This window comes from Macrobrachium rosenbergii, chromosome 50, assembly GCF_040412425.1.
Source record: "Macrobrachium rosenbergii isolate ZJJX-2024 chromosome 50, ASM4041242v1, whole genome shotgun sequence".
In the NCBI taxonomy this organism is placed as follows: Eukaryota; Metazoa; Arthropoda; class Malacostraca; order Decapoda; family Palaemonidae; genus Macrobrachium; species Macrobrachium rosenbergii.
In genome coordinates, this window is record NC_089790.1 from 5,990,368 (window position 1) to 6,278,725 (window position 288,358).

The 288,358-nt window shown below is 37.3% G+C and overlaps 7 protein-coding genes and 2 non-coding genes across 27 annotated transcripts in view; 7 read left to right on the forward strand and 2 right to left on the reverse strand.

Moving 5' to 3' along the window:
• Window positions 1-11,600: 11,600 nt before the first annotated feature.
• On the forward strand, window positions 11,601-45,150 carry LOC136832537 (serine/threonine-protein kinase Sgk2-like). The gene is made up of 13 exons (XM_067093516.1): window positions 11,601-11,728; window positions 19,434-20,367; window positions 36,164-36,259; window positions 36,787-36,890; window positions 37,555-37,698; window positions 38,261-38,377; window positions 38,660-38,765; window positions 39,143-39,310; window positions 40,114-40,212; window positions 40,659-40,829; window positions 41,518-41,691; window positions 43,139-43,279; window positions 43,661-45,150. Exons 2-13 carry the CDS (start codon window positions 19,897-19,899, stop codon window positions 43,823-43,825), a joined length of 1,956 nt encoding a protein of 651 aa, XP_066949617.1. The 5' UTR covers window positions 11,601-11,728; window positions 19,434-19,896; the 3' UTR covers window positions 43,826-45,150.
• Window positions 45,151-51,008: 5,858 nt separating this feature from the next.
• LOC136832539 (nucleolar protein 9) lies at window positions 51,009-78,347 on the forward strand. 6 transcript variants are annotated; one of them, XM_067093523.1, is made up of 13 exons: window positions 51,009-51,321; window positions 52,682-52,914; window positions 53,890-54,000; window positions 54,404-54,650; window positions 55,048-55,256; window positions 56,138-56,281; window positions 56,898-57,026; window positions 57,835-58,020; window positions 58,364-58,507; window positions 60,696-60,863; window positions 62,480-62,588; window positions 65,304-65,388; window positions 77,645-78,347. In XM_067093523.1, the coding sequence occupies exons 1-12, from the start codon at window positions 51,150-51,152 to the stop codon at window positions 65,351-65,353; spliced, it is 1,902 nt and encodes a 633-aa protein (XP_066949624.1). In that variant the 5' UTR covers window positions 51,009-51,149; the 3' UTR covers window positions 65,354-65,388; window positions 77,645-78,347. The 6 variants fall into 6 exon arrangements, with proteins under 6 accessions (XP_066949624.1, XP_066949622.1, XP_066949621.1 ...); XM_067093521.1 differs by lacking the exon at window positions 77,645-78,347 and adding an exon at window positions 74,324-74,727; XM_067093520.1 differs by having other exon boundaries at window positions 51,070-51,321; window positions 53,878-54,000; window positions 65,307-65,388; window positions 77,645-77,775.
• On the reverse strand, window positions 67,736-154,813 carry Nagk (N-acetylglucosamine kinase). Of its 2 annotated transcripts, none has more exons than XM_067093525.1 (9): window positions 154,462-154,813; window positions 131,946-132,030; window positions 97,474-97,572; window positions 82,247-82,388; window positions 80,617-80,727; window positions 78,941-79,064; window positions 75,124-75,298; window positions 74,371-74,523; window positions 67,736-70,648 (listed from the first exon to the last, which is right to left on the reverse strand). In XM_067093525.1, exons 1-9 carry the CDS (start codon window positions 154,497-154,499, stop codon window positions 70,109-70,111), a joined length of 1,467 nt encoding a protein of 488 aa, XP_066949626.1. In that variant the 5' UTR covers window positions 154,500-154,813; the 3' UTR covers window positions 67,736-70,108. The 2 variants fall into 2 exon arrangements, with proteins under 2 accessions (XP_066949626.1, XP_066949625.1); XM_067093524.1 differs by having other exon boundaries at window positions 74,362-74,523; window positions 154,462-154,657.
• A 43,735-nt stretch (window positions 154,814-198,548) lies between these two features.
• Window positions 198,549-242,622, forward strand: alph (alphabet). Of its 6 annotated transcripts, none has more exons than XM_067093529.1 (11): window positions 198,654-198,848; window positions 205,138-205,306; window positions 205,662-205,766; window positions 205,883-205,999; window positions 207,298-207,555; window positions 208,387-208,608; window positions 210,233-210,350; window positions 211,852-211,954; window positions 219,207-219,261; window positions 224,525-224,692; window positions 239,962-242,622. In XM_067093529.1, exons 2-10 carry the CDS (start codon window positions 205,154-205,156, stop codon window positions 224,645-224,647), a joined length of 1,254 nt encoding a protein of 417 aa, XP_066949630.1. In that variant the 5' UTR covers window positions 198,654-198,848; window positions 205,138-205,153; the 3' UTR covers window positions 224,648-224,692; window positions 239,962-242,622. The 6 variants fall into 6 exon arrangements, 5 of the variants coding, with proteins under 5 accessions (XP_066949633.1, XP_066949631.1, XP_066949630.1 ...); XM_067093528.1 differs by having other exon boundaries at window positions 198,686-198,979; XR_010851253.1 differs by lacking the exon at window positions 224,525-224,692 and adding an exon at window positions 209,468-209,858 and having other exon boundaries at window positions 198,710-198,848; window positions 208,387-209,430; window positions 209,996-210,350.
• On the forward strand, window positions 214,183-214,287 carry LOC136832933 (U6 spliceosomal RNA). Its single transcript, XR_010851356.1, has one exon. It is a non-coding gene; the product is annotated as a U6 spliceosomal RNA (small nuclear RNA).
• On the forward strand, window positions 215,869-215,987 carry LOC136832932 (5S ribosomal RNA). The gene has a single exon (XR_010851355.1). It is a non-coding gene; the product is annotated as a 5S ribosomal RNA (ribosomal RNA).
• Window positions 242,623-249,963: 7,341 nt separating the features above from the next.
• Window positions 249,964-262,842, reverse strand: SC35 (SR family splicing factor SC35). Of its 7 annotated transcripts, none has more exons than XR_010851256.1 (6): window positions 262,466-262,786; window positions 259,051-259,191; window positions 255,130-255,237; window positions 254,755-254,970; window positions 252,204-252,308; window positions 249,964-251,519 (listed from the first exon to the last, which is right to left on the reverse strand). XR_010851256.1 is itself a non-coding variant. In XM_067093535.1 (5 exons), the coding sequence occupies exons 1-5, from the start codon at window positions 262,645-262,647 to the stop codon at window positions 252,296-252,298; spliced, it is 690 nt and encodes a 229-aa protein (XP_066949636.1). In that variant the 5' UTR covers window positions 262,648-262,842; the 3' UTR covers window positions 249,964-252,295. The 7 variants fall into 7 exon arrangements, 4 of the variants coding, with proteins under 4 accessions (XP_066949636.1, XP_066949637.1, XP_066949638.1 ...); XR_010851254.1 differs by having other exon boundaries at window positions 254,755-255,006; window positions 262,466-262,785; XR_010851255.1 differs by having other exon boundaries at window positions 254,755-255,006; window positions 259,057-259,191; window positions 262,466-262,784.
• A 5,146-nt stretch (window positions 262,843-267,988) lies between these two features.
• Rpn1 (regulatory particle non-ATPase 1) lies at window positions 267,989-283,231 on the forward strand. The gene is made up of 15 exons (XM_067093527.1): window positions 267,989-268,345; window positions 270,337-270,522; window positions 270,675-270,832; window positions 271,079-271,271; window positions 272,515-272,712; window positions 272,925-273,065; window positions 273,649-273,856; window positions 274,347-274,555; window positions 275,782-276,058; window positions 277,828-277,949; window positions 279,277-279,454; window positions 279,584-279,836; window positions 280,394-280,599; window positions 280,872-280,990; window positions 282,788-283,231. Exons 1-15 carry the CDS (start codon window positions 268,262-268,264, stop codon window positions 282,968-282,970), a joined length of 2,715 nt encoding a protein of 904 aa, XP_066949628.1. The 5' UTR covers window positions 267,989-268,261; the 3' UTR covers window positions 282,971-283,231.
• A 2,878-nt stretch (window positions 283,232-286,109) lies between these two features.
• LOC136832545 (zinc finger protein 704-like) overlaps window positions 286,110-288,358 on the forward strand; it is a 290,565-nt gene continuing 288,316 nt past the window's right edge. For both annotated transcript variants that reach the window (XM_067093538.1, XM_067093539.1), the window contains exon 1: window positions 286,110-286,742. In XM_067093538.1, coding sequence (XP_066949639.1) covers window positions 286,404-286,742 — 339 coding nt within the window. In that variant the 5' untranslated portion in view covers window positions 286,110-286,403. The remainder of the gene's footprint in view (window positions 286,743-288,358) is intronic.

Below are 288,358 nucleotides of genomic sequence, written 5' to 3' on the forward strand. Positions count from 1 at the left end.
GGGAACAAAAGACGAGGCCAGGAGTAAACATATTCTTGCACAAAAGCTGAACCAAAAGAATAGTTGTTGAAGAGATTAAAACATCTGCATTTCTTTGATACGGGTTAACTTATGCACGTGTCAGTAGGAGGGAAGAACGATAAAGTTACCCAGGCAAAACTGACAGCTACGTCCACAAGTCAGTTCATCTGTATAATCCTTCACGAATCACGCAGGAAAGCCTAGATCGCTAAGGACCTTATAAGTACAGATTATGGGGTAAGATACAGGAATAAAGAAGGGTAAATTTGGCCTATCACGGACGTTAACCCCGCTGAGAGAAGTGTTAGTTTGGAAATGACAAAAAAAAAAAAAATTCACATATAAAGCCTTATCGCGACCGTAGCTAGGCGAAAAACTGTGAGGTACACTATAAAATGAGGTGTCACTGTCATATACTATCAGCGAGCAAAACCATCAGCTCTTTGAGTGAAAAACCAGTAGCGCTTCCAATCGGAACACAAGGATTCCTCTAACGGAGTTATATCGAAATAACCAGGACATCAATAAAATGGAGGCTAAGTTATCTTACACAGCAGGTTACAATCTACAACCGTTTTACGCAATATCACAACATGCGATATCCACTCCACGAGTTAAGAGATAACGCTGAAATATCTTGTAACGAAAAAAAAAATATTACATAAAAACTACATAAGCGGAATCTATGTTTGTAAACATCTAAACAACATAAGTGAATACTCCGCGGCAACATGACATCATATCAAAAATATGCTTGTTAATCCTGTTATCAATGCATCACTCTGATCACCATGCTGCTCAACTGACGATAAGACAACGCCAAAAAATAATATTATCAAAATGAGACAGGGCGACCTTACTTCAGGAGTAGAAAGACTCACATTTGAAGAGTAAGCTATGCCCTTAATTTTTTTCATTAGTTCGGTAAACGCTACTAAGGTGGAGGTTGGAACTTCAAGTACACACACACTCACTCACTCTCTCTCTCTCTCTCTCTCTCTCTCTCTCTCTCTGTATATATATATATATATATATATATATATATATATATATATATATATATATATATATATATATATATATATATATATATATAATATACATATACGTATATATATTACATAATATATATATAAACACATTTCCCTTCATGATGAATTGAAACCAAAACGGCAAAACCTTACTGTTATTCAACAAACCTTTGGAGATGAGGCTGTTGGCCCCACCCCTCAATCTTGGCCCCATTTTCTACTGGTGACCAATCAGCGCTGGTCTACAATCGACCTACGTCTCAGCAATCATTAGCCGAGCACTGTACCTACTTCGCCAGGGTGCCCCACCCCCCAACTCCTACCGGGGGTGGTAGGGTAATATCACACTGAGTGCATCTGTACAAAAAGGTTTAGCGGGATCAAACTCCATGCAAGTTGCTGTTTTGTAATCTGCTCTTTGTAACATCCCTTGTCATTCTACTCTTATGAGTGTACCAGCGAGCAAGATTGTAAGGTTTATCGTTATCTAGGAAGAGAAGCCCTTTCGGCATTATCATAATCACTGTTCATGGCTAAACTTTCTCTTCCTTCTTTTCTCAGAGGACGAGTTCCAGAAAGCCTGTAGGTTACAATCTAAATACAAAGAACACTAAAACCCTTTCCATTATAATACACACTTACGGCAAATATGAACAAAGTAAGTATGGCCACAACCCCAGAGAAAATTCTGAATGAAAAAAGACAAAAAACATATTGTCTCAAGATAGAAGGGATAAGTGTCTTGAAGATATCAGAGGGAAAAGATACCAAAATACCCCGTGGGTATGAAGGTTCAACGGCTTAAATAACCTGCATCTTCAGACCCTTTGATAATTATGGGTTAATTGTTGCCAACCTCACTTATCTCACAAGTGTACTTATTCCTTTATCACTGGAAAATAAGGATTTTGTTTTAATGTAATCATTAGGACGTGAAAATAAGGACTTGCTATTTTCGCCCTTAACATAACGTGGAAATATTGTCACGTGAAAGTAATAAGGTTGGATCAACATTATTGTCACATGGACGAAAAATTTCTGCACAATACCAACGAAATTACCATCAGTTAAACACTTAGTAATGGCAACATTTGTATCACGTGCCAATAAACATTTTCTATCAACGCCATCATTATCACGTGCCAATAAACATTTTCTATCAACGCCATCATTATCACGTGCCGATAAACATTTTCTATTAACGTCATCATTATCACGTGAAAATATATATTTTCTATGAACGTCATCATTATCACGTGATAATAAATATGTTTCTATTAACGTCATCATTATCACGTGAAAATAAATCTTTTTCTATTAACTTCATCATTATCACGTGAAAATAAATATTTTTCTATTAACTTCATTATCAAGTGCCAATAAACATCTATTAAGTCATCGTTATCACGTGAAAATAAACATTTTCTGTTAACGTCATTATCACGTGAAAATGTTTTTTTCTATCAACGTCATCATTGTCACGTGAAAACAAATACCTTTCCATTAACGTCATCATTATCACGTGAAAAACATTTTCTATTAATGTCATCATTATCACGTGAACATAAACATTTTTTCTATTAACGTCATCATTATCACGTGAACATATTTTCTATTGTCATGATTATCATGCGAAAGCAGATTTTTTTTTTTATTTCTGCAAAAGCGACCGTACCTGGCAATTCATTTTATTTATTATTTTTTTTTTTTTTTGCGAAAGCTAAAGTGTCAGGCAATCGTTCGAGCTGATTAATTCTTTAGCTTTCCGTTATCAAAACTTCATGTAGATTTCAATTTTATATCTAATCAAGGCAAACAGAAATATACGATCATACTTTTGCACATGCAGATGCAGACATAAATACGAGAACACCGTACACGTGCCTAAGTATTTGTATGTATATGTGTATATATGTATATTATATAATATGTAGTATATATAATATATATATATATATATATATATATATATATATATATATATATATATATATATATATATATATGTACATATATACTATATATATATAATATAATATATATATATATATATATATATATATATATATATATGTAGTATATATACAGTATATATATATATATACATATATACTATATATGTAGTATATATATATATATATATATATATATATATATATATATATATATACTGTAAGTATATTACTTTTATATATATATATATATATATATATATATACACATTTATATATATATATATATATATATATATATGTGTGTGTGTGTGTGTGTCCTACTCTAATAGTATTCTCCTTGCATTTTAATACATTTTTATCTATTTATTGATCTACTAGTTTATTTTTTTCTTTTCTAATAAGTGGAGCCTCTTCCTTTTCTATTTACCTTTACCTCCTCTTAATTCTTCCTAACGAGCACCATATTCTTTGGAAGCTTGAATTTCAAGCCAATGGCCCCGTGGTGGGCTTGTTCCGTATGAATGGATTTCATCTTCTGAATAATAATAATAATAATATAACACATATATAATATATATATATATATATATATATATATATATATATATATATATATATATATATATATATATATATATATATATATATAATATATATATATATAAAAGACCATCTGTCCGTCTGTTTGTATGTTTATATATATATACGTCTGACTGGTCTGTGTATATATATATACTGTATATATATATATATATATATATATATATATATATATATATATATATATATATGGCACTCTGGTCTGTCATTTGAAAGACCTGGGTCCGATCCTGATGTGGGTCAAAAAATTTTTCTGTTCCACACGTAATTGTGTGTTGATATTTCTATCATATATATGTATGTGTGCGTGTATGTATGTGCATATATATATATATATATATATATATATATATATATATATATATATATATATACATACATATACATATACACAAATATATGTACAAACACACACATATGTATATATATATATATATATATTATACATATAAATGTAAAAACGTACGAGGCAGAGTAAGACTTTTCCACACACACAAATCAGCGTCCCCGAAAGTGACAGTTTTTGTCTCAATCTATTTTTCAGTAGAAACGGTTTACCGATAAACAAATGATACCAGGTTTTGATTTTTCTGATACCCCCCATGCCAACGGGTACTTCGGATTACTGCCCAAAGACGATTCAACGACAAACATTCTATTAAGTGTTAAGATGGAAATACGCCTTGACTTCGAATCAAATTTTTTTTTTTTTTTTTTTTTTTTTGGCGATGCCTAGGAAAACTAACACCAACATCCGATGCCTGATGAAGTAAGAACTGACCTCATCTTTCCAAATCCCAATATTTCCTAGTCCATCGCCATGAATTCGTTACTACTGTACTAAGCAGAGTTTCGGAGTGTCAAAGAGTGGATTTCCTAAAATCAACAACGCACCGACAACGTGAAACAAGACAAAAATGTGCCGAAGTTTCTTCGGTTTCTGTACATCGTATAATTAAGGCCACCGAAAATAGATCTATCTTTCGGAGGTCTCGGTATAATGCTGTATGAACCGCGGCCCATGAACTTTAACCACTGTCCGGAGGCACGATTATGGCTAACTTTGACCTCAAGTAAGATCAAAACTACTGAGTCTAGAGGGCTGCAATTTGGTATGTTTGATGATTGGAGGGTGGATGATCAACACACCAATTTGCAGCCCTCTAACATCAGTAGTTTTTTTAAGATCTGAGGGCGGACAGAAAAAGTGCGGACGGACAGACAAAGCAATCTCATTAGTTTTCTTTTCCAGAAAACTAAAAACTGCAAAAAGTTTAGTGTAGCCCCTAAATTCTATCTCCAAGTACAATCACAAGGACTCAGCACCAAAACCTTCATCTTTAACATAATCAGAAAAAGTCCACCTATCACCCAACGTTAGGGCTACCGTATCTTATCTCTAGAAGCCAGCCAGCGGGCGTTGCCTGGAAAAAAAAAAAAGGAAGTCATACCCACAACTTGACTACAACTTTCGGAACAATGTTAAACCACCGTCAGTGCAATGCCTACGCGGGACAGAACAGAGCCAGTCACCCACACGACTGAGAGGGGCGTTGCCTGGGAAAAAAAAAGGACGTCATACCCACAACTTGACTACAACTTTCGGAACAATGTTAGACCATCGTCAGTGCAATGCCTAGGCGGGACAGAACAGAGATAGTCACCCAGACGATTAAGAGAGGGGGCGAGGCAACAGTATACGGAAGATTGAGTGAAAAGGAGGATATATGTATGATAAAGCAATTACACGTTCGTTACAATCTTCTTTCAAATTGACGAAATCATCACCATTATCAGTTACAGCCCCCATGACGCTAAGGGCATCTATGAAATCCCCCCGACCATATCTTTTCTGTGCTTTCACTTCCACGAATCTCCACTTCCCACCAGCCTCATATCTAATAATTTAGTCTCAGATCCCCTAAAACTTTCATGTAGGGCCTTATAGCCATGCAGATCGTAGTAATTTACAATCTAATTTCATATGGGATTTAAGTTATTTCCAGATATTATTCAACTTGACTATTGTTAAGTCTTTCACCAATATCCAACGCTAGAGAAACTGCACTGGACATCAGTATTTCTAAATATTTGAAAGATACGACTTCATTACTGACTTCGCTTGAATATCAAAAGGAAATCAAACTATAAAAATACAAAGAGTACATTGAGCAAAAGCCTCTCTCTCTCTCTCTCTCTCTCTCTCTCTCTATATATATATATATATATATATATATATATATATATATATATATATATATATATATATGACATATCCTCTAACAACGAAAAACAAATTCGGATAAAATATGACCACACAGCAATACTGACTGCTACAAATGGATTAGAATCCAGTGTTAATAAAAAAAATAACCATACAATTTATCCTTTGTAAAAAAAAACATTACATGATTTTTAAAGGAGAAAATAAAAAAACATCTGAAAACATCTTGAAAGAAGCAGAGAAAACTAAGGTAAATGTTCTTATCAATCACGACCACATGTCAAGGTGAAACGATCTCTGTCTTGAACGTTCGCTATGTTTTGTCCTCATTATAACCTGACAGGATATATCCTCCTGAAACCTAAAACAGTGCATGTTACTAAATGACTGAAATATCCTGGAAGGGTTCAGAATGTGAATAAAAGTTTCGGGCATCTGGGCGTCCAGATGAATATCGCCGATACGAGAAAAATCAAGTCCTCCAAACAGCAAACGCTAAAAATCTGTTGTCAGCCGAAATTGCTGCCGAATGTTTGCCCATGTTTTACCTTAAACCTGCACAGTACGCGGTTGTGTAAACAGAGCCTATAGCACCTCTGAAGAATGTCTGACTTTTTAAAAGTTAGTCAAGTTAATAAAAACTTATTTTACTCCTTAATTTATTGGGCGAAAAAATCGAAGCGTCAATCAAAATCGAAGGTTGCTCTCGACAGCAACTTATATGATAAGTATAATATACTTTAGTCGCCGCAATTAAATGTTAAGATAAATGTGATAATGTCTCATAGGGCAATGTCTAAATTTACTAATAACAAAAACTTTATATCAGTGAGATGTAAAAAAAAAAACTTATTTCAATATCGCCTGTGCGTTTCCAACAGCTTCTGTACTGATTCTTGAAAATTTTCAAGCGATCTAAAAACAGTATTTTCAAACTTAATGATTGCGAACACAGTCTGATATATCAGTCTCCCAAAAACTTAAGATTCCGGTAACCGATGATATGACAACACCTTCAGATTCTGACCAGCAAATATCAGCTCACATTCTTGAACGTAAAATCAATGCGTTTACGATACACGACCAAAATGATTACTTTAACCAACCAATACCACAATGAACTTTAGCCCACCACAATCAATTTACGGATGGTCTTTAACCAGGAACGTACCATTCGACGTACCGTTCGGCCATGAAACGGCCGTCGACGAGCTGGTCGTATCCTTCACACAGTTGAAAGATACTCGAGTCTTTGTCATGCTTAAGTAGGGCAGTCCACTCCTCGTATCAGTTTTTTTTTTTTTTTTTTTTTTTATAAAGAATACGAGTGACAAAGACGCCCGCCGTGTTCTCGATGTCCGTCAATAAGATAATCATCGATTACACAACTGTATTTCTCTTGAATTGGGCTTGAGATTCGCCGCCTAGTGGGGATTACTGTGCGTGTTCTTGGGCTCGACCCGCTGCTAATGAACATTCAGCATAGGTGTATGAAGTGGATAATCTGATAATCTTTTGAAAGTTCCACATACACACAAATATATATATATATATATATATATATATATATATATATATATATATATATATATATATATATATATATATATATATATATATACACGTGTATATATATATATATATATATATATACAAATCTATGCTATTTCCATGGACCCTTTAATTCCATACAAATCTGAGAGGGTACTCATATGCATACCAAGTCGCTGTTTTGACAAAGCAGCTTTTCGGATGCACGAACAATACTTCTGCGCTTCCCAGGGCGCTCTTTTGATATTGCGAACGTTCCACCTCTTCCAGGCAATTCCTTTTCCTATAAATGGACCACAGACTTCCTATTTTCAAGTCTTGACGGGCGAAATAAAGTCTTAAAGTTCAAGATAACAGTCGAGCCAGACTTTGACTTCCACGAAAACTTCGGCTCCTTCCAAACCAGGTTCTTGATACAAAATAAATATATTTCGAAGAGTAATCGAATTCGGGAGGTCACTTGGCTATTATACATTTCAACGTGAACTTAAAGTGATTACACACCTGACTAATCATATAAATATGCAAATTAGATTAATTATCAGCGTCCAAACAAGATCATAAGTGCGGTATGTTACTGCTTAAGAAACCAAACGCCATCATCATAACATGGGGAAATATGTTTCAGTGTTTTAACTTACAAGATTATACAACTGGTTAATGATATGAACAAGCAAAATCAATTAACTATCAGCGTCAAAAGCTGACCATCACCACGGTATGTTACTGCTTAATAAACCAAACGTCATCATCATAACATGGGAAATATGCTTCAATACTTTAACTTTAAAGAGTATACAACTGGTTAACGATATAAATAAGCAAAATCAATTAACTATCAGAGTCACACGCTGATCACCATCACGGTACGTTACTGCTCAATAAACTAAACGAAGCATCACTCTTAAGCAATATCCCTGAAGGCCAAGATTGAAAGTAAATAAATAAATTAAAAAAAATAAAAAAAAAAAACAAAACCTCCGAGCAGGTAAGACAAGGTAACAATAAATCAGCCGCTTACTCATCGGAGAGCGTGATAAGAGTAATCCCCGCTCGAGCTTATATCCCCCATGAACCAGATTTCTTGCAGGAACCAATTTCAAGCAGTTACGCAAGGAGAGCAATAAAAAGGCTTCAAAGAGGAAATCCAGTTTTATTGTGAACATCTCGTATCTCGCCGATAAGAAAACTACCCGGTTAGGCGTATGCCAATGGCCAAGTAATCACATCAGCGATTTAGTTACTTAGGTTATTAGGCTTGTACGATTTTCACCGTAATTTCGCTATCTTTCCTCTAACAGTTTATGATCTGATTAATATTTTTTAGGTTACTGTTCACAGTTTCCAGGTGATAATTATAATCATCTATAAAAGTTAAGTGTACCTTAGTTTAACCAGGCCACTGAGCTGATTAACAGCTCTCCTAAGGATTAGATTTATCTTACGTGGCCAAGAACCAACTGGTTACCTAGCAACGGGACCTATAGCTTATTGTGGAATCCGAACCACATTATTTACGTGGCCAAGAACCAACCGGTTACCTAGCAACGGGACCTACAGCTTATTGTGGAATCCGAACCACATTATAACGAGTAATGAATTTCTATCACCAGAAATAAACTTCTCTAATTCTTCACTGGCCGGTCGGAGAATCGAACGCGGGCCCAGCAGAGTGCTAGTCGAGAACGATACCAACCTGTCCAATGAGGAACTATATATAATGTGAGACTCTTTGCTTTCCTGTGAATTCTCCACAGCATTAAACTAAATCCTGTACCTTTCAGTCTCCACATACAATGTCCCGGCTTTTACCTTTGTTTCCTTGCATCACCAGAGCTCATCAGCATCTTGTCAACCACCCTGACTTACACTAAAGAAAACAAATCTTTAACTTAAAGCAAAAATATGGTCTACAATTTCTTTCTTTATTTAGTTCAGCCTTCCATTACTATGCAATCTTTTCTTTCCAGATCTGTGATCTAAACACATCTAATTAATATTTCAGTCAATTTTTTTGAAACTCCAACCCCCACCCACCCGCCCTCCCTCCAACAAAAAAATTCGAGTACCCTTCCATTAATCAATTACACAATATCTAGCAAAACTAGTATTGGGAGAGGGTAGTTATCTATACCCACGAAAAATTATAGCTATTTTTAGACAAGGGCCTCCATGGATTCTAAGAAATGATCCAGGCGGTTTGAACCAAATTTGTCGGCGATATCTTTGAACTTGAAGAAAACACACCCTCTTGTATCTGTGCTCCAGAGATAAACATAAAAAATCTGGTGTTTTTGAGAGACTTCGGAGAATATGGGTATATAATATTGTCAACAAGTCCTTAAGAATGTCATTTCGTTGAAAGAAGGAAGATTAGAACTATTCAGAAAAGCAAGTGAAGTACAGTCACTCAAAAATGTTCTGCAACATACTTCAAAACTTTTCGGGACAACAGCTTGTAATAGTGACATCTGGCAACTTTGTTACCTCCCGCTTCCCTTAAACCGGTTTGTATTTCTATCTATCATTATCATAATTCCTTTATTTCTCTCTTCATAATTATTATAATTCCTTTATTTAATCGTTTATCATCTCTCTCTCTATCTCTCTCTGCCATTAAGTATCCACTGAGTGTTACTTTATTTTCTCCCTATACTTTTCCACTGGGTTATTTACGCATGAATAAGAAAATCTCTGAATTTACTCCCATAAGGACTGAATGGATGACTAATTATAGTTTTTTATTTGACTCTTTTCCCCCACCATCATGAGCGAAATTTTTCAAAATGCTTCGTTGTTTTTCGTAATATGGATTTTTCACTCACCATTTTTTTTAAATTGTTAACCGTATGATTAATAAGCAAAATCGAATAAGAAAAGCAAATTTTTCTTGTATATATAAAACGAATAAATTATTGTTAGGCGAACGAAAACTTCTGGAACACGTTGCAAGACATTTTTGCGTAACTGTACCGGTCAAAGACCATATTAAATTCTATATCAGATTTACGTTACACGAGATAATCAACAAACCTCGATTAATTTAGTTTTGAATAAAGGACTGGGAGTAGCCAAAGTTTATCAAAGAACATTTTCATAGTTAATAATCCATGCATCTTCCAAATATGTTTTACCTGATTGATTGGAGTGCCACAAGGAAAATGTTCTTCAGGATCTCCCAACCCGGAGTTGAGGCTTTCTGTGAAAACCACTTAAGAAATTAAGAAGTGGAGAAGTTAACAAGCATTGTGAGTATTACAATTGTGTGTGTATATGTATATATATATATATATATATATATATATATATATATATATATATATATATATATATATATATATGTGTGTGTGTGTGTGTGTGTGTGTGTGTATGTATATATATACATATATACATACATACATATATGTATATACAGTATATATATCATATAAAATAAATATTTATATTTATAGTGTGTGTGCGTGAGAGCGCGCGCCCTCCCCCAACACCCCCCGAAACAGCATGGATTCCATGCATGCGACATCAACCAAATTACCCTGTTATGAGAAGGGTAGCACTCACAGTCTAATCCCGGGATCCAGAGAGAGTCCCTAAAGGCCCTACCGTTCTCTAGCAACGTTCAGACAAAGCTGGCAATCCAAAGAGTCGACGTTCACTTGAATATACGTTCGTAAAGTGAAGTGGCTATAGGGTGATAGTGATGAAAATGTCAGTACCTTTATAAAAAAAAAAAATTTTTTTTACCAGACTCGAAAGAGGATGTGGTTGAAGACATAGTTTACCAAATTTTATATTTTACGTTTTATACTGCTCCTGACGTTCAGTTGCCTAATTACAATATAAATGTCAACAATTTTCCTATTTCAATCAAGAGGCCTTGTAGTTCCGTTAAGCGTTCTAAATTTCCGGTTCCCACGGCCTCCACATTGAATAACAAAGAGTACGCACTTTTTTAAAGGACACACTGCGCACTTATCTTGCTTCTGTTGGTCTTGTAAATGCCATTGATGAGACCTGAAATCTGGCAAACTGACATTAATTACTGACTCCGTTGGCTCAGGGGTGCCATCATAACCCACCCACCAGCTAATTAAGAGAAAATTCTGAATTTTACCCACCTTTGTCAGGCAGACCTTAACTTACATTCAAAACACTAGAGCATTTTTATATGCGTATGTGTTCTCTCTTATCAGTAAATAAAAGCCTTATCGGCTTATCATCAGACATAAGGAACCCTGAAGATTTAGCCAATCAACCTCCTCAATAGTTTTCTATCAAGAGTTTGACGATACACTACACCCAAGAGACTTCTTTGGAATTCTTAAGTCTTCGAGAGAATATCACAGGTATTTTGAAGTCAAATTCCCCTAATTACATTTCTTGAATGTAAGGTAAGAAGTTATTCGTGTAACCGACAGATCGTGAGGAATTGTATCTGACACTGAGAGAGCTTTATCTGGCGAGCTTCATACGTGGCACAAGAAAATAGTGATGCGCATACGAGGTTGTATTTATATAAGAATTACTGAGCATTAATATGTCTTAATGATTATACGTGCTGTATTAACACAAAACAATCATGTTTTAGAAAAATTTAGACCATAGCTAGAAAGTACTCTTTCTTATTTACTTATTTTTTGGCCCTCTTCCAATATCTCTGTTTTATGACGTAACTGCCAACTGCGCCGTTAGCGCATGCGCTACAAGAACCATTACGTGTACCACATTATAATTTGGGAAGTTCAATTAACTACATATTATAAATACGACGCAAAATGGTGCATATTATTAAGGTCAACATAGACATCTTGCATTGAAAGTTACCTACGGCCGTAAGGAGAGACAACCCAGAATACATAATCACCTTTATGCAACAATGTCATGTTTATAGCCTCTAAGTGGAAGTCACTAGTTTAAGAGATAAGGGACCTCCTCACCAGCATTATAAACCTGCACCTTAACGAATAAAAAAAAAGTGGTTCGTTGTGCCCAACATGGATAAGAAGCAAGAGTTTGTGGTACGGTTCGCAATGTCTCTGCCAATTGTTGAAATCCCAGCTTACGTAGAAATCATTTATCAGACATTACGTGGGTCCCTACCTTTGGGTATGGAGAGTTCTATGTTGACCAGTGATTATTACATAATGAGGCTCCTGATGAGGGATCTCCCTTAACAACAGAGAAATTTTCTCACTGAGGTCCTGACAGCTTTTTTTTTTTTTTTTTTTAGCCTCAGCTCTAGATCATGAAAGTCGTATTGAAATGTGTTTTAAACTGAAACTAAAACTAATTCAGCTACGAGAAATATCACAGTGTAAAAATGTTAATCTACAACAAAAAAAAACTCGAGTTAAATATTTATCATGCAACAAGCTTATAAAATGTTTTGCCTCGTAGTGACTTCCATGCATATTTTGGTTGTCCACCCATCAATTTTCATTTAGTCAACCAAATACTACATGATTTGATTTAGTAACAGGTTTCGTACGAAAATTATCTAGTTCGGGAGATCTGATTTTTTTATGTATTTTGAGAAACTCTGATAAACACCGAAGTATGCCAACAACACTTAAAAGCAGAGGAGGCGGAATAAATCATATGATTACGGCAAATATTAATATTAATCCGGCGTTATGCTCTACACCGTTAATATTGTATGGCATCAACATGACGTTAGATTTTTTGATAAGTGCTTCATAAATCAGTATTCGATCATTCTCTTAGCACCAAATCCCCACAAAAAAAATCCACAAAATTCACACCATCTAAAGTACAGCGCTAACCCAAAACTTCACCTAAACAAGAAACTCAGCCCCCCCACCAAAAAAATAAATAAATGAATAAAAAAATCGACCCAAACCAGAATCGCAGACAATGGTATAGACATAATAAAAGCCTATGTAAAACATGGGACATAAAATAACCAGTTCTACAGTCCTAACACAAACAATAATTTTCACTTCGGCGGAACATATGGAATAAGACCAGCAGGCACTGTGTCAAATTACCTCCAGTTCTTCCAGATAAAAGTGTGACTGTGTATCTATACTGCTAAATTCTGATACTAATAATAATCTTGACTCCTCCAGCTATGTTTCAGAAAGATAACGTAACAAATCGGTCGTGTCGGCTTTGTATCCTTAGCGGAAGACACACGTCTTGTCTCAAATGAAATGATCTAGTTTTCGTCTCATCTGTCCTTATATAGCAAAAACTTTTTCCAATATGACTGGAGAAATTTCCATCCATAGAACGGTAGCTGTCGAGAACACAGACACGTTCATCTACGGCGTGTTACCTGAGTACAAAAAAGACACGTGCGTACGTACAATTGTACCTGATTACACAGAAACACGTGTATCTGCAGGGCTGTACCTGACCGGGTACATAGAGACGCTTGTATCATTTTTAGATGATAGTGTGCAAAAAAGATACCTGTAACTGTAGAGCTATGAGTGATCATGGAAGGAGTTTGATTTACGTTTTTCCTTATTGTTAAACCTTGAAAATCCTCTTGAGGCGTACTCCTCAAGGTATCATTTCTGGTCAGTTTTGACCTTGGAAACAACTCTTAAGGCAGTGTTTGTGCATTTAGCATCATTTCCCAGCACTGAAGGCTATTAATCTTAAATTCTTTCCATTTCTCCGGTTAATGTGGCTGCTGTGATTCTCTAGAACAGGAAAATAAAAAAAAAACTCTAAAAAGTAAAGGTTATCTTGACATATCCTGGTCTAATCTACCCCAAAACAGCCTTAACTAACCTTACCTAATTTGTGCCTTCTAAGACGTATGATTTGAAGTTCTAGCCTCGCAGTTCATTATTTAACCGAATTCGCTTCAAATCACTGGTTTAAAGATCAAATTAAACTGATTAAATCTCAACATACAATTTGAGTACCATGACAAAGGTAACCAATGTCATGTTTGTCTGACTGTTTTTCGCATTTGTATGTCACAAAAACAGTCAAGATTTAAAAAATAAAAAAAAAAATCACCACACGTGATTAAATTTTTGGACAGATACGAATGCAACTTATAGGTTCCAGGGACACTTTAGGAAATGGATCTCGAGGCCACGGCGAAAATTTGCGGTCTCCGGACGCTCTTAATTATAAAAGCGTGTTTGTAACTTTGACACTTATTTTAATGTGGGTTCCGGTTCTGAAATTTCCTTATTCGAAAAGTGCCTGGCAATCTATTGTCTTTCCTGAATCGTTATCTTCTGACTTAGCCTTGAAGTCAAAGCTTTTTGGGTTTTATCTTATCTACTTCAACTTATCGTTCACGTGATCAAAGAACGAGGCTCTCTCTCTCTCTCTCTCTCTCTCTCTCTCTCTCTCTCTCTCTCTCTCTCTCTCTCTCTCTCTCACGTATGTATGGATGTTTAGTTAACATATACACACACCACCGGGTTATCTCCTTCTTTCAAGGAAGTCTTTCAATGTCTACAAGTCGAAAACAAAAACAATCTGCTGACTGTAAAAGATAATTAGAAGGACCCGCTTACTCATCCAATTTCAGAACAAATCCCATCTTGACAAAAGTTTCAGTTGATATCATAACAACAACAATAACGATATACCGTGATGTCAAAATGAGGTGGAATCAGAATGCAATCCCCATGCCACTGAGAGCTTGACGAAGGGCGCTAATGCTAAACATATGTCATTCTTTCCATGCGCAGCTGATCTGTTGCATGTTAGCGTCAGGACAGCATCGTATTTTAATTATATGCAAAAGCAAAAGAGGGAAAGATTGGTGCCTGATGTAGAGCACTCTAAAACGCACTAGAATGCGGAAACAACTGTGAGAAATTGTCATCAAAATGGAGACTACATAACTGTCGGCACTAGGGGATCCAGAAAAATTTCATGGGGCGGGGCACCAATTTTCATATTATACATATGTATACGTGTGTGTGTATGTATAAATACATAGATATACTGTATATATATATATAATGTTATATATATTAGATTTTTTTATTTTTTCCCATTTTTATATTTCTCATTTATGTTATCTAAATCTTCAATATTATTATTTTGTCATTATTTTTCAGGGGAGGGGCACGTGCCCAGTGGGCGCCCGCCCGCCCCCCCCAGCTTTGGATTCGCTAGTGACTGTCGGCTTTCCATCTCAGATTTCTTTCTCCTGGATCACTTTCTTGTGCCAACCGAAACCATTTGAATAAAGGGAAAATGAATAAGGAATAGACAGTTAATTCAAAGACAATTTTTTGGATATAGGGCTGGTAAAAAAAAAAAGAGAGAGAGAGAGAACCAAATGCCTATTGGTACTCCTCGATCGAGACGTGAAACTTCAAAGCAAAACTTTTGATTAAATTCCCGTTCCATTCACTGGTAACTGGAATTGGAATTATTGTTTCGGGTGCGTTTCAATAAAGGTTAACGCGACCCGACGGAGGCCCAATGAAATCAATTACTCAGAAACACAAGAGTAATTACCTGATTTTGAACATGAAGTCAATTACTCAGAAACACAAGATTAATTACCTGATTTTGAACATGAAATCAATTACTCAAAAACACAAGAGCTATTACCTGATTTTGAACATGAAATCAATTACTCAGAAACACAAGAGCAATTGCCTGATTTTGAACATGAAATCAATTACTCAGAAACACAAGATTAATTACCTGATTTTGAACATGAAATCAATTACTCAGAAACACAAGATTAATTGCCTGATTTTGAACATGAAATCAATTACTCAGAAACAGAAGAGCACTTGCCTGATTTTGAACATGAAATCAATTACTCAGAAACACAAGATTAATTACCTGATCTTGAACATGAAATCAATTACTCAGAAACTCAAGAGTAATTGCCTGATTTTGAACATGAAATCAATTACTCAGAAACACAAGAGTAATTGCCTGATTTTGAACATGAAATCAATTACTCAGAAACACAAGATTAATTACCTGATTTTGAACGTGAAATCAGTTACTCAAAAACATAGAGTAACTGCCTGATTTTGAACATGAAATCAATTACTCAGAAACACAAGATTAATTGCCAGATCTTGAACATGAAATCAATTACTCAGAAACTCAAGAGAAATTGCCTGAATTTGAACATGAAGTCAATTACTCAGAAACACAAGATTAATTACCTGATTTTGAACATGAAATCAATTACTCAGAAACACAAGAGTATCTGATTTTGAACTTGAAATAAGTTACTAAAAAACACAAGAGTAATTGCCTGACTTTGGACATGAAATCAATTACTCAGAAACACAAGAGTAATTGCCTGATTTTGAACATGAAATCAATACTCAAAAACACAAGAGTAATTACCTGATTTTGAATATGAAATTAATTACTCAAAAACACACGATTAATTACCTGATTTTGAACATGAAATCAATTACTCATAAACACAAGAGTAAAATGATCTATAATTTATTTAGGGGGAAATTTTTATTTTAAATAAAAGATGAATAAAGACTAATAACCACATCACTTAGACCGCGGACCAGAGAATCGGGCTTACGTTTCTGCTACAAAAAATGAGATACAGTTTCTTTCTCCCCGAACAATTCGTATCCATTCTAATAAACTCTCGCATTCACAAACAAACGAAATAATCCCGCATGCATCCAGACACGCAAACAAATCCGAAACACATACGTACAAAACAAGGCGAGAAAAAAAAAAAAACGCGAGCGAACGCCATATTTTTTTTCACTTCCTTTCAAACTTTTTCGTACGATACTCCGAAGTTCGCTCATCTTAAAAAAAAAATGACGACCGAACGTTGTCCTTCGTACACGCCGCTCACCCCAGCTCTCTCCAGTCCCCATTAATATTTCCTAGTCCATATACCTTTGAAATCATGAAAAAAATTTGATTCGTGCATGAGCGGCCCTCCGAATTATTCAATGACAATCAAAAGCGATCAAAATTCAATGGACAACGGCCGGCGCGCCTCGCGTATTGACTTTTGTCATAGTTCCCCGATTTCCAGTTGATATTATTTCACAGCTATTACGAAAATAAAATAAAAAAAAGGGGGGGGTGAACAAACATGTCTAAATTCTTCCATCGTATACAGGGCTTTTCATTGATCGCTCTTAATTCGCTTTCACGCGTGTGTATGTGCGATTGATAGTATGTGTTTTGTAATATTTGGCCACAGTGTGGAACGTACAATAGTCATACGCGACATATTAAACTCTCTAGCTCTTCATACGTGTCTTTCTATCTATAGTCGCAAGCAAGCTTTCAAGTGCACACAATTCGTGTGTGTGTGTATACATATATATATATATATATATATATATATATATATATATATATATATATATATATATATATATATATACACACATATATATATAGATATATAAATATAAATGTGTGTGTATATACACATATATATATATATATATATATACACAGTATATATAATTAGGTGCGTGAGTGTGCATCACGTCCCAAAACCAACGCGTATCACTTGACGCGAGTAAGGAATTAAGTATCCCCACGGTTTAATCAACTGTGGTGGGCTAGCAACCTCATCCCAAAATCATTTCAGAGAACCGGAAGGACAACTCACCTTCTCGTCAACCATCTACTGGAAAAGAGTAACTGAGACATATACATACATACATATATATATATATATATATATATATATATATATATATACATATATATATATGTATGTATGTATATATATATATGTATGTATATATATATATATATATATATATATATATATATATATATATATATATATATATATATATATATATATATATATTGTATTGATACACATGATGACTCTCAACATCAACAACCGGCTCGTGGGCTCAATTAATCCGTTAGATATCACAAAGTGGGATTCCCCAGCACAACAAGATAACAAAACGATAAAAGATTAAATACGAAAAGTTGCCATAACAACATTGTTACGCCGCCTCCGCCATCATCATCATCATGATCATCATAATCATCATCATTATTCATGAAGTTCGTATCATCTTACAGTACAAGCCGTGGCCAATGGCTTAACGGAATATCACGACGGAGAATAATAGCTATGTGATGAGATGTAAAATCATAACAAATTATATAAAATATGAGGTAATTAGCATAATGAAATATATTACGGATATGTGTGTGCGCGCGCAATCATCAACTATCTCAGTCACGTAAGACCGGTCCTTATTAATTCATTATTTTTTCTGCTCTCTCTCTCTCTCTCTCTCTCTCTCTCTCTCTCTCTCTCTCTCTCTCTCTCTCTATATATATATATATATATATATATATATATATATATATATACATACACATATACAGTATATGTATATATATACATATATATATATTAATGCATACATATAGATTCATCTGCATAAGTAATGCCTAGCCAAGAATATGTTTAAATACTTTATTATAGGTTTTCATCTCTAATATATATATATATATATATATATATATACACTTGCATATAATATATTAGTAGGAGTGATCACTAACATAACTGCTTTTTTTTTTTTGTAATTCTACCAGAGCAATCGAGAATGACAATTCACACTCTACGAAAAACAAGGCATGTTTGTTTACAAGAGTAGCAATCGCAACAACAATATTATCAACAGCAACAGTATTGATAAAAACCCACTCAATGCAAATGTTGACAACAACAACTACAATAACAACAATAACAATAATGACATTACTAATAATAATAACCGGAATAATAACCGGAAAACATAACTCCCGAAGCTTGCTGTTATACATATTCACCGCAAAGTTCTTCCCCCCGCGCCAGTTAAAGCATGGCACTGACATACGGCACTGTATCAAAGGTAACGGCGTCCCCAAACCGAAACCTGAACCCTACATGTCACAGGCTGGCACTGTGATGACGTCACCGACCGTTCATGAAACACATTCGAAGTCATTGTATTACTGACTCCTGTGTTATAATGTAAGCTAAGGAAATCAGCATGATAAAATGAAAGAACAGTTTCAATAATTCTAGCTTAACTCGATGGTGTTTTTGTTTCTTTGCAGTTTCACTTCTCTGGCATCAGCGTCGCAACATGGCAATGCTACTGGTGCGTTCGAGGTGACACCACTGGTACTCCATTGATAGGGCTTATCGTCAGCCATTCTCGACGGAGCTTTGCCCCACGGCGGAATATCATATCGTGCCTCTGCTAGTCTAGGGGCAGTCACTAACTAGGAGCCAACGGGGTCATACGTCTTTCTCTCTCTCTCTCGAGTGCCTTGGACAGTACTTAAAGCGAATACTATTTAAGTGAAACAAACCAGACTGGTCTTGGGTCGGTTTTGTAACTCGTGTTTTAGAAGACTTTAAGAAAATGGCAGCGTCTACAAAAGTGAAAATAACCAATAGACTTTTCGATTAACAAATATCGTGATCAAGCAACTGGCAGCGCTGAATAACACCAGACACAAAACAGGTCACATAAGATAATACCCTACCCGCCCTTCGAAACTAAGTGTATTCAGAATGACCTGTATCTGCGATTGCACCTGGAAAGCCCTTTGCGCCATCAAGGATGCCATTGTATCCCCCTGCACCAGCGGGGAGGAGACCGAGCCCCTGGCAGACTCCTCCATCCTGGACGACAGATCCGCCGAACAGGGTCTCGGGGGCATCGCCAACGGCGGCCTGGACGACGACTCCTTCGCCAGTCGTTCCTCAGGGCCCTGGCAGCCGGTCTTGAGATTCCACGACGCAGTGACGGAGGAACCCCACCGTCAGGGGAACGGCCAGCCCTGGGACGTGGATCTAGGCGACGGGAAAGTCACGGACGCCGTCGACGGGACGGTCGGCGTGAAGATCCCCGGGGCGGAGAGGGAGGACTCTCAGAGTTCGGCCAGGGAATCGGGCTACGGGAGGTCCCTCGAGGACAGCAACAGTTCGACGTCGCCGGAGCCTTCGGTCTCGATAGCCTACCAAAACCAGCCTGATCCAACGGTAAGTAGGCGCTGTTTTCAGTCTTCAATCTCTTTCAAAATAACAATATTGATTCATTGCGTTTGCAAAACGAATAATGAAAATATACTAATAACAACTGCTCCAATATAAATCTCATTAGCGATTCAAGTGTAAAATGCAAAACGAATATGAAAATGAATAATGAATAATATACTAATAACAACCGCTCCAATATAAATCTCATTAGCGATTCAAGTGTAAAATGCAAAACGAATATGAAAATGAGTAATATTCTAATAACAACCGCTCCAATACAAATCTCATTAACGATTCAAGTATAAAATGCAAAACGAATATGACAATAGAAATATACTAATAACAACCGCTACAACTACAAATTTCACAATTCAAGTATAAAATGCAAAACGGATATGAAAATGAATAATGAGTAATATACTAAAAACAACCGCTCCAACTACAAATTTCATTCACGATTCAAGTGTAAAATGCAAAACGAATATGAAAATGAATAATGAAAAAAAAATGCTAATAACACCGGCGGCTGTAAATCTCATTTACGAATCGAGTAAAAAAATAAGAATAGGAAAAAAATAACAGCTACAAAATAACACTTCAAGTGACAGCGACATCGAACACCCACAAACGTTTCCTTCAAGAGAGAGAGAGAGAGAGAGAGAGAGAGAGTGCAGAAAAAAATCAGTGCGACTCAATTATACCGCGCAGTTTGCCATCACTCTCACTCAGGAGGTACAGTTGTACCAGATCATACCACTTGTTCAGGGACTCTCTCTCTCTCTCTCTCTCTCTCTCTCTCTCTCTCTCTCTCTCTCTCTCTCTCCCACTGACTCATCTTGCATTGGGGCCTTCCCATCTGTTTTTTGTACGAACTCTCTCACACAGGGTTCGTATAGCACGAAGTTTCCCTTTTTTATTTATTTATTTTTTTTTTTTTTTGCCGTGAGCACCCAGAGGGTTTCTGGGTAATCCTGAGAGCACCGTCATAATTTTATTAGGTAATTACACAACAATCTTGCTAGTAATACTCATTTCAAATCCCGCAAAAACTTCAGATCACTTGTTCATAAGAAAAAACTTTGTATACTTTAGATATTTATCACGAAGATATTAGTATTTGGCAACCCTGCACATTCATTATATATATATATATATATATATATATATATATATATATATATATATATATATATATATATATATATATATATATATATATAAAGTGTGTGTATGTATATATATACGACAGATGTTTGTGAAAATAAGCTGCATAAAATCTATGAAATTCGCATTACTCATTTGCAGATACATCCACGATTCTATGTGGCTCAAAATAATTAAAAATACCAAGTAAACCCAGTAATAAAAAAAAATTTCTTGAGCAGAGGATTCACGTACTAAACCATTACAAATTCCTGTCAAAATTTACAATACACGTCTCACGCAGTGCAGGACAGTCTTCGCCTCTTAAATATAATGCTCACTTCGTTAAATTCCGTGAAAAACTATTATAAACTACAACTGCCGCAAATGTAGTTAATAACAGAACAGAATACGGAGCCACTATGCAAAACAAACAGCTGATTGTAGTAGCAGCATTCTTTCTCTCTCTCTCAAAAAAAAAAAAAACTTAATCTAGACTTATTTATTGCGTCAATGCTGATTTTCGTGACGGAAATAAAGAGAAAACTATAAATTTGAGACTGATTTAAGATCAGTATACTTCCTCGTCTTCATATCCAGTTCAATTGCGCTGAAGAGACTTCGGAGCATTTTTTACTTGTTGAATTTTGTTTCCAGAATTAGTTTTAGGAGTTTCTGATATTCTCATCTTGTCTGGTCAATACCACAAAGGGATTATATGGAGCTGGAAAAAAAAAAAAATTTTTCTAGCCAAATAATGGCTCATTTGGCATTTTTGTCATTCACTGTGTGTAGGTGACAGAAAATGTGATTTTTATTTCAAAATGAACGTGCCGTCAAAGACAAGCTAGCAGGCACACAAGTGACACATAAAATGTCAGCTGTAGGACCTATAAGAACTCGCGAATTCCATATCGCTTAAACAATTCATCAATCAAGCGCAGGTAAATCCGCTTTACTCGAATATGAATCAGAGACACTCAACACAGACAATGCTTCAAGTAACTACAACTTCTGGAAACACTAATACCCACGTCGCTGTAATGTCGCGCTGATTCATCCTGAGTGTTATGCAATAAGAATATTTCCTCGCCTTTCATCCTACATCGTACAACGAAAAATCCTCCGCTTAATGCAGATAACGGAAGGTTGCTTATGAAGCGACTCAGGTAATGTGACATGTTTAAAGGTTATCAGTAAGATAACTGAGTAGTTATCAGAAAAATGAGTGGTGCAAAGGCGTTTTACTTAAGGCGAGGCCGAGTTGCTTTTTATGGAAGTTCAGAAATACGGGCTTACTTTAGAAACATGTACAAAACTTGTCGTCTTCGTATTAGAAACAAGAAACGTGTAGAAATAACTGTGAAAAGACGTCACAGATTCAGAAATCTTTGTTATAAACCAACTGGTCTTTCAGAAATATATGTAAAAATACCTCACGGTTTGTACGCACTTAAAAAATAAAAAGTTCTCATTTTAGGAACACGCTTCAGGAACATTCAGTCAGCGGCAGCCTTCGAGTTGTAAAGTCGACTTCCGAGTTCCGTTGCATCGTCCCTCTTTCAATAAATCAATATATAATTCTTTGGCCCTTTAACTTCCGTAACTCTCCAAGGTGAAATTATACTTGAAACAAGTAAAAAATGCTTCGAGTTTTCTGTAGAGCGTGTAATGCTACATGAAACTCTCAGCCACGGCCCATGAAACTCTCAGTCGCGGCCCATGAAACTTTCAACCAAGGCCCGGTAGTAGCCTGTGTTGTTGGCATCTGTAGCGGTGCCAGACGCACGATCATGGCTAAATTTAACCCTAAATAAAATAAAAACTATTGAGGCTTCACGGCTGCAATTTGATATGCTTGATGATTGGAGGGTGGATGATCAACATACCAATTTGCAGCCCTCTAGCCCCAGTAGTTTTTAATTCTGAGGGCGGACAGAAAAAGCCAGCACAACAGTTTTCTTTAACAGAAGACTAAAATCTGACACCAGGCACCACGTAATTTCATTGGGGGAGACAAAGTTGGAATATGATGGCATATAAAATTTAAGCCAAAGGCCCAGCGCTGGGACCTATTAGGTCATTACGCCCTGAAAGAGAAGTTGAGAGTAAATCGATTTTAAAGGTATAACAGGATGAAAACCTTGCAGTTGCACTGCAGAACAACTGTTACAAGAGGTTGGAAAGTAAGACAGAAGAAAAAGAATATGATCGGAGCTACAGTAAAAGAAATGGAATGGGTCGCAGCTAGGGACCGAAGGGACGCTGCAAAGCACCTTTCAGTAATGCCTATAGCGCACTGCATGAGGTGCACTGACGGCACTAACCCCCCACGCCGTTTATGACGTCACACTGCAGCAATTTCACGTCAAACTGCACCAAATAATTGCACAAACGAATGAATTGATCAAATAGCTGCAAATCAGTCTAACAAAACATAACGAATTCCCGCATGAGTATCATGCAATGTAAACACATCAACATGGAGAGGGAACAAGGTTGACCGTCTAGAATACCAAAATCATTTCGACACATTTCCGTTTAATATGATAACCGCCAAATAACAAACAATAAACAACGCGTACCTGTCGCTGACGAGTACGGTACCAGCCGAGATAAGGACGGCTAAACCGCAGGTTTTATCGTTTGTTATTTACGAGAAGATGGGTTCTGTTTCCGTGTGTCGATTGACATCGTCTATCCCTGATATTCATTATCAACAGGATAATTCTAGTCATTATCATCATATAATTCCACTCTTCATTTACGTTTCTATGCACTATAAGCAAGTATAAACCATAATTTAATAGCTATTACTATGAACTATCAATAAACATCAATTGCCAACGTATACTTTGAACCCTTACCAATGAACAGTTTTATTCTTACTGAGGCCTTCATCTGCGTGCTCAACATGGAATACTAACAGTAATGTTTATGTAGTAATATATATACATATATACATATATATATATATATATATATATATATATATATATATATATATATATATATACACACATACATATGTGTATATTCATATAGGAAATATATAAATATATATATTATAAAGACAAAATCCACGAAGGAAAGAGAAACAATGCAGTACTGCAAGGCCTTTCGACTTCTTGTCCTTTACTTAGCAGACTTAAGAAATATAACAATAACTTTGTGTTGCATTCCAAGTACATATTTTTTCCCTATGTAATCCCCATCTGTCATTTATACGAGCTTTCTTTGTAAATTTATATTTCTTCAGTCTGCTAAGTAAAGGACATGAAATCGTAAGGCCTTGCAGTACTCCACTGTTTCTTTTACCTTCGTGGATTTTGTCTTTATTTATATATTCATCACGTTCCATATTTTCGTGATTCAGTTATTCATATATATATATATATATATATATATATATATATATATATATATATATATATATATAAATATATATATATATATATATATATATATATATATATATATACATATGTACACATACATAATTTTGCATGCACACAACAACAACATGGAACAAAATCCTAAGTCACTCGAACCCGCAGCCTCTTCACTGCTTATCAATTTCCTTCAAGGTTAAGGTCATCCTCCATGATAAAAAGTTACTCCTCCAGCGATGTATTATTCTCTTCCTGACCGGGTTAGATTAGGGGCTACAGTTCCCAGCAACGCCCTTCGAATGAAAATTTTAAAAAATGATCACAGTGACCCGTTCTCCTAATGAAATCCTGAAAATTTTAAAAATTATCTCAGTGACCTCTTCTCCTAATGAAATCCTGAAAATTTTATAAATTATCTCAGTGACCCCTTCTCCTAATGAAATCCTGAAAATTGAAAAAATTATCTCAGTGACCCCTTCTCCTAATGAAATCCTGTAAATTTAAAAAATTATCTCAGTGACCCCTACTCCTAACGAAATCCTGAAAATTTTAAAAATTGTCACAGTGGCCCCTTCTCCTAATGAAATCCTGAAAATTGAAAAAATTATCTCAGTGACCCCTTCCAATGAAATCCTGAAAATGGAAAAAATTATCTCAGTGACCCCTTCTCCTAATGAAATCCTGAAAATTGAAAAAATTATCTCAGTGACCCCTACTCCTAACGAAATCCTGAACATTTTTAAAAAATTACCACAGTGGCCCCTTCTAAAGAAATCCTAAGTAAAACATTTCATGAAATTTCAACAATTGCTTTGCAGTTTTCCTTCAAGAGTTACTATCTCCTATTAGATTAAGCTAGACGTGCAAGAAAAGCAGTGCTCTCATTCATTCTTAAGAAAAGACAAATAACACGAACTGGATTTTACCGCCTCTCAATTATCGTAACTTCAGATATCTTCAAATATGCATCGAGTGATTTTTTATCTAAAGGTAAATTTATAACTAAAACACCGCATCACAGTAATTTTATCTTTTATCTTTTTTACGTTTCTCAGTGAAATTAACAAATAATGCGATTGGAATTTACCCAAATCTATGGCTGAACATTTCAAACAGATTTACAACTGTAGCTTCGAGATTCATCCTTTGGGTTTGAAAGCCTTTACAAATGTTATTGGCACACATTTCTAAGCTCTTAAATGTATTAATCGTGGAATTTACATAAATTTACGTTTGAATTTACGAAAATTATGGTTTGAATGCTGACGCAAAAACATACAATTTTGCAAAGTTTACGGCTGTAATAAAAAAAAAGAAATAAAGGCTTGAAATCTAAACAATCATAGTTTTTAAACTTAAATACCTTTACTGGTGGGAATTAAGTAAATTAACAACTTGAATCTACACAAACTTTGAGGAAAAATTTTAAAATCAGACGAAAGAGATCCAGCCCTTGACTGAAGTAAGGTTATAGGGCACAAATCAGACAATACACACGCCGACTTAATTCCAAGAACCAAACAACTACATAAATAAAAATAAATAAATAATTCTTACAGTGGAAGGATAAGATCCTCCAACTACATACAACATCCAACATCCCCGACTCTAGCCAAAAAGTCACCTATAAAATATCACGAATTATGACCGGAAACATATTAACCAAGTTTCGGTCCCACCCCCGAAAAAAAAAAATACAAAGAAACCTGCAGTCATCTTCTCTTGCGTAACTTCAGAGCACGAAGACGTTGGCAACAATATACCTCCGTATCGGACATAATTCATTTATCACTTTAATCATGTTTTTAACCAGAAAGCCTTGCGTACATGTTAGTCTGCAGTTGATGTGTCCCGAGCCTGATATCGCGATATGAAGGTCTATTAATAGCGATACCAGCGGGGTATCAGTAATACCTTGGCTATCGGGTTCCAGTCAGCCATGATTTGCTGATTAGCTGATTAATACCTGTCATAACATACTTTACTTATACGAAATGTTAATTGGTCTATACATGTCATTATATATTCTACATATTGCCAGTGTTCTCGCATCAGTTTTAAAACAGAAACCAATCAATCAATTAAATTCGCATGATAGAGCCGCCGTGCTATGGCCTTCTGCAGTCCGTGATTTAAGTCCAGGACTTTCGTTTGAGTTCTCCTGTATACTCTCGGTTTGAATAATCATTTACTCTTTATCGTTCATCTATTTATCCACATCAGAAACTAATTATCTATTTAATACAATTATGTATTTCAGATTCCGAAGGTCTGACTTTTTTCTTTGCATATGTCCTATCCGAAATTCAGGCAGCTCTATCTTTCACTTTTCTTCAAACTCAAACATATTATATGTGTAAGCCGTGATCTAACTTCCTATTAAATAACAAGACTGTATGAGTCTTATCTCTAAAATCTTCTGTGAGAACGACCCGAAGTTTTAGCAGGATTTAAAACAAGTATTTAGGAATTGGACTACTTCACAATTTCCATATTTATTGTCGTGCTCTCTTAATTACCAAGACAACCTGACTTCTGGTTTGTTTTTAAAAGAATGAGCAAATTTGAATTCTAAGATGAAATAAAAATGCAGCGTTTTTCTTTAATAAATCCACCTTTTCTCACTAAAATTTTATTCACTAACCTCAAAATCTTCAGTCACTTCGTCTTCTAACTTCCAACCTGACCGAAACTTAAATTACACCTGTTCGAATTCCTGGAAATAACATCCAGCTCGATATTCAGACAATTACCAAAATCTAATTTATCGACATCCAGTAGGCACAAATAAGGACGCTGCGTCTTGGAAGCCGTAATAATTATCTTTTCCAGTCCAACAGATTGACTTCCCCTTATAGAGCTTACAACACGCTTCGTCAACTCCTAACAAATCTTCTTGACTTGTGTATCCAGAAAAACGGTTTATCAAAACAGTATCTTAAAATAACTACGATAAGTCATCTTTAAATACAGATAAATTCAACTTTGTATGGTTAGGAACCTATGGCTATTTTCGACATTTAACACATATCCTCCAATCTGAAGCTATTTTCGGATTTAGATGTTACGCTGTTGGATTATGTCCCGTTTCTGAGAGAGAGAGAGAGAGAGAGAGAGAGAGAGAGAGAGAGAGAGAGAGAGAGAGAGAGAGAGAGTTACACAACTGCTCATGGCATAACCATGAAGCCAGTCTAGATCACAATAATAAGACACTCGGCCAGCGTTGTCCGAAAACAAAGCTGGCACCATGGGTAAAAAAAACACCCTAATGTCCCCTTTTAATAAGGCTAATATTAGCATGAAGGAAGAATTCGCGTTTTATCGGCGCTGATAACAGTGGGACTGTCCCAAAAGGGGCGATCACATCATCTGTTTATTGCTTATCGCACTGCACTTCAGTTACTTCTCTCATTCATTCGGCCATCTTGGTTTACTTAGAAGGGAAAAGGAGTCGATTCTAACAAAAGGGAATTCAGGAAATCTTAATATCAATCCTACCCCGAATGCGAAATGGGTTATATGGAAACGGGGCCTCTTCATGAATATGTAACAAAACGCAAAATGTATCTATAATCGAGTCTTTCTGCGCAAAACGTTATTCACCGCATGCTAATAAACACGTTTAGGCCTGCCGTCTTCCAGCCTGGGTTCACCCTCTCTTGACACTAGTCTCTATAAAAAAAAAAGCTTCACAATGAAGGCACCAGGGTACAAAGCTACCAGGGTCCGACCTAAGGGACGATCCGTCAATACCCGGGGGGGTATTATATCACCGTCACTTTTGACAGTTTGGGTACACTATAACATAAGCATCAGCTCCCGGCGATCACGATTAGCTTCGCTGGAGAAACAGTTCCACAGTTATATAAAGCTGCACAAATAAAGCTCTACACAGACCTTTCTCCTTTTCAAATTTGCTTTACTGTTATTGGCTGCGGATATTTACTGTCAGCTCCAAAGCAACAGACCTCAGTGCTGATATATTTAAACCCACGCTCTCAAAAATTATATAAAAATAAGATGACGGCTGAGACTGCAGCCTTCGAACCAAAGGACACTACGTACCATCCTTAAGCTAGGCCCAAGGTATCTTCGCTCTCCAAACTTTCATGGGGCTAGTGAAAGAGAAGCTGGCCCCGGGGTTGGATGACGGTACGTCCAATCGTGGAGTTTATTACTCGGAAAGTAGGAAACTATAAATGTATATATATGTAATGTATATAATTATATATATATATATATATATATATATATATATATATATATATATATATATATAAAATACACAAAACGCCTCCACATTTAAACAATTTATCTACATAAAAATATATAAAAAAATGTGAGCAAAGCAAAATAATAAAACCACGACTAATGATAACGCGTATATTACAACGGTTACTTGAACGACATCAGCAATTCAAGCTGAACTAAGTATGGCTGTCCTTGCAACCGAAATAATACGGACGAGCAGCTGACCTCCAGATGCCTCGGATACATGATCAGGAAGTTGACTGTATTCATGAATTTTAATGAATTAATGTTCGTGTATAAGTGCGCACCGTTTCGTTTACAAGTTGAATTACGCTGAGAAGAATTGCCACTATATATATATGTGTGTGTGTTTGTGTTTGTGTGTGTGTATGTACAGTATGTATAAACGGCTGTGAAATACTTTCTGTTATAACAGAATTCCGTCAAATATAAGGAGCCCATAAAAGCGACAAAATGTGAAAATATAAGGCGCCCATAAAGACGGAAAAATGTGGAAAATAAAGGTTACATTTCAGAGACCAAACTGTCTCTCTCCTCAGGCAAATAGTGGATGAGAAAAATTTACAGGAAAGCGCTATATATATATATATATATATATATATATATATATATATATATATATATATATATATATATATATATATATATATATATATATATATATATACAGTGTTAGAGAGCAACTAGGTGTGTTGAGATATGCACATCAAATCGAATGAGTAAAAAAAGCCATAATAATATAATTGATAAACTGTATTTTTAAGATACAAAAATATACAAAAAAGCTGAAGAGGACCGTTGCGCAAACGGTCGAAAGCTCCCGTGTTTTTATCCCCTTTTTGTATATTTTTGTATCTTAAAAAAAATACAATTTACCAATTATATTATTGTGGCTTTTTTACTCAATATTTTCGATCACAATATAGTGATGCCCCACATCAAATCGAATTCCTGATATGAAATTTAAGGAAAAAAGGTCTGATTTTAATTTAAAAAAAAAGAACATTTATTATTAGACACTAACAAACAACCGAGACAGATTGTACAAGAAAAGTATACGAGTTATCTTACCAGTACATTGATTCTTGTAACGTAATGACGTCACGATGAACCCTGAAATAGCCATAGGAACTCATTAATAAGTATGATGTAATTCACAACCATTATCCAAATAGTAACAACATAAGGTTGTTTGGATGGAGGTATCAAATCTAGGGTCATACCCTAACCATTGTAACCCTTATGGGCACCCTGCTATGAAGATAAATGCGTGTCATGTTTTAAATCATTTTAAAAGTTCAGAAAAACACAAATAATATAAAATACTACTTTAGATATTATTATAAAGTATTATTTGACCGATGAAATGTTCTAAAAACGAAAGCTATGGAGACGTGCGAAATAAATGGAAAACATAAATAAGAGACATTTTACAAGAAACATTCATAACAGCAATTATGAAATTTAAAAAAAAATCAAATTTGAGATATGCAAAAAAAAACCATTAAAACAAATATTCGACCTTTAATATCGCATTCGAACGTATAAAAAAAAAACTCATACCCATATAAACAAATGAATACCGTTATTTTTGTAATGTTATATGTACCAACAGCAACACGATAAGAGGCCAGTCTTGTTCGGCATAACGTGTCCTCCAATATCACTTTACTGGGAATGAAATCGGTCCCCAAAACAACTGTAACGTGAGAGTTCACGATGCAATGTGGCATGGTCGTTTTTCTAATAAGTATTTTACCACCGTAAATTGATTTCAGGGGACGGTGGACAAGTCCTGGTTGATGTGAGGGTACTTCATTAAACGCCCCCCCCCAAAAAAAAAAAAAACTCTTCTTGATTGAGTGGTTGGACAGCAAGATAAAGATCTATAGGAAATCAAGGAGGTAAAGTACAAGGATCTCAAAGCGGAATGATGAGAACACTACAGTTGCACTAAAAAAGTAATAGTCAGAGAGGTTGGACAGCGAGATGAATTATATATAGGAAATCAAGGAGATGAAGTACAATGATCTAAAAGTGGAATTATGAGAACACTCTACAGCTGCACTAAAAAAGTAATAGTCAGAGAGGTTGGACAGCAAGACTGAAGATACGGAGTAAGAATGGAGGTCAAATAAAGAGCTAGTGGCTGCAGCTTGTGGCCATAGGAATGCAGCGAACGCCCTTTCGTAATGTCTACAGTGCACCCTGTGAGGTGCACTGACGGCACTATAACCATCTAAAGGGGAAAAGATACTTTTTATTTTCATATTTTATATTTCATCATTTAGCAAAGATCACTGAGAAGCCATGAGAAATTTTACAAAATAAACCCTTGAGGAGTTTCTTGGATAAAGAATAATTCAGTCTATCTTTAGTCCACAATGATTACCATTAAATACAAGGATAATACTCACTAACACATTCATTTTCTACATAATGGGGAGTCGTGGATGAACTCCAAGTGCAGGAAACTTCCACAGCCTCTGCGCCGCTTTGTACACCTTTCAAGTCATCCCGGCAGCAATTTTTGGACCCCTAACAAAAAATGCACCATTCTAGTTGATCCTATATGCCCTTTTTTCTTCGAACTCGTTAATATAAAAGAAAATCTACTGATATTTCGTGTCATTTAGATGGTTAGAGAAGCAATATCTTCTAAGCTTTGCGGCAAGATTCCAAGGTGTATCAAGACAAATTCCTAGGTGACTATCCTGTGAGACTATCGACAACAACATCAGCAGTAACAATCTTGGAAATTCTAAGTTATTCTTGAAATACCGGGATAAGTCAACTCTACATTCCAAAAATTCCTTTTCATTCACTCAGATCCCCATCAGACATCAACCAGAGTGCCAAGCACTTCCCAAAGTACTTGCGTCCTTGTGATAAACTGGTGAACAAATCAAGAAAGAATTTGCAGTTACGTCAGTCCCGACAGTATCTTTACAGTGCGAAGAAGTATGAATGAAATGCGGTAAAGATTCAAATGAATGGGATTCTCTGGGAAATAACTGTATTAAGAAAACACTCCATTCCTTTACATACCTCTCGTGGAAGAGATTATGCATCATCGCAATGAATTGCCAATGGAATTTTTCCAGGATTACATTGCCTGTTCAGGAATGTAATCTGAAGCAGAAAAACAGTATTTCTTATCACTTCTAATTATAACTTTCGCCGCTCGGCCATGATTTAAACACCTCACGTGGTGATCCTTAAAAAAAGGAATAACAACTAACTATAAAGAAGTTAATATGATGATGGAAGAGATACAATTCAGAGCATCATATGATTAAGCCAAAAACCATACTTCAGACCTATAACAACAGAACACAGCAGAAATCATCTTACACGTGAGCCGAGTCTTTGGGGGCATCTCAAGTCACGACCACTTGAAGTTTGAGGAGGTCCCTGAGTCTTATCCTTTTACTTGGGGAGGGGAGGGAAGGGGAGGAAGAGTTCGGATGACCCTAATCACTATTAAAAGGAAATTGGCTATCTTATCTCTTTGAAGATTCCCTGTTTTCTCTTGAAGTGGAACCTAGAAATCCGTCACGTGAGATGACAGAATATACAGTTTTGAGACTGAATTGTACTGAAGAGGAGACGTGATGTCTCGACAATGTCTGTGAATTATACTCGGGTGTTTGAACCTGTGTTTTACTGTACTCATTGCAGTTTGTTACTGAGCTTCTTACATGCTGACAGTATTTATATAAGAGCTAATTAACAAGAATACCTTTGAGATTTTTAACAGCTAATACCTACAACACACCAATGAATAAACTAACAGCACATAACTGTGCAATCACTGACAGAGTATTGAGGTCACTGAAAAATAAACGGAGACCTATGAGCTTATCAGACATATCTGTCAGGTCATTGACAAGGTATACCTACAAGTGGGTTGACTAAGCACATGTGTAGATTAGCTGGCAAGTTTAACTGGAAGTCAACTGACAAAATAATGACACCAGTTAACTCAATGACAGTGTTATCCTCGTCAGTACATTTAGCCACCCTTAGTAACTCACTGAGAGATACCGGTGTTTCCAGTGAAATAAAAATTGCACAAGAGAATTAAAATGACATATGAATCACCAAGGGGGCTTACCAAGTACAGCAGATCACATGAGAGAGAGTGCATCTTAGTAACGACCTATCTATAAATGGCATAAGTTGAAAGGTTAAGGCTTACCAAGATCATGGTGAACTCTCGCTGTTGCTAGCCTTGATCTCTTATCGCAAGGGTTAATTTGTTCTTTATTCATCGCAGTCCCCGGTCAATAATTTTACATACATACATACATACATACATACATACATACACACACACACACACACACACACACACATATATATATATATATATATATATATATATATATATATATATATATATATATATATATATATACTCGTATATATATATACATATATATATACATATATGTGTCTATTATATATACACAATATATATATTTATATATATACATTTGTATATATTTTTTCGAGAAAATGGCATTTGCTTCTCCAGTACAGACGATGTCCATGGACATTTGTTCTTCTCTCGCAGATTATTATAATCCTTAATTATGCTTTAGTCTTTTCTTCTTTTCCCTTAGGCTAACCCCAAATAAAGGCCCTGCTTTGTCCGCTCCTTTGGTCCTCATTTAAAAAATAAATAAATCTCCCATTTGTGCCTTCTATTTGGCTACAATACTGAATCAAAGGGATGGATTCCAGGGAAATTAGATTGATGGCAGAATAAAAACATTCATTTCATAATCCTTAGGAAGGCCTTGTGGTTCTTAAACCCAACCTCGACCTGTAATACAGGTTACAGTATTGATTATCTGCTATCAGTGACAACCCACCTGTCTTTTAGAGCAATGCTTAGGCCTTAAGCAGGTACCGGTTATCCATTTCATTTCCTTAAATACTGTTCTATCTTATCGGAGAATTGGTTATTTCTCTTCAAACTCACGTCCGGATCTTGTTCCGATATTCGTTATCGCTCAACGCTAACAGCATTCCCACGTAAAGCGTGCCTTTGTCTACAGAAAACCAAACGCTATATTTACAGGTTTACAGTGAAGTCTCCTGCCTGATAAATTGACAACATATATAAAAAAATGGAAATTTGCCTTTTTCAAAGAGAAATGGCATGACAAAACATCCTTCCAAATGCTTCATTATAATCTGGCCACTTGCCCTATCCACATTTACACAGTGATAACACAAACAGATATACACAAAATCACTGTATCAACGTGAATTAATAATTTTAACTAAGTTTTGCTTTATCGACACGTCAGCGCTTATCTATTGCCACACCCATTCCACTGCTTGATGTCAGATAAGGAGTTTGAAATACAAGGACTGAGTGCATGTCATTTTTTTTTTTTAGTTAACGACTTAGAGGACAGAACCAGAAAGTGTCAGCCTCACTTTCCTAAATTTAAGACAAACATGGGATGAAACTGCTGGCCTCATGGGCCCTTCCATACAGGTATTAACAAGGGGGTATTGTATTATGCCGACGATGTTCTGAGGCTATCACTAATTACTGCTTTAAATATGTACTCCTGTTGGTTGTATACCGTACATGCCAAATATGTATACTGCAAAGCATGAAAAAGGTTTTATATTTTTCATGTAAACATTTAAATAAAACATAATTACCATATTCAGTCTCACAAAATGTCTACAAAATTAACTGTACATTCTTCTTCTTTTAACGTGCCTTTTTCCCTTTTTTTTTTTTTTTTGTATGGGGTAAGCACGATGCCTTCTTTTGAAGGACTTTGATTTGAAGTCCGAACCTGCTGCTCTACCGACTTGGTCATCGAGACTCCACAAAATTAACTGTACATACGAGGCAAAATGTCTTGGAATACAGACGTAGTCCTGAGAAGCCACAGGATATTTTGCAGACCTTAAAACTCGTCCAACAGTTTTCAGAAAAGCAAGTTTTCTGAGAACATCACCAAGGCAATAAATATACCCTTACCAACCCTCGACCAACTTCTCTTTAAGAACACTTCGACTGATCTTAAGATTCAAAAAAAAGACTCCGCCATGGTTCTTACAAAAGTAGATGACCCTGACACTTTCCCGGAGGAAGACGTGGTCGTGAAATACTGAACGCCCCCGATGCTACACCCTATTAAGTAAGAAGGTCTAAGTCACATGGTTACTGACATCGGTGACATAAAGTGCTCACTAGTGCACGGACATACTATCTTAACTTCATGAATGAATGACAAGTCTATCTTTGTACTAAGTTTGTGGGAGTTGAGTTGACAAGGTAAGAGTGACAAGCACACTGACAAACCGGGTATACAGGTGACTAATAATGACCTGGCACTAAAAACCGTCGTGTTATTCAGTACCACAATACGAACAGCGCAATTACTATCGAAAATTAATATTAAAAAATAGATTACTATTTAAAAACAGACCATTACATTTTCTACAACTAAATATCGTAAAACATTCGGATATCTTTAATATATTCAAGGGACTGATAAGTAAACAATTAAACAAAATATGCTCTCTGACACACATTTCAAACTTAAACAAGTAAAAAATGCGCAAAAGTTTCTTCGGCGCAATCGAGTTTTCTGTACAGCGTATAATGCTGTATGAAACTCTCAGCCGCAGCCCATGAAACCTTCTTCCACGGCATGGTGGTGGTCTGTCCTATAGCGTTGCCAGACGCACGATCATGGCTAACTTTAACCTTGAATAAAATAAAAACCACTGAGGCTAGAGGGCTGCAATTTGGTATGTTTGATGACTGGAGGGTGAATGATCAACATACCAATTTGCAGCCCTCTAGCCTCAGTAGTTTTTAAGATCTGAGGGCGGACAGAAAGAGTGCGGATGGACAGCCAAAGACATCTCAATAGTTTCCTTTTACAGAAAACCAAAAGCAGGGCGTGTTAATTAAAACTCTAACCTTTACTCTTTCAATTCCTTGACAGATCTTCAAAGTGGTCGTGCAGAATGATATGAAATGTTGGTTTATCCTGAGACGATACAAGGAATTCCTCAGACTACAAGAGACCGTCCAACAGAAGGTAGGAGTTTAATATATCTGAATTCTGAGACTTTGCTTTTACTGGGTACATTACTTACTGTATATTATATTATATTCACTTTTCGTGGAACAGGCTACGTGTGGCTCTTGTCAAACTTAGGCTTCGGGGAAACATAGTTAAACCTGATCCTGAGAGAGGTGATAATACAAACACTCTCCCACACACACACACATATATATATATATATATATATATATATATATATATATATATATATATATATATATATATATATATATGTATATATAACCAAGGGACACGAAATTACTTAATTCAGAGCTCAAATATAATTAACATTACGGGGCGTAGAGCAGTTCATGATCATGGAACAAATTTATTCTACATGAATATTTAATTTTCCGTCATTGTTTTATCATCAGGTCCGTTTCCCAACAATCAAAGGTTCCGTTTATTATTTCAACATGAATCACTTTAATATCAATTTTTTTTTTTAATCTAAATTCAACATTTTTTTTAAATTAATATCGGTTTGTTTTTTTCCCCAGGATCGTTCTCTAGCAGTAAAACTCCCGGATGGAGAGACAGTCGAGAGAGAGAAAGTGGATACCTTCATCCAGGCAATAATGGTGGATCCCAGAATTGTCACCTTGTGAGTTTTAAACCTCTCTCCTTAACGTCAGTCATGTTTGATACATGTTTATCTTCACAGTAATGATGGTAGTTCGTAATCAGTGCCTTCTGGACAATGCCATCAATTTTTGGCAGTGTGAATTCCACTTATTTCTCAATGCCAGCCTCTTGCTACAAAGAATCTCACCGGTTTGTTGAAATTGCAAAAATCTATTATTCCCACCAATGTTCACACAATTTATTTCTTTTAGATCAGTATTTTTATACTAAGAATTATGGTGATTTTTCTGTAGCCATCGTTTGATCAGTTTTACGAAAGTAGTTTCATTACTTTGTTTTATGAAACCAGCTTTGGAAATACGCTTCTTTCTAATAAAAGATTCTTTAAAACACGAATTCTGTAAGAATCCCAAAACCAAACTTCAAAAAGAACAGAAATTTCAGAAATATTTCAATACCAGGCCCTAAAAACCACAGGGGCCACCAATCTTACAACTGAAACCGCTCTTAGAATTCCATTAACATCAAAGCAACAATTCCACAATAGTCAGCAAAATTTAATCTGGTAGTTACCGATTCAAAAATACAATAAAATTTCCAGCAACTTCAATGAATGTCCGTAAATTTCCTTTCATTAAAAAAAACATATAAAGTAACTCTTTCTCTCTCTCTCTCCTGATCAGACCGGAAGTAAGGGAGTTCCTGCAGCTAGACAAATTCCGATCCTCCTCCGGAAGTAGCAGCGACTCCGGAGGTTCCCCAGCCAACACTCCCATCATCCTCGACCCGAAACTACTCATGCCGCCTGGTGCGCCAATTCCAGCAAGGTAAGAAATTCAGAGGGGCTTCACGTTGGCGGAAGGCTTCTTCTCTAGCTACAACCTCAAAGCAATGTGTAATAGTCATATTTCTGTATACACGAAGGTTCAAGGTAATATTACAGCCAATTATCACGGTAAAATTCGTAGCGATAAGCAGCACAAATAATACCACTTTTATGTGTAAAGTAATCGTATTCCTGTACACAAGAAGCTTCTGGGTAACAGTAACTCCCAATTACCACGGTATCACGCACTGTACGATCCGTAGCAATAAGCAGCACAAATAATACCACTTTCACAAGAACCTCACACCACTTTGAGCCATTATGTTCAGGGACACTGCAGAGACGTCCATCTACAGACACAAACAAATACCTCAAGACAGTAACAAAAATACAGTAAAATGCATAGGCTACAGACAGAAAGCCTAACAGTAAGCTGTTTCAGCAAACTTCAGGCCATTAACCTCAATAAAATCTGCCCAGCAAAATAGTGAGGTTTCAGTTAAACCACTTTTTTCACCGCACTGTAACCCCCTGCTAATTCTTCTTCTGCCTTCCTCTCACAGAAAGCCTATTCCAACTGCAGGAACCACTAAAGACAACGACGACGACTCTTCCTTCAGTGAGAAGGGAACCCTCCAATCTCAGTCGAGTATCGACCTCGGATGCGCCGAGAAGAAATCGTAAGTTCGAAACCGAAATGAATAAGATAAAAATCAGTAAAGAAAAAGTAGTCGCAGTAGTCTTCAATGTTTTCACATACCGCAAATCAATGCAGGTTCATCCAAAAGCTAGCTATGAGAGGTTAGGCATTCATCTCACCTCTTTGGTTTGACAATCTTGATGACCGCTGCATAAACTATATGGATTACGCAATATTCAAATTCGTGTCAGGAATTTGAAAGATGCTCAGAAATTTTACGTGCGTTGTCCCACTGATTTTCCTCTGATCTCGCCGCTTTCAGACTGACACCAGCCGATTTCGAATTTTTGTCGGTTGTCGGCAAAGGGAGTTTCGGCAAGGTGATGGTCGCCAGATACCGGGAGGACAACAAAATCTACGCTGTCAAGGTAACTCTCTCTCTCTCTCTCTCTCTCTCTCTCTCTCTGAAAATGACTCTCAGAGGACACTTTCTATACGATTAATCAGAATCAATTCCAATTTACTATGAGAAAACAATAAGCGAAGTCATAAAATATGTTTAAAAAAAAATCACCAATCTATTATACATTTCCCTTTGCATTCAAAATATGAATTCAATCCTTATCAAGCAGACTTCAAGCAAAACAGAAAACCTACAGCAGACGACAGTAATAAACAGAGAGTTTAGTTATGGCAACAACCTCCACTAGCATGAGACGGCAATTGTGAACATATCTAACAAGAGTTAATCAGTCCTAATGCAGAGTACAATCCTACTAACATGTGACCTCCCATTTGACCTCAGGTCCTGAACAAACGGATGATCGTCCGGCGAAACGAGACTGCCCACGTGCTGAGCGAACGCTCAGTGCTCATCAAGATGCTCAACCACCCTTACCTGGTTCAATTACACTTCGCTTTCACGACTTCCCAAAAGATCTTCTTCGTCATGGACTACGTCAACGGGGGAGAGGTGAGATTCCAAAATGTCTGGATAGAGCCCTTTATCATTGTGTGGTTTTAAGAGACCACTTTGTCACATTGCTACGCCCTCGTAGGGCCAGCTTGAGAGATTTGTATTTTGAGAATTGAAATAGTGCTAAGGCAAGATTAGAGAAGTTGGACAGCCTAGCGAGGAGAGACGCAAGAGAACGTATAAAAAAGTAACCTGCAAGAAAGCAATGCAGAGGGGAGCCAAAGAAACCTTTAGTAGCATCATAAGTATAGATGGAAGGGCACAACTCCCAAGTTTAGAGTTGCTTAAAATACAATTATAAGTTTAGAACTGCTTAAAATACAATTATAAGTTTAGAATTGCTTAAAATATAATTATAAGTTTAGAGTTGCTTAAAATATAATTATCAGAATTGCTTAAACTATAAGTTTAGAACTGCTTAAAATAAAATGATAATAAACCCGAGAGCTCCTTCTGTGCGTACACGTGTTTGTGTGTATCAAGTACACGTTCAAGAAGAAATACACAAGCACACACAAAGGTGTAACCCTCCCGTTTCTCAGATAGCATTTTAAGGTGCGGTTGCTACCCCTTATCTTTCTAAATCCTGGCTGTAACCCACTAAAGTCCACTAACTACCACAACTTAATTCACTAAATGGGCCATCAGAAGCAGATGGAATCCAAAAAGAACCTGTCAATATCACTCCTCTCTCACCCGGAATTCGAACTCAGGTTATCTCCCTAATAAGGAGACCCAGTAAACTCAAAATTTTTTCTTTAAGAAATCTAATTGAATCCATTTTCTTTTTGTCTTTGCAGCTCTTCTTCCACTTGCAGAGAGAGCGCATCTTCGCCGAACCCAGAGCGAGATTTTATGCCGCAGAGATCTGCTGCGCCCTTACTTACATGCACAGCAAGGTAATTATTTACCATCATCACTACTACTGGTACTACTACTACCGCTGCTGCTATAAAATGATAATAGTAATGAGTTGTCATTATCATTATTATTACTGAACCTTCTGTTGTTATGTGCAGTAATATTTTTTATCAATAATTTTGCTACCCCACTCTTCAATATAGATGCTTCATTGTCAGAATATCAATGACAATGAGTCAAAGGAAATGAAAAATGACTGACATCACAATTCATATCATTCCGCTCATTCCTGACTCACATTCATGTTTCAATTGCATTTAACGTCTTGGTGGTCATTCTAACGACTCATGAGACAATTTTGTTTCAGCGATCACGTCTTTCCACTTATTTTTGCTTAGCTTATATTTTTGCTTACACTTAAAAGGAAGGTGTTCCACTTATCCCTACGGCTCACACTCACGGCTTTCGTTTCTCTTTTTCCCAGGGAATCGTTTACCGAGACCTGAAGCCCGAGAACATACTACTGGACACCGAAGGCCACATAGTTCTGACGGACTTCGGCCTGTGCAAGGAAGGGCTGCAGACCAACGCCTCCAAGACGGGCACCTTCTGCGGGACGCCCGAATACCTGGCGCCCGAAATTCTGAAGAAACAGGTGAGAAAGGGAGGACACGAAGGAAGGACTCGGAGCCTCTTCAAGTTTTCTTTGTTTGTGGTTTTTATATTTTAAATGCCAGGGCCACTGAACGGACAGTTTACTGTTATTACCTCGTGTTTTCGGTTTCGTTGAAAACTTGAGTAATTAGACTTTTAGGAAAGAGCAGATTACTAAGATTCCTTCACCCCAAAGGGCAATATTCCTATCTCTTACAAATTATAATTATTTGACGCAAGTAACAAAAAATAAAAAAAGCCATTCTTTTAGTCATTTTTTGTTGGAATCCTCGTATAACTTTTCGAGGAATCCTGGTAACAAACTCACCAACATTTTCAGAGGTAAAAATGGAGGAGGAAAGGAAGTGTATATGTTCAATAAGCCATTTTAAAAGATACAGTAACTTTTTGACGTTACTAATTCTAACTCCTTTACAAAATAAAAACTCCCTCCATACTGTCTCAAAAAAAAGCTTTGTTCACTATAAAACACACAGTACCTTTAGGACATCACTAATTCTACCCCCTTTACAAGCTAAAAAAGGGCACCATAATATATCAAAGAAAACAGCTTTATTCACCAAGCTACTACTTCCCATTAAAAGGGAAAAAATCGCGACCAAAAAAAACAGAACAAAATCAAGTGAAAAGAAGTGAACATTTCCCTTTCCTTTCGCCTCTCCAAACAGCCCTACTCAAGATCGGTGGACTGGTGGACGCTCGGCGCCGTTCTCTACGAGATGCTGTACGGTCTCCCTCCCTTCTACTCGAGGGACACCCCCGCCATGTACGACGCCATCTTGAACAAGCCCCTGAAACTGAAGCACACGGTGTCTAACAAGGCCCGAGACTTGTTACAAGGGGTAAGAATGATTCTTTTTAAGTTTTTTTACGACAGGACCTCCACTTCAATTAAGAATTCAATTCTTGTATTTTAATAATTTATTTACATTTTTTAAAATCTATTTTGACTCGTGATCTATTCTTTCTGTATTTCGCATTACCTTCTGTTACGTCTTTCTAGTGGACACCATAATATTCTTTGGAAGCTTGAATTTCAAGTCACTGGCCACTGCGAGCTTGTTCCGTATGAATGGGGCTCATCTTATGAATAATAATAATAATAATAATAATAACAATAATAATAATAATAATAATAATAATAATAATAATAATAATAATAATGATAATCAAGAAAGTACCACTCATTGATGTCGCAATACCATGGGACACCAGAGTAGATGAGAAAGAAAGAAAAAAAATTATAAGTATCAAGCCTGAAAATCGAAATAAGAAAGATATGGAATATGCCAGTGGAAACTGTGTCCATAATCATAGGGACACTGAGCACGATTCCAAGATCCCTGAAAAGGAATCTGGAAAAACTAGATGCCGAAGTAGTTCCAGGACTCATGCAGAAAAGTGTGCTACTAGAAACAGCGCACATAGTGAGAAAAGTGATGGACTCCTAAGGAGGCAGGACGCAACCCGGAACGCCCTCCACACTATAAAAACCACCCAGTCGAATAGGATGGCTGTGACAGACCAATAATAATAATAATAATAATAATAATAATAATAATAATAATAATAATAATACTGCGAGGTTTTTATTCATAAAATTTTGCATCGAAAGAGTCCTAACTACAAGTTACCTGATGATTACAGGAACGGCTAGAACGCAATCTATTAAACATTATACCTTGGTGGCAAAACCAGAAAAGATTTACCACACTTTCCTTGTCGTCATGCTGAACTGACATGATCGGTATTAACTGGCACTAAATATAGCCACACCCTCATCAGATCACCTTCCCTTGCGCCTTATCGACGAGATAATCTGCTTTTTACAATTCAGGACTCTAACCGCTCTTTGGAGCACAGCATACTGTCATGGCGGAAAATGCACTTAAAAAGATAAGGACGCGTTTAATTTGGCTCTATCGTAAATGTATGATATCGACAAATAAATGTATGACTCAGATGAAATAAACTTTTTTCCTTCATAGTGAAATAATGATTTAGGCTCTATTCGGCCTTCTGGCAAATGAGAGTTTGAATTCGCAGCAGAATTTCATTAATAATTTTTTTCTGGATGAACAAGAAATCGCTGAAGCAATTACATTACATTACACAGTAGTGAATATGATCTACAGACTTACACACACATATATATATACATATATACCAACACAAGTATAAAACCATTCGTTGGATCTGACATGAAACCAGTGGTCGTAGACTAAGCTGGTCTGTAAAAACCTGAAGCCTAGTCCTTTTAGACTTATGGAAAAAAATTCCTCATTGCAGCTCCTACAGAAGGAACCACGCCATCGCCTGGGATCTGGAATCAGAGACGGAGAAGACGTCAAAAGCCACGAATTCTTCAAGGCCATCGACTGGAACCTTGTAAACAAGAGGGGAATCACGCCACCCTTCACTCCAACAGTAGTAAGTAACAATGAAAGAAAGTTATTTCGACACAAATAGATGCTGATGCAAATGTCAGCTTAACAAACAATAACAGAGCAAAATAAAAAAAATATATGTATATTTACTTTCCGTACTCGCCACTGATCCAGGCTGAAATAGCATTAGGCGAAACGTACGGTGTTCCTGCGTTCATTCATTTCTCACTGACCCATACCCTTACACAATCCAGTCATTACTGCAACACGACATTCATTGTGTACATATTCCTATAAAGCAAGTCAAGATGCTACTAAGTAGACTAGCGAGCTCCAACAAAACAGAATGATCATGTCTGAAAAGGAAAACGACATGAGCAGACCACACGATCGGGAAGTTAAATGAAAATGTTTTTCTTTGCAGAACGGTGAAGCGGACACCCGAAACGTTGACCCGATGTTTACGAAGGAGGCCATCTTCGGACAATCCCCAGCTTCGTCCCAGGGGCTGTCTGCGTCCGTCCAGGCCGTCGATCACGTGTTCCAGGGCTTCAGCTACGCCCCTCCCATCGAAATGGAAGGCTACTGAAAACAGTGCAGTGTAGAACCACTTATTTTCTGTCTGTCTATCCAGGCAGCTATCTGGAACCCATCCAGAATTCTTGGGCTTCCAATATGTCCCGTACAGAAGTGGAAGGCTACCAAGAATTGCCGACGGCGTAAAGAGGTCACGCAATTGCAATGCGGACTAGTTTTCATTTTAAAAGGGCTTCTGATAGAAGCCATGGCGTACCATGATGGTATCCTACCCACGGAAGATGCAACATTTTCGGACGTTGGTTCCTTCTAGGAAGAGACTAAGATTAAAAATTAAATGGATTCTCTCTCTCTCTCTCTCTCTCTCTCTCTCTCTCTCTCTCTCTCTCTCTCTCTCTCTCTCTCTCTCTCTCTCTCTCGAAGATCCTAAACATCACAAAAACTAAACCATAGTCGCCATGGCTCAATAACGCACCGTAATTCAGAACTAATGGACCAAGAGGGATAGCATTTAGTCTTCCAAAGGTGTGTTCTCTGTGTCACTATTTTAGTCGTTAAAGCAGACACCGAGACGAGCAAAGTCTCACCTTCGGCGTCTACGAAAAGCCCAGAGACTTATGAAACACGGAGAAAGGCAGACTCCCATCTCGTGCTGGAAGAAATCAGGGACTGATAAAACCTATGGCCTCTCGAGTCTTCAACTACGACACAACCCCTGTGAGAATAACTGCCTTACTTATTGGTGCCATACACATCGACCATTCTTTGCTTTCCAGTGTTGAATAAGCAAACAATTTGTTGACAGTTTTGCAAAAATTTAGATCACTGTCGCTAGAAAACTTAAACTGCCTTCAACTACAAAAATGAAAGCAATCACTATCATACTCTGTCACTATAATCATTCAATGGAAACCCATAAACAAACTCACTGTCATCATCATTATCATCGTCATCTTGTACATAAGAGCATTCCTCATGAGCATCCGTCATGCCAAGTGCTTCTGGTACATAAAGGATAAAAAAAAGTCACCATACCTAAAAATGCCACACATCACTTGGTTAACCATAAAAATCACTTCTCGCCACATCATATCACATAAATCAACCTGAGACTGAAACATAAATATTTATTTTGTATTACTCTTGTAGGTCCTAAGATACTGTAAAAAGATAAAAATGCTGATCTGTTATAAGAAACAGAGGTATTTTTGTTCCTGTGATATTAGATGTCTTAGTCTGCTACTACTGAGGTTGTGCCTACGGCTGTATACTTAAATATTCTCTTTTTATTTATGTAAAAGTTGTGTACATTGGTAGATATAAAGCTGTACACGTAAGGATGATGTCACTCTTAAATAAAATTGATGGATATCAAAAGCTGTTATTACCCTCTGCTGCGACTAAGTTAAAAGTATACCTTGGTTTTACCAGACCACTGAGCTGATTAACAGCTCTCCTAGGGCTGGCCAGAAGGACTAGACTTATTTTACGTGGCTAAGAACCAATTGGTTACTTAGCAACGGGACCTACAGCTTATTGTGGAATCCGAACCACATTATAGCGAGAAATTAATTTCTATCACCAGAAATAAACTCCTCTAACTCTTCATCAGCCGGCCGGGGGAAATGAACTCCGGCCCATCGAGTGACAGTCCGAAGCTCAACCAACTCAGCCAACGAAGGGCTTATTGCGACTGTCTAAGATGCCACTCATTTCATATTCAAATTCTTGCCTAAAACCATACATAAAACAGTTGGATTTCATCGATGTGCTATCATAATAAATAAAATAAACGCTAAATTAAGGAGACGTCAACAATGTGCGTTAAATAAAGGCAAATTAAGGACTGAAGGGTGCCTTTATTTTCTATGATGACCATTATGTGTTTCTGAACAAAATCCAGGACTATAAAGTTCGCTATACTTGATTAGCCTTGGTTTGCAAATTAGCCCGAACAATAAACGGAACTGTACGTAACATGCTGTATTAGCAGTGATGGACGCGTAACAAAAATTTTCCCTTAACGTGGGCTATAAAAACACAACAGAGAGTGTCCCAAACACAGTACTACCGAAAAAGGAACAATACCAGAGGTGAAAGATGGAAAGGTAATGGTTATTGACGAGACTGGTAGTGAATGTAACTATATAACTATCAGGCGAAGAATTCACAAGGTGCACTGACACTGTTTTACAAAAACGTGTCACTTCTGACACGTTTTTGTAAACTTGAACATTATGACAGCCACTGTTATCTAAATATATCAGGTGTTGAAAAAGGGAGGAATCAGAAAACATTCCGGGACTTCATCACAAGAAGTCTTAATAGATCGCAGAAGCTCTCGAGTATGGTGTAAGTGCTAAAAGCGGCCAGCACAGCATCGGAATACCTTCAAAATATCACCACTAGAAACAGGATACGATGCAAGTCTTCATATTGGTAATTCTTGCCTAAATACGTGACTGCACAAAGGTAAGAAATGCACAAATCACAACATAATTTGTCAAACAATATACAGTTGTATCAACAGTAACAATCACCACAAAATTATAAAGCATGAAAATGTTGTATGGAAAGTTAGAGGAATACGTCCCTACCCATATGTTAACATAGGGTGGCCCCTCCGGGGCGCCCACCCTAACCTCACCCAAAGTAATCTAGGAAATTAGGTCCTAGCCTTGACTTGGGAAAATTGCCCTCCAGACTACAGTCACAACATCCCCACTAGCTTAATAATGACAATGACATTGTGGCCCAACCCTCGAATTACTTGCCCTTGCCTTGAACTTGAACACTGGAAGGTTAAGATCTGCCTTAGTAACACATCAGTTAGTGGAAACATTTTCTGAGTATCTTTGTAAACAAAAATGTCACCTCTGAACTTTTGAAGAGCTGACTGTTCACCAGCATGACAATTTTCTGGAATTGACCAGTTTTTGTAACCCACAAATAGCGTGAACTACCATTACATACAGAGAACATTATCTCCAGAAAACGTGGCCAAGGAGAAACATCGTTGTAACATACGAAATTTTTATCTTATCACTGGCTCATTAACAGAAATCACTAAATAACACAGAAAGCACTAAATAACACTGCATAAATACAGATATTAAGCTCAAAGAAATACACAAGAACTTATATGTGCTCAAGGTCACCAGGGCTACGCTCAGAAGGGTGCTATGACTTCTGGGATTCAAATGCAATAATGCAAACTGAAGATACTGTGTTTTTCCAAGATATACAAACCCTAGGTCTTTTATGTGATAAACCTTTAGTGAAACCTGGTTCATTTACTGAAGCTTGGTTACAAGGTAATTAACTATACAGTACTCAGGTAGGTGAAGGGTAGGGGTACCACCAACTAACCTGTCAGCCCCACTTTTTCTTAAGTAAAAAAGGAGAAATGTCAGGTAGGTTAGCAGTATTAATGTAACTTTGAGTTTGTACATCTAGAAAAAATGCCAATTACCTTCAATTTACAATTTTTTTCTATGACGAGACATTTTAGAGACAATGTAGATTGACTTCCTCTTCAAGTGGAAAGTTTGTCTCATGTAACAAGACGGGCACTGTTCTGAGGGAATCAGAACATGAGGTTAAGAAACAATGCCTGCCTCAGGTAAAAAAAAAAAAACCACTTCAGGGCTGGCCACATCTTTCAAGACCTACCAGAATCTTAAAGTTTTGTGTGTGTAATTCAGGAACTACCTAGAAGTCCAGGAATTGAAAGCGATGGGGATGGGTCATCCTGATGGGTGGAGCAAATGAAGTTTAAAGTAAGGAAAGCATATCCTAACACAGCAACTACTTCCAAAGGAAGGTTGGTGCTGGATTTAAAAGAAAAAGAAGTATACTTAGTGAAAAATACAATGGCAACATGCAATCACTTTTCTTCAAGATGAGTGTGTGGCCATAACAGTGACCAACTGAAGAACAAGAGACCTTGCTTGGATGAAGGCATTTCAGGTTAAATAAAGTGACTTCAGGTGCCCATATTTATTCAATTTACAGTTAGGTTAGGTGAGGGAGTCTGGAGGGGCAACCCCCAGGCCTGATAAGGGCCCATATCCTACACAGGTTAGGCTAAAATATGCCAAAGTATTTACCTTGTTTTGTGTATAAACAAAGGATGTAAGGGATGTCTAGTAACTCTAAAACTATTAATTTGCTAAAAAAAAAAAAATAATCAGAAACATTCTAAGCACACACTAAAACATTAGATAATCATATTTTCATATAAAAATATACCCATTACTTTTAAGCATAACAAGGAATGATCTGGGTTTAATATAGATATCCTACAAAATTAAAAAAGTCAAATTCACCAGAATCCGTTATCCCATGAAAAATCATTCAAGAAAACACCGAATGTCCATGCTAAACTCGAATGTAGGCAACTTTTATATGTTTTCAGTCCCACACCATACTCTAGGGTTAGGTAAAAAAAAAAAAAAAAAAAAAAAAAAAAAAAAAAAAGGGGGTTACGCTACAAATGCAATTCAGTAACTGGCCTTATTACAGATTTGGGATTCTTATGTCAAGTTATGTTAAAGAAGATTAGGTTAGGATCAGCCATGAATTTCATTGGTTTGTGTATTTTCCCCACCCTATAGCCTAACCCCTCCTGTCCCCCATTACTGACAGACGTACAGTAATGTGTGTAATGAGTTTTCCGGGGATATTTCTCAAATTTCAATAAATAATATTTCAAACCAATACCAAATGGGTAGACCGGACTTGCCCGAATTCCTACCTTTCCTGATTTCAAAGTTTTCCTTCACCTGTAATAACAGTAGCCTATTTGGACTATTTACGATTATGATAACTCACTAAGCTGGGTAAAGGACACTAGCATGGATCTACAGCAAGCCTGAATATATCCTAAGCCAAGACGTCTGTAAATATTACCGTCTGTAATAAAGCTCTATAAAAGAAATAATACACAATAGACCTAGGCCTAGCTCACCTTATTACATCATTCACGTCTTAGTATTGCCTAGACCACTTGAATGTCATAAAGCTCTTCTAGTCTTGTTTAAGTTCTCCTAAAATTCGCTTAATGCACATTAAATAAACTGGACGAAAGGTGAAGAAACTCGACATATTCATTGTCACGGAAAATCATTCAAAGTCAACGACGATCAAGCATGCAATGTCATCGTAACAAAATCCTGATAAACACTGTCACATACTTCTTCTTCTTTTCCTCAGCTTGATCTTTATTCGGGGTCGCTGTGTTAATAAATCTTTTCTGTGTCCTAGGACGATTTAATTTGATCGTTTTTTCCATGTAAAGATTCGATAAGAAGTCATAAACTGATTAAATTATATCTTTTGCATAAATTGATCAACTGAGATATTCGAGTTGCCGTAATCATGAAGAATAGAAATGTGGAGAAAGAAAAATGATCATAACGAATAGGTTAGGTATCAAAGTGACGACGATAAAAAAGTGTTTGAAATTAACAGTAGTGGTAAAATATCAAAAAGGTTAATGCTGTATGTGTTGTAACTTAAGATGTGCCCAGTTGTCTCTCTCTCTCTCTCTCTCTCTCTCTCTCTCTCTCTCTCTCTCTCTCTCTCTCTCTCTCTCTCTCTCTCTCTCTCTCTCTCTCTCTCTTGTTCTTGCTGAATTGCAGTGGGCTTTCTATCTGAATGTGCGACTGAAATTTTGCTCGCAGAGAAAGCACCACTTTAGGTAGGTCTCGAGGCCTTATGGGAGCCCCGTAAGGCTTAAATGTCTCTGAACTACTGTATATAATAGTAAATTAATTTGTGGGTCTCACAGAGCGCCTTCGTCGAAGTGGGACCAGATAAAAGAAGCGAACAGTAAACCGTAACTGTAAATTACGTTGCTCACTAATTCACGATATGAAGATAACTTTTTTTTTTTGCTCTTACTGACTTTTACCTCTCGAAATATATGATACTTTGGATTTAATTATCTTACCTTGAATTACTTTATCATTAAATTATCATATATCAAACGCATTAATGTTACTAGTTTTCAAAAGTTGTCAGTCATTATCTTATATTTGGTTCTCTAACTAATTTCAGTAAAATCCACTAACTAGCCTTAAGATTTAATGAGTCAGTATTTATTTCCTAATTAATCCTGTATATTGAACACAGAGAAATTTAATATAGTATTCTTGAAATATTAGTCATTATCTTTTGTACTTACTAGATATTGCCAATTATTTTGTAGGTCATAATTTTACTGAAAACTTATAAGTGTGTTATTCCTGACTCATTCATGCGTTTATATATTTATTTCAAGAGCGTTTTAGGCTAAGTTGACTTTATTTTATACTTTATGATGGCGACAACGTAATTGTATTTACTTTTTATTCTTGTTTCCCATTTGGATGAATGAAGTCTGTATGTTGTTTAATACGACTTCACGAGAGAGCCAAAAATAAATAATGTTTCTGTAAAATGTAATTTATTAGTGATTCATGTTTAGGAATATTTATTTGATTTAATTCAGTGCCTCTGTATTGTCTATTTAATTAGTTTTTGGTTTTAACCATGCTTTACTATTAATCCTGCGTCAACTTTTAAAGTTCTGCAAGTTTGTTTTATCAAACATTCATTGTAGAGTGCCTTTAATATTTACCATTATTAGTCGAAATGTAGCTTTAATAACATTTATCAATTTTATACATTGTCAGATATCCAACATAACTGTTTTTATCTGCAAAAAAAAAAAAAACTTTAAAACTTGGACAATCGTTACATATTGAAAAAAACCTTTATATCAAGAAGGGCCATCTGGTCAGGCAGAGGCCTTGGGATCTAATGGGAAAATGGAATCAAAGAAAGTCAAACCAGCTGGGAAAACACCTCTGGGCTCTCCTGTGAAAGTTTGCCCTGGAGAAAGACCTAGCCGGGTAGGAGCATCCGGGCTAACATGCGGAAGGCTGTCCAAGAAAAGAGGTTTTTGTCATGTTTTTTTAGTGGTGGAGCAAAGCCATTTCAAGATGTTAAGTGGTTTTTTGTTAATTTTGACCAACCTGCTTGTTGACAAGCATTCTAATCTTGACCATACGGTATTATTTTGACATGGGAAGACCCATCATAACGCTTGAGATGTCTTGACTTTGGATCTCATTCTTAAGTGAATTAATTTTACTGTATATATCAGAATTTTTGTTTTTGCCTCCGTTCCTCTGTATTATTTTTCGACGATAAGCTGCAGAAAATAAAGTAAAAACAAGAAGACAACTATCATTGAGGCGTGAATGTCGAAGCACCGTGGAGGTGCCGTTATAAAGACAACAATCCCATTGAATTACTCAACGTGAGCACATGTAAACAATAACCAATGAAGTTACGACTGTGCAGGCAGTGACGAGAACCCTCCTAACACCATGGAACCCCACATGAAAAAGAAACGGAAGAAGAGAAAGAACTTCTTGCGTCAAACAAAACACTTTGCGAAAAAAGGAAGCTATGGCAAAGGAAAGGAACTCTCAGATGACCAGTACAGATATTTCATCAACATTTTTGAACATCTGAGACAAGTTAAAGGAGAGGAGAAAGGTCAGTTGATACCGGATACCCTAAGCTGTGCGTGAATCGATGCCCTAAGTTTTTTATGCCCCTAGGTTAGGTTTTGGGTTAGGGTAGGTTAAATTAGTACCCCGAGAGTAAATTGGGTGCCGGAAACATTGAGATTATACCAGGGAGCGAGTATTTAACTACAGACAGGTTTCACCGATGGAAACAAACCTAAACTCTCCTAGAATGCAAAGTCCTGACCTAAGCAGACCTTACCTTCCTAAATACACTAAGGGTGCCGTGCCTTGACCTGGCCAGGAGGCTACCCTCCCCCAGACCTCCCCAAGTAACAGTAAACATCGAAGACACTGGACCAAGCTTCCCTTCGTAGGTCGTTCAGTTGTTCTGTAGGGCTACCCGAGGCTGGAGTATAGTTTTCATACAGCTTAAGCCTGTTTTAGGAGCTACTACTTATTTCTACCTATCAGTTTAAGCAGTGAATATTTTGCCGTCAACTGATTATGGTGAGTTTATGATAAACATAGCCTAGGCCAGCAGAAGAGTTGCACTCATATTCTTCCATCGGTTGTGGCCTGCTTAAGAGTAGATGAAAGACCTTATGCAGGGATACAGGGCCCAGTTGAGAATGATGGACGCCGGCTCTGCTGATGAAAACAAACCTAACATTTTCTTAAAATGCTGTACCCTGACATAACCTGACCAGAGCGGCGACCTTGCCTCCCTTGGGCCCCCCAAGCAACACTAAACACTGGAAACATGGAATGAGGCTGCCATGTGAATGGTTATTGATTTAAATAGATTTTAGTACTAAGTGCAAGGCCTATGCAGCACAGTTCTTTTAACTGATTAAAAATCTTTCTTAAAAGTGTTACAGTAGTTGATTTTTATGCATTATTCTATCACAAGGTAATTTGAAGTGCAAGAATTTTTGTGCAATTTCATATGCTTTCCTGCCAGACATTGTCAGTCTATGAACCCAAACATAGACAATGTAAGGCAATGGTTTGCATATACAAAACAAGATGCATTTCAAAAAATTTTGTACAGTATATGTCAGTGGCCAGTCTTTTATTAGCAGGAGATTTTTGCATTTTTTATTAATAGTTACTATTTTTATTTAGGAACTGTGGAAAAATTATTATGCTTATAGGACAGGAATGAATTTTTCATATAATGATTGAATAAGGATGTTCTCTGCAATTTTAAGTCATTATAATGACATTCAAATCTTTTTTCTTTTTTTAGTTTAGGCATAGAATTAGGCAAAATGGACAACCGTTATCCTCTCATTGCACTTGGAATTTTGTTGCTGAATTGTCAGAATTACATATTTAAGAATTATTTTCGTTTGTGTTAGAGTAATTTATATTTTATTTTCCAGAGTTACTGGTAAACAATTTTCTGAATGGAATTGTTGAGGAAGAAGATGCAAGAAAACTAGCAGGTAACCAAATTGTATCACGCATTCTTGATGATGCATTACAATGCGGCGAAGCGCTACAGGTTCTGTCATTTACCAAAATTTTCAGTGAAGACATTCGAATGACATGCCTCGACCCCTATGCGTCACACGTATTACAGACCTTGATGGCGTTGTCTCTGAAGTTTATACAGGTATGAGACAGTTTTGTTGTGCAGTACTATTTAAGAATATATTATTTCTTTTAGTATGAAAGAATGCATGTTACTTCACTCACAATTGAAGTACAGTAGAGGTCTGGTTTAGAATATTTAGGATCAGACCCATTCTGAATATTCAGGTCACATACCCTCTCAGTACCTAATGATTTATCAACTATATTTGATTTTTAGTGGTAAATAGCATTGCCATCAGTGCTGTTATTGCAGAATGTATTCCCATATACAGTAAGTGAAATGACCAAACATGCAGTCACAAAGATCACTATCCCCTTTAACATTTCAGTAAAAGAACATTACAAACTGTTACCTACCTTCCCAGTTCTAAAAGTGTTATATTGGTCAACTGATTTGTATTTAGTAAAAATCACTAACATAAATATCATTAAAAGCATGTATTAAAATAAAATGTTCAAGTTTATACAGAACTGAGCCACCTCCTGCAACATTCCAATAAAAAACAGTTATAACCAGTTCACATACCCTCCCAGTTCCTGACATGCTTTTTTTGGTCAGCTATATGAGATTTATATAAGTAACTGTCACTTCCATGTATGGTGTAGTGTATAAGATTCTGGAATTAGTTGAAATAATAAAAATATATTTGAAGTTGGGCTTTCTGACATTCTGCTGAATAATCAGGCTTATGGAAGGATTCTGACAATCTGCTGAATAATAATTTTTATGGAAGGATTTTATGCCATTTAATACTTTTATTGGTGTGTTTTTTTTTGTTCAGAATTTAAAAAAAATATGTTATACGATATTAGGGAGGCCAGGTAAATTTTACAGTAAAGTGTTGCGTTTCCTTTACTTATGTAGAATACTGTATATCTAATTTTCCTCTCAGTATATTGATGCTTTCATTTATTGTAGCATTTCCTTATCATCCAAGTTTTCAGAGTTATTTATAATTGTGAATACTTTATGTTCTTTCAGGAGCAGACAGAGGACAAGAAGACAGAGGACAAAAATGCAGAGGTAGGTGAAGTAGGAAGTGAAGAAGACAAGCAGCCTATTACAGAAGAACAACGAGAAGAATTTGTGGCTTTCTTGAATAAGGTTAGTAATGCAGTATCATCTGCATACTCTTAGTAGTAACAATTAAAAATAACAAAGACCCAAAACAAACATGTTGAATACAAGACAAGTCCTATTTGCAATTGGAGCCAGCTAACGTTGTGTAAGGGAAGATGATCAGCTCATTCTTGTAAGCCTTTCGTATAAGGCTTTTGTGAGAAAATAGATTGTAATTCTAATAAATGTCAAAGTTTGTTTTAAAGTATTTTTACTTTCATTTCTTAATTTCCAGTATTGGCTCATGAATTATGGAGTGTAAGTATGTACAAGTGAAATATCTAAGAATTGTATACGCTACATAAATATGTAGAAAGGATAGCTTATGTAATTAATCCTTGCTTAAAAGATAAATTTCTCAAGAGCTTTTTTTTTTCCATACCCACAGGTTGGACGACTTGTTTATAATAACTTAGACGAGTTCATACGAGACACGTATGGAAGTCATGTGTTGCGCTCCATATTGGAGACTTGTTCTGGTGTACAAGTGAAGGATTCCATTAAAAGTAGCAGAAAGTCACAGACTAAACATTCTCTTTGCCAAAATGCTGGACAGATTCTCAGAATTCCTTCTGAGTTGCAAAGTTTACTTCTTGACATAGCCAGTCGCTTGATGAAACTTCCAGATTTACCAGGTATGCTTACGGTGCTTGTTGAGTGTTCAGTTTGATAGTAATGTAGCCTGTACCTAGAATCAACACCTATGAAATTTTATCTCACTAATCTGATCTCCAAACAACTAATTTGATGAATTACTAGTTTTGCTTGATACCTTTGCCATTTTTTTAAATTTTAGTCGTAAAAGAGGGGAAATTTGTAGAATTTAAAGCTAAGCATTGATAAATAAAGGCAATGATAGGAAATGAATGGGCATATAATTTTTGCAATATTTATATTTTGTTTTATTTTTAGGTCTTTTTCATTTGTCTTTCAGGAATTATTATTGGAGCAATCCTGTTATGTTTTTATAAATAAGCTAAAAAAGTTGTTACACTGACTTTATATTATGAGTTGTATTGTTTTTACTTTCAGGTATTATTACAAATGAATGTGGGTCTGCAGCCTTTCAGTCTGCTCTTCTTGTACTGAAAGGCATAGAAAGTGAGCAGTGTGCTGCCTTGATAGATCACATTTTGTTACATGGTTTAGCGAATATTTCACCTTCGTATTGTGATAGTTATGATGAATTACTCAACATTCCTCATGTGTTTCAAAGCAATCCAGCAGTACGTTTACTTGAAGTAAGTAATGTATATTCTCTCTTGGGGTTCAGCATTTTTTCTGTTATTGCAAGTGGACATACTAAAAACTTTGAACCAACAACTCTAAATCATTATTACAACGAATTTTTTGTTCATACCTGTGATGTAAGGATGGTTCCATAAAGTAAATATATTTTTTGCTAATAATGATGCCTGAAATTTTTCAGTAAGAATTAGACATGCTTGAGGTTAAAAGAATAATAGAAATTAATTGAAATTTCATTCTTTTTCCTGGCCTCCTACAGTTACAACCTTTAATTCTTCACTCTTTCAATTGCTTAGTTTTATGTTGTAGCGATACCATTACCAAATGAAATGTAGGGTTGATAGTTGGGGTTGAGTACCTCCTTATGCAGCTGTTTATACCATGTACTAATAAAAATTTCTTAAGGTTCTCTTGTGAGTATAGTAGCTGGATGTAAAATGTGCATTAGTAGAGTTTATTGTGAAAGTATCCATGCATATTTTTGATTTGTCCCTACAGGAATATAAACACTTGTCTTTTTTGTGGATATACCTCAGCACAAGCTGGTTGGTCAGTGAAACTTGTTAACATGCTTGACAAGTAGTGGCAGTCATCAGACTGTCAAAATCTAATTTTTTTTTTCAAGAAATATGTGAAATTGTCCCCATGCGCATCACCATCACCTTATATTTTCTTTCATGGTGTTAGATATGCATTAACTTCTCTCTTTGTTCTTAGTTTTTTCTGCCTGAACTCCCATCAAGTCTGTGTCTTTACCTTTCCCCTTTTTCCAAGATTTCCTGGGCTCTCCTATTGGTTAGGTTTGTATGTCTAGAAAAAATTCAGTATACTAGAAACAATTGCCATTTTAATATACAAAACTATTATATTCCAGGTAATTATGTCTTGTGCAACTGCTGATCGGCTGCATAATTTGTATACACAGTATTTCAAGGGACACATACCAGACTTGGTAAAGCACCCAATAGGTAACTTTGCTGTGCAGAAGCTCTTGCTAACATGGCAAGAAAAAGAAAAGGTTAGTTTATCCTTTGATTTTACAGTAGCAATAAAAGAAACCTATAATGACTTATTTCTTTGCAACTGATTGAGAAATTTTTGTTTTTTTTAGTTTTTATAAGAATTTTTAATAGTAATTAAAGTTGCCCAGTATCAATTACTTTTTAAGTATAAATTTAATAACATACTGCAAGTGCATTACATTTTGCAACTATAGTTTAGAACTAATATACAGTACAAGAAAGAACACATACTTTACTTGCTAAAGCAGAATTACAAGAGATTACAGTGTTATAGAGCACAGGATTTTTATGAGGCAGACAACAAATGCTGAATTGCTGACGATCATGTAAAGAGTGGGGCTTGATGGGTTACCCTTGGGGCAAAGAACCCACTCCTATAAGTTTAGACAGGAAAGCATTTTTCATGTTTATTTCAACATATGATTACTCTGGTGTACCAGAATATTCCATTAAGTACGAAATATTTTTATTTTTAGTGGACTTCGATGAATCCGACAAGTCCAAGTCCATTAACTACAGGTGCCATTGTAAGTTTATATTTAATTACTGGCTCCCTTAGTAAATACTTACCTATACAGGTTATCTGATACTACTTATTTCTTTTATTTTCAGTTTTATGAATTGTTTGAAGAAGCTCAAGAGTCTTTAGAAGTAGCCTTTAGCTTCAGGTATACTGGTGTTGTACATGCTCTTGTCCAGGCATGCCGAAGGCTTGAAAAGAACCAAGGCCAGTGTTGGAAGGTAGAGTGGCATATGTTAATGTTATTCTTTGAATGTTCTAGTAACTGAGACTGGAGAATTAAATTTTACAAAATGAGATGCCTTATTGCCCTAGTAGGAAACTTGTACTTGGCTTTGGAAAGTCATTTTTATGGAAAGTTTGAACGAGTTGAATCTTAATTGATTTTTGCTTACAATTTTTGAATTGTATCTACCCATTAGCTTAACACTCAAGTTTTTAATAGGTGAAATTTGCCAAGCAGAATCTTGCGATTTATTAGTTATGCTATTAATTCTTCATCGCTTGGATTGATATGTTTGATAAGTTAAAAACTTGATAATTAGATGTTCATCAAAGTATTAGTTTTGTTCTTTAAAGCAAATGACCATAAACTTGATGTGTCATTTATGACATACGCTCAGTCTTTTATTTAAAAAAAAGAAAAGTGAGTCTATCAGAATGCATTTTTATATGAACCAGCTGGTTTTCAATATTTTTCATTCATTCAGTCTCAAAACTGACCTCATACAAGGCTAGCCACTTGTAGGGTTAGCTGCAATAAATAGGCTACTCTTTGTAGGGTGCAAGTGCATACCAGTGAGGAGTTATTTACAGTACAATGCAGTATTATTATTATTATTATTATTATTATTATTATTATTATTGAATCTCAATGAGTTAATGTCAAGAAATTATCATTTTTATCTAGATATCAATCTCTTTGCAGAAATTATTCATAAAAGTGTATGAATCCTTATTTTAGAAGTTCTAGTAAGAATGAACTGAATAATGTAATGAAATGATTTAAAGAGTATCATTTTTCCCCAGGCATTAACACACCTGCTGAGATGTTATGAGCCGCAGGATCGTCAGCTCAAAACAGCACCTTGTTTGCTTTGGTTCCTGAATTACGACGAGTATCAGAAAAAAGCCGCAGCAGGACAGTTACCTTCAGTTTCATTGCATGGTTCTCTCATACTGCAGGATTTCCTCAATTTTATCAGAACAATCAAGGTATAGTGAATTTGAAACAGGTTTTATTTTTGCTAACCTTAAGAGTTTTGTAAATTGTATATTATTTTATATAAGTTGTTACCTTTTTTTTTTTAGCTTTCTCCTTTCTTGACTTAAAATGTCAAATGATTTTGTTCTGTGTTTGACAAATGACAACAGTATCTGGGACATCTGAAGATCACTTTCTTTTATTGAGCTGGCCTTATGCCAGGTCAGGCTTTTGCTTTGGGGGCATCCTATATCTTGAAGACCGTGAATGTCGGTTTTGTTTTGATATATTCAATTTTGTCTTTATGAAAATAGAGATCTTGAACTTACCATAGGTTTTTTTTAATACTTTCAGATAGTGGACAGCATCTTAGCTATGAACTTAGCAGATCTCCAGTTCATGGCATGTGACCCCTGCGGCTCTCATGTCATAGATGCCTTCACTTCCAGCACTTTTATAAAGATCAACAACAAGGAAAGATTAGTAAATAGTTTCAAAGTAAGAATGAAATTATACCACTGTTTAGTTTATAGGTACAAGACTCTTGTTATTTGTTGAGTGTCTTCCATTTTTATTTTATTGATGAGGAAATTATCTTTCTTTTGTCCATTTCTTGCTTTTTGTATTATGCATTCTTTCAATTACATGGTAATGGGGAGGACTAAGGCCATTTTATAGTTAATTGAGGTACAGTAGTATGTATCAGTTTTCCTATTTCATCCCATATTTTTTCTTGTAAACATCACTGTTATAAATATTAACAGTACCTAGAAACCTGATTACAATAACATTTCTATGTAGATATTATCATAAAAAAAATTTCAACATAAATGTTTGAAATGAATGATTGGGAAACTTACTTAAAACTAACTAAAATCATGAAGGGATACAAAGCTTAAAAGTTAGATAAGGGGCTGAAAGTGTCCCAGGATATGTAGTTTTTTAGTGCTTTAAACCTTGCCCTTTTGTTTGTTCATCCTTCGTTTCATTTGTATGTTTATAAATTTTTTCCCTGTTAACCTCTCTGGTGCTGTTGGGTACTGAGGGTCGTTTTATTTTGAGAAATTTTTAATTGTAGAGCAGTTATATTGTTGCAAGTTTTGTGTGATCTTACAAGTCCAACCCAACTAATTTTCTGTAGGCTTGGGCCTGGTTGTTGGCAGAAGTCATTAACTCAGTTTGAGTTTTATAACCAACAGGCTGGGAATTTTGATGTAAATACAAAAGAAAATTAAATATATATTTACTGTTGCCTGCTGTATAATGAATCTGTGTGAGGAAAGGGATGGTCTGGCCAGTATAAGAAGGACCCTATTTCCTCCAATGGTAGTGTCACAAAGACTAACCTACTGCCTAAGTGTCACTAGGTGTACCTAAGAATAAATTGTTTCAACCTGTCTCCTTGATGCCTCAGCCTGTGCCTTGCCCATTCTAGTCCATTGGCCAGTTTGGATGTGGTACACTTAGTTGACTTTCCCTTTCTTGATTTTTTGAAGTTTAACTTGGAGTTATTAAACAAAGAGCTGAAAATTTATTCGGTTGACGATATTACAACGAGAAAATTTTCTTGAAAGTACAGTATAATGCTACAGTGATTTGCAACAGCAGAAGGAGAGGCTAGGAGCAACCTATGTCCACTGTCTTGGAGGGATGGGTAAGGAATAACAACTGAAACTTTATGGAAAATAAGGAAATTGACAAGAGCCATTGCAAGGCAAAGCAGTATAACCAATGTGAACTTCCTAGCTTTCTGCCGGAGCATGTTATTTTTTTTTTCATTTGACAAAGGCTTAAACACTGAGACAAAATGTACTAGTGTAGTGCAAATGGAAGGTTTTATTACAGAAATTGACAGTGCTCTTGCTTGTTTATTGTTATTATTATAGTTCTCTGTTACCCTTTCATTATTGATATTAAAGTACATATATGATGCTATTCTTTGTTGATGTTAAACTACATACAGTTTTATCCCTTATCATATTATCTTACATGTTAAAAACTCATTGCCTGCTTGATGTTATGGTTTATGTGTAGGGCATAATGTTAGTACAGTATTTTAGATTTAGCCTTGTGGATTTCACATATTTGATTGAGAATAGTATAAACAGTAATTATGAAGGTTGGAGGCTTAGTGTGCTGTTAAAAGAAAATTATTATCAAACTATATTTTTTATTGTACTTTATGCTATATATTGTACAGTTTAGTTCCATGTACTGTCTATGCAGTATTGAATTTGGTTCAGGAGTTTGTATGTTATTTTATTGATTATTTCAATATGGCACCATCTTATTATCATGCTTTATGTCCAGTCCTAGCTAATTTTAATTCCAATTATTTATTAATTTATTTATATAGTCTAATTGAATTATATTCTCTCATAGTAAGAATTTGGTAGAAAGGGTTTTGTAGATTTTTAAATAATTTGACTGGTATGTATCAAGTACACTGCTTAATCTGTTAAGGTATTGCCATTCACTTTCACTTTTTCGTGTGACTGATTCTCCTGCCTTGGATACTTCATTGATTGTGGATTTTTTTTTTCTTGGCGTGAAATTATTGACTTGGCTAATTTAGTTGTCGCATGTAGAAAAAACTTTTCTCTGTATCATTCTTTTTCACTTATCAGTAATAGTTATCCTATTTGAGCTTTGTTTTACATGTATTTTTCCTTCCGTCTCCTTACAGGGCACTTACGTGGCACTTGCATGTTCGAAACATGGATCTCGTAGTCTTGAAGCAATGTGGAATATCTCCTCTATCAAGTTGAAGACAGGAATTTGTGAGGAACTAGCCAATGAGGAATTCAAGCTTAAAGCAAACCAACACGGCACAATTATCTATTCTAAATTCATGGTAAGATTATGGTTCTTTGTTATAGAATTTTGTTAAAGATATATTTTAAAATTTTTATGGGCTGCCAAACTCTGAGGCATGTTTGTTTTGGAGCTCATTCATTATAAATTTATATGTCGTCCCCAGTCGTTAAAAGGAACTTCTTTTTGACTTCTTAAAATGGTTCAGTGTAGTAAATGGTTGAAAAAATTATAAAGTAATCCCACAGGATGTAATGTACACCTTATATAAAGATCATTTTTCCATCTCTTCAGTAGCTTTTCAAATGGTACTTGATACAAGAATAATAGTTAAATGTTAATGAGATTGCTGTATTGGCAGCAAAGAGGGCTTCAAGTTTTCATCATCAAAACAGTTGGTAACACACTTCTGCTGCATATTTTTGCATCCTGATCCAAATGTGTATAGTATATGTATAGACAGAGAATTTTTTGTAAGAAGAAATATGATTATTGTGATTGTTCAATAGAAAAAATCTTGGGTCCTACACCTAAAAGACCAAAGGCTAAGCATTTGCAAGCTCTTAATGTTATATGCGTGCTCTCCCACACAAGTGGCACCTGACAGGAAGCATTTGCTGATTTTGTTGAAAGCGTTACGTAGCTCAAAATTTACACATGGGTGTGAACTGTACTCATCCACCACAAAACCAAAGGTATCAGTTTTAGATTCAGTACACCATGCTAGAATAAGACTTGCCATTGGAACTTATATGTCTTCTCCAATACCTAGCCTCATGGTAGATGCAAGCTAGTTAGTTATCTGTGGATTTTCATCAACAAACTCACTAACGTGTAAATTCGTTTTTAGCAAGAAATATTTAAGCTTTTATAGCAGTTATCTAAGATACCTCAAACCATATAGTTAAAGAAAATATTACCAGTAAAATATTCTGTTGTGCCTCTGTGAAAATTTCAGTCAGTGGAACATTGCAGGTGCATTTCAGGTTCATCTAAGAGATAATAAATTTCCATTTTAGAGGATTTGAAATGCTGTAAAGAATCAGTTTTAGTTTTTGCTGATGGTTCCAAATTAAGTGGAAGCATTTGGAGTAGTTTTCATATTTTACTGGAAATGGCTCTCCCTGTGAAAGATATGTGTTTTCAATTATTTGCTTTGCAGTTACTGATGCTTAAGAATTGTGTTAGGTGCTACAAAATAAAGAAAATTAAAGATATATAAAATTTCACATACTCTTGGAAACATAATTCCCAGATATGAGAACATGAAGAGCTATACTTTTTAGATTGAAGAATGGTCGTACAAAGCTAACGCAGAGGTTTCGGATGTGTGAAGGCCTTCGGACAGTTTATGGATGAATATTTGAATTTAGTTGATGACAGAAGACATTTTCTAGTGACAGAGATAGCAACAGTGATACTGACTTTAAAAGTTACAGAGATAGCAATAGTGATACTCACTTTTAAAGGTTTTCAACCAAGTTTTAATGAGGAAAAATGTTTGGTTTCATAACGTTTGTTTGTTTAGCTTCATGCAACATATATTAGAATGATTTAATGTTGTGGCATCAATGTTTTGTGTAGTGATGCTGGAAAACTCGATAACTAATTCATCATTATGATCCAGGTGAAATTTGTTCTTATTACTTTTTATAGGTTAGACTGTTTAAGAGAAATGACAAACAAGATTGGCAGCAAGTAGTGGATAGTGCAGCAAAAAAGAAACGATTATTAGATGATCTTTTAAGCGACATAAAAGAAGAAGGTAAGTGTTTTGGATTACAATTTTGCTGTTTTTACTTGTTTGATTGTTTGTTGTTATGTATTAGTTATAGGAAATTATAAGCTGTTGAATATATAAACAGAATATTGTACAAAATTTTAATATGGTCTGGAAGCTTTGTAAAACTAAAATAGTTAGCAAAAGATAAATTGAGATTGATGCTAACTTTGAATCATTTTTCAATTTAAGAAAATTAAGTTTTCACTCCTCTAGGGATATGCACCTGAAGTCTTTTATATGGATATACTCTCAGCAGAATGAGTTAGGGATGGGAAACCACCCACTCACTTAGTAATCAGCGTCCACTTTTTCTTTGGATGCTTTGCTGTCCTCAAGTTGGTGCTATGCTCTTGTTTTGTACATGGCTGTTATTTGAAATGTTGCTGACTTTGTTGGACAAGTGTAACACTTGATATGTCTGACACTTCTTCATGTCAGAATGAATGTCTGAGGTGCTCAGAAAATGAATGTTTATGTGCAAGGTTCATGTCCTCTACCCTCATTGTTAATGTACTTTTCGTAGAGGAGTGCACGCCTTATTTGAACTGCTTAGACTCTCTCTCATGGTCATCTGTCCAGTGGAAGAAGTACAGTTTGAAACTTAAGTAAGTTTAGGAAAGCACCATTGATGCTTTCAGAGGGTACTGCACTGCCATTCTTTTCTGCCCCTTCCTTTATTTCACCTACTTTGACTGTTGGAATGGTGTCAGCCTTTTAACCCCATTCTCGATCCAAGGATGGTACATGCTGACTGGATGGCAATCCATTCAGGCTCTTGCTAGCTGGAACCTGGGCTGGTGCAGTGTTCGTTCTTATAACCTCCATCATCTTTGTCCAAAAATTCCAACAAATGAATAAGATCTCTGGCACTTTCTTTAGGGTAGATGGAGCCCTTGAACTCACAGGAGTGTTGTGAGAAGAAGCCCTAGAATATCTTGACCCTCTCTCACTTAGGGTTACAGGGGCTAAGAGAGTGCTTCCATTTAGAACCAGTGAGCGAAACTTCTCGAGATGAAGTGTTAGTATTGCTAGCTAAATGCTACTCAGAATGTGAGGAAGAATAGCTAAGTAAAGTCGTCTTGAATGAAGCTACTAGTACTTTTTTGAGATCTCAAGGACTAACCGGTGAAAAGGTGACAGTTGAAGATGGATATGATCTCACTGTGTCTTCCAAACTACAATCCCTACCATGCTCCTGAGATCTTGAGGAATGACACCTGCTTGAAGGACAAGACTTGGAACAGCAGGGTAATCCTTCAAAATGTTGTAGGTTGGTCGAGTGTGAAACAGCCTGTGCGAGAACTCCCAGCAGGATATTGGGTGAAGATGACCTCATAGAGGCAGAAGGCAGACTTTTCTAGAACTGAAAGAGTTCTAGAAGAGCGATTTGCAGAAGGCCTGCCCTGGACTGGGACAAATGAACTGTAGGTAAAGACATTTGTAGAGATTGAACTGCCAAAGTTACAAAATTCAGCACTGAAGACAAACTAGTCAAGATGGCAGTTATAGCAGAAAAGAAGAGCTAACAGCATAATTTTGAGCAAGTGAGGATACTGAGGTGCAGGAGTTAATAGCAGACACTGTTGACATAATGATTGGATATTAGGGGGAAATTCCAAGATCGAAAAGTTAATGCCAGGAGATGGCATTGTATTTAAAATCCAATTACTTTAGCTGCAGATGAAGCAGATTTAGCCTGAAAATTGGATGTCAGGAAAACCTTTACTGCTACAGACAAAGCCAAAACAAACATTGCCACTGAAGAAGTAGAGACAGTGGTAGACGCTTACCTGGTGACACAGTAACCAAAGTAACTGAGGCCAGAAAGTCTGAAGACACAGGGGCAGTCAGTCTGTCATATGCAGGAGCTAGGGGTAAAAAGGGAGCGGTAGCAGTGAACGTCGGCATTGACCCTTGGAACTGTTGATGCTGAAAGTTTTCTTTTCCACCATCAATGGGATGCAGATCCTTTTTTGCTCTAATTTGAACTTTGTGGGCTCGATATACTTGCTCCTGTTGCTGGACCTTGGACTGAATATGGTCTGTTGTCATGTTCAAGACAGGTCAGCCAGGTCCACACTGCCAGAGGTTGGTTGTTAGCATATTTGTCTTTTGCTTTCAGCTTCAAAATGAAGACCAAATGATTAGCTGTCAGAACCAATCCACAGCACCTTTTACCCTTCATGTCTTCCATCACCAACAAAAAAGATCTCTTGTTATGTCCAGTGAAAACAGGCTTTAGTTTTATAAACCAAAAGTTTTTTGCATAAACCCCTAAAGCCTATAATTAGTGGTCTCCCTCCATCTATACAAGATCTGCTGCAGCATGTACATTGTACAAAAAAAGTGAGGTCATTGGTTGAGATATACTAGTAGGTCCAGGTAGTTCATGTGGAGAGAGACCACCACCTTTTGTCTGACAGGCAAAAGACATGAATTTTGGAACATTTGTGACAAAGTACAGCTGGATATATAACAATGTTTTTGTTATAAAAGTAGAAGACTGAAATACAACATATTATTAAACTGAAGTTAGGTACAGTATACAATTCTGGTCATGAGCAAATTTTTAGAAATGAATTTATCATATAGAATGTAAACATAGCTCTGAGTTTTGCAGAGAATTTATACATAATACATTTCCTTGTACTGTAAAAACTTGAATTTCACACTGGTATTGTTTTGTATTCTTTACAGAAGAACCAAAAAAGAAGAAGAAGAAAAAGAAAAAGATGGAGGCATCATAGATTACAGGGAAGACATTGCACGGTTGAAGCTTATGGTAAATGTTTTATTACTACTAGTTTCAAGTATTTAGTGCAAAATTAGATATATTTTTGCCCCACATTCAGTATTAAAATTGTGTATAGAACTGGAATTTCAAGTGTTAGCCTTCTGAACTGAAGTAACTTTAGTATCTAATAAGTACTTGCTGTGTGTGGTCCCATTACTAATAATTAGCCATTTCATTTGCACCAACATCATTCCAAAAGCTTCAGTCCCTCTTAAAAACAAAAAGAAGGAGAGAACAGCAGTCGGACAGTAATACTGCTCATGCATGTGAAGATCCCATTCTCAAAAGGGTAACAGTATCGTCCTTTCTGCATCTTGTGCATGCCCAGGTAAAGCCTCAGGCACACTTTAAGTACTAAAGATCCAACTTCTTTTTTCTTTTATGGTCTCTGTGGGTTACTTGGTAGTACCCTTGCCATTGATTTGAGTCTTGAGTTTGCTGTAAATGTGAGGTGGAAATTTACTGCTATTACACATGTGACAGTGTTGATGATTTCCTTCATATTCACCCAGAAGTGGTAATTTGAATGAAATGTTATCAAGTCTCTGGTGGGTCAAGAAGTTGGGTAAAACTTGAGTCTACTCAGGCCCCAGCTTCTTGGATGGCCTGTGTGGTTCAGTTGGTAGCATCTGTAACTTTCACTGGAGCTCCAGTCTTTTATTCGATTCCAATATGAGGTAGAAATTTATTTCTATAACACATGTGACTGTATGTTGATTATTTCCATTGTATTCAATTAGATGGGGAAGTCCAATTGAAATGCTTTCATTTGAGTTGCTGATAGGAAGGGAAGTTGTGTAAAACTTGCTGGTATGCAAGGTGTAAAGCCTTTCCAGGTAAAGCAGCTGGTATTGTTCAGGTGCTTAGGTTCCAACTACTTTGACCTGTGTGGGTCATTTGGTAGCACCCTTGCCTTTCATTTGAGTTTTAGGTTCAATCCCAATGTGATGTTGAAATTATTCCTATTACACACTTGACTGTGTTTATTCAATGATAATGATTCTCTGTATAGTTGACTGCTGGTCTGCAGACAGCATTTATAGTTATCATTTGAAATATATTGCCTATGTATGGAGCATAGGGGGCTTTGTTGTGCCGCAATTGTATTAATTACCTGAATCTCTGCCTTACCTGCAGGAAGTGGTAATCAAAGCACTTACTGTAGACTGAGGATAGTCTCCTAGTTTCATCTTGACCCTTTATTTGTATAAGTATGGGTTTAAATATGTGTAACATTTTCAGTGCACAAATTTACAGCTTCAGTTTCTCATTTATCAACAAGAACTCCTTTCACATTATCTATCAAGGCTGTCAGTCAATGGGCTTTACCCCTAGCACATCTGTTTCATTCCTGCTCCTTCCACAGCAGGTTTAACTTTACCAATCCAGGTTCTTATGCAGCTGCTTACATGGGACAAAGTCTAGAACACGATCATTGTCTTGAATCAGACATGTAATTGGTGAGGTTTGGATCAACCACTTGAGGTACCTCTGTAGATGGATACCTCTCAAATGAGCCCAAGCCAGTACTAAATTGAACACTCATGAAGATTTGACAAACTGTAGACAATCCAGAGCATATGGCCTTGAACTTGAGGATTGTCTTACCGCATACGAAACATAGATGCTCTGAGATTCCTGATAAATGGGTATCTGAAAGCATGCATCTTGAAGAGCTGTTGAAAGTATGAAAGTATGACTAAAACTAACACAGAACAGGGGTTTCCATCAAGAAGATAAGTCATTTACTGGTCTTCATCCTAGGGTTGCTTTCTGCACTAGGAATAAATGGTTTTGGAATCCTGGAGATTGTCATTTCACCACCTCTACAGCATCCTTTTCCAACATTATCTGTTTAGCCAAGGCAAGGCCTTTCTGGGAATTTGGATGGTAAGAAGGGAATGGAATCAGGTTGTTTTAGAGAGGAGAGCAGCAGCCCCTGAATGGTATCATGTAATTGTCCTGTAGAATGGACACCACGTGGGCTCTGCTTCCAGTTCCTGCTGCTTGGTCCATGCATGAGAAAGGCAACCCCCTTATGGCAGTGGAGGGTTGGATTGCCATCGTCAGTGGGTATTTCCTTGCTTCTTGATTTTACGTTCAGTTAGCCGTTCAGCTATGCATGAAATATTTTTCACTTAAAAGGCGCCAGTTTTTATTCCTGTACGAACAAATGAGGGTTCTATAGACTGCTTCAAATATTAAGGTATTTTAAAATTAAAGTAAAATGCTAGTTAGTATATGCCTTTACAATTTGATATATCAAAGTTGTTAAAATCATAAATCCAAAGTTCTTTAAATCATTTTGGCTGAAGGGTGAAATAAGAGACATAAGGAAAATTATAGTTTATAGGAAGTCAAATCTGTACAGACACTATAAACCTTATAAATATATTTTAATAATAGTCCTTTCTTTGCTGCTGTTTATTATTAAACACTAGAAATTTCATACTGAACTTTGAAGGCCACAGCCACAAAAAATAAACCACTGGTGCATGGTATATTACAAGAAAACACTAACGTAGTGTTGTGCTTTCATTGTCAACTTTCAAATTTTTCGATACTATTCTAAGTAAAAATTGATGATGACAGTGTGCTGTTCCCTGTTACCATATTGGCCTTTTCTTGTCCAGCACATTGAAGTGCTTTTGTCATTGTATTTAATTGAAACATTTTCCTTAGAAGTACAAATACACTTAAGATTTAACCACAAAAACTTCCAACTCCCCAAAACAATGTCACACCAGACAAAGTCATAACAAGTACCAGCAAATCTTCAAATGCAAAAATTAAACTAATATAATATTGCTTTATTTTGTTCAGGCCAAGTAAGAACTAATTATAATAGTTTTAAACTGACCTAACTCTCAACTGAATGTACAGTTTTATCAAAATGATGTACACAAAAATAATATGCACCCAACAACAAAAAATACATCTTAGTTGGGTAGATAAATCCAGCACCACACCAACTAACATTCTTCACTCATTAAGGCAACATTCCTCACAGAGGTCATGTGCCTTTCACTTAAAAGGTTACTTTAGGAAAACAACTGTTACTTGAGAGAAGTAACATTTTCTGTAATAATCTGAATACCAGTAACAATGATATCAACTTAGCTTTCAAAAGACCAGAACAGTTTCTCACAGGAAAAGATGCAGACGGATAGCTTTAAAATTCCTTATAGCTTCAAGTGCAGTATATCATAATACTTTTTGAGAAAGTGAATTGTCTTTACTTGCAATTACATAGTTCATAGTTCACAAGTTCATATTTCTTCCCATTGAAACTTGGAAGGCACAGATGAGGAAGAATTTCCCATTTAAGTGCTATTTTATAATTGGCAACTTGGGCTTAGGTGAATTAAATCACTAGTTTGGTTCCCTGAATTGTCCAGGTCATTCAGATTTTTAAAACTTTGCTTGACATTAAAGGCTTCAAAACATTACAGAAAGTGTCAGCTCAAGGCTACAAAATCTTAAGAATCTCATAGGTGAAGCTATCGAAAGATCTGATATTTCAGACCCAGCACAAACTAGAGATCTTTAAAAAGGAAAATAAATACAATTCTAACATGCAATGTGAATGAAATGACTGCAAGTGCAAAATATGAGCAAACCTCAAGCAACTAACACTGATAAACAGGCCTTATATATTTATAAATCTTTAGAGATAAAGGGGACATTTGAAAAATAATCGATATTATTACAAGAATGCATTACTGTTGTTAAATACCAGTATTCAACAATTAGCATAATATTTTAGAACCATCTTTCAGAACCAGTCAATAGGAAACCTGCAAAGGCTCATGAAAATGCTTGTACCATCAAACTGCTAATCACCAGTAACAATAACAATATTTTCTCTATCTTGAGGAATGAAGTATGTCAATATTATTACAAGAATGCATTACTGTTAAATTTACATTTTTCATAAAACATACTCAACAGAATAGCCTCTTAACACAGGAGTACTTAATTATACTAATTAATATCAAAGACATTACAAATTTACATAATTTTGCACAATGCAGTATGTTGATGTACAATGTCATTTAATGAGATGTGGAAGACAATGGTATGGATGAAAATCTTCCACTGAAATATCAACGTAAATAGCTTGAACACTAAAACTATAATGAAGAGGTATTTAAATATATCCAGTAACAACAGGAAAGATATTCAGTGACAAGTAAGCATTTAATTGGAAAATTATAGTCACTGCTAAAGAAGAGTTTACATTAATGAGATAATACTGTAATTCTTTATGTTTGAAATTGATAAATACTCATGAATTATTGTCTGGAATGGAAATAAAAGTGAAGCTTAAAGTTTTGAGGGTAACATTATAGAAAAATGAACTCGATACATGCAGGCATCACCCTGCTTGAAAGACAATTCTGGCAGAAACAACTTTTTAGTTACATGACAATTAACTGGTCTCATTATAACTGTCAAAAATTGCACCACTTTCATAACTACACACATTTATTGTTTTCTTGTAAAATAATTTTAGAATGTTATTATGTCAGCATTCTTCGAAACGTTGTTACTAAGGGCTTGATACTTGGTTGTATATCAAACCAGCAATCCCTGTCAACCACAGCATACCTGAAGATATGTCTTAAACTGGTTAACAGAATGGCCAAGCTATTCAAGCTTGGAATATGAGCCTGGTTAAAAAATACCTCTGGAATTGGATGCCTTTCTAACGGCTGCTAGAAGCATCTAGGAGGTTTGCAGCGTGAGGACAGTCGAATCCATTTTCTGCTCCATTAGCATGAGCATTCTCAAAAACCGAGGCCTGACCATTGGCAAATCCAGCTGCATAACCAAGTTCATAGTCACTGGAGTGTCCATTATTGTGCCCATTGGCATGTCCATTGCTATGGCCATTAGCATGTCCATTACTGTGCCCATTGGAGTGTCCATTAGCATGTCCGTTGCTATGGCCATTAGAGTGTCCATTAGCATGCCCATTACTGTGTCCATTAGCTTGTTCTTCTTCCTCAACATCATGAGTAAACTTTTGCCTCATTTTTGGGGTACTCAGCGGGGTGCTTCTTGGAGTGTTCTTTGGCGTATTTCTTGGGGTGGTTTTTGGAGTAAGAGCAGCAACCTTGGCAAGAGCCACTGGAGTTGGCTGAAGGTAAGTAAAAAATGGGCGCACATTCCTGGTGTAGTCTCGAGGCAAATCATATCCAGCTTCTTTTGCTCCCATGTATATAGCGCCAAGAGCACTAGTCACCTGCAAAGGAAATGTCTATTAGTAAAGGATTCAGCTACAGTATAAAGCAGATTTTTATGCTCTGGAGTGTGCATACCTTCCCTTTTTTATGTTGGGTATAGATGCTTCACACACAACTGTTGTACCAACAGAAAATGCTTCCATCAAACTTACATGCAAAAGTATATGAAAAGCATAGCATACATACACCAAAACGCAGTTTAGTTACAGTTTTCTGTGACTTAACACTTGCAGCGTGAAGAAACTCAGATTCTGAAAACCCACATATTTATCATATTTACAGTTGATTATGATTATTTACAAGTTATTTTTTTACACTGGTTTTCTTAAGGTTTTTTAGGCAATTTGACATTGTAAAGGGTACAATAAAAATGTTTTTGTGTTTCACCTTCTCTGTATATGCAAAGAAATGAGAATGGCAGGCTCTTCACCAAAAGTGGTTGCAACCTTTGTAATTCATAAAAGGCTGTTGATGTTAGGCATAAACATTTTGACATTCGGCAGAAACAGTGGTTTTCTCGAATCTAAATAAAGCAAAGAAGTGCCATGGGCAATATCCCCTTGAAGACACCATGCATGGGAGTTTGGCAGTTAAGTTCAGGGTTTGATAATGGATAGCAGTTTATGTCAAGCCATTCATTAAAGACTTTTTTTATTTTTCTGGCTGTATGACATTAATTTATACCATAGCCTATAATTCTGAGGATAAGATCTCAGACTAGTTAAATGTAGAATAGCAATTTTAACATTAGATTTAAGTAGGTATTTCACGGTTTAGTCCTGTTTAAAGTCTGGCTTTAATTTTTTTTTTTTTCCAAAAGAATTTCCAAGGTTTTGGGATACTCCACTGTTCATTACCTATGAACATACCTTTAGGGGAAGGAAATCTTTCAATATGGTTCTGATATTACATAAAGAGTGTAGTTTAGCCTTCACTCAAATATCCAAGATATCCCACAGATAACAGTAATTCAAAGGATTTTTTATCTAAACTACATTGTACATTACACTTATCATTCAATTTAAGAGATATCTGCAAAATACAAGATTTTCACTAAGGCAGCGTAGTAATAAGAGAACAGTAATAATGTGGCTGACAAGTAAAGTCTGATAACTAGAGGGATTAGTGTATTTGAGAGAGGTAAATGAATGTGTTCTGTACATATTCATGAAATGTCAATAATGGAAACAATACTTTCCTGTTAGGAAAACAACGTGAAATGTAGAATTCTCAGAAATACTGTACAAGCGTATCTTTAAAATGCTGATATCTGCAGGATTTTATTTTAGTGTAAAATCAAAGTTTTCACCAACCAGTGTTAATAAAGTTTTAATCTTGTAGATTATACATTTTCCAAACTGCTGATAAATCAAATGATACGGTGGTTAGAAGAAAAAAAATAGATCCTGCAGGTGTAGATAGTGAAAGATTCCCTTGAAACAGGGTCGGAAACTCATGTTCCTCAAACTCCCACTCAGTATGACATTTTGCTCTTGATATGTCTGCACTCATGGGAGGGGACTGGCTGTCTTCCAGTTGACTGAGAAATGACTGATCCACCCTGAAGTAGCCAGACCTCAGACTTCACAAATTTAATTGTAGTGACCAAAAAGTCCTTTTGGATAGAAGAATGAGTCCTTTGAAAAGCTTCTTTAAACCAGAGGGCTAAATATTCTGGGGGGTTAAGTCGATGAACTTTTCAATTATGCTGGGTCACAAGAACAGCTGCCACATCTGATACAAAGGTGGGGGAACCTTAATGACAGATGAAGCCAGCCTTCTGCTACTCAAGGAAGCCTGTAATTTTGCAACGAACTTAGAGAAGCACCCAAAGAATCATCTGGAAAATTTTGAAGATAAAGGCTACTCTACATTAACCATGGTACAGAGGGATCCATGGATGTGTGTGTGACCTGAATCACATGCAGTTCCTTGTCTGTGATTTTCAGTGAAGGAGCTCTCACCTGATGTCTCAGCTAGTTTTCCAGTGGTTTGCTTGTTTGACCAAGCTGTTATTCATTCCTGCCTCTACCAACATTTTAGCTAGGCCTGCCCCTACTGTAAGAGTGAACCAGTAGGGTAGCTTTCTTTGTCAAGAAGATGGTGGAAATCCTCATCAGCTCCAAGTGAACTTCTGGTTCTTATTGTGTTGACCAACTTTTCTGTGTTGGTGCGGATCTAACCACAATTAGTGCTGCTTCTCATGCCAGTTCTGCAGTTCATGCCATCATTCCGGCCTATTTTTGGTCTTTCAGACTTTTGTCTGCCACCAGACCAAGTGGATCTCTTGGCTGAACACTATGACAATGGACATTGGTATGATTAGATACTGTTGTGTCCCCATTTAGAGCTTTGGTTCTCCTGCTTTACCTAGTATGCTGCAAAGAACACACTGGGTATAACCCTTCTACTGGGTAGAATTGTAGCAGCCTATAGCAGTGGTTCATGAACAGTTTATGTTTATGGTCTCATAGTATGCTGCAAAGAAGGCAACAAAAAATACATTCAAGTACTAAGTGTAATTTCAAAAGGAGGCCATAAGAGAAATCTGGAGCTATTTAATAAAATCAGGAAAACAAACACTGAGACAAGACCATAAAAAAGCATTGTAAATGAGGTACCACTGATCTAAGCAAAATATTTAGTAAGGTGCCTTATAAATGTAGAGTTTTCGTCTTTCTTGAGAGGAATCTTTTATTTTCACTAGTAGCAAGATCTTGTATTTTTTCTGACAGCGCACAGTCACCCATTTCAAACCAAAGCTTCAGACTTAAGTAAGGCAGTGGTTTGTCCACAACACAAACTTACAAGTGGTAAGGAGCCAGTCATATTCATTTTTGTGTACATTTCTGCAAATTACTTGCAAATGTACAGTACTTTCATTGGTGGTATGATGGTAGCCTGACTATGGTTAGTCAAGTCTTGTACTGACGCTGTTCTACATATTTAATTTACTTGTAGGACTTTTGAATTTCTCTAACCTATTCAAGGATATTTGAATTTTTTCATTATACCAAAAATGTTAAGTGCCAGAATAGCATTGGATTAGTCTGCCATGAGTCGAGTAAATTTGGTGAACACTTTAGTAAATAATGGTTTTATAGATTACCGTATTGTGTTAATACTGTGATACAAGGGGAAGCAGCAGCCTTTGTCATTTCTATCGAGGAAATTTTCTGTGTTGCCCAACAATTTTTATCTGTCATCCAAAGGCAATGAAAAAAGTGATCCTTTGCCACACATCACACAATTGAGACATGGTTAAACAGGAATTGATTACATGAGGTTGAGGGGTAATTGGCACAGTAAAGGTATGAACAATATAACATGAAATTGAAATGATATACAATGAAACAGTAGTGGAAATATATACAGTGAAATCTGATATCTACAATGAAATTTGAATATATGATGAAATATGATATTCACATGATAATGATACAGCACCATGCAAAAAGGACCTCCTTGTTACAACCACAATGTTAAACGGCATTTTTTTTTTCAAGTGTAAAACCAACAGATAATGCTGACAAACATTCATGCTTATGAAGCCCATTACATTAGTAGGATGAAATGAAAGCCGTAATCTTTAACTTAATAAAGTACCCCATTTAAACAAAGCCCGGAAGATCCATTTGCTTGTACGGAACTGTAATTGCTATTCTTTATTACAGAGTAACCTGTATCAAGAATAGCAGAAGTAAACACTCACTGTACCGACCGCTAGTCTCAGGAGAGTAAACTTGGCAATAACCCTGTCTTTGTCACAACGGGGCTGGATTCCATCTACAAAACCAGCTCTCATGTGTTCCCAAGACTTCCACACTGATCCAGAGCAAACTATCTGTAGTCCTTCATCTGTTGTTAATAAAGTCTGAAAAAAATTTTTATTTATTATACCTCATGGTACTCAACTCTGTTTTGATCATATTCAGTATAATTTCCAAGAATTTTCTCCCTTCTATTAATTTACTTAGTGTAATACGCATATTTTAATAGTATGCTCCTGTGTTGTGAACTGTAATTTTGATGAAAACATTATAAAAAAATGTATAAAATAATAAATCAAAACACAATACACTTGTTTCTTTTGAAATCAAGATAGTTTCTACCATTCATTTTTGGTGTTAAAGAAACAATAAGTGATAAGTGTCTGTTGTACACTGTTTTACAGTTGCATCATATTTGTGGCTTCAATACAACAGCTTTTTTATATTAAGCAAGAAAATGCTGTATTCAGTCTACTGCCAGCAAGGTATTCCAAAAAAAAGTTTTAAATCACTGAAATTCAGTACCATACAAGGATATAAGGAGTGTGTTCTGAACAGAAGCACTTGACAAAATCCTATAAATGTTCTCCAATAAGTAATTTTACTATAATGATTAAGATCATGCTTTGCTGCACACTGCTGAAATATTCAATATATAGAGCTATGGGAGTTAAAGTAAAATTTGAAGTAAATTATTTTATTACCTCGCTTATGTGCCTAGACAGTGCACAGACGTGACGACCCAGAGCAAATCCAGCATCATACAAAAGGCGGGCGCACATTGGGTCTCCGTGAGAAGCACCTTCACTGATCTTTGCAGTTAGGCCTGCGAACTTCGCTTTTTGAAAGGACCGGTAGCAATGGTCCAACATTCCCATTCTGAAATACAGCAACGTTTGATCAATGCCTTGTAATCCTAACAAGAGAAGTATTTTCCCATCTATAGGTATCAAAGCTAACATCTTTACAGTACACCCAGTACTTGAGGGAAGCTAAATTTATGCTCACATTAGAAACAAGGGAAGTGGTTTTTTCATGCACTTCATAATAATGGTGGTAGAATGAAAATATATTACAGTATATAGAGATATGTTTTAATACACTACATAACACATTCAAAGACCAGCATCATTTTGTTAAGTACGCAACACCCAGCATACCTGTAAAACTCATTAGTACAAAAAGAAAGAAAAACAAAATGCCTAAAATAGAGGCAATTTTTACAAAGCTAGGAGAGACCTGACAGCACCCCACTGAAGACGGAACATGCAAAGTAGGATATAGTAGGTTTCAAACAAATATTGCAACTACAAGTGTGTCAAGTTTTCTTTTATGTTTTAATGTAAAATTTCTGACAAGATTTCCTCTGAGAAGTATGAAAAAGAGTTTAAGAATTTTGAAGAAAGAAATCTTCTGTTATCCAGAAATCAAAGAGAGATTGTCCTTGCAATCATGCATTAACCAATGAAAGCAATCTTAAAATTTTCTTTACAAAAGGAAAAAATTAGAGCAAATTTAAACAAAAACCCTATGTGTCTCCTTATGAACAAATTCAGAACATGCAGAAAAGTACCCTCACTTTTCAGTGCTGAAATTCTAGGAAAAATAAAAATGTTTCAGCATAATAGTTTGTGTGTGTAACAATGGATCACATCAACAAAATTCTCTACAGGAGGCTGCATTACACCTGGTATATCAACATGGTGCTTGTCAAGAAATATTTTTGTGATGATTTCGCTGACTGAAGTTACTGGGATAACCACATTGCCTTTAAATTACAGACCATTTTGTATTAAAGAGGCAATAATTACTGTTTTAAACATCAGTGAACATATGAATTTCAGATTCAAATAAAGACTACAGAGTTCTAGTCCTATCTGATCTACCAATGTAAATTTAAAATTCATTTTCGTACTGGATGGCTGTGAAACCGTCATTTCAGATTTTTGTTGGAGGGGGCAAAGACGGTTTGGCGAGCAAAGCGAGCCTATCAGCTGGGGGTTTTTTGATTTTGAGCTATTTTATGTGCTTTCTGAAGCACATAAAAAAGATAGATATAACTTAATGTGATGACACATTCGAATTTCGGTAGGAATAATAGAAAACCAGCTGCTGTTACTTCTTGGGGCTTGGAGGGGTGAGGGGGTCAAGCTGAGCCGGGGGGAGGGAGGGAACTTGAGTCTTGGGGGGTCAGTTGCCCCCCCAGCCCCAACTAAATGATGCTCCTGATCATTGCCAAAATATCTGTGGACAGGTAGCACTCAAATCTACTGGGTATAAATGCCTACAGCTGTACCTAACCTTGTTGATGGCAGTGATGATCCATATTGGTATTAGCGACTATCAATGGCCCTCTGATCTGTACTATGAGTGGGGACTACAGATAGGTTATAAAGATAAAGCAGAAAATCAAACCACTCCTACATATTCTAAAGTGACATAAAATAATGAGGTAAATTTCTAATAATTGTTAATAAATAGTTCACCCAGACTAATAAGTTAACCATTCTAACTGTAATAAGAAATTAGATCAAATAGCTAAGAAACCGTGACTCCAAGACGGAACTACATTTTATCATTAAGGAAAAATTTTTAAATTAAAACACTAGTAAGTGAAAAAAAAAATTTCCTTTCAGTTTGTAGAGAGCAAAAAAACAAGGAATACTGTATATTTATTCAAGAAAATGTTACTAAATTACTTCCAAACTCCTTTGAGATGGCTGTTAGTGGCAAAGTTCTGTACTTGGGTAATACAAGTACCTAATGGGTAGTTAGCCAGAATACATCACTCCTCATTAAAAAATTTCAGACCCCAAATGAGCCCCCCCTGAAACAGACTGCTTTCATTGGTTAACCAAAGGGATAAAATGGTGATAATTTTCTGGACAGTCAATATTTAAAGTAACCAAAAACAGGGACACTGCATTTAAGATTATCACCTCAATTACCAGAAAGCACTAATTTATTGATTTTGATCTTGCCCGAGGAAATCCATTTGACTACTACTGCACTGAGTTATCTATTACACAAATACTTCAATTTTTACATGTATTGCCATGCAGGTCTAATGTTTTGTACGTATGCTACTCATAAATAACAATCGTATCTCACAACATTGTTAAACTAACCCAAATACATAACAATTCAGTATTTCATTAATGCAAACTGACTTTGTTTAATTATGTCTTTGCAATAATTATTATTTTCTTTGTACTTGTTTGCCAGTCTGTGTGTTCAAGGCCTCAATCCTGTATTTTCCAAGTTGCATGCAGAACTCATCAAATATAGGACCCAACCTTTTTGAAGAGAGGCGTTGCTCAAAATCACTTTGCCTATGGAAAGGAGGGGTAAAATCCACACTTGAGGCCTGACCGAGCCTTGGTTCGGTAGGTTTGTTGAAAGAGGTACAGTTTGAGAAGGACGCTTTGAAGGAGCTACGACTAAAGAAATTGGCACATTAGAGGAAAACAAATATTCATCACCCACAGTGTCATGTCAGGTGTCAGTATTGTGGCATAATACGATCAGAATTCACAGGAGATAACCAAATTTCCTTGGTCCTAAAATATAACTGGATAACGTGTTATGTAATTATGTTAATTCATTATTATCACCATAAGTATTTTTGCATCAGCTTTTCCCTTTATGGGATTAAACATTATGCAATTTCATTCTTTTGTGATTGTGTGTACAGTATGTTACATGGTGTTCCATGCTACCAATCATGAATTAATGGTTGCACACCAAAAGTACAGGTATACCTCATAAATGATATCCAGATTATTTTCATTTTTCGAAACTCATGATTGGTGAGAGTTAATGTAGTGTCTAAAAAATATATTTCTGAGCAGATCATAGGAAGAGAGAACAAGGCAATATGGACCTATTAATTCAAAATAATTAATTCTAATAAATATTGGTGTTATAAGTTAGTAGATTTTGTCACAGAATATCCACTCAACAGTTGATTTCAGATTTTCAGTCAGATGTAAGTCATCATAATCTGGCACTCATCAGTAATGTTAAAATAGGACTGCAAGAATGTAAAAATCCATAAAAGTAAAGAGAAGTAAGTAGACAGTGAGATTTGTTTACGCACAAGGGTGAGGAGAAGATTACCTCTTCTATACAAAAATAAGTCTACAGTACTGCGTTACCGATGCCATTAAAGTTGAAGAGAATAAAACTCTTCCTTTTGCGTAAACTGAAAGATTCTAAATTTATTCTATGCTAATACAAACAATCATACAAGTAACTGGTCTTTTGAAATCTTTTTAACTGAAAGCAAAACATAACTAAGACCAAATAACCATGCAAGCTAATACGTCTCAGGTAACTCATCCCTATCCAGTTATTCCCACGACTAAAACTAATAACATTACCCCTGAAAAAGAAAAATGAGCCCTCACTCCACAAGCAAATACAGTATACTATACTTCAAATGTAAATAACTGAAGTTACTTGGTTTTACCGAAAAGGAAAATAATGCATACGTCCAAACAAAAAAATAATTTTTTTTACCTATCCTGGAGTTCAAAATGTGTGTACACAATCTGCTTCAACTCAGTAGTACTGAATGGAGGATCAACCATGTAGTCTGCTTCATCAAATAACAACTTGATTGCACGAGCTGCGATCCAGTAAGCTGCCATACACAAATAAAAGTTTTAAATGATGCTCGAAATATGGTATGGTTGAAGTATCAAGCTAAACTCTTAACAATTAGAAGACATACGTACATATCACCGGTTAATGTACAGTAATATTATAGTATACTGCAAAGTTTTATATACTTATTCTAAAATAACAAGTACCATATATTGAGAAGTTAAAATCTTTTAATAGTCTTTTTGATTACTAGTAAAGATCCCTACAAAAAAATAACATGCTTCTATCAATGAACTTGACACATCTTTTCTGACTTGGATTTTTTAAACACCACTATTTATCAAGTCACTGATCCTCTGTTGCAAGATAACCTTTTGCTAATCAAGCCCACAACACAGTTAGTAAGAATAAAATACAAAGAAAATGTTAGGGTGCCAAGAGGAAATAGGAAATGGAATATTTCGCTTACTCTTCTCAGCTGATTAATTGGGAATTGTTTCATGGCCATTACCAGTTATAAAGAAAGAAGGGTACAGTGACAACCAGTTGAGGGACAGTTCCTGTGACCTCCTTGGTTAAATATCCATGAGAAGTAACAGGTCAAGGTTTTGATCTCTGATTTCTGGTGGTCCAAAGAGGGGCAGTGATCAAAGCAATACAGACAGGGGAGATGCAGTTACAGTATTTCTCCGCAGGATTTACATAAACATGTTTCGAGAATAGGGACGTAGGATCCTTATCAGTTTGCCCTTGGGCAAATCTGTATAAAGTAAATTAGATCTACATATCTGTGCATAAGCCATTAAGAATAATAAAAAAATAAGTACTCATTAAATTATTGAACTAAATATTTGTAGCTATAAATACTGGCATAACCTAAGAGTCTAATTTGTAATAGCAACATAAAACTGAATTACAAGTGTATTTTATAACATTAGTTTAGTAAATGAACTTAACACTGGAAAAGATGGCACAATAATAAACAGGATGATGATGTCAGACCTTCAGTTGTGCCAACTACATAGTGCTTAACTACAAAAAGCTATAAAAGTTCAGCAGTAAAATAATCTTGTTTTTAAAGTAAGCATACAGCACCACAATACAAAAACATCAGACAATGATCAGATAAGAGCAAAATATAATTACAGAAATTCTTCAAGTGAAGTACAAAGCAAATGCAGGTCAGTTGCCAAGCAATGCTGTATGCTTCTCTAAGTTCACTTATAATACAAGTCACTCTGCACTAAAAACATTATGGTACAGTAAACTGAGGGTTAGGATGACCTAGTTAATTATATTGCTGTAGTGTTCCAAACTATTTTCAGATGTGGCATTCTAATCTCTGAATCTTCTGAACTTTTATTACAAAGCAAACTATTGTATATGTAGCTTTTAAAATTTTAACTGGTTCATGACTCTTTATATTACCTGCTGTATAGCAGAAAGTTCGATTTCAAAAGTTCACAAGCCACAATGACAAATACAGTATACATATGCAAAGTAAAAATGAAATTGGTAGTAAGATACACTAGACTGTAAGATACACTAGACTAAATAAAATGATCCCATCTAAACCAAGAATTTCTTACCTCCACCTTCATCTCCAATCAGATGGCCCCATCCACCGCAACGGTAAGTTTTGCCATCAGGGTTAAGGAGCAGTGCGTTGCTGCCAGTGCCACTAATCAAAACAATTCCACCTGAAAATAAGATTTTCCTCTATAGTCAATATCATTTGATCATAAGTAACAATACACCATTTACAGATGCTTCATATATACAGTGGTAAGAAGAGAAAGCAATCTTTCTTTGTGGTTTCAATTAAATATTGCAGTATTGAATATTCTAATACTGTACCATCAGCAAAAAAAAATAAGCATGAGAAAGTACAGGTTCAACAACCAACACAAATTACCTTAATTGCTTTTCTGTTATAAATGAAAATTGTAATGTCCTGTTAATCTTCCCATGCCTCTCTTTCTAAACATTACTGTACCCTATATGTTATTTTTTTGAATTGTACCAATTTATATCTGCCAAACAAACAGTAACATCATTATCTCATGTCTATAAAGGAGTGCTTGATGGAATAAAAGAAACTAACTATCTTAAAAAAAATCCATGCTGTTGGGCAGTTGATAACTCAAAATACTTTGCAAGTGGACATCCACTACCAAATGGTTACTGAGATGGAATTTTTTTCCACTGTATAGACAGAGACACCAAGGTATTACAAAGAGATACAAAAAGCTTAGGATACAAATCAAGGCAAATAATACATTCAAGAGAACAAGGGAGGCAAGATGTTGAAACTTTGCAAGGTCGACCAGATCTTAATTTGGCCATTTGCGATTTTCATAAAAAAAAAAACTCATTTATCCATTCTGCTTTAATAAAACACCATCATTGTCATCATCAATTCATTTATAAATTCCCAACTGATCTAAGTTCTTCTCTATGCCCTTTTTCCATGCTCTTCTTTGTAGCTCTATGCATTAACATGACAAAGAGTAGAGTCCAGGACTGATCCTGACAGACCCACGGTGTCTTCTGCCATTTCATTTTCTTTTTTTTATCAATATGCCGAATTTATTTTTCCCTGTAGGAGGGTAGTGCCGTTAGTGCACCTCACGGGGCACTATAGGCATTACTAAAGGTTCTTTGCAGCGTCCCTTCGGCCCCTAGCAGCAACCCCTTTCATTCCTTTTACTGTACCTCCATTCATATTATCTTTCTTCCATCTTGCTATTCACCCTCTCCTAACAATTATTTCATAGTGCAACTGAGAGGTTTTCCTCCTGTTACACCTTTCAAACCTACCTAATCTCAATTTCCTTTCCAGTACTGAATGACCTCATAGGTCGCAGTGCTTGGCCTTTGGCCTAAACTCTATATTCCATTCCATTCCATTCCCACTTTATTTTTTGTGTCTCTCTTCTATTCCATGGGAACTAATGTTTGTCTTAGTTACTATGGACTGTTTTTGTGCCAGCCTTTTTTTAATCTAGCCTCCTGCACACAAGAGATGCCCATGTTTCATCTAAGCAGCATCATGACAACTTCCCTACTTTTCCATACCATACAGATACAATTTCAAATATCTACATAGTTAATCTGTTACTCCATGATTACCATATATATGGAAGAATAATTCATTAAACACTTGGAAGTTGGTTGCCTTTAATGCATTCCAAAATATTACTTATTTCTGGTACTTACCATTCTGGCAAGCTGTAGCAATAGAGCCAAGTGTATCTGAACCAACAACAACATGTCTGGCTAAGTTGGGATAGGTATGAAGGATGCCTGCTGCCAATCTATTATTGGATTCTTCATCCTCACAGCCGCTGAGACACAGGCCCTGTTAAAAAAATAATAAATTAGTCCTTAGGAAGCGAACAGCATACAAGTTGTTAATAAAATCTATTCAATGTCAAGCACATTTTGATACTATAGTTTTAACATAATCATTGTGGAAAAAATACAACACTTGTTAACATGAGATTTTACTATAAATAGTAAAAGGGAAATAAATTACATTGCTGGGAGGTCACAAAGGGCCCCCTTATAATAATTCCACAAGGAGCAATACATATGTTTATTATTATTAAAAATTTTTGTTATTCAAAATGAGAACGCATTCATACAGAGCCCACATAAAAAGCCATTGACCTGCTGGGTAAATCTCTGCAAAAACTAAACAAACACATGAGCTAACAAATACTGACATCCCCACAGTATTTGAGAGAGAGATGAGAAAAAATTAAGAGCGTCCAATGTTCACAACACAAACACTAGTATTTTGGTCCAAAAATAACTATATTGCATACTGCACAGAATGAAATGAAACTGAAGATTTAGTGTTTCGATGACAGTAACAGGCATAAAATCTTCCTGTACTAAAAGAATAAATGGTCTATGTTAGTACTTCCAGAAAAAAACTTGCCCTTGATAAAATATTCGTAGCACGATACAAGAACTTGAAAGAAATCATCTCATTTACATATGAGGTTGCATCAATAATGGATTCCCAATAAAATTGAACTGAACGTCCCCACAGCCTCAATGTAAGCTTTCTTGGATACCAAGATATAATGGAAAGTTGTAATACCATTTCCCTAACTTTTCCTTTCTGTTGGAAGCTTTTGTTACTAGGCAGCTGCAACCCCTTTTCAGTCCTTTTACTGTACCTCCGTTCATATTCTCTTTCTTTCATCTTACTTTCCACCCTCCCCTGCAAAGTTTTCCTCTTGATACACCTTTCAAACCGTTTTACCGTCAGTTTCCGTTTCAGCACTGAATGACCTCATAGGTCCCAGCGCTTGGCCTCTGGCCTAAATTCTATATTCTATTCTATTCGTCATCAAGCAAGCTCAATTGTAGAACATGCTTTTAAAACTGAAGCCAGAGCTAATATTCAATAGAGTTGTATTGGTTTTGGCATTATTTTTAGTTCTGGTGCTAATTTAACATATACATAAGTAGGATAATTTTATCTAATTAATGTTTTAATGAAAGGAGTTGATTTTCCCATCATGAATCAAACAAACAAAAAGGCCAAATAAACTGAGGAATAAACAATTAAAATCCCAAATAACGTAAGCTACCTGAATGAGCAATTCTGTGCAAAAAATGTACATTTAAATACAATGACAAGGAAAATGTCCATTTACAGACAATGACAGGGAAAATGTCCATTTACAGACAATGACAGGGAAAATGTCCATTCAGAGACAATGACAAGGAAATGTCCATTCAGAGACAATGACAAGGAAAATGTCCATTCACAGACAATGACATGGAAAATGTCCATTCACAGACAATGACGAGGAAAATGTCCACTCACAGACAATGACGAGGGAAATGTCCATTCACAGACAATGACGAGGAAAATGTCCATTCACAGACAATGACAAGGAAAATGTCCAATCACAGAAATGACAAGGAAAATGTCCATTCACAGGCAATGACAAGGAAAATATCCATTCACAGACAATGCCAAGGAAAATGTCCATTCACATACAATGACAAGGAAAATGTACAATTACAGACAATGACAAGGAAAATGTACATTCTCATACAATGACAAGGAAAATGTCCATTTACAAATAATGGCAAGGAAAATGTCCATTCACAGACAATGACAAGGAAAATGTCCACTCATAGACAATGACATGGAAAATGTCCACTCACAGACAATGACGAGAGAAATGTCCATTCACAGACAATGATGAGGAAAATGTCCATTCACAGACAATGACAAGGAAAATGTCCAATCACAGACAATGACAGGGAAAATGTCCATTCACAGGCAATGACAAGGAAAATGTCCATTCACAGACAATGACAAGGAAAATGTCCATTCACATACAATGACAAGGAAAATGTACATTTACAGACAATGACAAGGAAAATGTACATTTTCATACAGTGACAAGGAAAATGTCCATTTACAGACAATGACAAGGAAAATGTCCATTTAAAGACAATGACAAGGAAAATGTCCATTCAAAGACAATGACAAGGAAAATGTCCATTTACAGACAATGACGAGGAAAATGTCCATTTATATACAATGACAAGGAAAATGTCCATTCACAGACAATGACAAGGAAAATGTACATTTATGTACAATGACAAGGAAAATGTACATTGACAGACAATGACAAAGAAAATGTACATTTACATACAATGACAAGGAAAATGTGCATTTACATACAATGGCAAGGAAAATCTGCATTTACATACAATGACAAGGAAAATGAGCATTTACATACAATGATGAGGAAAATCTGCATTTACATACAATGACAAGGAAAATATACATTTACATAAAATGACAAAAAAAAAAACGTCCATTTACAGACAATGACAAGGAAAATGTCCATTCACATACAATGACAAGAAAGTTAGGACACTGTCCAGACGCGCGAAGGAAATCTTGATAAAAGGTGTGAAAACTGACCACGGGTGACTCAAGAGGCTGACAATGTTTCTAAAGAATACACGATAAGCCTTATCAAACACTTGATCAGTTTTGAGATTTCTCTGATTAACAATTTACATAGCTTATCGGAGCAGGTAAGGGCACATTCGGCTAGGCGCCTTGTCGTTTGATTATTTGAAGTTGAAGAGCAAGATTTATTTTCCCATGACAAGGGCTGGACAACAATAAACCCATGAGTTGTGGAAACCAGTTTCAGAACCTCATCCACCTGTCGTGCATATCATCGCTTCGGTTACTGGGTCAATTCTTAACTAGTTAGAATAAGAGGATCTTTCCAAGGGTTTTAACCCGGTATGTATCCTCCTTTGGGGCGTGCTTAGTACAAGCCCGTTGGGGATTACCGTAAAAACATAAACAAAAGACTGTAAATACGTATCATAAAGATAATGACCCCCAAGAAACTTTAGTCCTATATAACGACCCCCGAAAACCCTTGCGGGTCACTATCCAGGAAAGATCCGAATAAAGAAATAAAAATAGGTACATTGGGTGTTGGTAAAATTCTATTCGGTAACATAGAGTTCTAAGTTCTCTAAGTGATAATAAAGGAATCTAAGTTGAGTAGCTACCGCGTTAATATCTTCCAAACCACTGAAAAGTGTTGGCTAACGGTTCAAGTGCTTTGATATTAAGCAAAGTTAACCTCAGAATTGCGTTGAAGAGGCTAAAGTTGGACGAAGGAGACAGCTGTCAATAATAATGGAGTCTTTTCAAGAAGAATGACAACCTGATCCTCCTATGATGTAGGAACATTCTCAAATTAGGAATGGGTTCCACGCATTGACCCAGAGATGGTTATTCCAAGGGTAACACATGGAACTAATAAACGAAAAATCCAGATTCAAAATTCCATATTCTCAAATACTGCAGCCACTGCTAAAGAGTAAGAGGAATGAATCTTACTCTGAGAGACGATGGCAGAATATTTTACCTTTTTGTCTGTGACACTAACCAAGGCCACATGAAACTATGTAAAAATTAAAAGCTGTAGGAGCTTCTCGGAGAGCCCAGTAGGGAACGATGTGTGGGATGCAACATTTTGTAAACCGAGGTAATTGCAAATAAAAGGATAATGAATGCCTGTTGAAGTTCAAGTCTCTTATGATGAAGCATTTCCTGTTGCTTTTGAAACTTGACCACAATTATTGTTAAGTCGTATTGCAAGAAAATAAAATATCAGGCCTGGTTTTTTTTTTTTTTTTTAATTACAAAGAAGTTTAAAGGCAAGACCATTATTAGTAACTGGAGATGACTGGTAATTCTGTCTTGATGGTTCACCAGAGACCAAATGGCACAAGCTGATAAAAACAGAATAGCTGATTGTCATTTGAAGGCACTCCGCTAATGCCTTCGTAAAAAGTGCATTCCTTACTCTTAACAACTGAGGCCTCAATTATATTCTTAACTTCCAGAGATGTAACATAAAAACTTTCTCCATAACAGAACAAAAAGTCCAAGTTACCATAACAGGTCACTGTCGCCACACATACCTTAGCAACAGTGTCAAAGTAAGTTTAATTATATCACAGGTCTGCTTCCGAATAAAGGGTTGCAAATCCATTCAATAGGGAAAATGCAAACCTTTTTTTCACTAGTTTCCCTTTGTACTGTATGTATACGGCCTCTTACCCAGTTTAGTTTAATAACACATTCCTAAATAGGGAATAAGATTAGCCCTGAAGCGCAGTTGGTGAGAAAACACGCACTGTTTGGTAGGTAGGCTGTACACCAATTTTCAGCCTCAGAGTTATGTTACATCAAAAATTAAACTAGCACTAAGAATGAACTATTACTCAAAAATCCCCATGTTCAATACAATACAACCAATGTCATAAAAAAATACTAAGTTCAAAGGTCAAAGCTCTAACGAAGACATCGAAAAAATAACAAAAAGATTTCATCATTTTTCAGAGTACGGTTGCAAGTGCACTAACCTCTCGCATAGCGATTATCCCTACATGTTACATGCGCTAGTAAAAAAACGCCCCACTATCCAGTCAGGATGTCGACAGCATCCACAGATCGAAATCGCTTCGAGAGTTAACACGTCAGCAAAGATCAACCCTTTCAAGGTTGTACAATGTGAGGCAACAGGGACAAGGCAAAATTGAAGTAAAAAAAACTCTCATTCGGGATTTCCTACCAAGAATTCCAAAAAGCCACCGCAAAACCTCATTCTTTACAACATAAGAAATACTTTAACCCCCTCCCCCCCCTAACAATGGACGTCGTCAGATGATAACCTACTAGGCCATCTTCCATAAGCTCTTTTCCAATGGGGAACCTTCATCACTGCCTTTATATTCTGTTTCCCTGCAGAACTACTGTATACCAGTCATTCAGAAGTGTCAGCATCTCGAAGTCCACAATCAACAGTCATTTGGAAGCGTCAGCATCTAGAGGTCTACAATCAACAGTCATTTGGAAGTGTCAGCATCTCGAGGTCCACAATCAAGTCATCTGGAAGTGTCAGCATCTCGAGGTCCACAATCAACAGTCATCTGGAAGTGTCAGCATCTCGAGGTCCACAATCAACAGTCATTTGGAAGTGTCAGCATCTCGAGGTCCACAATCAACAGTCATCTGGAAGTGTCAGCATCTCGAGGTCCACAATCAACAGTCATCTGGAAGTGTCAGCATCTCGAGGTCCACAATCAACAGTCATTTGGAAGTGTCAGCATCTCGAGGTCCACAATCAACAGTCATTTGGAAGTGTCAGCATCTCGAGGTCCACAATCAAGTCATCTGGAAGTGTCAGCATCTCGAGGTCCACAATCAACAGCCATTTGGAAGTGTCAGCATCTCGAGGTCCACAATCAACAGTCATTTGGAAGTGTCAGCATCTCGAGGTCCACAATCAACAGTCATTTGGAAGTGTCAGCTTCTCGAGGTCCACAATCAAGTCATCTGGAAGTGTCAGCATCTCGAGGTCCACAATCAACAGTCATTTGCAAGTGTCAGCATCTCGAGGTCCACAATCAACAGTCATTTGGAAGTGTCAGCATCTCGAGGTCCACAATCAACAGTCATTTGGAAGTGTCAGCATCTCGAGGTCCACAATCAACAGCCATTTGGAAGTGTCAGTATCTCGAGGTCCACAATCAACAATCATTTGGAAGTGTCAGCGTCTCGAGGTCCACACACACAACAGTCATATTCTGTTAAGGTGCCAGATGTCTCACAGCCCAGTCATTCTCTTCACTCTAAGGCTGTGGGAAAGTCTTCTGACAGTTACAGATGTCGGTGCTTACATGTTCAAGAAAGTCTGTAATACCACTTTTGCCATATTTTTTTCAGATTTTCTTCTCAACTGTTGTTTAGACATAAATTCATCTGATCACATTTACTGCGTTGTTCTTTTCATGTGTTGATTTACGTTCGTCTTCTCTTGGTTCTACTTTTTTTTTTTTAGTTTGCACAGCAGAATTAATTTCAGGAACAAATATAATAAAAACAATCAAGAACTATTACTCAAACGCATGTCTCTCCATGAAACCACCCAGAGACGAACGAAATTTAAAGTGGATTTAAAATATTCGCCCTTGAACTTGGCCTTTAGAACCCCAAGCATGTTTGTGGCCTTGAAAGTGAGAGCACTTGTGCCTGCAAGCTTTGTCGATAAACGCCACTTTTTTAAAAGGGACACACGTAAACCAGTGTTTCCCAAAGCACTCCACACGACGGGGGAAATTGAAGAGCTTTTCAAGCAGAAGTCGAGTGCTGCAGTCTCATTACGATAAAGTTCGAGTATTTTCAAGTGCTCCAGACGGAATAGAGGAGATAAGGAGAATGCTTTCGAGTACTTTCGAGCACTCTTGATGCTTTATCGCACAATACGAGTGCTTTCGGGTACTTAACGGAGACGAAAATAGAGCACACGAAATTGTTTTCTGAAGACGACCATCAGCGATAAAACTTTTGTGTTGCGCCCCCTTTTAATCGTTATCTCTCAACACTCGTGGTTTAGACGCTGCCCTTAAACAACAGATGATTTTTTCATAGTAAAGTTCATGTGCCTGCTTCATAGGGTCATAACAGAGGGCATATTCTCTCTCTCTCTCTCTCTCTCTCTCTCTCTCTCTCTCTCTCTCTCTCTCTCTCTCTCTCCAAGGGCCAACTTTGCTGTCTTCAACCACCACTTCACTTAACGTCACAGGAATAATAAATACAGAAATTCATTATGTTTTAGAACAGTGGCTAACAGACTGGGCAGTCTAATGCCCTTTTCCAGCCCAGGCCCAACGACAACAAAGAAACTGAGAAGGAAGCTCAACTACAAAGGGAGAGGCAGACCTGACTTCAGAGAAATAAATATTCCACAGATTTTTCTTCTCATTTTATTTTGACATTCAGTTTCAAATTAAACTGATATAGGAGAATGGATTTGTACACCCTGGCGCTTGTTAAGTAAGTAATGTATCAACTCTTAAAACATTTTACTGGATATTTCACTAAAATCCAACTGACAAAGTATGATGATCTATTTTTCGTCTACCTTGTCCCAAGATATACACAGGATATTTCCCTCACTCTTGCTGTCACTATCGAAGTCAACATAACCTGAAACGACCTCTCATAAGAATTTAAGACCACGCGAGCAAATCAGCCACTTATTTTGGAAATTACATCCTTCCCATTACACCGTTCATGTGGAAGAACACTTTGTTCACTCATAACAATAAGAAAATTGGGGGGCAGGAGTTGTCATTTTAGTGTGATGACATGACCAATAAAAATGAAACTCTTTGGAAGGAGACTTATTCACGAGAACTAAATGGTGTCCTTTTTGGACCCCGTTTTGTCATTAATACGCCAGGAAATGTGGGCTGAACCGGGAGACCCATATTTTCTGGGGAAACTCGCAAAGTCAGGATTATTTTTCTCTTATACTGCAACTGTCCCTTGTAGCTTGAAAAGCCGAAAGGAATTGTATGGATCATTCAAGGGAGGTCACACCCCGCGGTTTTCAGACTGGATACATTCTCTAGTATATACAGAACAAATAGACTCATCGCTATGAGAAACCAAAAACTACTGCCATCAGAAACTCAAATTTCAGTGGTGGGATTGATCATTCTCAGTGACTGACCTTAAACAGTCTCCTCAACATTTTCTTATAGGTCTTACTTTAAAATGATCTTTAAACCACCAATATGCTGTATATCATATGCCTTGAGTTGCTGTGCAATGCTAATTCACTGCCTGCGATTGCTTTGGGAATACTCTAGGCCATTCAGCGCCTCAGCCCACATTTCCAATAACAATATGCTAAAATTAATAATGGATTCCAAATTTGCCATGATCTTAACAACGATAAGCTATAAAAGGCTTCAAATATTCTGAAACTACAAAAGCCTCCGTCGGTGGGGTTTCAGGTGAATCATACTTGCCGCACACAACACCTGATTCCACGTATCAGCACAGATGTTTCACAACACCTGCTCGAAAATAAACAATGAAAACCGGCCAGAGGTTTCTGGCCTTTACCAGTTCTCAACAGTATAGAGAACCGGTGGCAGAAATAGGTAAGAGTAAACGAGGTCAGGAATAGCGATTTACGAAGTTCCTCAACATTTGATGTACCTTGAAACGTAATCATACATAGAGGGGAGATTGGGTTTTCTATTCTTAGCGCGACACAACTGTTAGAATCAACTCCAGCAGAAGCAGAGTGCAGGCTGGTAGAGAGAGAGAGAGAGAGAGAGAGAGAGAGAGAGAGAGAGAGAGAGACTAAAATCTCAACATGACACAACAGTCACTATGCACTTCAAGAGAGAGATGCAGAACAAGCAGCATCCGTCTAGATAAGACGACCGGCATGCACTTAGAGAGAGAGAGAGAGAGAGAGAGAGAGAGAGAGAGAGAGAGAGAGAGAGAGAGAGAGTGGCGGGGGAAGGGGAAGGGGAGGGCCAGTTTTGCCCTTGATCATGACCTCTGAGAAAACAAAAGACAAACATTATGAACTCTTATCGCTACACTATCAGCTGCTAATCCTGACCAACTCACCGTCACAGAATTAACGAGATGATTAAAGCAGGTTTTAAGAGTCATATTAGATAAGATCACATAATGCAGAGGATACGGGACACGAAAACTACGAAAACTGTGTTGCAATAGGGAGAGGGGGAGGGGAGGGGAGGGGAGGGGAGGGGAGGGGAGGAAGAAGGAGGGAGATTAAGGCTCACGTGAGAGAGTTCACAGTTCATACCGGGAAGGAAATTACGCGGTTCGAGAGTGATAATTGAGAGAAATCGACGGGAACGACATTTTGATTGATAAACGGACCGTGGGAGAGTCACTTGCATTGTGAGATGGTCATAGATTTCTGATGAAAAAAAAAAAAGAAAAAAAAAAAAGTTACTATTACGAGACAGGGCAGTTTTGACCATTGTTTTTATTTTATTACTGTTGTTATTTTACGTTTCAACCAAAGCAATCCTAACAGTTTTTGTGTCATATATATATATACATACATATATACTGTATATACATATATAGATATACATATATATACTTATATGCATACGTATATATATATATATATATATATATATATATATATATATATATATACTCACACAAATATATTGCAAAAGCTAAAGTATTTTATTACTAAAAAAATAATCTGATATAACAAATGAACTTGACACATCTCGATAAAGCATTTCTAACGAAAAATTCCCCAACTCATACATGCTTCATATTTCTACATATTATATTCATAAAATTATACATAAAAGACAGAAAATTAAACCGATTATGCCTTTTAAAAGAAAATAAACTTCCCCGACAATACTTAAAATACCATTTCATTTATACACAATATCATCTCTCGGAATCTTAAAGAAAGAAGGTAATTACCATCCTCATCTCGGCACTCGGAGAGAGCATGTACTGTCAAGTTCACCAAGAGTGTGACACTTGACCAGTGAGTATTTTTTAAGGTTTGGGGAACTAAAAAATCAAATGCGAGAGCTAGAATTAAAATTACAGTTGAAAATATAATACTACTAAGAAGCAATAAAATCTGTAAGGCAAATTAAGCAAGAAAACTTATTGGCAACATGAACTTAAACATTATTTCATAAACTATACACAAATGGCGTAATAAAAAAAAAAAACAACGAGGTAAAATTACTGTACAGGCAAAAGGAGTAATGACTGAAATCATGGTCAACTGTTTCTGTAGCGAGGTGGGAATTGTCAAAATGTATTCCTACAAACGTTAAGAGATTTCACATTACCTAAACCCACGAAATAAGACCTAAAACAATGCAAATTATAAGGAATGGCAAGAAATATTAAAAACTAAATATAATAAAATTCTTGGATTTAATAGAAAAAAGAATTCAGTGTAGTTTAAGTAATCATAACAACAGCAGACATTATTCTCACCATGATATATATAACATTAAAATTCTGCTACTAATAGCAGCGTCTCGACTCTCATTTCTGATAATAAAACTACCTCGTATTTCTCTCTCTCTCTCTCTCTCTCTCTCTCTCTCTCTCTCTCTCTCTCTCTCTCTCTCTCTCTCACAATGACCACCTCGGCAACGCCGGGATTCAGTCCCTTGAATCCCGAGAGATCAGCATTCATGTCTTATTATTTGATTACAAATAAAATTATCTGCAAAAGCTCTTATGATAATAAGATGAGAGACACCGGTAAAGTTCTGTCACACTGAAAGTTCAGCACTAATTGTACAAAGCCCTGAGTAGATACAAAACATTGCTTTTATGTGGAGAAATGTACTGATGGTAGAGACATACATACTGATTGTGAACGAAGATGTGTATAATATACACATACATTATATTATTATATTCGCTATTGTGTACGAGTATTACATACACACACACACATACACAAATACTGTACACATATATGTGTCCAAAACTATTATGAATTCTTTTCTGACCGAACTATCTCGTCTTCAGTTTAAAACTTTCTTGACTGAGAAAAAAGAAACAAATAAAGAAACAAATGCACAGAAGTATAGAGGAAATTACTTCACTATACAGGTTAAGCTCTTTAGCCCTCAAGTAATAACATACCCTGCAGCACCTTGCATAATATCTCGTTGTCCCAAGACTTGGCAGTGTTAGCATAGGAGATTAGGACAGACTGGACCTTATCAGCCAACAGGGGAGATTACTTTAAAGGGGAGATTACTTTAAAGGTAAGATTACTTTAAAGGGTATATTACTTTAAAGGGGGAAATTACTTTAAAGAGAGATTACTTTAAAGGGTATATTACTTTAAAGGTAAAATTACTTTAAAGGTATATTACTTTAAAGGGGAGATTACTTTAAAGGGGAGATTACTTTAAAGTGGTGGGAATGGGAGACCATGAGGGTACATGAAGACTGACTGACTAAACAGTACCTCTCCTCATTTGTGTGACTTCTTCACGCTTGTTTGAATTGAGTTGAATATAGAATTTAGGCCAAAGGCCAAGCACTGGGACATATGAGGTCATTCAGCGCTGAAACGGAAATTGACAGTAAAAGGTTTGAAAGGTGTAACAAGAGAAAAACCTCGCAGTTGCACTATCAATCAACTGTTAAGGGAGGGTGGAGAGTAACATGGAAGAAAGAATATGAAAGGAGGTACAGTAAAAGGAACGGAAGGGGTTGTGGCTAGGGGCCGAAGGCACGCTGCAAAGGACCTTAAGTAATGCCTACAGTGCACCGCATGAGGTACACTGGCGGCACTAACCCCCCTCCGCATTTAAAAACTTGAGTCCATACTAATTCTGAGGCAGGAAGAGGGACCTTTCATATTGTTGAATTTTCTGGCTTGTAAAGACTGCCGTGTCTTTGGGACGTAATATTTTTATATACTTTCGCTCGTTCAATTAAACTGTCGCTGTACTCTGATTCCAGATGTTGCTTTCTAATTTTTCTACATATAATTCTGTCGCTTGTAGTGATAACAGTACACTAAATAAAAGCCAAATTCCAAAAATTACTCTTTTTACCTAACTGCATTTTCTCGCTAAATCTTACAGAACTCGGATGAATAACGCCATTAGGAGACTCGCAATCTTCTACCTTGCAACGATATATTAGCAATTAATAAAAAGGCTTAAATTACGTAAGACTTACCACCGAGCATAATTTGTATCCTTTGATTAGAGTCTACAGAATAAAGAAACCAAAGATATAAGGTAATGACTATATCTTGACCACCTGATCTCCGTTCGAATCGCGATATACATTCAAAGGAAATTTGAAAGTGGCTTATCATTAATCTCTGTGGTTCTGTTGACATAAGCCGTGAATTTTGTATATGGTAATCAGTTGACTGTAGTTTATTGTAACCAGGAAGGCGGCGGCCATGGGACTGGCATCCTCAATTGAGAAGATTGGCTCAAGATAATGGAAGGGTAACACCTAAAGGAACCCTTCAAGAAATATATATATATATATATATATATATATATATATATATATATATATATATATATATATATATATATATATATATATATATATATATGTGACTTTTATCACATCACCGTGATTCATATACAAGCATTAAGCTACAAACGTCCTTTAATATCCAATTCGCTCTACCTCGGAAATAATCTATCTTCATATACGCTACCGACGGGGAATTTTTTAGTTGACAATAAGTTCGTCGTCCCGGGGGCTCGAACCAACAAAAGACAAGAACTCAGGACTACAGTGACGCCTTTACACACACACACACACACACACACACAATAAATGAGGATAAAACAAGGCTAATTTGCAGTAAACCAAAACTAAACAGAATCGCCCCAAAAATGGCTCCCTTTCTCGGGGTCCCCTCCTGGTGGTGCGCTACTGCAGAGGAGAACAAAAGGCAGCTGCGAGGTCCCTCGCCTTCAGGGACTGCGACACTCCCTTAGGCGCAGCTGGGGTCGAATGCTAAAGTTGAGGACCTCTTCAGACATTAACTCTTAAGAGTGATGCATTTCCAGGTCTACTGAACCACGTAGTTGATGATGCACAAATTGTGTATGTCACGTATAATACAGACACACGTATTTGTTAGTTTACACGAATTTGAATAAAAATAAACAAATTTAAACATACACACACAGAAGCATGTGTATATTGTACATAACCCTCTCTCTCTCCCTCATAAATTTATATATATATATATATATATATATATATATATATATATATATATATATATATACATATATATATTATATTATATTATATTATATTACATATTTACATATTTACATATATATATATATATATATATATATATATATATATATATATATATATATATATATATACATATACATACATAAAGTATAAAGCTTAGGACAAGGAAATCCCTTCAGCATAAAATAAAAAGGAATTACGAAACCATCAACCCACTGTTTATGTCTCCAGAAAACGCCTCATAGACAAAAAAAATATAATATATATATACCCTGTGATCATTTCTTGGAACAAGGAAATGTATGACCTTGGATTATACGTAAGAAAAAAAAACAATAAAATAAAGCAGAAGCCTTCAGCAAAGATTTCTGACTCGGGTCAAAACCTCGGGTTTCCATTACTATGATTTACAATCAAAAATGATTCTTACTGATTTTTCATGCCTTTAAAATATTTCCAGGAATCTGATTTTGTCGGAAGCATACATTGTTATTTTGGCGTTCATATCCTGAACCTCGCTCAATTCCACGTTTCTAATTTACGAACTGTTGCGTCATTCTTTTTCCTCACTGTCAGCTTCATCTCCAATTCTTCTTCAGCCTAAATCTGGATCAGACAGAACTCTGGAGTTAGTTATACCGTAGACTCTGAGTGATTTATGACAGTTTGGCTGATGACGTGGTAATGGAACCGTTTGGTTGCTCAGCACCGCTCAAAGCCACTTTCATGAAATATAAATATAAAAAAAAAAATCTGAGCATCTCCCTCACGAAATAAAAGACAGTAAAGCATTAAACCACAGGTCAACGAAGCGAACGCAAAAAAAAAAAAAAAAAACAACCAATCAACTAAAATTGAAAGATAAACGACGCATTATCAATTCTGGAGCTGCAGGGCCTCGTCGCAAACTTCTGAGTGTCTGTGCAATTTCTAATCCCTTCTATCCAACAATGGCCAATTCAAGTGGCTAGCTGTTTAACCATATAAGAGTAATGAGCAAGATACACAAAAAGTGGCACAAATTTAACTTATAAGTATAACCAAAAATTACCGGCATCAAGTAGCTCAGATAAAAACGGATGTAAAAGAGTTTCTTTTGGTAATTTTATTTTTTTACTTTAGGTAAATATCCGTGCAAATATGCTGATTAAGAAATATGAGAGAGAGAGAGAGAGAGAGAGAGAGAGAGAGAGAGAGAGAGAGAGAGAGAGAGAGAGAATTAAAGTATCCGAGCAAATATGCTATGGTTATGAAATGAGAGAGAGAGAGAGAGAGAGAATTAAAGTATCCGAGCAAATATGCTATGGTTATGAAATGAGAGAGAGAGAGAGAGAGAGAGAGAGAGAATTAAAGTATCCGAGCAAATATGCTATGGTTATGAAATGAGAGAGAGAGAGAGAGAGAGAGAGAGAGAGAGAGAGAGAGAGAGAGAGAGAGAGAATTAAAGTATCCGAGCAAATATGCTATGGTTATGAATTGAGAGAGAGAGAGAGAGAGAGAGAGAGAGAGAGAGAGAATTAAAATATCCGAGCAAATATGCTATGGTTATGAATTGAGAGAGAGAGAGAGAGAGAGAGAATTAAAGTATCCGAGCAAATATGCTATGGTTATGAAATGAGAGAGAGAGAGAGAGAGAGAATATCTGAAATAATAGCAGAAGGCTCCCTTTCACTGGTTGCAAATGACGTGCAAACATACCATCGACACTCCTTTTACCGCGATCCCGTTTCATATATGGTACAATGGGCACGGGGCCCATTATGATGACGCAATCGCTTGCAGGGAAGGTACGGCGCACTTCTACTATCACTCGCTTCGTTCACAAAAAAAACAACTGCGTTTCTTAAGGGTTCTTAATTAATGTTCCCCTTTTAATGACGTGGTACAAGTAGATAAGATGTGATATTTTTCGATCCTTTTTCAACATAATGGTTTCAACATTTTTAAAAGAATTTCAATTTAAAAGAATTTTAAAAAGGGAGCAATGATACACTAAAAACACTCTCGATAATAATAATAATAATAATAATAATAATAATAATAATAATAATAATAATAACTGGGTCATATGGCCTGAACACTACCACAGTTATTAATGTAAATCAAATTTTACTCATTAAATGCAGCCCTTATTATTTTTAGACACGTATTAAAATAATCTCGAAAACTGTTTGAACAGAACACTGGTAAAGCCTGTTACAAACGCTCTCTATCTCTCTCTCTCTCTCGCCAAAACCACAACGCCTTCAATCCTTCTAATACTCACGAGTCCTTCTAGAGTGGTATCCTGTGGGAGTCCTGCCATCTGTTTGGCATCATCGACTAGCTGGCGGATCCTTGACTGGCACTCTGTCATGCCAATCAACTGAAATGTAACAAAAAAGAAATATGATAAGTGTTACGTCAATAAACAACAACAATCACTTAGGAGTTAAGTTTTTGAATTGCTGGGGTATTACTGGTAAAATCTTCACTTACTGTATACCTTTGTTTACTCTACAGGAAAGTAAAAAGCTAAGGTTTCGGCATTTTTTCTTTCTCACTCTCTTAAGTTAAAACAATAAAAACTACTGCACATTTGTAAATTCTGTCTATGAGTAAGTGGAAAACAACCCATTTGACGGTCATTCTTAGACTGACGTGTTTTTTTTTTTTCGGATAAAATAGGGGCTACAGGAAAATAACTCCAAAATCCGTTAAATGGTTTTTCCTTTCACTCTTTTATATTACAACATAATGAAGCTACTGCACATTTTTAAATTCCGTCTATGAGTAAGTGGAAAACAACCCATTTAATGGTCATTCGGAGACTGGCGTGTTTTTTTTTTTTTTTCGGATAAAGGTGGGGATGTTAAGAGGAATCCCAAAATCTACTCTTTGAAAATACCTGAATTATGAAATCGTTAGATTTCGTGGGATCCAGAGATATTCCCCAAAGAGAATTTTTTTCCCGTAATTTTCAATGATGACAATAGGCTGTCTGACAGCCATGTTAAAAAGTAAAAAAAAAGTTAATAAAAAAAAAGAGAGAAGTTAGGAATTCCCAACGGCAAAAAAATATGATCGTTTCTTTGTAAAAACCTCTGGTAATCACGGCATATTTTTACTGTCATATATATATATATATATATATATATATATATATATATATATATATATATATATATATATATGTGTGTGTGTGTGTGTGTGTGTGTGTGTGTATAAATAAATATATGAGACTGTTTGTATGTGTAGACGGAGAGATGAACCATTCAATCCCAATCCTAGCATAAGCCAGTCTCGTAAATCTCGAAACGATCCATTCATTTCCTGAATGACATCCAGAGACATGTGCATCGGCCACAGTCGAGCCATTTTCAACACCACCGCTTCCTCGAAGAACGTCGCCCGTTTCCAAGGATGCCCGGGTATCCAGTGGGCATGGGGGAGGTAAGGGAGGGGAGGGGATGGGGGAGGAGGGGTAGCGTTTTAATGGCAGCACCCGGAAACTGGATATGGGAGAGATGTCTCATTTTCCCCTTTTAAGTCAACTGCCTGAGCTTTAAATGTCAGCAAAACTACGAGGCATTCGGTGACAAAATGTTATATTTTTTCTCTTTATTCAGTGGTTCACTTTATGAGAAAAATATTTACGTCTTTACAGCGATTTTCACTTTCCTCACAAGCACGTTTTATATATATATATATATATATATATATATATATATATATATATATATATATATATATATATATATATATATATATATATATATGTATATAATATAATATATATATGTGTGAGGAAAATGAAAATCACTATAAAAAATGTAAACATTTTTCTCCTTCAGCGAAGCAATAGAAAAAAGAGAAAATCAAACGTTTTTGTTATATATATATATATATATATATATATATATATATATATATATATATATATATATATATATATATATATATATATATATACATATATATATATATATATATATATATATATATATATATATTAGTATATATATGCACACACATATAGGCCTACATATTTATATCTAACAGACATACAAACACTAGTAATTTCTCGGTCTCTCCGACAGGAAAAATAACAAATAAAACATCTGCGCCGGATGGCCCCACCGTGTCTTTCCAAGAATTGACAAAGTGCCGCCACCTACCCGCAAGACTGCTAAGCACCCGACCTTTCACACGGCAAAAATAATGATCAAAATAAGATGCAAACTTGTTGATCGGCTCTCTTACAGTTAAGCAGTTCTACGCAAAACTCTGCTCTTTCGAGACAAGGAAAAAATAAGGTGTTTATAGACGATACTGATGTGGAACTTAACGAATAAAAACCAAATTCTCTCGCACCAGCCACAACCCACTTGTGACCTATACGAGAAATATCTGAGGTGTACTACGTTTTATTCCAGATAAATTAGAGACTTAGTTATGATGATAATTATCAAAATTATTACACATAGGAACACATTCTCGTGGAAAGCAAAAGTGCCAGGTACAAGACTAGTGAAATTCGACACGTCAAAATGCCTATATATAAGGAAATATATTACACTGACGTTCCAAAATAAACTATTATTACTTTTAAAAGCAGCAGTGAATTAACAATTCATCAAGGAGGTATCCCCCATTCATATAAATCGCGTTCTTACCAAAATTTCAGGCACAAATATTGTAAAAAGTTCCTCAACCAGAGTGTAAACTTATACCCTTGACTAGCCCAGTGCCGAAGGAGCAACGAAAAAGGGGGGGGGGTGATTCTGAGACGAGCTGAAACTCGCGGGTAACAGTGAAAGGCAATGCCTATCTGCCAACCATCAAAAGGCTTGGAAACACAGATAAATGTAACGAATTCCGGAATTCAACTGGAAGTAACACAGAAAATGCCATCTTTGGAATTCTTCCAGCCACCGTTGTCCGTTTTCTATAACCTCTTCTTTTCAGGTTAATAATAAGTGACACTTGTCCTAGAGCCTCGATGGCCAAGTCGGTTAGAGCAGCAGCCTTGGACTTCTAGAGGTCTGTGGCACGGGTTAAAATCCGCAGCTGACCGGTTAGAGAGGCGGGCACTTTGCTATCCGTGTAGACACCCAGGGATTATGCATGTAATCAACGGATAAGTTTGCTTAAAAGACAATGGGTGTTACAAACTAATACACACACAAACAAAGCCACTCCAACATCTAAAAACATAACAGACACCTCACACGTCTCGACTGTCGGCCTAACCCTGCAACGTCTCCTCGCTGCTGGGAGAAAAGGGCGCTGGTGACTGGTACAATACATGTACATACACTACCGGGGTCTAAGCGATGACAGGCAGGGCAGCCGATCGAGACTACAAAGTCTACCCCAAAGCCCTTCAAAAGAAGGCATCGTGCTTACCCCATACAAATGGGAAAAAAGCATGTTAAAAAAAGAAGACGAATAAGTGACACTTGTCCAGTTTTCCCTGCTTCCATCTCGGTCTAGGGTAGATTATGGTACTGGAATGACCCTCTATATTTATGTATGTATATGTACAGTATATATGTATAATATATATATATATATATATATATATATATATATATATATATATAACATGTGTAAGTATACTTATGTGTAAATATACACACATATTGTATATGTGTACGTACTGTGTATGTCTATAGCTCCGCGCCGCTCGCAAGCAACGGCCTCTCCATCTTACGGCAGCGTCCTCGAGGCGCCACAGTAGAAACTGGCCAGGCAAGTCTCTATGCCAAATATGGACGAGTACAAACACTCGACTGTACCAAGATGGCAAAACAAAATAAAGGATTAAGCTCGATTCCGCACGATTAACCTGGAAAGATTAACACTGTCCTGCAAAATCAGACAACCGAGACGATTCAACGCGGCCGCCTTCAGCGATCCAAGTGTAAGAAAAGATTTCTAGACTTATACCACCTCCGATTACCTTTCCTGCCCTGGGTCTTATTTCGTCAGCATCGTCACATCTACGACGCCATAGCAGTTTCTTGACTTCAGTCCACTGTCTGCCAGAGGTAACGAACGAACGGGTCAAGCGAGATAGATAAGGGGAAGAAGAAGAGGAAGAAGAAGAAGAGAAAAAAGTTGTTCTTTTGTAACTACGCCCACTCTCTCTTCGTTGACCTTGGGTGGATTTCTGCTGCATCACAACCCACCCATAAGCAAGTAAGTTCATTTCTCCTTTTATTGTCATTAATCATATGGCACGCGCTGCATTGCGGAATAGGACCTAAAGTTTGGCTGTAAGGTAAGTGAACATGGCACAGATAAAACCGCAAATAGAATTGGACGGGAATTAAATAAGGAAGGATAAACTATAAACGAAAGAATAAGTAAATAAATAAACTGAATATAAATCACAAAAGTATGTCTCTTTGAGGCAAAATTCCAGCCTCACCACCTAACCTGACATTACCACGAGGAAAGCTGCTTCAATGAATATAAGACACAGACAAATACGAGAATCTGACCATCAGCATCACGTGGTGCGAGGGAGAGGTCGAACAAAGTTTGATATAAAAGGTTAATGAATTCTTTTCTTGGATAAGATCAAAGCTCATTCTAAAACTGGATCATGTGGGAGAGGGGGAGGGAAATCTGTGAGCTTAAGCAAATAGTCATTTACATAGGTATCAATACATAAATTACATACATACACATATATGTATATATATACATATATATATCGGTATAAAACCAGCTGACACGTGTTTTTACTGGATAAATGTAACAACTCGCTAATCACAAAGTAATTAATAAAAAAGAAACTTTAAAAAAATTTCGAACAGTAGAACTGTAAGGTACAATTAGTTCTCCCTAATACAGTGTCTCAAGTATATACACACACCAACACACACACACACGAATTGGTCTTTCCTTTCCTGCCCCTTTTGTTTTATTTATTCATTCTCTCTCTCTCTCTCTCTCTCTCTCTCTCTCTCTCTCTCTCTCTCTCTAGCCACACACTTTCACTTTTTTGTTTACCTCTCAGCCATTCTAGCTATCGAAATTGCTTTTATCCTTTCTTACTCTGACGTCATCAGTCATTCGCATAACAAATGTCTATGCATAACTCATCCAAGTACTGCCCTCTCTTTATCATTTTCCAAAAAAAAACCTATACAATTTACATTTAAATTACAGCTGCCCAATAATCTTTACTAAAATTCACTCTACCCCACCACGCAAGCTGATGCAATCCAAACAAATGGCCAAGACATCCAGAGATACCCAGAGATACCCAGAGAATATTTTAGCAATCGAGTTCACACTGGGCATAAATCAGTTAGAATGCGAAGTGGAAGTTTAGAAAAGCGCGCAACAAACCGGTCTGTCTGGACCAAAACACATTTCGAGGAGCTTGAGTTTGAGTTTGCCTGTGTCCTGTTGGCCAAATCACAGTGGGAGGTTGCGCCTCAATCGTTGGAGGAGGGGGGGGGGGGGGGGTGTGGCCTGGGCAGGCAATATCAAGGGACATTTGCAGGCAGCGGAGGGTACTTGGAGAATGATATGTGGTGGGGGGGGGGGAGAATGGGGAGGTGTAAGGGGGAGGGGGTGTAAGGGGGGGAAGGTGGAGGGGAGGGGGAATGAGCGTCAGGCAGGTCACCTTGAGGAGGGACTGGAGTCACTGGTTCCAAATGATCCCGTTACCATAAGATTGTGCTGCCTCGGAACTTGCTTCAGATTTTAAAAGTGGCAATTTGGAAATATATGTTATTAAGACTACAAAAATATTTTATGCTGTCATTTATTTTTAAATACATTAAACAATATAAATGTCCTTTAAAACTAACTCAAACTTGACGATATCAATTTTGGGATATTTAAAAAAATTTATATATATATATATATATATATATATATATATATATATATATATATATATAATTATATGAAATTATACAAATACTTTCACTACTGTAAATGCATGTCATATATAAGATTAAAAAATTGACGAACAATACTTCAGATAGGAAATAAATGTGTGGAAATTATGAATCCATTCAAGAGATAATATAAGATATACAAACATGACACGCAAGTCTTTAATCTGAAGGAGCTACATCTCTAAAGAGTAAACATTTTTAAAATATAATACTTATGTACATATCAACTACATTATTCTGCGAATTTTTTTTAATGATGTCTTGTTAGACGTGATGTGGGTGAGGTTGAATCTTGAACTGAATGTTAACTGTACAGTTAATTTTTCTTTAGGATAGAAATAGTGCAGAATCACTGTTACTTGTGGAATATCTGGACAATACTCAAAGGCAGGCTAAACGTTAGAGTCTTTGTTACTTTGACGTTGCTGCTTGCCAGAGGGCCTGACCCCCAAAAGCTTCAGGTAAGCTGAGCGGTTACTGCATATGCGTATAATGGTAGTACAAAAATAATTTGGAAAAGCCTTCAACTGAATTATGATGTCAGTATTAATGAAATGACAGAAGCTAAGCAACAATGTAAAGTTAAGTATACCTTAGTTGAACCAGACCACTGAGCTGATTAACAGCTCTCCTAGGGCTGGCCCGAAGGATCAGACTGATTTTACGTGGCTAAGAACCAATTGGTTACCTAGCAACGGGACCTGCAGCTTATTGTGGAATCCGAACCACATTATACCGAGAAATGAATTTCTATCAGCAGAAATAAATTCCTCTCATTCTTCATTGGCCGCCCGGAGATTCGAACTCGGGCTTAGCAGAGTGCTAGCCGAGAACGGCACCGACCAGTCCAACGAGGAACTTAAGCAAAACTGTGCATAGACTGATTTCATATACCCTGAAATATGATCTATAATCAAAAGGGCCCAAAGAGGTAAAAAAAAAAATGTATATAAGACGACATCATATTTCTCACAACAGGGCGAGAAATAATATACTGACAGCATACAAGTCCAACGACCACTAGACTCTGATGCCTACACAACCAACTCCATTGAAAGATCGGCGTTTTGCAAGTCCACTTAACCTACATAACACTGGACACAGGCAGTTGCAATCAAACTCCATCCCTGAACTCTCCTTTGGGCCGATGTTTCAATCTCTATCCTCGCGACCGACCACCCAGCGCTTGCCCAATGCAAACAAACGGTCGAGAGCCCTGCCCAAATTGCCTCTGTCGTTAGCAATTCCAGTCACTTTGCACGGGCGACGAAGGTCCCCTGAAGGTCGAAGGTTAAAAAAAAAAAAACTTGACGCCGCTCAAGGGCGCAGGTTTTTGTTGTATAGACATCGGTTTTGCCTCCTGTGCTTGGGAGTTTTGTGATAATGGCCACTTGGGGGGGATACAAATGAAACTAGGAAAAAAAATGAAAACGACCCACAAACAAACCTCAACTGAAAGGCACACTGTAAACACAACACACTCTGAGGTAACCCAACAGAAATAGCCTGAATGATTCGACGCGAAATTCCAGAGTACAGTTATTCTAGCTCAACGCAGACATAGTGCCCTCAGTAACTCAACGAAAGTGTTCTCAATAAGAATGAGAGAGTAAACCTGCCTGACACACAGACCAACTAAGGTCGGATTCTCCCCTCCTCATATGGTGGCATAAGACAGTGGACTGAATGCTGAAGTGGTCAGTTTAAGTGACCTTTCCAAAAACGGAGGTGAACCTCCATGTTCACTACCAGTACAGTCACGAAGGCCGATAATCTATTAATTCATTTTTGTAAAAGTACTTAGCATAATTAATAGTGATAAAATGGACTTGAAAGGATATTAAGTTTGCTCACTGACATATATATAAAACGTATTTTGTATCTGCCCACAGGTGTGGAAAAACTTCTGAAATAGATTACGTATTTGATTTCACTGCTTCCTAAATGTGGGGCCACTGACCATAAATTCACCAAAATTCAAACATTTACACTTCACAAGCGGTCGTTGTTGGGGCGCCCTGTTCAAACTTTTCTTTTCGTACGGTCGTCGTTGGGACACCCATTTTCCAACTTTTGTTTTCCTAAGAAGAAGAAGAAGAAGAAGAAGAAGAAGAAGAAGAAGAAGAAGAAGAAGAAGAAGAAGAAGAAGAAAATTCTCTCTCACACGGACCGGTCTTGGCGACCTTGAGATTTACAGGTAGTTTTCCAGTCGAGCGAAACTGGGTTGTTTTTGCGGCCACGACTACCGTTAACAGTTCCTTCTCGTAATGGAACGTGTGAGATGCACAATAAAACTTTTAATTAACGAGAATCTTGTTTATTTAGTGGCTCTAATAGGAGAGTTAAGGCCGACTCTTGTTTTGAATGGTAATAATAGATTACTTGATCAATGAAAGTACACTGTACCGAGTGACCACTGTCTTGTTTACAAAAGTCACTCATCCTGAGAGACTCGATTCCTGGATAGCTTGAAAGGAAGAGGAATATAGTTATCGATGAAGAGAGCAGGTTCTGGTTTAATCATAATGAGATCGAACATTGCAATTTCAATATTAACAGAATTTTACTTCATCAAAAAACTGAACTGTAAACGAGAAGCCTCAAACAACAAGTCCTAAAATCTCGAAAGAAAAAAAAAACTCTTTTAGTGTCTTCAGTTCAAGCTAAACCACATGGGACACCGTTGCCAAAATTTGCATTAAAATGTGAAAACTTGAATTTCTTATGATCATATAATGTGAAAGGAGATAAACTGAAAATGAACAATCATAAATTTACACACACATATGCATACATACATGTGTATATAAATTATATAAAATGTGTGTGTGCGCGAGCTGTATACATGTAATGTATGCAGATGCACAGCAATTGAAAATAAGTTAGGGGGAAATAACACTAAAGGGAAAAACGCCACATTCATCTCCCACTTTCGAACGTACAGTTCTTTAGTGCTAAGTAGTAACACATCAAGGCATCAACTCTAGCGACAGTGTCACTAGAAATTACTAGAAACAGTGGTGGAAGTGGCCTATTAAATAGAATATATCATTCTTGACATTTTAATCTCGGAAATACAAACCATGTCACATTGCTGACATCCATTCAGTATCCACATGAAACAGAGATGCTCATCTTTTAAACATGCAAGTTATGGATAATGATGGCTTTCTTCCAGACGTCAAAGTTCAAACACTGAGACCGACATTTTCAGAAACAGACAAGAGAGAATCTTTGAATAAGTTACAATTTTTTTATTATAATCTTCGACTGACCTGACATCAGTGACGACACTGGAATATCTGAAGAGGGGATGGTAATCATTGACGAAGTCTTAAAACTTTCGAAAAGGAAGAAGAAGAAACCTTGTGGCCGAGGAGTGTCTGGGTCCTACAAGGAAGGGAGTTCTGAGACTCGTCAAGCGTCACAGCTATACAACAAACGAAGGAGATTTTCAACTAAAAAGTTATTGAATCAGTGAGCGCCCCAGTTACAAGGGGTCGAGTTCATTGAGTGCTACAGCTAAAACAAAACCACCCCAAGAATCATTATAACAAAGACGCCTTAGGTTCACGAGTTATAATAGAAAGCACGAGAACCATTAAGTACCAGAACTATAATAAAAAAGGCCAGAAAACCATTAAGTGCCACAGCTTTAATAAACGAGCAAGAATCATCAAGTGCCACGGCTATAAGGTAAGCACCTTGAACTCAGTAAGTGCCACAGATATAACAAAAGTCTGAAAACCATCAAGTGCCACAGCTTTAAGAAGTGTTCAAGATTATAAAAAAAAATCCAAGAATCATCATGTAAAACAATTATGACAAAGCGGTAAAAAAAATCAACATGTGCCACAAGTATAAAAAAAAAACATACAAGACTTACTTAATACCGGAGTTATAACAGGAAGTAAAAGAACAATTAAGTCATTGAGCCATAAGGAAGATCTCTACGAATGCCATAAAGTGTCAGAGCCATAATATCACTGTCTCATACTATTAAGAGGTTAGGCACTCATCCATGAAGATATGCCCACTGCCCCAGGGTTGGAGGACCACGTGAGGGCATCGTGGTTGTCGAATGAGGGAGAGAGATGAAAGATCGGGTCAACCGGGTTAAAAAGGGTATTAGGAAACGTTAGTTAAGCATTTTTATAAATATGTACCCTTATGATCGAAGTAACTAGGGAAATCATTCTGTGATGGGCATATATGCACTGCCTGACCAGAGTGGCTGATCCAACACACTAATTTCCTGTCTTGGGCGGTTCCCTTACTAAAATAACCGACTGATGGCTGTCGAGGAAAAAAATCCCACTTTACAGGAAGCTGTGCAAAGATTTGGGCCCACGTGGATTCCAGGTAAGGAATGGTTAAGTTTTATTTGCCGAGGTGTTAAATTTTCTACATTCATCGAAGATTCTACGGTGGGTTTAGTTTTTTGTTTATAGAGACACAAGGTTGAATAAAATAAAAAAGTTAATACACAAAAATGGGATACTTTGCCAGTTATCACACCAGATACATACTAGAGCAGAAAGCGTATTGGTGGCATACCCAAAGGACTAGCGGATCCAAAAAATTTAATGGGGGCACCAATTTTCATATTATACACATACACATATACTGTATATATATTATTTCTAAAATAGATTTTTTATTTTTTCCTATTTTTATATTTCTCATTTATGTTATTATTATTATCTAAATCTTCGATATTACTATTTCGTCATTATTTTTCATGGGGGGGGGGCACGTGCCCAGGAGCCAACTTCTCATTTATGTTATTATTATTATCTAAACCTTCAATGTTACTATTTCGTCATTATTTTTCATGGGGGGGGGGGCCACGTGCCCAGGAGCCAACCACCTGGATCAACTAGTGACCCAAAGAACTTAATGATTCAGCATTATCAAGTGAATTTAAAGAAAGAAGAGAGAGAGAGAGAGAGAGAGAGAGAGAGAGAGAGAGAGAGAGAGAGAGAGAGAGAGAGTCCAACTCCCAGTTACAGACTAAAAAAAATAAAATTAACTGTTCTAAACAAGAAGTTAGTCGAAATGAACATTTTTTATGGAATGAGTAAATGAGCTGTCCACCTACTGTGGAAGACATGAACGTCAAGTATAAATGTAAATGCATGTCACATTTACATCTAGGAAATGAAATTTTAGTATATCCTATAATCTATGAGTAACCGAGTTTCAAAGCTGCCAGGTGTTGCCTATGTATAAGAAAATTAAATATGCATTAAATGATATAAGTAACGCATATTCAACCTGCACTACAAATTCTAAGTAAAAAAACAAAATACATAAACCGCAATACAGTTAATATATGAAAACTAATTCAAGACACAGGAAGAAGCCTGACAATCATACTTCAGAAATAAAATCTAGGAACACTAACGAACTGACATAAAACTAATACTAACTTACTAATTACCTATTAATTGCATCACATTTTTTAAAGTGTGACATCGTCCATTTGGGTCGCCTCTACTTAACTGCCGTTTATCCATTTATTCAAGTGTTCAAAGTTATTTTACTCATTCGTTCTGTGTTGTCCTAAGTTCAAGTCAAGGGCCTTCTGGGTCGTTCCGCAATAACGCATGTGATTAAAGAGATATTTCAATGATAAACATTCTTTCATCTGCTGCAAAAAAAAAGCATTAAAGACCAAAAAACAAGAGATAACTTTAAAGAGAAAATAAAAAGAGAAGCCGATAAAGCAGCCGAACCAATACACCCCCCAACACCCCCCACCCACACCCACACACACACACACACACACAAATCAAGACATGGCGACGATGACAGCCATGTTAATCCGACGGCACTTGTGCCGGCCATGACGTTCCCCCCAATTGGCGTTTGTCGAGACTTCCCAAACGCACTCGGCCCACGGGGGTCAAAGTCAAGGTCAGACAGATTATCGTTCATGATAGAACATTATTGATGATTAGGATGAGAGTTATTTACGCGCATGCGCAAGGCTCCTGGAGTTCATGGCGTTGGATTGTCAGCCGAGAAACATATGAAATGAAATGATTACTTAATGGTCAATGTAGGAAATGGGTTTTAAACTGTAGGAAAAGTGAACACGTATTCTGTTCGTACGTACACAAATATATCCATATGCTGACATGTGTATATTCATGTGTCCGTGATTACATGTATGCACAGGAAACTCAAATACCCACATTTTCCCATATGGGTCCATACATGCGTGCTAATGCATCTATACATACGTATGTCTGAGTGTATACATAAATGTATAAAGATATACTAAGTATGGAATACTGAGCTATCTAAATGTACCTGGATGTACGTATGCTTCCGCATGATCATGTATAGTTATGTGGCTGCACATGTACATAAAGGTCATGTTTGTTTTTATACATGTACACAGGTGTACACTGTAAACATCTTCCATGAGCGAGTGTTTACCCAGGAGCAGAAACACGAATATACGTGCAGGTTTGTACACACGTGGACGTACATATACCCAATGACACGTACACATTTGTACATCACCGCCAATGAGGCATGAGCTACGTAGAACATTCAAGAAATTTGTGTGTGGAAACCCTGTGTTATCTAATGGTCCGGAACGATTTAGTTCAGTATCATTATTCCTGAGGTTTTTACATACATCAAGTTAAACACCCAATTAATACGTGATACATACAATAGGATTTATATATAAAAATAAATAAATTTTATAATTAAACCGAACGTGTTATCATTATTGTTTATCAGTGACTGGATGATTTGTGAAAATTTGGCTATAAAGCCAAGCACTGGGGCACCCTTCGCTATTCAGTGCTTTGGGCATTGAAGAGAGGGAGTTCGAGCGGTTGGACAGCAAGATTGAAGAAAGAAAGCGTAATGGAGGAAAAGTAAAAAGGTGAAGAGGTGTGGCTAAGGGCCGAGGGGACGCTGAAAACCTTTAGTTATGCCTACAATGCACCAAGTGAGGTAAGCACCTTAGGTATACAGGCTATCATATTGATAACAATACCATATGAACTAAGCCAATGAAGATTAAAAACGAATAAATCTAAGTCCCAGTCCTCCTATGCATAAAAGATGACAAGGCCCTTTTTGGGAGACGACTCAAGAGCCACGGACGAAACCCCCATTCGCCACTTGATAAAAACTCGACTGTTCCCCAAATGCTTTCGTCAGCTATTTCTCCCCGAGGATGCGATAATGATCTCCAGTCGTCTTGGAATTCCGACATTTTGCGTCGTCGTGAAGCGACGTACGTACTTGAAACAGGAAAATATCGTGAAGCAGTACCCGGGGCACTTGAAAAACGGAGGCATGTCCATTTGTTTCGCCTCGAGTGCTCGGGGAGAGATTTTTCCAAGCTTCGGTCTTGTCAGATACTGTCTACTCGAAAGCCACTTCAGAACACGTCTTTTCCTCAATGGCTCGCAAGCAACCGGACAAAAATGATCTTCAAGAACACTTGATATCTTGGAGTACTCTTTATCGTCGATGAGTACACACACAAGTACTGATCATTTATCTTTCACCCCAAGACCAAGTTCAAGAACAAAAGCTCCGAATTCAAGATCAAGGACGCACAAAAAAAATTAAGAGAAAATATTCTGTGCGATGCTTGATTAAATGGGATAAACCCAGAGCAGGCACTTGAGTTCGTGGGATGATCTGGTATAATCGTGCTTATCTTGTTGTTGTTGTTGACTGCAAAGCTATTCAAAGCTAAAAAAAAAAAAAGGGGGCTATGTACATATTTACATCCCGTGAGACCCCTGAGCTAAGGTCAAGCATATTTGAATGATGTCGAAATTCCCGAATCTCTAGGACTGAGCAACACTAAAATGACGGGATAAGTGTGATTGGTCCAGCAGACGTGATCGCGAGGATGTTAAATACTTGATGGAATGCGCTCTTACAAAGTTAAGATCGTCAGGAAGAAACATCTTTGTAAACTGAACTCGAATTCGATTACAATTACGGTTTTACTTAAGAAAAATAGGAAACAGAAAATGAATTTGTACAAACAACATTATATACTATATATATATATATATATATATATATATATATATATATATATATATATATATATATATATATATAATTACATATGCAATAAACAAATATGTCCATGAAAATTACACAAAACAATAAAGCATTTTATAATTTTTACGTTTGAATACTGAACATATGTATACAAAGGACAGGTTTGCATTTAAGTCAAACCTAACCCCATTAGATCTGGGGTTTTAAAAATCTCCTAAATTAAAAGCTTCTGTAAAGATACTATGGTCTTAATTAGAACAATATCATCTGAATGGACAAGCACTCCTGTAAACAATCTGTCAATCATCGCAGATTATACTGTGATTAGTGTTATATTATAGCTATGATTAACAACCGCAGAATTTTGATGTCGACTCTTTAATATCATCTTAAATTTTTCTCTGTGATAAGCTTTCCTTACACACGGATATGGACTAAGTACCATACCCTGTAAAAGTGAGCAATAACTGTATATTGGTTCCTTCTGTGAGACCAATATACAATTATTGCTCACTTGTACAGGGTATCGTGTACATACCCACATCTTACTAATTTCCAGGCACTTTGTCCATATCCGTGTGGATTTTATTTTTATATATTCCATACCCTTTTTTTTAACATTCCACATACCATGGAATTTTTGTTTTTCTGATTTTTTTCCTGGCAATCACTCCACAGCTTTGGGATTTTTTTTTAAAGGTACGTGACTGCTAAACCATTACGATCAGGAGAACTAAAAGCAACAACATTATCTCTTCCTGGCAGCTCAATTCATCATCTTTCTGATGCCACCCCAGATTTTAATTTTCTGCCATCAGATTTCTCTGGGCTGGTCGCTGGCGGTATGAATGGAAATCTGGGTTGCTTTGCAAACGGGTTTTTACCGAACTACTCCCCCCCCCCCACCCCCATCTCCATGGTCCTGGGTTTATTTACTCTCATTACCTTATTCCAGTTAACAATCACTTCCACTTTACCTTATAAATAATTCCAGACTCTCCGTAAGTACATACATGACACGATTTTTGTTCCCTTCACTTTCAAACTCGTTTAGACCCATTTCATTTCTCTTTTTCGGTCCATTCACCCTCTGTCTTGATACTTTCAATATAAACCTTACCATACATCTTTCCAGGTTTATTAAGTAATGTTATGGCAGTATTATTCTTACAAATTTACCTAATTTCTGCTTCTAAAAATGGACAATTATTCCTCTCTTCCAGACATATCTCACACATCTTGATTAGTCACACAATCATGTATCACTTTACCTCAGAATTTCACTTGTAATACCCAATGACTTTTGTTGATACCTTCCCACTTCTCGATTTCTCAAGAGTCACTTTAGCAATCGTTCTCAAGAATGCATCATTCCCTTCTATTCTTGCATCATTCACCTAACCTTCACTTCTATCCCTGCATTCAGCAACTCTTCGAAGTGCGATTTTTTTTTTTTTTTTTTTTTTTTTTTGAGATGAAGCATCTCTCCATTGACGTGTTTACCCCTCTGATCCATCTCCTCACTGACTTGTCTCCCAAGTATCCAGCTCCCTCAATTGCAAGTTCTTTTTCTGCATAAAATTCTTTCTTCAGTTCACCCTGAACCCTCGACCAGTGCTCACGTTTTTTTTTTTCTTTTTAATCAGTTTGGCTGGACGCTTTCAGGATGGAAAATTACCAGTCAGGAAAAACAGCACAAACAGGTTTCCAAGGCTTGATAGCAGAAGGAAAAAAACCACTCAGTGAACCTGCAATTTCAGAAATGCAGATTTCCTCAGAGTCGATGCAGAATAGGCGGAATGACGGGCGCTGCAAAGGGGTCTGAGTGGAGAAACGGATCTCCTTGAGCTACGAGGAACAAGGCCTGAAATAGTACCCAAACATGCAAAGAGAAAATGCCTCACAGCAGAGAGAGAGAGAAAGGGGGTTGGAAGAGGTAGGAAGGCCTTTGATTCAAACCTGTCAAGGAGGGAGAAAAAAAAGAAAGACGAATTTGAATTTGAAGGCATCCTAAAGATGACAGTGATCCCCCTAACAGGACTTAATAATTCTCAATTCCGTCCAAGACGCAAACTAATTCCAAGGGAACAATGAAAGTAAAAAGATTCTCCTTCTGCGGATTATCAACACATCTGGATTATCAATTCAATGTCAAACAAGTATAAGGTACGTAAAAATTGGGTCATCTAAGGTCAGCTAGGTTCGTACCACTGTTCTATTTCACACCGAGGTCTCAGTATGTCAAGATGACGTGCTCTCTTTTTTTTTCCTTCTGTCCTTTCTAGGAGCTGACCTCAACAAACTGACCATTTGTCATCGTAGTTTGGTAAGAGTGAAGGTAATTATACCATGCGTTGTTCACTGTCATTCTTCGTCGTCCTTTTATTATTATTATTATATTATCATTATACAGTATATGCTGACGAATTACTTAGACAACGTAAAAAAGAAATCAAATCAGTTGCATCCCAAGTTGAAGTTGAGAAAACGAAGAAAATGGAAACAAGACGACGAAGGGACGTGTTTTGGCCCCGATTATCATACGAGGGACGTTGTGCGTCTTTTACCGGTGTGTGTGTGTGTGCGTGTGTGTGTGTGTGTCTGGTGTCTGGCCCAATTACCTACCACTGGGGACGAATCGGCGACCCAGAAAAATTGGAATAATTGACAACATTCGCAGAAATGTCACTTTCTTGAGGCATATATTTAATGGCGCCAGAAACTCGAGCCTTCCGGTTATCAGTAAGTCTTTTAGGGATGAGGTTGCTAGCCCCACATCCTTTTTCTTGGCCCTGTCTCAAACTATTACCCATTCACACCTGTGCGTCTGCTGGTGGGCAGCAAGCCGGAATCGAGCCCCAGACCTTGCAAATGCGACCCCAGCGCACTACTACTACTGTGGATGTATCATGAGTAACAAAGTGTATGAAGTCTCTGACTCTATATTTTGAGACCTTTTTTATGATTTATAAAACCGAAAAGGAGGCATAAAACAAACACTTTACAAAAAACCATCATTATAGATTTAAAATTGGTTAATTTACATTAACTTTTATCAAGAGAAGACCTTAAAATATCCAAAAAGGGTTCACACAAACTAGTTTGATGCTTATTCTTGCTTATACAGAGGCCCAGGTCGTCAGGCTGACAGCCCCATTTCTGTTGACATATATATATATATATATATATATATATATATATATATATATATATATATATATATATATATATATATATATATATATATATATATTATATATATATATATATATATATATATATATATATATATATATATATATATATATATATATATATATATATATATATATATATATATATATATATATATATATATATATATATATATACATATATAATAAAGGGGCACAGGCCCATTCATGAGCATGCATAAAAACTAAGGTGCATCACTGCACTTCTGCATCGTCAGTTTAGTGCCATTAGAAGAATATAGACGTGATCAGAGTCTTATATTCCTCAACTTCCTCCTTCATAAATTCTAGGCTGGACGCTCTAATGTATTGTCTCAAAAAGGCTCCGAAAAAAAATTAGATGTTGCAATACTGAACATACGCAATAACTGAAATCAAACTAGAAACTTTGAGAATAAATTTAGAAAGATGACTCTACAATTAAGCCGGCTTATGTAAACACGGGTGGTGAGGTGCCGGGAGGAATAAGAGGATTGGTGTGAACCTCTGGATTCGGATCACCCAACCGAAACGATTCAATCAGATATAACAGCAGTGATCGTCAATAATTTTACTATGGAGGTACACGGATAATAAATACAATAATGACAACAGTGACAAAACCAATAACATTTCAATATGTTTAATCAGTTTCATTTCCTTTACTTATATGTATTTTTTTTATAGATCTTTGGAGATTCTTCATTGCATACTTCATTGCATACAAATAAGGACTGTGACAACTTTCATTTTTTGTAAATCTCTTGCCAATAAGTCATTTTCCATTAGAAGAGGTGGCTTATGAGAAAATTATGACATGATGTTACTGCTATCATCTTCGGATAAAGATAAAACTTTCCCGTTAAACAAGCTGCCATCATTGCACCTCAAGGGGTGCACTGTAGGTAATTGTTAAGGTTCTTTGCGGCCTCCCTTCGGCCACTAGCTGCAACCTCTTTCATTCCTCTTACTGCACTTCCGTTTATATTCTTTTTTTTTTCCATCTTACTCTCCACCTTCTCCTAACAATTGTTTCATAGTGTAACTGAGAGGTTTTCCTCCTGTTACACCTTTCAAACCTCTTTATTCTCATTTTCCCTTTCAGCGCCGAATGACCTCATAGGTCCCAGCGCTTCGCCTTTGGTCTAAATTTTATATTCCATTCCATTCCATTCCATTAAACAAATTTAACATGAACAAGAACTACTCAATCTGGAAATGCAGAAAGGTAAGTTGTAAGTTTTAGGAGACAGTGAAAAAACTACGCTCGGGCAGGGAATATTTAGGCTAATCTTACCCGTAAATAATACTTACACAAATAGGCCTATGTGTGAGGAAACACGCAAAAAGATAATTTTCTCTTTCCTAGCAAAAGATGTAAATAATAAGAGAAAAAATTGTAACCCTTAATAAATATAAAAAACTAACCGTTGACAAATTATAAAAAATAAAAAACTGTTACCCTTAACAAAAAAAATTGTAACCCTTGAAAAAAACAAAATATAAAAAACTGCAACCCTTCACAAAAAAATTAAAAACTGTAACCCTTTACAAAAATAAAAACCTGTTACCCTTATCAAAAAATAAGAAATAAAAACTGTAACTCTTATTAAAAAATAAGAAATAAAAACTGTAACTCTTAACAAAAAGTAAAAAACTGTAACCCTTAAAAAAAATAAAAAACTTTAACCCTTAAAAAATCTGTAACCCTTAAAAAAAATAAAAAACTGTAACCCTTAACAAAAAATAAAAAAATAAAAAACTGTAACCCTTCTCCACCATCAGAAACCCCTCACCCGAAAACTGCCGCTCAGAGCCCTCACTACGTCATCAAAGGTCAACGCAGAGCCCAGGTCTGCGGAGCTGACCTGTTTTCCCAAGCCGCCACTCTCACCTGTAATTGTCGCTACTCTGGCAACGCGCCCAATGCCACACACTTCCCCCTCCCAGCGACGCATTCGGCGACTCTTACCGCTGCGGATTTTGGGCAGAAATATGCACAGTAAGGGTATGTGGAATGTGGGTAGTTATTAACAGAGATGAAAAAAGTATGACAGAGAGAACTTGATAAAATATAAGGTGTGAATAACAGCAAACAACTAACTGGGGGGGAAATGCAATGATAACAAAACGCGAGAATGCACAATCATTCTTATTGAAGAGAGAGCGCTGAAGTAATAATATAAATATAAATCATTCTCCACTTTGTCACCCATCCCCCTGGCGGCGCCCCCCCCCCTCTCTCGTGTGTTGACTAATATAGCTATTCGATAATGATTTCTCTGACAATAATTAATCGTCGCAGCTGGCAAGATGTACCAGTGACCATTGAATCAATGTAATTTCACAAGAAATTGGGGCAACAGAGACAGAAATATTTTTATTGGGATCCGTTTAAATCTGGATTTGAACATTATCACGCCATCATTAAATTTTCAACATTTCCAAAACATTCGGTCAGACCTGTGAGAAGGTTACTGACTTGCCTAACAAGCTTCCTAAAAATATAATGACCTTGTCTTTAACCATAACAATACTAATGACTTGCACATGATTTAAACGCACGGTTGATAATAAAAAAGATATAAAAAAGATATACTCGGAAAAGAGCATAACACCAACAGGGCCAATTAAAAAAAAAAAAATATATATATATATATATATATATATATATATATATATATATATATATATATATATATATATATATATTATACGTGTGTGTTGGTATGCCATCTCAAAAAACAATTCCATAGAATTTTTTTAAACTTGTCAGGTGCATCTATTAGGCAGCCCTCCAGAGAAAGGTAACTTTAGGAAGAAATCGGATCAGGATTGAGATGGTTTCTAGGACAACACATTATTACCATGTTCGCATAGGATAATCACCAGGAGCAAGTTACCTATTGAATATATTAACCTTGCTCCATCAAATTCCGTTCGCTTGATCTCTGACTGAAACATTCACTAACTCCGGTGGTGGGACCGATCTGAACATTGTCTAAATTAAGAAGCGTCCACGTGAAGAACTACTTCTGTGTACGATTTCTAAAAAGTGAAACAAATAATTCCAAAAATCATCTCTGATTATGAAGATACCTTGAGTCGACCAGCTATCAAACAAGGTCTCCCTGAATGCGCCATGAATCTGTTAAATAAATTTCCATGCTAAAAATCCCCGCTCGTTGAAATCAAGTTATGGTCACTCTGGTGAATATGAAGCCACTGGAAAACCCTAATAAATCAATTTTAGTGATACTTGCGTCTACAACGTAACCATCAAGCAATCACTGATAAGAAATCCTTCGTATCGATATGCCTTATCAAGCCAATCATCTAATTTTCAAAGGCGAAGACGCCATGCACAGCAGTCATTATATGCCGAGATATGTGTTTACTTTGAGGCAGACGGCACGGGCAATCAAATTCACGACGGCCAAGAAAAAGTAAATATACAAATATATAGACAATTCAGACTGGGACGACACGTGTCTGGTCAGGCTCAGAGGGTAGCCACAGACCCTCCTTTGTGAGGGAAGAGCTGACAAGAATGAGAAGAATTTAAAGAGAAATCGTGCCCCCAAAAACTATTATGAGATGGGACCCACTCAATTAAAACGAACAATACTCGTTTACATTTGTGTTGGAAGTGTTGCTTTCAGAGATCTTTTTGCACCCTAAAAGAGGACTCATTTTTAACGAGATAAGATGAGGTAACTGGACAACAGTGACTGTCAGTATTTATCTTTTAAGAAGAATATAAAAGTTTATAACAATGGATTCGCAGAAAACCTCTTGAATTAAATCTTTTGTTCATGTTTGTAGATGTCGTTCTCCCTCGCTTCAATCTGTATTTGTACAATTTACTGAGTGTACAGCGGCCTACATATTTACACGAATGAATGATAATGATAATCTTCGCTTAAAAAAATGACAATATCGCTTTAAAAAAACAAATAAAAAATAAAATAGATACGTTCCTTTCGATCATCACAAAATAATTAACCTGTTCGGTTTAAATGGCGTGTCACTCGGGTTGAAAACTAGCATAGTTGACGACGTAACATTTGTTCAGTAGAAAAAAAAATTTAATATTTGTCCATTATGACAAATATGTTAGTACCCCTATCCCTTACATGCTGACAAGTCTAGTAGCAGACGAACAGCTTTTAAGAAAAGAGGTTATGTCGAGAGAGAGAGAGAGAGAGAGAGAGAACTGTACAAGGGTGCAACATCACACCACTTCATTTCTGGGCCAATGAATTATTTCTGAATTTTTGAAAAAAAAAAAAAAAAAAATGCTAGTTTGAAAAAGGTCGTGCAGCTGCTTAATTATTTACACATTAAACCACATCGTGCTGGTGCTTCTTTCGTTTCGTGACCAAATACACGTTTATTTTTTTTAAATGCAGCAAAAAGTTTTTTTTTTTTTTCAACACATGAAAAAACATCGTTCAATTCTGCAGTAAACTGAGCAATGAAAACTTATAACAAGACCTTTATTTATTTTCTTTGATCCGTTGGCTGTTTTGTCGGGTTCAGTCTGACAAATAACCTTGTTATTATTCCACAAACTATAAAAATATAGTATTATGAACAGATAAACGAAGCCTCCTCGGCTAATAATATGACCTACAAAAAAAAAAAAACAAGTCAAAGAAACGAAATCATTCCTGCAGCATAAACACGAATAACAAAAAAATAAGGGGGACATCAGTAACTGCAGAAATATCGAAAACAGTAACGGCAATGTTGAGGAAAGTGAAACGACAGAACAAAAAAATCGACGAAGAAGAAAAAGCAACAAATCACCCAGCCACTGAGCGAATGCAAGTATTTAGAGCGAGTGCGGTTGATCTTGAACGATGTAGTACTGCGCCCCTTTTTCTTTTCCTTAAATACTCTTGAGGGTACGGGCCAGGGATACGCGAGACGCCACGGAAAATACCAAAGGTCTCCCCCCTAACACGGCGACAGAGGAGGAGGAGGAAGGAGGGAAGGAGAAGGAGAGAAGGAGGAGAAGGAGAAGGAGGAGGAGGGGAAGGAGGAAGGGGAGGAGGTGGAGGAGGAATGTGGGGGAGGAGGAGGAGGAGGAGGAGGAGGAGGAGGAGGAGGAGGAGGAGGAGGGGGGGAGAAGGAGGAAGGGGAGGAGGTGGAGGAGGGGAAGGAGGAAGGGGAGGAGGAGGAGGAGGAGGAGGAGGAGGAGGAGGAGGAGGAGGAGGAGGAGGAGGGAGGGGAGAAGGAGGAAGGAAGGGGAGGTGGTGGAGGAGGAGGAGGAGGAGGAGGAGGAGGAGGAGGAGGAGGGGAGAAGTAGGAAGGGAGGAGGTGGAGGGGGGAAGGAGGAAGGGGAGGAGGTGGAGGAGGAGGGAGGAGGAGGAGGGGAGAAGGAGGAAGGGGAGGAGGTGGAGGAGGAATAGGGGAGGAGGAGGAGGAGAAAGGAGGAGGAGGAGGAGGAGGAGGAGGAGGAGGAGGAGGAGGAGGAGGAGGAGGAATGGGGGGAGGAGGAGGAGGAGGAAGAAGGAGGGGGAGGGGGGGGGAGGAGAAGGAGGAAGGGGAGGAGGTTGAGGAGGAATGGGGGGAGGAGGAGGAGGAGGAAGGGGCAGGGGAGAAGGAGGAGGGGAGAAGGAGGAAGGGGGGGGGAGGAGGAGGAGGAGGAGGAGGAGGAGGAGGAGGAGGAGGAGGAGGAGGAGGAGGAGGAGGAGGAGGAGGAGGGGGGGGGGGGGGAGGAGGAGGAGGAATGGGGAGGAGGAGGAGGAGGAGGAGGAGGAGGAGGAGGAGGAGGAGGAGGAGGAGGAGGAGACGAAAAAACAGACTCTTCTGAGTATTTTGAGTAAATCAGTCAAGGCAAAGCCTTAAAACTGACAGGGAGGTCTGCCCCGATCATTTCGCATCAGCCGTATTTCACCCATTCCTTTCCCACTTTGAAGTCTTTCCGCCAACCCTAGATTTCTTAGCTGAGCCACTGGGTCTATTCTACCTTGACCGCGTTAACCTTGAATGTTTTCCAAGAAAAATATTGACTGAAATCATATCAAAAGCATCGCGTGACAGAAGCAATCGCCTTATGAAGGTGATTTCCGAAAATGGCAGTGATGAGAAAAAAGTACAATAAGAATCTGATCCGAAAAACAGGATACGGAGTCGACATTAAGAATAACCTTTTCCTTGATGCTTACATCCTCATAAACCTAGCGGGCACCGTTCACTAACTCGCAAAAGCACAAAAATGGCCATTTCTAATAGCGCATCAACCTTCACCAACAGCGCGACATCCGACAACAGTTCGCAAGCATCCCCGCCTCATTCTCTTCCATCTCTTGATTTCTCACTCGCTCCTTCAGGTACAAAACATTGGCGCAATACGCCAGTTTTCAATTATGGAAAGCTCGAGATGATCTGAAAGGCCAGGGGACAAAAAACTTGTCAAGGATGCCACAGTGAGAGGAAGACTTTTGTTTGTGCATTGTCTGCTGGGAATGTGTTCATCTTAACCTCGTCTGTGGTAAGATATTATCTGAAGACTTATAAAACTTTTTATGTCCGTATCATTATCAATGCACTCAAAATCAAGACAGTATCAGTGATGCGTCTTACGACTGATAAGGACCAAACAAAGAGATCTTTAATTTCAAGTACTTTCCCTCATTGTTAGGACACTCCATGATAAACCAGAGGAATGTGCTACAACACCCCTTCCCCCTCCTCTCTCTCTCTCTCTCTCTCTCTCTCTCTCTCTCTCTCTCTCTCTCAATAAATCTACGAGTAATTAGAGAGCGAGAGATGCACCGGCGGCTTTTCATCTCCCAAATATGGAGATGTTCTGAAGACTGGTAGAATTCAGCCCTGGTTGTGTGTGTGTGTCTGTGTGTGTGTGTGTGTGGGTCAATGTCATCGTTCAACCACTGCCAGTACCACTCAGTAACCTTAACGAGTCTCTCTAACGAGAGTGAAGCGTCGGTTTCCCTTTTAAAAGTGTCTGGAAATAACAAAAGAAATATAAGGGTGTAGCATTATGCTTGTTTTAACATACAGTTGCATGTTGGCTGAAACAGCAACTTTCCAGAGATGTAGCCTTTTTGTAATACAAGCATTTGCATCCGAACTTGTTTAAAGAGAGAGAGAGAGAGAGAGAGAGAGAGAGAGAGAGAGAGAGAGAGAGAGAGAGAGAGAGAGAGAGAGGCCATAAATTCCTAATGAATGGCTATACTCCGTTCCAAACAGCAGAAGCATCCAGCTCCCTACACCTGTTCTCTCTCTCTCTCTCTCCGTTATTACAGGCTCTCCTACAAAGCAGCCTCGCCACACTTCCCGCAGGCCCTTACTGAGAACAGCCGGGCGCGTTCACTTTCGCCGTCGATGGTAACCTAAAACCAGGACCCACCCCTCCTGCCAAAAACCTAAAACAGGAACGGTCTTTCTCACCTGACCAGGTGGGAGAGAAGCAGGAGGAACCAATGCTGAGTAACGCCAGGACCCCCCACTCTTGCCCAAATCCTAAACAGGAACGGTCTTTCTCACCTGGCCAGGTGAGAGAGAAGCAGGAGGAACCAATGCTCTCTGAGTAACGCCAGGACCCCCCACTCCTGCCCAAAACCTAAAACAGGAACGATCTTTCTCACCTGACCAGGTGGGAGAGAAGCAGGAGGAAACTATGCTCTCTGAGTAACGCCAGGACCCCCCAACTCCTGCCCAAATCCTAAACAGGAACGGTCTTTCTCACCTGACCAGGTGGGAAAGAAGCAGGAGGAACCCATGCTCTCTGAGTAACGCCAGGACAAGATATCGCCTCTCAATTCCTTTTCTTGGATTACTGACACACTATGGGCCACTAAAATGGTGATTAGTCTACCATCTTTTAAAACTGGCTGCTGAAAGTGGTAATCTGATTAGATCTTATGAAATTTAGGCTCTCAAGCCAAGCACTGGTCACTTTGGGCCATTCAGTGCTTCAGACTCAAAAGAAAGAGTTAAGGTAATTAGTTAGATAAAGACAACGAAGGAAATAGAAGAGATGAAGTACACGGATCTTAAGATAGAACTGGGAGAGAACCTCGCAGATGCACCAAGAAAAATAGTCAGAGAGGTTGGACAGCAAGAATGAAGAAAGGAAGCGAAGAGGGTATGGAGGAAGTGTAGAAGGCTAAGAAGTGGGTGCAGCTAGGGGCCGAAGGGACGCTGCAAACTCCCTTCTGCAGTTGAAAATGGGTAGAAAAAACTGTGACTGACCTTTCCAACTTCAAAGAAGGGTCCCTAAACGTGGTGATTACTTGAATGTCACTCTAGATCTATTTATTCATTTCATAAACTCACTCCGGGAAAATGAAATAACCTTAGAGGAAGTGATCTTAACAAAACGAAGTAAATAGTGAATAGATTGCCATCTGAAATACTGTACTGCCATTGGCATACAGTCTTGAAAGACCTCAGTACGTTATCATAAATACCAATATTAGACGTTCTGAATACTTTATCACCTCAAACACTCCTTAAATTGGTCGAAAATGTCTGAACAAATCACTTGAAATATTGTCCTTGTAAACCCTTGATCGAATTACGGCTGGAAATACTGCAATGGCAAAGAATCGACTACACAGTACTTCTACAACACACTGTCGGTTAGAAAACAAATTGAAAAAAAAATAAAAATAAAAAGTGCTACGAAAGCGCATACCTCCGGCAACAACAAATCCTTGCGATCACATATTTCTGTCGACCAGAAATTTAGGTGAAGGTTCCAAAGCTAAATCTTACAAGTTGAGAGAGACATAACCTCCACTGGCCCTTTCTTTGAAGAACTATTAGATTTTTGGCCAATTTTTACAATAATGGTGCTTATTGATCCGGTTTCTGACGCCTTAAGCAGCCCAGCAAATCCGAAACGTCCATTGCTGCCAAAAACATATCTTTAGCGAAGGTAGCAAACCGTTAATCAAAACACTAATATTCTTGTGACTCCTACGATGAGTTGTACCCTCAATAAGGTACGTATCACTGACACCTCAAGATACTAACTGGAAGGTGACTAACACTGACATCTTATTGCATACTTGATCTCTTCATCGTTAGAAGAAATCTGTTGCCTAAAGAGAGCTTTGATAAAGCACAATATACATAAAAGTCAGAGAAAGTCGACGAAGGCATTATCACTCGCGCAACGTAACGATAGAGATAATTTAAGCAGTATGTTATAGTACGTCACGTGACTCGGCCTACGAGTGGCTAACGCACTGACTACACTCATAGAGAGACGAAGCAAAATTATTCCTTGTGGAGTCACCGTTTGGGATAAAACTTTCATCCTTGGCCCTAGTGGAGATCCGAGAGGTCACCAATAAAGTTTTTCTTTGCAATCACAATAAACTACCTTCTCTATTGCTTAAGAAAAAAAAAATACTTGAAAAACGCCCTTATTAATCAGGAAGTGTTTGCAAAGACCGATCGTACCTAGAATCAACGAAAGCTAGCCTGTAATAGTTTTCCTCAGTTTATGCTTTAAAAAAAAACCGACTCCTGAAAGATAAGGGTAACTCTCCTGAAAATACCAGAGCTCGATTAATTCTCTCTCTCTCTCTCTCTCTCTCTCTCTCTCTCTCTCTCTCTCTCTCTCTCTCTCTCTCTCTCTCTCTCTCTCATTTCCAAGTACACTTCCTCTATGCTTAAAGCCTAGTTCTACTATCAATAATAATGTATCGATAGAAAATATACGATCACCAGCACCGTTCATTGTTCAAGTGGCTGACCACAGATGAGTTAAACGTGTGTTTCAACCTTCAACCAACATATTTCCAAAGGCGCCGTGCTTGACTGCAAAGAAAATACCTGGAAAAATGAGGAGACTCTTACATGTGCCCAAAAGCGCTATTAGGAACAGGAAGCTTCAGACGCAAATCCCTGTTGAATGACTGAGACTTATTCTTGCATCAATTCCACGACGACGAGTCCATTTTTTAAGAAATACACCAAGAGCTCTTGAACGTCTTAATACTGAAGCGTCAATTCTAACAATTCATTATATTCTGATTGACGTCTTCCAAAGTCTGACGCCTCTTTTAAAGTCTACATTCAAACAAACAAAGTTCGGGTAGACAAAAATGTCTCAAATATCAATGGCTGTTTCCACAAAATGATACTGGTACCCACTGACCTTCAACTCTGATCTTTGTGTACTGGAAGTTGACACGCCAAAGAAGACTTGTTCAAGCGGCCGCCAATACCACCCTCCAGCATACACAATTATAATCCCCTCCCATAATCCCACATCACCCTACCACTCCCCCTATCCACCCCCATCCAATTCCACACAAGGCCCCCCCCCCCTTCCTCCAGGAGAGACGAACGTTTATGAAACATCGGATGATTTAAACCTACATATATATAATATAATATGAGACAGTTTTTGAAAGAAAACGTGGTAAAATATTACTGATACTTCAAGGATACCTATGAAGTTTCTGCAAATGTGACTAAATTTTACATAAGACAGTTTGCAAAAAAAAAAAAAAAACTGAAGATTGAATCATATTAACAACTTTTAACTTCCTCTAAAATCAGGATAAGGCTTGAATGTTTTATAAATGACAGCGTCCAGGAATCCCAAGCTTAAAACTTCTATAAATTGAAAGTCAATAAACAGCTCTAAAGGGTAATAAACTAGACGAGGGACAAGAGGAGGTTTAACCATAAAAAATGGCTCAATAATAATAAAAAAAAAATACTTACAATACTGGACAGTTTTCACTTGAATATTGAGTCCAAGTATTGTCAGCCCAATAAACTCCATTCTTCATTCTTGCTGAAATTTATAAATAAATAAAAAAATTCACTTGATTCCAACGTACAGTAATAGCGTCATCTGGGGCATCTCATCGGTCTATTTATTCATTATTATTATTTACAATGTGCACAAACTTTTAAGAAATACGCCAGAGAGGCCAATAAGCGTAATAAAATAAAGGGGACTCTGAGCACGCATTTACAAATATTTATATATATAATTTCTTCATCTTCTCAGCCCTAGAGTCAATGGGAAGAGACGACATTAATCTGCCCATCACGCCACCCTCTGCGTAAATAAAACTCAAGAACTTCATAGCGGGTGACCTTACATTTTTTGAATGCTAAACGTCGTTACTGATAAAGACTTTGAATAAATATTATTTTACACGCTTACCTAAGTAACAAAGGAATGTATGATGAATTAGCATTCACTAGGCGTCACGCAACCAAGGCTTTCGACGTCCACAACACTTGTTAAAAGTAAAGCATATAGATTATTCTTTTAGCAGTTGAGTTCAAAGGAGTATAAACAACGGAAGTTTATTGTCTTTCAAACGCTAAGCTGCTGACAATGAACGGAACGAAAGTAATTCGTCTGTGACAGTATGAATGGACAGATTACACCATTGGGTTCGTTCATTCGCACTGATCGGTCGACTGCGACTTAAAACCGTTTCGATGCACTGAATGCCACTGTACAGTTATTGAAGTTAATAGGTTTTCCCTAAAGGTACATTTTGCTTTGCTTTTCTGGTTCAATCAGCTTAAGAAATCATGTCGATGCAGTTATTAGGGGGATCTGTATTATATAACGAATCGGAGATACAATTCGCCTAGATTATTTTGAGAGAGAGAGAGAGAGAGAGAGAGAGAGAGAGAGAGAGAGAGAGAGAGGTTTGTGATACATAAAGAATTGGATATACAGTCGCCTAGATCATTTTGAGAGAGAGAGAGAGAGAGAGAGAGAGAGAGAGAGAGAGAGAGAGAGAGAGAGAGAGAGAGAGAGAGAGAGAGAGAGAGAGAGAGTGTTAAATACACAACTCCCACCAGTTGGAACACAACCATGAAGACTACTGCCAGGACATTCACTCCAAAAGCAATAATAAACGCAGAATTAGTTGTGTCTTTTCTTAACACATCTACACGTTATTTTTAAAGTTGTTCATATTGTTCACATCTTTTACCCTCGCACTGATTATTTACGTTTGCAAAAGGCCTATGAAAGTCCAAAGGGGACCTAATACCTACTACTTGCTCAGGGATGACGTCACGGCATACTGGGAAAAAACACAAAATTGTTAGACCATTTACAAAACAGAGTAAATCATTTACCACTCTGGTTCTCCACTATTCCAAAACAAAGGGATCAGTGTGAAACCGAAAGAACCACGACAACTTCGACAAAGAACGACAACTTCGACACAGAACGACAACTTCGACACAGAACGGCAATTTCGACAAAGAACGACAACTACAGCAAAGAACGGCAATTTCGACAAAGAACGACAATTTCGACATAAAACGTCGACGTCGACAAAGAACGGCAACTACGACTTATAACGACAACTTCCACGAAAGAGAACGATACCTTCGACAAAAACGACAACTTCGACTTAGAACGACGACTTCTACAAAGAACAAATTCGACAGAGAAGGACAACTTCGACACAGAACGACAACTGCCACAAAAAACGACAACTTCAAACAAAAACGAACGACAATTTCGACACAGAACTCGCGCGCGCAAAAAGAAATTTCCCCCGAGACGAAAGGTCACTAACGCCACTAGCATACTGTTTTGTTTTTTAACCTCGTCAGGCGCATTCCTCCACGCACAGTTCATCTCAGGCACAAGCCCTGCGACGTTAATAAAAAAAAGAAAAGAAAATCATGTAAACTTTTGCTGCAACGGTCTGATAATCCTGTGCTTGTGGGGGGACGCGATTATTCTTGATCTGCATCCCAGGCACTAGGCACCCGTTTTCTATATCTTTTTTTTTATTGGGGTCGACTGCTAAGAGTTAAAAGCCGTTTTCTTTCCGCTGATTGATTTTGAATTTAAAAGCGATCTGAGATTGCCAGCATTACGTCACTGCTCCTTGCAACGGAATTCCGATAAATGTTACCGTTTCAAATAATAATTACGTTTTCATCCAACTCCGGAATTCCGATATATGTTATCATTTTAAATAATTACATAATTACGTTTTCATCCAACTCACAAAATCTTCTCGGTCATGACAGCTCCTAAAAAGCATAAGAATTTAGTTAGACGAATAGATGTGTTTCAGGCTTTAACAAGACTCTATGTAATAATACAAAGAAATAAAGCATAAATCCTTAATATCGGCAGATTATTCAATCATCAGCAATGCTACCATCACGATATTGCACGATAGCAGCATCGTAACTTACTGACAGGTTAAAATTTTTCAGAAAATATGCTATTTTTTTTTTTTACTGCAACTAGGCACACAAGCGCGTATATAAAATAAGAATGAAAAATTTGAAAATGTCACAAAACTTTTGTCAAGCCTTGTACGATAGATTCAAACCCTCTTCAACAGAATGTGAGAGAGAGAGAGATAGATAACCCCGAACTTACATCACCGCTAAGTAATCCAGACTGCAAACCTCAACAGTACCCAACATAAAAAAAAAAAAAATGCTGCCTTTTCTCAACTGAGGACGTAGATAAGAACCATGTTACGTGGTGTGACAAATCCAACCGCCAATCATAACTTTACAGAGAAGATTTCTTCTAATCGTCGCATCTACTTGCTTTGGATTTTCGACGAACTCAACATGAAACGAGACTTTTCTTCCCCTATCAGATTAAACCACTCTTTTCTTTCAACGAAAACTGGATGAGATAAACTGTCTTCCGAGATAAGAATGGCTAGACCTCTTATTTAAAGATGGTAGTACTTGCATGTGGTGTGCTGATTTTTTACTTCAAGAAATTTTGGGGTGTTGGACAGCAAAATAAAGCGATCCAGCAAATAAAGGAAATGAAGTACAAGGCTCTAAAGTTGGAACTGGGAGAAAACTCCAAAAGCTGCACTAAGAAGTAACAGTTAGAGAGGATGGACAGCATGACTGAAAAAAGAAAGCGGGAATACAGGTAAACTAAAAGGCTAAAAATTCTCCAGCTAGCGGCTGTAGAGAAGTTGCAAAACACACTTTAGTGATGCCTACAGTGCGCCACGTTTGTATATGGTGGGGAATATGGTAAACGTACATAAAGGGGTACAGTTGGAAAACTTGCTCAGAATGACAGAGCTGGAGAAACTTGCCTGAAGTTGTGGAGACTTAGCACTGGTCTCCTCTCCCACTGAAGGGGGGGGGGGATGTATATCTAAACCCAGGCGAGAGAGAAGAAAAACTTTTCTAAAGTGTTGAGATAGGACACTTTCCTCGATTGAACATGTTCAAGCCTAGCTCAAGTGTTAGAGACAGAATATCTGGACCGAAGGAGGAAACCTTATCAGAAGTGCTGGAGATTGAGTGCAACTCTCAACTAAAAGAGTTGGAAAACTTATCTCCAACGTGGAAAAACTTTACCTTAAGTAATATAAACAATTACTTATTACTTCAATGGCTTGAATAGCTCAAGGACGTGGAAAATTTTACCTAGGTACTGGATATGGAAAAACTTGTTATGGAAACGGGAAGAACCGTCTCATTTTACTCCGACGCAGAACGATGCAAATTTGTTTTCTCGTTTGTTTTCCTGGAAGCAAAAGCGACAAGGAAATATATTCAACTAAAATAAAACAAGAATCCGGCATTTAAAATGGCGGTATCGTCGCCATACACCGAAAAAGTCGGCCGCGAGAAACATAGCTCATAAATCAAGCACACACGAACACGCACAAACAAATGAACGTCTAAACGCGCTCTGAGTGACACAAAAATCGAGACCTTGCGGTTTCTGACAGCCACCTAAGGTGAAGTGACCATATCTAAAAAGCATAAATGTATATAAGCATACTAAAGCCTAAAGACATTTGAAGATATTTAAGAACACGCAATTCTTAACATTATCTAGCACCTATAATCTCTTATCGATGTTAAAATTGTTTGGACATGAATATAAAAAAACACATCTATTATTCACATTTCGACTGTGAACTTTATATACTTGCAAGCACATTTTACAAATTTCTCTTTACTTTATCTCCAAATGACGGACTTCAACTAACTTGTGGAAGGTTAAAATTCTCTCCAAAACTAAAAAAAAAAAAGTTTAAAAAGATTATCTACGAACAATTTTGGTGCGCGCCACTTACACAGACTCGAATATTATAAAAAAATGAGACGATAAGCGGACGAAATCTAAGGATTAGTGGAGTATCTCATGAAACCTCATTTTATCGTATTATCAGCCCCACCTCACGTTTCTGACGACATTCCGTGTTCGATAAACATGTTTGTTGATAAATGAAGCGGGAGTCGGCGACTTTCTTACGTCAGGCGATTGCGTTCTTTGGGACGTCGGGGATTTTTTTCGAAAGCAGTCGAGAGGCTGCAACGGAATATATATAATTTACGCCAAAGACCAAGCGCTGGGACCTATGAAGTCACTCAGCGCTAAAAGGAAAACTGGGAGTAAAGGAGGTCTGAAACGTGTACCAGGAGGAAAAGTGAGAGTAATGGAGGACTGAAAGGTGTACCAGGAGGAAAACTGAGATTAAAGGAGGTTTGAAAGGTGTACCACGAGGAAAACTGAGATTAAAGGAGGTTTGACAGGTGTAACAGGAGGAAAAGTGAGAGTAAAGGAGGTCTGAAAGTGTAACAGGAAGAAAACAGAGTAAAGGAGGTCTGAAAGGTGTAACAGGAGGAAAATTGAGAGTAAAGGAGGTCTGAAAGGTGTAACAGGAAGAAAACTGAGAGTAAAAGAGGTCTGAAAGGTGTTACAGGAGGAAAATTGAGAGTAAAGGAGGTCTGAAAGGTGTAACAGGAAGGAAACTGAGAGTAAAAGAGGTCTGAAAGGTGTACCAGGAGGAAAAGTGAGAGTAAAAGAGGTCTGAAAGGTGTAACAGGAGGAAAAGTGAGAGTAAAGGAGGTCTGAAAGGTGTACCAGAAGGAAAACTGAGAGCAAAGGAAGTCTGAAAGGTGTAACAGGAGGAAAACTGAGAGTAAAGGAGGTTTGAAAGGTGTAACAGAGGGAAACTGAGAGTAAAGGAGGTCTGAAAGGTGTACCAGAAGGAAAACTGAGAGCAAAGGAAGTCTGAAAGGTGTAACAGGAGGAAAACTGAGAGTAAAGGAGGTTTGAAAGGTGAAACAGGGGGAAAACCTCGCAGTTGCACGAAGATACAAGTGTTAGGAGAGGCTGGAAAGTAAGATGGAATAAAGAGAATATGAACGGAGGTAAAACAAAAGGAATGACAGGGGTTACAGCTAGGGACCAAAGGGACGCTGGAAAGAACCTGAAGTAATCCGTACACTATATCCACACCCTGCTATGGGATAGAGAGGCTAGAGTCCAGTGAGCGGCGCTGAGCTTAATTTGACGATGACGTATTCGTTCGAAGACGCCAAACCTCATACCAATACCCTAATCTTCGCAAAGCCCGGTGAATTCAAGCAAAAACCCCTCGGGACCTTTTCCCACAGGAAACGCCTCACGTATGTGTCCGGTCGTACTGCCACCGAGTGTCACCACTCAGTACTAACAAGAGATGGCGCCACTTGGCTCAAAGGGCAAGTTCAAGGTCAGCTAGGTCTATTTTGGTATTTATCCCCATCGTTCCCCCTTCAGAAGCACGCCCCCGCGCTGCTTGATACAAGGCAGTAACCACGAAGAATGTTTGCACGCAACGTTCATAAGTTCCACAAAAAACGACCAGTGGTCATGCATAATCGATTGTTGAGTCAAGCACGTACTGTGTAGCTCAGAGGGAAAGTATTGTATTTGAACAATAATAATAATATATTAAGGAAATGCTCCTTGCACACGTTACATGGAACGCTGCCTGTGAGCACGTTAATATTTCGGCCTTGTACAAGCTGGCTACCATATTGGTTATCTGTGACAAGTTCCAAGTGACTTAATACTTACATATATGAATTGGTTATCACACTGACTATCTGTAACAAGTTCCAATTAACTCTCACTTCCATATGCAGGACATCTCATACGATACTTCGGTAGAAAATATACTGATGATGAAAATAAATGCCCCGACAGGCAAATTTAGGTTATGTGTTATATTACTGCCCTTTCACAATTCAACCTTGTATTTTAATAATGTATTTAATATTCTTATTCAACCTTGTATTTTAATAATGTATTTAATATTTTTATCAATTTATTTATCAATTTATCTTTTTCTCTTTTCTGATAACTGATCTTTCTGAATTCTCTGTTATCTTCTGTAACTTCTTTCATAAAACATCATATTCTCTGGAAGCTTGAATTTCAAGTCAATGGCCCCAGAAGGCTTATTCCGTACGAACTCGGAGTTTATCTTCCGAATAATAATAATAATAATAATAATAATAATAATAATAATAATAATAATAATAATAATAATAATAATAATAATAATAATAATAATATTCTTTATTTAACTTATTAACTTATATATTTTTTCCTTTCCTAATAGCTGATCTCTCCTTTGTGTAGTCTATTATCTTCTGTACTTCTTTCAAAGAACACCATAAACTCTGGAAGTTTGAATTTCCAGTCAATGGCCCCAGAAGGGTTATTTCGTATGAACACGGAGTTTATCTTCCGGGTAATAATAATAATAATAATAATAATAATAATAATAATAATATCTCACCCAATGGTTTGTTGATGGTCCTTCCAACTCCGCCACCTTCTCGCCTCTTCCGTCCATGAGAACGATCCATGAGTGGGTGCCGCCTCTGTCGAATAAATAAATGAGAATATAAATGAGCGAATACATTAACACACGAAAATGTAAATAAACGAGGCGTGTAAGCTCAGAAAGCAATAATGACGTAACATCGATTACAAGTAATTTGAACTGGTGGGTGCCGCCTCTGTCGAATAAATAAGTGAGAATATAAATGAATAAATACATTAGGACATGAAAATGTAAATAAATGAGGCGTGTAAGCTCAGGAAGCAATAATGACGTAACATCGAGTATTAGTAATTTGAAGTGGGTCTGTACATATGAAACAATGCAGTTCTTCAATCTGGTTGCGATCCACCGAAATCAACAAAGTATACCAGGTACCTAATTCCCACTGGGATATGATGGAATGTCACTGAAGAATCCTGGCTGTGTGTGTGTGTGTGTGTGTGTGTGTGTGTGTGTGTGTGTGTGTGTGTGTGTACGTCTATCTTCCCTTCCAACTTACTGTTTACAATGCAAGCTAAAATGAAAGCTACTGTGTCACAGAGTAGAACCAGCGACTGACCAATCTCTATACTGTACACGAAAGGTAATAAGAGCTAGCTATGTCTTCTGGCTTCGCTGCAGAAGAGCCATATGTAAATACATAGATAGATAGATAGATAGAGAGATAATTTTATTATCTATTACCTATCTATCGACACATTTTGTATGAAAGAGGCAGCGTAGAAAGAACACTTTAAGATTATTATAGAAGGGTCACTCACAAATCAAGATAACGAGATTCCCAGAGACTTTAAACTGGAGATACGAGAGAGAGAGAGAGAGAGAGAGAGAGAGAGAGAGAGAGAGAGAGAGAGAATGTACAGCTTGAACTGCTCAGACCTGGCGTTCCTAAGGCGAGGATGTGCATGGCAGATGAACTGGAAAAATCTCAGATGAGGGAAGACCAACTTATAGAGAGAGAGAGAGAGAGAGAGAGAGAGAGAGAGAGAGAGAGAGAGAGAGAGGTGACGTTTTGACAGCTATGGACACAGGGAAAGGAAATGAAATACACTAGCAAACCGAGTGGGGAAGACCTATTTGCTAGAAGCCCTTGGTTATTTATATAAGTTGGCACAAAATAAATGAGCAAGAAAATAAATCCATAACTCTGAACGCCGATAAATCCAACAAAGATAATCACTAAGGAGCCTGCTTTTATACAGTATGACATCATATTGTCCTAGGAAAACCTAGTTTTGATTGATTTATCTCTCTCTCTCTCTCTCTCTCTCTCTCTCTCTCTCTCTCTCTCTCTCTCTCTCTCTCTCTCTCTCTATATATATATATATATATATATATATATATATATATTAACTTTATCATTTACGCAATTATCTTGACAATGAGGATTGCTATCATGGAAAGCTTGTAATTTTTACTGAATAAATATCTCCGCTAGATACCATCCAGTTTCAATGAGGTCCTGTCAGTAATATATATATATATATATATATATATATATATATATATATATATATATATATATATATATATATATATCTATATATATATATGTGTGTGTGTGTGTGTATGTGTATGTGTGTATTATGATAGTCATGCTAAAACATCCACAAAAACTTTACAAAAAAAAAAAAAAGAATAAGGCCAGAACCCTTTATATCCTACAATCTCGCCTTTCTCCCAGATATCCTATGTTGCGGGGTTTCAAAACAAAGGGGGTTAAAGGGTTGTGAGGTTCGCAAGAACCTCCCTTTCTCTTTCGCTGGCTGAATACTAAAACATGCACGCGCATGCGTACACAAACACACACACACACACCAAGCAGGAGTATAAAGCTTGCTCATCAGTCATGCTCTCGCCTACGAATTCTAATGACGTGGGCCAAGCAAGCAGCAAGCAACTGCAAGCGAGGGCCAATGTATCTTTAAAGCGATCCATAACCTCTTCCCATTTGTGCGATGACACGTGTGATCCAGCGTGTATATGTAAACGATGCTTGTGGGCTCATGTAAACACATGTAAACACAACGTCAGTGTAAGTATGCAAGACGTGATAAGAATACAAGTATCTTACGGTTCCGAGAAGATAATCACTTCACATTAGACCCGGACTGACTGTATATATCCAGTACTGCTCCCGTTAGTATATGATGGTAACCCACCCTTTAAAATTCAACTTTAGGAGGTACCGCGTTATTTTCAAAATTTAAAAGAAATTTTAAAAAATTGGTGTCGTGTTACTTGGATTCCTTCTGAATCGAAACGCACTGGACTGTGACCAAATCCTACGTGACAGTTCGTAAAAAAAAAAAAAAAATACTAGAAGGGTAGAACTCTCAATACTGGAGTACCTAGAGAACTAGATAACAGGTTACTGAACTCTCTAGTGTGTTGACTTTCATCGGAGCAAAGCACTTGAATGAATGATGTTGGCTCTTGGGATGCGGCGAGAATCTTCACTTATCAGTCTGATACGCTAATTATCAAGGGAGATGCAGTACCATCAATTACGATGCAGAATTGGGGTTAAAGGTACTTTTGTAAGGCACTAAATAACGCATTTCTCGAAGACCTGATGCGAGTGATGTAACCAGGGTAGTGTCAGTGCACAGAAACTTCCAAAGCAGGAGTTAAGAGTTTAGAGTTTAACAGACGCGATAACAGCGTACGATAGATGAGTACAATGTACACACTCACACACACACACACACACACATACACCCGCATGCAGTGTAACCCAGTTAGCAAGGGGGGAAAAAAAAGGAAAGGAATGTCGATAAGAAATCAGCTTAAGTATTTCGTAAGTCACTGCACCCAGGCTGGTTCTTACGCCTGGTTCTGCATTGCAATGCATGAAGATATACATGCAGCTATGACCCGTGAGTATAGGTCAGCGCTGTAGGGATGCTGTCACTATGAAGAGGTTGACTCACTGTACTGACATTTTTGCTAGTCATGCAGCTGGGGCCCCTACTGAATACCATAAGAAACAAGAAATATTCAGAGACTGAAAAAACTCCAAAAAGTGGAGATTCTTAAAAAGAATCTTAAAAACTACACAATTTCTACTGCCCATTACTGCTACCGCTGCTGAGAATCTTAAAAACTACATGATTTCTACTGCTCACTACTGCTACCACTGCTGAGAATCTTAAAAACTACATGATTTCTACTGCTCATTACTGCTGCCACTGCTGAGAATCTTAAAAACTACATGATTTCTACTGCTCATTACTGCTACTACTGCCGAGAATCTTAAAAACTACATGATTTCTACCGCTCATTACTGCCACTACTGCTGCACAAGATGTTGTAAAATGAAATTGTGAATATTCTAAAGACAAAACCTAATGCTTATATACACTACATATACAACAAATCTTCCTATTTGTCTCGGAGCCCAAAAATAACAAACGGAGTGCTGTCATCCTTTGCCAGCTGTTATCAACTCGTTTCCTGTTGCTTGTGCTTTTATTCAGTCTGCATGATTTTTTTGTGTGTTACTGATACTGATATCACTCTTAAAATGAATACCTCACACGGGGAAGATAATTTCCGGAATAAATTTCAATGATCCAGAATTTCCTGGAACAAGAACTTATAAAATATTTGCTTCAAACTCACTATTACTAATCAAAATTTACAAACACTTTTTTTTGTCACTACAAAAATTACCATATTTCCGATAGTGACCTAAAAAAAGTTCCAACGCTAAATCATGTAAATTTCACACATGAATTAGTTAATAAGTCAAGGATTAATGCAGTCTATCCATAACCCTCATATGTAGCACATGGCAGCATATCAATATACTGCAATAACTTATTTCCACATTTCCCCGAAGGCGATTTAGCTGAATGAGATTCGACAATAAAAGGCCCAGAGTTTTGAGACAATGGAGAAAGTTAACTTGGGCAATACGTATCAAATTTGCCTGATCAAGCAAGCTCTTGTGCTTTTCTGCCAGCGAACGTAATCGTTATATTACATCATGCCTTGCGAAGAAGCACATGAATGAACCTAATCCCGTGATTTACCATCAAAAAAAATATTATACCAGGGGGTAGAAGGTTGCTAGAGATGAAGAAGCTTTAACTGATAACGAGGAAGTATAAGGGAAAGAAAAAATCAAGAAGCTTGAGTTGATAACGAGAAAGTATAAGGGAAAGAAAAAATTACTCAAGAACACATAAAATTTTAATCCTTTAGTATACAATCATTTGAAAAAAACATTGTTTATCATTTCCTTAAAATCCATCCCCTTCTGGAGAGAGAGAGAGAGAGAGAGAGAGAGAGAGAGAGAGAGAGAGAGAGAGAGAGAGAGTTATAAGAAAAACTTGCTTGTCATGCTTTCCTCATAATTTATCCCCTTTCTGAGAGAGAGAGAGAGAGAGAGAGAGAGAGAGAGAGAGAGAGAGATAACAAAAACGTGCTTGTCATGCTTTCCTTCAAATCCATCTCCTTTCTGAGAGAGAGAGAGAGAGAGAGAGAGAGAGAGAGAGAGAGAGAGAGAGAGAGAGAGCCCATGGCTCCTTCATGACTAGCAACACGGAAGGCACAACAAAAGGGAGGGTCCCGGATAGGCGTCTGAAACCTCACCATTAAAGGCTGTCCTTGTGCTTCGGTTGGTTTTCTGTACGATGAAGTGGCCATTTTGATGGGAAAACACGAGATGCTGGAATTTAGGAAGAGGTCGTCCATCTCTCTGCGAGATATCCGGGTGGACTAGCTAGTAACTCTTAGTTCACAAAGCCGCCGCTTTTGGCGCTGGTGTCGGTGGCGTTGAACGCAAAAGCCGTTTATCACTTACTAAAATACTATCTGTAATCCAGTTTCTATGGCGTTTAACAACGAAGGATTATAAACGAGTGAAAACGAAACCTTCTCATATTGAACGAGAGAAAACATATTATGTTTAACGGGAGATTCACATACGGAACCTCGGCCTAATTCTTGCACTATATGCTTGATGTCACATTTTTAATGAGACTCTTGACATTAAGAATTCCTTAGAAGCAGGTAGAGAGAGAGATACATAGAAGAATATATACATATACGACGTGTGTGTGTATATATATATATGTGTAAATATGTATATGTATATATATAATGTACACTTGATTTTGTCCCTAGACCCAAAGGTGAAACCGACCACATACCAGTGTTAAAGGCCCAACGCCGCAACATCTCAGCGGATGCAAAAGAACCACAATTTAAGGCTATTTTACATTCTTCACGTCACTGCCAACATAATCAACTGAAAAAATATATAATTCAAACGACAATAAAAATGTTGCAAAGGTGAAAGGTTACCTCGAATGTCGAGATCACAACAAACTCATGTTGTTTACAAACAAGTTGTAAAGAACAGATGAAGTCAGCGACAGCAAGGGAGTTAAAAGGACAACCCCAGCCAATCTTAGCAACGCTGTACCCAAGAGACGCTGCGCATTTTACACAGGGTTTCTTTGTGACAAGTGGATGATAACGTTGTTACCCTTACGAAAAAACTGTTCATCTTTTGTTATAAAATCAATTGGCAACGATGAGATTTCAGACAAAAACCCCCAAAAATTTATTCTCCTTACATGAAGCAATAGTTTTAAGGATAGACACTTATTTCTACAATTGTCCTTTAAACAAAAGTTCAGCGACTGATAATTGGGGTACTTATCTTTAGTCTTGACCAATCATATTTACCTTTGCATTTTACTTCTTGAAGCAACTTCCACGTATCCTGCCAACGTTTGCATCTCTCTCTCTCTCTCTCTCTCTCTCTCTCTCTCTCTCTCTCTCTCTCTCTCTCTCTCGCACAAGGCTGGATAAATCTAAGTAGTCTCTCTCTCTCAAAACACATTTAATTTTTTAACTCAATGACATTTACTTTTCACGGTCCCACTCTGCGTTATTTTATAAAGTCAACACGTGTCAATGCCACTTAATGGCTTACATGACACCGGAGGCACTTCTATCTCGGACTTGGTTGGATGTGGGGGGTGGGAGTTACCCCCCCCCTCCTCCTCTCTTATATGAGCAATTAAAGCATGACTGTGGCAGCGACTGAAGTGTGTGTGTGTGTGTGTGTGTGTGTGTGTATAATCATCCAACCGCAAAATCATCTTTACTAATTCCTTCTGCAAAGGTCTGGACAAGGATAAACTCGCCCAAGCCCAACAAACATTCTGAAACAAACCAGATTTCCTGGTACAAATGTCAGGAGGCCAATTAACTTTAACAGTAGCCTGGACATTCTCCCCATACTAAAACCTTACCCGAGAGCCCACCATCTACTTCCTCTATCAAGGAGCCATTTAAGAAAGGCGCTCCTTATGCAAATCGAACGCAACACGTCCCCATAACGGTAAGGCCGATTGCTTAATCACGGGCTACGCTGCCAGCAACCTTGAACATCAAGCAATTTAGGGGTTCAGAATGCCTCCCTTATGACGGGGACTGTTTGATTCTCATGCAGGAAGGATGGGAGATGTGACTCGTTCCAGAGAGGACATGAGTGTTAAGGAGCATGCAAGGGGAGAGGGATATTGTTACTCTTTTCGTTCTTCCCCGTTTGATGGATCTTCAGCTTAGGTTTAACTGGGAAATGTTCGCAATCTATAAAGTATAGGATGATTTTATGGTAAGGCAATAGAGGATTATACATTTGTTCCAGTACACGTGGTTCAACCTAAAGAGGAACTGAGCGTAGCACAAAAAGGCCGCAGAGTGACGGTCGTTGGTTCCGCAGAGGGACAAGAACAAACATTCGATCTCGCTGAGGCTTCCGCAAAAATACATGTTCGATGGGACCATTACAACATCATAAGTCTTGTCTTAAAATAGACATGAAATTATCCAGATATTAACAATTGATTGACCAGTTTTTATATAATCGGCTTTAATCTATCTATCTATCTTTCTATCTATCTATATGTCAAACTTGCACTTAAAAAAAAAGGACCTTAAGAAAATAAAACTAACAGTTATCTATTTAATCTTAAAAAGATTTAGCATAAATATAACCGTTCCTCCTAACCTCGGAAAGAAGAACACAGTAAATTCCTCCCCACTAATAAACCACAAACATACAAGAAACCTTTTGCCTTAAGGAAGTGGCATGACGGTGCACAGAGAGAGAGAGAGAGAGAGAGAGAGAGAGAGAGAGAGAGAGAGAGAGAGAGAGAGAGGAGAATGGCTTAAGGCGACATTCCAACCTTGGAAATTCAAGTGGTTCGTCTACTCCATATTGAAGTCAGAGAGCTTGCTCCGATATGACCCCACAGGCAGCAGCCAACACAGAGGCTACCGTTGGCCTGAAAGAGGGTCAATAGAACGTTCGGCTGTTAACTTCAATTTAGAGAATATCTGATAACGACATCGAGAAAGCCACTGACAGACAACTGTAAACTAAAAACCCCATTTTTTTTTATGGTTGATGTTAAGAAAAAAAATCTTGGTCTAGAAATAATTTTACCAGTTGAATTATTATCGACAGATGACACCAGCAATGTTCTGCAGTTGGTGCTACAACGAATACATAGGTTTTTTTTTTTATTAAGTGAGCCCATTCTCTAATAACTGCAACTGCAACAAAATTTAGTTTTAGCCTTAAAATCGCACTCTTTTAGTCTTAGTCTTACAATCACAGTCCTTTCGTCTTAGCCTTACAATCACACTCTTTTAGTCTTAGCCTTACAACTATATTCTTTTAGTCTTAGCCTTACAATCGCACTCTTATAGTCTTAGCCTTACAATTGCACACTCTTAGTTTTAGCGTTACAATCGCACACTTATAGTCTTAGCCTTACAATCACACTTTTAGTCTTAGCCTTACAATCACACTCTTTTAGTCTTAGCTTTACAATCACATTGTTTTAGTCTTAGCCTTAAAATCACACTCTTTTAGTCTTAGCCTTACAATCACACACTCTTTTAGTCTTAGCCTTACAATCACACTCTTTTAATCTTAGCCTTACAATCACACTCTCTTAGTCTTAGCCTTACAATCACACACACTTTTAGTCTTAGCCTTACAATCACATTCTCCTAGATTTGTCATTCTGCGGCCACCATATGTCCTTGATCTTTTAATGGGTTTCGTTACGAAAATCATCCCATCTCTCTCTCTCTCTCTCTCTCTCTCTCTCTCTCTCTCTCTCTCTCTCTCTCTCTCTCTCTCTGTCTCTCTCGACCAGCCTTTCAGAGAAAAGATTAAATCCTCATCATCAGGGATGACCCAGAGGGAATATGGCTAAGGTTTTGCTGTGAGTCAGCCTCGAACTGTCGTTGCATTTATTGCATCCAGGGACAACTGTCAACTGCGCAACTCTTCAGTGCAACGAGAAGTGTATTTAATTCTTTGATCAGATTCTTCAATAATTAACAAAGAAAATTAATTTGTTGCAAATATTGCAACTGGCTCAACCTGTAATGACATAATATTCCTCTCATCACTCACATAGCGAGCAAAAAGCCTTTTCTTTTTGTTGGGGGGGAGGGGTGTAATATGATAGAGGATGAGTCAGACTTAATGTTTGCTTGATAAAAGTGAAGACTTCTCCTCTTTTATGGCTTATATTCCTTCTGTTTATTTCTTTCTGGGGTCTTTCTTAGATTATCTACGAAGACTTTTGAAATATAGTAGGGAAAACGGTACGGAAATATCTAAATACTCATTATATGAATACTTAAGATTATCTACGAAGAATTTTGAAATATAATAAGGAAAACGGTACGGAAATATCTAAATACTTATTATAAGAGTAATTTGATTAAATTCTGTTCCAGAAAACATAACTACAATACACAAAACTCAAGCCTTTGCTAACATTAACGTACATACGTAACTGCAATTCATAAATTCAGTTACCTGCTCCTGAATGAAATGTCGTGGCATTTCTGAACGACCTAAGGCAACTTGATGCAAGAGAATAACTGCTTAATTAATATTTCACAATTTATTCATCAGGAAAATGGTGGCTGGATCTTTCCATTTCCTAAGTATTCAAATAAAATTCTGTTGTGATGAAGTATTTATTCTCAAAGTTTTAAAAGCAATGCAGAAAATGCCATTCTGGACTACTCTCTCTCTCTCTCTCTCTCTCTCTCTCTCTCTCTCAGTCGCACCGTATTTTGTAACATCTACCTTAGCTAATCACTGTTTCTCTGTTTTCGTTCTACTTATTCACTCCCTTCCTCTTCTGTACCCCTTACCCATAATCATCTCTATGTACCGCTATTTCCATTCACATCCTCCCTACACTGGCAACGGCGCGTTCTGATAGGAGATAACCCAAAGCATATGATTGACTGATTGATTTGTTTCCGTAATCTGACGAGTTCGTCCATGGTACCCTTTATCGGCACACAGATATCCCGCCTGAGTGATTAAGTTTATGGTACTGCAGTCAAAATTTTCGTGGGGGTCTCTAAGGAGAGGCCGACGGGACGGGAAACACAATGCACTTATGTAGGCCAAGCCTGAAGGAGAGGAAAAAGTAAAGAAACCCTATGGAACGTATTCCCGAAATGAAAGACTCCACCGACAGCAATTATTTTCTTACAAAAAATATATATATATACCAATATTTAGAGAGATATATTTACAAAACTGGAACGCAAATGTTTATTCCCATCTTGCAATTCAAAGCACCAAGCTATCGCACAGGTGCAGGAATCGGCAGGTGTAGCCGACAGGTGTCTCTCAGAGCATGACGCCACACACACACACACACACACACACACACTAATAACTCACACCCCCTGTTCACCTGGGGCGGGCGACCACTCCCATCTGTCTTAGTCAATAAGAGGAGAGAGAGAGAGATCTAACCTTGAAGTTTCTCTTTTTCCTTCGCAGAAAAATGTTTGATGTTCAGAGGCAGCCCGGAATGCACAGACGCTTCTTTGCTTCTAAGTTCTGGCAGAGGAGTTGAATACCTCTGCGCTATCGGTGTTATACATAGCAAAAAAACAGAACTGCGTTTAATTAAGTGGCGATTACTATTGCGATTCGTGAAAAGGCTTTTAATATGACGTGTCACAGGAACACTACAGTAAATATCGGCTATTTTTAATGGCAAGAATACGAAGCTAAATCGCTCCAGTGGAGGAACAAGAAAAGCAAGTCAAGATGTTTTTTCTTTCAGCAGAACAAGCAAATTCTTCAATTATAACTCAACTGATAACAGACTCAACTCAATTTATTTAAATATGAGCTAGGTGTGGGAATTATAAATCACCCACTAAAGATAATCTTCCTTTATCAGAGTCAACGAACCGCGGCAATTACCTGCGAATCTACAAATGGCCACAGAACACCAGAACACCAGAACAGGCAGGTGTTCAGCCCACACATTTAACATTCGGTTACCTGTATTCACTGTTCGGTATTATCTTAACGATGCAAAACAAGTGCTGGTATACAGGTGTTTACGTGGAGGTTAGGCTAACACGAACTGATAAATGAGGAACTGATGACAGAGATAAGTAAAAAATGTGCAGACGAAAGTTTTCTGTACAGCGTATAAGGCTGTATGAGCAGCGGCCCACGAAAGTTTCAGCCACGGCCCGGTGGTGGCCTGTCCTATGGCGTTGCCAGACGCACGATTATGGCTAACTTTAACCTTGAATTAAATTAAAGCTACTGAGGCTAGAGGGCTCAATTTGGTATATTGATGATTGGATGGTGGATGATCAGCAAACCAATTTGCAGCCCTCTAGCCTCAGTAGTTTTGAAGATCTGAGGGCGGACAGAAAAAGTTCGGACGGACAAAGCCATCTCTCGATACTTTACTTTTACAGAATACTAAAAAGGGATATAAATTATATATACATATATATACATATATATACTGTATATATATAAACTCCAGTTTGATTAGTGATAAGGTTCCCTTCGCCTAACACTAATGTTGCTAAAAGCATAGTATTTCCAAATATAACTAATAAACTAAAAAAAAAGTTAACTTTACCTAATTATGTATAACTTTACCTTTATTTCCTTACACTAATTTCATTTCATGTAACTTTTCTGTTCTGGCTGACATTCTGCAATAAATCCAGTATCCACCGTATCATTTTATTTACCTCAAGATTTTTAAAATCTTACCATATTACTATACCAATCCAAATGTTTACCAAAAGGAGTGCAATTCTCGCAATAAACAGCCAGTCACCGTTACTAAACCGTTATTAAGGATATACCCACTTCCTGCTCCATCAATCAGAACGCAGAACACATCAAAAGCGTGTTTACATTTTTTTTTTTTTTATTTTAACTGGAGGTTTTCTCCCAGACACACGACCCCCTCTGGGAAGAATTCTTGCCTCCGGCATGCAACTGCCATACAGGGATCCTCCTCCCTCCGATTGCAACATGATGCATGATTTCTTCATCTTGAATCCCTCTCGTGCAACAGAGTGCAGTGAACTGGTGCCTATCGAGCGGGTCTGAGCGGCAGGAGTGAAAGGTTCCCCAGTGCACGAGGGGAGGGGGAGGGGGAGGAGGAGGGGAGGGGAGAGGGAAGAGATGGGGAGGGGGAGGGAAGAGGAAGGGGAGGAGGAGGGAAGGGGAGGGGAGGGAAGGGAAGGGGAGGGGGGAGAGGGAGAATGAGAGGGAAGGCCTGGATGTGTGTCACGAAGGGAAGGGAAGGAAAGCTGAGAAGGAGGGAAGGGAATGGGAGAAGAAGAAGAGAAGGGAAAGGAAAATCTGGTTTAAGGAAGAGGATAGTGATAAGAGAAGAATGAATGACCGATATGTTAACGGTACGATGTCGGACGAATGCAAGGCCAGCAGGAATGCAAATGTTGCACAAACACTGACCGACTTATCAATAAAAGGCAGAAACACAGAAAGGACCAAAGAGGAAGACTAGATCTATGTAAAGACTGGAAAAGTATTAAAATGACAAGGATATCAATGAATTTGAAAATGTGGGGAATATGGTGAAAATAACAACGTCGACAAAACAAGAGGCTTTTGAATAAAATGAAAAGGAACAAGAAATATAAATAAGTCAAGAAAATCAGACAAAAATAAAACAAATTTTCTAGTCGAGACGAGAATAGAAGTGACCCAAAAATGGTGGCATCAACAAATGTTTGACTGGATGACAAATGACAGAGAGAGAGAGAGAGAGAGAGAGAGAGAGAGAGAGAGAGAGAGAGAGAGAGAGAGAGAGAGAGGAATATAAAATTCATAAAAGTGAATGGAGGTTAATTTTATAAACCCAACCAGTTTATTTTTATCAGACTAAACCTAACTGTCAGTCAAGCAGAGGAATCACGAGATTATCTTGTCACACCAACGTAACTAAAAGATAAACTTTGAAGCAACATAAGGAGATTAGTTTCTTCATGTTAAACTCTACAGATCTTTTTAGCTACAAAACTGAAGACAGCAAGAAGGAAATTTATTTTAGAATTAAATCTTGAAGCTTGCATCCCCAACAAATCGACCATTATTACCACAGTTCAACAGAACTCACATCTCGGTTAAAAATATTATGGCCTCATCAAAATATGTGTACCAAACATGCCTCCATTCCAGAAGCAACAAACATCATAATCGCCCTACTATGTAGTGACGAGCAAATCTTGTAGTGAGCATCGACTACCAGAGAAAACAGCCTTCAGGCATAGCTAACAGTAAACACAAACCGCCCATCGACCATGAATTAGGTTCTTCACTTATATTCAGATTTGAACATCATGCCCCACCCAGTCTTGATGCTTCGACAGGCTCATACAGAAGGTGTGCAATCTTTTTTTAAGGTTTACGTAAAGTCGAAGAAAAGTTCCAGGTATTATAATTATTATTATTATGGTTACAGTTACCGATGCGGGTTGGAAGGGGTCTGTTTCAGAAGATATATTAAGTGCTATTAGCTGGGAGAGAGAGAGAGAGAGAGAGAGAAGATATATTAAGTGCTATTAGCTGAGAGAGAGAGAGAGAGAGAGAGAGAGAGAGAGAGAGAGAGAGAGGAAAAGCCACATTTCCAAAAGGTTTTGCGCCAGTAAAGTTAGGCTGCCACATTTCCTTCCAAACGGTGAATTTCTAGCTTTTAGTTGAGCTTTTCAACAGTTCCGCTCAATTCTGAAGGTATGATGAATCAAAGCAGAACGAAAATCCTAAGCAGGCTTGGTTTCCTCTCTCTCATTCTCTCTCTCTCTCTCTCTCTCTCTCTCTCTTGAAAAGCCAGAGACCAAACACCGTCAAACCAAGGCTTGGAAGGAGTTTTGATCCAAATATGGATAAGTGCCATAATACCTTCACTATTCATACCAGTTATACGAGATGTCACAAGGTTAAGGTCCCAGGATTAATAACAAAACACAAATAAAAAAGTACTCAAGTGCTTATTACTGCAAAAGTACAATGATCATAACCTAAATCTTCTTTTTTTTTTTATCTTTTTGCAAAGATCTTTACGGATTTGTTGAAAGAGTATGATACACATAAATCATTTTACGATGGAAATAAAGAGCAAACACCGTTAGTCTGATTACATAACACCACTTTTTCCACTTTCTGAAGTCATACCCTATCAAAGTCACGCCTAAGGAAGGCATTTACCCACGTTACGTAACTCATTATTGAAACACCCTTGAGAATATTATGTAAAGAGAGTCACCCCTCTCACTAATCAGTAAATACAGGCCACTACTTAATACCGTCATGTACCTCTTTTCCTCAACGTAATTATGAACTACGTGCGTTCATAACTATCACCGCATAACACAAAACGTTGTTTGAAAACATGAGCATTTCCGATCAAAAGCAACAAGTGGAATCTCACGTATTCTCCTACTTCGCATGACCGCCTCCTCGCAGAGTTCCACGAATGCCCACATCTACGAAGCTGTGTGATGCAATACGATCTCATATGTCAACGCGCCTTTTCCCAGATAGAAATTAGCCTTTTTATACTACGCTGGCACAAAATGTGAATAACGTATGAAGAAATCATCCAAAATTCACGCTAACTAGTTCTTAACAACATGATTCGTAAATAAAAGAAGGGCGCCCAATCTTAACCATCAAACTATTGTCTAGCCATCTTTAACTTCTACAATGGATGCAGTATTTGAGCCTTCACTCAATTTTCTCATGCAATTCAAGTCCCATTCTTTTTTCAGATCAAAAGAACGACTTTCATATGGAAAGAAATGCTGGGGACTCTTCTTATCTCACTGATGTTTGGTCGGTCATCTCGGCACGAATCTGGGAGAATCTTTTGTCATCGTTCTTGATATCCCGAGAGAATCTGCCAGTCAGTGTACGGTTCTTTTAGGTTCTTTTAACCCAGTTTGCTCTTTGTGACTTTATTCCTTCCACCTTGATAGTTATTGTGAGCTTTCATCTTCTTGCTTCACGTCTGTCTTTATTGCTGATGATCGCTAGGGGTGTTCCTCAGGGTGCAGTTCTCTCACCTATTTTTTTTTCCCCACATCTTAAGAATTAACCTCTATTGGTCCACCTCTTTTCCAGTTTCCTCTTCATTCTCTTCCCTGTCCTCTTTAAGTGACATTTGGACCTAGTATTTTAATCAAATCCTTCGGGCCAGCCCTATGAGAGCTGAAAGTCAGCTCGGTGGTCTGGTTAAACTACTTTATTAATAATAATAATCCATTTCGAACTGTTCTTTCTTCATCTATCGTCGCTAAGTTTGAGAGCTTATCTGAACGAGGATCCAAAAATCAAGTTCAATGGACCCAAGACAGTCACTGTATACGCATGTCTGTACCCACTCTCATCCAATTTTTTCGAGTGTCTGATGACACTGACACTCTTGGTATTTTGCCCCAAAACTTGACTTTGTGAAATCACACGGCTCGAACAACTAAATCTGCCACTGAATGTATTAGGGGACTTTGTTTAGATGTCTTCATATCTATTTTCTTAACATTTCGTAAAGCTGCAAGTTGATCAGGTTGGTATCTTCGCAAGATCTTGTTCTCAAGCACTGATCAAGAAATCGCATCTTCTCTCGGCTGTCTTTCTCTCTCTCTCTCTCTCTCTCTCTCTCTCTCTCTCTCTCTCTCTCTCTCTCCGATAAGCACGGACTCGGTCAATGCTCCAATGAGCTGATGGACGGACCTCAAATCGTTCTCAAGCTGCCTCGTAAAACCCAACAGTCCACTTCTTCTCACTTTAGCCATTTTGTGGAAATCACCAGTCCTTCCTTGGCTGTTTGCTTCCCTCAGCTATCAAGCTTGTGAATTCGCTTCCTACTTCTATTTTCCCCGAAAACCCTATATACGAAAAGGGAAGCTTTGAGTGAAAGATGAGACAAAGGCCGCAAGAAGATGAAATATATATATATATATATATATATATATATATAATATATATATATATATATAATATATATATATATATGTGTGTGTGTGTGTGTGTGTGTATAATCAATGAAATCTTTAAGACATTCACACAGTGAAAGTATAAACTCCTCCAACTTCGTGATTTTTAATTTTACCAATATGTAAGCACCATAAAATTTCCACTCTGTTATCTTAAACGGATCGTCGATGTACTACCAAGATAACATTAACGAGAGAGAGAGAGAGAGAGAGAGAGAGAGAGAGAGAGAGAGAGAGCCCAACTTTCAACAAGGCCCCATGCATGCAGCTGCGACACCATCTGAACACTGCGGTTACATTCGAAGCAACAGCTTTCAATAAAATAAAACCAGTGAAGAAAACGGCTAAATGACAAGTCTGGAAATGAGACATCTCTTTGGTCACGACGATCTCTTAAGATAAGCGATGCGAGTGAAATGTAAAATGTCACCGCCACGTGGAAATGTAGGACATGGGATTACGTCGAAGTCTGAATGGGCGGGTCGACTGTCCAGGACAATCACACTAAACTGGTAGTTAGCCCCGGCTGAACCAATCATGGTCCAGCTTGGGGAGGGATTGGCCGACCGCCTCTGTAGGTCGGACCGTTTGTCCAATTATGCAGGTGGTGTTTCAAGAAACGCAATATCAAGATCAGTGATACATACTGTAGTATTCAATGAAAGTTAGGCAAATCAAAAAAATGAATTGGCTGCATTTCTCTATATATTTTGTTATTTGATTAAATTCCGTGATTAACAAAATACATGAAAATAAATGAATTGCGTTTAATGAAACTCAACAGAAAGCCTCCCGAGCACGGCATATGAAGTTTTGGTAAATCTTTCAGATTTGAAGCACGATTGAAAAAAATAATAAAATTACAACGTAAATATCAATGCTGTGCAATCTGGTCTGAAATTAACGCAAGGATTTTACACTTTTTTTTTTTAAGCGGGGCAACACTATGAAGTCAGCACAGACTTCACAGTGTTGCCCCTTGTTTGTGGAGTAACAAAAATGGACAGGATAAAAAATGAAAGAATATGAGAACTACTAAAGTCGTAGAACTTTCAAAGAAGGCCCATGAAAGATTGCAGTGGTATGGCCATGTGATGGGAAGGGATGAGGGAGAGTGATGCAGATGGAGGTGCCTGGTGGGAGAGCAAGAGGAAGACCGAAGAAGCGAAGGTGGATGGATGTAGTTAGAGAAGACCTGAGAGACAGGCAAACAATTGTCAGAGGAGGATGTGTTTGACCGAGCCAGGTGGAGGAGGTAAGCTGACAGAAACATCGACCCCGCATGGAAGTGGGAGAAGATGCAGAGAAAGAAGAAGAAGAAGCAGAAGAAGACTAAGAAGTATGCACAAGTAACAGAACTGGATGATTAAACAATGCATATCACTTTAAAAAAAATAATAATTATGTAACTTGTGCAATAATGCTGTATTTGTGAGCTGTCTCACTCACAGCGTTGAGTATGATAACGTTTGATTACTAAAGCAGTCACCACGTACGAGGCGATATATACATATACATATATATATACATATACATATATATACATATATATATATATATATAATTATATATATATATATATAGTTTGTATGTCTGTATGCATACACAAATATTTCAAACCACAAACGTCACAAAATAATGGATTCACTTTACCCTCGGGAATAAATTACACGCAAGGGAATTATAATTGATGGGTGCCTCTTCATAGCCGAATGGATGAGTCGACAGTCTATCACTGTGCCTAAACGAAAGGAAACAAGTTCGAACCCTGGCCTTGGCCTGGACAGGATAAAACATCGACTTTTGTTCATTGAAAAGACTGTGATTCACATAAAATTAACTGATGGTGAAAATTATATATATATATATATATATATATATATATATATATATATATATAAATATATATATTATATATATATATATATATATATATATATATATATATATCTCCCTCGAAAAACATCGTCGCCTATAGACATTTCGAACTGATAATAAACAGAGCTCAAAGTAATAAACCATCATAAACTATCATTAAGAACCTGACTTTACATGTTTCTTTTACAAAATTATAAAGAACTGACACCAACCAACCTAAAGAAATTTCTCGGATGGTTTAGAAGCCCAACATTTTATCTCATTTCAAAATTCTAACTCTACGCCTTATACTGTAACGACCAACGATTACAGTCTTAATCTGCCGATGAAGAAATCATATCAGTTGAACGTGTTGCATCATACAACAAGCACACAAGCACACTTTATCTTCTGCTTCACATGACACCACTGATTATCTACACAAAAAAAAAGTTAACTGCACCATTTTTGTTTACTTATCTGCAGTTACCCGGCCAGATGTACGTATAATGTAACCTGCTCTGGTATTCCTAAATTTAATGCGGTATCTGAGTTGGTAATTGACGCATCCAAAAAAAAAAAAAAAAAAAAAAAAAAAAAAACACTCGCCAACGAAAACATTAAGGAACAAAGCCTAGTAATTATGATACTGAAACATTAAGAAAAAACATTAAGGAACAAAGCCTAAATCTGCAATATTAAAATCCTTAATTTCACTGATCGCAGAGAAGAGATCTTTGACGAACTTTGCCTTCGTTTATCTCCAGCCTCTTATAAATTCTTGACCCGTTTCTTATTCCTGCTTTCGGAGGTTAATGATTTCAAACGCACAGATAACGCAAGAGTTCTTGCCAGTCCTTCCGATAATGATTAAAAATGATTAAAATGACAATGATAATGACACTGACAATGATCATGATGATGCCAATCGGTAATACAGATTCTCATCGTGAAGTGGAATGGAATGGAATACAGAGTTTAGGCCAGACGCCAAGCACTGGGACTTACGAGGGCATTCAGCGCTGGAAAGGAAATTGAGAGTACGTAGGTCTGAAGGTGTAACAGGAGGAAAACCTCGCAGTTGCACTGTGAAATAATTGTTAGGAGAGGGTGGATAGCAAGATGAAAGATAATAAGAATGGAGGTACAGTAAAAAGGAATGAAAGGGATTTCAGCTAGGGGCCGAAGGAACGCTGCAAAGAACCTTTAGTAATGCCTACAGTGCACCCTGTGAGATGCACAGACGGCACTTACCCCGGCCCCCCTAAGGGCATCGTGAAGTGGAGTCAATGAAACTTAAAACAGTTTTTCATAATTTTCACTTCAATAATAAAACGTGAAATTTGTTAACTTCAGAAATAGAGATATTAATTGAGAATGCCCTTACGTATTCTTATATTACTTGTGAATAACTTGATATGTTTATATATCACTTGTGGATTCCCCTTATATATTTATAATGTTCAAGTTTTGCTCTTTTTATTTGTGAATCCTCGAAAGTTTTTGTGAGATCTAAATTAATTCTGGTTTACAATTTCCAGTATCAAAAAGATTGGGAACCCCCGTCCTATTCTCTCAACAAGACCAAACCATCTCGTAACATTTTGCGCCTAGACTAACTTTGCCATCCCTTCTTTTTACCACGTATCACTACAAAGTATCATTATCACCTCCAAATCCTTAGTCATAAAGCGAGTTATGTCGCTTACAACCACGTATCTCCCATGAACGTAGCTTTAAAAGCCTACAAAAATACCTCATCAGCATTACGTCAGTCCGATTAACAGGTGCCTTCGTGAATGTCATCAAAATTTAAAACTGAATTTTGTACACAATTACAAATCCACAACAAATAATCTTTAACAAGGTCACTCAGCAAAAAGAATCAAGCGATAACTCCTTATTATATTTCGCTGTCTAACTTCTACAAGAAACTACAGACAAATTTGAGGAAATAACTCGGGAAAGGATTTTCTGGATCACTTTATCTAAGTAAACAAAAAAAAAAGAGATAAAGTATGCTTAATTTGCTTATCAAAATTCTAATGATTAACAGCGCATTTGCGCAGTGACATAACCTGAGTTAAAGATATATTATTATCTTTCAACATTTTTAATAGAGCAGCGTGTGTTCCAGATTAAGCACAATAGCAATTGCATGTTATTATCAACAAGGTAGCGAACACATATTCAGTATCAAGCATGCAAACATACTATATATATATATATATATATATATATATATATATATATATATATATATATATATATATATATATATATATATATATATATATATATATATATATATATATATAACGTTGGTGCTATTATAATCAACAGAGAAACAACATTTTAGCTCTCGCCAAATTATTTCCCAAGTATTTGTGAAGAAATCGTTACATTATCGTGTCTACACTATCATAAGCCAATCATACCATGCAATACTTAAGTATGCAACTTACGTATTCAAAATAAGCAGACGCTCACAAATGAAAGACAACTCTAATTGGATTGTGAAACACGCTTCATCAACAAGTTTCATTCAGAGAGAGAGAGAGAGAGAGAGAGAGAGAGAGAGAGAGAGAGAGAGAGAGAGAGCAAAAACTGTATAGTTTGCATGGACAATAACTTAACGTATCGCCATAATAAAAGCCTGCCAAAACGTACCAGCTTAAACAAACTTATACAGAAAGTCAAACCGAAAGGCAACTTAGAGAAAATCAACAGCAAGGTTTGTTTTTTTTAAATCCATTCAACTCTACAAGAGTAAACAAAAGGCAAACGACTTCTGCAGTACCTTTAAAGGTTAAATCATTGCAACACTGCAGGACCTGGGGCCAAGGTTAGTTAGGTGCGCAAGGCGCTGAAACGGCATAATTAACGGCTCCTTCCATCGAACTTCAGCGTTAAGACGTCCTTTCATAGAAGAGAGAGAGAGAGAGAGAGAGAGAGAGAGAGAGAGAGAGAGAGAGAGAGAGGCCATCCCAGGATTCAAAAAATAGGGAGAAATTTCATGGGACAACTCTGGCGCGTGAGAGGCAGTATTTACAGAACAGACCTGCTTTACAGAGCAGCTCTCCTCAATACGAACTGCTCTTGTCAGGAGAACTGATCAGAATTTACAGAACAGACCTGCTTTACAGAGCAGCTCTGCTCAATACGAACTGCTCTTATCAGAGGAAGTGATCTGCTCAATACGAACTACTCTTGTCAGGAGAACTGATCTGATCAATACGAACTGCTCTTGGCAGAAGAATTGATCTGATCAATACGAACTACTTGTCAGGAGAACTGATCTGCTCAATACGAACTGCTCTTGTCAGGAAAACTGATCTGCTCACTACGAAATGCTCTTGTCAGGAGAACTGATCTGCTCAATACGAACTGCTCTTGTCAGAACTGATCTGCTCAATACGGACTGCCCTTGTCAGAAGAACTTTTCTGATCAATAAGAACTGTTCATGTCAGGGGAACTGATCTGCTCAATACGAACTGCTCTTGTCACCAGAACTGACTTGATAAATAAGAGCTGATGATGTCAAAGAAACAACTCAGCTAAACTGATAAGATCTGTTGAGGAAAACGGGTTCTGTAAAAAAGAATAATGCTGATAAACAGAGCAGTTCCTTAAGGAGGATCCCACTGATAAAAGGAACAATATCTAGGGCAGATCTGCTTCTTAAGATCAGACAAGAGACGAATAACTGACGAATGAATCTTTCTCCTAAGATGAATAAATATTCTCGAGGTTATTCACAAATTGGCTCTGCTCAATACATTAGCTTTGCTAAATTGCTAAACATCTGGTTGCTTTTCGCTCTTATACCTGAATCTGACCTGATCTGTATGCCCTACGCAACTTCAGCTAAAAGGTAATATGCATACCATTATTTACCAATATGTAACAAAAAAAAAAAAAAAAAAAAAAAATTGGGGGGGCCCATTTTTTCGTGAAACATGCCGAAATCTAAACGCAAAACGTATAATAAAAAAAATAACAATTCCACTCTTAATCGTAATTTCCCACTTAGCAATAAAAACGAAACTTTGCATTAATCGTAATTTCCCACTTAGCAATAAAACGAAACTTTGCATGTAATAATAATAATAATAATAATAATAATAATAATAATAATAATAATAATAATAATAATAATAATAATAATACAACCAAAAAAACACACAATCGCAATTTACCACCGAAACAGTACAAATCACCCATTCCGACCAACTAGGCACAATAAAGATAGAGAAGCAGCGAACTGGTGACGTACACACAAGTCCCGGTACAAGGTGAATCACTTTCAACTTGACCTGGGGACTGGAGACATGGCACAACATGCCCTCCCTTAAGCTCCCTGAGCCTGGAAAGAGGGTTACGGCTCCAGGTACTTCACTGGATTTGATTTCGTTCGCAAATTATATTATAATAAAATATCGAATGTGGATTGGATGTAAGGCTGTCGTCTAAAAGCACTTGTTTTTCCAAGTCTCTTCGGGGAGAGCAGTTATAACACACTGTACATATAAACACATTATATATATATATATATATATATATATATATATATATATATATATATATATATATATACACACACACACATACATACATACATTCATATGAGCGCATGAATATATATATATATATATATATATATATATATATATATATATATATATATATATATATATATATATATGAACAATACCAGTCCACTGACAAAACCTAAACTGCAATAGACTTATGTCATGGAACGGTATTTGATCAACCAGTTTTGTTTTCAAGATATCCGAATTTATCATTAATTGTGGATGTATTCCCTTTAAAAAGACGAAAATTTCAAAGCTTTCTTGCGAATTTCAGGGAAAATGTACAAAGTCTCTCGCAACTACTAGAGAAAATACATCGACCTAAAAGTTGTAGGAAAACGGAAAGACTTCATCGGTCCGACGATCGAGGGAAAATAAGCGGGATTCCCGCTTCGAAGTGACAGAGCGTCGTCTGCTAAAGTTCTATTCAGAAATGTAAACAAACATTTATAACGTTCTTTTACATTAAAACGATCGCTGGGAAACATTAAATGTATTATCAGCCGTCACGTCTGAGGCAATGCTTGCGTGAACGAAAGTTGTGATCTGTGGAAAATAATGAGAAAATCGATATAACTGTTTGTTTACTTTCTCTGCTGGACACGGCGGCGTTTCATTCTTTCGCGCGGCAATAAAACATTCTCGAACAACTCACCCCTCGATTCCACCGAAGATTAGCTTGGCGTTCACCATGTTTGCCGACTCGTTTTAAAAAGGAGGGAGAGAAGATAATCTCTTTTCACACTTTATTGCCGCGAGAGCAACTGACAGACTGAGCTGGCGAAAGGGAAGGGCGAGCTCTTGTGTGGTAGTCGTGTGGTCTGCTCGGGGAGGCTTGGCGGATCATCGCCAGAGACATTGCTATATATCTCTCCTTCTTATCTCCCTTTCCGCCGGGGGAAACCTATCATTGAGCGTCCTTGATCTGCGTGTTGGTCAAGTACTGGCAAAACAAAAACAATAAAAAAACAGAGTAATCGCTTTCTCAGCACAATCTGAAGGGGACTGGAAGAATTGGAGGTTATTATCTAGTGCTTGGCAACTCAGACAGCTGACACGACACACCTTTCTACTTGTACTCCTGATTGGCTGAATTCGTGCCCCTCCTATTGCTCCCCCCAAAACTCCCTCCCTCCCCAAATTTTCTATGCGTACGAGTCCACGGGGGAGGGGAGGGGAGAGGGAGGGGTATACTTTCATGTTCACATAGCACGAGCCTAATTACGCCCTTGAGAATTAGCTCCAGCTCAGAGGAAGAATTTTTTTACCTTTTATTGGGCGGGGATTGAAAATTTACGGTAACCGCACACCCCTAGGTTAAAGCCTAGGAAGTATCGTAAACTCGTCTCTGGAATTTTTTCCTCTTCTTGCGTCCGTGTTCCTACTCTTTCCATATTTGGCTCTGGGAAAGGGGAAAATAAATTTGGTCGTGTGTCCTTCTTACACAATAAAAGGAAACTTAACAATTGTTAGCATTTTCCAGGTGATAGACTCATTCCACCATGGATGTGGACCGCCACAGTCGATTAACTATCAAGTACATCATTCACTGCTTATGCTAAAACGGCAATGTTACCTAATGCAAGCACTCATTTCATTTCCGAATAGGGCCTTCATTGAATAGAACAGAATAGGGACGAGACTCAGAAAGTGGCAGTGTTCTGGCATTCAGTAAAACATTTTGGGATTAGGGTCCCAGGCACAATTACATCTTCAATCCTCGCAGCTAATCTCAGTCGACTAACACGCAGGAAAGATGCCCGAGTCGCCTTTCCGGGGATCGAACCCGTGAATGTCACTGGTGGTGAGGAGTAAGTAGCAAGCTGATATTTTACAGTCTTTAAAGTATATGAATTCGAACATATATTCCGTAAATAAAGCAATTATATATGTACAGCAAAGCTATTTCTAACTGGTAAACTTCAAGTTTTTTTCAATCTTCAAACACTGTTATGACTCTCCTCATTTGGCCTTTTAATGTGCGACGCATTTATTTGTCCGTTGTCTGATTTGCTAATCTACTTTTTCTCACTTACAGGTTTCTAAAATCATTTTCGTCTCGCGTCTGCTTTTCTTGTTTGACTAATATTGGACGCTATTTTTTGTAGACGCTCGCCTCAAAAGTGAACGGTTTTTCATTTTTTTCAAAGAGAACATGAGAGCAACAACAACATCAACAATAATAATAACAGTAATGATAATTCTGACATTTTTGACCGGGTCAGCAAATTCAGCTAAAAAACTATTATGAATTGAATTGAAATCAGAATTTAGGCCAAAGGCCAACCTCTGGGACCCACGAGGTCATTCAGCGCTGAAACGGAAATTGACAGCAAAAGGTCTGAAAGGCGTAACAGGAGGAAAACCTCAAAGCAGTTGCACTACGAATCAATTGTTAGGAGAGGGTGGAGAGTAAGATGGAAGAAAGAGAATATGAAAGTAGGTACAGTAAAAGGAACGAAACGGGTTGCCGAAGGCACGCTGCAAAGAACCTCGAGCCATGCCTACAGCGCACCGCAGGAGGTGCACTGACGACACTACCCCCCCTACGGGAGGGAATCTTTATAGAGAGAGAGAGAGCGACCTCACTCGTTTGATCGGGAGACTTAAAATCTGATACATCAGGATTTCAGCACATCGCTGGACAGGCTAATAATGAAGCTGCTGATGCTCTTTCCAAGGGCACAGCGTTGGGTGTGAAGACGAGAGGTTAAAAGAAAGTCGAAGAACAACGAATTAATGCTTTAGCAACTATTCTATGACTGACCTTTCAAGGGTAACTCGGAGAAGGAAGAAATTGGTGTGGTACCTTGATAAGGCTGGTATTTAACACCTGAGAGAGAGAGAGAGAGAGAGAGAGAGAGAGAGGATGGGAAGCAGGCTTCCAATGAACATCATACCTAGTCAAATTCACATAAGCATAGTGAAAAGATTCATTCACCTATGGTAAAATCTAATATCTCATGGTAAGGACAACGGCTTACTACCATATTTCCCACAAGAAAGAGAGAGAGAGAGAGAGAGAGAGAGAGAGAGAGAGAGAGAGAGAGAGAGAGAGATCGCACATAGGGCTACTTCGTAAAGGTTTGCCTTGGGCATACATATCTGACCTCCATGGCAACAACCCAATTTAACCCTATTAGGATGGGGCTATCCTAAATCAGGTTCTATCCAGTTGAAGCCTGATTCTGACGGATGGCGTTCAAATTGTTTTTCTATGTGTTTATTTGTTCATCCTAAACTTTTCCATTTTAGCATTGCTATAAATTCTTTTATTTACCTTGCTTACCTGGGTCTTGTTGACTAAAAATCTACTTTACCACTTCTTGAATTGGTCTTTTAAAGGGCAAGGTCTCGAACATACAACCAAACTAAAGAAAGAATCCTTGCTACTTTTCCAAGGAAGATCTTAATCAATATTCTTTAGGCCTTGATTTCATTAAACCCACAATGTGCAAACAGCCAGGCACCTTTTCAAGAGGACAACAGTTTAGCTTCTCGTTAACCATCCTTGACCTCAGTTCGTCAGAAAATCGGAGACTTCAATAATAAAAACAAACTGTCTCACATCCAACTACCTGTACCTTTTTCTTGGCCAACTACCTGAATCTTTTTCTTGGCCAGAACTAAAACGTCTCATCTATGGCTTCCCGTTTTGCTAAGTAATACATCCCTATATCGCCACCTTTCGTTCTATTGAGGACCAAATATTTCATAACAAAAGAGAAAACTCATCCGGAGTATTGCAAACTAGCATTGTATATTAATTTAAACAATAACGCAAGGAATATGTCATCCTATTTCATCAAGATTGCATTACTTTAAGCAATTGCTCTTGTCGAAGTTCTAATCAACTGTTACAATATAAGAACTGTACCCCATCTCAAAATAATCAACTTTCATTTTTGTGTTTATCAACACAAGATTAGCCCGAAGATAAACTATCATTGAAATTAAATACGGATTAATAAAACATCTGCAACAAACTTATGCAACATAAGTGATATATTATTGCGTATAATTATCAGCTTTACCATGCAGAGTATACATACATACATACATGCATGCATACATACATACATACACACATACACATATATATATATATATATATATATAAATATATATACATATATATATATATATATATATATATATATATATATATATATATATATATATATATATATATAACATAGTGCCTTTTTCCCCTTTAGAAAGGGTAGATTTAAAAAGCCTCAAACATTCCGTTTTTCAGCAAGCCTTTAGGGATGAGGTTGTAGCCTCATACCCTTTCAGTTTTCTGAAAAAGAAAACTATAGGGCCGGCTTTGACTGTCCGTCCGCACTTTTTTCTTTCCACACTTTTTCTGTCCCCCCTCAGATCCTAAAAAGTACTGAGGCTAAAGGGTTGCAAATTGGTATGTTGATCATCCACCCTCCAGTCATCAAACATACCTTATTACAGCCCTCTAGCCTCAGTTGTTTTTATTTAATTTAAGGTTAAAGTTAGCCATGATCTTGCGTCTGACAGCGAAATAGGACAGAGTAAAACAGATCCAGTACAGAGTAAAGCAGATCCAGGACAGAGTAAAACAGATCCAAGATAGAGTAAAACAGATCCAGGACAGAGTAAAGCAGATCCAGGACAGAGTAAAGCAGATCCAGGACAGAGTACAACAGATCCAGGACAGAGTACAACAGATCCAGGACAGAGTAAAACAGATCCAGGACAGAGTAAAACAGATCCAGGACAAAGTAAAACAGACCCTGGACAGAGTAAAACAGACCCTGGACAGAGTAAAAAACATATCCATGACGGAGTAAATCAGATCCAGGACAGAGTAAAGCAGATTCAGAACTAAGTAAAACAGATCCAGGACAAAGTAAAACAGATCCATGACAGAGTAAAACAGATCCAGGACAGAGTAAAGCAGATCCAGAACTAAGTAAAACAGATCCATGACAGAGTAAAACAGATCCAGGACAGAGTAAAGCAGATCCAGAACTAAGCAAAACAGATCCATGACAGAGTAAAACAGAGCCAGGACAAAGTAAAACAGATCCAGGACAGAGTAGAGCAGATCCAGAACTAAGTAAAACAGATCCAGGACAAAATAAAGCAGATCCAGTACTAAGTAAAACAGATCCAGGACAGAGTAAAAAACAGATCCAGGACATTGTAAAACAGAGATGAATAAAGCAAGCAATAAAATAAGCAAAAAACCAACACATGAAACATGCAGACAAATCTGAGGCCTTTCTCGACTTCCAACGACGGCTGACAATCTTCATGATTAACCTCGATTAAACTCAATTCCCCTGAAGGATAAATCTGAGAATTTATCCGACGAGGCTGTCTGAGAGGGAAGCGAGAATGATGAGAATATTTTTTTATTATTTTCTGCCATTTTTCACACCTAGAGATAGTGGCGAAGATCGATCGCTTCGTGATAAAAATCGACTCGGGGGAAAGACTATTGGGAAAGACGCAGTGCTTGCGTAATCGCGTGTGACGTAAAGCGGCCTATATACGCTTTCAAGCAGCAAATGTACTAAAGTGGATTGCTTTAACTTTCAGAAAGCATATAGCAACTTCCAGGTCAAAAGTTACTCACTGCTTTACTTAGATAATATGACCACAAGGAGTTCACTGGGGTTGCTGAATTTACACATACACACACACACACACTATATATATATATATATATATATATATATATATATATATATATATATATATATATATATATATATATATATATATATATATATATATATTCAAGTTGAAAACAAAAGGTCTCATTACTTTAATGCAATACAGCATACATTGACGTGTGGCTTGACCACGATAATAGGCTTATTGCTTGTGCAGATGATGCTACTTTCTTTACCGATTATAACTCCTGATTATAACTGCGGTACTGAAGCTCTTTAGGGATTCAGCTAAAATTAGCAGGGGTAAATTATGGACGATGTCGTTAAATTCTAACAAACGTCAGATTCGCATCTAAAAGAAAAAGTGTCGAGTCTGTACCTTCTTCAACTACACAAAAAATCATTATACTTTCCTGGCATAACGATTTTTGGAGACCTGTCTATCCTGCGGAAATGTTTGAATTCTTTTATTCTTCCATGTTTTGAATATTGTTACACTATATAACTGTTCAGCAACTGATTCCAATCTTAAATTGTTACAGCGTCTCAACCTCCGGCAACATTGTCCAGTTAACTCTCTGTACAGAATGTATAAGTTATTTTACAAATTTACATTCGGATTTTCTAAGACTACAACACCAACCGCGTAACTCTAGACATGCAGGTTGAATACTGCGCATTCTATATCAGTTTTATTCCTGCCGTGACCAAATGGCGGAATGAGCTTCATAATCATGTAAATGGAACCGCTGAAACTTCACAAGTTCAAACTTTGTGAAAATATTTTTTTTTTTTTGAGCTGGATTACATGTATCTCACATCATAGTTCATTATTTGTCTTATTCATTTTACTTTTTTATTTGCCTTATTTTTTAATTGTTTTATTTGTTTATGTGTCATTTCTCTTTCATAGTTTATTCCTTACTCCTCAGCTTTTTTTCTGTACTGGGCTTCTTTCCTTATTGGAGCCAAAAGGCTTATAATAATAATAATAATAATAATAATAATAATAATAATAATAATAATAATAATAATAATAATCCTTTGGCTTTCCGAAGTTATGAAGCGTATTACACACAGCAAGTTGTCGACCTCAGATATGATCAATTTAGCTGAGAGAGAGAGAGAGAGAGAGAGAGAGAGAGAGAGAGAGAGAGAGAGAGAGAGAGAGAGAGAGAGAGAGAGAGAGAGAGAGAGAGAGAGAGGACACATTGCATGGCGCTTCTAAATGTAAACAAGCTGCAACTGACCTTGCATCATGTATGAATACATATTGAATAAAATAAACATAAGAAACCTTAGTCATTTTATAATTACAGATGGCTATAGGTGATAAGATAAAATATCGAGACAATAACTGTCGTAATTGCAAATACTCCGAAAATAGCCGAAATAAGAGTGAATATAAAATAGAATAGTATAGAATTTAGGCCAAGCGCTGGGACCTCTGAGGTCATTCAGCCCTGAAAGAGAAACTGACAGTAAGAAGGTTTGAAAGGTGTAACAGGAGGAAAACCTCGCAGTTGCACTATGAAACAACTGTTCGAGAGGGTGGAAAGTCAGATAGAGGAGAATATGAACGGAGGTACGGTAAAAAAGGAATGAAAGAGGTTGCAGCTAGGGTCCGAAGGGACGCTGCAAAGAACCTTATGTAATGCCTACAGTGCACCACGTGAGGTGCACCGACGACACTACCCCCCTACGGGGTTAAAAGTGAATATATTCTTTTCAAGTCATTCTGCAATATAAACCAGCCCGGGGCCAGCCTCTCTCACCACCGGCCCCTACGTAGGTATGCATTATGAAGGCACCTTGGTCCGAGCTACAGGACGGTACGTAACGTCCTTACCCCCGGGACTAGCCGACTAGAAGCTCTCGTCAGTTTTGACGAAATGGGTATGGTAGTTTGATTAATAGTATGAGTGTGATATTCATGAGCTAACACTATCTACGCAGACTCATTTTCTATCAGTTATCATTAGAACTGATCTTAATTCAGTGTCATAAGAAACCTCACTCGATGATAATGTTAATATTTCATGCTATTATAAGAATGGACAGGTTGCTCACTTTAGCCAAGGCGCGAGTCGAATAGTGTTGAAATTAATGATTAAAGTTCCTCATTACTGCTGGTTGTTCAAATGAACTCTACATCAAAAATCAGTCTTGTAGTGTGGTATGGAGACAGACGAACTAAAGAGTAAAATAAAAAGAAAATAATTCACTGGTTTTTCTTCCATGCCTTCAATCTCAACAATTACCCTGAGTTCGTGTGGTCCCTCTGTGGTCGCCTCAAGACTGCATTTAAAAACAGTCACCTTTGTGTTATAACGATTTAAGTTGTCCTCTCACTCTCTCTAGCGTGCATACGCCTCTTACTTAATTTCCAATTGTATGCATTTATGTATATATGTATGTATATACATAAAATATAAAAAATGTATACCCTTTTACTCTGTGCTAATACTGCCTGTGAATTACGCCCAAGCAAAAGAACTGGCACCATTCATGTATACTCTGTTTTCTTCATGTCCTATCTTCTTCATTTATAACCAGCTTCTTTCAGTTAGGTGACTGACTCTCGCTTGCCTACTTAATGTGAACAAAGCAATAAATATATGCTCTGAATGAATAAGGAGATTCTCCTGTGGCATTATTTGCCATTTGCTAAGACGTCAAAAATTACTCCATTAACAAAAAGCAAGGCATTTGATTGCCGACACCCCCGCCTCTCTCTCTCCTAAATGTCTACCTAACTAAATGCTGCCCAATTCAAAACAATCTAATACCTTCGAATCACCGTCTCTCTCTCTCTCTCTCTCTCTCTCTCTCTCTCTCTCTCTCTCTCTCTCTCTCTCTCTCTCTATCAAGGTTTTCCTGTTTTGATAAAAAAGAACAAAACACCAGATCTCCCTTTTATGAAATTTATTCCAGTCTTACCACTGTTCCTTTTTTCATTTTCTGCTGGTTTTTATTAATAAAAAAACATCCAGACTTAACACAAGAAAACGCGTAGAAGAGTAAAGTTTAGCTTTCTGCAGTTTCTAGTAAAAGAAATAAAGAATTAAGGTTACTCCAGTTCATCTCCGTTAGGCAACTCCAGCAGCCATACTGTAATACTGTATGCTGTAATACTTACTGTATTTCATCATGCGCCATTTACGCGATTAACCTGGTTCTTCGTGGCATGAAACTTACGGAGGTCATGTGACTTCTATGTGAATACCAATCAGTGACTCATCCTACGTGAAGCCACCTAAATAATAAGAATGTTCCCGTCATATAGCGAGTAAAGGTGTTCAGCTTTTCCTAGACTGGCAACACTTCCGATCATGTCAGTGTAGCCGTGTCCTTTTGTGTACCTGGTGTACTGTACGTGTTCCCGTTGTTTTGCTTCTAAGCTCTAGCAAAAATACAACTCATGAAGCTACGTTTAAAGCATCTAATGATGAATATTATATAACCCCTGTACGATTGGTGTACAGTTCCAAAAATATGTTAATAATTTGTTCGTAAATATTCAAAATCGGACAGAACCATTTTTTTTTACCTCGTTAATATCTTCCCCTCTAAGTTAGCCAACTGTCATTCTTCCATTTACTGCCAACTGACTTGAGTTGCAATGTTCCCAGTTCGCATACAAAAGAATTAAGATCACAGAAATGGGCTCTCTCTCTCTCTCTCTCTCTCTCTCTCTCTCTCTCTCTCTCTCTCTCTCTCTCTCTCTCTCTCTATATATATATATATATATATATATATATATATATATATATATATATATATATATATATATATATATATATATATATAATAAAATACAGATATATCTCAAGTCTCTGACTTACAGTTACTTTTGGTCCGGTAAAGTCAGTTTTCTTCTTTTTCTCCCTTTTTTACAGGTACTTTTCTAGCTGTTGTTCCCCATGGCTGCTGGACAATCTCTCTTCCTTGGCTACGTAGCAAACACCAGGCACTGCTATCCCTATCTGCTCTGTGACAAATAGAAACAGGAATGCTAATGGTTTTAAAGGACCCTGTGTAGTAACTTTTTCGTAAGTTTCTGTCTAAAAATTAGACAAATAAGTGGCATTACAGATTAAATGCTAAAAGCTGCTCTCAGTATCAAAATGACAAGGAAAAAGTAAAACATTTCACAATCTATTCCTGCGGAGGAGCTAGGAATTGCCAGCTCGAATCCTCCTTAAACCCAAACTTAATACTAAGCTTTTCTTACGGGAAACAAGGAGAGGAAGGGAACGTGCCAACAATTAAAACATAACCTGATCCTTCTTTTAACCACATATCTTGCAATAATTGGCGCATAATGTTTTCCAGTATAAAAACAAGGACTAATCTAAGCAAAATTCGAGCGGTACAAGTACGAGACTAAGTCTACGGGAACCCATCTCCGTATTTCACACCTTACCATTGGCAGTCGTGGTAAGTGTCGCATGAAAAAGCAACATATATTTCTTTTTATATTTACTTGAATGTTTGATAGGAGCAAATATGAATGCATAAGACTGCATGACATGGATGAATTCAACATATCTTTAGCTGCTTATATTTTCTGAGCAATTAATGACCGGTACAATTTCGTAATAACACCTATTCGAGGTAGTATCATGCCATCTTGCAGCACTGTCTCCATGAAGACCTTTAACAGCCATGGGAACATAACACACCCCTGTCTCGTCCCTAATTCTGGACAGCAAGACTGAAGAAAGAAGTGGGAATTGAGGTTAAGTAAAAGGCTAAGAAGTGGGTGCATCTAGGGGCCGAAGGGACGCTGCAAGCACCCCTTAGCAATACCTACACTGCACCCCCCACCTCCCCCCCCATGGAAAAATGGTATTATACAGCTTCAAAACTATAACATTGTCATCAGAACATCGGCGTGTTCCCAACGCACTTAAGCCAAACAGAGATCCTGTTTTTTTTCTATAATAATAATTTTGTTCAGATAATCTATGACCTACTATTTTGCCCACAGCTTTACAGATGTCCGTCAAGTGTGCAAGTGTTTCACGGGACTTCCTTCTGTCCTTAATAAAGAGAATAACAACGTAGTTTTTTTTTTGTACCCTGTAACAATGATATGCTAAATGTCAACACCTCTCATCAAAGACCTAACCTAACCCTCGTTAAATAAAATTCCCCATTAATTACAGGGCAGATTTTGTTCTTAAACCTCTGCATTAAGGCGCTTAGAGACTGCGAACTCCTGGAGGAAACTGGTTATATCTGGTGACACGACACTTGTACACCTGCATCGTCATGCGTCAACAAACACCTGTTGGGGACGGGATACATAGAGCCATGAGCCCGTATTTGGTCCAACACAGGGAACAGAGGAATGCTGGGAGAAGAATAAGAGGTGGAAAGCGTGAGAGCACAGGGAAATTGTGGGGGAAAAAAGGCAGAGAAAGAGAATTGCAGAGCTGAACAAGGTGACCTGGCAGGTGTCATATAGGGTAGCCTTAAAGGTGACCTCGTAAAAAACTTAGACTCTCTTTGTTGGAGGAAAGGAAATATTATCGCTAGTTTGTTTATCAATTAGTATATTAAAACTCTCTATATGTAAACAAATAATGGCCAATGGCAACCGTGGTAATTATTCGACTGCTACTGTGAGAAAGCTCTTATGGAAAGCTCTCTCAATCTTGACACAGATGAAGTGAATACAGTAAACATGATATTGTTCCAAAGTATTGGCAGCAAAGGCGTTCCATGTTACTAAATGCCTTTACATTACGATATTCCTTAATTCAAAGTATGAGGGACAAGCACTCACGAGATTAAATGTCCCCTTTCACAATCATATTCTTGACATTCAAACATCCGTCCTAACAGATGCAGAAGCATGCAAGGTTCCTTGGGATCTCAATAAGGATAAGTATACCTTAGTTTAACCAGACCACTGAGCTGATGAACAGCCCTCCTAGGGCTGGCCCGAAGGATTAGATTTATTGTGCGTGGCTAAGAACCAATTGGCTACCTAGCAACGGGACCTACAGCTGATTGTGAAATCCGAACCACATCATACCGAGAAATGAATTTCTATCACCAGAAAATAAATTCCTCTTATTCTTCATTGGCCGGTCGTCAATAAGGACAGAAAATAATACCAGTGGATAAAGTAGGGAAAAAATTCATCGCATCCTCAGTATCGGACGTCAACGAAAACTGAAAATGGGAAAACATACTGACAAGTCAGAATTCAGACCAAATCGGATAAAAAAAAAAAGTAACAAGCCACTTGCCACAAGGAACATCACTCTATACACCTCTATCCAAGACGCCAAAGGAACAAAGGAACTTCACAAAAACTGGAAGTAAAATGTGAACTACGTCAAGACTGAGCTCTTCATATTGACAGGAAAAAAAAAAAAAACCCTCGTTTTTATCCACGAGGCTGGTCTTAAGAGATGGAACCATCTTGTTGATAACGGTAAACCAGGAACAGTTTTGGGGGTTCAGCCATGGTATAAGAAACAGTTGTTTGTGTATACAATGAAATATGCAAGGACACACAATGTATGCATACACATATATACATACGTGTACACAATATATATGTAATTTTTACACCTATTTTACATTCGCTGACACGCGCCGTGAACGATGTACCTGGTAATCAGACAGCTGTGGTGGTCGCAACAAGTGTTAAAATAAGGGGCGGGTCGCGCAACTTCATCCCATGAAACTTCTTGAGAACTTCGAGATTAACACTGAAGCCAAAACTTTTAGGGGAATATATATATATATATATATATATATATATATATATATATATATATATATATATATATATATATATATATATATATATAAAAGTATATATTTCTCCTTCACTTCTAACATCAAATGGAATTATTCATTGCAGTGGAAATATACATATAAGTTTCTTCCTTCTCCTTACCTTCTGGGAAGATCTTTTAATCCCTATAACATTGCAATAACGTAAGTTAACAGCTTAAACATACACTCACACAAAAACGTGTATATATATATATATATATATATATATATATATATATATATATATATATATTATACATACATATATATTATATATATATACACACACCAAGCGACTATTTATAGGGGAAATTATCTACCAGTCACCGATTAAACTTTATCATTACCAGTCCACATAAAAACTTTGAACCACGTGCGGGTGGAATGTCGACCCCTTTTTCTCGTTCTCTCTCTCTCTCTCTCTCTCTCTCTCTCTCTCTCTCTCGCAAGTGAACCTGAATCGCGCCAAGGTATTCGACTGTACTATTCCAGGAAACTTATGATGCAACTGAGGTGAGGCGAAAATTCTCTCTCCGGCACCAAAACAAACTTGTATTACATAACAGTTCCTGGAGAAACGAATCCACAGTTATGTGACTGTCCTGATATATTTCTAAATAGAAGTATACGGGAGCTTTCGAATCTGAGATTGAAAAGGGGAATCGTACAATTCTCGAGAGCTCTCTGTATAGCTTTATATTTGTATAGTTACAGAATTTTGGGTTTGTTTCTCCAATTTAATACTCATGTTGCTATGAGTATTTTTTTAATATATTTGTATAGTTACAGAATTTTTGACATGTTTCTCCAATTGAATACTCATGTTGCTATGAGTATTTTTTAATATATTTGTATAGTTACAGAACTTAAGGTTTGTTTCTCCAATCTAATACTCCAAGTTGCTATGAGTATTTTTTTTAATATATTTGTATAGTTACAGAATTTTGGGTTTGTTTCTCCAATTTAATACTCATGTTGCTATGAGTATTTTTTTTTTTTATAAGTTTTTGTTTCTTCGACGTACGAGATGCGAGCCGCGGCTTTGCTCAAAACGAAGAGTTTATATAAATAGGGATTATCCTTTTTATATTATATATTACTTTCGAGTCCACTGGATGAAAACTGGAGCAAGGTATGGTTAAAGAAATTGGTAGCTAAATAAAGATAGAATATTTGACCAATACAAGCCAAAAACAATATTGATAAAGTTCCGATTACGAAAAATTACCATTCTAAGTTCAGTGACATAATTTGTATATTGTGTCGAGTACTTTAAGATAACTCTGAAGGGGACTTTTACACTTCTTTTAAAGAATAAGTCTGAATATTGTAATGATCAGGTGCAGACTGATTTTTGGTCACTGCTTTACGGAAGTATTGACTGTGGGGACCAGATATTTTCACACAAAACAGGTTTTGAAGAGAGTGACACATTCTGAGAGAGAGAGAGAGAGAGAGAGAGAGAGAGAGAGAGAGAGAGAGAGAGAGAGAGAGAGAGAGAGAGAGAGAGAAATTTGGTTCCATTGCTGAAAGCAGAAATAGAAAACGTGGCCCGTAAGTTTACAGAAACTGAAATATAACTTGACGTCTCATATTATTAGTAACAGATTAGGTAACTGCCCAGTTCACGATCCCTACTTTTAGAAAACAATGGCTGACAATAGTTATTATCATTCATATTTCTCAGGAAAATAAAGGTAAAAATAATACGTTGCCTCGGCTTGTTACGAATTAATGCTTGCACTTTTTAACCTCCACACATTCTTCTACCATACTTCTGTCATTCTTTACAATTCAAAGTTTTCTTAGGTATAAAAGTAAGCTTGATATAATGCACAGACTTGTTACGAATTAATGCTTGCACTTTTTAACGCTCCAAACATTCTTCTACCATACTTCCGTCAATCTTCATAGCCCACTTCTACACAGTTGACCTTTTAGCAGGGCAACTGGTCCTCTCTGCCCTACCTTAGCCGTTAAATAATTCTTAAAATATATATATATATATATATATATATATATATATATATATATTGTTTTTTTTTTAAGATCCCGGTAAAATACGACCTAGAAGGAACGTAGCTTATTCTCCTCCTCGCTGGAGTCCGCCTGCAGTGGAACAACTATGGACTAGTTACGCAATGAGTACACTGCTTCCTGGTTTGAACTCGTGCTCATATTTCTGAATAACAAAGACACCCATACACACATACACACACACTTACAAGAACAAGCAGGCACGGAACTCATGCTCATATTTTTGAATAACAAAGACACCCACACAAGAACTAGCAGGCACGGCGTTCTTGATCTTAAAGCCAATCGGAATCCCAATACTGCCTTGGTACTTCCATGTGGCCAAAATTATCCCCACGCATCAACGGGCTGACCCTTCCATCCGGGACACGTTTTTCTCCTCTTCTTCTGAAGGCGTTTAATAGCCTGTATATGCACATTTCTCGCCAGCTCTGTAAGGTAGGTCTCTCTCTCTCTCTCTCTCTCTCTCTCTCTCTCTCTCTCTCTCTCTCTCTCTCTCTCTCTCTCTCTCTCTCTCTCTCTCTCTCTCTCTCTCTCTCTCTCTCTCGCCGAGCTTTTCGCGAGTGAGTACCTCTGGGTTCGATTCCCGACCAGGACGAGGAAAGGATGTGCATGGGTGTGTTTTCTTGCGAGACCAAACAGTGAATTAGTACGTGGTTTTTACTTGAATTTTGTGGGTCGCAAGTAGGGTAGCTGAGAGAGAGAGAGAGAGAGAGAGAGAGAGAGAGAGAGAGAGAGAGAGAGAGAGAGAGAGAGAGAACTCCATAAGCAAATATATATATATATATATATATATATATATATATATGTATGTATATATACAATCTCTCTCTATATATGCATATATATACATATATATATTATACATATATGCACTGGCTCTTTAAATAGTGACTGCATAACGAAGAATTCCAATTCAAAGTTGCATGTCAGCGTTACAGGCGACTGCATTGCAAGCATACCCATGAATTATCCAATTTTTTTTTTAATGAGAGAGATTATGCTTAGCTTCCTGAACATAGGACTAAAGGTCTGCACGCTTACAAAGCTAGAGACTTCACTCCCTTCTCTTTCTTGTACTCATAACTCCAGCTAAATGCCTCGTTATGAATATAAATACAAGTAATAAAAACTAACCTCATTATGAATATAAATACAAATAATAATAAAAGCTATTTCATTCCAAACGAGGGAGAGGAACAAATATTACATGGGTTTTACAAACCTGAGAGAGAGAGAGAGAGAGAGAGAGAGAGAGAGAGAGAGAGAGAGAGAGAGAGAGAGAGAGAGAGAGAGAGAAGCATTTCTCGCCCCTCAGAACAGCATAAAGTCTAGGCCAAGAGAATTGTATTTTTTCCTCATAGAAACTTAAGGTGTCAGATCAGCAACTTTCGACAAAAAATTTAGACTGCCCCAACACCCAAGCGTTAGACTTCCTGTCTTATAAACTGTTGTGGCTTTAAAATACCCATCTAACAATAAACTCGAGCTTGAACTGAAGGAAAATCAAAGCTGTGAGGCATTACAAAATTATCTTTCAAGGTCACGACGCATCCTCTGGGCCCTGAACCACCATTGTGTCAATTACAGACCTGCAATGCTCAACTAGTAGGTTGTGGCCGACAGACAGGCAGACTGTCAAGGTGATGATAACTGCTTTTACTTGGGCTGTTGGAAAACAGAGTGAAATAATAATAATAATAATAATAATAATAATAATAATAATAATGAATCCTAAGCATTGAGACTGCATGTACATAATGTATTTCACCTTATTACCTTTGAGGATCTAGACTGAATACTGATCCACTGTGGTAAGGAAGGCCAGCTATGATTCCAAAGCATGAAATGAATTGAACTGAATATAGAATTTAGGACAAGGCCAAGCACTGGGACCTATGAGGCTATTCAGCGCTGAAACGGAAATCAAACTGTAGAAGGTTGGAAAGGTGTAACAGGAGGAAAACCTCGCAGCTGCACTAGACTCAACTGTCAGGAGAGGGTGGAAAGTAAGATGAAGGATAAAGAATATGAAAGGAGGTGCAGTAAAAGGAACGAAAGGGGATGCAGCTAGGGGCCGGAGGGACTCTGCAAAGAACCTTTAGTAATGCCTACAGCGCACCGCATGAGGTGCACTGACCGCATTACCCCGCTACGGGGTCCAAAGTATGTGCATTAGCGTAACTGATTCCACTCCTTTTTATTCTCAACGGCTAAGAGCTGACCTTATAAATCACAATGTTTGTCTTGATCAGTAATAATAATAATAATAATAATAATAATAATAATAATAATAATAATAATAATAATAATAATAATAATAACGATTAACAACAAAATGAATACCGATAACTCCTTGATAAACTTGGTGAATTCATAGCATTAGGCTATCCGTCTATTCTTGTTTTAGTCTATTAATGTTATATATTTAGTCTCGTATTGCAGAAACAGGGCTCATCAAACATCCCAACTGTTTACTTAGCCTGACTTCGTGCTAAATACCAAAAGCCTGCGCGTACAGAATTAAATAACAATACAATAAGGACAGTAGCAGTCATTATTTATTGCGTCAGCCTAGTTTCAAAAGAACAGTGTTCTTATATGTATATATATACACAAGGGTTTTAGGATGAGGTTGCTAACTCCATATCCTTCTCCATCCAGCCTGTGACCATCAATAGGCTAACTATTAGGTACACATTTCACTACAGAGTCCCACAGAGATAAAATCCATTTTCTGCTGCTTGGGATCGATACAAAGTTGTCACTGCTGATGTGAATCTGTAACTGCTGGACTACAGAAGATACACAGTTAAAATATATACACAGATAGATAAACACACAGACAGGTAGAAAAATGGCAGTGTCATCATCTCATTTAGCTTCCTATACAGATCCCCAAGATCAAATGATTGAGACGGGGAAGGGGAGATGAAGGAGGCGGCAGACCGCTGGGTGGTGGTTGGCGGCTTGTGGGGCAAAAAGTTGCACCTACTTGTTTCCGCCAGCAGAGACAAGCTGTGTGTGTTATTTTCCAATACTTTAATCATTTTCAGTGTTCTCGTAAGTTCAAGACGAAGATCAGCGTGTTCTGGGTCATCACGCGTGTTTTTCTACTGCCTGAATCATTTCCACAAGATCTTTTTTTGCTCTACCTAGACGCAGGTAGGTCTAGGGCATATTTTGCTTCGCGCCAACTGGTCTAGATCGAGGAAGTCCACGCTAGTGTTTAGTACAATACCAAATTTAAAACTTTATTATGCATGTAATAGTACATATTATTAGAAAATCATACATTAAATATCTTGGGATTACCTTAATCGTCTTCAGAATCCATATTAGTAACAATCAACGCTTAGCACCGAGAGAGGAAGCGATGCCTCTCTTCAAAGTACAGAATATCAACGTGTGAGAACAGCACTCGGCTTTTGGCAGCTAAAATTACTGTAAAATGTCAACGAGATTATCGAACGACACAAGTCATGCAATACTAATTTGTAATAACTGTAAGACGAGATGAAATTTAATTCTGTTATGAGAACGTAAAAATTACGACAGGATTTAGACAAGGAACTGATTATGCCAATGATTTAAACAAATGGTATAATGCACGAGAATTTACGTGTAGTTTTGTTAAAGATTTTTATTAATGCACACTATCAAAATAATTCGCAATTCATAAGAGATTAATTTCTTTAGGCGTTAATACAGAGGCTCAATATTTATCTAAGAAAAACAGTTAATGAAGACAGTGCATGTACTGTGGAATGAGATCGCACAACGTGGAGAAAGGATTAATGAGGAAGAGTCTTCTTCTTCTTTCTCTGCATCTTTTCCCACGTTTATGTGTGGTCGATGTTTCTGCCAGCTTTCCTCCTCCAACTGGCTCAGTCAAACACATTCCTCTGACAATTGTATGTCTCTCAGGTCTTCTCTAACTACATCCATCCACCTTCGCTTCTGCGGTCTTCCTCTTGCTCTCCCACCAGGAGGCACCTCCATCTGCATCACTCTCCTCCCCACACATGTCTCATCCCTTCTCATCACATGGCCATACCACTGCAGTCTTCTTTCCTGGGCCTTCTTTGACAGTTCTACCACTTTAGTAGTTCTTCTTATTCTTTCATTTTTGAAGAGTCTATCAGCTATTAACCGAAATATTGTATTTAATACAGGGTCTCTCGAGTTGAAATTTAGTGAAAAACAAAATATGAGCAAATGGAACAACGTGCAGGCTGAACAAGAACAAGATTAGGAAATCAAATTGACTAAAACTGCTATATGGACATGAATTATGGTATTACAAGAAACTATTTCTAAAAGGTTGTCGACGTGAGAATACAAATTGAGAACAATATTAGGAATCAGATGGCATGACGCAGTTACAAATGGTACTACTGAGGAAATGACGAAGTTCCATATGTAGATGAGATAATGATGAAAGGGAGATGGAGATGGCTTGGACATGTCTTTCGCACCACTAAAGGGAGAACAGGAGTGATATGTCAGCTGAGGCCCTTTGGGCACCAGAAGGATTGGAAAACCCTTGAGCACTTTTAAGAATTATTATCTTACAATGACAGTTTAAGCAGCATGCACGCACGAGTAATAGAATTATATGCTCTACTGATTACAATGCATGCAAATGCAAATGCATGCAACAAAATCGTCCTTCACATGGAAGAACACCAGAGAACAAGGCCCTAAGACGACAAACGAAGTCAAGGAAATTTTATATAGAAGAGATAACGGCATCAAACCACATAACCGGCCTTTGCAAAAAAAAAAAAAAAAAAAAAAAAAAACGCACCCAAAAATCATCTTCACTACAAGTCCTAAAAGACAGGAATCGCAACAGGAAGTTGTCATCAGACAGTTCAGTAAAAAGCAAGTAGAGAAGTATTATAACAATTAGCAATACCTTCAACTTCTGCGATAGCAGGCTGGAAGTGGTAATTTTAGCTTTTAAAATGTTGCATAGCTTGAACACGGGAGTGTTTACGGGTGGTAGTTTTATTCATAAAAAAATGGCTTCTGGGTCCTTCAGATCTAAGGAATACTACCTCTTCATATTATACAGGCATGAAATATCCCTAGGTTGATTGATTTATAGTTTTAGGCATACATACCACGCATTGGGGCAACTAAGGCCATTCACCGCTGAAACGGAAATTGACAGTAAAAGTTTGAAAGATGCAACCAGGAGGAAACCTCGCACTTGCACTATGAATCAATTGTTAGGAGAGGGTGGACGGTAAGATGGAAGAGAATATGAACGGAGGTACAGTAAAAGGAATGAAAGCAGTTGCAGCTAGGGGCCGAAGGGACGCTGCAAAGACCCTTGAGTAATGCCTACATTGTACCGCATGAGGTGCAATGACGCCACTATCGCCCTACGGGAGAATATCCCTAGAGCCACTGATTAAATTGTAACCAAGCCGAAATTGAACACCCAAAACACAATCTGAATATTGTGCAGATTAAACGCAATACCCAACAGATGTCCTTCATGTCACGAGTTCCTGTTTCTGTAGTGAAACAAAAGCTAGCCGTGAACCAAGCACTGAATAATAAACCACATTTATCTAAGCAATCGGTTCTTCGTATTTCCTTTTTCCAAACAAAAAATGATTATGGTTTTAGACGGCCCGCTTAAAACTAATTTCGGTGCAAGTTAGCAGGGCAATTCATAGACCGAGTCACTGGAACGACTGTGTTAATAATGCACGATATTAAACATGCCTTTAAAACTGGAAAACTCGTAAAAAAAGTCATAATGTGAAGGTTATAAAACCCTGCGTTGACAATGAACCCAATATACCCAATCCCCTTAGTTTTTTATGCTGTCGAAATTAACATAAAATTATTACGCAATAAGGAACACGATATTGGCGCTGGTTTTACACTGACAGTTAGTTATACAAACTACCGTTGGCGAAGTAATAGTAGAATAAAATGGGGCGGCTGTCTTGGTCGGGTGGAGTGGTGGATAGGGGGAACCGCTCCTAATGATAATAATACGTGCTCAGCGACACGAAAATCTTAACAGAAACGACAACGAACTTTGTAATGTCTGCAAAAGAACACCATATCACTCACGACTTAAAAGTCAAGATCATCGTCATGCCCAAGGACAAAATCGACGCGGTTTCCGTTAGGTTGCGCGCGCTCGCGCATGCGCGGGGCTGACGAAGTGTGACCAACTGATTTGAGATAATCTTGGGGATATGGAGGGTATCTGTGGGTCTCGACCTTAGACCTAGTTAAGCAGATTATCCGTGTGAAGATGAACTGGCGATTACGATATTTCAAAAATGAATATGTTAATACTAATCTCTCTCGCCGTGAAATGGAGGACAAGGGTGCCAAGACCGAAAATATTTTTGAAACATTAAGAAAGTGTGCCTAGGTCTAGTGTTCTACCGCTTGGTTGCATTTTGTTTTTTTTTCCTTATCATCATTACCCAAGTACATTTTAAATAACAGCATATATTGAAAAATCACTGGATGCTTTCGTTACCTGAATTTTATTATTATTATTATCATTATTATTGTTATTATTATCAGTAACATCCCTTTGTCTCTAAGGCGGCTTAGGTACTACCGGTGCAATCAGAATACCTTTATGAGGAAGCAACTCCAAACTACTTCATGGTATCAGAAACAGGTAGCCTATAGCAAGGGGTGCAAAACAGGAAATCTGTTTGAGAGAGAGAGAGAGAGAGAGAGAGAGAGAGAGAGAGAGAGATAAGGAGCTTCCTCTCATGCAAGTACCTTTATTTTCCGACCAGTATTTAATATAACTGTCAAGGGTAAAGGATAACTTTTTTTTTTTTTAACAAGAAGGGGTGCATTACGTCTAACCTACGAAAAGCCTAAAATATTTGGGTGTCCTGTAACGGTATAATTTCCTGACTGGGTTATTTGGGCGGAGAGCTTCCCTGTTCACAAATGCAGCTCGCCTTGAACACAGCCGTGGAAGTTCGGTCTACAGGAGTCGATCCGGAGACAAATGAACAATGATTCCCTCTTCGCGTGTGCGTGCGTTTGTGTGTGTGCTGACCAAAACTATCGGGACAGGCATGGAAAAAAAGCGAATGTTACTGATCTCAAGAATGATATAGCAACTCAATAGGGATGGTAGTTGGTCGCTAGATAATTTCTCATAACGGAAATATATAGAAAATGCAGAAAGACAGAGGGCACGTTTTGCAAATAATAATAAATATTGTATCATTTACGTTTTCTTTCACGAATACTAGAAAACCACTAACATTGTTACCACAACCACTGCAAAATATTTGTTTTCTTCAAATGCAGTCGATGAGACTAACAGGGGAAAAAATGACAACGATTCAGAATTACAAACGCATCTACCACAAAATCTTAACTGAAACAGTGAACCTTGCAATGAAATTTTGTAAATATCGACTGATTGGTCTAGATGTAATCCCACCAACAGACAAACAACATAGAGAGTAACCTTCCCAGAAGAGGTAATAAATACATCTAAGCAGACGTTCATTAAGAAAAACTGGCCGTAAAAACTTTATGGTACTAAGCCTGGCAACGGCAAATAGTGAATTACACCATGTGGAGTGACTATTGATGATATATGGAGGGCAACTAAGAGGATGAAGAATGAAGAGAAACCAGGAATTGGCGAGATTAACCATGAGTTGCTGCAATACAGTGGTACTTGAGTGACGGAGGGGCTGGCCAGGGCTTATGAGGTATGCTTGAATGATGGAAAGGTTCCAAAGTGGGTGGGTGAGATGAATACTAGTCCCACTGTATAAGGGTAGAGGTGACCGAGCGATTGTAAGAATTGCTTATTGCAGCAAGAGTATGTTGGGTAAATTTTAACTGAAAAAGTAAGACTGATGACAAAAACATGAATAAGTGAAGAACAGTGTAGCTTTAGACAAGGAAGAGGGTGCGTTGATCACGCGTCTGTTACGAAGCAGTTATGTGAGAAGTTTGAAAGTCAAGGGAACAAAAATATATGAATTTAAAAGTAGCTAACGATAAAATCAATAGAGCAGCATTGTGAAGGGTGTTGAGAATGCATTGTACAGAAGGTAAGTTGATGAGATACGCCAATAGTTTTCAAGATGGAAGTCAGCACGTGAAAATAGGAAAGCAGTTGGTTTGGTGTAAAAGTTGGTCTGAGACATGTTGTGTGGTTTGCTACAAAAGTGTTCGATATCCTTATATGTGGAGTGTTTGTGAAGCCAGAGTAAGAACAACAGATGCAGGAATAAATTTGTAACAAAAAACAAAAAATCCACGAATGCAATGATGAGTGGTTGATGTATGCAGATGATACAAGGCCAACTGGGGAGAGAATTTAATGAAAGTTCGATTGTTTGCAAGATTAGAAAGGTGTGAGTAAATATGAGCAAGAGTAACGTTGTGATTGTAAATGGTAAACAAGAAGAAGCAGCAATGAATTTAGACATAAAGGCTGAAGGGATGAAATGAGCTGATTTGTATGGGTACTTGGAAGCAAATGTTTTGGATAAATGAATGTGAACAATGAATGCAAATGAAGGAAAAACAGATTAAGAAGAATTGAATGGCTGAGGAATCTGATGATAAGCAGAAGTGTTCAAAAGGTTAGCTCAGACGAGTGGATGGATCGAAGGGTTCTGGGATGATCTGGTGAAGTGAATGGAGAACCATATGGTAGAAGATTAAATAATATGGAAGCTGGGGCCAGGAAGACATAGAGAGCATTGAATAGAGGGCACTGAAAGCTTTATTGAAAAGAACGGGCCCTAATATCCAAATAAGTAAGTGTGTGTGTGTGTGTATGTGTGTGTGTGTGTGAAAGATAGGCATAAGCTGCACAGTTTGTATTGGGGGTTTTGATGCGCTGCTGATGATCCTTTTTTACAATTGTAGAAAGCGGCTAACGATGAATTGGGGATGTGTTCAAAACGTGGGTTCATCCAAGTTTCAGTAGATAAAATATGTAAGTAGCAATTACTGAACTTTATTGTCTGGAGCCAACTCCTTTGAGTAATTGTTTGATGCTAATACACACACACACACACACACATATATATATATATTATATATACAGACATACATATATGTGTGTGTGTGTACAGCTGTATAGTTGTGTCAGTGCATTTATGTATAAAAAAAAGTGGGAAAATGAACCAAAAACAGATTGACGTCTTTCAAGTAACATTGTTTACTAATACGAATAGGACCACGAACGACCTTGGAATACTTACGCCAGTTGAATCCGTATCCTTAAAGAAGTATGGCAATAAGAGTAACTCGGCCACACCCCCGCCCACACCCTCCCTCCCTCATACCTACCAAGGCCGAGGGGAATGTTTGGGATGTTTAAATCTTCTATATACAAATGCATGACTCCCCAGTCAGAATTACCAACGGTAGTACGTGTCTCATTAGTCTATCACCAGAGAAGACTTATATTTTGCGAAATTCGTAAGACTTATATTTTTCGAAATTCGTCAGATAAGAAAATTACTATGCTGATGGCTCGCCTTAGAGAGAGAGAGAGAGAGAGAGAGAGAGAGAGAGAGAGAGAGAGAGAGAGAGAGAGAGAGACGGGGGAGGGGAGGAAGCTTTAGCTGTCGAAGGCTCCACACAGCCAAGTATCCAGTCACCCAGAACGGTATAACTTCTTGTTGGGGCAAGCGGAAGAATTCATTAAAAAAAAATAAATAAAATAAAAAAAAATACCATCGCCGCGCCAAAAGGTTAAGAAATTCCGTATCGTCCCAGACTCCAGATCCTTTAACACAAAAAACTAATGGGGAACTGGCAATTTTGGCAGTTATACAACAGTAAAAGGGAGAAAATGTCTCATAAATCATACCAATTCTTCCTTGAGTTACCGAATATTCACACCAGCGTGTGTGTGTGTGTGTCCTTAACGCTTTCACTCTTGCCATTTTTTATCATCCAGTTTGTCCTAATCTAAAAATGAGTATGGAATTGCTTTAACAAATCCTTAGTATATTTATTTTGTCTTAAAATGTTTGCAATTATTTTCATAATGTTGGGTTGCAGTTCTCTTGAAAGTAGTAGGAAGCAATAGAGTAGAAACAGTAAAATCTATCATAAGCCAATGCTTCCAGAAGGAAGTCTATACCTTAATTTTCCCTTACTGAATAGATAGAATATAGGATTTAGGCCAAAGGCCAAGCGCTGGGACCTATGAGACCATTCAGCGCTGAAAGGGAAATTGACAGTAAGGAGGTTTGAAAGGCGTAACAGGAGGAAAACCTCGCAGTTGCCCTTAGAAAGAGCTGTTAGAGCGGGTGGAAAGTCAGATGGGAGAAAGAGAATATGAACGGGGGTATAGTACAGGGAATGAAAAAAGGTTGCAGCTAGGGGCCGAAGGGATACTGCATAGACCCTTGAGTAATGCCTACAGTGCACCACGTGAGGTGCACTGACGGCACTATCCCCCTACGGAGCATTTTCCCTTATTCCACGAGATTTCACCATTTTTCGGTATTCATCACTGTCCATAACCTGGTGGCATTCAAATGGTTTATGTCACAATGGGCCGCTATGTATACTTTGGACGTCCCACCAAACAGGTCTTAGTAAATAAATTTTAAACATAACAGGTCTCAGTATATAAATTTTAAACATAACAGGTCTTAGTAAATAAATTTTAAACATAACAGGTCTCAGTAAATAAATTTTAAACATTTTTTTGAGAAAAGTGGTCTGACTGTTAAAATGCAGTTATAACTTTACGATAATGTACAATGTCGATACTCTACCAAACGTTTATATCAGTTACTTGACGTAAACATTCATGTAACACCCTGTAAAGTATAAAGGCTCCATTTTTGAGTGCTGTATGTTTCAGCTTCCCTCTTGGTAGTGCCTGTTTTCTGGCTTAGAAAACAGGCCAATATGAAAAGGTAAAATACAGAAGCAAGAGACAAATAAAAACTAATAAGACAAAACAAATAAACCATGAAATGCAGCTCACGTTTGCATACGCAACATAAAATCATTTGCACTATATCTGAAATTCTGAAACTATTTGTTCCATGATTTGATTACAGCAGAAATAAAACTTCAAGAAGAATTTTTCTTATCAAACCTCAATAAAAAGCAAAAGATGACCAGAATTATAAAAAAAAAAAAAAAAAATTATACAAATCGTACACAGTGAGGTAACCGGAAGACGGCGCAGTGAATTTAAAACTAAGATCTGTAATAAGAAATTTGGCAACGGAAAAAACCGCGGATAATATTCAAACCTACGGAATAACAGAGTTAAAAAAACTGTACCCAGGAGAGACTGGTCTCCAATAACCTTAAAAGGATTTTCACAATACAGGAATTTTTGCGATTTTGAAGACGAGGCAAACTAGACATGATTTCACAACACTGAATTTGCAGTCAACAGCTACTTAGAATTTTAAATGACTTGCATGTACTGTAGCTCAAGAAACATTATCAAGGAAAACCTTTGGGTGCGGAAAGGGAGGGGGAACTTAAATATGTTAGACCTACAAACAATCATACTTGGAGTTTCATTTAAGTTCATCTTCATTCACAGAACTTGCACTGTGGTCTAATTTTACTTGGCATAATCAGCAACCACAAGTCTGTAAGCATCACTTGCACAACCAGTTTGCTTCCTAAGCAATACGCATATTGTGTGGATATATATATATGAATAACAGTGGGCAAAGAACACTGCTCAGCGGAACAACAGAGTTGCATCCCCGTAGTCAGTATAGGTAAAAACTTAATAGTACTAAGAAATGCTGCCCGATTCTCATCTGCCTGAGTTTGAAAACCAGGGCCTCATGATTACCATGGCCAAAAACAGCAATAAAGATAGATCAAAAGAGCTTCATAAGTGAGATCATGGGATTTCTGCACATTAACAGAAACTGAAAGCAGTACATAGCAACCACCCAAGTCTTTGAGAAAGCCCAACTATAAACTAGGACACAGAATGATTATCTTCAGCAAAGACATTCTGATGCTTTGCCAGCAGTCAGCTCAAAAACTTTAGATAACATGAGTCATGAAAATTGGGTGGTAATAGCAGAACATGAGCTCCCACCGGGACATTTATCTCAAACAGTAACTTACCAATTCTCCTCCATAATAAGCAGATTTCCTTGGTATCTTAAAAAAAAAACTACTTTAGGAGCTGAATAATAAACAGTTTTCAAAAACATAAATAGAAAAGCCTTCACAAAAATAAATAAATAAACAATTTAGGTATACACCTCCATTATCATCAAGATAAAGTAAAGAAATTCTTAGTTTCGTAGGACCAAAAAGCCAAACTAATAAGGGTAGCATAAAAAAACAGAAACGACGCCTAATGAATTTCTTGCTTTAACAACTATCAAACACATATGTCAAATGGGTTGCCTTTCCATTTAGACTGTTTGAGACGTAACCTTCGAACTTGTGTTCGTGATTTGCCAGCACGCAGGATGTGACTTTAATAGTTCGATGCTTTATTTACATTTACTGAGATCGCAAAAGTTAGACAAAACCCGGATTGTTTACATGAAAGTTAATGTGCTAATTTACACTTCATATTTTAGCTTCTATTCCTCAGCCTGGAAATAGTAATAGTGTATTAATAAAAACGTAAACTCTAAAAAGGTCCCTCAAATTATTGGAGTAACAACTTACTGACAATCTTAAGGACTCGCCATGGAATTCAAATAAAAGGAATTCTATAAAATAGTTTGCATTGATTTTAAATAATCTAGTATCGATAAATTGTTTATTTCGAGACTCCTCGTCGTTTAAAACGTTTCCTCACAATATAAAACAATCAGTTAGTTAACATGGTAACGTATCTAACAAACACAAACATCTTAGCATAGTCACCATTCAATAACAAAAACACCCGTTTTCTCTTATGCGTGGCAGCCTGTTCTAGGAAAACTCAAACATTCTTCAAAGCCAGACTCAAATATTTTTCTTAAACCAAGGCCAAGGTTTGGCGTAACGCTGTGGCAGAGATCTAAAAAGTTACATTAAATCCTTTTATGTCTGCTGACACAACTGATTAATTATGTACCTGGTAGTTTGTCAACTGTCGTAGGAAACAGCAAAAGTGAAGGGAACACTGCTTAATTCATTTCTGATTACCTGCTGATAATTTCAGACTATTTGAGTGCATTTGTATTAAAGAATAAAATATTTGAGCTAGCAATTCTTCCTCAATGGACAACCACAATGATGTTTGCTGAACGTAAAGAATAATATGCAACTGGTATATCCACAACATGATTATGCGAAAATATTGCTTCCAAGTCCAAACGTATTGCATTAACGGGGGGTATTCTTTTAAGATTCAAATACATCACCGTTTCCAGTTAACCAAGCACATTTTACAGAACATCTCAAATCCATCGTTAGACAGCGGGGATGAGGTGATGGTGATATATACCTCTAGCAAAATTTCCAGAAATATTTAGTCAAGACTAGGAAATGGTGTTAGACGTTTCACAACTGAGGGGCTGACGAGTCTGCAAAGTTTTTTTTTTTTTTTTACCCTACCTTACAGTGGCGTGTTTTACTCTCCTTCTGAGTTCTTCCAGCACCCCCAATGTCCTCTGTTGCTCTGAATAATCTGAGTTTGGCTAAAAGCTGTGATAACGTTGGTGACAGCATCAGCCACTTGGTTTCCTACTGATGTCCTCACAGAAAAAAAGTTAAGTATACCTTAGTTTAACCAGACCACTGAGCTGATTAACAGCTCTCCTAGGGCTGGCCCGAAGGATTAGACTTATTTTACATGGCTAAGAACCAATTGGTTACCTAGCAACGGGACCTACAGCTTGTTGTGGAATCCGATCCACGTTATACGGAGAAATGAATTTCTATCACCAGAAATAAATTCCTCTAATTGGCCGGCCAGAGACTTGAACTCGGGCCTAGCAGAGTGCTAGCCGAGAACTCTACCGACTCGTCCAACAAGGAACTATGTCCTCACAGAATGACTCATCAAAATCAGCAGATGTGCATTCACAATTTTTCAAAATCTAATCTTCTACAGGAATGTTTCAAAGGAATCTTGCATCTGTTTAGATCACTTTTCACAGCTACTTGGCAAGTGTGATAGCCACACATGGAACTCCCACCTAACCTAACCTAGGATACCAGGTACTTACCTAACCTATGTAAGGGCCTACATCCTTCTGGCCCTTGGACCCCCGACCTAAATTAACCTAGGATGTTGGGTTCTCACCTAAAACTAGACCCACAACGTAACTTTACCTATCACTCAAAATGACCAATAAGGTTACTACCTACGCAACCACACTAACCTAACCTAACCATGCGGCCCAGGCTCCTATCCTAAGGCATGGTATTACTTTGAAGTCATTCCATAAGCTTGTCTTAATCTGAACATGAACTATTGGTAGGACTGGCATTTCTGGAGCTCCACTCCTGTTACATTGTTAAACAACTTTAACAAACAACTTAGAAAAAATCCGAGTTGGTAACAACACTTGTCAGAAAAAATTTTGGTAACAGTAAATAAGTGGATGATACGAACATGATTTTCATACTATATATATATATATATATATATATATATATATATATATATATATATATATAATATATACACATTTAAATGGGTCACACAATGTGATAAAAAATCTTTCATTCACTTGTCAATTACATTATCAAAACAGGCAAACTTGGAGCTCAGGACAGATAATATCCACAGGAAAGGAATAAGAATATAAGATTTAAGCCAAAATTGCTGGCATAATTTCGATATGGCCTAGGCCTACAACATTCTATGTATGAACTACGCCTACAGTGTACGTGTGGACTAGGCTACGACTACAACATTCCCTCTAAATTAAAAGATTCTAAATTATTTACCGCTGTGACCGCCAGATAAACTCCTCTATGTCGTCGTCGCAAACTGGACCTTTTTGGTACCAAACTTCCTGTCACAGGGTGTCACACAAGCGCATTTTTTCGTCAGGATTAACGACTTGTGTAGTTGTGAGGGCCACGAGTATCCTAATCTTCCAGCCGAAGGCTATGGATTTGGACCTTAATTTCTCTCAAGTTTGTGTAAATTTACGATTAACTATTCACGTATAAAACAACAACAAAATAACCAATCAATCGACCTTTCAACTCGAATGGCGATCTTTTATCAATGGCTCAGAGCGCCGATAGATGGCATTGCTAGTCTCTTGTTTTTGTATGGCGGTCACATACAGGAGTTTTTTTTTTTATTCAGAAACAGATCTACTGATGCCATTATGAGCGTCATTCCGTACACTTTTTTTCTACTTTACGACAAAGGTTAAATATTAAACCTAAATGCGAGATTATAACATAAATTCAACCAGGATTTCTGTCAAGACCTTCCGAACACATGGTCCAGCTGGTGATGGTGATGAGCACTGATGGACTACCGTTTGAAAGTGAGTCTTCGTAGTGCTATATTCCCTGGAGCTGGGCGGCACAACCAAAAGATTAAACAAGTCAGGCGTTTACAAGAAATCCTGTGAAGGCAAAGGTAGGAAAACAACAGTAACTTGAGAAGATTTTTCTTCACCAAACACAATACTAGCCCTAGGCCTGAGAACGATGCTACCTGCTGCCACCAGTTGCTGAATGATGTAGGGTGAAGCAAATTAACTGGCAAAAGTATTCAGATGTGTTCCTTCAGCAAATACCTGTTTGAAAACATTTGCTGTTGTTATTTAAAACAGTGCCCTTATAGTTGTGGCTGTTTCTGTCATTTACCGGGGTTCTCTGCAAATGGATCAGTCAACTTGAATGACGACAAAAGCACATGTTATTGGGCCTCGAGCACCGAGGATTTCGTTATCCATCCATTCTTTCAGTTATATAGGGAACATTAACCTAACTCTAACAGGAGCATTGCATTTATGTATTGTACGTTCATTTGCATTTAAAAATTAAAAAGATTAAGCACCATACGAAATATGCAGACTTATATGGATATCCGAAGGGCGCCTATGTAGCCTACGTTTTATGTAGACGTCAGTATGAGAGAGAGAGTTTAGGTTATATTTTTACGATGTTGGTCATCAGAAAGTACATTACATATGGGTAGTTATCGAAGAGAAAGAGAATTTGCTGCTATGCATATCGTCCGGTTTATGGTAAGTTTTCCTTTATAGCCGTATCTTGTATCATTTTTAGTACATCTCAGTATGCTGGTAGGCGTCTTTACTGCAGAGCTCTTGTTTTTTTTTTTTATGCCACGTTAAATGGCACTTTCTTATCTTGCGTGTGTCGTCTTTAATAGAACTAGCAATAATTCTTGCAACGTTCTAGATTTGCAGAATTGCATAGGCGATATATTTGTTCCTTTTAATGTGTCTTTCTAAGATGTGCTGTACGAGACAGGCTGCGCTCCGTATACTCTGTTCATTCCGGCATCTATACAAAAACAAGCGAGTTTCTGAACTATGGTGCAGAATAGTGGATAGCAATTTTTTCATATAATTCTTCTTAAAAGTGAGCTTGATGTTTTTAATAACATTAAATATGCTATGAAGTCCACAGAATTCTGTAATAATGACGTGGAATCCTTTTATTTGTGGAAAGTTTATCACAAGTCTTTCAGGATCAGTTTTTCTCACCTACACATTTTCAGAGTACTCCTTTTCATTCATTTGGTAATTCATATATATATATATATATATATATATATATATATATATATATATATATATATATATATATATATATATGTGTGTGTGTGTGTGTGTGTGTGTGTGTGTGTGTGTGTGTGTGTGTGTTTGTAATGGCTTGGGCATTTATTCTTCGAGAACTTTTTAAAACCACTAGGGTTTAAAGCTACCCCAATTTCTAGCATATTTGGCAAGGAAAAATTTGTTTGTAGCAACGGAGCTAAGAACGAATTATTTGTGAGATAAGTTTTGCTATTAACGTGTTAAAATTATACCAGACATTTCTTTAGGATAATATTTTACAGCGCTATATGGTATTCTCATATATAAACATATTATGTCCATATTGCTGTTGAAAGTAAACTTTCTATCGTATGATTTAACTCCGCAAGCGGTAGCTGTCACCTCCACGTGAAAGTCAGTTGTCATGCCAAGTGACCGTGACGTCATCCTGCTTCCAAGGAAAAATTGTTTAAATGAAAAAAAATGTTTTGTTACTCTCGCAACGTATATTGAGCATAATGATTTGCAATATTAATTTTTCGCAATAATCGCTGTCATGATTATCGAATCCAACATGCAGAATAGCCATTAAGACCTATTGATTGTACCTGGGACGAAACAATAGTTCGTGTTATTAACGGTTGGGCCGGAGTTGCAAACTGTGTCTTTTTCTAAAGTTGTAATCTTTTTCTTGTTCATTTTCTCATGAGAATTTCACTGTGAGTATATTGGATTTCCCATTCAACGTTGTTTTAAGGTGAAATAAAGACCAAACTAGTTTTATTAACATCTAAAGTGTCGCCACTTGCCAGCTAGTACTATAGAAGGGTGAACGAAAATTCCTGAGAGTGGCGTCACAACTCCGTTGCGTGGGTGCAGGAACTAACCAAACATCGAGAGAAACCGTTTCCAGGGAAGGGGTGCTTCTTGGAACGGGACAACTGGAAGTTCTGTAACTTTTTCCACTAAACTGAGGTGGATAATCAGAGTAGGTATGACTGTAGTCTGTGTCTTCACTGCCTAAAGTGTGAAAGAATTGATACTAATGGAAAAATTATCTTTTCATTTGCGTTTCATTTTTATTTAATGTCACAGTCTTTAGGGCAACGGATACGCCAAGTAGAATATTTACATTCCTGACAATGTTAACTAAAATAAAATCTAGTTTAAAATAACTGATTTAACGAATGTCTAAATTCTTGCCATCTGTATCATGAATAGTTACCAATTTGTCACCATTTCCAAAAACTGCTTTTCTTGTGTCGAGTGTTTAAAAAAAAGGGCTGCTCTTTCTAGACAGTGGCTGCTTTTATCGCTACTTTTAATGGCATCTCTACGTGGTCATTTTCTTCGTCCAAAATCTATGGACTCGCCTGATGTACCCTTTATTTGTAGCTCTAAGTGGTTTGACAATGCATGTATGTTTGAATCCAATTGCATATCTTTCCTGTAAACTTTCACTTAGAAGTGAAATAGTACGTGCAAGATGTGGGTAAATAGCAGTAAGTGTAAAGGGTTTTTTTGCACTGTTGATGAGCCTTTCTGCACAGGTATAAGAAGCGGTTAGACTGTGGAAGTTGTCTAGACAGATGGTCCTTTCTTCATTCAGCCTGAGATAATTATATATATATATATATATATATATATATATATATATATATATATATATATATATATATATGTGTGTGTGTGTGTGTGTGTGTGTGTGTGTAAATGATGTATAACTTTGTAAGATCCACAGTTGTGTTTGAGAAAGGCGGTTGGTCTCAGAATTCAACTAGCTCTTAATATGATGGAATCTATTAAGTGTATTGCCTCCATCTATCTCTTGCTGTCTCTAAAACGTATCGATATCCACGCCACCTGTTTCACGAGGTACCATTGGGCATTGCAACGTGATGCCGAGGGTTTGGTTAGTGACAGTAAGGCGGGAAATTCCAGTCCCGCCTCCTCCACTAGGCCTGAATTTTTGCCAACTCACCCGAAGGAATCGCTTGGAACCTCTAGGCGTGGGCGTTAGCTTGAAAGATTAAGAGTGGGTGTTGGTATCGTCTATTTATATTTCTCCTTGAAATTGCTGTCGTCATCTGTTCAGTTTCGTGATGATCCTTACAAATGCAGTGTGCTTAGTATTTTTCTCCAGTCGCCCGGATTGGTTTCCAGCTGCAATTTTTAGACCAGTATTTTGTTTCCCTTCGCGTTCCAACGTTTGTTTGTGCTTAAAACAATTTATTGTAAGCTTTATTCACTCCTCTGTTCTGTTGCAGTAAAATGTAGGGACTTTGATGTTACGTAAGAAGGAATGCAGAGTCTGTGGTGGCCATCGCACGTGCTATATCACAAGTTGGACCCTCGTCACTCCGCGCAACTGAAGCGCCATTTGTGGTTTGTCTTATGTCTTCGAGAGATGCGTCTCTCAGCTTCACCTCTGTAACTGCTCTCACAAGGCATGACTGGTTAATTCGAACATGAAGCGTTGCTTTAATTTTTATATTTGATTTTAAATAAGCTTTATAAATAATAATTTTGTGTAATTTCAGTGAAAAGCTGAGAGAAACCTTACGACACACATTTGAATCAGTAAAATACGTTAGACGCTTATAATACGAGGAACTGCTAACTCACCAGGCCAGGCACGTACGTAAGCGTTGTATGGCCAGTGGTCTTTTTTTTTTTTATCTATGAACTTGAGACGGTGGCCTTGAGTATGGCTTTATGCAGGTTTACTACAACCTGTTACTGGTCCCTGTGCTCTGTCGCTTTCTTCGATCTATGCTTCTTGAGGAAAATGGGCAATTGAATACAACCTGAGATTATTATTATTATTATTATTATTATTATTATTATTATTATTATTATTATTATTCAGAGATAATCAAATTGTAAAACTTTGTGTCCATGGGCAATGTGCAAGGAACTTATATAAATTGCTGAAAAGATTAATAATATGTTTTAAGACTTTACTGAAGTCCGCTTGATTTATTACCACGAGAAATGTAGACCTAGTAAGATGAGCAAGACTGTAAATCAGTTTAGAAACGTCTCTGATGTCTAAACCCTTTTAAAAGATTTAAAGGATTCCTGCTTAGCCTTTCTGAAGTTTTCCACACCTCTTGTCGGTGTTTTCCTGAAAAGAGGATATTTTTCTTGTGAAAGCCGACGATGTGGGTAGCTGAATGCCTCTCTCCGTCCTGATTTACCTTGCCTCAGAAGATAGCTCCGTGATCCTCCTGAAGGGGGTCTAGATACCCCATTAGCAACGACCGGTTTCCACGGATCCCGTCTAGCCATTACCCCAAGGGCGTGGAATTGCGATCTATAACAACTACTCGATCCTGCTAAGACGACATAGTGGCGTGTACACCATGAACTGTAGTGTTCGATGGAGTCATTCGTAGGATAATTTAGTCTTGAAGGAAATTGGAAAAATAAAGAGAAATAGATTCGGATGGGAACTGAGACCCTGTAAAAACAAAAAGGGGGCCAGTTTGCATTTGGGGAAAAGGAAAAAGGAGCGAGAGTTCCACCTCCGTAGGCTCAAAGTTATTACCCTCATGCCCTGCTTCGTGGATGCTGTAGGGGAATATATGGTGATATAATCTTGGTATCTGGCCTTTCTTTATCACCCAGCTGAGTCCTAACTACTCCTAATAATGCTTAACTTTGGTGATCAAACGACTAGTCTTGTAGGAAACGTGCCATATGTCATCATTGTCTCCAACGCCTTGTGACCAAAAGGGCTGCTATGAAATTCCACCACTCATACCTCTCTCGTGCTTTGTCTTCCACTAATCTCCAGCCTCCCTTCTCTTAGTTCTCATCAAAGTAGATCTAAGCCTTCAAGCTCTTCTGGTGCCCTCAGGAACCCAGCTGGCACTATCACGTACTATTCTCCCAGGGATTGTGCACAGGACATGTCCAAGCCATGTCCATCTCCCTTTCGTCATTATCTCATCTACGTTTGGAACGTCTGTAATTTTTCTTATACCATACGATAAATAACATCCTTCTTAAAACTTTATGTACAAAATTTAATCTAACTATCGTGTGTAATTTCAGTCTATATGATTTCCAAATCTAATTCAGCCTGCCTATAGTTCTTTGGCTTTCACCAAACTCGAGCTCAAGAGAATATGTGCTGGATGTCATTGCTCATAAATATTTGAAAGATTCATCCTCAGCAATTCTTTCTACATGTAATGTTATTTCACCCCTTTGTGCATAGTCAGTCCTCATTACTTCTTTTTCCATTAGATTCATTTTAATTACCGTCTCTCTAGATATACGATGCATACTACTAAGCAAACTTTGCACATCTTGCGGTGTCTTGCCGATTAGAATATCATCTGCATATTGTAAGTCAGTTTTTTACCGTTATTCATTTTCCTACAAACTTTTTTCATCATAGAATATATATGAATGGCAAATAGCAAAGGCGAAATAACATTCCCTTGTAGCCCAGCTATTGATTGTAAATTCTCGGCAAACAGTAAAGGGGAAATAACATTCCCTTGTAGCACCCAACTATTGATTGCAAATTCTCGTGACCAGACCACATCACCTTCGGTCTTGCATGTACTTTGTTCATGGATAATTTCTATTAGCTTTATATACTGAACAGGAATACCATGATAACACTAGGCCTTCCATAATATTGGTCTGTGGGTGCTGTTAAATACCTTCCCGTGATCAGTCGAGAAAACCATCAGATAGGGGTTTTGTAAATACCATACGCCGTTGCACAAATGTTTGATCTGTGCAACTTCTGCCTTTTCCAAAGCCAGCTTGTTCACCTTTAAGCATTTTATCAGTTTCTTTATACAAGCCTATTGAGAATGGGCATACTGGATATTTTCTTCACGCGGAATTACTGTAGGCGCAATGCGTCTATAGTTACTAACATGCACCTTTCTGTGGTTTACAATTCCCGTTCACCCGGCTTCGTTTCCTACTCCATATTCTACAAAAATAATTTCTGTTTCAGCTAAAATCGTCTCGACAGTCATTCCATTATGACTCGGTGTTTCCCATCTTAGTTTTTTTTTTTTATTACTGACTCAACTTCAAAAACTGCAAATTCATTCATACGCACATTCAGGCCTCCGTCAGCTTCTAATATTTCAATCAAATTATTACTCTCACATTCCTAATTCATGACCTCACAAAAATGTTCCACCGAGCGTTGTCTATCTTCTTATGTTATAATTGACTCTCCCCTTCTTTTGAAGGTGGTATATCCTTTTTCATCAATCGGTGTATTTCATTAATAATTCGATGCGCTTCCCTAACATCAGTGGCACTCTCTGAACACAAGGCTTTGTCAGCATCATCGGCCTATTAGTCTAAATCTCCACTCTCACCTCTTCTTGATCTTCATTCAACTCCACTTCTAGACTTCGAGTACTTATCACGTTCTACTTTGCACTCCTCATCTCCCTGAAATTGGTCTACGCATACCTCTTGCTTCTATCTATTCTTTATTCCATCCCTAGTCTCATCTGATAAGATATTCAGTTCATATCTCTTGATTTCATTTTGCTACCTGTTCTGCCTTTCCAATTTGATTCGGGGTTCTTACGTTTCAATTTCCCGTTTTCAGTTTATGTTTAGTATTTAGGAACCGCGGGATTCTCAGCACACCCTAAGCCCGGAACTAGGGACCATTTCTAAATCGAGCCTGTCCATTTACGTGGCAGGATTCATGAAGGAATCATTGGCTAAATACGTTGCAGGATAGCCAGCCAGTTCCTTGTAGGGTGCAGTTCATATATATATATATATATATATATATATATATATATATATATATATATATATATATATATATCAGTTTTGTTCATGTTCAAGATAATAATAATAATAATAATAACTCCTATTGGACAGGTACTATAAAAACTAGCATTGTTCTTATAACAAGTTTGAAAGAAATTTAGTCGATTTAGCTTTACAAAACAAAACTAACCGATCTCAGAACGTAATATCAACCTATGAATGCATAACCTTGATCCATTCATTTCAAAAGAAATATGTAAGACCTACAGACGACAAGAACGCAGTTAAGCCCGGTCCAAATGACGATAATATTTTCCATTAATAAATAATCCAGGTAAGATGTCTTGTGAAAACAAGACATGAAAAATGCATGAACTCCCCTTTCGACAAGCGCCACCTTTTCATCGTAAGTGGCAACGGTCTTTCATGACCGCTGTAGGTTCGTACGTGCAGTGCTTTCATTTTGACATAGTGTAATTTACGGCCCCATTTGAAAATGTGTATACAGACGAAATCGATCAGGGCCACGTCCTTCGTTTTAGTTTTTCCTGTGGTCCTTTGCAAACACTCAAACGTACGCAGTCGCTTACACTGTTACATACACACACACATAAATATTATATTATATTATATATATATATATATATATATATATATATATATATATATATATATATATATATACACACACACACACACACGTGCGTGTTACAGCTTATGCTTCCATGTCAAATTGTAATTACCACTACATTTTAAGGCTGATTGACTCTCAAACCGAGATAGAACGCAATTAGCTTAACATTCTTGTACGGGCATAGGGTTCGTCTTTACCAAACGCAGTATGGGTTTTGCCATGCGAATTCTTACCTCCAATTAATTGCCGTATCATAACTCAGAGAAACAAGAGTCTAGAAGTGTCGGTCCACGCAGGCAATTAAAATAAGACATGATTTGCCTACAGAACGCGCGGAATCCTCAAGCGAAGCGCAGATAAAAATTAGTCATGCCACAACTCTGTCGCACTTCGTTGCCTACTGTTGCTAGGTTGCTATGAGCGCGTGCCCCTTCGCCTTTACGGTACCTTCAAATAGATATCTGTAAACACAGAAGGCAAAATGACGTAGCTTGCATGCATTTTCAAGCAATGACACTCTCTGTCAGATGTGAACAGACTCTTTAATGATCGAATCGTATCCTCCTCTATTGCGTCACGATGTCTCGCTCAGCCTTCTTGCCGTTGGTGTTGCACACTTCTATTTTCCTCCCGTTCCACTCCATTCTATATTTGTCCATGATGTCAGAAAATTAAAACAGAACTTTGTGTAAGCTGCAAGACCTTTCAAATGCATCTTTTCTAGGGCACAACAGATGGAGAGTGGTAGTCTTTCTGGTAAAATCCATGCAAGCACAGAAACCTCCTCTTAAGGAATGATTTTCGAAAAACGTACGCTGGACACTTCTTACATTCACGTCCATTGAAACGTAGGTAATGAAACACATGCCAAGATGCCTAAATGTAGTAACATTACACTAACATTCAATAAGCAAATGCCAGAGGGCCATTGTAACGAGGTCACTTCGTTGCTGGCGATGAGTCATCCAACCTGAGGCGAACCCGTCGTGTGTGAAGGGTCCTCCGGGTATCACCACCTACACCTTGAGCAAGCAAAGTTTATGTAAGCTCTCAGAACCCACTTTTGCACCTGTTAGGGATGATCCGCGCGCCGAGAGTCGAAAATTGTGGACTTGTAGCCGAGCTTTCCATCTGACATGCGAAGAAGTACATTTGTCGTCGTGTGATTTTTACAATACATTTCTTAAGAATCGATACAGTAACGATGGTTCTTTTTTTGGGATCTGGGTTTTGACTGAGGATTCGATCTAAATTATGTCTCCGAAGATTCAACAACAGCGACTGTGAGCGAGTAGGTTCCGTTCCCTTCAATCGCTTTACCACTTATCACCACGTTGTGCATCAGACATTATATTATTTATGACGTAGAAAATCAAGCTACGTGTTTCATTTGAAAGTGCAAATGTATTTTGTATGTAAAAATATATTTTGAAAATGGATTTCTAATGAAAAATTCAATTGTTTTTGTCTGTGCATCGTTACGCTATAAACACTGCAAATGGACGGTTCAGCGTAGAGAGAGCGCTCCTTTTGTAAACAAGGTAACTGCATGGACAGAGAGCAAGTTTCAGTTAAAAACGACATAATGCATAGCAAATTTCTTCACTGTTGCAAGTTGCATGATCAATATTAATGGGCTTATAGAAAAGAGTAATTCGTAGTTTTCAAACAATACAGCAGCATATGCGAAGGCATTCCTTAAAGAGAGATTGCCATAGTGGAAAAAGGAATTTCCCCGAGCACATTCCGATCGAAATATAGATCCGCTAGGTCAAATCTTGCATTAATCATGACAACAGGGATGTTGTAAATAGTACCACACTGTCTTTCGTGGAACTCTGTTGTTTCAAAGCGAAAATTTAACAGTATTCTGTGTCATTCGAAGCTGGAAATTGGTATATTTCTTGTTATTTTGCTGTAAATCGTACAAAATTTATGAGGCTAGAATTGACGACCGGTAGAAACAACCAGTAAAGGGACATGTATATAAAGTATATTCATGCGTACGTCAGTATCTTGTTCAAAAGACACAGTTATCCCCAAAAATTAGAGAAAATAAACTCGAAAGTGAAACTCCCTCAACTGATGAGATGTCCGCTGTTGTTGCCGGAGGGAGTCTTGGATAACTTTTCTCAGTAACGATACGCTCAGAATCCGCTCGCTTAAATCTTAACGCTCAGTTTTAGAACATCCTTTCCTGTGATAAAACTCTCTCTCTCTCTCTCTCTCTCTCTCTCTCTCTCTCTCTCTCTCTCTCTCTCTCTCTCTCTCTCTGTCGTTTGATCTAATAAAAGGTATCTGAATATCTGCTTGCACGAAACTACTCGGCCTCGCCATTACAACAGGCATGCGCCCTCCCATTTCTTAATAAGCAATGTTTTTTAGCAGCTTTCTCGGTCATTATTTTCTTCAGATGAGGAGAGAAAACAACGCAACTAATGGTAATCTGAAGGGACTTCCTCTTGCCACTTTCGGGGGTCCTTTCCCTTACGAAATCCTTGGTGCGTGTTACGAAAACTCTTTTCCACAGGACTCCAGAATTGGGTTTAAAAGTCTTTCCACACCAGGTCCAACTTGCAAAGCGTTATCTGCCTAATAATCACTGAGTTTGAGCCGATCATACGCTGTTCTGAATCCTATTTCATTCCAGCCATTTTTTCATTTATACTTCTCGCCTTTTACATGATCCATCTTCCTCACCATTATAATTTAAATCAGGTTAATTGTGGTCATAATTACGGTAAGTAGATTTACCTGTTGCTTATGCCGGTTAGAGCCTCTTACTTTCTAGACAAAAGACGGATCCAACATTCTTAAATACTGCTAAGCTATGTTGCGGTGCGAAGGACACGGACTCTATGGTAAGCGTGATGTCTACAGTATTTTCGTTTTTTTTTTTAATTCAGAAGATCAAACGTGTATTTATCAGTAGGAAAATCATATATGGTAAGTGACCTCTCCATTATTGGGAGTTTGGTCAAACAAATCCCCTAAATAACCTGAAAGGAACCCACTAGTTCACATGGCATAACCTTCGATATATTATGGTAAAAAAACATCAGTACATTCAAATTATGAATTCATATTGATGTTCTGTTTTCGATTGTTTCCTGAATTATAACAAGCTATAATATTATATATATATATATATATATATATATATATATATATATATATATATATATATATATATGTAGTTGTAATAACCACAATATCCTGTAAACTTCTCGAATTCTGACGTCTGGGTAGGTTCGAATCTAACTCGGACATCAGAATTTCTTCATTTGGTCCTTCACTGGGATCTTAGGCTTTGTGGTGACAAGCATATCCAAAAAAACCTATGGAGAAACCAAGAAGTTAAGAGGGTACTGTGGTTACCACAATTATATACGTATCTGGTAAAAAAAAAAAAGTGACCAGTAAATTCTCTCTCTCTCTCTCTCTCTCTCTCTCTCTCTCTCTCTCTCTCTCTCTCTCTCTCTCTCTCTCTCTCTCTCTCTATATATATATATATATATATATATATATATATATATATATATATATATATATATATATATATATATATATACACACATATACGTAAATAAAGCAACGTGTTATGAAATAAAAGAAAGGAAAATGAAACAAATTTAGGGCTTTTTCAAGTAAAACTTGCTTGGAAAGTCTTGGGGTAAAAGCAAATGATCTTACCCTACTTTTCTTCACTTTTCTCGAGGCCGTATAGGCCCTGTGAACATCATTTGCTCAGTTTTATAGACTCATTTTTATAGATATCCTTTCTTCTATCGTCTAAAGTTTTGTTTAACTTCTTTATCTAGACTTGAATGTTTCACGATTACCATTTGCATAATATGTTCTTTCGTTGTACCCCAAGTTTCATCAGTTATTCAAGGTTTCCCTCTTATTAACTTAATATATATCCCGGTGTTATTTCCCCGCAAACAGATTATACATCCCTGATTATAATTCAACTCTCATTGATTTATGTACATCCTCAGACCTCAGATAAGACTTCCGAAACGGAAAATCTGTTTCGAAATCCAATTGCAGAAGCCTCTCCACGGTCATCTTCAACATCCTTTACTATATTTAACCTAGATACTCTGTCAACTTTTTTTTTTTAATACCAGCTTTAGTGTGACAATGAGAAGTTGGTGATCACTGCCGACATCTGCTCTCCCACGTCTCCCGACATTCCTCATCATTCTCTTTCTCTCTCGATCAGTGGCTATGTGCTGAGCTGTTTGGTTTCCATGGCCAAATGCAATTATGGATGTCCTTTCGTTGGAAAATAATACTTCCAGTTACTAGATTATTTACAGCATAACAAGAAATAAATCGCACCCAATTCACGTCTGCAATCTCTCTCTGGAGTTCCTTGGCTATTTTATCCTTCATAGCACGTTAAAAGAAGAAGAAGAAGACATTCATTGTTCCTACCAACTTTTGCATTTGTATCATCAACAACAACAATTCTCGCATCTCTTTCTGGTATTGAATTCAGCCGTTCTTTATCAAATTCATCTTTTGTTTCTTCGAAGAGTTCATTCCTTGATACGTGATACTCATATTGCACTGTTTTGATTCGAATCTTGCGAGCAGCAATCTACTGTTCTCTGTTCGCCTGTCAAGCCGTTCCTTGTCTGCATTTGATGCTAAGGTCATGCCACACACACACACACACACACACACACACATATATATATATATATATATATATATATATATATATATATATATATATATATATGTATGTATTTATAACAGAGATAAAATCACATATGTACACCTGTCTGTTTCTTTACATGCATAAAGTATGCACGACTATATATAGATAACTAATTTTATAAATACTTCAACACCCTAGAATATATGCTGAGTAATTCCCTAACAAAGGAACGAGTGGAATATAAAACGATACCTGTCTCTCAATATAACTGTCTAAATAAATCTTCCAAGAGTTTGGCAATAGGAAAGGGTACGCGATCGTCTCGGTCAATTCATTTGTGTAGGAAGCGTTGTTCGTCACTCTCGTTCTTACTTCACATAAAAATGAAAAAGAAGAGGTCTGTGTACTACGCTAGTATTGGGCGACCACTGGAGTGCGCCTAAGCAGCTTCCCCTGCACCGACAGTTACTTATACATTCCAACCCATTGTGTCATCTCGGAGTACTAGAGAGAGACGCGGTCATTGGCAGCAATAAAAACCTAGACTTGTAGCACAGCTTAGGCTCTTGTCTTACTCCAAATCAAGCGTTTGCATAGCAGGATTTAAATGGCATAGCTCAATGAGTATGTGGTCTTGTATTGATCTGTCGTTTCCTTAACGCGCTTGTGTGTGTGTTTGTGTGTTAGTGTGAGTGTGAGAGTGTGTGCGTTTGTAAAGCATATGAACAAGCAGGTAAACAAAAGACTTCAGGGTTCTTTCAGCTCTCGTTTGAATGTTACTTAATAGGCTACTGGTTGTTTGTGAAGTAACTGCACAATTATGAGGAATGTCTGATCGCTTTATCGTTTTGGTGGTTGCGTTATTGACACAAACAAACATCGGCTTTTCGCAATAAATTTTAGTTTTAAATATGCTTACTATGCTGGAAGACTGATTAAATAAGAAAATACAAGAAGGCTGGTGGAACAGTCTGAATTTGCTTGCAAGAGGAGAATGTTAACTGTAAGATTGAGTAAGCGTATAGTTATTAGGGTATATGGAGACGAGGAAGATGAAAAAATGAACGTTGATGATGAAGCTGGAAGAGTGGACACTTTTGATTTGTACAGGCATTTGGAATAAATGTAATCGATGATGGTAGAATGAGAGAAGTGACAAGGACCTGGAGTGTCTTCGAGACTATAAGGTGTGAATGCATGAAGTGTCTGTTAAGACAGCACTACTTTATGTATGATTAGTGCAAATAAAAGAAAAAAGGCTGAAGCTTTTTAGGCGAACTGCGCGTAGCACAGTACATGAGGCATCAGGAGAACAGAAAAGATAAGAGAGATAAGCAGAAAGTGCAGGTTTGATGGCGGGAAAAATGTAATCAGAAGGTAGGGCCTTGATATTCAGGAAGCGGGAGAGTGTTTGGAAAATAGAATTGAAAAGCACAGTATGTGAAGAGGGTTCATTGCGTTGCTGATGAGATTTTTTTTATGAAGCTGATAATGCCATAGGGGTTTCCTGCGCTGTGATTTTTCCACGATTCAGTAGCTAAGATATGGGTTTGCCAGCACCCACTTTTTTTATATAAGGTTATCCTCTGGATTCAGCTTCTGTTGGGGAAATGTAATGGAAAAATGAAAAAAGATTATATATATATATATATATATATATATATATATATATATATATATATATATATATATATATATATATATATATGTGTGTGTGTGTGTGTGCATTGTGTGTATGTGTTTAATTATCCACCAGAAGTATCTGGTTCTTCTACAAAACTTTATTGTGGTGTCATTTCGATCAATGTGGTGTAGAAATGGGTCAAAGTAGTGTAAAAAAAAATATATATATACGTTGCTGAATAACTATTAACATCAGCAATTTAAAAACAATCATTCTTACTGAAAGTTCATGAGGAATCTACAATTGATAAACCCATTACCAAACTATTAGGTAGACGTATAATTAAAATACAATAACATTCCATTTTAAAAATTGGCCATTTATAGATAGACGTTCGTTAAAATACAACAGCACTCCATTAAAAAATTGGCCATTTATAGATAGACGTGTAATTAAAATACAACACTCCATTAAAAAATTGGCCATTTATAGATAGTCTTGTAATTAAAACAACACTTCATTAAAAAATTGGCCATTTATAGGTAGACGTTAATTAAATTACAACTATTCATTAAAAAATTGACCATTTATAGGTAGACGTTAATTAAGTTACAACAACACTCTTTTCAAAAGCTGGCCAGTTATAGGTAGACGTGTCATTAAATACAATAACGTTCCATTTAAAAACTGACAGTTTATAGCCAGACGTGTATATTAAAATGCAACACTCCATTCAAAAACTGGCCATTTATAGGCAGACGTGCCATTCAAATACAATAACGTTCCATTTAAAAACTGACCATTTATAGGCAGACATATATAATTAAGATACAACAACGCTCCACTCAAAAACCGACCATTCATAGCCGGACGCATAAATTAAAACAAAACAACACCCCGTTTAAACAAAAAACAATAAAGAAAAAACTGACCACCCGTTTCCCAAACAAACGCTTCTCGGACGCGTCCGAACGGAGCTCGCGCGCTCGCCGGACGGACGGCTCGCGGAGGCGGAGGATCGGATCCCTTCGGGTGATGTGCATTCCACCGTGGATCCCGTTTCCCCTCCGGAGGTTTCGAACGTTGAAGGTTGTGTCGCGGAGTCTATTGTGAGAGTGTTCATCGATGGCAGTACTATTTATGTTTGGTCTAATGTAAGTGCATCGTCGTTCACGTCAGCCCTAGTGTCGCGGAAAGGTGATATGTGTTGTTTCGTGACGTGTAGATAAAGAGAGGGAGGTTCACGCGCTGAGAGCAAACCCGAGAGAACTGCCGATTTATATAGGTAGGAAAATGAAGCGCCCCTTCTCTCTCTCTCTTCTCTTCTCTCGACTCCTGTCGTAGTAGGCGATGATGTAGGCAGGAAAGGATTTCTCTCTCTCTCTCTCTCTCTCTCTCTCTCTCTCTCTCTCTCTCTCTCTCTCTCTCTCTCTCTCGCTAGGTGTTCGTTTGACTTGACAAATCCCGTCCTTTCGCACTCGCTTATATCGTCTCGTAAATATTCTTTACTCTCTCTCTCTCTCTCTCTCTCTCTCTCTCTCTCTCTCTCTCTCTCTCTCTCTCTCTCTCTCTCTCTCTCTCTGTGTTCGTTTGACAAATCCCGTCCTTTCTTACTCGCTTAAATCGTCTCGTAAATATCCATTACTCTCTCTCTCTCTCTCTCTCTCTCTCTCTCTCTCTCTCTCTCTCTCTCTCTCTCTCTCTCTCTCTCTCTCTCTCTCTCTCTCTCTCTCTCCATTCGCTATGCATGGCATTTCTCAAGTTTATTTAAGTGTCGCATTCCCTCAGGTGCAACCCTAGTGCAATCCGTCAACGTATCTTGGATTGCCCAGGTTAGGTTAGCCACGGCCCATACTAGTTGGTTCCCTGTCGTAGACCTGTTCATTAAACTCGTAGGCTTGTGATTTTTTGTCAAATTTTACTAGAAAACCATTATAAGTAACGTAGTATATATCCGTAGGCTGTGTAGTAAAGGAATTTGTAATTTATCGAAGACTTCAATTATCAGCGCAGGCTCGCTTAACCTAGGTCAGGCTAGGAAGGTGAATCGAATTCCTTATGTTAGGTTAACGTTAGGCTTGGAATGCAGTGCCACAAACGCATTATACGATGTCATGTAAGCCTACTTCACGTCATAGTCTTAACCTCTGGCCTGTAGCATTCTGTTCTGGCTAGCCGACACATGGTAGGCTAGCCAGTTTACAGTCCAGGATTTAAGAACTGTTTTCGTGGTAAACGGTTACTTGATCGTAGCAGGCACGTTCGTCTGACCAGACTGTGCGGATGTCAGGGTGCCATGTTGCGATACTACCCAATTCCATTAGTCTTTCATTCCTTGTACCCTAGGACTGTGTTGTGTTCCGTTTAGAAGCGTAGATGCCAAAGCCTATTTTGAGACGAGGAATAATGATTGTAAATGCTCAATTGTCCTGTTTATTGTGACCTGCATCGGTGTTTGTTAGAATAACAAGCTCTTTTTCGACATTTGTTAATTTTTACGTAATTTTTTTGCTTTTTGTCAACTTACCATCTATTCTGCGAAAGCATGCTTGGCAGTCAGTCTTGTTAGGTTCTGTTATAATGTTTGCCTATTTTGAATAATATAATACTGTAATCATACTGTAGTCTTTCATTAAAACTTTTATTTCAGAAGTTTTGTCATCTGATAATACTAGCTTTGCTAAATTCCCCCATTTTCCAAGGCTATTAGTGAAGAGTGTTGAGAAGGTAGAAGCAGAGTTTAGGTTACCGCTTATGAGTGTCGCATACTAGCATGTGTAAGTTCAGAAGACAGACTAAACGAATAGACGATGAGTTGTGTTCTGACAATTTTATCATTAGCATGGATCATAAAGGATGTATATTAAGTGTGGTTATGTCTCACCTGTGTATTAACTTCAGTGATACATTTCAAGATTAATTTTACTTGGCATATCTCAGAAATGAAATTGTCATGTGGATGGGTGTAAGGGAAGCATTGTATATAAATGAGGACTGTTTAGAGAAAAGTAATACTGTACTGTGTACAGATAAGTAAAAGATTGTTCCTCATATGTAGAATGCATGTTCTGGTACTTTGGGAAATTTTGAAATGTTGATTAGTGTTTTATAATAGCAACTTTTTCCTTAAAGATTTCTTGCATGCATGTAATATTCATTGCAGTACTTTGGTAATTTGTGGTATTGAATGGGGCCTGTAACTGAAAGGCTCTTACTTTGGAAAGCTAGTAACTAGTTGTAATCCTTATTGATGTTATCTGAGAATAGGCTAATTGATAATGTTTCGTAAGATAAGATAAACTATTGTTAATATCTGGGTACTCTTACACCTATAACATCTCCGTGGACTTTGAACTAAACCATATCAGAGCGGTGTTTTTGACCCTTATGGAATGGTCGTTATGAGTAATAGATATTGGGAAGGGGTGTCAGTTTCTTTATTTTGGACACTTTATTTATGTGATATTACTCCATTCATGATATTGCACATTGAAATATTGAATACAAAAAATGAAAATCACATTGTAGATACTGTACAGTAAAGCCATTGGAATGAATGACTGTCAGGGCAGTGTGCACCATGCTGACCTGTTTTGAAGCAGCAATTGGTGGAAGGAGGATTCCTCTTCAGTGTAAGACCCAGCAGCTAGGTCCCAGTAAAGGCTTGTAAGATTTGGTTAGACACTGCTAAAAAAAAAAGTTGGAAGATCCAATTTAGGAGGCCTGGGTGACCAGGAACCTTCTTGAAATCCTGAATAAGCCTTTTTAGGTCCCCCTGAAGAATTGACATTTTTAGTTCATAAAATTCAGACTAAGGTGAGGAATGTGTTATCATAGCTTTATGATTATAAGGAGGTTTTGTTTTAGTGCCTAGCAAAATAACTGTTAACCTATCACGCTTCATGTATTAACTTATTTAGCACCTTTACTAGCAAATAGGCATTTAATTGTGGCTATTTTGTGATTAATGCGTAATGCTTTAACACAGATGGACAGGAGCTTCTAATAGACAGTGCCAGACCTTTATGGCTAGCTCAATAAGACCTTTATTTACTTTGAAGTGCATCTAAGGGTCTTTTTCCTCTCCACTCTTAACCTGTGAAACATGATGACTTGCTGGTTTGCATTGGGCCTTTTACAATATAAAGGCAGTCTCTAGTTATCGGCAATCTGGTTTTAGGGTGCTTGTCTAGTGACGACAATAACTGGATTTTCGGCGCCGTTACCTACCCAACAGAGGCGCCAATCCCCAGTTGTCGGCGCTGATATTCGTCGATTTCTGGTTATCAGCGATTTTCTGTCTCCAGAAATGTTCCTGTTTTCAGATGCATCATGGGAGGGGTGGGCCACACACCTGAGTAGAGAGTTCATTTCAGGTATGTGGCTGAAGGCTGCACCTCGTCTGCATACAGTATTAACATCCTGCAGGCCCAGGCAGTGTTGCTATCATTGCAAGCATCAGAAGATTGGGTGAAAGGTCACTTAGTGATGTTAATGAGTGAAACATGATCATTGTGGCCTATCTCAAGAAACGTAAGGGACGGTGTCTTGGACTATGTGTAAGTTGGTGGTGCAGATACACAAGGGGGCAGTTTGCCAAGCTGTTGCTTTGATTGCAAGATACATTCTGGGCAACAGATTGTTACTGCAGATCAACTTAGTTATTAGATTGGTTGTGAGTGACTACACAGTTGAGTAGCCGAGAAGTTGTTAGAGGTATAGGAGTATCTTATGCTCGTTCTGTTTGCGACCAGGTCGAACAATTAACTTCAGTTTTATGTTCTCTAGTTCCAGATCCCAAGAAGGTGATAGAAGATTATCCAGCATCTCTTGTGAAAGAGAGGCTCTTCTCACAGGGCTGTAAGGGAGATGTCAAGATACCTTAGACATTCTGCAGTGAACATGTACCAGGGAAAGTAGGCCATCCTCTGTACCAGGGAAAGTAGCCCATCTTCTGTGATTGGTGTCTTAGAAGGAATATCTCTCCTCTCAGAGCATTTGTGTAGTGGATCACAAACTTTATCCTCCTTCGCTGAGAAAAGTGCCTTTCATTCTCCGCTGTGAGAGGCTGCCGCCCAGCGGTATTGTAGGTTTTCAACTTAGGGCCTAAGCCTCTCCACTTTGGCGGGGTTATCTGTGCTAATGAGATGTTTCGAATAGTCATATCCTCTTTGGGAACTCTGGCCCCCTGAGTGGGATGTACCCCTGGTCCTTTTGAGTTTTACTAGGGCACCTTTTGAGCCATTGGACTGTTTTTCTCTTAGCTTTGACTTTGGTGGAAAAGGTGAACTCCACAGCTGTCTTAGGTTGTTCGGCATTCAAAAGGGTGGGAATCTAACTGTCCTCTTCATTCCTGGGTTTCTGTCTTGATCCCTTCCCTCCAAGACTTTGTAGGTGGAAAACCAGATGAGATGTTACCTTGCCTAGTTCATGCTGTTCTTGTGTTGAAAAGAACACACTCCTAGAGGATTGTCAAGAAACGCCTTTCTGGCTTCGTGAAGTTATCAGATGAGCCTGTACCTCCTCTGGAGGAGATTGACCTCCCTGTCCATATGAAGGTTCACGAAGTTGGGTATGGGTCCGAAAGTAGCTTTCTGGAAGAAGTTTTTGGTTCTTCAGACAATGAGGGCAAGGGTCGTGCATAGTCAGACTTCCTTTACCTCATTCTATGTGAGGGATATTGTCCACAAGTCCCTAGACACCTCCTTGAGACCTCTGGTGGCTGCCCAACAGGTTTTGTAGGTACCCAGGCTCCAGTTTGTACAAGAGCAGTATCTTATCCAGTGTACCTAAAGCCTAGTGTATCTGGAATGACTGGGTTCCATTCCACCCTTATTCCAATTTTTTTAGGGAACCATCTAGATTGGAGTACTGGCTGGAGTCAGACAAGATACTGGTGCGTAATCTTCGGGTAGCCTTCCAGGGCCATGATGACTGAGAAGGTTTTCCCTCTTCCCTTCTCTTGTTAAGAGGGGGAGGGGGTACATGGCATGGTTTAATCCTGAACCCATTTCTTGGCAATAGTTAGAACTAAACTGCTTTCTGACATGAAGTCTCTTCGGGGGGATATCACGGTTCGCCAAAATTGTCCCTTACATGGGTACCCCGTTTTTTTCGTTTTGTGGGTAGTTGGGCCTAGGGTTCTACTACTCTGGCCAACCATTTTGCCTGACTGCTAGAAGGTTCCAGGGATCATGATGTCCCCTGCTTGCAAGGCAACTGGGAGTATGGGAAAGCCCAATATGTTATGGAACAGCTTATTAGCAGTGCTAACTGGATTAACCCCTCATGGGTTAGGTAGCTTTCGAAAATATTAGATCATACAAGCTTCCAAAAATATCTACAGTACTTAGTAAACTTTACTAAATACTAACCAAAATGAAATACAGAGAACAGATCCACGTACGGATGAGAAATTAGAGATAGGCCCGATTACTAACACCCATGAATACTAAAGAAGCTGATGCTGTATGAGTACTGGAGAAAGCATTAATGTCATTGAAGTGAAATGGTGAGTGGAATGATAAAACTAAATGTAAAATGACATATTGTGGAATTGCAATTTGACTGAAATGAATCCAAAAAGCAGTGGAAACAAAACTTGGAGACCTGGCTAATGTATGAACAAGCCTCCAGACCACAAAAAAAAGTGTTGTTAGTGATGATGGATGCTTAACCACACATACTTTTTCAGTGACTGGGAGTGTGGACATTCAAAGGCCACTAATTTGGGCTATGTGAGTGGTGTGGTTAGGTGAAATCAATTCTATTTACTGTTCTTGAATTTAGAAATAGAAAGGTTTTAGATATAGAATATTTAAAAGATTAGTTTGATAGCAGTTGAATGAAATAAGAGGCAAAATATGTTTTGATGTATGCAGGATTGTGGTTTGTAATCTTCATTCCCTGGTAATTATTGAATTCTACTACAGTATGTAATGAATCTTTATGCAAACTTTACAAATCTTTTGATAACTCCTTGTTGACACACAGAAAATTTAATTAAGTAACACAATACATTATGCAGCGAAATGCTAGGATAAAACCCATAGGTGTTACCACTTTCATACTAAAGGTTATTTGTTGCATCACTTTGGCCCTAGGTGTATTGCTTTTAACATTTTGCTTTTAAGCTGTTCATTTTAACATTTTTCGTACTTAGCTGGTCCAGCCTCTGTAACTTAACCTTGCCCCAGTAACACCTCTCATGTAAGAACAAATCCCTATGGTGAACTGTATGAATCTAGAAGTGTAACTTAGTGGTCTCATTAAAGTGATTTACAATAGTAAAGAGCAAGGGTAAATAAATCCATGTTTTACCTCTCATACTGTTACTCATGATTCCTAACCAAAATAGGTGTGCCATGCTTTGTGAATCGTCAAGATACTGTAAGTACAAACTTTAATGGTAAGCATAATTTTTTTTTTTTTTTTTTTACACAGATGAAGTGATCTTACCATGGGAGCATTCTTAGATAAGCCGAAAACAGAGAAACATAATGAACATGGAAAGGGAAATGGTCTGCAGTATGGACTGTCCAGCATGCAGGGATGGCGCATTGAAATGGAAGATGCACATGCTGCTGTAGCAAATTTGCCTGGAGAACTAAAGGTACTACTAAGAATGATTAAGTTGGCAGAAGCATTTTTTTTTTATTGTTCGTTGGTCAGGAAACTACTGTGCATAAACAGTACTACCACGAGCACTCTCATTACATAGATGGCCCTTAAGCTGTTTCATCATTGATTGTGGTAATAAAGTTCAGTTTGTGTTGTTTTATCATTGATTGTGGTAATAAAGAATAGTTACACCAGTTCAGTATGCGTAAGATCTTAACTTTTACTTGACTTTTCAACCAAGATTGAAAAATGTAGGTAGTCATTCAGATGAGAAAGTTACATAAAAATATGATACTGCCCTAAATGCAAAACACGTTACTGCATGCAAATTTTTATCCGATTTCCAGGATTGGGCATTTTTTGCTGTGTTTGATGGGCATGCAGGTGCTAGAGTTTCATCGCACTGCTCAGAACACCTATTGCAGTCCATAACATCTGGTGAAGAATTCCAGGTAGGTTCTCATCTTTTTTGTTTAAGAGACCTTCTTGAAATGAAAGGGACTGGAGTTTTTTTACGTTAATATTTTGTCATTTTTTAATGTCTGATCTGATCTGTATCTTCTTGCAGCCATCGCACATAGCAAAATTAGCAAATGAAAGCGAAGACAAAACAATTGACAGTATAAAGAAGGGCATCCATGCGGGCTTCCTCAGGTTAGATGAGTCCATGCGACAGATGCCAGAGGTGAGGTATTTGCTGATATTGTGAATGTTTGTACATTAATAGGAACTTCAGATACAGTACTGTACTTACTTTTGTGCAAAGTCTGCTGAGAAATGTTGCTGGTTCTTAGTCATAGAAACATGGAAACCAGAAGACAGTAAAACAGTGGGGCACAAGCTCAAAAATTAACAATAAACTGCCTTCAAAAAGACTGAATGTTATTGGGAACAAAATTGGAGGGAGGGAGAGAATGTCTTAAGAGATTATGAATTCAGTTTAAAGTGTTATAAGTTGTTACTTATGCAGATGACAACTCATAACAATAAACAAAAAGTTTTTGAAGTAGGTGGTTTGCCATCATTTTGGTATATCCATGTGTCTTGACTTATGCCAGTTGTGTCACTTGTGTTGTGGTTGCACTTGCTGTCTAATCATTACTGTATTAGTGTCAGTAAAAAGTTTTGTTTCCATTATTTTTCACTTTGTAATTTATGCAGCTGAAAAAATGAACCAGTTGTAAGCTTTTCCTTAGAAACTCTACCGGAAATCAGTTATCTATCTTTGTAAATGGGCCTGTATGTCATTCATTTGTGTGTTTAAGGTATAGTTTTATGTGGTTTTGACCACAATCTAATTTTGGAAATCATTGTTCTTATATGCATACCAAAAACTTCAAATTATGTGGCAGATGTTCAGCCTGGAGTAATCAAAAGTTTATGAATTGGGATGTAGCAACACTTTGAGAGAAAGAAGTTTCCGTAAGGTTACTTCTGCTTACTAATTTCAGAACTAGGTTACAGTACCCAGAATCTAAACGGGTCTAGTAACTTGTTGATTTTCAAAAATGTTTCTAATTCAGGTGTATATTCTAGTAAATTGGGATCTGCCTATTTTGTTATGATAGCAAAGTAACCAATAGAGGTGGGAACATGAAGTGTTTTGGGGAGACTTTACATCATAAGAGCTTGAAGTTTTGTGTTGGAGACTGCCTTGAAATGAATTCTAAAATGAACATTTTATTGCTTTAATATGGTCGCATAGAATGGACATGCTTTGGATTTTGAAAAGTATTTAGAGGAAGTAAGAGACTCAGCACTAGGTCATGAAGTCTATTCCTACCAAGCATGCTGGCAGTTCGAGAGCTGTTTACCCATTTTAAATATCCATGTGGTCAGCATTTGTAAGAAGCATTTCTCATGTATAGGAATAAAAGCGTGCTTATGTCTTGTATTGATATTTTGTACTTTATGCTTGGTCAGTTACTCATATTGATAAATTCGTCATGTGAAGGTAGCGGTAAAATGTTTGTATGATTTCAGGTTGCCAGCGGTGAGGATAAGAGTGGAACCACCGCCATTTGTGCCTTTATATCACCAACACACATATTTGTAGCCAACTGTGGTGATTCAAGAGGGGTTTTATATCGAAAAACAGGTATTGGTGTTAGTACACAAGACCATAAACCTGTAAATCCGACAGAAAAGGAGAGAATCCAAAATGCTGGAGGATCTGTTATGATACAAAGAGTTAATGGATCCCTTGCAGTCTCAAGAGCACTTGGAGATTATGAGTACAAAGTAAGTCGCTAGAGTATATGCCATTCAATGTTTAGTAGTGGTTGTATTTTTCTAACTTGTAGAGGCATTGTAGCAAGTTATCTCTTCAAAAGGGAGTGGTAATTTATTTCATCTAAACCCAGCTAAATCAAAAAAGTAAATTTGAGTAAAATTGAGAATTATCATTGCAGGTAATGTTAAAATTTGTCTGTAAGGAAAATTATCAAGAGTAGTATCAAAAGCTATGTTTGGAGGTCTTCCTTTTTCTTATTACATTACATACGCCAGCTATAGGAAGTTATTACTGAGAACAAGTGCTTCCCTACTGAGCATGTCCCCTTGCCTTCCTTCCAGTCACCACAAATTTTACTTGCTTTGTTTGCAGTCCTCCCTTCTGCAGTCCACTCTTCTGCTTTTATAAATTTCCTAGGCTTTTTCCTGAGAGTATGTTAACACAGGGTAACACCACATATCTACTTTTGCTAAACTCTGAGCTTGCACTGAATGGTTGACTTACATTAAGAAAAAAACCATTCTTTTGATTCCTGTATGGCAAATATAAAAGTGACATAATTAACAAAAAGGGAGAATTATAAGCACTTTTAAGATATCCCAGGTATGGCATAGGTTTTGCTGGGGCTTTTGTGCAAGTTACTGGACTCAACATTCAACTGGTCCATGAGAAGTGTAGAAAAGGGTTAAAAGGTTATTTAGTTTTTGTCCAAGAAATTTGCTTACATATCGATAGGCTTGTGATTGTTGTCTGTCTATATTTCTGTGTTGTCTTGTGGAACAGGACCATTGCATAGATTTATTACTGAATGTTTGATATTTTTCCAATTGTAATCATAGAATGTTGAAGGCAAAGGACCCTGTGAGCAGCTGGTATCTCCTGAACCTGAAATTTACGTCGAACGTCGCCAGAGTGATGATGAGTTTCTGGTGCTGGCATGTGATGGAGTCTGGGATGTCATGACCAATGAGGACTTGTGCGCTTTTGTCCGCTCACGTCTCCTGATCACAGACGACCTAGAAGCAATTACAAACCAGATTGTCGATACTTGTCTTTACAAGGTAAGGAGATATACAATGCATAAGTTTTCAGATATAGTACATAATAGGGAGATTCTTAATAAGAGCAAATTGATTAGTTTGTTAAAAGGCAAGTTTTTTCATAATCATTTGTTTTACTGAAGCCTAAACCACCTTATGACTAATTGTTTATATGATGGTGTCTGCCATTTTCCTCAAGGCCAAAGTGAGTATGCAGAGTGCACAATATACTTGCACACTTTCGACAGATCTTTTGGACAAGTAACATTGATATGCCAATGGGAACATGATATTTAGTTGATGTTTTCATTTAATTCTCTCTCTCTCTCTCTCTCTCTCTCTCTCTCTCTCTCTCTCTCTCTCTCTCTCTCTCTCTCTCTCTCTCTCTCATGAATGATATAGGTGTTAATTGTTTATTTTTCATATCTTAATCTCTGAAGAATGATCTTTAAGTATGATTTGAGAGCTCACGAAGTGCTTGATTTTTCTGTTTTTTCAGCTCAAGTTCAAGTGGTCATCCTGCTATACATATCTTATACATACAACAGTAGAATACTTCTGGCAGAGTTTAAATAAAAACTGCAATATGAGTATTATAGTGTGCTGTACACCAACAAATGAAATCTCCAAAGAAATAAAAGATGAATTTTATATCGAAGTATAGTATGTTACAGATGAAATACCAGAAGAAAATATGAGAATTTTTGTTGGTGATATGAATGATAAAGTAGATATGAATAACAGGGGTATGGAGGTTTTAGTGGGCAAGAGTAATGTGAGAGAGACAGCAGACAAATGGGGTGCAATTTATTAGATTTTATGCTGCAAGTAATTTGTTGATTGGTGATATTTTTTTTTCTCCCAGTTAAAAGAAATCCAGGTGGTAGTTATTGAAATCAAATAGACCAAAAGTCATTAACCGGCAGAGAAAAAGAAGCTTCATGAGGATGATCATTGCAAGGTACTTGCATTTGAATATCGAAATGAACTTGCAGCATTAGAATCCATATCGAGGAGGAGCAGACAATGTGACCGGTTTAAGATCAAGAATTTATATTAATATATTGGAATAGAAGTACTTGGAAATGGGTTAACAAGACGGAGACCTTGAATACTGCAGGAATTGTGAGATATAAAGAATCGACAAAAGCAAGAGGTATACATATAGACAGATGTCAGGGAGGAGATGCTAAAAGCACTCAAGTGTAGTTAGTGAATTAGATGAAAATCAAGATGAGATGACTGATAATATTTGGACAAACTTACTGGTGGTGTTAACAAAGTCTGATTTTTTGGGATTGGTAATGGTGTTAGGGAAGCCCACAGAGTTATTAACAAGCTATCCAAGGGTGAAAAGAGAAAAGTAAAATGTCGGTTAAAATGAGGGATGGGTCAGTAATAACAACAGAAGAAAGACTATGCTGGGTGAAACGTTGTTTTGAGGTCATGAGTAAGATGTGTGATGGATAATTTGATTGATATACCAGAAGTTGATGACTGACCTGAATGTGCTAATGAACAAATTCACAGTTTTTGAAGTGGAATCAGTATGAAAATATTGAGTAGATGGGAAACACAAGGTTACGTTGGAATCAAAGTGCAATTTATTTTACCTAGATTTGATTCATTTATCCACTGGTTTCAGGGTAGCCGAGATAACATAAGCCTAGTGCTGATTACTCTACCGGGGGCCACAAAGGTATCCGAAGAAGCTATAAAGAAGGAAAAGGAGTTGGAAGAACTCTTAGAGAAGAAAGTGACAGGTAAGTTGTTTGTTTATACAATGGAAACTTTACGTAGTAAAGTAAGGTAACCATTATTATTTATTTAGATGATGTATATGTGATGTGCAATGAAAACAGGTTTTAAGATTATTTATATTTCAAATGCTTGAGTGGGAATTGGACTTCAGTGCTTTAATCTATATAAGTTGAGAATTCTTTTTATGACATGCATGGGGTCAGTTTTAAAGATTTTGGCATATGTTTACAGGAAAGCCCAATTATTACAGCATCAGTGAGGATTTTGACTTGCTGTAAAAAAAGAGAACTGCTGTACTCTTCACAAGAAGTATAAAAAGAGAATCTCCAGTATATATTGCCATATCTTGTATACAAGACTTCTTTTTAGTGCCATATCTAATAACATTAGACACAAAGAAACTAGGAAAAAATCATTAAGAAAGGAAAAATTAATTAAACCCTTTTGAAATCCATCTTTAAACAACGAGCAGTCAAAGAGAGTTATCTTATGCTTTTACTGCTTTTCTCTTTTCTCCCTCTTCCTGCACCAAGTTCCCACCTAATTACTGTCTTGTACAGTATACTTAGATTACTCCATGTCAACAAAATGAACACCTTCATTGCCAAAGACAATATAAATCAAATCCCATCCAAATTCACCTATAAATAACAAAAGTTCTAGATCATTTGTCAAAATAATGCAGTATGTGACAGCAATATTGATTAGATAAAACATGCCTGTGAGATAATTTCTACATTTTCAGACAGCATAACTCTGCCTGTCACCTCAGTGTCTGCTACTGCCAGTCATATACAGTATTGTAAAGAAGCACAATTTGTATTTTCATTTTAGATTTTTTGCTATTTTCTTAAATGAATATTCTTTTAGGAAGGCATTGCAAGCTGTTGAATATATTAATGAATACATCAGTATACACAGGTATGATACGATTATCACAAGGACCGTATGCACTGTATTTGAGGGTTTGTGAAGGGCTGTTGAATGGAATCATTGAACACAAGCATTCTTATTTCTCAGTTTATTACTTAAATTTTAATATAAAGCTTGTTAAAGATTTATTACAGTAGTAATGTTTACAGGGATATTTTCATTCACTGGTATGGTACACACAATTTACAAAGTCCCTACTATGTTCAAAATGTGTCCAAAGCTACTTGAACTCAGGCAATCATATATCACTTGCAGCAGCTGAAACTGTGATTATTGCAAGCATACTAATATTTTACTAATGGATATTAACTACTAAAACTTGGAGTTGGTTAACAATACTTCAGAGAAAAGATTCTCAGCGTGTATTAATTTACTTGTTAGTTTTAGGGAGCACTTGGAAATTGGAGGAAAAATGGTACAGTATTGTAGTTTAACTCACTGGGGCTTAAACTAGGGTATGATAGTATTTTGTATAGTTATTGGAAGAAAAGACTTACCAGTTATACTGACAAGTATTCTAATATTGGTATACCTTACTATATTGTTTAATTTATTTATTTTTTTTGGCAGAATTATGCAAAACTGAAGGCAAAATAGCTATACCTCAGATAATGCAAGCACTCGCTAGTGAAGAAATTCCTGGCCTTCCTCCTGGTGGAGGTCTAGCTTCCAAGTAAGTAGTTCTAGTAATGTAGAATATTTTTCCTTCACAGTAACTCTTAGCAGACTCAGACAGTGTGTGTAATGATTGTTAAATCTTATGAACAGAATTGGAGCCTATAAAAAGTTTACATATTACTGTATATACTGAAAAAGTTTTGGAGGTTTGCATATGATTTACTATATAGTGTGTGTAATTGGAGACCTTGCAGTTTCTCAAGACTTACTGTTTTTGAACACTGCAAAAGCTCTTCCCATCAAGCAGCTCTTACTTGAGCACAGATTAAAAATAAATTAATGGCAGGGAAAAAGACTGCCAAAAGAAATGTTAAGTCATTGTGAATGTCAAATCCAGAGCCCCTTGAACCCGTACGTGCCAAAGAATCTTTTTCAGTTAAAGGAATATTAGTATTTTGTTGAAGTATTAGAAATAATTAAACGTTTTTAGTTGATTTTTAAGCAAGCGAGTACTGACATCAGTTATCCAGTCTGACAAGAACAGAGCAAAAAAATATTTTGTTCATGAGACTTACCTGCCAGATATATATATAGCTGTATTCTCCGAAGGTCCGACAGAATTTCAAATTTCGCGGCACACGCAGTGGCCGGTCAGGTGGTTAGTACCCATTCCCGCCGCTGGGAGGCGGGTATCAGGAACCATTCCCATTTTCTATTCAGATTTTCTCTGTCGCCGGACTGTCAACACCTGTTGTCAGTTCCTCCGCCTTTGGATTTCGAAATTTGTTGTCACTTAAGTATTTTGGTTGTTTTTGGTATTCGACTGGATCTGTGACTTGGCATACGCTCTTTGTGGACCGTTTTGATTTTGCTTTTGACTTTTCTTATAATTAAGATGTCTTACCTCTAGCTATCGAGTCTGTAGCTTGGGTGAATGTAAGGTGAGGCTATCGAAGACTTTGATAGTTCCTCACTCTTTATGTATGATATGTAAGGGTGTTCAATGCTCTATGATAATCGGTAATGAATGTGTGGGATTGTCTGAGGGTGAGTGGAAGAAATATGAAGCCTATATGCTTAAATTGGAGCGTGATAGGCTGAGGAAATCTTCCTCCTAGAGTGCATCCTTAGTTGGACAGTCAGGGTTTTCTCCTACTAGTAACCCTGTAGTAATTTATTATTAACCCTGTAGTTTGTTGCTGCAGAAGGTAATTCCCTGGCTCGTGTGGAGTCAATGCGTGCTCTTGAAACTAAAGTGAATGCAATTCAAACGCATAGTGTTAGTGCTAGTGCCCCTAGTGTTGTGGAGGGGCGTCAGATCGGCCCTATAATGCCTCTAGGCCTGGACCTCTGTCGAACTCCCAGGACCAGGGAGGGGGCATGTCGAAAGCCGCATGAGGGTTACGGGGCTTCCCACCGATCTGGCGTCCCTTCCGGCAGGTCCTGATGACGCTTCCCAGGCTGCCAGGGATCGTGCTCAGGCACGCATCCTGAAGGATTGCTTTCGTCCTCCGACACGTCCTCCCGCCACGGGGTTGGAGCTCGGTTGGACTCTCGCCCTCTTAAGAGAAGCTTAGAGGAGAGGACGCCACGTCCTCTTCCTCTAGACGTTTGTACTCTTCCCGAAAGTTGCGTGGATATTCCTCTACAGAAGAGAATAAAGTGTTTTTGAATGATCACTCTACTCGACCCCTGTCGCGCTAAGGCAAGGGCTAGAGCTTCTTCCCCTGTGGAAGGAAGTATACGTCTCTCGCCCCCTTTCCTTTCTCTCAGGTTCAGCCCTTCTCCCGAGAGAGTGGCTTCTCCAACGCGTAAGATTTTGTTGGGTTTGCAACAACAGCTGGATGCTCTCATGAACCTTTCAAGATTCGTATCTGCCTGTTAAGAAGTACAGACTTTCACCTTCGTCTCCCGCTTCGGGAACGATACAGAGCGTCTGTCATCTAGAGAGAGTGTTTAGTGGCTTCCTATTCGTCTTCCCCGAGTTGAGGTGTTGGCCTTTTCTCTTGTCGCGCCAGGAGCGCGCGTCTTGCTCTTCGTCGGCGCTTCTCACGCTTCCACGCGCTCCTCACCTTGGCGCTCGGGCGCGCCCAGCCATGACGCTTCGGGCGCGCCACGCTGTGACTCTCTTCTAGTACTTGCCACGGAGCCTCTCGCGCGTCACGTCATGACGCCCCGCGCTCGCTTCGCCGTATAGCTTCAAGTCTTGTGTTGACACCGCTCCAGTTGTTCATCATGTCGCACAACTACCCGCTTCAACATCTGATGTCCTTAATTTAGCCAGTACTTGCTTCGGCAGTACATATACTAATTGGAACGATACAGAGAAGATTAGCATGGCTCTTGCGCAAGGATGACACGCTAATCGTGAAAGCGTTCCACATTTTTATGTTTACTATACGTACTCTAGTTGACGACTTCTTCGTTCGCGGTAGTTCCCGCTTACGTATCGGGCGAATCGGAACTACTTTCACCACTCACTCAAGACCCTCCAGCTGCGGAAGAACATCCTCTTTTCGTCACAGCCTTTGTATGAAGAGAAACTTCTTTCGTCTTCTTCTTCCTCTGATTATCAGACTCTGGCTTTTTTCTTAAGGATCTGTTTCCTGAGACTTTTCAACCGTCGGCTCCTCTCTCTCCACCTTCGCAGTTGTCTTTGTCTTAAGGGGAGCGTTTGTGAAAAAAATCGGAAATGAAATTTTCTGGGATATTTTATATATGGCATCATACATATCCTGACTTCTTCTCAGAAAGTTTTATTTAAAAGTTCGCCACAGTTAGAAGTTATAAACAAAACAGTATCCTATCATAGTCAAATTACATTTTTCATAATATGAAAAATGTAATTATATAATTATATTATAATTGTATTATATTATGATTGTAATAATATTATATAATTGTAGTTATATTATATTATAATTATATTATAATGTAATGATATTGTCAGTATATCGGTGGTAATTTCCTTTTAGCTATGAAATAATATCTAATGCGATCTATGGCAACCCTGTGGACATAGTACGCATCAGCGAAAGACAGGAATGCCGCAGGGCAGTCAGTGGCAGTCAGTCAGTAGCAGCTCAGAGCTTGACTAAGTAAAACGTCACGCTGGCCAACCTCAGCCGTGTTTTGACACTCGCTTCATTTAGCTTCATTTAGCGAAGTTATATTACTTTGCAGGTCTATTTTTTGGCTTTTCATTATGTCATAAAAACATCAAACTGTGTAACGGCAAGCAAATAAATACACAGAGAAGCAAAAAATATCGTTTTTCTCAAAACTAAAGTTATCGACATTCAAACTGCTTCTCCTTCATAACGCTTGCACCGATCTCGGAAGCTAAATGTTTGCATAACAAAGGGGCTTCCATGGGAAGCAACACGAGACCCGCACCACGAGAAAGAGTTTTTTTCCCGAAGGAATGTCACTTCCAAGAGAGGTAGCAAGTGACTCCCTTCATCTCCAGACTCCCTTTGCAACCAGGCTTCATTTTGCACAAGCCTGGAAAGAGTGAGGGGCAGACGTTTGGTCCCTCCTACTGTTAGAGAGAGGTTACTTGATTCCCTTCCTGTCTCCTCTTTTGTTTTTTGTTTCCCAACTGCCTTCCTGTCAAACAGAAAATTGTTTGACCTGCTCGAACAGATGTTCGAGCGGAGAGCAGTGGAACAGATATTGGACTCGGTGTTCCCCGGGATTTTACTACAGATTGTTTCTAGTCCCGAAACTTTCAGTAGGCTGGAGACCCGTCTTGGGCGTCAACAGGTCGAACAACTTGGTCCGGAAGGAAAAGTTCAAGATGGAGACCTCGCAGTCAATACTAGGAGCCCTTCATCCCGGGATTGGATGGTATCTTTGGATCTCCAAGATACTTATCTTCACGCCCCAATTCATCCACGTTCGGTGAAGTATCTCAGGTTGTCTTGGGGACTAGACGTACCAGTTCAGGGCTCTCTGCTTTGGACTCTGCACAACGGCCATACCACGTTGAAAACACCGCTTCTCGTCCGATCAGCGAAGTTAAGCAACGTTGGGTCTGGTCAGTACTTGGATGGTTGACCGCCTGGGAACACCAGATGCTGTTGGCGTCACATTTTGCTCCGAGGGTGTTTACACGTCTCATGAAAACGCGTTGCGATGCAGTTGCATCTGTCGCACGTCAGGATCTCACTCTACTTGGACGACTGGTTGATTCGGCGTCGTCGGCGAAGGTATCTGGAGGACCTTCAGTTGACTCTGCAACTCGTGAAGTCCCTGGGACTTCTGGTCTGTGGAGAAGTCGCAGCTGATCCCCTCACTGTCCATTGTGTCTGGGAATTCAGATCTATTCAGTGGCTTTTATAGCGTCTCCGTCGCAAGAACGGCAACTTCTATGTACGAAAAAGTTTCGGCCTTCTTGGAAAAGGAAACATGCTAGGTGAAGGAAGGAATGAGTCTGCTGGGGACCATTTCCTCGCTGGAGAAGTTTGTTTTCTGGGAGTCTGCATCTCAGGCCTCTTCAGTTCTTTTGTTGGAGAACTGACAAAGCAAGGAAGACTTGAAAGAGGAATTGAGAATTCTTCCTTATATAAAGAGGATCTGTGGTGGTGGCTCGATCCAACGGAATTGCAGAAAGGATCTCCCTCAAGCTTCTGAACCCCAACCTAGTGTTGTTTTTCCGACGGGTCGTCAACAGGTTGGGGGCAACACTAGAGGGAGAGAAAGTGTTAGGAACCTGGAGAGAGGAACAGGTGTCCTGGCACATCGACTTCAAAGATTTGGCGGCTATCTTTTAGCTCGCCAATTCTTGAGGTCCAAGTTTGCAATCGTGTAGTTCTAGCAAACTCGGACAATACTTGTTCCCTGTTCAGCCTTGCAAGAGAGATTATTCTTTGAGCCTATGCTCGCAACATTTCGATTCTCACAAGTTTTGTGGCAGAGGTCGAAAATGTTCGAGCAGACCTGCTCTGTTGGCGCCATCAACTCCTGCCGAAGGAATGGACCCTTCATCAGGAGGTTTGCCAAGATTTTTGGAAATTTTGGGGTCGCCATCTTGTGGATATTTTCACGACCTCAAGAACAGCGAGGCTCCCTCTGTAAAGCTCATCTGTACTCGACCCTGGGGCAGTTGCGATAGTTGCTCTTCCCTGGGATTGGACGGGAATAGATGTTTACGCCTTTTCCCGTTCTAAATTCTGGGAGAAGTCATACGCAAGTTCGCGGCCTCACAAGGGACGAGGATGACTCTCATCCCCATGTTTTGGCCTTGAACCACTGGTTCTCGGAGTTTCTCCTCTGGTTGGTAGGCGTTCGAGGACCCTTCCTATGAGAGCAGACCTGCTCATACAAACCCACTTCACGAGATATATTTGAATCTCCCCGCTCTGAACCTGACTGCTTTCAGACTATCGAAACTTGGTCAGAGCGAAGGGGTTTTTCTGGCCAGGTGGCACGGGCCATCGCTAGAGCCAGAAGTTCTTCATCTAAAGGATATATCTAGCGAAGTGAGCAACCTTCAAAGGTTGGGGTAGAAAGAAGGGCTTTTCCTCTTCCTCTATCACTGTGAGCCAGGTTGCGGATTTTCTCCTTTACTTAAGAGAAAAACTCGATATAGCAGTTCCGACTATCAAGTGTTATCGGAGCATGCTTTCGATTGTATACAGACACAGAGGATTAGCTTTGTCTGACAATAAGGACCTCCACGATCTTACGAGCTCTTTCTAGACGTCCAAGGTTCCTCAGCTGATTTCCCCTGCTTGGAACTTGGACGTAATGCTCAAGTTTTTGATGTTTAGTCCTTTTGAGCCTCTCCACTCTGCATCTCTTAAGGATGTTACTCAAAACGGCATTCCTCGCGCGAAGAGAGTGAGAGAAGTTCGAGGCCGTCATGTGGGCTTCAAGGAACACAATGCTGTCTATTCTTTAAGCCCTAAGTTCTTGGCTAAGAATGATAGGTCTTCTAACCCTTGGCCTAGACTCTTTGAAATTAAAGGTTTAGCAGACCTTATTGGACAGGAACCTGAGGGAGTTCTATGTCCAGTTAGAGCTCTCAAGTACTACCTTAAAAGAACACAGGACACTCGTGGTCCATTGGATGTTTTATGGTGTTCTGTGAGGCAACCAGTTAAACCTATGTCGAAGAATGCACTGGCATTCTTCATTAGGGACGTCATTAAGGACGCACACTCTAGTTGTGACGACTCAACTTCAAGTTGTTGAGAGTTAACGCTCACGAGGTGAGGGCAGTTGCTACCTCCATGGCGTTCAAGAAAAATATGGTACTCAGTGACATTTTTAGTGCCACATTTTGGCGAAGTCAATTCGGTGTTTGCCTCACACTCTTGGCAAGATGTTTAGGTAGCATACGAAATTGCTTTTCGCTGGGACCATACATTGCTGCTTCAGCAACCTTGGGGACAAGGGGTAACTCTGATCCTATCCCTTTTTTTAATTGTGTTTTTGTGGTTGTTGGGTCGACTACTGGAGGCAGTCTTCCCAATCCTTTGCAAACTAACGCTTTAGGTGTTGGTTAGGTGGTTAGTAATGCTCTTTTGTCCTCTTTGTATGGGCTATGATCTAGTCACATTGTGGTCACGCCCCGTTGACAGATCATCTAGAAGTCGCCAGCTATATAGGTCACTACCTCGCTGGGGTCTCTAGTAAAGCAGAAGCAGACTAGAGTGACAGTAACCACTCAGTCAGCTACGCTATCAGATAAGGAACCAAAATAATTTTACCAATAATTGGTTTTTTCCTATTTCTTGGCTGTCTCTACCCCCTCCAAAGGTGGTATTCAGCTATATATATATCTGGCAGGTAAGTCTCATGAACAAAATGATATTTTAATGATAAAATAAAGTTTGTTCATACTTACCTGGCAGATATATATATTTATATTGCCCTCCCTCCTCCCCTCAGGAGACAGTGGCGTTAGAAAATCTGAATAGAAAATGGGAATGGTTCCTGATACCCGCCTCCCAGCGGCGGGAATGGGTACTAACCACCTGACCGGCCACTGCGTGTGCCGCGAAATTTGAAATTCTGTCGGACCTTCGGAGAATACAGCTATATATATATCTGCCAGGTAAGTATGAACAAACTTTATTTTATCATTAAAATATCATTTTTTTACAATGGGCTTCAGTAGGCGAGTCTCCAATAATGCAGACATTTACTCTGTTTTGAATATTATTCTCAGGAGTTTTCAGTTACCATTTGCAAAGAAATTAATGCTGTGTACTATACAGTTTTTTTTTAACAAATATTTTAGAGCCAAGTGAATACAGTATCTAGTCTTGCCACTGAAACTCTTCTTTCTCTCTCAACAGACGTGGTTTTATAGAACAGATATTCAGAAAACTGCGACCTGATTGTGCAAAGGCTGTAAGTAGGAACTTCTTGTACTTATTACCATATTCCCCATAGTCTTTGCCTTGTGTACGGTGAGAAGTTAAATTATTTGTTAAATTCTAAGCACTAGAGTAAATTTAGATAGCTTGTGGTTTTTGTCTGCTTAGTTTAAGTTTAGTAGTAAAATAAATTTATATATATATACGCAATATATGTATATATATAATATTTTTTTTTGAAGTTGATAATCACTATAGATGTGCATATTCTAAAGTATTTTGTGTTACTAAAGTAAAATTTGATGTAGACGGGCATTTATTTTTTTTTTTTTTACATTAAGCACACATACACACGTTTATTTTTTAATTTAAACTTTTTTTTTTTTTTGGTGTGATGCGCAGTTGCATAATGAATTATGGTTACTGGTTAAATTTGATTTCAATTTTGTTTTGGGGGTCTTCTACTATGGGCAGAGTATTTGTTAGACCAGATTGTTTTTGACATTTCCATGTTATAGGTGGTGTGGTAGAAGTTTTGCCAAATAAATTTGAAATTTAGTTTTTGGAGGTTAAAGCTCTTTAGTTGTGAGAACATTTTTGTCAGATTTACTTTCTCACATGGAACGGCTGAAAATATCCAGGATCACTGTGGCATTAATTGCCTATACCAGAAGGAACTGGAAAAGCTTGTTTTGTGTTTTGGATAGTTTCAACCTATACTTTTTTGTTTTATGATAGGAAATAAATTTGCTAATTTAGCATCACTGAAACACTTTGATTAGGAAATAGATTAAATTTTTCCAAGAAGGTAGTGATTTATTAATAGGATTTAAAGTGGGTGAAATTGTTCTTTTTAAAGGTGATGAGTATTTTGCTAGGTAGTTGGCACAAGTCATTAAGTTCTGGTCTTAGGAAAAACCAGTCATGCTGGACTAGAGTGTCCTTAATTAATGTGATCATTCCCCAATAATCAAGCTGAGTTCAGCTTTTTCTTAAGCTGTCGTCTAATGAAGAATGATATGATTGAAAAAGATCTTGAATAAAATACTTCTTTGAGCATAGTGTTTACTGTTTATGACAATTAACATTGGAAAAGTGGGTATAAAATTATTTTGCTTGAGTGTCAGATATCAAAGTTATTATTTCAGTCTTAACTTTGTGAGAGGTGATGGGGCAGTCCTCTAGATGGGCCAAGAGTTCTAGTTGGAGGACATTTTACCTTTAGATATGATTCGTTATATAAACACTAATACAGGGTATTTACTTTTTAGTATACAATATATGGTCGATCATATAAATACTAGTACTTAGTAACGTTAGATATAGAAGAGCTATATAAAGTTTGTAGATATGAGAGCATTATTAGAACATGGCAAGTTCATTTCGATTGTTAGGATTGTTTTACATGTGATGAAGCAAAACAGTGCATTTTTTATAATCGTAAAGAATTTTTTGTCCACTGTATCTGTGTGAATTCTGTTTAGCTTAGTCATTTTCATCTCTAAAGTATCCGATGTGAGAATGATTCTGGTAAAACCATTGTGTTTTGGAAAGGCACTTTGATGCTGGTATTAATGATGTTAATCCCCATTGAAACTCTTCTCATATATAGCACCTGATTAACTAGGTTCTTAATGATACCAAAATATATAGGAGCTTTCAAAACTAACCCCATACTTGTCCTTTTTTTTACAAAGTACAGTGCAGTACAATTTACTTAAAATAACTTAGGTTAACTTGGAGTTGAAAAGTTTTCTCCAAAGTACCTGCATTAATCTGTCGCTTTGCAGATTTCAGCATCTCGTCAAATAATGAGGATCCTTTTAAGAAATCAGTAATATATTTTGATTCAGTCTGTCAGGGAAATGCATTGGGATGGAAACCGTCTAGAATTTAAGGATATTTAGACAGTGCACTAGCTCTTCTTTTGGTTGTCAAATATTTTTGACACTGTTTTGATCCAGTGTCTGCTTCTGATTTTAGAATCCATCCCTCTGGGTGTTGAGAAGTGTGGCTCATTGGTATGTTTAAACTCTGATTTCAATAATAGTAATCTCGGTCTTGGAATGCTAGCTTGTAAATCTTTCAGTGTTAGATTTTAGTAGATAAAGTTTGGCAAAAAGTATTTTTAGGTTATCCAGTTGTAGTTATGTGATTGTCCAGTAAACAGAAAAAATTGGCTCACCCTCTGAAGTAAAAAATGCAGTCTGTCAATGCAGTGTTCAGTCTCCTAGTGTGTATATCTTTTTCTGTGATAATGATTATGCAGTCTATTTAGGTGCTACAGTGTTTGATAAGGGTACTAGTAGTATACATCATCTTGTTCAAAGATCACATTATAAAACTAATAGATTCTAAAGTAATAATGGAAAGGCTATTGATAGAGTATAATTTAAATTTGGAAATGTATTATCACCTTCAGTGTGATAAACATCATTACAGTATTACTCTGTATACATTACATTGTATTTACAATGTATATTCATAGCACAAAAAGAGTAATAATTAAAACAGTGAAGGTTACAGGCTAGGAAAGGGATAGGGTGAAGATTTTGCTGAAATACTAGCTTACCCATGTGATCTCAATATTTATTCCTTGATAGAAACCACCTTGACATGTTTGCAGGGCAAGTATCAATCAGTTATGATATTACAAAATTGAACTGAATTAAGACCCAAGAAGATATTCCCTTGTGTTTATGCCGGGTATGAGTAAATTAGTGTTCTTGGGTTAGAGCAGAATTCATAAGAAATGAAATTGCTTTTAATATAATCTTCTGGTGCCAGGTAGCAGTAGGTGTTCTGACTGCTGACTATAAGGGGACATTCTCATGATAATTGTAGACTCTTCCAAGGAGCTCATGGGGTTCTTGATGGTGATGTTTGTCATTATCTCTTTTGAATGCTTGTTGGTGCTTTTTTTTATATTATCATTAGAAGGGGTTTAATTACAATAGTTTATTCTGGTTTTGTATAATGTACTAGTCCACTTTCCTGACTCATTTTTATGCCTCTTAAATATTTGAGGTTTGTATGTAGAGACTACATTAGCGAATTATGTACCCTCCTCCCTCTGCTCAAACTGTAAGTGCCCACAATCTTTTGGGGTTGTATCCTGTTTGGTTTTGGTCATCGCTTCAAGTTTGCCATCACTACAAGCATACCTTGTTTAAGGAGTTAACTGATAATCTTGATCTTTTTGCAAGTAATCTACTTGCTGACAATGAAATGAGATATTGTGAATAGGTTCACTAGCAACCACCCTGTTTAATATGGTAAATATTCATGAAGTAAAAGCACTTGAACTGGTTTTATTTCAAAATTATCTTTGTAGTTGTTTAGGTATTGGATGTTGGATGCTCAGGTATTGAAGGCTGACTTGCTAATGGCATTGTACATTGCTTCTTTTTTTTACATTTCCAAAGGATCTCAGAAAGGTTTTGCTGCATTTCAGTTACACTTTAATAGGTTTGTAAAGTCTTAATAGCTTTTAGCTGGATCAAAATGAGGGTCCAGTAATAGTTTTTTTAGGTTTCACAGACATTTGATGGAACGGTTGTGCATGGGCTAGGGAAGATTAGATTTGGAGACTGGTATGGATGCTGATCTGTGATTTTATTTTATTTATTGTAAAGTAAGATAATTTTTCAGGTTTTCTTTTGCTAGTCTAAAAAATAATAAATTTCTTTAACACTGGTTTGTGGTCTCTTGAGATTTTCCAAGTAGAAATACTTCACAGGCTAAACAAACTAATACTCTCCCAGTTTTCAGTTGGTGTCCTTTTTGTTGTAAATGTTTTGAGAAGCTACAGAATTCTGCTTTGATAACTTTGATGTATACATCTTTGGGGTATGGTAGGTTGTGCTCTCTAGCCAAGCTTATTCTGTTTATGTGGTGTACTATAGCATCACATCATTCCTGTGTGAGAGCGGGAAGTTATTATCTGAGAGTAGTGACCTTTACAGGTGATCTTTTTGCACTGCATCAGACCTTTACAGGTGATCTTTTTGCACTGCATCACTAATATGAGAGGTTTTGAATGGCAAGTCGCATTCAGATGCCGGGTAAAATTACCAGCAAAGGTTTTTGTTTTTTAAACCTTTGGTTGGGAACATATGGAAATGTAAAATGGTTTGTATGTTACAAAGTATTAAAATTCTTGAATAATGTCATGTCAATACCTGTCGAGTTTGCCAGGGTTAATGTGCTGTCTTGAGTGATTATTATTCAACCATTTATATACTGGTACAAATTGAGGAAAGGATTGTCTCTTTTAGAAATGATTTGTGTTAAAATTAAAATCAGTTATTTACAACATATCTATTGTTAATAGAATGATAAGCCTATAGTGGAGTGTTGCCCAAATTTTATAGAACCTTGATATTCAGATACCTTAATTTTTTACGATAAAAAGAAAAAAGAAAAGGTGCTGAAGCTTAAGGCTTAACCTGCATGCTTTACATACGTTATCTATTAAATATAGGGCTGAAAAAGACAAAACTACATGCTATATCATTATAACCCATATTAATATATGCTTCCTAATGCATTTTATTTTGGGATTTTTGTGACAAGATTGACCATGGTACCTGGGAGTCATTTTTATTAAGATTATTGGTTATCATTAATGCATATTCATATATATATATATTTTTTTTTATTTTAGCACTTTTGCACTGAGTTATAGTTTTACACAAATACTAGCATAACTGCTTCATCATTAATCATACAGATAATTTGCTTATATATTTAGGAACATACATTTTCTATAATTTTTTATGCATGGATCTAAATGAATTCATCATATTGAGCTTTTTAAAGTGAGATTAATGCACATGCAAAACTTATACATCACCAAGTAAAGGAACTGTGCATGAACTTATTCAGCTAGGTTTACAATAAACACCAGCAAAATAGAAGCATTTTATCCTTATAGTGCAAAATATAACCGTTAATGCTCTCCTGTGTATAGAGAAATGGCTTAGAGTTCTGTCATCACGGTAAGTTAGTGCACTATGGGTAAGCACAATATTACATCAGAAGGCCAACTTTTAAGTTCTAAGCCAGACAGGATGACAGTATATGCTCCATCAAGCAATGAAGGGTAAGCAGTGTCAAACATCAACTAATTGTTCTTTTGTTTTTCACCATTGTCAGAAGAGCACTTGATGGAGTTTTAAGAACACCACTTGTTGTCTCATAGGTTCCTTGTGATAGAAATTCATGAGGTGGCTGGTGTTCTGGTGTGTTCTTTTGGTTGTTCATGTTCATCACAGTAGTAAACTTGCCTCATTCAGGAGAGCATGGATGGAGTAGATGATGGACTTGGTGGTAATTTGGTGTTCCTCCCGAGCACATCCATGCGTGACAAGATATCGGCCATTATTGAAAAGTCCACCTTTGGCGATGACGCTTCTTAGGATGGTGATGAAAGGTGTTACTCTGGGTTAGGTTGAGGGCTGAAGGTAAGAAATGGGTGTTTAACTCATTTAATTGAGTGTTGTGAATGGTGTCAGTAATTTTGAAGCTGTTGCAGTGCTGGTTTTAATCTTCCATTTCTTTGATTTTTTTGTTTTAATAACTATTACATTGTATCTTGATTGCGTCATTAGGTGAGTTTCCAGGTAGGCAGTATTTTATTATATGTGGCTGGTTTTGGAGAGGAAAATAGTCTTCGTCTTTTCTTTAAGGTACTGTAATTGTATTAGCCTAGGTCAGATGAAAATTGTACAGTGCTGCATCCAGATCAAAATTACCAATCCTTTTACAATTTCCTTGGGCCTTTGTCTTGTTCAGTTCTATCACAATTCTTCTGTTGCACCTCCTCTTCATTACACAGGGCTCAGGGCTCACTCTTCTTAAGAGAACAGGCAGGAGAATTCTTCTGTGCAAGTAGAGTAGTGCTGCCTTACTTGGAGTCTGTGAGTAGCATAGATGAGACAAGCATGAATTGATTTTCATAAATTCAGTCAGTATATATGTATATATACATCCAGAGCCTGTTTTAAATACCTGATATTGCAACCACCTTTTGTGGTTCATGTTCTTCCCTTGTTTTAACATAAATTTCTTTGAAGATTATTTTAATCCTAGTTACTGCTTGCAATCTCACTTCATTGATTTGTCAACACTGGAACTGATGCTTGTTTTTATACTCTATTTTATTTGCTACTTAAGATCAGACTAGGTATGAAGATGGTACCAGATAACCATCACGAATGTTCGTTTTTTTCATCAGTATAAAGGATGTAATAACTGCTTTACTATGCTTTGAAAGGCTTGTTTGATTGACCTATATAAATTAAGCTTCTGTACAGTAGTAGGCATCATGGTGAATTAGGTATTCTGTGCTGTCCAGGAAATGGTTTGAAGGATAACGTGTTGCAGTTGTTGAAGTCAAGGCTGTTGATAGCATCTGATTTTTGAGCTCATTTAGAATACTTCCAGAATGTGTTGCCGTAGTCGGCAGTATTTTCTGTTAGGACTTCTTAGTATAACACTTTATAGTACATTTGTTTTGCTTCTATAGTTGTTGGTCCAGGTTATCATTATTAATTTGGGAGAGATATGTAATGTCTTGTCATTTGGTATATTGCTTTTCAGTCCAGGATATAGAGGTAGTGTTGAGTATTTAAGCATGATGATACTTACTAGCATTGCTTCACTTTCAAGTTTTATGACTTTTCTGTCTCAAATTATTTTCAGTGCAAAACTATCTTTGGAATAGAAATTTTATTGAACATTTTTCTTTATGAGTTAATTTTTGAATGAGCAGTATAGTACTTTATTCAATACTGTGTACCTTTGTTATTTTATGAATGAGTGAGTTTGTGAAAGTGTTGTTAACATTACTTTACATTCCTTGGTGTGACAATTTATGTTAAAATTGTTGGCAGTGTTTGGGGAGCTTGATTTGAATGCCAATAAACCATGTTCATTCAGAATGTTTCAAATTTGCCAGTTTTTAAATGAATTCCATTCATCTACCGATGTTAATTTAAGCTCTCGGCTTTTTCAACCTTATTCTGCTTTTGTACTACCATAATTCATTTCCTCTCATACTGTTTAGTACTTTGAAACAAAACAATCTGTTATACAGTCTTTTTGTTAGTAGTTTGGTTCCGAAGATATTTCCCCTTGAAAAAAATCTAGCCTTTTTATTTTATGATAAACAGAGATATGAAATTTTCCAAGACATGTAGTGTAGTTCCTAATGATTATTTTTAGTAGGTTGAATGAAATAGTACCTATGCCGTGGAGGCCTCTGACAACAGAGGTTCTGGTTGAAAGTTTGTGTATGTGGTATCCCAGATATTTCTAAAATTTTTTTTGTTCCTAAGTTATTGAGTGATTTTAGATGTTCCTTTCTGGATTCTTACTTAGAAATGAAAGACTTACCTTATATACTTGCAGTAGTGTTCATATCTTTTGATACGCCCATGTGTATTTCCGTTTCACAGTAAGTGAACCACATATTTTCCTTTGGCAATAATGTGTGTAATAGTGAGCAAGAAAGAAGCCAGTGTCTTCTTATGCAAATGCTAATCATACCACCAAATCATTCTAATAATTGATGACTCACCAGGTGTTATATGTAGAAGCTTGGCATTGAACTTTGGTGTTAAATCCTCAGATCACTGGCAGCTTTTGGTTCTTATTATCGCTCTCAACATGAGTTAAGTAGGACTTTTTATCCTAGTTTTTTTTTCCCTTATCAGGTTAATTTGCATATCATGGCCCAGTATGTACATTGAAGTTCAGATTTGTTTATGCACTTGATATGGTTTATATTGGAAATACGAGGTCAAGATGAAGTATAGAACTGGAGGGGAAGAAGAAATAATTTTTTTAATGTATTTATTAAAAAACATACTTAAGTATCACTTAAATCTCAGACGGAAAGTATGCAAGGAAGTACACATTGTATACAGACCTGAACTTAGGATCAGGTTTAGGCCACCTGTTGTGTGTGTGTGTAGATACCAGACCTTAGTTTTCACGGTAAAGCATACATGTTAACCAGTTGGTGTTAGCTGTTTATCTACTTTACGAAATATTGCTTAAGAACTCTTTTGAGATAGACGAGCTTCTGTTAGTTTCTTTTTATGATATTGAGAAGCCTAAAGCATTTCTCTTTCTCCAGTTAATAATACAGCATACTGCAATTACCCATTTCCAGTTCTGGGGAATCCAGTTTATTTGTGACTCCATTAGAAGTTTTAAAGGTCTCTGAGAAATTTATTGAACACAGTTGCTGTTGGTGTTTTTATGCAAATTTTTTTTTACACCATTCACCAAGTGCTGGCGTAAAAGATAATGTATTTGATGAGGGATAGTATTTCTGCTTATCAGCAAATTGCCGTACAAAAATTAATAGTGCAGTGTACATAAATGTGAATGTGGAAATTTTGCAACACTTCATTGAAAGATTTAGGTCCAAAGATGATTGGTTATTTGTTAACTTATGTTTTAAGAGTTATTTTACTGCACTGAATATACAGTATACAGATACAGTATTGGACAATGTGGGGTATCCGTCGGTTGCGATGTAAAAATTTCTCATCAGTTTCTTCAAGCCTAAGCAATCATCACCTTCTTCCTTCTTGGTGTTGAAATTTTTGTGGTGTACATCAGTGTTTAATGTTGCGTTCTTTCCTCAAGCCAAGTGGCTGTTAATGTAGGGGATATCCTCATTAAGAAAAGTTTTTTACCATTGTTCATAAAACTTTACTTCAGTTACGTTTCTCAAACTTATGACTTATTACCATAATTTTTGGTAGGATTGTTCAGTATCTGACTGGCTACAGATGGTTCATTTTTGGAACGTCCGTCGGTAAACTAAGGGATGTACTGTACAGTATTCTACTTTTCATTTCTCAGTAGGTAGATTTTTTCTCAGTAACGGAATATACTATAAGTTTGAGAAGGTTGTATAGCATGTAACCACCTCTGTTCAGTTAACTTTTGGCCATTTTTGTGTTGGCCTTACTTGTGTTTGTGGCTTATGAATGTATTGCAGTCCACTATATCTCTTGATTGCACCAGAAGGTGAATGTTTAGCCCAAAAAGTTGTAAATATTAGGTTTTCCAAGCCCACATGTAAGTGTAAAGAAAATTATTTAAAATGTAAATAATGTAGCTTTCTTGTGTAGCAAGTGTACAATTTGAAATACTAAGTGACAGGTTCTGCCCTGTTTTTTTCAATCAGATTTTTTCATTTGATTTGTTGTTCAGGCTCTGTAGCTTCTGTGGTGTTAGTAGTAGAGAAAGGAAGGTATATTGAAGGGCAGATGTTTTGTGAATGAAAGCTCTTTTACTGAATTGAGTGCTAAATGGAATTTATTCACTTGGAATTAATGCCTTATAGGTAATTTCTTTCAAATAGTATTTGAATAAAAGTAAAGATCTTCCATTGGTTATGTGCTATTTCGGAGTGTTTATGGTATGTATTTTGAACCAGTGCTAATGAGAAAGCATGGCAATTGGTCAGTTTCTATGACCATGAAATTAGGTTGTGGAGTTGTGAATTTATTGCCAAAGGTGCATTGTATGGTGGTGTTTTGTAAGACCCATATTTGATCAAATCAGTTTTACGCCTTAGCATGTTGTTTTCAAGCTATTGTTGAACTATAGAACTTGAATTATGAAATTTATTTTATACTTTAGCATTCTCATATTTTATCTTATATGGGAAATGGAAAAGGTATCGGAGGTTCTTTTATTTTTCAAGGTGAAGAAATGAATCTAAAGGAATTTTTGTTTTATCACAAACTCATCAGTTATATAATGCCCACAGTCACAATTTTAAATGTCCTCAGACTCATTGTTTTGTGTACCAGACAGATCCACTGGACAGAACCAACCACCTTCTCAAAATTTGAGCCTGTAGTGTCCTCAGCAACTCTTTAGAGTTATCGAGTTAATTATGATTTTTATCTTTTCATTGCTACTCCACACCTTTTTCAGCCTTTTCACTATTTTCATAGCAAATTATTCTGAAGTGCGATCTTCACTACGTTAAGGTGTATTTGGTGCCTGTGAACAACCAACTGTTTATTTTAAGCTGTAAATTTGACTTTTAGTGAGTGCTTATGTGATTCAGATATTTTTTAGTGTTTTTTTGGACATCAGTGAATTATGTTTCTGGCATACTACTGGATAACTAGGTAGCTAGTTATCACCAAGAGGTAGGCTTTGCTGCTTTCCCGCTGTTTCTTACGTTTGAAGAACTAGTTTGGGCTTTTTCTGTTGCACTCTGTTTCTTTTAGTGTTGGGAATTTCATTTTATATTTGGTATTCTGGGTGTTGCTCTGTAGTATTATCCTTCACCTAGGTGATGCTATGTAGGAGAATTGTCTTAATTTTTCATAATTTGTTATTGATGTCTGATTTTCCTAGATATTCTTATAACTTTATTGCTGCCTGTAAGTGACGTGTAATGTTTTTTGCTTGTCAGCAATGTGAGATGTGCTTATTGTATCACTTGCATTCTGTACTTTGGTATATTTAGTACACTGTCTATGCTGTTTAAGTTTTTGTTTTTTATGGATGTATTTTGCACTGTTATTTTCTTTGTCATGTATTTTGCTGTGCAATGTTCAGTAGCAGCAAACTTGTTAAGGGTTAGACGCTCTTTATGACCTTGCTTGAGAGAGACCCTCATGGTGTTTAGCGCCTGCCACAGCCTGTCATTTTTTCATCTGTGAGCTGTGTTGCAGATAGTCATTTGTGCTATATATACTCTTGAGTTTGTCTGGTTAGAACCAGGAAGAGAATGCTGCTTTAGACTTGTCTGCTTCAGAGTCTGTGTGTCTCAGCTTCAAAATCTTTGGCTCCCATGCTCAAGATGGAACAAAATTTTTCAAGTGACATGTCTTTGCTTGCTCACTGCTTGCAGTGCCTGCTGATTTGCTTGGATGCTTCTCTTCCAGGCTGCTCCACACTGCTGTATCAGGTGACTGGACTGCTCACTTCTCTACTTGCCCATTGATCAGCCTGCTAACTTGACTTTGCCTTTCTTCTAAAGCAGATTATCTACCCAGCCCATGTTGTGCTTGTTGAGATACTTAATTATTGGCAGACTTCTTCATGCACTTGACGGAGAGTATCTTTGCTGCAATGCTGTTCTTTCTGTACTGCCATGTATAGTGCTTGCTGCTCCTGTTTCAATTGCTTTTTCTTCACCTGCTGTGCCTGATGCACATGCTTAGAGAAGCAGGTGAATCACTTGCCTTGGCTGAGTTTCTTGGATTGTTAATCTGGTTCTTCTGGTGGATGTACCTGTAAATCTTTTCTAGAAGCAATCAAGTTATGATATCCTGTTGCCCTGTACTATTCATCAAGTGTCCCTTTTGCCTGAGTCCCACTTACTTTGTGTAACCAAGGTACATTTGCAGCTGAGGAAGAAGGGTTGTGGTGTATTATCAGCAATCTTCAGCTTGGAAGTTGAGGTTTTCATCCAAAAAGGGTTCTGCTAAGGATCAGGACTAGTCTGGCCGCTCAAGATATGCTTCATTCATCTGAGACCATTTGTCAAGGGGTATACTGTAGTTACTGTGACTGCCCATCTTCAGACAGGAAGATGGAAAAAGAGTAATTGATTAACTTGAAATTTGGTGGGGTAGACTGTTGGCCTGGCAGTAGTGGTATTGGTACTGACAATTCATATAAGGATTGAGTTAGCAAAGGAGAGTCAACCAGCTGTATACCATGAGAGGGCATGGACCTTAGCTGAAAAGCCTACTACAAGAGTTTTCTTTCTCGAGGATGCCAAAATCTCCTGAGAGCTCTTCTTTGCTGTAATGTTTGTAGTGCCAGCAAGGAGAATCCACTTCAGCTCTACAAGGTATTGTTTTCTGATGATCAGAGATTGTTATGGGTATATGTAAGAGGAGGTCTCTTTCCATGGTACTATACTGGGTCTGAGATGATCTGCAATACCTACAGTGACAAAAGAGCGAGACATCAGCATAAGAATAGAGTACAGAAACTTTAACGATAACCCAATGAGTTCGCTCGCGCTCTCTCTCTCTCTCTCTCTCTCTCTCTCTCTCTCTCTCTCTCTCTCTCTCTCTCTCTCTCTCTCTCTCTCTCTCTCTCTCCATTCTGCTGGCCACTGCCACTGCTGAAATCATAGTTGATGTGAAGTTGAGGACTGAAGGTCAAGGAATGTGATTGATCGATAGTGGTCCACACCCATTCTTACTGCAAATCACACTTTGCATTATATACCTCAACCTTGGATGGGATTGCAAGCAAATACCAGCTTCTGTTCCTTTCTTATTTCAAGATTTGTGTCTTTATCTCAACTGTGAGAAGGTGGGCCTGGTTCCTTAGACAAGAGCTATAAACTTGTGAATGGGTGAGACAGAATTAGTCTGACTTACAGAGGACAAGATCAGGAGATTGCTGTCATCCATCTGACTGTTTCAGCACCACACTGGCCCTCTGGTTAAGTTGTGGTAATCCCTGAGCAGTCATTTTTCTTTCTTGAAGTTGGTTATACACGATCACTACAGGATGAGAGCTTTCCCATTTCAGTTGTCACTTCTATACGATCATCCTGTCAGTCTTGAAGGTTCTCAAGGATTTTCATTGGTGACAAGACGACAGTCACCTCTCAGTGGGCTCTTGGTTCCCCTCTCTTTTAGAGATTATAACACCCATGAACACATCCAGTCATGAACAGGGAGGAGTATCTTCTAGATTAGCGCAACATGTACATGGTTTGTGCAGGTAGGGAGCAGCACACCACCCATCTCAAGTTGAAAGCTACCTTCTTAAGCCGTTGGCCATTTGCCTTGTCATTAAAATGAAAAGTAATTGACGAAAGGATGACCTGCATAACAACAGTTGATTCCTGAAGGAACCTTGATGGTACATGGTCGGAGCCTGTGTAAATTGGTACTGAACATCTTCATGTAAGTAGACGTAAATGATATAAGGTTCTTGTCCACGGGGAGCAAGTTTTGCCGTGAGCGTGGCCATGAGATCTGGAGATCTGCATGGCTATTTGGTGTCGGAGGCACGTTTCTGGTGGAAGATTTGTTGGCCACTAGTTGCCAAAGTACTGGTTGATGCAGCTGGGTCTAGCAGCTTATAAGTTAGAATGGTCTGAAGATCTGCTTTTAATGATAGTGTGTGCCAGGATTCTTCCAGCTTGAAAGAAGCTTCTCAAGTAGTCACAGTTCATGATGTTCCTAGACAGCTTTAATAAGAGTTGTGGAAAATCTAGACCAGTAGTAACTATTAGTCCATTTGAGCCAGTTCTTGGATTGGTGCAGTGGCAGGGATAGGTACAGGGAATTATCAGTTGGAGACAGTAGTCATTCTTTCAACAGAGGAAGTGGTGTTAGTCCTCAGCTGAGTCCCCAGCTCCAGGGTGAATGTGAAGCTGTAGCAGTCATTTTCCTAATCATTAACATCAGCTGTCGGGATGAGTCTCTGCAACAGTTCTTCACCTACAGATATGCACTCACAGAACTCAGTGCATCCAACATAAAGGAGACACTGTTGTATTGTCTGAGAAGGAGGATATTTTAGCACTGTTCTTTGTTTTTCATAATATTCCTTACTTGCCTTCACATTTTACACTGTTTCTTTTAGCATTTGTTGCATGCCCTTGTAGGCAGATTTACACACTTGTATTCAAAACTAGTAGTCATGGCAGGCCAAATTTGGCTTGGTGGAGGAGTGGGGAGTCCTCATCTTCTGTCTCTATTCTTCCATATTTTTCATCCATGTGAATTGGTTGATGATCACCCCTAATGAAATGCTATCCTCAGACAACCTGGGGCTCTCAGCTTCACAACCTCCTGCCAGAATTACAGTTCAGGCATTATATGAATAAAGAGGTTGTTATGAAGTTTATTTTTAAGAACAAATCTAGTTGTTTTGCACAGACTGATTAGTCATATATTAGCTGTTTTGCATTCAGACTACACAAATAGAAAAAATTGGTGGTTGGTTCCTACTGATGGTTCCAGGTGGCACATATATGCTCTTCTGGATGGTATACAAATGATTATGGGTTTAGGGACATTAAGGTGTGTGAATGTGGGCCTTAGATTAATGAGTCTATGTAAAAGTGATGGTTTTTATTACACAAAGACATTATTTTTTTTTTTTTTACATAAAACCCAACATAAGATTCTGTATTTTGTGTAACTGGTGGAGATACAGTCAGATAAGTCAGATTATGGGAGTATGTCTTGAAGGTCCAGTGATGCTAATTCTCCCCTCTTTTAGGAGCTCTGCAGAATCCAATGCCTCCATCCAGAATGGATTGATTGAGCATCAGGAACTTGTTGAGGATGCCTAGTCTGCATCCCCCCCAAGACTTTCAAGACTACAAAAGCGAGCAGTAGAATCCTGTCAAACCCTGTAGAAATTTTCTCTACAGCCCTCTTTTCTAGCATGAACTTCACCTTACCGGGGGTTGTGAATATCTAGCTCATGAGCAAACTTAGTGGGTCACAGTTGATTAAAACTACAGATGTTGAAGCCTGATTTTGGTGGTGGAGGGTGTGTTTACTGTACTCTTCCTTTTTTTCATCTCTTGCCAACATTTATCATACTGACGTAGAGTACAGTACTCTGTTTTGCATAAAGGTTTATTTTTGCTTGTCACTGGGAAGGAGATAACCTTGTTGCAGGATTTCCATCTCCCAGGGCTTGGCCTTGATGCCCTTCCAGGTTTCCTGCTTTCCTTGCAGGCAAATCAATATCAGAGGGATTGACAGAAGGGAAAAATGCTGGTCTCGGCTTCATTCACTACGTCTGTCCTGGGGACTTGGAGAGAGATCTTGCTCCTCTTTTTGAGTGTAAGGGTGCTTGGGACTTCCTATGGTGGGAGATTTGCAGGTTGAATATGGTAAGAAGGCCTCTGCTGAAAGATATTCTTATACCAATGAGGAGCATAGATTCTCGACCTCTGGTGGGAAGCCCGTGACTTAAAAATGGAACTTTCTCTATTGTGAACTTCATGACGACGACAGTGGAAGCTGATGAATGGGAGGACTTCTGTCAAAGATCACCTTCATGGCCATATTAAGAAGCTCCCTTAATAGGTCCTCTGGAAAGAGGGTGAGGTGCATTTAAGCAGTCTTAAACCCCCTGTATACTAGTTACTCAGCCTTTCATCCTCTGTAAGATTTTCTTGAGGGTAGTAAAGAGTGATAGGCAGAATGAATGTCCTCATTGAAGAGCTGTCGTCCTCCCTTAGGTGTTCTTCCACTTAGGCTTCCTTGGAGGACTTGGTGAGTTGTTGATACTTAAAAATTCTGCGCACACAGTCAGGGACTTCCTTGAGTAAGGATTTCCCTTGAAGGATTCTGATTTCCTCCCATGATTCCATATCTTTGTCCTCCATTGATATAATGTTTTTTGTTAGGAATCAAATCTTTCTCTCTTGGAGGCAGGTCCTGCTTGAGCAACACCTTAGGGCTATGGACATGAGTTTGAAGTGATAGAAGAAGACATCCTGTGGTGAGAGAATGAAGTGTGCTTGTCTTACAGGACTTCCATTTATTCTCGTGCTGGGGTCAATCAGGGACTCAGAGTAACACATTGAACCTTTTAGGGAGGGAAAGGTGTCCTGCTTGGCATCTGTTGGGAAGGCAAGTCATCAGAAGAACTTGTTTCTGTCAACAGTAGATCAGTTGGAAGGAAACTAGTGATAATTTTCTATTCTGACTGCTGATCTCCGTGGAGGTACTTGCAAGGTTGCAGCACTGTTATCTAGATCAGCTTATTTAGGTATTTGGGATGTAAGACCCTGAGGTCTTTGCTGACCTGAAGGGGAAGGTGGTTGGTCGGCGGGGACTGCAGCTAGTGATCTGAGGCCGCAGGCAACTGGGTCTGATATGGTAGACCAGCGGGTGTGCTGAAGCCACCAGAACTGTCAATGGAAGTGGGGACATAAGCATTAGTGATATCCAAGAACTTCAACCCAAGGAAAGTATTTGTTGAGACAGACGTTTGCTAGTTCCATTCACACACACACACACGCACACTACGTTTAGATGAAAAAGTAGTCTCTCCACTCGTCTCTGTACTGTTGTCTTTGCCAGGATATGTATTACGTCTAGGTCTTTATTCTGTTATTTCCATATCTTCTGTTTTCCTGACTAACTGTTCCTCATCCCTTCTCATCACTTGTCTAAAACATTACAATGTTTGTGATCTCTGCCAAATCCTCATATTTTGATCTTCCCACTGCACTTCAGCCACCTTTTCAGAATCTCCATTTTCCTTGTTAGTGCCCATGTTTCTTTCACAGACTAACACAGGCCTTACATACCTATCTGGAGTCTTTACCCTCTCAATGGGGCATTATTATTTACCAGTTATAGAGCTATCTCCTAACATTTTACCCATGCTGTAACTAATCTCTTTACTAACCTCTCAACTCCTTCACACTGCAGTGACACATTTCCCACAACAATCACATGGCCACTTTCCTGGTTGTACCCTTTCCTTTGCCACCTTCCAGAATTCATAAGCTTTGTTTCATTTGTGTTGATTTTCATTTCTCTTCTCTTTACTCTCTTACCCTCTAAACATTTCCACTAAGTCTTGCTTGGATTCTTCTGTTAACATTAAGTCCTCTGCATAAAACAGCTCACAGTGGCCCCCTTTTCATGAAATGGTAAAGGGGAAAAAACTTGGCGAAAAAACACTTCTTACAGAGATTGAGAATAATCTGTTGAGATGTGAACACCACAGATTCACACAACAGCGTAAGTGTAGATGCAGAGCAGCGGGAGGGGTTTGGCCAGATGGATTGGGTTGATTCTCTTCTGGATTAAATGTGTGCAACTAGGAAAGTTCAATAAAAAAGAGTAAGACTTCTTATGATTTTCAGATTATGAGGTAGAGACCAGCTTTATGTTTAAAAGTTCCTTTGTAAACATTTTGATTGTGAGTGGATGGTGATCAGTTGGTTGGAGATTTAGTTGTCATTGTAACCCTGATGGCAGTATCATCGTATTGATATATTGGCTAGTCCTTAAAGGCTCAGAATTTCCTGATGTATTTACTTAAGAATATGGAAATCAGATCGGATAAGACCAGTTACACGTTTGAGAAATTGTGTGGTTTTAGTGTTTTTGAAAAGTGGATATTTCCCCAGAATTGTTAGGGAATGAAAGAAGTTAAACAGCATAAGCATGTAACTTTTGCTGCTAACTAGCTTACATTTTTTGCATTACAATATCAATGCTTTATTGCCTAAACAATACACTTTAATTTCACTGCATTTTTTGGAGTTAGCCTGTTAACTGCATATGATGCCAAAATTGATGAGACATTTTAACTTTTTTTTTTATTATTTGTTTACGTGTTTCTTGTTGTGCTTGAGATGAATGTGCATCAGTTTACCTTCTCAAAATTTTTTTTTACTTGGCTCTGGTAAAAAAGTGGCGCTTGTATTTTCTGTAGTTTGGTTTTGCTCTGCTTTGGAAATTTTGCATGAATGGAGGTAAGTCAGTTTGTTTTTTTTTTTCTGCATGACTTGTAGTTACATCATTATCATAATTTGTCATTTAATGCAAAAGATTTTTTACAGCAGACTATATTGATAAATTTAATTTTAACTTTTAAGAAACTGGAGTTAACTTGTACTCTCTATATTTTATCTGGCAAGAGGGCACAAGAGTAGTAGAAGGTGAACATTGTTTCATGTGTAATTTGTATTAGTTTCCACTTGCATTATTTTGTCCGTTAATTTAAATGATTTTTTGATTTCATGAAAGGTCATTAATTATGTTTTTATTTGTTTATTGACTTGATAGTTTTAATAGTTTTAGTGTAAGACAAATTGAAAAAAGAATGCCCAAAAATAGTGGTCCTTAGGAAGATCACTTCAAATTTCAATAATGTTGACATTTAGTCTATTTTTATGGAAAGCTTTTCCCAGTTATATGTTGGAAGGAAAAGTATCTCTGTAAATTGGTTTGACAGAATCTGAGGTTATATGCACCAGAAATATATATTAATAATTATGAATGAAAGGTAAAGGAAAGATCATAAAAAATTTATGAAACATTCATTTAATCCATAAACAATTTGTAGGTACTTTCATTCCTTTCATTCATAACATTGTTGAAATGGTTAATAGTTTGTTTTTAAAAATACAATGAATCATACATCTGGAAGAATGCCTACTTCTTTAACAGACTCAAACTACTAATTGATTCATACGCACCCTTGGCAAATTATTGGAAGGGAAGTTAACTATTATCTACATATTCAAGAGAAGATATGTGCTTTTAAAATCCCATAAGACAACCAGCAAGTTCTGTATCATCAAGAGGATGAATTGTCATTGCAAGATGGCTTAGATGTTCCAGCCATTAAAAACCATGCCGTACTGTGGGCAGTTTTAAAAGTGGCATAAATATATTTATCATCTTATGGTATAGTAATTTTCCTGCATTTTCTGACCCTGTCTACCACTTTCTAGCTAAATTGCCAAACCACCACGATTATCCTTTCTGTGCATAGGAAGGGAGCATTCTTGCCATTTTTTATGCAGTCCACCTTATCATTAAGAAAAAAGCCTAAAACATTTTGTGAAATTAAATACCATGTACAACTTGAAAAGTTCTTCATGATGATTATGAAGTAGTTTACTAAGACCTTTCTGTGGGTTTATAGACACATCTTGTATTACTGCTCATGTTGTGCAAGCAACTAGGTGGCTTTAACACAGTCACATGGTTGTAACTATCCCCTTCTAGGTCAGTGATTATGACATTGAGGCATAAAAGCTTGCAGGGAGTTGACTTGGTTTACCCAGTCCTTCATAGGTTTCATGCCTTGCCAAAGGATGACCTAGAGGTAGCTGGAATATAAGGGAGCCTCTGTGTCATTTGGCCAAAACTTTGCAACCAGATTCAGTTAACCTTAGAAAATCTAGTAGAGGGTTTCCTTTAGAAGAGGAAATAATCTTCAAGACCTGCTGTATCCACTTTTTATTTATGGGTTTCAGTTTGGATCGCTTCCCTTGGACCTTTCATTTTGATTTCCTTCTGTGCACAAATGATGCATAGACACACTAAGCCTGTATCTCCAAAATGGTTGGAGAAGGTTTTGTCAATCACAGATATTTATTTACATTTAGCCAAATGATTTTCCATATGGACCCAGGTGCTATTTTCATAGGCCCTATGTTGGAAGCTGTGTTTCCTCATTCATTTCCTCTTCTCATTTAACTGGCAGGGTAGTTTCTCAGACCTTTCTCATTGACCTATTGATATGAGGCGCATTCCTTCCTTATGTGGTGTACTGTTTCCAATAAAAATTAAATGCTAATGGTTACAGTTAATACAATGTTGGGTATCCTGACCTTGGCCTTGCAAATGCATTTTGATTGTTTTCCAAGCTTAGTTTGCCTTCAGCATAGATATCTTTTTGTGACCTTGGTTTCTGGTCATGTGGGGCCTTGAATGTTGAACCTTGATTGGCAGGAATGCACCTACTGTATGTTGAAATCATACATTTTTTCCCCCGTTAGCAAATATACATTATTTGTAACTCTCACTCTCCTTCTTTGCTGTTGGGTTTTCTATGTAAGAGTTCTTTGTAATTGCTGAGTGCAATAATATTGCCCTGAGGTTGCAAGGTTTTATTACAGTCAATACAATTTAGCCTTACATTTCTCAACATGGTGGTTTGTCTTTGCTGATGTCAGCTGAATGAAGGCTTTTGTAAATCATGTTTGTATACTAAGAGAACCATGAACTTGTGAACAATTTGGAAAGTTCCAAAATTCAGTTTGGGTGTTTTGTAGTGCCAATTGGAGCCATTTTCTTATGTATTCAAATTTTTTCCATATGTACTTCCGTCCCTTGCATGTATAAATGTTATCATGCCTAATATTTCAACATATAATAACGCAATACCAGTAGTACTATTATTTTGCCCTGGATTCGGCTAAAACAAAACTATTCTAGGCGTGAATAACAATACCATTGTAGAATCTGTCTTGATGAATTGGTACATCTTCAATATGATTATGTGGATTGTATCAGTGATTTGTAAAGTTCAACAAGTGTAATATCTTTGAATTACAGTACTGTATGTCTGTTAGTTGAATATTTTGATCCGGCTTTCCAGTAAAACCCATGTTGCAACTTATGTGGGTATAGTGTAAAGTGGAATGTGTTTTTTAATTCAGAAATGTTAAATGCCTTTAATAGTAAAAATTGTGTAAACACGTTCTGAATCATTTCTGAGTTTCGAGTTGGAACTCATTAATTATGTACCCACAAAAACTTTTTGGATTATGTATTACTGGAATTTTGGTTACAGTATGAAATATATATCATACAATGGATTTGTATGTAATTTCATGCACCAGGCTCTCACCAATTAGTAATTAATCATTATCCCTGTATATACTCTACTTTTACTTAATTTTGTTTAAAGCTGTCTGTCAGAGTGGCTATGACCAGAAGGAATTTTTTTTGTTAAAAGCTGTCCAAGTTGTGACTGCATGTGGAGGGGAAGGTTGAACGCTCTTAACAGGACTTTAACCCACAAATTTGTCCTAAGTCATAATCTGCATGCGTGCCCACAAATTTGTTATTGCTCTACTTCCCTTTCCATTAGGATGTACCTCATGTCAACCATCAAACGACTTTAATATTTCATTTTTCTCTCCCTGTCTTCTTTTTAATAAGTATACATATACTTAGATACTGTATATTAATGTTTTGAATTCTTCTTGCAGGATAGTGATGCTTACATTAATGACTGTTGCACCTAGGGTTCTCTGAGGGTGCAATTTAACAACCCAACGATAAAAACACAAACATTTAAAAAAAAGCGTTGACTGCTGATGGTACAGTTTATGCAAGTGTGCAGAAGCATTCAACAGATATTTCAAGATAGTGGACTCTGTGTCTGAGTAGTGTCAAGGAGATTTCTCTGTAAATAAGTACTTTGTAAAAGAAAGTGAAGCTTTTTAATTAGATTTGAATATTTTGTTAAGTGACATCCTCTAGTTCATTAGGCTATAGTTTTGAGAAATTATACATTGGAAATGATAAAGTTTTAGGTCAAGTCCACATTTCATTGAATACATACTGTAACACACATTGTCATGTTTCATCTCTACCTATCTGCTTAAGATCTCACAGAGTCCTCCAATCTTGGCACAGATATTTTTGCAGTCAAAAGATGTGCTAGTTTCATATGTGATAGTTCTAATGCTTTCTCCTTCTACCCCTCATGATCTTTGTTCTAGAGATGTAATGTAGAGGATCTCCTTCAATGGAAAACTGGTCATACCTGGTGGTAAAATATCTCAAACTGATCAAGGGTAATAAGAATTTGTGGGGTCAAGAAGTGGCACTAATAATGGAATCTGAAGTATAGTCGTGTGGTATACCATATTTTAAAATTTGACATCGTTTCAGTTCCTGTTAAATATTAAGTGGAAGTGTATGAGTATTTCCAACATCTGCATTCTTTGTTTACAGATTATACTAAAAGTTCACTAATCTTATTGAGGTTCTGAACATTCAATTTATTTTGGCTGACTGTCCCAGGTAAGAGCAGAATTCCTCTGTATATTACAAATCTGAAATGATTCAGGAGATTGCCAAGTTTTTCAATGTACTCAAGAGTTAATGCTTTAAAAGTAGAATATATATATAGGAATCTTTATATATTTCTTTCCTTATATTGTCTACTTTACCAGTAGGCTTCTTGGATGCAATTTTTTTCATATATAATAAGGAAAGTTGTAGACTTGAAGAGCAGTGAAACTATACAAGGCACTTGAGAGGCATTGAATTACTGGGATGTTTCCTGCATACCGCCCCGACTGTCTTTTGAAGGAGGAGTGTGTCAAAGAATGTACTGTAATGATATGTTAAAACGGTTCATATGTTTTATGCTTTTCTCTGCGTACACCTACATTTCACCAAACTGAGAAGTGATGAAAATGTTTGTAGATAAATTTGATGATTGGTTAACTATGTATTTCATATCCATGAAACTGAATATTTGTATAATAATAGCAGCTTCATGTGCCCTTTTTGTGGTGTTATGATCATGTAGAGATTTCTAGTTCATTTGCCCAGGAATAATTCTTCATTTTCCAGTTAATGTAACTTAAAATGGCCGGTTATTATCAAACAAAAAGTTTCTTTGTGGGGTGCCTTTATTATATCAAACTAAACGATGGTTGGTGCATACTAGAGAAATCAGACAATTTCAGAATTTCATCTTGTTTCTGTCGTTGCATTGTATATGCAGATAGAAAATTAAAAAGCCTGAAATAATTGTTTGTCTAGTCATAATTAGTATTATACTTTTTTTAAGTGCTAGTGTGATTTGATTTTGTTATTGCTACTGTTGAATACCATAAATAATAAAATCAATGTTTTTGATCCATAAAAGAATATTTCTTTTAAATGTGTATTGGAACAATATTTTAATGGGAATCTTTATTTCAGTATTATGCATCTACTATATTGGGAATAAGTGTAAAAGTGTAAATTTTAATTTACCAAATGTCAAATTTCACATCTTATGGAATCAGATTTGAGACTAACCTCATAAAAAACAGAAATATTTCATCCTTTTTAACGAGTAAAAATGGATAAGAAATCTTTTGGCTGAAGAATTACATTTTCTTTTTACTTAATATGTAAACAGTGGTAGTTAGGAAATGCTTCACAGGTATTTATGTGATTTTAAGCAGATACAATTAATGGATTTCAAGTCTGCAAACGTAGTAGCTTTTCAAAATATTCAGTCCATGGGAAAAGCTTGCCTGCACCAGCTTTTTAAACCATTTTACCATATACATAGAAAGTGATATCCATTTTCAGAGAACTATCAATGACTTTTTGTCAGGAAAAATATTTATTTTTATATAAAACTTGTATATGAAAAAGAGCTGTTTTACATTTATAGGGGTAGTGTTTCAGATCAGAAAGTTGTTGATCTATATATTCTAAAGGAACTTCACAAAGATGATTTGTTTTGCAATTATAATATTAATAACAAAATGAACTGTACATATATGTAAGGAAAATATTTTTATGACAGCACAAAGTCTTTTGGCATTTCCAGGTGAAAATGAATTAATTCATATTGGTTGGCAATAGTTTTTAAGTTTTCCTTGGTGTTGTACGAGCTCAGGAAAAAGTACCTTTTAATTGGCAAAAAATGGGCATATGAAGGTTGCTACAGACATATTTTGATTTATCTTTTTTATCCCCTAGTTAGTAGTTGTTGTCTTCTTCCTCTTTTTGTTGTCTGAAACAATGGATGTTTTAAAAAGTTTCCACTTGATTTCAACTAGAATTGCCAAACTATATTTTAGTTTTTTTTTTTTTTCTTTTTGTTAACACCGAAGTAAAAGAATTTTTTAAAAGTAGATAATTTCCCTTATTTTCCCTACTTGTTCTCTTTTCATTAAATAAATTGTAAAATTGATTACAGTTGTCAGCAGCCCCTCCAGATTTGTCAGTCATAATGGGAGTATTATTACTCTAGTTCATAATACACATAGCTTACAGGAACTGGTTTTACACACAAAAAATGTTTGGTATGGGCATTCCCAGGTACTACTATGTTGGCTCTCTACAGATATCAAATCAGTACAACAGTATGAAAAAATTTATGTAAAATATCCCAAAATTGAGAAGCATTTTAGTGAATATTTCAAGATTATTTTGAATACTTTGATCATTATCCTGTTTATGTTTTAGGGGTTTTATGTAGTCTCAAGCTTTTGGAAAATGTCCTTAATATATGCCTACTAAATCAGGTAACAGTGTTCTCACTTTCGTGGTTCGTGATGCAAAAAGATGGCAGAATGGTTGTATAACTATACCATCTTGTTCTCAGAAATGTGTGTCAGTTAAAATCCTGAACATGAAATGATTATCATCCAACAGGTTACAAAGCTATGGAGTGTTCATATAATTATCCAGTGTTGCAACTAGTCCACATTTTTATGGAACAAAACTAATATCAAGAAAGGAGTCTATCTAAATATTGGATGCAAAGCATAAATAAAATTTTAAGCACTTTCTTCATGAGAAATAAGGTGTGTACCCACAAGCACATAAACTCAAACCCAGGAACATGGAAGGCAGTGTTACAGAAACTGAGGCACTGTTGAAGCTTTCAGAATATTGGTGGTTTACCCCGTTATGAGCCAACTAAAAACGGCACTTGGGATGCTTTCAACAATCATGAGGACACATTTTTGCACTACACAAGCAAGATGTAGTGGTATAATTTTGAGGACACATTACATCAACTTATCTGGATCACACTTTTGATAAGCTGTTCTGTTGCACTCACAAGAGATCCCATGAATATAAAAATGAAGGTGCTTTGAACAAATCCAGTGCAGAGAATATTAATATAGTATTTGCAAGATTTATGGTAAACAGAAATCAAAACTATAATGAAGCCTTGAGAACCTCATCAAATGTGTAACCTCTCAACAATTGTACCTGTGCAGGAATAAGCAGAATGCAATACCAAGGATGAATGAGTAATAAATACACTGAAAAAACTAACATGTTTCCTGAACCACTGCATTTCTCTGTGAAGCAATCTGCTTCAGCAAAGCCTTCCTCCCCCAAAATACTGTAGACATTACTGCAGGTTCTTTGCAGCATTCTAATTCTGAAATATCTTGAGGAAAATCACCGAGATCTGAGGGAGGATACCTTCAGTGAGGAGATTATGGATGCACAAACTACCAGTTGTATATCAAGCAACTGAAAGAGCAGGGATCATTGTTCCTGCACAAAGACAAAACCTCGGCCTTTGCATATGGGATGAACTTTCAGCGAGCTGGAAATCCAGCCGTAAAATTTTGCAAAGTTGGTTATGGTAACAGTTACCAATGGTAGGGGCAGAAGAACCACCCACCCAGTCACAGTATACATTCATTTCTATGCAGTTTTACTTTTGGCTGCTGTCTCAAAAAGATGCGTGCTCCTTTCTCTGTCCTGCCGTTCGACTTTCTCTTCTGTGTTCGAATTTATATTGTTTATACCTTGCGTATATTGGTATATTGAAACATTCCATTTTTTTTTTGTCTCTATAATGATAAGTTCACTTATTCTTGCTACAAAGTCTGCATAAATTTTGGGACTTAACCCAACTTAGCCTAGCCTAGCTAGACCTAATCCGCACCTCAATAACCTGGATCATCTTAGATCTCAAAGCCTCAGGATCCAAGGATAGGCGTTTTCCGCAGTGTTGTTAAGGAACGGTACCATGGTAGTTCCTTAGTCAACGAAGGGGGGCCTGTCCTAACATCTCAATTGACGGTGCCGGTGCATGTGTTTGCAGTAGTACACTCAGCACAGCGGTCAACCAGACACTTTATATTGACGGCGCAGATGCATAGATTTACAGTAGCACACTCGGCACATCGGTCAACCAGACACTCCATGATGATGAATGTATGTATGACAGACAGGTTCGGTTTTGCATCCATGATTCAAGTCAGTCTTGTGCCTGCAACTTCTGTCATTTTGCCTGATTCGCTTTGAGATCAACATTACCTCTAAATTCCGATAATGTGTTTGGTTCCTACTCATTCAAGGAGTGGTGTCTAGGAGCTCCATTTCTTTTGACTTGATGTAGTTACAGCCCTCTGTGAAGAGTGGGAGAAGTAAGCAGTAGCTGTGCTACTGTATTTACCAGTTGATCCACAACCCAAGGAGAGTATTCTGTGGATCTTAAGACAGTTTCAGGAGTCTCAATGTTTAAACAGGCACTCCTTTGATAGCAACGACACCAAGGTAGTGACATGGTTACACTATCCTCCAGAGACTTTTCATTCTTAGGAACATTGACCAGGGCAGCAGTCTCCAACACTTACTTTCGTGGGACTTAAGCACACTTAAGAGTTTCAAGATCCAAAACAAGACACTCCTTGGTGTGATAACGATGACGCCATGGTCAACAAAGGTCCAAGTGTCCTTTCATCTGCTCTATTGCAGTGCAAGTATATGAGCAGACAGAACATTGTGCATTGGCCAACCATACATCCCAATCAAGATAGATGTCATTACAACATTTATTCGCTGAGGTTAGGAGATAAGGACAGTTGATATTGTCACCTTGACTTCCAGATTCATTCAACCTCTACAGAAGCTTGATCATAGTCTTTCTTTCTTGACTTACCGAAGTTTGCACTGTTCTGTCCTGTCTTCTCGCACCTTTGAATAAAGTAAGACATCTTTGGTACCCATTTTCATCTGGAAGCTTAAAATTTTCGTCATTCTATGTTTTAAAAGTGTTCAGTGAGATGGAGCATTCCATTCTTTGGACCTGTGGTGCCAATGACAGCATGATGTCTATGTTGCCTCCATAAAGACTAGATTTTCAACCCAGTGCTAAAGACTCATTCATTATCTTTGACTTGGCTGAGAAATGGTGTCCAAATTGTCATTTCTCCGACTAACGAGATGATCAAATGAGCGTACCCCGCAACTTCTTGGTGGACATCAGTGTGTTTCAAACCAGATCTTTCGAGGCTAGGGGCATCGGTCTGTCCATCACATTCAGTAAGAACCTGTCAGTCAAGTACTAGGATGGAATGTAATCATACAGATCATATTCATCTCCTTTTTCCTTGGGACATTGCTCATAGGTCCTTGGACTCCTTTTCCTTGGATCCTATGGTGGATGCTGAAGTCATTTAGTTCACCCATCGCTTGAGGGACAGGTTGCATCTCGCCTAAGGTGTGCAGCTGCTAGGAGGTGTGTGTATGGGACTGGCCTACTCCCTTTATCCTGTCTTCCTTCCTCCTCCAGTGGGCACAGGAACAGTGAACAAACCGTCATGTGCCCACTGGCATGCAAGTAGGTGATCCAGATGACTGAGTTTCCTATCTATATACTATTTGGATTACTAGATGCAAATCCTTCCTTCTCTCTAGCAAGGGGAGAGAAGGACTGACTATGAGCCAACCAGTTGGTTATTCTTAGATTTATAGTCTCCAATAATGTGGGTTCATCCAAACCTTTTCGAGTCAAGGATATTACATTTCTTTAATTCAAAATGCCCAGAAGTCTGACAATTGAATATCTCTCTTGTTCAATAGATCTGAGGTATAGTCTCCTTCCTTTGCTCTTTCATGACCAGCAAGACAGTACCCAGGTGAGCCAAACTACCTGTCAGTTCAGAGATTTACTCAGAATCCTCCCTCCAAAATAAGTCTCCCACACGTAAAGAACGAGGGTTTGTATTCATGTAGGAACAAATGACAAATTTTTAAAGTAATTTGTATTTTTTCTAACATATAAACCTGGTGTCTTCACATTAAGGGCCCACTGCTCACCTCCCCTCATTCTCTTACCGGGGCCAAAAGGTAAACTGCGAAGAATGTATACCGAGTGGGTGGGCAGTTCTTCTGCTGCCATCAGTAACTCATCATAACCAACCTTGCAAAAGTTTTACAGCCGTATTTCCAGCTCACTGAAAGGTAATCCCATAGGTAAAGACCTCAGGTTTGTATGTCTAGAAAAATACAAACTACTTTAAAAATCTGTCATTTCTCCACCACTGGTTGGAAATGCGTACATAAAAATTAACCGATTTAATACTCTGTGGAATTTAAGTAATTTCAATAATTTGGCTTCTTACCTTGACATTAAGTAGACTGGAGGCCTTCAGGATGGTTCATATAAACTATACATCTTCAAAGTACTTGTCAGGTGAATGCAGATTGTCTTTCAGTTCAGTTGTCTCAGCTTTGATTACAACAACTAAGCAACTAGTTGACTTTGCTGATAGTACTGCAAAGGACCTAGATCTGCTTTCCTAAGAGGAAAGAGATTCAAAGAAACTTCAATTAAACAAGAGATCTATCTTCCTTAATACAAAGGAGAAAGAACATGACCAAAATTATAGGTGTTGTTCCAACAATTAATTTCAATATTCTGACCCTCATTAGGCTGGAGGACTCAAAAGATTTATTCTCATACATGTATTAAGACCTTAAATATTTAGATTGCAACTCCTTAAAAATATATATTAAGACCTTAAATATTTACCATATTTGCCAGCATATTACATGCACTTATATTTGTAAATATCAAAAAACTTCCACGCACCCAACGTGGCTGTATTACCGATGGAAGACTGAGCGCTGTAGCCTAGCCTACGGTGAGCATTCTGGGTAATTACAAAAATTGTTGCCAACAATAAAACACTGAAAAAACAGCCTAATTATTACAGTAAATTTTGTTACTAATAATAAAATATTGAAAAGCCAAATTATCAGTGTTTCTAATAATAAAATATTGAAAACTAGCCAAATTATCAGTCTCTTCTCACACCTTCAAAAACTTGCTTATGATACGTCGGCAGTTAGCCTTTAAGGGAAGCTCACATCATCTCACTGTACTTCCTTCTCCACATACTTAACAAACACCTAATACATCTTACATTATAAGGGCTGTTTTACCTTTAGGAAACATTTACTCTCTAAATAAAAATATTCACCTGGCTGTCAGCCATTTGCAATGAGTGGATGTACAAAATCATCGTGCCGACCTGTCGCAGTACACACGCAAACAACTATTCAGCCGACCCAAGAATAGGAAGAGTTTGGGTATGGTTTCCCATTATGTTTATTTATGGTAAATTTCATACAATCAAAACCTATGGCTGAAAAACAAAAAAATTTAACTAGAATCATTTTTCCCTACAAAATCACTTTAAAATATTTTTCAATATATGTAAGGTGAAACATACTAAAATTTTCTTTAAAAATATCCTTGTAACATAAGTGTGCATCTTACATGCTGGCAAATACAGTAGTTGATTGCAACTTTGAAACTTAATGATTGGATACTGAGAACGTTGAAAGAATCGTTTCCAATACTTGATATATGTTTTTGGTTGAAAGCTGAATAATCAGTTATGTTTAATCACATTAACCTGCCTTTTCTACCTGGTAGGATTAGGGTTTGGGTTATTTTACCAAATACCAATGGGTTCGACGTGTGACAATTTGAAGAAGGGATTACCACTTCAATGTAGCTCCCTTTTTTGGAGTGAAGAATATTGCAATATAAGTCAGTTTCATATTTTAATTTGTCAGCTTCATTATTCTACAATTCTGCCATTAACTAATGATGATGGGTTTTAGAGTACTAGTAACAAGTTACAGGAACATGTATACTGTACTCTGGACATGGGAGTCCCTAATGAAAGAAAACCTGTGGCACTGAGAAAAACATAAAAAAAAAATTGGTAGCTCTGCACGAGCAAACCTTGCATATATGTGCAATGGCCAGACAATATGGATTTTTTAAAAATCCTACGACATTATTGGCATGGATTCACTAACACCCTCCAGAAAGATCTGGAAGAAAACTTGAATGATAAGTTCATTCCTGATGCCCTGGCAACTCTAAATTAAATGGTAACCCTGCTACCCAAAGTATTGCATGAATTGGGAGAACATTTCTCAATATCCAGTGGGACAACTATTCTCTGCAATTTCAAGACAGTTGCAGAACCCAAAGTTCTCATGAACACAGTGACTGTAATCTAGGACTCAAAAGATGTCAAATTCACATGAGAATTGAGTGTCTTGCAGAAATCTGAACCATCTACCCTTGGCCAAGATATTCCCATAAAAATTCCATGGAATTCATTTTAAGCATTAACAACATCATCTGATGTGATACCAAAGAACTGGAAAATTCCTCTGGTCATCCCAGTACAAAAGCCAAAAAAGGATGTGCCCTAGGCCTGCAACTAAAGATCAATAGTTCTTGCCACTTATGCCTGTAACTTACCACTAGTTATACTACCACCAAACTTGTAAGGCAGTTGGAAACCAAGAATCTGCTCTCTCCCTTCCAATGTGGCTTCTAGAAAATTCTATCTACCCTAGACCAATAAAAAACTCACAATGAATCTACACTGGAAAATTTGAGTAGTAAAACAAAACGATGGCAAATGATTTGGTGAAGAAACAGTTACCCAAAACAAATCTCATCCAAGTGGATTCATGCCATTTACAATCAGACATAAATCAAATCAACCTCTTCCTACAAATCAAGATAATCTATCAAGATGATCTACCTTTGTGAAAAGCTTAACTGAAATCACTTCTATGTAACCACGAGAACCACAAAAGATGGGCAATGTCTGTTTATGCACCTAGGCATGATGATCCACAACCTTGCACTGAAGCCTTTGGACTGAATTAAAACAAAAATAACCGTGACAATGATGAACAGACCTGGCATATGGAGGAAAAATGAGCTGCCCAAATTTTGTCCACAGGAGAATTGAATCAATATCTCCTGAAATTGCCACACATAAAATTCTGGCATAAAAGCTCCTGCCACACGAACATTACCACAAAGTATGAAAAGAAATCCAATGTAAGAGACAAAAAGTTCAACTAGTTTTGCTATTCAAGTTCTACAAGTGAACAAAACTGATAGCTGACCTGTAAGTTGTAAGATTCCACTGTTACTTTCAGCCAAGCAACCTCCCCTTCTTGGGTTGTTCCTTCAAGTATCAGTGTATTTTGCATGTCCTGACATTCTCTTGAGTACTTTCAGTGCTTTAATAAGACACTGTTTTCCCGATACATTTTTGGGTAGAGTTAAAACTGCAATTAACAGACTATAAAAACACAACGATACATCCCACAATGGTATAAAATTAGAAACTGCATTACTTTTTAAGAAATAAAGAGGTTACAAGGAAAAACAGTTTATTCCAAGCCTGATTTTTTATTGAAGTTACAGTACTTACCTTACAAAATGGCTTATGCTGCAGCTACAGAGATCATTCACTGACAGTACTGAGGAACAAATCTTATTTAAAATCTGGTTATGCAAGAGTGGTAACAAAATCTTCCATAACTGGAAAAATGTTCAATATTACAACATAGTGCATGAGGAATACCTTTAAAATTTTAATAGCATACACTTACAAACTCAACACCATGGATGAAGTTAACTGGCTGCAAGCAATATAGACTTAGTATACCAAGGAACTTCCACTTCACGCTATTACATCAAAACACAGTGACTGTTCACTACTTGTCTTTGTGGTAAAGACCAATACTGCACTAACTTTAATTATAAAATATATTAAACCATGTCTCCAAAATTACATGTACTTATTCAATTCATCCTTACAAAAATATAACGTCATTCAAGGTCTCTACCTAGAGAACCATCCAAATTACCACTTCTAATCACAATTTTTAATGGTCACCCAAAATTAAAGAAACCATGGTAGTCGAAATAAGGTACCTGAAAGGAAATAGAGAGATTAACAAGGTCTAACCCACCTTCCTATTAATGCTTACATAAAAGAAAAATATCAATACAGGGGGCAGGCATTTGATTCATAAATAAGCTGAAAACGTGAACAGTGATAACCAAATTTTAAAAGCTGATATCCAATCGATTTATATTTCAGTACATGTACAATATATCGTGGGAGGGAAAAATATATAAATATCAGACTTGGAGAACAAAGGTTACTATTCTGGAAAAATTTCAGGTGAAAGAAATATGTATTCTTCATTAAGATATCCCACAAATTTAGTAATGGGATTATTAAACTTCGCATTAATTTTCACTTCAGAGCCTGCATGGAGCCATTAGCTGTGTTCCCATTGCATTTTCCCTCTTCATCAACCCCTTGTCCCCAGCATCTACTCTGATTACCACAGCTGTAGCGTATCACCAGTCAGGTGACCGCACACAGCTGCCAGTCGCCTCCTCAGCATCACAGGGCACCACAGTCAGCAGTTAGAATAGAAAATTTAAGCTTTGTTATTTTAAACCTTATCCAATCTTGGTCCATTAAGATTATTCTTACATGAGCACAGAGGATATTTCCCTAATATTGACAACTAAAAGGTTTTGTTCTTTATACTTATGCACTTCTTACTGGTGCATTAATAAGCAAAATAAAAAAGACAGAAGGAAAATGTGGTAGCAAGGGTAATAGTTATAGAAGAGTAAGTTTGTAGAATGATTTTGGAACAGGAAGCTTTGAAAACAAGAAGAACCAAAAAAGGAAAAGAAAAGTAGGGTAGAAGGACAGACTGAAGTAACTGAATACAAAATGTCAGGTGTAGAAATGGTTAAGGGTAGGGAGGAGTGATCTGGTGCCCTGCGAGCCAGAACTGCGCCCTGCGGCCCCCCCGACGGCTGCATGCCTGACTGGCTCTGCCTCGGCTCCCGCCATAACACTGCACTACAGCAACCCGCCATACTCCACAGCAACACAACAGCAACAACTGCCACGCCCTGTGCGCGTAGAAATATACATCAGCACATGGCTACCAAAAGGGTAGTAAACACAAATACTCCCATACCATCAACCTTCAGGCATGTGGAATATGAAAGGCTTGTCTCTGTGTGACCATGTCAATATTTTATTTCCTAGGCATACAAAGTTACTTTGCACATGGATAATGTAGTCATAACAAAAATTCTGAAAGCTTTCTTTAATGGGTAATAACATGTGCTGCATTCTATTTCCTTTACAACCAACTTTAAACACTGCAAAAATTAAACATGCTTAATCTATGTCACAGAACTCAGAATATATGGTACATTTTAGGGTACCGGTACATTCTGAAGTATATGAATAAGTATATATAAGCCTTAAAATAAAACAAACTTCATAGATTGAACTTGGCTCCTAACAGTAATTTTTTTAAAAATGAAAGTACACAAAGTGAGCAACATACATACAAACCCAGTTTTGCTTCTCAACATCCTGGAAATGATGAACATAAATCTATCATCAATTTTTCCAAATGACTGAAATGTAATGACTGAAAACATAAAACCCCTTGTCTATTTTCATCAAAGAAAGATGTCAAACTAAACAGAAAATAAAAACTAAAAATGAAGGGGGAAAACATTAGACAGTGCTAACACCAGCTGTGTCCTGACTACTACAACAAAGTCAGACAAAGTTAGTACCTGCCCAGTATGCCAAGACTGCAAATATCTGGACAGGGTGTTATGCCACAAGTAATAGCACTATCTTTTCGCAGCTTCTTAACACTTCCATTTCACTCCATTGACCTGTAAAGAAATAAGTGCAAATTAAACTACTTAAATATAGCATACAACAAAAATTCACATTTTGACTTCAAATAAAACCATAAAAATTTTCATGAGAGCAACTATTTAATTTGCATAAATTCAATTATATGTGGAGAAAAATTAGAAAGTCTACCCACGATAAAAGTTTTGATAACTCTGTAAATGACATGACTAGAGAGAGAGAGAGAGAGAGAGAGAGAGAGAGAGAGAGAGAGAGAGAGAGAGAGAGAGAGAGAGAGAGAGAGAGAGACTGACTTTAATCATCTCTATCTACATAACACATACCTGTAGGAAAATAAAATTCCAACTTCTACTGTTACTAATCTGTTACTCATATTACTGATATTACCGGTTGTAAAAATAATTCAACTGTATCACTATACTGAAATCTTTCGTATCACAAGGCCCAAACAGATTATTAAACATATAAAATTCATTAATTCAGAACATTTTATCAACCCCTTATTCATATTTATATGCCTAATAATGTTGTCCATGGTGTTCCCCAAATCACAAATCTTTCATATGTAAGAGTTACCAAACACAAGTACTCCACACCCTTAGGAATATATCAAGTATTAACTTCCCTCTTCAGTCCATCATTATTTTCAAGTGCTTTCTTCAGGACTGCTTTCAAATTTATTTCAACTTTTTTTCTTTACTTTAGTCTTTGTACTGTGACTAAAGGGGTGAATTACGAGAAATACAGAACAAAGGTACAGTATTTGGAGAAGGGAAAAGCTTGAGGAACAGGCAAGAAATAATTGTTCCGCTGTATAAAACTGATATAGAAGTGCCTTGAAGAATGTTAGGGGTACACCAATAAGTACCTGGGGAAGGTGAACGGTTGGCTTTTGACTGTAACACAAATGACTAGTGGGCAGATAATGGAAGAAGTGAAAGAGTTAACTGGGCTTGAATTAGGATAAGGGTGTGGAAATCAAGTTTTATGAAAATCGTATGATAAAAGGAAAAGCCCGTACAGCATATGTGGCCCCAGAATAAGTTTATGGCTGATGTAACTTATACAACATGGTGGGTGTTAAGGATGTGTGGAGTAGAAGGTAAAATGGTAAAAAAATTTTCATGTATTAGCAATGAACATGGTTAAAATGTAGACATAGTTGTACCTATTTGATTTAGTGTATGAGTGGTATAAAAAAAAAAAAAAAAATCAGACTCCATGGCTGATTTATCTATGGAATGGAATAGGTATACTAGGGAGGAAAATAGGAAGGATACAAGACTACAGAAATGTTTTTGTGAAGGATACAAGACTACAGAAATGTTTTTATAAGTAAAATTTAAGGAACCAGAGAGAGAGAGAGAGAGAGAGAGAGAGAGAGAGAGAGAGAGAGAGAGAGAGAGAGAGAGAGAGAGAGAGAGAGAGAGAGAGAGAGAGAGAGAGAGAGAGAAACACTGTAAGCAAGAAAGTACTCTGTAACAAAGTAGTGGCAAACATGCCACTGAACAAAATGTAAAATGAATAAAATTTAGCAATAAAACTCACTTACCAGCAGAATACATCAAAATCAAGCAAAATAAATGAGAAAATGTGTGAACGAGTACAAATGACTAGCACATCACAGTAAAGCAAAAGGTGATACTCCTACGAAGGGAAGCATAGCAACATAAATGCTTTTTGGCGAGGCCAGAACATGAGTGAAACCTCACCTTGAGGGCCAGTGGAGCATGAAATGGACATGCAAGGTAGAACCTTTTTCTTTTAAACTGTAAGAAATTGGTATGGCTGGAGCCGACAGTAAGAGAAAGCTTTTAATGATTAACGGGTTCACGTACACTACATCCAAGTAATCAATCACACAGTAGCTACACAGTATATCTAGAAGAAAAAAAAAAAAAAAAAAAAAAAAAAAAAAAAAAAAAAAGGGTGCAGTCCAGTTGGAAAGCTAATATCTAACATAGGCCCTTTTCTACAATTTCAACAGCTTTTGCCAATATTAGCACAAAATCAGTGCGCAATACAAACAGTCAATGCTTTATATCCAAACAATGAACTAATGATGCATACAGTATCACTTCAGTATTTACATCATTCTTTCATTACTAGACCAACTTTTATTACAGGGTGACAATATCAGTGTTACCAGCATGAATATGGAGGGGGGGGGGAAGGAAATAAATAAAATAAAAAAACTAATGCAACTGCAATGGATATTACATTATAAGAACACAATTATTCATTAAAGCAGAAGCTGGAGTGAATTAAGACTTTTGAGCCTACTCTCCTTTACGGACACACACAAGTACTGACGATCATGTAGGGGAAAACCAAAAGGGGGAAAAAATTAAACTTTCAAGTCCTACCTTGAACAAGACCTGGAACATCATTTGCTGCATGACTGATCAAGTTCTGAAGATTCAGAAAAAATCTAAAGGGCAAAGTTAAAATTTCAAGTCCTACCTTGAACGAGACCTAGAACGTGATTTGCTGCGCGATTTTGATCTTGACTTCGACCGAGAACGAGAGCGCGATCGTGAGCGAGACCTTGAGCGATCCATCTGCTCCTCTTCCATAGCATTGTCATCATCTACCCCATTCTCCTGGTCTTGCTTTTCTGGAGAGTTCGACCCACGATCCTCAGGAGTGCGAGAACGGCTCTTGCTTCCAGAGCGTGACCTAGATCGTGATCGAGACCTTGAACGGCTACCAGACCTACATAACATAAATTTCTTTAAATAGCTTCACATACCAATACCTATTTAATGGCTCTATGAAAAATTTCTATAAAAATACTGTATAGGTCTATCTCATGAACTCTTAACTTCAAAATACTACCTTGATCTAGAGTGACGCCTTCGAGAACGTGAGCGTGACCGGGATCTTGATCGAGAGCGACGACTCCTCCTGCGAGATCTTGACCTTGACCTCGACCTTGAACGGGACCTGGAATAAATATACAAATAAATTCATTTGACAAAAATGGTTTCTTAAAAATACATTTAAACCTCTGAATCCCTCTAATTCTCTGAAAATTTTTGGTAAAACCCTCACACTTTCCATATAACCCCATACTGAAAAGAAGTAATGCTAATACAATGTTACTCCAAAACTCAAATACAGTATTAGTTAACATACACACAACACACTTACTGTACAACTCTGAGAAAAATTTCACAATTTCATGATTACCTTTCAAACTGTACCTTTGAAAGTATTCTAGTTCAGCAATATAGACTGAACACCTTGGAATACTTCCAGCACCTCATTCACACCTCACAGTAACTCTCTACCGCTTCACACATCTGAGCAACCCTTTTATCCGTTCCAATCCGCAAAGCATAAAAATTATGGCATCCCAGGCTAAAGCCCATACGACATGTTATCTGTGTAACAATGAAGAGAAAGGCTTGCTGTAAAAATCTATGCACACACCCTCAAAAAATTAGTGCATGATATATTAGTCCTCAACTTCAAATTCTCTAAAATACTGATATCCAACCCTTATTTCTCTATCTTGATCAACTACAGCAACGTCTACTAGTAATTGTTACTGAGATACTAGGATTCAAGGTTCTTTCTCAAAGCATAAAATGTCTGATTCTGACAAAGGAAGGATGAAAAACACAACACTTGTGAAAACTAACTCCATTTTGGCATCTATGTAATTTTGCTACATAGGAGCCAAAATTGACTTCAATAAAAATTCTTCGACTAAGGACAACTTCAGGATTATGTCGTCTCAAAAAATAAAACAACTCATATTTAAACGAACTATTCACAGCTTGAACGGCACAAACCCTAATGTTTTTTAATGGCTTCCCTACCATCTCTTAACAAAATAAAAGTATATTCTTCACTCTATGCAGCCATCCAGCCAAAGTGATACAAGATGCCATGTTACTAAAATCCTGGGGGGGGGGGCATTCAAACCCCAGAATGAAAATAGGCAGCACTACCTTCTGTGTTCTGTACTTAACAACAAAACAATAAATACAAGGTACTACCATATCAAAGTACAGTACACACAAAACTGACTTAGCCATTTTCTCATTTTGTCTAACCAGCAATTTTTGTTAAGGGCTTGTAGTCAAAGCTGTTCAAAGTTAAAACTAATTCTACAGCCTTATGTCCTTAAAAGAATTGTCTTATTAGTAATACAGTACAGCACATAACCACCTCAAGCTAGTTCTATAACCTAAATTACTTCTTTTATTATTGTCCTTTCAAAGAAATGGAAACAAAGACCTATTCATACCACCTATAAAAAAAAATCAAGTAAAGGATGGTCGGAATAAGGAGTCATGCATTTTTATCCATGCACCAGGAACTTCATTCTGTATGCATGTCCATATCTAAAGATCTAAGCTAATGTCAAAACACAACACATCAAACACGGCACTCAGAATAAGTAGAAAGGTAGTTTCATAAATCTGGCTACTATATCAGCTAGTTAACTACACCAAAGAGGGTAACAAAACTCTGATTACCTCCTGCTCCTTGCAAATGGGGCCGAAGAGAAAAAAATTCACATTTTAATGTAATTAAAACAACACAAAATGCCTACACCATATTAATAACATTGTATCCATGGAAACACTATAGCTGATCAGTAATCATGATCTATAGCACATCTTCCTTAACCAGAGAAATATAAATAGATCATATTCTCTCGAAAAACATGGTAAAGAGTCAAGTTAAACACAAAACTAATCATGTTTTTAAATGTGATACAGAATAATGCTGACTTCAGTCCATCCAACTATGGTATATGATACACGAAGTTCCCAAGACACACAAGAACATTTTGGTGAAAGCATCAAAAGTTGTAATACAGTATATACAAGTAATAATTACATACAAAACTTGAGTACTTTACCATAAAAAAAAATTTTTTTTTGCACAATCTGAAAGGCAATGCATCACTAAGAGCTATATGTACTAAACAGTGTATGATCATTTGAAGTTCTTTAAATCCAACTTCTGTTCTAGGTCAGCAAGAAGACCTGGTTTAAGTTGGGGCTATGCACAGTACAGTAACAGTACTGTACACATATACAGGTACTGTATTAACAAAATATAACTGTTGATGCTTATATGTCAGGTTTTCTATTTACAAGGTTTGAGGTCATAAGGCTCAATTTCTATCTATTTAAAGCACTGTCAGAATTCTTCATTTTTCCTTTCTCCACATTGTCTGAGCTTTATTGGTCGGCATTCTACAAATTTCAAATTCACCACTTCCTTAATGAATGGCCATCTCATTTTCATATGCCACAACCACCTCCCTCTCTTTCTCTCTCTTCATTTTCCAACATCTGAACACAACTACTCTACTTAATTTATGAAGCAATCTTCTCAATTCATGCCAATCAAGATTCACATCATTTTCACTAAATGTACTTTTTTTTTTTTTTACAGCAAAAACAGACCCCATACACATTCTTCAAGTTGACTCTCATCTTAAAATGTTGGACAATAAATAGAATACCACTAAATTTCTTATGCCTAATATTTGTCACCACTGTTCAATTAGCTTATAGTGCATGCTGGCGTAGACTTAGGATATTCTATAATTCTGGTCATCATTTAAATTCAAGTCTTCCCAAACTATAATGTCAACCATTTAAAACTAGATATGAAGTTAATTCTAAAATTCTTGATTTTTCTGCAATATAGTTTAATACCAGGCAGATCTCTATAAGTTTTATTCTTGTTGTGACCAAACTGTAAAATGATACTCCTATCCAAGCAGTTGATTCGTTGAAATTTCTCAAGTTCAAAAAAGGGGCGTAAAATCTCCTTTGTTTGGCAGGCAGAGATGAGTCACTTCATTGTTTATTCATGTGTCTTACTTATGTGGCTGTGTTTTTCTTTGTTCTCTATAAAAGTTTATTCTCTACTCAACTTCCTTTCCTGTACTGGACTCCTTTCTCTATCTGGGTCCTTCGCCTTGTAGCATAGGGCATGTTATTTATTATTATAAAAAATATATAGTTTTCATTCTGGCAATGTGCCATAAAAAAATATAAAGTGCTTATTCAGGCAATGTGCCATTGTGATTACTCATCTAATACCCATAGCTGAGATGAGGAAGTTATACTTTAAGAGAGGACAATGTTACTTTATGCAATTTTTTCTAAACACTAAAAACCAACCCTGGGTTCATTTTAATTTTTCAAAGACTTACTATTCCAAAGCCTATCTCTTAATATGTTTTAAATATATTATAACAAAAACAACAGTATACTGTATAGGAATTGTGGAGAACAATTGTGCAAAGAAAAGGTATGAGAGAGAGAGAGAGAGAGAGAGAGAGAGAGAGAGAGAGAGAGAGAGAGAGAGAGAGAGAGAGAGAGAGAGAGAGAGAGAGAAACTTAATGACCTTTGAATTGTCAATCATGTGTCATCTGAGCCTTCAATTTCCCAAAACACCACCAAAATACAGTAACTTGGAAACAAATTTCCAACTTACTACTCTGGAAACATGGAAAAGCAAAATTAAAAAAATGCTACACACACTACAGTTACTTAACCTATTTCATTAAATCTATTCATATACACTTAGAGAGAGAGAGAGAGAGAGAGAGAGAGAGAGAGAGAGAGAGAGAGAGAGAGAGAGAGAGAGAGAGAGAGAGAGAGAGACCACTCATTCCATCAATCAGAAACTTTTACTCAAAACTAACCCCTTAATTTCTCTATACTTTCACTCCACCCAAAATCCTTTCATTCCATCATTCATTCCAAAAACAAACTTACGAGTACCGTCGGCGTCGGCGACGATGAGGTGGAGTTTCTGGTCGTCCATATCTTGCCATCTGGACACGAAGTTCTCTGCCGTCTAATCGGCGACCATCCATGGCCTCCATAGCATCTTCAGCATCACGGCGATCATAATATCTAAGGAAATACATTATAACCATCTGTTATGAGCTGAGACTACATTAAACTACCAAGGGACAACAACATTACTGTACTGTTACTATGTAAGTTATTAATTTTTTAAATTCTTACCACCATTCACTTTAAACTTGAAACAAAATAATCATCTAGATCTAGAACATTTATCCGCATTTCTCGAGCAGGAAAAGATCAGTATATTTTGTTTCAAACCAACTGCTGGAATATACTTCCCTAAAAATCTTGACATAGAAGTTCCTTAACCATGGCTAGTTTAGGCCTACAGCTATTCCTAATTCAACGGTCTAAAAGATGGGGAGGATAAGATAATGACAAAATTCTGAGTGGCCTACATTATGATAAACATCTCGTCCCATTCTACCCAATGAATTCTTAGATAAACAAAAGCTTTTGGATGTCAGCTTTTTGACTTCTGAAAAATATCCATTCTTTTTCTTCATTGTTATTAGTAACAAGAACTACTGGAGATTATAAATTTTGTTGCTGGACATTACAGAACTGGGTGTACATGATACAGTAGAGGTGAGATAACTAGAGAAATATACTGAAACGCCAGAAATGTACCGTTAGTTGTTTTTATGCTCATCCTGACTAGGGGTTGGTACCAAAACATGGTGTCCCAAGGAGCTTTCTGTGTAACAACAAAAACAAAAGAGCAAAGGCAAATTTTTCACATTATTGTAACATTTTTAAGTTAACTCACTTGTACTTCCATCATTTACACCCATTTCTATATTGCTATGTCAAATTTTCATTAATAATCCATATCTTCATGCAGAGCTCTTGCTGCTACTAATAGACAATGCCTCCATGCCAAACCACAAAAATCTAAAATGGCTGGCAGAAAAAACGGCATAGTGACATCCTGAAGGATCCAAAATTTTCCAAATTTAAGCACATGCATTAATATTTTGGGAGTTCCTGGGGTATCATTTTAATATTGAAACCCTTGACAATGACTTAAAAAAACCAGACTCCCAAGCAAAGTTGGGCAGAGCCAAGTCACCCAAAGGAGGACACACAAATCAACGTACAAATGAACAGTGATAACGGTGATAACATAAAAGGGTTGGAAAATTTCAAGAGCATCCACAACAGATATTCTTTATTGCAATTTTCTCAGTAATTATTACAATTCCTCAAATATCACATGTATTAGCCTAATTATATACCTTTTATATAGGCCAGCCAAAAAATTTAATCAAAAAATATCTCTGTGCAAAGCTTGACCTTAGATTTACCAAGATCTATCTACTGTACATATAAAATAGGAATCTGAAACCTGAGCATTCTTTGTGTAAGATACTAATAAAGAAACTAAATATGCCATCAATTCAATAATCAAAATTCCTTCCACTACCCAAAAGGCAGACACTTAATTTTTTTAAAATGTTCACAACCTCTTGAGTTGTTATTAGTGCTTTCTGCCACTGACAACTCATTTGAAAACCTAAGTGTACTGTACGGATAAATATTAAAGTGAAATCAAGTGCAAAACCGTAACGAAAAGCATACTCAAACTATCACAAACTGAATCTTACCAAGATATTTACTAAATGTATCAATATGGTGTTGGGGCTGAACATAATGGTCAGGTGAGTGTGGCTGGTATCCTACACCAGACTAATTCTAAACACCAGCCTTGTGCTTTTACACAATTCTTACCCTTAATGTAATAGCAAGCGAAATAAATGACTCTGGTATTTTTCCGACACCTTGTAACTTAATCGATGGTAAAGCTTTGCTTTAAACCATTAGCACAATTTGGTCTTGAAAATATAATTTTTACTGTTTTAACCCTTCATGAGCGGGTGTCGTTAAATGACATTTCGAACTATACGGTTTGAACGAATTTTGCAGGAAATGTCTTCAGATCACTTCCATGGGCCATAAATGATTCATGGCAACTCTTACAGCAATTATAATAGTTAGTCAGTACACGAGAGAGAAATTAGTTTGCCTTGAGATGTCGAAGGGGAATGTTGTCCAAAATTCCCACCCAAGGATGTCTCAAATATTTTACAATAAATATACTCAGAATTTCTTACCTTTTTAGTTCTTATCTGTTATGATATTGTGTACTATAATTATAATTTTACAAAACTTGAAAAATTATTAGAAAAAAAATTTGTAACTGGTAAAATTAGCATATTTTTAATGACTGTCTTGGTAAAGAGGCCCCGCACAGGGTTGGAAATATCTACTTTCAACTTTCTGTGGAAGGTACATTGAATTTTTTTTAGAAAATTTTCTTATAACATGTGCATATATATATCTTCCTCTTTCCATTGACTTTTTTAACTGGCCATCCTTAAATTTAGTCTGGTCTAAGGGTGTGCTTAGTATATATTTTAGCCTGGACTGTGCGGGTTAATGTGTGCTTCGGAACTTTTCTAATCCTCGTTTCGGAGCAGATGCAGAATAGGGTGACAGGGTAAGAGTGAGAAATCCTAACCTTTCCTAGAATGCCACGCCCTGACTTACCTTCCTACTCTAACTTTGGGCACTGTGCCCTGACCTGGCTGGGGAGGGCTTTGGCCCCTTGGACCCCCCCAAAAGTAACACTGAATATCCCTGTCTCCCTACTATACATACTACCCTTCGTTTCTTTCGATGTAGTTTAATTTTTATAGCCTGTCGCAAATTACTTGGGGGGTCCTGGGAAGAGGGAGCCCAATAGGTGTGTTTAGTACCAACTACTTGGGGGATGGACGTAAACACAAAATATATGGCAAATCTCATACATATATAAAACTGACAATACCTAAACATTAAACAAAGGCGGTAAATATTCCAACAGGCGACTGACAGGAACAAGACCACGGTAGCCTACAAGTCTTCACTTCTACTTATTTTTGTAGCAGGCATTTTGAAGAATATATATCCTAACCTAACCTGAATTACCTTTACCTAACCTAACGTTCCATGCGGTGTCCTTCCCATGCAGGGGGGGGGGGCTTCTAACCCCCCTTGGACTCCCCCGTGAAATTCGTCAGCCTTTAATCTACATTCTACCCCTATCATAAATAATAGACCCAAAGGTTGTAAATGAATTATAAGAGTATAATTTTGGGGAAACCCGACTACGCTTTTGACGCCCACACCACACTGGGCTACCCAAATCGAGTCGGTGCCTGGTGTCTCGACTACAAAAAAACTGACGTAGCAAAACAGCTGCAAAGCTACGGCGACTAACTACCACTCAGCCTCGCGGCCAGCACAGGGCACGCCAACAAGCGCAAAGCATACTCACCTGACGAAGGCGAAGCCTCGACTCTCGCGAGAAAACCTGTCGCGTGGTATGTAGACGTCGCCGATCTCTCCGTACTTTTCGAACGATCGCCTCAGATCCTCCGGCGTCGTTCTGTAGGTTAAATTGTCCACCTTGAGGCTGGTCATCCCCTTTATGTCGGGGGGTCCTCGGCCATAGCTCATGTCGGAAATTTTGAAGGTTGGCGTGAACGCGGCACACGGAAATGTCACTCGGAATCCGTCGGCAGTGGGCGAACGCGGCGGCGGTTCTCCAAGATGGTGTTCGAGGTTGGGGTCTCTCTATCTAACGTGAAGTATAAGGTCGGGAGCGATGCAGGAATCGCGTCGGCTCCGGGCGAGACAGATGAGCATCGAGCCTTTCGGGATGGGGTTGTGGCGCCGCATAATTGCGTCTTCTGCATTAGATCTTTGCATCGAATTCTTCATTCTCAGTGCATTGGAAAATATTGTGGAGCATAGAGGGAGCATTACACCCTCAAACTTGTGGTCATTCTTAAATGCACGATATTATTTAATGTTTAGTCGTTTGTGATTGTAGGTGCATTTCTCTCCTTCTTATTATGGTCATCTTACTCTCAAGCGCTTTCTGTTGTCTTTACTTTGGAAAATCTAAGTTCCATTCGGTGACAATTTTGGCGGGACCTGAAATGGCGGGAAAATGGTATCAACAAAATAATGGTTTACACACCCTTCATTGATAATAATACATATTAATACGATGTAGATTTTAGACCGAGCCGCTGAAAAAATCGGTAAATGTCAACTGTTCCTTGATAAGACTTTCGTCCTCATCTTACGAGTAAAATTTTGTAAGCCCTCATTTCGTCTAGGGCCCATATTGAAGGTTTCTATTTACACAAAAATTCACGACGAACAAAAAGGACAAAATCTTGCTTCAAAAAGATAACAGTTGGGCTGCTGTTCACGGTTCCCATGAAAAAGGGGGGTCAGGAAAAGTATGCAAACCTAACTATCAACGTACAAAGTAACCGCTATTACCACAAAAACAATACCCTCTTATTGGGTTTAAAACTTGGTGTAATGTTAAAATACACTTTAAAATACTTAAGCTTTACAAAAGATTATTTCTATCAAGTTCCTGTTTGGTCGTTTGACTACTTGACCATTCAGGTTTGTTGCGCTTATGCTCCCAAAGGTCCACATGCATCGTTGCCTCTCGTGATGGCCTTTCTGAACTGCGTTGCAGTGTTTTTGCCACAAACCCCCATATGCATATGATCGCGTAGCAGGCGTTGATGACGCTTTCGTCGTCACTTTCGAATCCCTCTTATTCATTTTTGTAAGAACCTCGTATAGAATTGTCTCTCGTAGTTTTTTAAAATAAATTCCTGCGGAACCGGCTGTCATTGTTGGCATACAAGAGATAAGGAGATTGCTGGTCGGTCAAAACATGCACGCGATACGTTGGGAGATGAACTCACGTACGCCGGCAAGTTCCGATTTTCTTTTTTCATCCTTTGTGTGCAGCAGTGGCCTTCTTCCTCATTCTTTGTTCAGTGTCTGAACTCTTTGGCACAGTTGCATGTCACAAGCCTTGGATAAAAGGTTTGGGAAAATGAATGCAAGACAGAATGGGAAATCGAAGTAGCATGACCATTTACGTTTTTAGTAAAGTGAGCTCGGAACTTCGTGAGCACGGAAGCTTGCACTTTGATTCTCAGATAATAAAACTTACTCTTTGTTTCCCAGATATGAAACAGAGCTGAGGTTTAAAAAGGTTCATGCTAATTCTAATTAGATACAGCATTGGGCATAATGGTGTTCTAGAACCTAGAGTATGCCGGTTAGGACAGGCTCTTAGGTCTAGGACTATCGATTACGATAACTTTAATCAGTTACAGTATTAGCATAGTGGTGATCCAGAGTATGCCTGTAAGGACGGGCACTTAGGTCTAGGTTTATCGACTATGATAACTTTGATTAGATACAGTATTAGTCATAGTGGTGTTCCAGAGTGTGTCTGTAAGGAGAGGCACTTCGGTCTAGGACATAGATTTGTTGCGCTATTTGTCGAGATTTTTAGCCTCCAAATGCTACAATAGGTATTAATATACTAATAACGATTGTATTTTTTTTTCTTAGGTCTCTGGGCGTTTAGACTGACTGATCACGTCTGATCTATGACAAGGGAGTTCGAAGTCAAGATCTTTTACGACATATCTTCTTGTGGCAAGTTACTCTTGGTGGTAAGGAAGCGTGTCACTTCGGCGCCCTCCCCTAATTTTAACCCAATCAATGTTAATGAGTCATATGGTTTACGTACAATGTATCAGAAAACGAGTGTAACTCATTTTTTCCCCTACCAAGACTATAGTAAAATGGAAGGCAATGTGTCCACGATAAAGCTTAAAGATTCCATGATAACGCACATTTGATATGTTACATGGATCCTCCAAGCTTTCATGGACAAGGTAGAAATAATTTGTCCTTTTGCTTATCAAATTTTCAGCCAAATGTTGGTTTTCTCAGATGCCCTAAATAAAATATATATATATATATATATATATATATATATATATATATATATATATATATATATATATATATATATATATATACAAGGTGGTCCTGTATTTAATTAGTCCAAAGTGGTATTTCTCTTCTGATTTATGGGTCTATTAAATGAACGTGAAAGAAAGAATGCACTGAACAGTTTTGCTTAATGAAAGATCTCAGTTCACAAGAATCTGAAATGTTTCAAAGCTTTTTGTAACCAACTGACGCTCGAAGTGGCAAGTGTTTGCTTAATACTATCGTACAGTAATGGTATTAAGAACCCAATATAGTACATCAATGGTATTAAGAACCCAATATAGCACAGTAATGGTATTAAGAACCCACTGTAGTACAATAATGGTACTTAAGAAGCGTAATCAATTAAGTCGTTCGATAAGCGTGACGTCAGAAAACAAACATTTGGACAGAATGCTGCCTCGTTGTAAAACAAGTCAAGTGTGACTTGAATTTGTAGTACTGAGCTGAGCCGCTTACAAATGACATTTCAGGGCTGTCTTTCCTAGCATATGATTAATGTTTATTTGCAAATATGGTTTATATTAGGAATGTTTTTTTTTTTTTGCCATTTTAGTGTAACTTCTATATCACACTACACTTCTTAAGTCAGGACGTCAGCAGGTAATTAGGCCTATAGCTTGATTCACTCATTAGGATCAATCTCCGTAGGCGGGGAAGTGCCGCCAGTACACCTCACGCGGTGTACAGTAGGTATTACTTAAGGTTCTTTGCAGCGTCCCTTCCGCCCCTAGCTGCAACCCGTTTCATTCCTCTTATTGCACCTTCATACATATTACCTCTCTTCCATCTTACTTTTAACCCACTCCTAACAATTGTTTCATAGCGTAACTGCGAGGTTTTTCTGGTGTTAACACCTTTAAATAAACCCTTTTACTCTCAATTTTCCTTTCTGTGCTGAATGTCCTCATCTTAGGCGCCAGCGCTTGGCCTTTGGCCTAAATTTTATATTCTATATATATTCCATTCCATTAGGAGAAGGTTTTGGACTCTCATTTATCATTTCGTATTCAGATACCAGTAACACCTCAACTTAACGGACCTGAACTTAGCGAAATTTTGTACTTTATCAGCTGCCATATTATGATTATATTTTGCTATGCTACCATCTTTATGTGCAGCGTTTTTAGTTATTCCACTTAAACAGAATGTTTAGTGTAAGTACTGGCTAGTTTTGGTTAGAAACTCTGTGGAATTGCTGTTAGCTGTAAGATATCTGGAAAATATTAAGTGCAGGATTGATATAGGGTCTGTTACTTATTGGACCTCTGTTATTTGTAACTGTTACTTATCGGAAATTATCACTTTTCAGATCCGAGGTATTATTTGATGTACAAAACAGGCAGAAGAAGTTTTAACAAATTAACAAGAGAAGAAAGTTGACATAAAGTCTGTGGCTGGAAACAAAATAACTAAAATATAAGGATTATGGCAGCTCAATGTGTATTATGATGCATAGATTTTTCAGTGTAAATTGCTCGTCAGCTATCAAGCAGTTATGCGTGATGCAGGATACATAATTTTGTGTTTACCTGAATCTAGTACCACTTTGATATCAGTTGTAATTACTGTAGCTCAGTGTATCCAGATACATGGGTTATTTAATGTTTTTATTCAGTCATTGTTATATAAACACACACATGTTTATGCAAATGAGCAAAAATATAAGTAAATGAATCACATAATATGAGAAACTAATATATCTGACCACAATGAGCTCCTAAAAAGTGTGGAAATTTTTACCACACTTGGTCGTCAAACGGCAAGTCACGCCGGACAGCGTTGCCAGATAGTATTTACCTAACTATTGTACTGGAAGACCAAAAACGTTGTGCAATTGCACGTTAACGCAGTATAGTGTATATGCTATATTTTCGTAAACTGCATATTGTTCAAGAGAAATTCAGATAAAAATCTTTATCTGTTATACTAGAGTATATTGTGCATTCCATAAGAGCGAAAAAAGGTAATCACATTATGCAATGTATTAATCGAAATTTGAAATACGCAGTAATATTCAAATTACACGATGCCATAAACTACGTGGTTGATGAAGTAGATTTTAGCATAATATAAAAACAAGTAGCATGAGAATTAAGAAATCACAATAACTTATTATGATGAAAATAATAAAATCAAAACCAACAGCTTGTTATACAACACTGAATGGAATTATTTCTTTAGCACACGTCCTGCTACCTGTAAGTCTGGTAATGTTATGTGGTAATGTAATGCTGAACTCCAATAACCAACTGAGGGGAAATTTAGACAACATTAAAATAATTTTTGACAATTGCATGTCAATCTCATTATGAGATGATTCTGGTTTTAATTGCTGTATACAATCCGGAATTTGGTTTTAATCTTACTTCTCAAGCTCTCTCAAAACTAGTTGTTGAGGGTCCTAGTTATCATTAGTAATTTACAGACGACATACTTTATTAAAAAGAAAAATACCAAGCGCTTCAACAACGAACACCCTGTAAATGGGTCGTGATATATGTAGTAAAGCAGAAAGGTACACGAGTAAATATAGCCATACGTATATGGTAATTATCGTGCTTGAGACATCAGGCTGCCGAGTCCTTTTGAGAATTCGAGGTGGAGAAAAAGTGCTATTGATCAATTTGCATAGTACTTTTTCTGTGAAAGTCATCGTAATTTGTTTTAAACAGTATACAGATATACCCAAGAGTCGTTGCAGTGGCCAGTTTATGTCATTAGAGAATCTAATAAGAGTTAGTTGGATGAGATAATCTGTATTCAATCTGATGCCATCAACCACCATAAAAAACAATACTAAATTTTTAATTTTATACGGTGTTCGACTTTTTTGTCAAATTCCTCTTTAATGTAAGTTTTCGACTTTAATCTTGTAAATCATGGGCAGTTACAATGCACTATCTGCTTTCTCGGTGAATCATAGACAATGATGTCAAATGAGGTCGATGGTTAAACCTTACTCTGTTGTTACGTATTATAGATATTAGTGAGAAACTTGCTAAGATTACAACCTTGAATTTCTTTTATCACCATTCAAATTTCCATTTGACTGTAAAAATTAAACAATATACTGTAATTTTAATTAATTCAATACATAAATATAAATTAAAACTGACTTGCAGAATATAGAACCTCCTTGCAGCAGACGTATGTCTCTCACATGATAGGTATCTAGTCAACATCAACAAAGTATTCAGCAACTCTCCGCAAAATTGTCACAATGACGAAAGAAACAGCGAAAACCGAGAAAAAAGAAGGCAAGAAGGAGGATGAGAAGAAAGATGGAGATATTCAAGAAGAACTAGTAAGTATAGCACAATTTTTAGTAAGGGACCACGTAATTAGCGACAGAAATTTTGGTTACTTTGTGCCATTTGCCGCAAGTCAACCCCAAGTCTGTCTGAACTTGACCGAATGTTTCTCTCTAGGGCTGAGCTTTGGGTTTTACGTAGTAGATTTAGGTTAACCTATTAATACATGATGCAGAAGGACAGGAAATATAAATGTGGTTCTGATTTTTGGCAGGAAATCGCAACTAGATAGCTTAGTATCCTAGTCTAGGCCAGGCTAGAGAAAGCCACATTGGGTAACCCCATCCCGGACCCAATAGGTAGCTAATCGGCGACCGTATTTATGATAATTTCCTTTTTTGTATTTAAGAGACACGAACCCTTTGATTTTTCGTTAAATATTTGACAGTATGGTAGAACTAAGCATTAGCTCCGTGTCAGGTAGGCTATTTTTTCTTTTAAAATTGACTCTCCCTATAGTATTTTGGTTGCTTGTCGAGAATTTACCGTTATTATCCTGTAACTAACCTCAGAACCGATTATGTTTTTGTATGCTGGCCATCTTGGAATGCTATTGCACATGTGCAGTGTTATAGGGTAGGGGAACTTTTGGTAAAATTGGTTTCCTCAACCGGCGGGTCTGGGGGACTCTGCCCCGCGGTTAAGTAACGAGGTCTACTAGGTTAGGTTAGGTTAGGATACATTAGGTTAGTATGGTCCCTTTTAAAATATTTCTTTAGCCAATCCCTTCTTGAACATTTGGCTCCCTAGGCTAATGACTTTCGTATTTACGGAACGGTTCCATACAGCCCGTGCAGAGCTATTACTTAGAAACACCAACAATTTTTATATACTTTTATGGGAAAGTTTGATAAACAATTCTTTGGATGTGTTTTGAACTAGCCTATTTTGGCCTTCATTTCTGTCTAATTTCAGCACTTTCATAGGCTAGATAGTCATTTCTGTCTAATTTCAACACTTTCATAGGCTAGAGGCTGTCCCTCCAAAACAACAATATATGATGGACCACAGTTGGAACCCACTTAATAGGTTTTTGGTAGGAATACAACCCGCTGAAATACAGGGACACGCCTGACATTATAATATGACACTGGGTCCTCCAAACCTGATAGTCTTTTGTCATATTGCCACCAAAGTGAATATAGAGTGAGGGGTCAGGGGCACTGTAGTAGGTATTTCGGAGGGAATATGACCTAACCAGACTTACCTTTACCTAACCCAACCTCAGACACTGTGCCCTGACCAGCATAAACAGAAGGCAGTAAATACTCTGGTCGTGGCAGGAACCAGGCTGCGGTAGTAGTCCTGAGTTTCACCAGGATGCATTTATTCATTAAGTTTTATTTTGATTGGCATGAATATCCTCATAAAACTTAAGAAACCATGCAAAAAATAGCATTATAGCTTATGTGATGGATTAAATTTTGAAATGAAAAGTAGGCTAATTTTGAACTCAGTGATATCTTTGACTCCTTGTTGCAAATTGTTATCAGTGGCCTCCAACACAACAGAGCAAGGTCATGAAGGAAGGAAAGATAATTTGTGGTGAATGGTCATTTACATTTTGGTGGATTTGACAGTTTCTGGAGGTCTTACAACTTAAAGAGAGCATCTCTGTTAAATTGTTGTAGGGAGCATGCTTGTTAATTTTTATCAAAATCTTAGATTGATAAACTTACAATTTTTAAAGGATATTCTCTAGCTTTTGAATGTTTAAATGTTTGGATTTAAATTAGTGTGTGGATTTTTTTTTATAGTTTAATATACTGATGTTGCTTTGCAGTAACAAGCAAAATTTGAAATTTATTTTTTCTAGTAAAATTATGTAATGGTCATACCTCATAATATTCAGGTTTTCATGAAAATGAATGATTTCCTTATCACATTTTTCCTCATTGATTAAAGTCAGTGTTTTGATGAACAAGACTATACAGTATCCTGATACCATATGACCATTTTGTAAATATTTTGGTTTCCTTTTCAGTCTGAAGAAGATAAACAGTTACAAGAGGAACTGAACATGCTGGTAGAAAGGTTGCAAGAATCAAATGCTAGCCTATATAAACCTGCTTTAGAACAGATAAGATCCTTAATTCGATCTTCGACTACTTCAATGACAAGTGTCCCAAAGCCACTAAAATTCATGAGGCTTCATTACGATACCATGAAGGTAAGTTGAAGTTTATGTCTATCTCTATATCACTGTAGAATCACTTGGTTACTATATTTATGGCTGTACAGAATTGTGAAATATTTGTGGCTATATTTTGAAATACAGTATTAAAAATGGTTAAGAGAGTGCATGTCTTTTCTCCACAACAGGAAATTTATGATAAGATTAAAGAAAATGATCTGAAGAAGTTTGGAGCTGACATAATTTCAGTATTGGCAATGACTATGTCAGAAGAGCGCGAGTGTCTAAAATATAGACTCCTTGGTCATCGTGGAGACATTGGAGATTGGGGCCACGAATATGTTCGGTATGGTATAGAAATGTTTTTTATAGCTGCTAATAGGTATTTCTTTATTATGAGCATCTGTGAATAAGGGGATGATATTGCTATCCTCTTGCTTAAAGTTTGGATATTCAAACTAAAGAAATTTGTGAACATCTGAGTGTAGTACAGTTTACCAAAGCAGTAAAAGAAAGTCAAGAATAAAGATAAACTTAGGTTTTTCCATTTTGTACATTTATTGCAGTATTTCGTTTTTGGGTTCTCTTACAGACATTTGGCAGGAGAGATTGCACAGGAATGGGAGACTCTTGGAGATGATGATGGACGCCGTGCAGAACTTATCAGTGAAGCCCATGTTATTGTACCTTATCACATGCAGCACAATGCTGAGGCAGAAGCTTGCGATCTTTTGATGGAAATGGAACAGCTGGAGCTCTTGACTACTCAAGATTATGTGGATAAGGTTTGTAGTGTTCAATTTTATACATTGTAGGTGACCAGGTCTGTCAAGGATGGTGTACCTTGAATAAAGTAATGCATGTATGCTTACATCCTTGTCCGTGTTGGAACATTTACGATAATATCTTTCAATTTCACTAATGAATTTAACAGGGATTGAAGAAATTTGATAAGTGCTGCCAAGTAAATATTCCTACGCTTAGCAAATTCTCTTCTACCCCAAAACCATAGCATAACTTGACTTTATGCGCACACACACACACATTCAGCATATAAAGCAGTAAGAATTAGTAAAAACAATTTAGTGCATTTAATTTATTAATTCAAATTTTGTGTAAAAAGTACTTAGCCTAGGCTGTGATAAGAGGTTACATGGCATAGGCTTATTCCTCCATAATTCTGCATTACAGTGCATCCCCTTTCCTTTTGTGTACCATTACTGTAAAGTTCTTTACCAACTCTTCTGGTTCCATCTTTTTTTTAAATCTAGTGAGCTCATGGATGACAGGATCTCATGCTACTTTTATTGAGTCACTTCTTATTCAGGATGGTGAAGGCACTTTTCCATTTTTCATCTCCCATAGGGCACTTTGAACATTTCAGTTATAAAATTTGTATTGGTTCCACTTATCTTCCCAACATCATTTGGTTCATATTAATTTTTTCATTCAGAAGTTTTCTTAAATTTGGCCTTATCCATTCCAGAATCTCTCTTTTCTCCTTTGTTTTTTTCATTTACATCTTTTACATAGTTTTTTTTTCACATTTTTCCATTTTTCCTCACCCATTTTGCTAGCCTGGGTATTTTGCTTTTCCTTCTGCTTTTGTGAAAATTTGATTCTGTTCCTGTCAAATTCTCTTTGCTCTTGCTGCCTGCATTTTAGCCTTTCAGCTCTTCTTCCGCTAACTGGATAACTCAAATAAAGTGCTTAAACTGACTTTCTATATTAGGTACTAATGCTAAATTTAGTTGAAAAGGAGTGAGATCATCTTGTATACCATTTAATGCTACAATGAGTGTTTTAAATTTCATATGCCAAATTGTATTTTTGCTGACCATTCGTTAAGGGAATGACAGTAGGAATTTCAGCTATTAAGTGGCAGTTCCTTGGCTGTTAGGAAAACTTTTCTTATGTTGATGCCATATCAGAGAGCATAGGTATGTATCCCTGTAGGAACCACAGTATTTTTGGCATCTTTTTGTATTTATTTTATTTTGTTTAACTTTTTTTTTTTTTTTTTGACAGGATGCATATCAACGAGTTTGCCTGTACCTGACTAGTTGTGTCCCATATGTACCTGAACCAGAGAACACCAATTTACTCCAAACAGCTCTCCAGTTGTATAGAAAATTCGGTGAATATCCCCAGGCTATGAGGCTGGCTCTGCAGCTCCATGACTACGAGTTGACAAAGCAGCTGTTTGACGAATGTCCAGATAAGCTTGTAGGTGAACAATTGTTGCATTGTATCTTAAAAAAAATGACAAATACAGTAATCCTTTTGTTTTAAGTGATTTTGTGATTTCCAGATTGATTTTTCTGCTTTATTATTAAGGTGTACTATATATTGTGCTGGTATTTTATCAACATTACTCACCAAGTAGTTTTGTATGCCGTAATTATTTTCCTGACTTAATGTAATTATTATTTTTGTAGGTGAAAATGCAAGTTGCCTTCATGTTGGGAAGACAGCAAGTATTCCTCGAGTTGCCTGAAGATATGGATGATTATGAAGATTTCACAGAAATATTGTCAAATTCTCATCTCAACACCCATTTTCTTTCTCTTGGTCGTGAGGTATGTTTATTTTAAGGGTTTTATCAGTATGTTCAGGTGTTATTGGATTTGTTGTAAGATTCATTCACAGTGTAAAGATACCAGGTTTTATGAATCATATTTTGAAAATGTATTTCAGCGTGATGTTACATATAGTGCACTTCATTATGGAAATTTTGAAGGAGTTTCTGCTGTCATATTTGAAAGTTAGGATTGAATTGTGTGTACAGTACTAGAAAGTGGATTCATATGGGAAGTCACTAGAGGAAAAAGTTATAAAATAATAGAAGAGAACTGTATAGTCTAGACATGTATTATTTATGTCAAACAAAAAGAGAGTCTATAAAGGAATTTAGGTTAATATGTCAGAAGTGGAAACATCTTAGAATGAAGGAAAGAGAAAGGCAAGAAAATATATTTGGTGAAGAACACAGCATGTCAAATATGATGCACAAAAGAATAATGTGTATAGAGTAGATAAGGAAACCATTAATGCATGTTGACTTTAAAGTTCTGTTTTTAATATCTCAGTAAAGGTATGTGGGTAGCTCGAGGCATTACGCCAATAGGCCGGCATAATGAGCAATCTTCTTTTGTTTTTCAGTTAGACATTATGGACCCGAAAACACCTGAGGACATATATAAATCCCATTTAGAGAATAACCGGCCTACTTTTGGCCCAGGCCAGATGGACTCAGCGCGTCAGAATCTTGCCTCGTCCTTTGTTAATGGTTTTGTTAATGCAGCCTTTGGCACTGACAAGCTTCTCACTGAGGATGGAAATAAATGGTTATACAAAAATAAAGAGCATGGTAAGATGTGCTAATGTCAACAGACTTTTTTTATATTTTTGTCATTTAACGTGAATTTAAGTCGTTTCCTTTGTAACTTTTATTTTGATTTAATTTTACTTGTACACAGCTATATTTTCTGTTTCTGTAGGCAAGGAAAAATTTGCATATTTTAATATGGTCTAAGATGACATGTTCCAAGTATTATTATTAATAAGTAGTTTAACCAGACACCAAGTCAAAATACTTAACTCCCATGGGGCTGGTCATATTTAGTGCAAATTATAGTTGACACTTAGTAGTTGTGAAGAATGCAATTTGTCAGATAAATTTTAAATTCTACTAACAAAATCAAATGCATCAGGCAGTCTAGTTAGACTACCTAATTATGAAAGTTTATGCTTTTACTGGGAGAAATCCTTCTGGTTAACCTGTAGTATTTATTTTTATTCTTATATTGCATTCTTTTTGACTTTGGTTGGTGCGTAGCAATTTGTATTTTCTTTTGCAGGTATGTTAAGTGCAACGGCATCACTTGGGTTAATCCTGTTATGGGACGTTGATGGTGGTTTGACCCAGATTGATAAATACCTATATTCCTCTGAAGACTTTATCAAGGCTGGGGCATTGCTTGCTTGTGGTATAGTAAACAGTGGTGTTAGAAATGAATGTGATCCAGCCCTGGCCTTGTTGTCTGATTATATAGGACACAAAACCATGGTAAGTCATTTGGTCATAATTATCCATTTTTCATATTGTGAAAACAATTGTTTAGAGGTTTTTTTAGTTTAACAACTACATATTTCTTGATAATGTTACTAAGCACTTAGTTGTTTGTCTTATTGTGGGGTAAATGGCAGTTTATGGCCAGATATACGTTTTAGTGGAAAGCACCTTGATGATTTTCTTCTCTTAAAAAATTCATGTTCTAAAGTGAAAGATATAGAAATTGTTGTCAAAAGTTGCTATGAAAATTTAATAAAATTTTACTTTTGATATAAGTTGACGTTGTAAGTTTTTTCAGTTATAATCGTTGTAAAGTTAATTTTAATGGCAATTTCATATTTATTTTTAGATATTTATGGTTAGTAGTGTTAAAAATTTGTGTGAAGATAGAATAAATTTAGCTTAGAAATTTTGCGATTGGTTTTTTATTGTTTTTAGTCTTAAAGCTCTTGTATATATATATTGATCTAGTGTTTAGGATTGGTTTTTGTCATGTGTTATATTCTTCCCTTGCAATTAAAAATCCCCATGTGGTAATACTAACAGTTCTCTGTCGGTTTTGATACTGCACCAGTATATTGAAAGAGACTGTTTTTTTGGAATTGGTGAAAACTAAAATTTTAAAGTGAGGGTTTTGGTAGTGGTTGTTTACCATGGTCACCTCTCTTAAATAAAGGTGATTTGTTTGTTATAATTATTTTCTTGGTTCAGTGTTTGTGAGTTGTTGTCAGGGTGTAGCGCCAAACCAGTGTCTTGGTAATGTGAATTAATTTGCTTGTTGGATTTAGAGTGAGTCATAGGTAGATGACTCCAGAGAGACATTGGAAGGATGATAGACCTCTTTATGCCTTCATTTAGCTGCAGTTCTGATATTTCTGTGTGAGAAAATGTTTATTACTATGCTTGAGAAGCATACCTGTTAGGTTACTAGATTTGCATTTCTTATTCTTTTAGGGGGAAAGCTGGTGTACTAATGTTGTGGATGACACTATACTATATGGTGAAAGGACCCAAAATTTGTGACATTACAGTACCTAGATTTTCACAGTTAACCTCAATATTTAGGTTTTAAGATAGTGCATCCTTTACAGTCTTGCATCAGTATTATAATTCATCCTTTACAGTCTTGCATCAGTATTATAATTCATAAGTGCTGAGCATTTTTTTTATTATTTTTATGATAACTGCAATGGGATCAATGCCAATGCCTTCTTTTACAGGTTATCAGTATTGGTTCAATTTTGGGCTTGGGTCTGGCATACGCTGGGAGCAACAGGGAAGCAGTGTTGAAAGTGCTGACTCCTGTATTAGCAGATGAAAAGAGTTCCCTGGAAGTTATTGGTATTACAGCCCTTGCCTGCGGAATGATTGCGGTCGGAACATCTAATCAGCTTGTAGTCGAAGCCTTAGTCACCACGCTGTTGGCTAAGTCTGAGACAGAACTCAAGGATACCTATGCCAGGTTTATTTCCCTTGGGTTGGCCTTAGCATATTTAGGTTAGTGTTTAACAAATTTGAAAAGTTTCAGATATAATACTAAATAGTAAGGAAAGTGACTGCTTGTGGTGGGTTCATAAAAAGGATAAAAATGTCATTTCAGTACTCCATTAAATTTAAATGATTAATATTTGAAAATCATTCTACTGTAGATGTTTTTATGTCAGATTTTTCCTTTATGTGGTTAATGTACAATGGGTTTTCTCTCTTCTGTCATGAGCACTTTCTGCCTGAATTTCCATCAGATCTAGGTCTTGCTTTAGCCTCTTTTTCAATATCCTGGATCTTACAGGTCTTTGCCCTGCTATTTCCATATCTGCAGCATTTCTTAGTGGCTGCTCCTCACTTCTTGTAACGTGTTCACACCATCTCAGTCTTTGATCTCGGTGTGTTTTCCATCTTTTGGACACTGCATCTCTCCACCACTTCACATTCATAATATGATTTTTGCCTCCCCTCTATGGCCATGAACCAAAACATATAGTCTTAGCTTTTTCAACCTTTTTCAGATTAATTACAAATACTAGTAACTCATTAGAAAATAAGCCACACATGATTAACTGGATATTGAGTGTGTTCTCTCCATGTCTAATTATGTATTTCATCACAAACCACGCTACTCTGTTATGTGACCTATTCATGCATTATGGGTGTGTCCCGGACATGGCTTTCAATTGTAGTTTGACCAATTTTCCTTGAAGTAATATGCAGACTTCGCACTTTGTTGAGCTTTTGGGAACTTGAGACCTATTCTATGATAGCTTGAACAATGTGTTTGATTATTAGGTAATCTGAAGCAATTTTAGTCTGTTGGGACCACTGATCATTTGCTGTCTTGGGCATCTTCAATACAATTAGCTTTGTCTACAATACCATTGACTCCAGTAAACCTAGAAATGTATGGCCTCTTCAGCAGGATTTCCCACAAGCTGAAGCATAAGAGTTATGTTCAAATTGTAAAACTTAGTGATGGATGACCTGTTTTCTCTATGGATACTGGTGTCAACAGTCAAGTGGAACTCATTAGCCATAAGACTTTGGTCAAGTAACATTATCACACAACAGCCCACAGTTTGTTCTAACTGTTGAAAGTCCATATATCCGTACCTAACTTGTATAGTTTCAATCAATTATTTTCCATCATTTTTCAATCAATGTCATTCTTATTTCACACCTGTACAAATTATAGTACATTTTGTTTGTTTTCTCGTCTGAAAGGTTGAAATTTGGCAGATTTTTATGGTGACTAAAAATTCAAGCAGATATTTTTATCAGTGTATGGATTCTTAATTAAGCTTTCAATATAAGTTTTAAGGTTATTGTTAGGGCTTTGGACTGTATTTAATTTCATTTATGTAGAAAATTTAGTATACCAGGGAATTGTATAATTTGTTTTTGTAGAGGGGGAATGTGCCTAAAACCAAAGGGGCCACAGAATGCCCAATAGACAGAGATTTTCACTGTAATGAAGGCCAGCCCCTTGAAATGTTTCAAATGGAATACATTATTTGTAACCACCATGAATGGTTTGATAAAACCCTTTTGACTGAAGATAACTGATATAATTGCAAAATGAAAATGAAGTTAATTTTACTTGGCTACCCATCATTTAAGCTGTTCAGTGAGATACTGACTATTGGATATTAAATAATCCATAATTTCACTTTATGACTGAAGGATTTGTAGTCTTTTATAACTGATATTGACAGCCATGTTAGTCATATTGTTTCCATGGCAGTCAATAAAAATTTTGTTTTCTTACATTCCAGGTTGTCAAGACAAGTGTGATGTTGTTTTGTCGTGCATTGAGAATTTACCTTCACCATTCCGTCAAATGACATCCACTTTGATTGAAGTTTGTGCTTATGCAGGTTCTGGAAATGTCCTCAAGGTTAGTTTTTCATTGTATTTTTACTTTATCTTCATTTCATTATTCCCTCACCCAACAGAGTTGTGGAGGAAATAAAGCATTTAGTCTGAAGCAGTTTAGTTTAGAAAACATCAAGGGATAAATCTGTTTGAGATTATTGGAGAAAAATGAATAAGAGGGCTCCAAAAGTGACAATGGAGTCATCGTCAGCAAGTGGTGGTTTTAAAAACTCAACACAATCATAGGCATGTGGGGCTTTGATACAAAGTAAAAATACTGCAAAGCAGTGAAAGAGAATGCATGTGAGCCAGCAATATGTTCAAGTCCAAACCTTTGTGCTAAACACATGCAGAACTCCCTAACAAGACAAATTTAATCCTTATTTACGCATCTCTCACAGGAAATTATTGATATACTTACAATAAAAATTATAAAATACACCAGGCATGCCAGAAATATCCAACTTGGTATGACAAACATTTAACTTCTGTTGAGCTTACTTGGATATTTCCCTGGAAGGCATCTTTTAGCTCAAGCTAAAGGCTATATACTTTCTCATCCTTGCCGGCTTTTAATTTTAATCTGGGGCACCTTGTCATCAGTAAAGCAGGCACCAGGCAGTGTCAGAATGCTTTTATTGGATTTTATCTATGAGGTCGTACTCTTAGGTTTCTGATGCCTACTTTGTGGGACTGACCTTTGCATTAGGTCATGTTTTGTCAGTTAGGAGGGGTATGGGCTTGTCATCTTCATCTTCATGACCTTCATTCATGTTTTTAGGAGTCATGGTGGTCTGTTTTCCCCATAGTATATGTCTTCATGCCTCAGGCAAGTGTCCTATTTTGAGTTCCTGGATTTTATTAGTCTGTTACTTCATGAAAACTCAATATTACTTTGATGATAAAACTTTTTCCCCTCAACCCTTGTAGAGTGGATAGACCTCTACCATTTTAGGATTCTCCTTCAAGGTCAGGTTATTACTATCAGCCTCCCTCCTAGACTGCAGTTCAGGCTATTTATGGATTCATCATGAACATACAGTGCTTTTATAACACAACCTGGTTTATTTATATAAACCCATAAATTATAGCTTTTAAGTGGCCTCTTCCCTTCCCTTCACTCTTCACACTTGAGGATAATGGGGTATGCTCCAGATGAATTCATTGAGGGCATTTATGTTTCAAGGGCTAACAGGTTGTGAACAGAGCCATTTGCTTGGAAGAAGGCTGTTAATAATTTATGGGTTTTTACAGAAATTGTGTTGTATCTTGATAGCATTGTTCATTATCAATGGGTTTCGCATTAAATAAATTTCCTAGTCAGCATGTTTAATCTTTCTCTTTAACAGGTTCAAGAAATGCTACATATTTGCACAGACCATTATGACCAGGAAGAGACAAAGAAAGACAAGAAGGAGAAGAAAGAGGACAAAGACAAGGACAAAGATAAAGATAAGGATAAGGACAAGGAGAAATCTGAAGATAAGGAGGTGGATCTGTCGTCACAGCAGGCTGTTGCAGTGTTAGGTGAGGATTTCATATGTAACTTTTTCTTCTGGCAATTTGAAATTATTACTAAATGATATTTTACCCCTGGTTGGGCAATATTCATGGCACATGGTGAAATTTCACTCAATATATTTTTCATATATACAGGAATTGCGCTCATTGCTATGGGAGAAGACATAGGTGCTGAGATGTCTTTCCGTCAGTTCGGGAACTTGCTAAGATATTGTGAGCCTGTTATTCGACGAGCTGTACCTTTGGCACTTGGTCTTATATCTGTGTCAAATCCTCGTTTAAATATCTTGGATACGCTGAGCAAATTTTCTCATGACTCAGATGCTGATGTTGCTCATAATGCTATCTTTGCAATGGGGTTAGTTGGTGCTGGAACCAATAATGCCAGGTAAGTAAGAGGCAGATAAACATTTGGGGTAATTATTTAACACTTTCAGATATGTTAGTTGTCATTGTATTTTCTATTTCCTCTCTAGCAGTTATTTTGAGATGAAATTTTTACTCTACTGTAGAGGGGCAAATGTGAAAGATCTATTAAGCAGTTTTAACTAGGCCGTTGAGGTTACCCAATAACAAAATAATAGTAAAATGTCTTATCATGGAACAGTTAAATGATGGATATTATTGACATTGTAATCTTCTTACAGTGGCAACTACTCAGCCAATTTTTCTTTGAAAAGTTTTTAGTAAGGCACACAAAGAAGGATATTGAAATATTGCCAGAAAGTGTATGAAATTATGTTGAATATAAAATTTTATTGAGTAGTGTCACTGTTCATTTAAGGCTTTCTGTGATGTAGGAGAAATCTCCAAATACCAGGTCATAGCTATTGCATTTTTCGTTTTTAAAGCTACTGTAATAAAATTAATATCTTGATGAGAGTGAGATAAGAGCAACATTACTTTGTTTTAGAATAATAAGTATGTATTTCCAATTTCTTCTAGGCTGGCTGCAATGCTTAGACAGTTGGCTCAATATCATGCAAAGGACCCTAACAACCTGTTCATGGTACGTTTAGCACAGGGGCTTACTCATCTTGGTAAGGGAACAATGACGTTATCTCCTTATCACAGCAATCGACAGCTCATGTCTCCAGTGGCTGTGGCGGGACTGCTTGCAACCTGTGTGGCTTTCCTTGATACAAAGACATGTAAGTATTACTTTTCAGTATGAATATGTTAAGAGTCATGTAAGTTTTGTTTTTCCTTGTATTAATAAAAACTGTATTGTTAGCTGAAGTTTTGTTATACAAATAAACTACAGTTCTGATTCAGTAATCCTGATTTTATTCGAATGTTGTACTTTTAGACTGGATTTCTAAGTGTGTTAGATGTCTGATAATTAATGTATCAGATGCATCCAGGATGAAAAGATACAAGTCATGAAATAGAACTAATTATTATTTAATATGTTATTCCTCAGTGATTCTGGGCAAAAGTCACTACTTGTTATACTGCCTCACAACTGCCATCCAGCCACGTATGCTTGTTACATTTGATGAACAACTCAACCCATTGCCAGTCTCAGTCAGAGTGGGCCAGGTATGTGTTGTGTAATTGAAATGGGAGTTTTTTTATTGTGATTCATTATATGCACTGATTTTTTTTATTGGGATTCATATTATATTCAGTGACTTTTTTTTTATTGTTATTCATATTCAGTCATCTTTTTTTATTGTGATTCATATAGTATATTCTGTGATTGTTTTTATTGGGATTCATTTATTCAATTTATTCTTTTGTACTGTGATTCATATTATATTCAGTATAGCAGTAAAATTATGTTAGTTGCATATTTGCTCTGAATAATGGTAAAGATTTATGTCATCAATCAATCACTCACTTCCTGTGGCACCCACGGGGATGCCTAGGGCCTCGATAAACTCACGCCACCACATTCTGTCCGGGGCTAACTCCTCAAGATCTCCCCAACACTCATCTCCTGCTTCCTGCCTCATTATCCTCAACTACGTCTCCTTTGGCCTACCTCTACCTCTTCTACTAAGGACAACCGATCCTGGTGTATCTCATAACATTCCCTGTGTTCTATATACATGGCCTAGCCACTTCCAGCATGAGAACCTAACATACTCATCGTCTGACTGCACCCCTGTTACTTCCCTAATTCTGTTATTTGATATCCTATCCCACCAATTAATCCCTAATATTCTTCTGAGTGCCGTATTTTCAAATGCTAAGAATTTATTATCCAAAATCACTGTATTGTACCATGACATGCCCATAAATCAAAAAAGTACCTAAGTATTTAAACTTATCCACTTGCTTTACAACCAACCATGCCTTCAATTAGACAATCCTGTGCGTTTTCAGTATTCATAGTCATGATTTCAGTTTTAAAAACCAAACCAACCTTTTGACCTTCACTGACTAGACAGTCAACACACACTGCATCTTTTCTGGTCCCTCGCAGATCAAAACTATATCAGCATAATCTAAGTCAAGAAGTTTCCCATTTTCTCCCCAGAGTATACCTGCGCCCGTTTTTCCTGTAACCCTTTTCATAAATTAATCTACGACCAATACAAACAACAGACGAGACAGAATGCCACCCCGAATCACACCAGACTTAACTTCAGATGGATCATTCAAACACCCATCGACCATCACTTTACAAGATATGCCCTCGTGCATGTTCATAATAACCCTTACAAACTTTTCCAGTACTCCATAATGCCTCATGATTTTTCCCATAGTTCATCTCGAAATACTATCAAAGGCCTTTTCAAAATCAACAGAACAAAGACTTAATGAGCTCTCATTTCATCAGCTTGCTTCATTAAATGCCTAACTTTGAAGATCTGATTACTGCAACCCCGGCCCTTTCTAAAACCGGCCTGTTCACCTCTCAAAGCTGTCCCTGGTTATTGGCGGGCTCTTGTTATCGGCGATCCAGTTTTACGGCGCTTGTCTAGTGATGAAAATCGGATTATCCCCGTCACCCATATCTCATTGAATGATATCTTCAAGACAAATACTAATCTATCCTCCTCCACTTTAAACATTTATGGGAATAAGCCATCCTCTCCTGGTACCTTATAATTCTTTAACTGTTTTATTGCCTTAACTACTTCTTTTAGCATAGTCTCACCTTTATCAATATTTAAATCTTCCTGAGCAGCCGGTATATCCACTTCAGGGTGGGACTGGTCTATTAAGAACTGTCTCAAAGTGCTCTTTCCATCTATTTCTGATTTCAACGTTTTTGGTCAATAAATTATGTATTCTTAAAAAAAAAAAAAAAACAGAATTAGCTATTCCATTCCTAATTAATTAACCTTTGATCCTGTTTAAACAGCAAAGTATTATCTCTTTACACAGGCTGTTGATGTAGTTGGCCAGGCTGGTAAACCCAAGACCATCACAGGTTTCCAGACTCACACAACCCCTGTTTTACTGGCACACGGAGAGAGAGCAGAATTGGCCACCGATGAATATTTGCCACTAACATCAATAATGGAAGGTTTTGTTATTCTAAAAAAGAATCCAGATTACGAGACGTAAATTGTTAATTTTAGTAGGATGTTTATTGCTGGTATTAATTGAAATTCTTGTATGGCTTTTTTTTTTAAGTAGTGTAACATAGCACAATATTTTTATTTATGCATATAACTAAAGATAAGCATTGACCGAATTTTGATATTCAAAATCTTTTCTGCTCTTGAAAATCATTCATAAATAATTGTGTTATGCATTACAGTACATAATGGAAGTGGATATGTATGTTACTAATATTTGTATTTAATAAAAAAACAATAAACCTGATTATATTTCATTATCCCCATATGGAAATTGTAGATTGTAAATGAAACTTGAAATAGGTCTCTTAGATCCAAAGTTTGTTCAAGGCACGTGGTAGAAGCTCTTGGCCTTGTATGCATGTTTTTCCTAGGCCTAATTATAATACTGTATTGAAGTACAATATTCTTATTGGCAATGTATTTTACCTGTAATGTGATTTGAAACATTTCCATTAACAGATTGCAATAGGATTTGTCAGTTTGGCGAATCCATTGATACAGTCATTGATGTGATTACAGGAATACATCGCATAGAAAGTATTGAAAAGTTGTTTTGCATTAACTGAACATCTGGCAAGTTAATCAACTTCTGTTTCCAGAAGTCTGTTATGCATAAGTGTACAAACTTCGATGACATCTTAAAAAACTCATATGACATTGAAAAAATCATTCGCATACAAAGATCCTTCAGAGCTTCAAATTAAATGTTAGGTTAACAAAAACATTTGAAATGACTTGTTCATGTGTGGATGATGAGAATCCTGAGTCACAAAATTCCTTACTCTTTAATTAAACCACTATCGAATGTCGGAGACCTTTTACAATAATGAATGGTTGTAAATAAAGGTAGGATCTCGGGGAAAAAAAACGGAAGGAAACACGCACCGAGTTTCTTTTTTTTTTTTTTTTTTAATATTTGATATAACAGACAGTTGCTGTTAGTATCTTGTCCCCACTCGAGACTACTTAAGTGAAAAGGCTCATCTTTTATCATGTAATATATTCTTGTGAACTCGAGATAAAATTCAAAATAAATGATGTACGTCAGTTAACTCTGTAAGCATTAAACCATAATACTTTATTGTGGAGGGGGTAGGGGGCGGGCTAAGAAAATTTATTTTCTGGTGAAATTTCAGATGGAGCTCGAATCTGAATCGTCAAGTAGTCCCAGTGACCATATTCACTTCCGCTAATTGAAATGGAAGATAGGTACAATCACAAGCAACAAAGGGACCTTACCGCAACATTTAATGACAAATGAGTTAATGCTATACATATGTTTACTTGCTTTTATGTACTTAGGTAAATAAAGATTGCAACAAGTGGGATAATTCCACTGAATAAAAAGGGCAATTGTTGGGTGCCCATGAGGCAAGGACCCGCTTGTGTTAGAATTTGACCTCGGAACTACCTATCTAACAGATGTGATATAACCAGATATAGTTGTGCTGATTAGTTTAACAGTCATAAGTCTTGAGAACATTAATTATAGTCTTTTTATTTTGTATAGACTTGGCGTCCATTTAAAAGTACCAGAATGAATCTTTTTTTCATTCACTGAAACAAACACACAAACACACACATATATATGTATATATATATATATATATATATATATATATATATATATATATATATATATATATATATATATATATATATATATATATATATATATAATTGTGTAGCTAAACATACAGATTCCATAGTGACCGTGAGTCTATTATTATTTTATATTGAAAACCAAAGCCAATCTTCGGTGGTTTGTGATTTTTATGCCAACAGTCTGACATCGTTCACATTAGTAACCCAGTCATAAAATGTCCCCAGTTATTTGTACGATGCATGTGAATGCATGCATACAGTCAGTTGCACACATGAAAAATGGTGTAGGGAGAATGCGCATCAAGAAAACATACTGGTGAAAGGAGAGCTAAACACGGGGTACGCAGTTACTTAATGACAATGATGTTAACTAATGAGTAATAAAACAGTAATCTACATTTTGTTATGCTCACTCACTTCCTTAATGAATAAAACCTGGAGGGGTAAAGTTTGAGATATCATGTATTATTGTGATTATTTTGAGTAAGTGTGCTCAGGAATACAAAAATGCTAACGACCACAGCTATTGTATCCTAGGCGAAAACCGAATGTTTTTCAAAAGCCTAGAATGTTTGGAAGTCTCTCTAGCTGAAGGATAAACAGGAACAACGGAAAACTTCCTTTGGCAAATTAACGGTATTAAATTATTTTCACATAGGTCTGTAATTTAACATCATTGTTCTTATCCTTAAGAAATAAAGATCTCGGCAACATCTTTTTGCGTCGCAGATGCAGGCAGGAGCGTCCTCCACAAACCTGCAGCGCGGCAAATTTACTGCGCGCAGACGGTGCCAAACTTCACTTATGAATAAAAATGCTACATAGTTGGTCTAAATAAAAATCAAACCAGTCTGGTACATTATAATTATATAAGAATTCTGCAATATATACGCAAATTTACATAACAAAAGATTATCAGACTACTGAAACTCGGCTAGCAAGGAAAGTGAACGCGTACATGTGGCACCGCTACCAGAAATACGAAACGTAAACATTGAGCTGTTCCAACGAGTACTCCTCCCCATCACATTCCTATTGAAGATGTAATGTTGAAGTTCCTGGGTTTTACTTGTCATAAAGGCAAACACAATACCTACTACATTACATCCTTATAATTACATTTAAATCAAATCTTCTTCTTTTCCCTTTGTTCATGATATGGATTTGGTTATGCCGGCCGGCAACATTTGACAGCTTTGGTCGGGGAGGAAGTTCAGCTAATAGAACCAACCAAAACACAGCTGACATTAGTGTTTAAATTTATGTATTATTCTTCATATGATCTTTCCAACTGCATTCGATATTTACTATTTGTATATTTTGCATTATAGTAAGCAGTTATTTACCTTTAAAATATTACGATTAGTGTTCTAGTGAACGTTCTTTGTTTTGATGGAGCAAGCCGCCTAGGCAATCTGACCAATCAGAAACTGGGTCAGAGATGCTGCAACCAATGAGCACGCTCGCAGTGGTCACGTGGTTTTTGTTATTGTTTGTCAGCTGGGCCCTCAGCTGATTTCACATCCAGTTCGACACAAATGTATATCGCGGAAGGACCTGTTTGTGTGCACGTCCTTATGGCCGTATACGTTAACGATAAGGACGCATACCGGATTGTGACATAGCAGTAGGAGTTTGTTTTATAAATTTTGATCAGTAGCAGTGATCGGACTTCAGTACATTATCAGTGATTGAATTTGTGAGTCTTTTGAAGCTGCAGAACAGAGATTAACAGCATTTACCGGTACTATTGGTAGTGCCTCTTACACCTCTAAACTTGGGATTGAGAAGTCACTTGACCTATTGGAAAAATGTCTACTGGGAAACGTTTAGCGAAGAGGTCCATCCTAGGGACCAGAGTTGCTTGCTGTCTTGACGACGGAAAGTATTACGGAGGCGTTATATGTGCTGTGAAAAATGCAGAAGAAGGTGGCCCTCCTGTGTACTCAGTTCGAGTAGAGGGTGAGAGACGGACAAGGGAAGTACGTGAGGGTGACCTCGTTGGCAGTGGATTCACTGGAGTGGGTTCGGTCAAATTAAGGTCAGGTCAGAAAGTCTACATAACGCACAACAATCGTGAAGTCAGTGGCACTGTCCTTTATCATAGGCCCAACATCGATGAGGTCCTTATCTCTGTCATCAGCCCTGAGGTAAGTTGCCGAGCCTAGCCTAATCCTGCCGTCCGAAAATTAGTATAAGTTTGTTGCCATGCATTGAACTCGGGACTTCTAAAATATATTTTGATCGTAGGACAAATATGTAAAGTGTAGTACTATTGTAGCTAAGACTACAAAGCTTGTAGTTTTTGGCTTTGCCATGGCGAAAACTTCCTGTTCAATTTTGAAATTAAAATGGCAGCTGGTGAGGTTTATGAACATATCTAGCCTATTTGTTGCTGCTGTTAGTCGTATTAGTCTTCAAACCTTTCGTTAGGGATACAATATGTGCAACAGGCCAATGTCTTGTAGATGATAATGCCGTGAGACGTTTAGACATTTTGGTGTAAGTTCACCTTGAGAAATGCTCTGCAAATCGGGAGGACTAGGCTTATATGCGTGAATTTGCCGATCCCCAAAACACATCCACCCTTTTTGCTAACATATAATTCTCTTTTCTGTTTATACATTCATTTTTTAAAATCACCAGCCTAGACGTGATTGCACTGGAAATGACCGGTTATGAGTGGGAGAGCATTAGATATTTGTTCCATCCAGATCATTCTGATCTGTTAAGACCCAATTACTTGTAGACAGTGTGTTCGTTTTTTATATGACCCCGTTAGATAAGTAGTAGGTTTACTTTGTGTTCAGTAGTGCAGCTCATGCCAGTTAGACTTTTAGCTTTTGAAAGTTTAAAGGCCATACTAAGTTTTGAGTCTAGAATTGTGATTCCTTTTTTCCCCTTTGTGTAAAGGGTGATGTGCATATGCTCCATGGCCTAATTTTTCAGTAACCGTTTTGGAAACACAAGTGTTAGATCGTCGTGCATTTTTCGTTACGGTGGACTTGGCCTGGTAAAAATGTTTTCAAGATCTTAGGTTTTAAGTATTCCATTTCATAGCATATGATTTGAGGTTTTGTGTGAGAAAGGTTACAATTTTAAAAACTAACGCCATATTGGCTTTGATAGATTTAACCTCGTGAGATAATAAGCTGTTTTTGTCAACTAATGTATGGGTAAAATATTTTGAAGTAATGTTATATCTCTCTATCTTCTCTGGTTTAATAGTTTTAGTTTCCAAAGTGTTGAATGTCTCGGGGAGTTCGGTAGCTGGATAGTATCTAATTAAAGTTGAAATTATGTAATGATGTAGGGCACACGTTAATTGGCGTATTCTGATAAGCTTAATATCACCCAAACTACTGTAGTTATGTTAATTTATTAAAGGTCTCAGGAGGCTGAAAAGTGAAAAAGAAAGTTAATTCTAAGTAAATTGTGCATCTCACACTTTGTCCAAATTATTAAGTTTAGCAGCCGAGTAGATTACTCACTTTTCTTTTCCGGTAAGAATTGTCATTATCTGTAGAATTCCGGATTCACGTGACGAGCGGAAAGTCATACCCTAGATATTGTCGTCATGTTATCAACGGCAGACTTTTTTCTTTTTTAATTTGACCCCATCAAGGTTTCACCCAGTGATCTCATTGTCCCCTTGTCTTTACCCTCTGCTCCTCTCCCGTTTCCTTTGTGAAAGGAGATGAGGTCTCCAGTTGACTGTGCTCTCATGCGTTCTTTGTTTCTGCAATTTTTTGTGTTTTAAAGCTTG

Excerpts from the sequence above, each read along its gene's own strand:
- alph (XM_067093529.1), top strand. The coding sequence starts at position 205,154 with ATGGGAGCATTCTTAGATAAGCCGAAAACAGAGAAACATAATGAACAT. Across the intron at positions 208,609-210,232 it reads TCGATACTTGTCTTTACAAG|GGTAGCCGAGATAACATAAG; the intron begins GTAAGGAGATAT and ends CACTGGTTTCAG. Across the intron at positions 219,262-224,524 it reads GACCTGATTGTGCAAAGGCT|GAGAGCATGGATGGAGTAGA; the intron begins GTAAGTAGGAAC and ends TGCCTCATTCAG.
- Nagk (XM_067093524.1), bottom strand. The coding sequence starts at position 154,499 with ATGGTGAACGCCAAGCTAATCTTCGGTGGAATCGAGGG. Across the intron at positions 82,389-97,473 it reads ATACCACTCTAGAAGGACTC|GGCCTGTGTCTCAGCGGCTG; the intron begins GTGAGTATTAGA and ends TTTTTTTAACAG. Across the intron at positions 80,728-82,246 it reads TGCTACAGCTTGCCAGAATG|GTGGAATTGTTTTGATTAGT; the intron begins GTAAGTACCAGA and ends TCTTATTTTCAG.
- LOC136832537 (XM_067093516.1), top strand. The coding sequence starts at position 19,897 with ATGACCTGTATCTGCGATTGCACCTGGAAAGCCCTTTGCGCCATCAAG. Across the intron at positions 41,692-43,138 it reads CCCGAGACTTGTTACAAGGG|CTCCTACAGAAGGAACCACG; the intron begins GTAAGAATGATT and ends TCCTCATTGCAG. Across the intron at positions 43,280-43,660 it reads CACCCTTCACTCCAACAGTA|AACGGTGAAGCGGACACCCG; the intron begins GTAAGTAACAAT and ends TTTTCTTTGCAG.
- LOC136832539 (XM_067093518.1), top strand. The coding sequence starts at position 51,150 with ATGGAACCCCACATGAAAAAGAAACGGAAGAAGAGAAAGAACTTCTTG. Across the intron at positions 57,027-57,834 it reads ACCAAGGCCAGTGTTGGAAG|GCATTAACACACCTGCTGAG; the intron begins GTAGAGTGGCAT and ends ATTTTTCCCCAG. Across the intron at positions 60,864-62,479 it reads TTATCTATTCTAAATTCATG|GTTAGACTGTTTAAGAGAAA; the intron begins GTAAGATTATGG and ends TACTTTTTATAG.
- SC35 (XM_067093534.1), bottom strand. The coding sequence starts at position 262,647 with ATGAGCTATGGCCGAGGACCCCCCGACATAAAGGGGATGACCAGCCTC. Across the intron at positions 259,192-262,465 it reads CGAGGCTTCGCCTTCGTCAG|ATATTATGATCGCCGTGATG; the intron begins GTGAGTATGCTT and ends GTATTTCCTTAG. Across the intron at positions 255,238-259,050 it reads CGCCGACGCCGACGGTACTC|GTCCCGTTCAAGGTCGAGGT; the intron begins GTAAGTTTGTTT and ends TATTTATTCCAG.
- Rpn1 (XM_067093527.1), top strand. The coding sequence starts at position 268,262 with ATGACGAAAGAAACAGCGAAAACCGAGAAAAAAGAAGGCAAGAAGGAG. Across the intron at positions 274,556-275,781 it reads ATATAGGACACAAAACCATG|GTTATCAGTATTGGTTCAAT; the intron begins GTAAGTCATTTG and ends CTTCTTTTACAG. Across the intron at positions 280,600-280,871 it reads TTTCCTTGATACAAAGACAT|TGATTCTGGGCAAAAGTCAC; the intron begins GTAAGTATTACT and ends GTTATTCCTCAG.